Source organism: Megalobrama amblycephala, linkage group LG12 (genome assembly GCF_018812025.1).
Source record: "Megalobrama amblycephala isolate DHTTF-2021 linkage group LG12, ASM1881202v1, whole genome shotgun sequence".
NCBI classification, from domain to species: Eukaryota; Metazoa; Chordata; class Actinopteri; order Cypriniformes; family Xenocyprididae; genus Megalobrama; species Megalobrama amblycephala.
Window position 1 is genome coordinate 39,858,039 of NC_063055.1, and position 281,386 is coordinate 40,139,424.

At 38.9% G+C, this 281,386-nt stretch overlaps 9 protein-coding genes across 30 annotated transcripts; 2 read left to right on the forward strand and 7 right to left on the reverse strand.

The window, feature by feature from the left end:
* Positions 1–2,790: 2,790 nt before the first annotated feature.
* Positions 2,791–13,324, reverse strand: ubiad1 (UbiA prenyltransferase domain containing 1). Of its 2 annotated transcripts, none has more exons than XM_048211124.1 (3): positions 13,032–13,324; positions 8,576–9,152; positions 2,791–3,914 (listed from the first exon to the last, which is right to left on the reverse strand). In XM_048211124.1, the coding sequence occupies exons 2-3, from the start codon at positions 9,105–9,107 to the stop codon at positions 3,427–3,429; spliced, it is 1,020 nt and encodes a 339-aa protein (XP_048067081.1). In that variant the 5' UTR covers positions 9,108–9,152; positions 13,032–13,324; the 3' UTR covers positions 2,791–3,426. The 2 variants fall into 2 exon arrangements, with proteins under 2 accessions (XP_048067081.1, XP_048067082.1); XM_048211125.1 differs by lacking the exon at positions 13,032–13,324 and adding an exon at positions 12,891–13,014.
* Positions 13,325–22,467: 9,143 nt separating this feature from the next.
* Positions 22,468–46,480, forward strand: mmp23ba (matrix metallopeptidase 23ba). Of its 3 annotated transcripts, none has more exons than XM_048211141.1 (8): positions 22,468–23,307; positions 37,936–38,075; positions 38,573–38,712; positions 39,386–39,553; positions 40,172–40,336; positions 40,463–40,573; positions 44,309–44,401; positions 46,042–46,480. In XM_048211141.1, the coding sequence occupies exons 1-8, from the start codon at positions 23,182–23,184 to the stop codon at positions 46,095–46,097; spliced, it is 999 nt and encodes a 332-aa protein (XP_048067098.1). In that variant the 5' UTR covers positions 22,468–23,181; the 3' UTR covers positions 46,098–46,480. The 3 variants fall into 3 exon arrangements, with proteins under 3 accessions (XP_048067098.1, XP_048067096.1, XP_048067097.1); XM_048211139.1 differs by having other exon boundaries at positions 22,487–23,307; positions 44,309–44,435; XM_048211140.1 differs by having other exon boundaries at positions 23,172–23,307; positions 37,940–38,075; positions 44,309–44,435.
* A 1,141-nt stretch (positions 46,481–47,621) lies between these two features.
* On the reverse strand, positions 47,622–74,360 carry cdk11b (cyclin-dependent kinase 11B). 10 transcript variants are annotated; one of them, XM_048211131.1, is made up of 20 exons: positions 74,204–74,360; positions 73,500–73,630; positions 72,032–72,147; positions 71,808–71,935; positions 71,591–71,599; positions 68,836–68,980; positions 68,301–68,452; positions 67,786–67,923; positions 65,924–66,019; positions 65,724–65,849; positions 64,414–64,485; positions 64,099–64,298; positions 63,766–63,978; positions 63,245–63,350; positions 63,038–63,159; positions 62,816–62,923; positions 55,980–56,096; positions 54,231–54,379; positions 51,037–51,223; positions 47,622–48,069 (listed from the first exon to the last, which is right to left on the reverse strand). In XM_048211131.1, the coding sequence occupies exons 2-20, from the start codon at positions 73,608–73,610 to the stop codon at positions 47,977–47,979; spliced, it is 2,388 nt and encodes a 795-aa protein (XP_048067088.1). In that variant the 5' UTR covers positions 73,611–73,630; positions 74,204–74,360; the 3' UTR covers positions 47,622–47,976. The 10 variants fall into 10 exon arrangements, with proteins under 10 accessions (XP_048067088.1, XP_048067085.1, XP_048067087.1 ...); XM_048211128.1 differs by having other exon boundaries at positions 68,836–68,983; XM_048211130.1 differs by having other exon boundaries at positions 68,301–68,449; positions 68,836–68,983; positions 74,204–74,359.
* A 3,441-nt stretch (positions 74,361–77,801) lies between these two features.
* Positions 77,802–95,809, reverse strand: LOC125280547 (solute carrier family 35 member E2A-like). 2 transcript variants are annotated; one of them, XM_048211143.1, is made up of 9 exons: positions 95,426–95,809; positions 88,307–88,682; positions 84,148–84,283; positions 83,797–83,924; positions 81,270–81,390; positions 81,140–81,193; positions 80,656–80,728; positions 79,182–79,327; positions 77,802–79,102 (listed from the first exon to the last, which is right to left on the reverse strand). In XM_048211143.1, exons 2-9 carry the CDS (start codon positions 88,584–88,586, stop codon positions 78,868–78,870), a joined length of 1,173 nt encoding a protein of 390 aa, XP_048067100.1. In that variant the 5' UTR covers positions 88,587–88,682; positions 95,426–95,809; the 3' UTR covers positions 77,802–78,867. The 2 variants fall into 2 exon arrangements, with proteins under 2 accessions (XP_048067100.1, XP_048067099.1); XM_048211142.1 differs by having other exon boundaries at positions 95,422–95,809.
* A 3,172-nt stretch (positions 95,810–98,981) lies between these two features.
* Positions 98,982–170,021, reverse strand: LOC125280549 (serine/threonine-protein kinase WNK2-like). 9 transcript variants are annotated; one of them, XM_048211146.1, is made up of 31 exons: positions 169,859–170,021; positions 166,863–167,548; positions 152,176–152,348; positions 151,346–151,566; positions 149,892–150,049; positions 147,956–148,044; positions 145,672–145,891; positions 143,068–143,314; positions 142,808–142,914; positions 140,881–141,513; positions 138,858–139,427; positions 137,207–137,317; positions 135,311–135,682; positions 134,258–134,512; positions 133,693–133,742; positions 133,432–133,591; positions 132,050–132,166; positions 128,340–128,510; positions 127,277–127,328; positions 127,124–127,198; positions 126,341–126,933; positions 124,744–124,801; positions 123,162–123,235; positions 122,949–123,080; positions 121,015–121,388; positions 120,291–120,508; positions 116,543–116,737; positions 108,774–108,872; positions 105,519–105,563; positions 104,481–104,755; positions 98,982–101,219 (listed from the first exon to the last, which is right to left on the reverse strand). In XM_048211146.1, exons 2-31 carry the CDS (start codon positions 167,484–167,486, stop codon positions 100,878–100,880), a joined length of 6,810 nt encoding a protein of 2,269 aa, XP_048067103.1. In that variant the 5' UTR covers positions 167,487–167,548; positions 169,859–170,021; the 3' UTR covers positions 98,982–100,877. The 9 variants fall into 9 exon arrangements, with proteins under 9 accessions (XP_048067103.1, XP_048067101.1, XP_048067102.1 ...); XM_048211144.1 differs by lacking the exon at positions 169,859–170,021 and adding an exon at positions 169,677–169,816; XM_048211145.1 differs by lacking the exon at positions 169,859–170,021 and adding an exon at positions 169,318–169,642.
* Positions 170,022–170,595: 574 nt separating this feature from the next.
* Positions 170,596–182,462, forward strand: LOC125280550 (ninjurin-1-like). Its single transcript, XM_048211154.1, has 4 exons — positions 170,596–170,897; positions 175,389–175,620; positions 180,543–180,702; positions 181,814–182,462. Exons 1-3 carry the CDS (start codon positions 170,853–170,855, stop codon positions 180,689–180,691), a joined length of 426 nt encoding a protein of 141 aa, XP_048067111.1. The 5' UTR covers positions 170,596–170,852; the 3' UTR covers positions 180,692–180,702; positions 181,814–182,462.
* A 19,120-nt stretch (positions 182,463–201,582) lies between these two features.
* On the reverse strand, positions 201,583–206,552 carry LOC125280555. The gene is made up of 2 exons (XM_048211159.1): positions 204,277–206,552; positions 201,583–203,999 (listed from the first exon to the last, which is right to left on the reverse strand). Exon 2 carries the CDS (start codon positions 203,101–203,103, stop codon positions 201,643–201,645), a length of 1,461 nt encoding a protein of 486 aa, XP_048067116.1. The 5' UTR covers positions 203,104–203,999; positions 204,277–206,552; the 3' UTR covers positions 201,583–201,642.
* A 140-nt stretch (positions 206,553–206,692) lies between these two features.
* Positions 206,693–215,584, reverse strand: LOC125280556 (sushi domain-containing protein 3). The gene is made up of 5 exons (XM_048211160.1): positions 215,432–215,584; positions 212,699–212,887; positions 210,945–211,092; positions 210,411–210,608; positions 206,693–208,427 (listed from the first exon to the last, which is right to left on the reverse strand). Exons 1-5 carry the CDS (start codon positions 215,496–215,498, stop codon positions 208,208–208,210), a joined length of 822 nt encoding a protein of 273 aa, XP_048067117.1. The 5' UTR covers positions 215,499–215,584; the 3' UTR covers positions 206,693–208,207.
* A 7,411-nt stretch (positions 215,585–222,995) lies between these two features.
* On the reverse strand, positions 222,996–277,752 carry fgd (faciogenital dysplasia). Its single transcript, XM_048211162.1, is given in 20 exon segments — positions 222,996–223,815; positions 224,756–224,849; positions 226,054–226,116; positions 226,118–226,179; positions 226,270–226,371; positions 226,485–226,538; positions 226,648–226,749; positions 230,981–231,011; positions 231,229–231,308; positions 231,394–231,486; positions 233,654–233,800; positions 234,019–234,077; positions 236,148–236,286; positions 236,377–236,533; positions 236,939–237,075; positions 238,880–238,975; positions 245,189–245,729; positions 249,599–249,737; positions 250,358–250,492; positions 277,374–277,752. Coding segments are annotated over 20 exon segments (2,562 nt in total). The 5' UTR covers positions 277,396–277,752; the 3' UTR covers positions 222,996–223,506.
* Between the last annotated feature and the right edge of the window lie 3,634 nt (positions 277,753–281,386).

Sequence of the window (281,386 nt, forward strand, 5' to 3'; positions counted from 1 at the left end):
TCAATGCATTATCAATCCTTCTTCGAAAATGTGTTTTTGTCTTACCTTGGTTCACTATGGTATAAGTGTTTCCCCCGGTTTCACAGACAAGGCTTAAAGGGTTAGTTCACCCAGAAATGAAATTTCTGTCATTAATTACTCATGTCGTTCCACACCGTAAGACCTTCGTTCATCTTCAGAACACAAATTAAGATATTTTTGATGAAATCCGAGAGGTATATGACTCAATCTCTATAATCAACACTTTTAAGGTCCAGAAAGGAACTAAAGACATCGTTAAAACAGTCATGTGACTGCAGTGGTTCAACCTTAATGTGATGAAGAGACGAGAATACTTTTGTGCACAAAAACAAAATAAAAACAACGACTTTATTCAACAATCTCTTCTCTTCTGTGTCATTCTCATTCGTTGTTTACGTCCAGCACTTCCAGGTTCATCGTCAGAACGCCGACTCATTATTGGCTGGCTCCTGTGTCAGCATCACACGTATGCGTCGATCTGATCATGTGACCAGTTTTGGCCAATACTGAGCCGGCATTCAGACATAGAACTCATGGAACAACATGAGGGTCCCCCTGAAATCAAAATGTAAGTTTTTTAGCTCTCAGTATTAAGTATCTTAGCCTTAAGGTTATGAATAAGCCGGTGTGTTCCAAAACAATGACAAAATTCACATTTAGGAGAAATAAGCATTCAAAATTTTGTCTCTCACTTCCGCTAAAATGGATCACGGATTTTCATGACATCACATCACACTTCAGCTTCTCGTCAAATCTTTGGTCCAATCAAATGCTCTCTAGAATCTGAAGTCCCGCCTGCTCCTACACTCTTACAGATGCTGAAGCTGAAATCGGTCATTTGTTCACACATTATGCTGAATGGCACATAGTGCACTATATAGAGAATAGTGAACGATTCAGACAGTGTAAATATGCTTTCCATTGACGTGAATGAAGTCTGTTTTCACGTTAGTGTCACGTGAACCGCCGCAGCGCGAGCACAGTCTGCTCCGGTCCAGAGACACGAGAGCACAGAGCGGATCATATGCGCGACTCGGTTCAGACCACAGAAGGTATCGGACCCATTTGAATTCTGCACAGAATGCTGTATACAAGCGATATAAAGGACATTATGAGGAGAAATAGTTAGAAATTAGAAGGAAACAGGTTGTAACATAAACAAAACTCTATTGGCTATTTTAAAAAAGGGGCGGGGCTGTTCGATATAGAGGGTATGCACGTGACATCACCGTCGACCGTTCCGACTGCGGTCACGCCCACTGAGTGGCAAAAGACTGAGCGACAGCATTGGTTTCCAGCGTGAATGCCGCGAAAAACACACAAAACACATCCAAAACGGGAAAGAGCTTTGTGATTGACTGTACAGATAGATTTGACACAAAACCTGAGGTATATTTTACAGACTGCCGAAAGCTACAGAAAAAAATAAGCAAATGAGTCACTGCAATTCACAGAAACAGCTGACTCCAGCAGAGAAACAAGTTTTGCGTTGGTTTTCAGCGTGAATGTTGCGAAAAACACACAAAACCGGAAGGGTTATTTATTTAAAGACTGCCGAAAGCTACAGAAAAGAAGCAAATGGATCACTGCAATTCACAGAAACAGCTGGACTCCGGCAGAGAAACATGGATTTGCAGTTATCATTTTGTGTCAAAATGTTGGATTTTGAGGTAAAATCATACCGTATATATTGTATTGTTATATATTATGTTGACAAATCATCAATTAAAAAACACTGACAAAAACTATACAAGTTTTAGGACTGGATGATATATTTAACATTAATATAAGTGATCACTCGGATTTAAACCTACCTATATTGTAGTTATATAAAGCGTTCACAGGCAGATTTGCTTTATGTATTTCCCCGGCGTCGAAATCAGGCACATATAAATGTCATATATAAATGCATGTCAATATCCATGGATTAGGTTTCTTTAACATGTCATAAGAAACACTTTCGAGCCCAACCTTTAGCATAATAGTTAGTTTTACTTGTGCTTTTGTAGTTTCCCCTATTAAATCCAGTCATGCAGCAGATTCTTTTGCCACTCAGTGCAGCTGAGGGAGCGCGTTCCGGCGGGAAAGTGACGTCTATGCATACCCGCCCTGTCGACTTCCTGTTTTAGTTGAATTCACGTCAACACATTAAATAATGCTGCAGGTTCCAACACTCTTCAGTGGGTCTTTAATGACAGAATTTTGGGTGAACTAACCGTTTTATATGCCCAATCAAGACATGAAGCCTCATACTATGCAGTTTCATCTAACCGCATAGTGATTTATGTAACTTAATATTTGGTTAAACTTTGATACTGGGAGATGTGTGCATGAAAAGCATGGGAATGTCTTTGTTTGCAGACAAATGCCAACAAAAAACTAACAAACAAGTTGGCTGTTGGATTTAGAATTTTATGAAAAATAACAATCATATTCACACACGTTCACACTGCCCCAACAGACACTGATGAACATGTTCTGTCTGGTGAAAACAAACCCCGACCAATGCCAACACTGATCCGACAAAACCCAACAAATGTGTTTGTATGCAAATAACCAAATGGATGGATTGCATTTCAAAATTAATGTATTAATGTATGTGTATATCTCATGTATTCTTTCTACAGCAGCAAAAGATGGCGAGTACATTCACATTTGACACCAACCTTTTGATATGTACATTTAAAAAGCTGAGCAAAACTTTCCAATATTTTACTTGTTCCCTTGTGTCCTGGTGGAAACAGTGCAGTAAACTGAAACAAAACATACTTGGTTTGGTACATCCTTTATTTGGAAAAAAAAAAAAATGTGGCATTGAAATATGTCTAACGCTGTCTATGACATAAGATCCAGCCGAGAAGCACTACACCTTTCTTGTAGATTCAGGAGTTTGGTTCATTTGGCAAAAACCCTGCAATGGCACTAAAACTAAAGAACTGAAGAAGACTCCCTCATGAAAATACTCACCAGCCGACCACCATGTTTTTAGGCAAATCTGAGCTGACATGGACACAGAACTGAAGAGCTGCTACTTCAGACTTGACAAGGAGGTGATATTGTGGTTTTATAAAATAAAAACAATCAAAACATTATTAAAAAATTATTTTATAGTCATGAAATAATGAGAAAGGACCTAAATATATCTGAAACATTTAATTTACTAATAAACGCATATATATATATGTATATATATGCGCTTCTTCATGTACAGACTGGTCTCTTTTTACAATACTGATGTACTGGACAGTCTATGTATCTTTAGCACGGCACCGAGAGCACTTGCCCACTCCGAAAACATAAATAAACCACAATAAATTAAAGTCTTTGAACTTTAGATTAACATCACTATAAATACAAAAGTATCTAGAGTTGTTTAAAACAAATAGGACAAAAGTTCTAGTTCTTTCACAATAACGGCAAGCTACCCTGCGGTGCCAAAATAATCCCGAAAACATAGAAGAGTCCCATGAGCAAATTGAGCTTGGCAGTCTTTTGTGGGATCTTGGCGTAACACTGGCGGCGGAACTGCCTCTCGAGAGGAAAGGCCATGGGCAGCGTCAGCAGCGGCAGAGCCATACTGATGGTGTAGCGTGTGGCTAAGATACAGAACAGCAGATAGGGGACGAAGAGCAGCAGGTTGTAGATGATATAGGACAGCGTGGGCCCCACCAGGATGGCCAGGGTGACGATGCCCGCCTGCTTGTCCGAGTCCATGTCTCGGGTGTTGTTGCTGTGCAGGATGGCTTCGGTGTTGAGCGCCAGCGGCACGGCGTACACCAGCGGCAGGACCGACAGGTATCCCACCTGCACGGCATGAGCGAACATCACCGCCAGAGGACCGAAGGTGATGAGGATGACCACGTCGCCCAGAGCAACGTACTTCAGTCCGATGCCTAGGGTCAAAACACAAGAACACGTGAGGAAACCACGGTTGTGAACACATGCCTGGAAATTACTGTGTCGGGGCGTTCACACAGAACACGTTTTTGCGGTTAAAAACAAGACGCATGTCTTATTTTTTTCCCAAAGCTTATTAAATGTTAGGGCTGGGTATTGACACAATTTTCACAATTCGATTCGATTACTAATCACATGCTTTTGATTCGATTCGATTGTAGTATTTCAGTTACAGCACATGGCAAATTTTCTAGAGGAAAAAGAAATCTCTCAACTAATGCTGTAAACTACACACGAGAGTCAGCTGGTACTACTGTAATAATATTGAAGGTTAAATTAACTTATTAATATACAAACACTTAAATTACACTCAATGATGTTTTTATTAAAAATAAAGTTTAGAATTACATAATCATATTTCTATTCCAATTAATTTTTTTGAAAAATAAACTGTAACTGATTTATTCAAACATGCATTAAATATTGAAGAACATTATAATGAATATGTAACGGTGCATAGCTATATTTATCAGAATGATGCTCTCTAGAGTCACTTTTCTAGCTGACTAATGAGTTTATGGTCTCTGAATATGTTTTTCTGAGGTAAATGTGACGTCACGTGACATTGTTTACAAGCTGTTTTATTGACGTCTTTCCGAGGTTGAAACACTGATTGAGCGATTACACGAGACATGATACGGATTTCAGTAAGTTGTACTGTATATTTTAACATACCTTCAGATGTTCATGTTTATTTCGCTGTAACTGGTATTAAAGCGGAGGAGAGGATGATCACATGCTTCTCTCTAACTGAGGCGCTAAAGCGATCTGTCACGCCACATTAAACAGCGCCAAAACGGTATTTATTTTCTGAATCTCATAATAAGATGGACGTCATTTGAAATCTGAGACTTTGCTTCATATCAAAAGTAACAAAGATTATTGTGATTTATTGGATGGGAGGCGCTACATATTCTGCTCATTCATCAACTGAAAACAGACTAGACTAATCGATTCTTGGGATTTAAGAATCAATATCGGTTCGTAAAAATGAGAATCGATTAAAATCAAGAAATCAATATTTTTTACCCAGCTGGGTAGATTACTTACAAAATGTAGTCCATTACTAAATACACTTAAATTACATGATAAAAAAGTGATCTATTAGATTACACATTTTAGGTAATGTAATCTGACTACTATTTAAATTACTTTTAGAATACTTGACCCAATTCTTACAGACATACATTTCTCTTAGTCACACAGCCTGTTTTATTAAGTTTGATGCTATAAATACTATTAAAGTGTGAGATTTTAACGAGCTCTGACGAACCGTAGGTGCGACCGGTGGCGATTATCCCTCCACGTTGACCGCTGATGTAATCAGTGAAAAGTAACTGTAGTCGGATTTTTTTAAATGTAATTTAATCTAATTACAAGTTAAATTTTTTTAATCTGATTACTTAATCCAGATGAATCAGTTCTGATGTGTGTATGCATCATCGGCTGTTTACACAACACTGTCTTCAACTAAAAAATGGAAAACTTTTTACGTGTTTTGGACGTTCATTTACACAACAGTGGGGATTTGGGGGCCTGAAAATGTCAAATTTTGATACCGTGTTTCAAAGTCCAAGTGTCTGAAAAGGATATCATTATCGTCTCAGTGTAAACTACAAAAATGCAAATTTATGAAAACGGTGACAATGCGCATTACGTGTTCAGTCTATAAGCTCCTAGTGTTTTGTTACAAAGTGACATCGCCATCTACTGGCCTGGCAGCAGAATACAGCGTTCTTAGTCGTTTTTGTGGATCCGTGTGAACAGGGATCATTTTGACAACGTTGTACACAAACACAAAAGAAAAACTTTTCAGTTTTTAGTACATTGTTGTCATGTAAACTGGGCTGTTACCAATCAAATAAAAACAGTGTTAAAAAAAATATTTTTACACTGCAGAAATGGCACATTTAGATGTATTTACACAATGTGGAGGTGGCATGAATTTATTTACACTGCAATTACATAATACTATGAAATTAGGGTCAAAATTCTGAGTATTGCATTATGTAATTACTTTCATTTTGTACTCTGAAACAACAGGCCGGGCCAGTGCTGCCACCTTGTGGAACAACCGACTAGTGCAAAACAAATCCAACGCGCATGTGAGACCAGTGCATTCAAAGTATACTTAGTAGGGCTTGGACAATACATTGATTCTCAATTCACGATACAGTGAATCTGGGTCAATTCTGATATTTTCACTCTCGAATCGATTCGGAGCTTAGTTTTTAACAGCAGATGGCGCTCTAGGCTAGTTTTTAACCGCACGCTCAAATGCTCATGAAGCGCTGGAGAGAGCTTGTGCATTCGTCTGAGTCATGTGAGAGGTTAAATATACCTGCACCTCAGCTCAGAATGCTTTTATGAAGCCAGATTAATGTAAACACAGCCCACTGCGAGCACCCTTGTAATTCACTTTAACCTTTTCGAACTTTATGAATTATTATTTTAGGTTTTAGTGGTGTGTGTAAAGGAACTGGAAGTAGTGTACAAGTGTTTCTAAAGCACATGGTGCTGTTAAAAACTAAGCTCAGAATCCACCCGAGAGAGAAACGCGATACATCTGAATCGATCCAGATTCTTTGTATCGCGAATCGAGAATCGATGTATTGTCCCAGCCCTAATACTTTGAGTCACTGAATCATTCGATATGTTTAGCAAGTCACTAACCCCTTTCAACCATACTTTTCAAAATTCATGGGACATTTTTCAGTATGAGAAGTTGTAACATTACCAGTAATAAAAAAAGGGTCATTTTCAATGATTACCATCACAGTTTTATGTATTTTGAATCTAATATGTGAATGGTCTTTTACCGGTAAAACGACACAACGCCATTGCTTTTGTGAACAGTCAGTCTGTTAATTTTATAGTAATTTACCTTGTTTAATGTGTGTTGAACAATGTATAGTTCTGACAAAATTGTTGTTAACTAACATTTAGATTTTTTAAATTTGTGAATCAGTAGAAGAGAATCGTGATTCAGATGTGAATCGATTTCTTCCCACACCCCTAATATCCAAAATGCCTTAGGCATGTGACGGTATCAAATTTTCATGTTTCAATAATTGCTGAAGCTTTTATCACGGTATACGGTATGATCACGATATTGAAATAAGTTGCAAAAAAAGTGTTGTCAAGATAACAGGTTTAAGAACTCTTATAACAAAAAGAACTGAAAATTTAAATACAATAACGCAGTACACAAATTATAAAGTAAAATGTTTCAAACAGATTAAAGTGCAAAAGAATTATAAAGAACATCAGGAAACACTATATAAGGTCTCATTATTTAACGTTAGTTAATGCATTAACTAAGATTAAGAATGAGCAATAGCTACAATTTTGATTTTAGTAATGTTAATAAACATTACAATTAATTAAGATTAATAAATGCTATTTTAAATGCTAATAAATGCTATAAAAGTATTTTTTCCATTGTCAGTTTGGCAATAATGAATTAACATGTTAACTAATGAAGCCGTATGTTACTGAACAATAACAAATAAACCAGAAAATTTTCAATCATTATAGGGCATGTTGTAGTCCATATTAAAATATAAAAATGTTTAAATTTGAAAATAAATAGCCATTTAAGTATTTGGTGCTGTGATGAACAACATTGAGATTAAAAAAAAAAAAAAAAACTTGAATGCTAGTTTGAATACTGTAGTAGTGCAGCTGCTTTGTTTGCGGGGTTTCCGGGGTAACCGCTGCATTTCTGCTGTTCCATCAGCGCCCTCTGCTGTCAGAGAGTGAACGTGCACTTTCATTCAATGCGTCTCCTTCACTCGTTCCGCCATGTGCTTCTCGTTGGGCTTGTTTACATAGTGCGCGTGCCTCTTTGACGCCACATACAGCGATGTTGTGCATTTTATACGGCTGATAGGTATTCTTAAAATGTAATATAAAAATTAAAATAACTCCTAATAAATTATTATTACAGTATTTTGAGGTGCCCACGGTAACAATATTGTGTATATTCATTATCGTGATATATCGTATTACCGAATGTCGGCACGTCTAAAATGCCTATTTTATATCGCTAACAAAATCAATGAGCACATTTACATACACACTGATAACTCACAAAAACCCAGTTTACATCCAAACCAATTACCCGACAATGCAAGTAAAACACATTTACAAGACTTTATTAATAGATCAGGTTATTCCCCGGTATTGAAATCATTCAAAACCTCATCACCTGACGAGCTGCGATGTTGAATAAATAAGTGATATTTTAACTGAACCGCTTCTACTTCGGCTGCACGAGATCAGAACACATTTTTATCATTCACTCGCTCTGTTTAGATGTGCTTCAATCCACCGTAAAGACACTTTCCTGTCACCTATCACACATGTGCATTTCAATAATCCGGCAGAAAGCAGGTTAATGTGTTTACATGTGGGAGAAATCCAGCTGTGTCGATCGGCTTATGCTTAAGCTGTTTATGAGTGAAACGGGTTAACATGTTTACACGACCACACGCACCGTCAGCACGATCAGGTTAAGAACGTGCCTGTAAACGTGCTCACTGTGACTATACGGCCCAGACATGATATATGCACAAAAAACAAGCAGCATATTCACCTCCAGTGTATAAAAAAGAGCTGGACAGTCCTCCGAAGTAAATGAGAGCTAAGTGCTCTAGTTTCAGGGTGGACAGGAAGTAGAGCAGCGTGGCACAGAGACATCCTGCCGAGTACAACACCGCCCCAAACATCACCACGTCCTGCGGCTTCAGGATCTGATCCACCAGAGTCCTGTCGTCGCTCTTCTTGTGATCGATTCCCTTGGAGAAATCATAGTAGGTGTTCACCAGGTTCCCCGCACCGTGAACCAACAGAACGGCCACGGCACAGACCAGGAGAACCAGGAGGTCCACCGACCCCTCCAGTTTGTAGGCCAGAGCGCTGCCCAGAGCCACGGGCGTGAGCGAGGCGCTGAAACTCCACGGCCTCAGGGCCAACACGTACGCCGCGCACTTGCCCCGCATGTCCAACGTCATCCCGGCCACGCGGGACAGCCGGCTGCTGCGGTCACGCTCCACTCCCGACGATCTCGTCCCATTCAGTCCGTTAGATCCCGCGAGCACGCAGGTCTCTCCGCGGCTCTGCTTCATAGTCGGCTCAATCTAGCAGCGCTTCAGAGAGATCAGAGGACGCAGCTGTCCAAACACACAAAACACTCACATCGTTACAACATCAAACTATGATTTCACACCAACAGCTACTGATATAAACTTCTATAGAGCGCTTTAGAGCCCGCCCAGTTTCCCAGAGGAACTGCTTTCAGAAGTATTTAAGAAAAGTTTGTTAAAGTGTTTTTAATGACCCTACAAGTTTGATTAAACTCAGTGTTCGTACGGATACTGTAAAATTACGGCCCTACGAAATGCGTTTTATTTTCTTTTGAATTCCATTTTTTCCATTTTAATCCATTTTTTTCCTGTTTTAATTTTTTGGGACTCCATTTTAATGGTTAAGTAAAATGTTAGTAATCAAAAAGCATGTCTAATTAATTGAAATCATGAAACTTATACAATTTAACAACAACTTTTTAATTTAACAAAAATTAAATTTTTTAGGACCCTATAAAATACGTTTTACCAAATTCTGTTTTCCGTTTTAAGGGGAGACACTACAGGCAAAAACACTGTTTTTTTCGGGCATCTGTCAATTTTGAGATTTTGCACTTTTTGGCTTTTCATAAAGTGTTTTTTTCAGACTGGGGAAAGAAAACATCCAAAATACACTTTAAAGTGTATGTTTTATAGTACTTTATCTATTTGCGTCTATAGATTTCAATTACAGTAAATATCTTTAAAGGCCATTTTCTCAAAAGGAGTTTTTTCTCCTGCTCGGAGTCAGAAATCTCCAGCAGACCTTACATACACCAAACTTTACAGTTTTATTCCTATCTATATTCTGAAGGTTTTTACAGAGGGATTTGTTGATATATAATTTGCAGGACTTTATACAACATTTTATTCCTAAAAATGATGGTGAAAATTATTTTTTTCTGGCTGTTGAGAGTATATTCTGATTTATGGAGTGATAAAAAGAGATATCCAAAATTCCTTCTGTAAAAACCTTTTAATTTAATATGTCCAAAACATTAAACAAGACTTTTGAACCTGACTTCATCCAATATTCAGATTTTTGTTCTAGAAATATATGCAAATTAGCGCATATTTAATTAGATAATGCCTCATTTGCATATTTAAACATAACATTTTAGAAAACTTGTAATACAAAAAATGTTTGCAATTTTTAATGTAATCAATCAGCTGGGGAAGTACGGTGATTTTTTTTACCCTATTCTGTCTCGCCTTAAGCTGTCTGGATTTAATTTTAATGGTTTAATTAAATTTTAATAATCAATTACTTTTTAAAATTTAATTTCTATGAAATGTTTTGTTTTTATTTTTTCAAAAATTCTGTGTTGTGTATTTTTATTTTAATCAAATGAAGGCATAAAATATTAATTTAATTTATATTTTAATTATATGACATTAAACAAACTTTTTTTCAAACAAAGTGCTGCACAACAGAGCTTTAATGTTACAATTAACACATGGAAGAAAAATAGTTTTAATAATTTATTATTATTGTTAATAGTCAAACTATGATTTCACACCAAAAGCTATTGATAAACTTCTATAGAGCACATTAGAGCCCGCCCTCCTTCCCAGAGGAACTGCTTTCAGAAGTATTTTTCCCGTAGAGATTTTTGTGTTAAAAGTGATATATTTGTTTTTAATTACCGTACAAGTTTCATTATACCCAGTGTTCGTACAGATACTGTAAAATTAGGGCCCTATGAAATCCATTTTATATTATTTCCAAAATTCCGTTTTAATTTTTTTGGACTCCATTTTAATCATTAAATTAAGTTTTAGCAATCAAAAAGCAACTTATACAATTTAACAACAATTTATTAAAAATTGCATTCTTTGGGACCCTATGAAATTTCGCTCAAATTCTGTTTTATTTTTTACCAAATTCTGTTTTCGGTTTTCTGGATTCCGTTTTAATGGTTTAAATTTAATTAAAGTTTAATTAAATGCATAAGAACAACAAAATGTTTTTCTTTTTTTATCTAATTTCTATGAAATGTTAGGTTTTGTCTAGATTTTTTTTTTCCAGAAAATCTGTGTACTTTGTGTATTTTAAATCTGGCAATCAAATGAAGGCTGCACAAGAGAGCTTTACTATTAAAATTAAAACATGGAAGAAAAATTGTGATTATGTCTTAAATTTTAATAAATTATTATTATTAGTGTTAGCATTACTACATTGAGACGTAGCCAAATCCTGCTGTACACAAATAATATATTTGTCACAATCAAAAATTTGAGAAATTCCGTGACATTCCGCATTATACAGTAAATTCCGTTTTTATGACTGGATTCCGAGATTCTGTCCGCAGAAATCATAGGGCCGTATATAATAAAACTCCAGGACTTTAAGCACTTTTTTTAGGTGTTCAAGGGCTGCAGTCAGAGATCTGACTTAAACTATATCTTCATTATGTTTCACATTCTAAAAAAGGTGAAAAGCTGCATCAAACTCTTGAGCAATATCACGCTCACAGTCACGTGAAACGGCATTTCTATAGCAGACAGGCTGCGTGTTTGTGTTTTTCTGGATATATACTGTCCTTCAATGATTTAAGCACTTTTCAAGAATCTCTTAATAAATAAAAGTTTCAACAAGTCAAATTCATGCATCTTGTACAAACCCATCAAAATAGGAGGAAAATATTTTTTTAAATATTCTGAATATGAGGGAAGAACAAAACACTAAACTTGTTTAATGTATTTATCTGACAAAATTATTTGGCAAAAAAAGGCAAACTACAGCTACAGGTTTGATTTTACTCTACAAGTGCACAGAAAAACAAAATGCAAACACTGACTACAACAATCAGTTATTAATATTTTGTTGGTTCTCTTATTTTTGCATGTCCATAATTTCTTTGACAGCCACAATTTGGCATGTTTGATTGCTAATAAAGTTTATTTTGAGAGTGTAGGGAGATCCACGCTGTCATTCACAGTACTTCACAGAAGTGGGCGGAGTTAAAGAGCTTGCCGTAACTCTGATTGGTGGAATTTTCTGTACAGCATCATGGGTAATGTAGTTTTTCCTCTACAAATTCAACCATTAAAATATGACAGCTTCAACAGAATTAAATATCATTGATAGACAAACTCGTCGCTCAGTGTAGAGCAGTCTTTAACAGTGTATAAGTTATTGTTAAAAATCATTTCCATATGGAGAAAATTATTGAGTTTTTACTTCCGGAACAGACTGTGGCTCTCTGAATGATTTTTGTGCTCCAGTCTGGATCAGCTGCGAAATCCACAATAAAAGGAAAATTATTAGGAGAATTATTAAAATAAAGAAAATTAGATTACGGCAGTCAGAAGAAGGAAAACAAACACACCATCAGTCGCTCTATTAGAAACACCATAAAGAATTTATGACTAGTTTGTCGACGTGTTATAAATGTACATTACATTTACAAATAAATTAATATTAATATTAATTACAGTGGAAATGCCTGAGAAAAGGGTCCATTTTAATGTTTCATTATGCCCTTCAAAAACACAAAGACTAACAAAAACGTGCATGTTTCAGCACATAATACTATGATAATCTTCATTTTTAACACTGTTAGTCTTTCTGGACATGTTTTGGGTAGAAAAAAATATATGTAAATATTTTCCAGATAAAATTATACACGTTTATAATACTTACACATGATTTTATATATTATTAGTGAGTAAAGGGAACATCATATTTAGGGGTCCGTGGCATCAAAAACATATAATAATAATAATAATAATAACCTCCCGTGATCAAGTGTTGGAGCAGAGCCGCTGCAGGTGTGCGCTCACCTGTTGATCTGCTCATTAACTCAAACACAGTAACAGTTTCTCATGTTTCTTCACTGATGGTGGTGTTGGTCAGGCAGCTAAAGGCTAAAGCTAGTTCAGAGAGATTATCAGAGATTATCAAAGTGTCGGTCAGGCTCGTACCTGCTCCACACACACTTCAGAGTCACTCCGCGAGCCGCTCACGCATCGTGCCGAGGCTTCATGCATCAATCCCCGCAGGGTCCGAACAGCAGTGGCAGTCGAGTGCTGATTTAAACGACATTAGCAACATTCACTGACTCACATCGCCACTTCCGTCCAACACCTCAGAGTACAGCCGCGTGGACAGCACGGACAGAAACACGGCGCAGCTTCTTGGTTCCGCCCATGAGTTCCGCCCTACTCATTACTCTCAGAAGGAGGTTTTCAAAGTCAAACAGTGTGAAATGTAAAGAATAAATACATTAAAATAAATACATAAATTAGTATTAATAAATAATTATATAGATTAGATAAGTAAAAAAAAAAACAGAATGTGATTAAAATAAATATTAAAACTGAGTAAACTATAAAAATTGTATTTAAATAAATTAATAATACATTTAACAGTACAGTATTATAGTGATTAATGTAACTAAACAGACATAGAGTGGTCAGGGTATAATATGGATCACATACTCAAAATATAGTAGACAAACGTAAGAATGGAACTTAATAGAATGAGAGCTAAGGAGAATATAGAGTGCTGTAATGAGATCTACACAGCAAAATAATTTTATATTTTTGGGTGAACTAACCCTTTAATATATTTAAAAATAGTAAAATGTATAATAAATAGGTTTCTGCCACAACATCATATCTGTACAGTGATAATAATATCACATAATAATATCTGCACAGTGTTAATAACTGCAAGTGAAATGACTATGGTGCTGAACTGACAAACTTGTATTGGTGTTTTCCAGTTTATCTCGTCATGTAGTTTACATGGTCATGGCTGATTTCAGCTGCAACCTTTAGAGAACCTTTAATGTTCTCATACACACGACTGTATAATTACACATAAATCTGTCTCACAGGCTCGAGTGCCATAAGCTTTCTGTGGACGGTGAGTGAATGCACACTTTCACGGCTGGGCTTGAACCCACTGGCCACATCAAAATTAGGCGAGTTTTTGTTTAAACTAAGAATAAATATCTGTCAATGCGGTCAGAAAAATAAGCTTGTTTTCCTTTTGAATTAAGTTATATTCAATAAGTTATACAGATATACAGAGATGTTTTAAGCATAAACTCATTTTAATAAATATTTCACAAATATCTGAAGTCCTTTTGCTTCTCCAGTAAATGTATCTTGGTTTAAGTATAGTTAGATATTTGTTTTAGAAAACAATACTGAGTATGAAAGTCTTTTTTCTTCTAAATTTGTCAAGACAGCTATAGTTTTATGTCCATGGCTATTCCCAATCCCACTGAATCTGCACTTACTGGCAATAGAGTATAATATAATAATACTCTGGCAATAGAGTATAATATAATAATACTCTGGCAATAGAGTATTATTATTTTAGTCAAATATATACCGATGGCTCAAAGGATCCATAAACTGGGCTGAAGCAGGACTAGAAAAGCTCTTCTAATCACTTGTTTATTCATCAGAATTGATTGCAATTCAGTTGATCCTTCAGTGGGTGGAAGAGGTCTGAAATGAGGTTATTTGCTCCGATGAGATGATGCAGTATTGTCTTGCCTTCATATAGGACACACAGCTTTGATTCATTTTTATTATACAGTATTCAAATGTGTCAGGCCATGCAAACGCAGACGCTCTCTCTCGATGGCCATGAGGACGATCAGACCAGTGGCAGAATTTTTATTTTTGGGTGAACTAACCCTTTAATATTTTTAAAAATAGTGAAATTTATAATAAATAAGTTTCTGCCAAAACATATCTGTACAGTGATAATAATATCACATAATAATATCTGTACAGTGTTAATAACTGCAAGTGAAATGACTGTAGTGCTGAACTGACAAACTTGTATTGGTGTTTTCCAGTTTATCTCGTCATGTAGTTTACATGGTCATGGCTGATTTCAGCTGCATCAGAACCTTTAATGTTCTCATACACACGACTGTATAATTACACATAAATCTGTCTCACAGGCTCGAGTGCCATAAGCTTTCTGTGGACGGTGAGTGAATGCACACTTTCACGGCTGGGCTTGAACCCACTGGTCTGATCGTCCTCATGGCCATCGAGAGAGAGCGTCTGCGTTTGCATGGCCTGACACATTTGAATACTGTATAATAAAAATGAATCAAAGCTGTGTGTCCTATATGAAGGCAAGACAATACTGCATCATCTCATCGGAGCAAATAACCTCATTTCAGACCTCTTCCACCCACTGAAGGATCAACTGAATTGCAATCAATTCTGATGAATAAACAAGTGATTAGAAGAGCTTTTCTAGTCCTGCTTCAGCCCAGTTTATGGATCCTTTGAGCCATCGGTATATATTTGACTAAAATAATAATACTCTATTGCCAGAGTATTATTATATTATACTCTATTGCCAGAGTATTATTATATTATACTCTATTGCCAGTAAGTGCAGATTCAGTGGGATTGGGAATAGCCATGGACATAAAACTATAGCTGTCTTGACAAATTTAGAAGAAAAAAGACTTTCATACTCAGTATTGTTTTCTAAAACAAATATCTAACTATACTTAAACCAAGATACATTTACTGGAGAAGCAAAAGGACTTCAGATATTTGTGAAATATTTATTAAAATGAGTTTATGCTTAAAACATCTCTGTATATCTGTATAACTTATTGAATATAACTTAATTCAAAAGGAAAACAAGCTTATTTTTCTGACCGCATTGACAGATATTTATTCTTAGTTTAAACAAAAACTCGCCTAATTTTGATGTGGCCAGTGGGTTCAAGCCCAGCCGTGAAAGTGTGCATTCACTCACCGTCCACAGAAAGCTTATGGCACTCGAGCCTGTGAGACAGATTTATGTGTAATTATACAGTCGTGTGTATGAGAACATTAAAGGTTCTGATGCAGCTGAAATCAGCCATGACCATGTAAACTACATGACGAGATAAACTGGAAAACACCAATACAAGTTTGTCAGTTCAGCACTACAGTCATTTCACTTGCAGTTATTAACACTGTACAGATATTATTATGTGATATTATTATCACTGTACAGATATGTTTTGGCAGAAACTTATTTATTATAAATTTCACTATTTTTAAAAATATTAAAGGGTTAGTTCACCCAAAAATATAAAATTCTGTCATTTATTACTCACTCTCATGTCGTTTCACACCCCTAAGACCTTCATTTATCTTCAGAACACAAATTAAAATATTTTTGATGAAATCCGATGGCTCAGTGAGGCCTGCATAGCCAGCAATGACATTTCCTCTCTCAAGATCCATTAATGTACTAAAAACATATTTAAATCAGTTCATGTGAGTACAGTGGTTCAATATTAATATTATAAAGCCACGAGAATATTTCTGGTGCACCAAAAAAACAAAATAACAACTTACAGGTGCTGGTCATATAATCAGAATATCATGAAAAAGTTCATTTTTTTATTGTACTTTTTTTTTTTTAATTTGTTGATTAGAGCGTACAGCTCATGAAAGTCCAAAATCCAGTATCTCAAAATATTAGTATATTTACATTTGAGTTTCATTAAATGACCATCCCTACAGTATAAATTCTGGGTATCTCTTGTTCTTTGAAACCACACTAATGGGGAAGACTGCTGACTTGGCAATGGTCCAGGAGACAGTCATTGACACCCTCCACAAAGAGCATAAGTCACAGAAGGCCATTACTGAATGGGGTGGCTGTTTACAGAGTGATGTATCAAAGCATATTAAATGCAAAGTTGATTAGAAGGAAGAAATTGGGTGGGCAAAGGTGCACAAGCAACAGGGATGACCACAAGCTTGAGAATACTGTCAAGTAAAGCCAATTCAAACACTTGGAAGAGCTTCACAATGAGTCGAATGAAGCCGGAGTCAGCGCATCAAGAGCCACCACATTCAGACATCTTCAGGAAAAGGACTACCAAGCCACTTCTGAAACAGAAACAATGTCAGAAGCATCTTACCTGGGCTAAGGAGAAAAAGAACTGGACAGTGAACAGTGGTCGAAAGTCCTCTTTTCAGATAAAAGTAAATTTTGCATTTCATGTTGAAATCATGGTCCCAGAGTCTGAAGGAAGACTGGAGAGGCACAGAATCCAAGCTGCTTGAAGTCTAGTGGGAAGTTTCTGAAGGGCCGTGACATCTGCTGGTGTTGGTCCATTGTGTTTTATCAAGTGCAAAGTCAATGCAGCCATCTTCCAGGAGATTTTGGAGCACTTTATGCTTCCATCTGCTGACAAGCTTTATGGAGAAGCTGATTTCCTTTTCCAGCAGGACTTTAGCACCTGCCCACAGTGCAAAAACCACTTCCAAGTGGTTTGCTGACCATGATATTACTGTGTTTTATTGGCCAGCCAAAATGCCTGACCCCTGAATCTATGGGATATTTTCAAGAGAAAGATGAGACAGTCAGACAGTCGATCCAACAATATCAATATCCACTTCACTGATGCTGTAATTGGTGCTAGGAGCAAGTCATTTGCTGTAATATGTGCTGCCAACCAAGTATTGAGTGTACAAATGAACATACTTTAAAGAACTTGAACTTTTCTGTTTTGAAAATTCATTTTTTGATTGATCTTAGGAAATATTCTAATATTTTGATATACTGGATTTTGGACTTTCATAAGCTGTACGCTCTAATCATCAAAATTAAAAAAAAAAAACTTTTGAAATGTTTTACTTTACATGTAGGGAATCTAGAATATATGAAAGTTTCATTTTTAAAAATAATTTACAATAAAAAAAATTAACTTTTTCACGATATTCTAATTATATGACCAGCACCTGTATTTAGTGATGGCCGATTTCAAAACACTGCTTCAGAAAGCTTCGGAGCGTCATGAATCTTTTGCGTCGAATCATGATTCAGATCACGTGTCAAACCGCCAAACTGCTGAAATCACGTGACTCTGGCGCTCCGATACACTGATTTGATTTGTAAAGCTTCAAAGCTTCATGATGCAGTGTTTTGAAATCACCCATCAGTAGATATTGTTAAAAAGTCGTTTTGTTTTTTTGGCGCACCAGAAATATTCTCGTGGCTTTATAATATTAATATTGAACCACTGTACTCACATGAACTGATTTAAATATGTTTTTAGTACATTAATGGATCTTGAGAGAGGAAATGTCATTGCTGGCTATGCAGGCCTCATTGAGCCGTCGGATTTCATCAAAAATATCTCAATTTGTGTTCTGAAGATTAACAAAGGTCTTACGGGTGTGGAACGACATGAGAGTGAGTAATTAATGACAGAATTTTCATTTTTGGGTGAACTAACCCTTTAAGACCTGGATTCTATGCAAGAACATTTCATTAGGGCGACTACAAAGGATAATTTAACAAAAAATAGTTTTAAAGCCTTTAATAGCTTTAAACCCATTCAAATTATTCATTATTTAATGAACCCGCCCCAGACCTGTGCAGGTCATCTAACATTTCACAGTTGATTGACGAACATGAAGCAGGGCATGCAGTTAGTACAAGACATTGAGGCAAAAATGCTCCTGAATGTGTCACGAATCCAGTCAGTTCCAGACTCCATTTCCCATCATCCTCCCTGCCAGTCACATGCACACTCCACACTAATCACCACACCCAGCTGTAGCTCATTACCTGGACTATTTAGGACTCACACACACACCACCTCATTGCGAGGTCTTGTTAACAGTTGTTACATTTCTGAGCGTTTATTATCCTGTCTGTTACGGTTCCTGCCTGTTACCCGTTATCAACCCGTTGCTGCCTGTCTTGACCCTTGCCTTGTCTGCTGTTCTGTGAATGCTATCTGCCTGCCTCGATCCACTGCCTGTACCCCGACTACGATTCTGCCTGTCCCTTGCTATTCCTGTTTGCTCCTGTTTGACCCTGCCTGTACGACCACGCTTACTTCTGTAATAAAGCTTGCAAATGGATCTCTGCCTGAGTCCCGCCTCGTTACAGTATGAGTCAATGTCTCATGTTTACCAATGATTCAATCGCCCATTCATAAAGACAGTCATTTACTTCATTCCTGAATGAATCAGCCGTTTGAATTAATCAAATGAATGAATAAATGACTCAATGGCTGCATCGGAAAACTGGAAAATGCTGCCTTTGGAGGACACGTTTCAAGGTAGGAAGGCATCAAGGCACATCTGAATCCAATGTTAGCTTCACTTCCTGTTTCCTGAGATACCTTCATCTGATTGATATTTGAAGGCAGCATAGATGTATCCTTCACTGCCTTTGATATCCCACAATCCTGTGCTTCCATTCTGTGACAGTTTAGAAAAATAAAGATGGCGTCTGAAAGTTGAGTTTGCTGGTCAGTTTGTGTGTAAATGTACGTTTTTGACCAACATGTTCCACTTTTGATGTCATTTCTAGCGAAAAAATTACTACTGTAGTAATTAAATATTTGTTTAGTTCTCACCAAAGCTCATGCTATTTTGCTGTAGATCATTAAACGGCATCACCAGGTATTCGTAGTGGCCAGTGGGCATGATGAAGGCGGTCTTCCCCTCGTGTATCCGGATGAGGTTGTACGCGCTGCGGAGGTCCAACTTGGTGAATACAGTGGCACCACAGAGATGTTCCAGGGCTGCTGGGACGAGAGGAAGGGGGTATCTGAATTTGACGGTGATGGTGTTCATTCATAGCCCGATAGTCTATACAAGGCCACAAGCCTCCGTCCTTTTTAGCCACAAAGAAGAAGCTGGAAGCAGCAGGGGAAGTCGATGGACGGATGTAGCCTTGAGCCAGAGCCTCCTTGATGTACTCCACCATGGCCTTCTCCTCCGGGATGGATAGGGGATAGATCTTTCCCCTAGGCACTGACTCACCCGGAAGCAGATCTATGGTGCAGTCTCATGGCCGGTGTGGAGGCAGCTTGGAAGCTCTTCTTGGGCAGAAAACTTTGCAAAAACGTGAAAATGTGGCACAGACAGGGAGATGATTGGAACTGATGATTCGGAAAACAGGTGTCGCCCCACTTCAGGACTTCTCCAGTCTTCCAGGAGAGGATTGGGTTGTGCTGCTCCAACCACGGACGCCCTAGAATCACGTCAGCGGTGGATCCCTCCAGAACCAGCAAATGGATGTTCTCCACATGAAGGATTCCAACTTGGAGTTGTAGTGGTCCAATACTCCGACTCACATGACTTCTGCTCACAGGTTTACCGGTTATTGAGTGGATCTGGTGGATTGACGGCGTAGTCTTGGTCTTGAGGCCGAGCTGATGCAGAGGGCGCCAGAGATTAAGTTTCCTGCTGACCCAGAATCGAGGAGTGCGGTAACTGGAATGGAGATATCAGCAGCAGTAAGTTTTACAATAGTGGTGAGTGATTTCATCGTATTGATAGTAGGGATGATGGCACTCACTATAGGACGAGGAGATTACATGCCCATGAGAGCCATAATATAAACATAAGTTCTGGTTCAGCCTTCTCTGTCGTTCAGACGAATGTCAGACGAGTAGATTCCACTTGCATGGGCTCGCTGGCTGGTTCTGGAGGGCTGACGGAATCTGGCCGGCAGAGGAAGGTGTTGAGCTGTGACTGACCCTGGTGCTCTTTGAGACAAGACTGCATACGAGTGGCAAAACGGATGGAGAGCTGGATGAACCATTCAAGGCCGATGGTATCCTCGTATGCATCGAGATGCAACCACAATCGAGGATCCAATCGGCCCATTGAAGCGCTTTGCCTGATAATTGTGAGATTAAAAACGCTACCTTTGAGTATTCGGTGGGGAATAAGTGCGGTTGCACTTACAGGATGTTTATTGAATACAAGCAGAGGTAACAGTGACAACAGGTGAGTAAGCAGATGCACTGGGAGTGAATGATGAATGATAGAGAGTTGATACTGTCCTTTGTGGTTGCAGGGTGACGTTGGGGAATGGTGGTAGCAAACTGGAGACGAGGAAGGCAGACGACACTCACACACGGACTGGAGACACTGGAGGTAACTTGGAGACACAGGATACAGGTAAGTAATGAAAGTAGTCCTTGAGTTAAGCATACAGGTAAGTTCCTTGATGTGAATGAGACCGGACAATGTGACTGAGTGTGTGAGTGTCTTAAGTAGTGGTGCTGATGAGGTGCAGGTGTACGTGATCAATACTCAGGGGATGGCGTGCGCTGTGATTGTTGGGTGTTGGAGCCTGGCGTGTCTGTGACAGTAAAGTAGCTAACATAGCATAATCAGATGCAGCTTTATTTTTAGTAACAGTAATACAGCATTTTTTCCATCATACAATACGTTTTAAAATGAATTGCATGCCATTTATCAACACAATCATCCAGCATTAATATGATATTGTAAAATCGATCTATCTTACTGCAGTGTGTAACAGTGTCTTACAGCAGCCACCGAGCGAATGCGCAGAGAAACGTTATAACATCATTTTCAACACACTCAAATGTATCTTATATGATAAACAGAGCTGTGTTACCTCATACTCATGACCGGAAAAGCGGAAGCGGCGCCAGTGACTGTGTCATAATAAAAGTCCCACTGCTCGTGAGGAGTGTGTTGATCAATCGCTCCAGCTCCTTGTTCAGCTCCACAACACTCACTCCTGCTCTGCTTCATACTACAGTAACGTTAATAATCACATCCATGAACATGATTTCTTCATGACTCCAATCCCTATTCTTTTGCACCATCCATTGAGTTGAAGACCACATGTCCCAAGATTCTGTGCTCAAACTTAGCATCATCAAGCTACGCCTTTGTTTTGAATAGGCCTCTAGCGACTTCTAGCGGACAGAAAATTTTACATATTGTACCTTTAAATGATTTAGCATTTTGAACGAATCGGTTGATTTAAAGGATTAGTTCATGTTAAAATTAAAATTACCCCCAGCTTTCCCACCAGACCGCCTTCTGTATTCAACTTGGTAAAGTGTAACGCCTCTCTGAGTTCAAAACGCTTACGCTATGTCCTACGTTTTTTCCGTAACTTGAATACGGAAGGTGGTCTGGTGGAAGCTAAATATTTTACTTCATAACTTGTTAAATATGGATATGTTTCTTACACAAACACATCACTTCACTTCAGAAGACCTTTATTAACCCTCCGGAGCCGTGTGGAGTATGTTTATGATGGATGAAAGCACTTTCTTCAGCTCATACTCGTTGATCCCACTCGCTGCCATTATAAAGCTCGGCTGTGTCAGGATATTTATTAATATAACTCTGTGCTCATCAGAAAGAAGAAATTCATATAGGATGGCTTGAGGTTGAGTAAAGCTTGGGGTAATTTTCATTTTAAAGTGAACTAATTCTTTAAGGATTCAACTCGCTCATTAACACAGTCATTGTCACCACCTATTGGCAGCTGTAGTTTCATATGTGAAAAAGTAGATTCTTATTTCATTTTTTTCCCCCAATCATTTAATATTTCTACATTCAAAAGTTATATTTAAAACAATTATCTCTTAACATAATTTATGCAAAATCCATTTATAGTGATTTCATTTTATTCTTAATAATAGCCATGCAGTGTCTTTTTATTCGGACTGAATTTATTGATTACATTTATGAATCTGACATAAGAGGACACAGATATGACAATACATGTTTATAATAGGCTCAGTGTTATTTCAGAACTTTGAGAGAACCTTGGCAGAACGTTCCCTGTGATTAAAAATATGTTGTAGTCCTGTTTAAACAACCAATGTAACTTCTAGAAGCCAAACCAAAAAAGAAAAAAAGTTTTGGTTCAGATACAGCCAGTCTGTTCGTGGTTGGTTGGATGTTCAAAATGGAATATATTTAGGCTACTTGTATTTTAAACGCAAGAATGATGCTTTCAGGAGGCAAAATCAAAAGCAGATGTCTTTTGAAAGATGATTAATCCTCCAAAAATGACAATGAAACAGCAAGTGTGGTAAAAACCGCATTGATTGCATTACAATGTGTGCAGCTGCAGCATGTGAAGCAGTCAGTGGTCTTCATCTGAGCTCCAGTCTGGCTGAACTCTGAGGGCTGGAGAGCTGGAAGAAAAGTTGCTCCGCAGACTGACTCTCAGCGCATCTGTCAAGCACCCAATGGCAAGCCAAATAACCCATGGGAAATAAATGGTGAGGTTTGATACGTCTTTGTTAAGGGCAAATATTTGGACGGCGACGTCGCAAAGATGGTGCGTGAAGTTTATGGCAGTCTGCGGAAAGCAGAATACTTCGAAGGGCTTCTTCTGCTTGCGGTGGCGGGGTTTGGGCTCTTGATGCATGAAGTCACGGCTTTGCCTGCCTGGAGATTTGAGGTATGTCATTAGTTTTTCATCAGGACGAATATTTTTCCTTGCATAACTCTAGACACGCGTCAAAGCGGCTCGAGGGCGTCACGCGTGATGTGAAATCCATTGATACGCTCGAGTTATACAACTTGAAGTCGTAAGGGGTCGTTCACATACAGGATGCGTCCTTGCGTTCATAAAAACGCAACGGAATGGAACAGAACGCAACGCAGGGGATCTGAGACGAGGTGAAGTGCTTTTAACTTGACGCGTCGTCCTTAAAATGGAACGCTCATGACATGAGACGCGACGCAATGACGAACGACGTCTGTCTGGCGCATCCGCATATAAAAACAGAGCAGATGAACGGCTCATATCGCTGACCTATTACATCTGCATTTACATTCTTATCGATGTGTTTTGTACTACATTTAATTTCTGTGTTTTTTCTCTTTTTGGTTCATTTCTACTTTTAGCCTACATTTTGTTTTTTGAGCATATGCACCTTTGGCATTTCCCAAAAAACAAAACAAAACATATATATATGTATATATGCATTGTGGGGTTTTGCTTCTTTTAGAATCTATCTTTGAAGTATCTTTGCCAGTGCTCTTTAAAAAAAAAAAAAAAAAAAAAAAAAAAAAAAAATTAGCATTTTTAAAACCTACTGTTGTACTCTATTTTCTTTCAAGAAACAAAATATTTCAGCTCAGAAATATTTCAGAAGTTTCAGCTCAAAATACCCCACAGATCATTTATTATAGTTTGTCAAATTTGCCCCTATTTGGGTGTGAGCAATGACACGCCGTTTTTGTGTGTCCCTTTAAATGCAAATGAGCTGCTGCTCCCCGCCCCCTTTCCAGAAGAGGGCGGAGCTTTAACAGCTCAACAACAACAAAGCTGGAGAATCTCACGCAGCCAAAATGAGGATTGTCAGTAACGGTGTTCAGCCTTACATTGTTCAAACCGGAGTCGACACTGATGGAGAGACTCAGGAAGAAGTTACAACTTTTAGAATGAAACTGGACGTTTCTGAATGGTTAGTGGATAAATTGATGTAGTTGCTGTGGAGTTGATTCAACTCATCCACTAGCATGTGCCGTCATGTTCATCTTTTGTGTTGAATTGACCCTCATTTGTGAAGCAGTCCGGCGTAAAATGACGGCATGTCAACAACACTCTACTACAACAACTCTTGCTCTTCTCTAAAGCAGCACAACATGGCCCCGCCCCCTTTGCTGTGTGTTCTCGGGGGCGGGGTTTATGTAAATTTTAGGGTTTGTAATGTCACTAACCTGGGAAGAAGCTCGTTGTAGTTCCTACCAGCTGTTTGTTGCAGTCCTTAAACAGAGAATTCTGTAAAAGAAAATATCCCTTTGCATTGAACTTTGAGTGTCGTAACTTTGCAGATGTTGTTTATGCTGAAACAGCAACATTATACACTAACATATCCAAGTTTTTGTCCAATAAAATACTCCCTAGTTTGAGTACATCCACCTGCAACCAAAGAGGTCTGTGAGGCCTGGAGAGAGCTTTCCATTAGCATTCCCATTCATCACAATGGCAGATTTCTTGGAGGCACATGTAGCTCTGGAAATATGGGCACCCTAAAAAACATTTTTGCTGAGCCATAAATGCTACGAGAGTAATTAGACTGGAGATGCAGACAAGTAACGTCATGACAACAGTGATTGGATTATGGCACCACAAGAACGCACACAGTCCAAAAACTTTTCATGCTTTTAAAAGACCTCTAAAAAGGATCAGGAACTGAGAAAACATTGACTATACATTATATTATTATATTTAAGTCGGCATGACATGATAATTCACCCTTTTTTCACCCTAATTCACCAACAACTGATGCACAGAAAATTCCCGCCCTAGATTTTTCTTTGCCAATAATCAGTTTCACTTGGATGTATGTTACAATATGGAAGTAAAGATTAGTTGCTCTTTTCATTACAGTACTTTTTAAGTACTCTTTTAGTACTTTTTTTTAACTTTAAAGTATAATTTTAGGAATTTATTTGTTGTTTGGAAAAATATTTAAAGACAGGACAGAAACCTGTGCACGTCAAGTGATTTCGGTAGATATAAATATCTCAGACATGATGGAAGAACAATCCCAGATAGATGTCACAGTCTTGGCACTTCTTAAACTTTTGTGCAATATTGATTGTAGAAAGAAGGTATCCTACATCTGTAATCAATCTTTCTTCCATCCTTGGGGACAAGGCTGAAATATTTGGATTGGCAAGGGTGTTATGAATTTGCTTCTGTCAGGACAGTTTACTCACCTGTGTGTTATTGACCCCTCGACTGTCTCTTGGATTTTAACTCTTGCATTATTTGTTGTCCAAAGAATTTCATCCTGACTGGTTCATGGAACTTTCAAATGTGATTTGCTTTGGCACATTATTCACTAGGGCTGGGACAATGCTAATGATGCATCGTGATTCGTTTCTGATATTTTCCAAATGCATCACAAATCGATTCTGAGCTTAGTTGTTAACAGCAGATGGCGCTCTAGGTTATTTTTTATCCACACACTCAAATGTTCATGAAGAAGAGCGCTCGTGCGTTCGGCTGAGTCTGAAAATGTACTTGCACCTCAGAATGCTTTTATGATGTGAGATTAATGTAAACAGCCCACTGCAAACACCCCTGTAATTCACTTCAACCTTTTCGAACTTTATGAATGATTCATTTATAGAAGGTTCAAGTGGTGTGTAAGGAATTGGAAGCAAGCAGAGTATGTCTGTTTCTAAAGCACTCAGCGCCATCTGCTGTTAAAAACTAAGCTCAGAATCAATTCGAGAGAGAATCGCGATACATACAGAAAATATCCGAATCGATCCAGAATCATTTCTTGATTCGCGATGCATCGATTTATCGTCCCAGCCCTATTTTTCACATATCAGTCCTTTTTGGATCTAGCGGCGTTACATAATTTACTGTCTCATGACCTGGTGTTAAACCTACTGATCAAGAGTTAAAGCCCCGAAATACTCAGAGTGAAGTTCTTTTTCTTTCTTTTTTTGCTCAAGAGTAAAAAAGTTGGAAACGCTTCTGCAGCGATATACTGTTAGCAAACATCCTGACTCCGTGAGATGAATATGTGCTGCATGTTTTCCTATCAATAACAAAATCAACAACAAAAATGCCAGCAGTGAGAAAACAGCAGTTCAGAAAACATCTGAGATGATTTACACCTCTAAGAAAGGCGGAGCCTAAGAGCCACACCCACCTATTACATCATTACCACAGAACCAATGGTAGTTTGAAGGTGTTTACCAGCTGGTGTCATGAGAAATTGAGATATAACAACCTATAACTTTAGTCATATACTAGTATGTGAACCATGTACTTTAAAAGACATTAATGGTCATTATAATGCATTTTAAATTATATAAATCATAATGTGATTTTGCAGGAATCACAATCAGGCGCTAAAAATACTACCCATTAAAAGTCCATTGAACCACTGGGATCACTCTGGGTCCTAAAGGAGACCCCGATTCCTGGGGGGAATCGATTTCTCACAACACAAAAACAAACTTTTCCAAAAAGTCCTGAAACAAACTCCAAACCAGTTTAGACCTGATTTTGTTTGAAACACTGTCACACTAGTTTGTTCTTCGATTTAACTTGAAGTATATCGATCTGTCAGAGGCAATGGAAGAATAGGTAAGAGTAGTTGGTTCTCTTCCAGGTTGTATGAACGAATCGAACATCAATTTTGGAAAGTGATTGATCATTTGTCTGGGAAGATACTACTTTGTCTTTGTCATGGAAGGAGTATGAGCAGTGAGAATGCTCTGAATTATCACATTTTGGCTTCAGAAGGAGGCTTTAACGAGGCAAAGCTATCACCATGTACAGAGAGGGATGAAATAATGCTTTTAGGTTGAGCCTGTCTGCAGGAATGTCACTCTCTTGTGTATTACATTACGTTTTTGTTGTCCTGTCGGGTTTCCCATTAAAAGCCCCTTGAAGCATGATTCTAGTGAGCTGCTGTATCCTGGAAGGAGCTGGAGATTTTTAAATGTAGGTCACAGTGTCTTGTCATGTATTGCTGTACGGTGTGGTGCTACAAAGAAAAAAATGTTATCATTCTTCGAGAGTACCAGAAATATGAAGAGGAAAGCAGCCAAACTATTCCCCAAGACTCTTGGATCAACCTACTACCTACAGGACTTTCCATCCAGAAGGAAGATTTATCCTTTTTCTCTTCCTGTCTAACGACATGCCATGGCATGGATATGAATAACAAAATTGTAGTTGTATATATCTTGGTTGACTCTGAGAATGAAGAGAAACCAACCATTCTAAAGAAAATACAATGATCAGAGAGTGTTTCCCTAGTGTTAATTTTGTTAGCTATTTTTAAATCTAGTGTTAGTCTTGTGTTAATCATATTTAGCCAACCTTGTCCTGTTTTGTTTTGTCAAGTTTTGTCTGGCCATTTTAGTCTAGTTTTAGACAGAATATCTCAAATAAAGTTAGCTTACTTGTTTGATGGTGTTTTCAGATATTCGTCGGCGCTTCCACAGTGTAGAGAGAGCATGTGCGCATGGTTGCCAGATTACAAAGATTAAGAGCCCGTCCACACGGAGACGCATGTAACTGTATATGTAAAAATTGTGTATCGTATAGGCATTTCGTCCAGATGGATCCGGCATTTTAGGAGCCTGAAACCTCTATTTTTTGAAACCGGGTCCCAGAGTGGATAAATCTGAAAACAACACCCTTGCGTTTTCGTGTGTACAGCCAATCTGTATATTTTGTGAAACGATGATGTCATCATCAACAACAATAGCGGAGTGGTTTTGTGTGTATGCAGATATTTCTTGAGACAACGCCGTGTTTACGGAAAAAAGAACAGATAGGGAAAGCTCTGGATTCATGTGGATGTGGCCTGAGTAAATCACCGGGCACAGAAAATGTATAAATTTAACAGAAAAGCCTGATTGGGGGATTTAAACTTGTTATCTGGCAACCGCAAGCGTGAAAGCTCGTAGAAGCATTATCATTTAATGACGTTGGTGTCGTCTCGTCATTCTTTCATCTTAGTCACGGGATTTAGATTTCATTAACGAAATTAACATTATTTCCAGGGTGGCATTATACCTGTATTCAGTGTACGGTAAATTATCTTTAATCTACTTCCTTCACCTCTGTTGAAAAATCCAGCATTGCTGATCACCAGCATAAGGTATGTTGGGATCATAGACTGTTCAAAAGATGGACGATGCACCTTCACTCTCTACTATTGTAGAAGAGTGAAGCTGCTAATGTCCAAATATGGAGCTGACATCTTGGAACCTGAGTCTGCACAGCAGTGACGTGCACCTAGACACGACGACAACGCAGCTCTGAAGTGTCAGCAGAGATTGTGTCAGCTAGATCATCCCCTATGAAGGCCTCATCGACACGACAGCCAGTGGCACAGTTCCTCAACAAACCGTCCCATACCGGCGTGATGAATACGATCCTCAACTAGATGGAACTGGAATAAATACTTTGACTGTTGCGATCCCAATCAGACTTATGAAAGCTGCCTGAATCATAATCATGCACTGTTGGCCAGAGGAGAACTGGCCCTCCGACTGAGCCTGGTTTCTCCCAAGGTTTTTTTCCTCCATTTTAACACTTGTTTGCCACCTGATGTCACCTGTTGGAGTTTGGGTTCCTTGCCGCTGTCGCCTTTGGCTTGCTTAGTTGGGGACACTTGACATTTGACTTGACATTTGATATTCAACAGTGTTTTGATCTGCTGCATCGACACCATTCTATGCGAACTGAACTGAGCTGGATGATGACATCACTGTTTACTCCAGTGCTGATATAGATAAATTAACTAAATTAATAACTATTGATTCTTACAATGGAATGAATCAACACTGAATTTACGCTGGACAATGACACCATTTTCTTTAAGAGCCTCTGTGCAGCCAAAATTATATACCAGTTATCACTGTAAAGCTGCTTTGACACAATCTGCATTGTAAAAAGCGCTATATAAATAAAGGTGACTTGACTTGACCAGTAAACCCGGAGTCTGAGTCTGCGCTGTAGTGAACCCAGAGTCCGAGTGTGAGCAGTAGGGAAACCGGAACCCGAGTCTGCGCGGTAGTGAACCCGGAGTCAGAGTGTGCGCAGTAGCAAAACCGGAACCCGAGTCTGCGCGGTAGTGAACCCAGAGTCCGAGTGTGTGCAGTAGGGAAACCGGAACCCGAGTCTGCACCGTAGTGAACCCAGAGTCCGAGTGTGTGCAGTAGGGAAACCGGAACCCGAGTCTGCCCAGTAGTGAACCCGGAACCCGAGTCTGCGCGGTAGTGAACCCGGAGTCCGAGTGTGCGCAGTAGGGAAACCGGAACCCGAGTCTGCGCGGTAGTGAACCAGGAGTCCGAGTCTGCGCGGTAGTGAACCCGGAGTCCGAGTGTGCTCAGTAGGGAAACCGGAACCCGAGTCTGCGTGGTAGTGAACCAGGAGTCCGAGTCTGCGCGGTAGTGAACCCGGAGTCCGAGTGTGCGCAGTAGGGAAAACGGAACCCGAGTCTGCCCAGTAGTGAACCCGGAGTCCGAGTGTGCGCAGTAGGGAAACCAGAACCCGAGTCTGCACTGTAGTGAACCCGGAGTCTGAGTCTGCACTGTAGTGAACCCGGAGTCCGAGTGTGCGCAGTAAGGAAACCGGAACCTGAGTCTGCGCTGTAGTGAACCCGGAGTCTGAGTCTGCACTGTAGTGAACCCGGAGTCCGAGTGTGCGCAGTAGGGAAACCAGAACCCGAGTCTGCACTGTAGTGAACCCGGAGTCTGAGTCTGCACTGTAGTGAACCCGGAGTCCGAGTGTGCGCAGTAAGGAAACCGGAACCCGAGTCTGCGCTGTAGTGAACCCGGAGTCTGAGTCTGCACTGTAGTGAACCCAGAGTCCGAGTGTGTGCAGTAGGGAAACCGGAGTCTGAGTCTGCGCTGTAGTGAACCCGGAGTCTGAGTCTGCACTGTAGTGAACCCGGAGTCCGAGTGTGCGCAGTAAGGAAACCGGAACCTGAGTCTGCCCAGTAGTGAACCCGGAACCCGAGTCTGCACTGTAGTGAACCCGGAGTCCGAGTCTGTGCAGTAGTGAACCCGGAGTCTGAGTGTGTGCAGTAGTGAACCCGGAGTCCGAGGGTGCGCAGAAGGGAAACCAGAACCCGAGTCTGCACTGTAGTGAACCCGGAGTCCGAGTCTGTGCAGTAGTGAACCCGGAGTCTGAGTGTGTGCAGTAGTGAACCCGGAGTCCGAGGGTGCGCAGAAGGGAAACCAGAACCCGAGTCTGCACTGTAGTGAACCCGGAGTCCGAGTCTGTGCAGTAGTGAACCCGGAGTCTGAGTGTGTGCAGTAGTGAACCTGGAGTCCGAGAGTGCGCAGAAGGGAAACCAGAACCTGAATCTGCACCGTAGTGAACCCGGAGTCCAAGTGTGCGCAGTAGGGAAACCGGAACCCGAGTCTGCGCGGTAGTGAACCCGGAGTCCGAGTGTGTGCAGTAGTGAACCCGGAGTCCGAGGGTGCGCAGTACGGAAACCGGAACCTGAGTCTGCACCGTAGTGAACCTGGAGTCCGAGTGTGCGCAGTAGGGAAACCGGAACCCGAGTCTGCGCGGTAGTGAACCCGGAGTCCGAGTGTGCACAGTAGGGAAACCGGATCCTGAGTCTGCACCGTAGTGAACCCGGAGTCCGAGTGTGCGCAGTAGGGAAACCGGAACCCGAGTCTGCGCGGTAGTGAACCCGGAGTCCGAGTGTGTGCAGTAGTGAACCCGGAACCCGAGGGTGCGCAGTACGGAAACCGGAACCTGAGTCTGCACCGTAGTGAACCTGGAGTCCGAGTGTGCGCAGTAGGGAAACCGGAACCCGAGTCTGCGCGGTAGTGAACCCGGAGTCCGAGTGTGCACAGTAGGGAAACCGGATCCTGAGTCTGCACCGTAGTGAACCCGGAGTCCGAGTGTGCACAGTAGTGAACCCGGAACCCGAGTCTGGCCAGTAGTGAACACAGAGTCCGAGTCTGCTCAGTAGTGAACCCAGAACCTGAGTCTGCGCAGTAGGGAACCCGGAACCCAAGTCTGCGCTGTAGTGAACCCGGAGTCCGAGTCTGTGCAGTAGTGAACCCGGAGTCTGCGCAGTAGATTTATTAATTCGCTCCCTCAATTTACTAAAATATGCGCATGATTTACTATTTCGTTCCCTTGATTATAAATAATGCGCATGATTTATAAATCGAGGGAATAAAATAGTAAATCGTGTGCACGAAATAGTGAATTGTGTGCACGATTTAGTAAATCGAGGGAACGAATTAGTAAGTTGAGTGCACAATTTAATTTTTTTTCTTGCATGTCATGTGCGGGGCTCCGTACAGCTCTAACCATCCTGGACCAACATGGAATTCTTGCTGGGTTATTCTGGATTTTTCAGAATAACGTTTATCCTCATCTTGTATACTTGCTACTTACTGCTTCAAACTTACTGCTTACTGTTTTTGAATATTCAAAGATTTGATTTCAGTTCTTCCTCGGAACAGCTCAGATTCCACTGGTTTAATGTTTGTACATCTGCAGACCAGCCAGGTCAATGCTACCAAACTTAGTAATCATTTCTTGAATTGCTGCCGATCATTACACAGATCGGTGGTCAGTAGTCAAACACTGCTGTGGATTTCATTGCATCGACTTGCCAAAATAACAAGGTCCCTTGCTCTCTTTGCCATCATAGACTGTTTGTCTATAGAATTATTCTCCATGAATGATTACCAAGTTTCCATCCCAAGTGTAGCAGACTTTTTGTAAGCTGCTAAATGTCAATCTTGGCCTCACTTCAAGGTGTTATCGCCAGTCCAACAGAGAAGCTTGAAAGGATAAATGAGGAAATTGCTGCAATCACACTGGTTCCAGCTGGACTGAAGGTTTTACAATGGATGGAATACCAGCAGAACTCTGTGACAAATGCACCTTATCTCTGTTCCACTGGGTTCTTGGGCATTAAACCTCCTCCTCCTTTTGTCTCAAAAACCCACTGAAACCTTGAAGGCTCCATGTGCCAGTTACAGATAGCTCCACGAAATTCCAGTTGACTTGAACATTGGCAAGCATCACCAAAACTCAGTCCTGAGCAATAATGTGGCTCCACATCATGTCCCACTATAAAGCTAAGTTGTATATTTAGGGATGGACAATAATTTTCCACCAATTTTCAGGTATTGTTTTTTGAACCCTCTGTCTAAATCCTCCTTGATGTCAATAAACTGCTCTCTTAGAGGAAGATAAACAGTACATAAATATCTATGTATTCTGGATAACCTGTGTACCAAAATGTATTCCAAGAACTTTTTGCTAGCATTTTTGAATAAAAGTTGCCAGCCAGTGGCAGCATTTTTGATCATTTTTACAAAAGTTTTATGGCCATCAGAATATTTTGTTGTATGAATATCTGAACATGCAATATATGAAAAGAAAGAACAGAGCCTTTTATTCTAGCTCCTTGCATTATTTTTTATCAACACTTGAATGTAGGTAAGTTTCATAAAAAATTAAATTCAATTAAACAATAATTTTGAGCAAAAAGCTGAGAAAATTGTGTTAATCCAAAATGGGATTCATAACGATGATCAAAACACAGATGGAGTAGCTTCACAGTCCTATAGCTCGTCCTGGGTCCTGGGTCCTGGGTAACGTTACACAGTGTTCATTTTCCAAATATAAGACAACCCTGATTATAAGATGACCCCCCCTTTTTCAAGATGTACATTTTGGAAAAAGGCTTTGTGAAGACCAATTTTTTTATTTTATAAAGAGAATTTATACAAATAAAATGCTTTTATTTATAAATTTTAATTTTTTTATACAATTTTCATATTGCATATTTTTTATATTTAAATATTTGTATTGAAAGTATGGTAAATACCGGTAAAATGTACCAACGATCACATTTAAAAAATAAACACTTTTTGGCATACCATAAAAATAACCTGTAGCCCATCTGAATTATATAACAATTTAGGCTATCCATCTCAGAGTGAAAACCATGTAGCCTACCAAAATTTAATAAACAGTAAAAGTGAACTTATTGAAATCTGGTTACCGTCTTACCTTTTAAAATCACGTATGGGGGAAGTTTGGTCCCGTGTGATTATATACTGCTGTCTATGGACGAGTCATATACCTCTCGGATTTCATCAAAACTATCTTAATTTGTGTTCTGAAGATGAACGAAGGTCTTCGGGTGTGGAATGACATGAGGGCGAGTAATTAATGACAGAAATTTCACTAACCCTTTAAAATGTGAAAATGTTATGAATGTTTTCTGAATGTTCAAAACGTCCAGTTGTAAAATGTTTTTAAAAGGTTTTTGTTTTGTTGTATTAGAACGTTACTTTTGAATGTTCTCTGAATGATCAGAAACAAGTGGTAACATTTAAAACATGTTAAGGCCCGTTCACACCAAGAACGATAACTATAAAGATAACGATAAAGATATAGTCCTAAAAATCGTTGTAAAGATAAAAGAATAGCACAGAATCCACACCACAGCAATAACTATAACGATATAGAGAAACGATATCGTTGAGATCACTTTCAGAACTAGCTGTTCCAGCTGTTGAACGATAAAACACTGACAGCCAATCAGAATCCATTCTAATTTAAGGGCTCGCAAGAATACAAGAAAATGGACAAATGGAAAACAATCAGTCATACCCTCAGAATAAATGCTGAGATCATTATGCCAGGCTAGCAAACAGTGTAACATAAAAATTTCTTCAGGTAAACAGCACTAGTTTCGACAACACTGTCTTGCTTCCTTTGAAGTTGCAGTGAAATAGACTAGTTGTTGATTTTATTCCACTATATTGACTTTGTCAGCTTGTAATGATCAGCCCTTTAGGTCGATTTTACATGGATTAAAAACGGGGTGAGCTTAGAATAAACAGAGCGTTATCGTTCGTTGGTGTGAATGGGCCTTTAGACAAAACAAAAAGTTTCAGGAAAAAGTTCCATGAACGATGTACAAATACAATTTTTGTGCTCTGAGAGCAGATAACTCTGAACGAATGTTCTATTAACGTTACTGAAAGAACATTTGATTATAACTTTGAGAGAACGTTGCCAGAATGTTCCCTGTTAGCTGGGTATTAGCTTCACATATCTTGAAATGTATTCATGTGCCGTTACGTCCAACTCTTTGTGTTTCTGCTCTGAGTGAATCTTTAGACAGTCCTGTGATCATCTGCATTGGCTTATAGTTGCACTAACTCAAGAAACCTTCAAACAGACGCTACTCGAGTCTCCAACTCCTTTACATCACGAGATCAAGGGTAGCTGAACACATTTAGTATTATTAAACTGGACGGCAAGCTGATCGCCCCAGAACATTGCCATTTGGGAGTTCCACTCTGTCAACTTATCTTGGATCTGAAATACCTTTTTCCATTTGAAATTATTTTCCACTGGACAAAAATGGACATCCTGATTGCCAAGAGTGTGGCTTAGAAAACCATGTCATGTGATATAAAGACAGGCCACACAGTCCGAATCAGTTCAGGAATGTCCTCTCTGCCCTGTCGGACCAAAATAGTCTCCATCTCCACTAGTCTTGACTTCACTGCTCCTTATCAGCGTTTGCAAGTGGAGTCTGCTAGCCTTTTAACTTTTAAAACACTCAAAGACTCTGGCACGCTTTCAACACTGGACTCTTTTCCAGAAGATTGAGATGAAAAAGTCAGCAAAGGACATTACAGCCCGTATAGAAGATCATGCAGTCATCCAGTTTGAAGATCGTATGCTCTCTGTGTGAAACAAAACGGAGCCAAGCTTCATGCAAACACTGTGGATTTCTAACCCAGAGGCTGTCTGGCGTGTTTGTGTATGTGTCTGTGAATGTCTGGTCAATGTGTCTGTTTCAGACACTAGTTTAGGGTCAGATTACCAGTGAAGTGAAAAAATTTGGACAGCTTTATGAAACCCAGAGAGCACGCTCAACATTAACTTCAGAGTTCAAATTCAGGCCAAATACCTTCTGGAATTACAATATAAAAATGAGGCTGTTTTTTATGGCTAGTAAGAGGCATGTTTTAATTTTTCTTCATTTTTCTCCATAGACGTACATCTTCTTGCCAATTCATTACAGTGCACATTCTTACGAAATCAAAGCTCCTTGTGGGCTTCAATATAGTTGACAATCTTTTAGCGCACATACACTTATATTCTCGTTTCTTGCCAAAAATTATGGATCTTGCAAGTTTATGTCCAATACAATCCTCTCTACAGCTGAATTATAAATAGTCCCTGTCACCAACATAGCAAAAGATGCATAGTCTTTAGATGAGTTGGATTACTCGTACTTTATTTTTATTTACATTCATTCACTGCTGATTTGGAATGTTTTCATGAAAGTGTCTTCACTGCTTTCAATCATGGTTTTAAAAAGGACCCTTTGATATGGCCCGCCCCAACTTCCTGTGAAGTATGTCAATGCAGGAAACAATTTCACGGGGTCTTTAAAGCTACATGAATAGCTTGATGATTTGCGAGGATGATTTCGTCAGCAAGTTGTCTACTTTGTTGATACTTTGGGATAATAAACTCCCAGAATAAAATATGTACAACTGTAGCTGAAATTTGAATCCATAAGTTTATTTACACATCAGATGCTGTTTTCTTGTGTGGGTTTCAGTTGTAGTGTTATAAGAACATGTAGTGTACATCTCTTACATCACTAGAAATGGCAGAAAAAGCAAGAAATTTTGAAAAGATTAAACTGGGAGAACATCTAGCAACTAATTAAGTTAATTGATATCAGGTCTGTAACATGATTCGCTATAAAAGGGATGTCTTAGAGACGCAGAGTCTCTCAGAAGTAAAGATGTGCAGAGCTGTGAAAGAGTGTGTAATAAGATTGTGGAATACTTTAAAAACAATGTTTGGCTTTGCAAATCTCATCATCTACAGTGCATAACATCATCAAAAGATTCAGAGAAACTGGAAAAATCTCTGTGCGTAAGGGACAAGGCCGACGACCTTTATTGGATGCTTGTGGTCTTCAGGCCCTCAGACGACACTGATTGTGTCAATGACATTACTAAATGGGCCCAGGAAGACTTCCAGAAACCACTGTCAGTAAACACAATCCGCCGTGCCATCTGCAGATGCCAACTAAACCACTGTCAGTAAACACAATCTGCTGTGCCATCTGCAGATGCCAACTAAACTCTATCATGCAAAAAGGAAGCCATATGTGAACATGGTCCAGAAGAATTTAAAATGGACTGTTTCAAAGTGGAAAAGTGTTCTATGGTCAGACGAGTCCAAATTTGACATTCTTGTTGGAAATCACGGACGCCGTGTCCTCCGGGCTGAAGAGGAGGGAGACCTTCCAGTGTGTTATCAGCGTTCAGTTCAAAAGCCAGCATCTCTGATGGTATGGGGTGCATAATTGCATACGGTATGGGCAGCTTGCATGTTTTGGAAGACACTATGAATGCTGAAAGGTATAAAAAGGCAACATTTGCTCCCCTCTAGACAACATCTATTTCATGCAAGGCCTTGTGTATTTCAGCAGGACAATGCAAAACCACATACTGCAGCTGTTACAACGGCTTCATCGTAGAAGAGTCTGGGTGCTGAATTGGCCTGCCTGCAGTCCAGATCTTTCACCTATAGAGAAAAATATGTCAAAGACGACCACAAACTCTTCAGCAGCTGGAAACATTTATCAGGCAAGAATGGGACCAAATTTCAACACCAAAACTCCAGAAACTCATAATTTCGATGCCCAGACGTCTTCAAACTGTTTTGATAAGAAGAGGAGATGCTACACCATGGTAAACATGCCCCCATACCAACTATTTTGAGACCTGTAGCAGGCATCACATTTGAAATGAGCTCATTTTGTGTAAAATTGTAAAAATGTTTAGTTTAAACATTTATTATGTTATCTGTGTTCTATTGTGAATAAAATATTTGCTCATGTGATTTGAAAGTCTATTAGTTTTCATTTTATTAAAATTTAAAAAAATGTCCCAACATTTCCGGAATTCTGGTTGTGTGTATATATATATATATATATATATATATATATATATATATATATACATCTCCTCACAACCAACAAGTGCACGACACTCACAGTGTTGACAGCTCTGTATCTGATTTTAATAATTGTTTTGTTAAAATACACTACGACCCTAATAAAACCTCAACAGCAGATTTTGAATCAATGTTTGTGTAATAAGGGCGATCAGCTTGGGGTTTTAAACAAAGAATTTTTAATATTTACCACTTGTGAAACTAATGTACTACTGTAATTTAGTGTAATTTATAGAGCAGTATCTCAGCAATGCTTTGCCTGCACTGTCCTGTGAAGAGCATGAAGTAATTGGCTTACATCAGACAAAAAGAGAAGCCCGACAAGTCTGACTTAACAACTGAAGCGAACTTTCCTCTGACTGCGCTGACTAATCAGTACAAGATGTGTTCCTGGCTTAACGAAGCATTTATTAGAGCAAATCGCACTTTAAAGCACCTCACAAGTGGAGTTATCACTCTTTCAGGAGCAAACGTGGCACAGACCTTCATGGAAAATCCTGCTCACAGATCAATTTAATCTAATCTGAGATTTTTTTGTCCAAGGAAGAAGCTCTCATGTCTGGTGTTTTAATCATTGGGATTCATAAAGACGCCCGCTCCCATGTGCTTCACCTTTCCAGAAACAAACGCTACACGCTTACTCCAGAGAAACTTAAGTGGGACAAATTCAAGCTGACCTACAAGTAAGAATCTTGTTTTTGTGTGTTTATACAATACCACAGCTCTCTTTAAGCCTTGCATTGCTTCTTCTTCTTGATATTTCATTACCTATTTACATTTTTCCAATGCTTGCCCACTTTTCCAATGTTTGTCCCTGAGTATAAAAATACCCCAAAAGATTCAGCCATCATTTACTCAGGTTGTTGCAAAATTGTATGACTTTCTTTCTACACGGATCACAAAAGATTTAGATGATACTTTATTTTGATGGTCCACTTTAGACATTCTACAGACTATAAGTAACTTTGCAACTGCACGTCAACTTATTCTACCAACCCTAACCAACATTTTACTAATACTCTAATGACAGTTAGTCGACATGTAGTTGCAAAGTTACTTATAGTTAGTAGAGTGTCTAAAGTGGACTATTGAAAGAAAGTGTAACCAATAAATGTATATTTTTGTTAACCTGACCACATTTTTAATGTATGTTTTGCGTATTACTGTTATGTTTGTGCAGACTGCTGTCATTTCCTAGGAATCTTTTGAATGCCAGTGATACGAGGAGAGGGATGTCCAAGGCCTTCTCCATGTGGAGCGACGTCTCGCCCTTCAGTTTTCGTGAGGTCCCTTCCGATCAAGAGGCTGACATCAAAATCGGTACATCAGATATATTTATACATTTGTTTGTTGCAGAACAAAGGAATTTGAAGTAACACAGAATGATGCACGTTTGGCAATAAAAGATAATAAGTGGTTTTCCAAAGTTAAACAATACAAAGTTACAAACTGCCATATAGATATTTTTAGCAGGTATGTTAGGCTGCTGTCACTTTAAGACCTGATGCATGGATCCAATATACTGTTACACGTGTGTTTTCTTTCTCAACTGTTTACATTCACTTATAACATAACTGACTGTGTTTACGTGAATACTCGCCAAGACTGGCATTTTGGCATTATTTTGTGTGTATTTGACTGTTTAAGCACAATAAGCAGTGAAAAAGAACTAAATTTAAAACTGAGAGGCAGCTTTATGTGTGCACACATTGGGTGTGAGCACAAAATCTGTGGGAATAATTAAAATTATGTGCAATACGCAAAATCCCATGCCGAAATTCAAGCCCTGACCCATAATATTCACCGGAGCAAATGAAACTAGTGAGTGAGGGAAGGCGGGTCAATTCATGCTATCAATTCAGCATCGAGTTCACTGAGGCTAATTCTGAGTTGCATTACTCATTCCGACACAAACAATTTGGAAGTGTCTATTTTGCTGTAATGCGTATAGGAGGGGATCTTTAAATCAAATTGGTTGGTTGAATTTCGTCAGGTTTCTACTCTGTAAACCACACCGACTGTCTGCAGTCCTACCTACACCACTGTTTCGACGGCATCACCGGTGAACTGGCCCACGCCTTCTTCCCTCAGACCGGAGAGATCCACTTCGATGATGACGAGTACTGGATTCTGGGAAACATGCGCTTCAGCTGGAATAAAGGCAGGTGTTGTTTTTCCTCCACTAAGTGAGAATTGAGAAAATTCATCATGCTGCAGAAATTGTCGCTTCCTGGGTGTCACAATGTTCATTACACCCAAAGAAATAGAGACGTCATTAAATTGACTGGACAGAATATATCAAAACCCCTATTGAACCTGCGAGTGCCTTGTTTACAGTCTGAAATAAGAAGTTAAGAAGCAAAATTTTCCAGTTGAATTCTCCAGTTATTAATTTCCTTAACCACTGAAACAGGGTTGAGTTGCAGCATTTTGTCAGTCATAAAGCCATAACTGTATATTTAACACCAAGTATGTTCTGGTTGGCTGTGATTGTGTGGCGTTTTTGCCTTTAGTGTAGACAAATTACTTATTATTGGAAATGTGTTAAGTCGTGCCTGGCAAGAACACATTGTATTATCCCTTTTATATGATTTTCTACTGGAAAAACAAGTTGAATTCTGAAATTCTGGAAGGCAATTCATGCAATTTCTGGAAGACAATTAACAAAGAGTCTCAGCTCGCAAACATTTCCACACGCATGACAGGAGTTTGTTCATGTTCAGGGGTAGAAAAGAGCAGATTTTAACGTGTTTCTGTGTGTGATTGTTGTTGTATTCAGGAGTGTGGCTGACAGATCTAGTTCACGTGGCGGCTCATGAGATCGGTCATGTACTGGGATTGATGCATTCCCAGAATCCCAAAGCTTTAATGCACCTCAATGCCACACTGACAGGCCGCAAACTAATTACTCAAGATGAGGTCTGGGGCTTACATCGACTCTATGGTATTTTACTCAATAAAATAAACATACATAAATACATAAATAAATGTACAAGCTGGTCTTCCCTTTACCCTTCTACAATAACCTGACACCTTTTTATTTGTTGTTTTCCTCTCCATACCACTGCAGGATGTTTGGATCGATTATTTATCTGTCCTGCTTGGGCCAGGAAGGGTTATTGTGACAGCAAGAGAAGGCTCATGCAGAAACACTGTCCTTCCAGCTGTGACTTCTGTTACGGTAAGAGGCCTGTTATTTAGACCAGGGATCACCTAAAAAACTAATTGTGTATAGAAAAATCATGAGCCATATTAGACCTAAACTAGATAATGTGTGGTCCTCATTGCAGCATTCTGGCCAAGAACTGCCCACTTAGACAGGAAGAGACCATCTGACCATCTTTTAGGGGCAAATTTATTTGAAATAGATGATATCACAATAACAATGTAACTAATAATGGGTGTTTTTTTAAAACACTGCTTCATGAAGCTTCGAAATCTTTATGAATCTTGTGTTTTGAATCAGTGGTTCGGAGCTCGTATCAAACTGCCAGAGTCACGTGATTTCAGTAAACAAGGCTTCGTTACGTCATAACTGTTTCGAAATGTTTCAAAATTTCACCGGTTCACCACTGGGGGGTGATGATCTCTGTGAACCCATGAATCAATTGTCTATTAATTTTACCTGATCTCTGATCAGATTTATATATTTGTAGACATTTTAAAGAGACATTAATATAATTAAAGGAATAATAGTAGTTAATAGTCTCTTATTGGCCTGTTTAGCTGAGCCATCCATGGAACAAACAAAACAAGCCCTGAAAATTGGTAAAAGAGCACATATTATACAGACACTTGATATTTAATCTTATTGGATGATTAGTTAATTCCATTTGATAGATTTTATTTTCAATAAAAGAGTGAATCGTTTTGCGAAGCAATTGGTTCAAGTGATTTGAAGCTTTGAAAAGCTTTGTTTCTCCCATCGCTAAGTGCATGAAGTAAAATCCAATCAAGAGAGAGAGGAGCAAAGCAGAATGACAATGGAACATGAGATTTAATAAACAAAGAGCACTACACTTGTACCACAATTTTAATGATGAACACAGAACTGAGGAAACTGAGGGCTTAAATACACTGGGATAAACGAAGAAACTAAATGAGCAACAGGTGAACTTATTGAATAACTGGCACACACAAGGAAACTAGGTCAACATACAAATGCAGGGAACAGAAACAGAACCAAACCCAAACTCAATGAAACTAAGCAGAACAATAAGAATCCTAACAATTAGACAGGAGTCATAAAATGTATTCAAATAATGGTACAGAACTATACCAAAAACAGAAAATGCACAGAGCGTTGGTCTAAACGTGTATTCTAGGTTTAGATGAGGAGTGAAATGTCTAATGTTTTTAACAAACAAATTAGCAAAGAAACAGTGGTGCTGGAACAGGTTTGTGTGACAGATGCTGTAGGTAGGAATCAAACCCTGGACTTCGAGACTGGGTTGTGCTTAAAGATTCAAGGGTACTCAACCTTCCCAGAAACTGACAAACAAGGTATATTCAAGAGTGAACAAATACGGATTGTCTAGACAGAGCATAAATAGAGAAAACAGAAGTGACAACAATCACTGTGATTTGCAAATAAACTAGAAAATCCTAAGATTATAGAGCAGTTCCTGATGTTCCTTGAGCTACGGATAGAGTAGTGGTGTTGGAAGACGTTAATAAGTCCTGGATCCAGAATATCTTAAGCTGGCACCCAGAGTCGCTCTTTCCCAATCCACCAGATAATGGGCTTTTTCACAGACCAGTCAGACGTCCAGCAGCCTGTGAACTGTGTATGCTGGGTGACTGCCGATGATGTGTGGCACAGTGAGGAGCTACAGTAGTGACTGGAGACAGAGAACAACAGACATCAGGCTTTGAGGCCCTGTTTACACCTGGTATTAAGATGCATTTTGATCGATTGAATGACAAGTGGACAATGCTAAATACAGGGTCTAAACAGTTTTGAGCTTGTCCACTTTTGACCACTTCCAGAGGTAGTTGAAAGTGGACAAAAGAGATGGATTAAAACACCAAGTGTAAACAGGAATGTGTCTCCCTCGTCTACTTGTGATCCAATAGACCAAAACGCATCTTAATACCAGGTGGAAGCAGGGCCTAAGTGTGAGATGTGAAAAGGGGGATGAATGCACATCTGGCCAGCAAGAGCCAGTAAGAAACTGGATTAATCTCTCTAAAAATCTTGATGGGACCAATGAAAGTCTCTGAAACTCAACAGGAAGAGGCAGATCCCTTGCTGAGAACCAAACCTTCTGGCCTGGACAGAGTAGAGATCCAGGTCTGCAGTGCTGATTAGCCTGTTCCTGTTGCTGTTTAATAGGGCTATCCAAGTCCTCTTCCAGGAATTCAAGTTGGCACAATGGGACATACCTACAAAGGAACTCATTGTTGTTGAAGGAACTCATCCCAAATCAGACGAGAGCTCTAAGAAGTCTGGTTGTTAAAGACCAAGCATCTTAGGGTTATCCCTATCTGTTTGACCATTTGATTGAGGGTGAAAAACTTAGGACAGGCTGAAGGATTTTCCAATGAGATGGCTGAAAGCCTTCCAAAACAGGGAAGTGAACCGTGACCCCCTGTCATAGGCCATGCCTTGGGGGATTCTGTGAATCCTGAAAACATGCTGCATCAGAAGTTCAGCTGTCTGGCTGGCAGTAGGGAGCTTAGTGGGGTGCCTCTCCAGCAAGTGTCTCCATTCTTCAAATGCCAACTTGACTGCCAAGAGCTCCTGATTTCTGATATCATAGTTCCTTTCAGCAAGAGTGTGTTCTGAGGCATCTACATCCACTATGAAGGGCAACTCAGGACATGGAGGGTCAGTATGGGTGTGCCTGGCCAGTCTTCTCAGTCCACAGGAACTGCCTAGAGGGCTTCTCAGTTAGAAGTAAGTAGTTCTGCAGTAAAGGGGTTCTGCAATGGTGCTAGTTTCAAATGGATCATCTGTAAAAATGGGCAAAACCTAGGAAGCGTTGGAGCTGTTTGACAGCAGGGTTTTGTCCCATGCATTGACCAAAAAGCCTTACTCGTGGTGGACAGGTTCCAAGCAACTTAATGGCTCATCCGTAGGATATATGGCAGACCTTCCTGCAGACTTCAGTTCCAACCCTGCTCTAACACAACTGCTTGTTATTTTTAAGTAATCCCAAACACCTTGGTTAGCTGGTTCAGGTGTGTTTGATTAGGGTTGGAGTGAAACTGTGCAGGATGGTAGCCCTCCAGGAGCAGGGTTGGCTACCCCTGGTCTATGGGGTGGAAGTGTCACTGCACTACGTTGAAAGAGGCCAGCAACTCTAGAGAGGCAGGTGGCAACTTGGAAGAGTCAAGTAATGGTTCGAGATTAACAGGCAATAGCTTGAGTGGATGGCAGTGACAGACAAGAAGCATAACAGTTAGAGCTCCATCTAGTCCAAGATCTAGAGGACCAATCAATCTGTGGATTATTTCAACCAAGGATGAAGGGAAACTCAGGTTGACTGCGCAGTCATTCTCCACATACTTGAACAAGCATTTGCTATCACAAATGGTGACATAGAAATGTGATATTTGATTTGTGGACCTCATAATCCTTTAAACCTGCCAGAATATGCAAATGTGAAGTGGGCTTTGGTATATGAGATGCATGGAGATTTTTCCATTTTCTGATTCCCCAACCTACTTAACACTGTCAGCATTTTTTCACTCCAGCACCACTCCCAATCCAAAAATGTAGTTGATTTATGAATAGATGCTTGGAGTCAACAGTGGTGAAGGAGCGAGACCACCTTTAACACTGGGAGTGTACAAGAGAATATAATGAACAGAAAGACTTTCAAAAGACAATGCTAGTCCATTCCACTGCTAGCTACTGTAATTATTCATTGATGTTCTGGACAAATAATAAGTTCTTTTAACTTTCAAACAGAATTCCCATTTCCCACTGCCCCACCAACTGCAACCCCCCCACGGACAAAACACAAGTTTGTTGTGGAGGGAAAGAACCTCACCTTCCGCTGTGGTAAGAAGATAGCAGCCAAGAAAGGCAAAATCTAGTGAGTTCTTGTTTTTCCACACACAGATTGTTATATTAACTCTGACTGGTTTCCATATTCATGCTGTTTCTAAAATCAATTTATTACACTGCCTATAAAAGCATTCGCCCCTTGGTGGATTTTGTGTTTTATTGTTCTACAGTAGTGCTTCTCAAACCTTTCCACCATCACATTTTGGATGTCTCCCTCATTATTCACACCAAACTCGAGTCTTGCAGACCCGACTAATGGGCTGATGAGTTGAATCAGGTGTGTTTGATGAGGTCGACATCCAAAATGTGCAATGGTGAGGGGTTCCCAGGACAGGTTTGAGAAGCACTGTTCTACAACATTGAAGTAGAGGATTTCACCTGGTGTTTTTGACACTGCACAGAAAATATTTCTTCAAGGGATGTCCCCCTTAATGATTGGTATCAGGGCCAATTGGTCATTTTTTTAACTGATCGTAATGTCTATCCTAAGCACAGTTCTTTATTTTACATCATGCCGGTGTCATGCATTAGGTGGCGGTATGCACCTTCACGTGGGTTTGCCAACTAGCGACTGCCATAAAAAAGAAAAGTAGTAGTATTGGATCTGGACTCGGCATTGGCAGATACTCAATATTCTATTACTCAGGGGCACGAAAAACCTGAACGGGACATCCCTAATTCCTTCATAATTTAGGATTTTGCAAAAGATTTGTTTGTAGTAATATTCACCCCTTTAAAGTCAATATTTGGTACTGTAGATGCAATTTTTAGCCTTGAGTCTGTGTGGACACTGTAGGTCTTTATCAGCTGTACCACTGACCACTACAAATTTTCCCCGTCATTTTCCTGCTAAGGCTCAAGTCAGTGCCATGGAGATCATGAGCTCTCAATTGGATTAAAGGTGCAGTATGTAATATTTACAGCCAGTGGTTGAAATGGGTACTGCAGTTCAAATTCAAAATATTGGAGAGGGTTGTTTCTTCCACCCCCTCCTTCCTCAAACTTGACGCTCATGCGGGTTGCCAGTTTGAGATTGAGAACACGCAACGGGAACAAGAGCAATGAACGATAGAAGGTGATCGAGCCTTACACTCACTAAGAGTTCAACCGTTCAATCATTTAATGCATTGCGTTCATCTTCTGGGTTCATCTGCTCATCTGTATATGCATCATTAATAAGCTGTATACTGAATTTGATCTTTTAATATCAGTTTTAGTACATTAAGGGACTTTGTGTTTTTCACGTTAAGCGTTTTAGAACGTCTCGCTGTTTTTAGTGATTGAAATTCTTCAGCAGGTGCTGTATATTTTATTCACATTTTGGATTTTCTTCTGTTGAGATGGAAAACTGACAGGCCTGTGCTGTAGTTCTATGGATGTTTTGCCCTCCAGGCCTCCGTGGCAGTCACATGACTGAAAACTGTGAAGATATAGACAGATAAACGCAGAACCCACGTGTTAGTTGACAGTCGCCTTTAGTCCTTTTGGTGTGTTCAAGCTCAGCTTTTTGGCCGAGACAATCCTCTAAATATGCACGGTTTGGAATCTGGATGTTTTTGTCTGAAGTTTTGAAGCGTATGTAAGGTTTGTTTGTTACAAACGTCCTAACCTGAAACGTTCTCTCACACTGACAGCTGGTATAAAGACGGCGAGCTTCTGGAATTCTCTCATCCCGGCTACATCTCCCTGAAAGATGACCACATCACAATTGTGGCAAATGCCATCAATGAGGGAACATACACCTGCATAGTGAGGAAGAAGAACAAGGTGCTGACCACGTACTCTTGGAGGGTACGAGTGCGCTTCTGAGGACCGGAGATACTCTGAGCACAAATTATAGCCAAAACCAGATCCAGACCAGCGTCCTCTTATCCTTGTCACCTGACTGGAAGAGAATGTTCTGACATCACTCGTCAGAAACAACAGGATCAGGGTTCACCACAGTACAGTGAAACATCACTCACTCGGGCACATATTCATGTCAGTTCATATTGCTAAAAACTTTAATATCAGGGTTTTTACATGTTGTAAATACATTTCTTAATTTGCCAAATAAAACAATTTATTCTGTCATTTGAAGCCTTTAATCGATTCAGAATGACAAGTCATCGTTTAAATTTAGCTTGATGAAGTTTACGATCCAAACATCTGAGAGCGCTTAACATTCTTACCTTCTTTGAAATCACAAGAAATTCATTTGAAAAATGCATTTCTGAATGTCTTGCATTTCTGTTGTCTCTCTTCAGCACTGAAGGTGACATGAACAAAACTGACGATTCACACAATCCAGAGACATCAGAGATGTTCCAAAGTGATGTAATTGTCATTTAAAAGATTTGCTGTATGTTGCAGTGTATCTGAACAACACGACTGCTCTCTCACCATATTCCACTAGCACTTTCCTTTCATACTCAAAATAATCAACTAATACTGGTAGAAATCCAGTCTTGTTCCAGTTTCTGGTTTCAATTCAGTTCTAATGCAAAGGGGGAATCTGATTTTAACTTATTCTAATTCTCAACTTGTGTAAGATGCCACCCATCAGCACACTGGCTCACATTATATACTGCAGAGCATTTATTTGGAATCTTGAAGACATGGCAGCGATTTAAAGAGTGGAAAAGCTAGTGGAAAACAAACGGTCATGAGGGTAGACGGCTCACTCCCGAAATCCCCTTTTACAGCTGGAAACAAACGATTAGAGACCTTATATAATGAAAGGAGCAAGTGGGGATTTAACTTTAGAAAAATGACTTGGAGATTTTCTCTTCTGAAGGGTTAGTTCATACAACAGAATACTTTCATACTGTTCCAATAAGACACTCTTTGCAGAAAACAAAAGGATTTGTGAAGAATATGCTGGCTGCTCTTCAATGCACTGAAAGTGAAGGTCTGTCAAGCTCCAAGATGACAAAAAAAAAAAAAGAACCACAAGTGTTTCAAACCCAAGTAGACCATGTGACTCAAGTGCTACTGTATATTCAGTCTTCTGAAGTCATATGGGAGCTTAAGACCAAAATTTACATCATTATTCTCTGGAAGTGACTGCATGTGTGTGCATTTTTGATTTAACGAAATTTAAAGCGCATGAATATGCTATTATGCCTTCATATATAGAACTCTTTAGGGATTCCATCATGGGCTGGAAGTGGCGCGCTCAAACCGCTGAATACACAATCAGTTCCAGACAATCAGAATCGGGTATTCAGACAGATCATGTTTTTAAAACTTAAGATTTATTTAATATTCATATGACGTCACAAAAATTCGATCCTACTCCTTAACTACAATTGCAGACGGAGAGAAAAATAAAAGAGGTCTGAAAATGCTCTGCTTGTTTTCAAACTGGACAAAAGAAGGAGAAAACCAAGCAAAGACAAACCAACATTATATTTCAGATGAACATGAGGAATTTAAAGCACTCGAACTTCACGGAGGTCCTCGGCGCCTGTAAAAAAAAACGGTTCCCCAGAGTCTGTGTGTGTCGGTGAAGTTCAGTGAACTGCTCTCAAAATGAGTCTCAGCGTCATGTCAGACGTGTTCAGAGAAGGCCAGCTGGCTGCTTGAGCTCAGAACTTCAGGCTGAATCCTGGACCGGCTTTGGAGGCGCCCTGGTTAGTGCTGGTCAAGTGGAAACCAGTATCTTTAAGATCATCATCGCCCTGAAGAGCAACAGCAGAAGAGATGAGAATGAGAAACAATAACCAGGAATTTTAGAAAAGACAGACGACATGAAAAGACAGTGATTTACTAAATAGTATTATCTTGGTATTATCTAACAGAGACAGAACTGAGATTCAAAACAGTTTTAAAGGGTGAGGGTGAACTCATGAATGAGACTTCAGTTCACCTTCAAAACACAAATGAGGATATTTTAATGAAATCTGAGAGACTTCTGTCCCTCCACTGACAGTGTACACAACTTCCACTCTGACTCTTCAAAAAGATCAAAGAGATCGTAAAACTAATCCATATGAATCGAGCGGTTTAGTCCAAATTTTCTGAAGAGACACGATCACTTTATATGAACAACAGATTTTATTCACATAAAAACACTCATCAACTCACACATCAGTTATGGTAAATGGAAACACAAGCATATTTGTTTGAAGTGTGAGAACCAATGAGGTTCATTCTCGCGTTACGCAGCACGTTTGAGCTTCACAAGAACCAGTGAGGTTCATTCGCTGATCAATGTTTATATGTGTTCATCATATAACAGCGATCGAATCTCTTCAGAAAATTCGGACTTAACCGCTCAATTCATATAGATTCGTTTTACGGTCTTTTTAAGAACTTTTTGAAGAGTCAAAGTGGTAGTTGCTTAGCTGTCAATGGAGGAACAGAAATCTCTCTTTGTTTTTTCCAGTTTTGAACATGAATGAAAGTCTTACGGTTTGAAACAAAATGAGGGAGAGCAAATGGTTTTTCATTTTTGGATAAACTAACTCCAAGTAAAAGCTTCAGGTGTTGAATGAATATGTGTTCACAACCCATATTTCTGCTGTAATCATTTTTTTTTTTTTTTAGTGCAACAGGATATTCAATGACAAAAATCTTGGGATGGGATGCGTTATGTCAGTTCTTGGTTCTTATAGCATTATATTTCTGCAGGTTTCATCAAATCTAATTTAATGCTTTTTAATGCCATTTTTTTATTTTTTTAATGCTATATATATATATATATATTTCTAAATGTCAATAGATGACGTCATACGGCAATTAGAATATTCATCATGTCACTGTTGTATTCGCATTCTGCCAAGTGTCAGCACTTTACATTAGTTTGCTTCTCTGCTGCTACGCTTTTTGCTCAAATAATATATTTTAATACAGCCAAAGTCCAAATAAAATTGTTCCATCTATATATTTTTATGGTTTTGTTGTCAGACAATATGAAATGATGAATGAAACACGGCCCATTAAGGGCTCAACATTAAGCCTTGTCATTCACTTGTACAAGCAAAATAGTTGCTTGTACAAAAAAAAAAAAGGATTTATTTTTGTGGTGTAAATATAAATTAAAAATTTCTGAAGCAATATCCTTTCAGAATATTGCAGCTTTGACATATTTAAATCTGCATACTTATATACTGATAGAATTGTGAAGGGCTGTTAACAATCAATTTAAATCATTTACAAATTTACAATAAAAAAAACAAACAAACAAAACATTACAGCTGTATTAAATCTGCAGTCTTTGATGTTTGGCCCTCTAGCGGTTAATAAACAGAACTGCACGTGTCTTGCGGAGGAACATTGTAGCCGGATCTACTTTTCTCAGTGTATGTCTATGGCGTGTTACTGTGATACTCTGCGGCGAGTCCTACCAGTCCGGCCTGAAATAGTCAGAATATAAACACTTATTGTAAGTGTACCATAATGATTCAGGATAAGACAAAAACACGGTTTGGAAAATGGATTCATGTTGTCATTATATAATTTTTGTAAATTTTAAACAACAAAAAAAAAAAGTTACGGACAGCAGTTTTAAATAATGTTATGAGATTGTAAGAAATGTTGGGGGAAATGATTCTTTTAAAAATTTAATTAAACCACCAGTAGGTGGCGACAAGTAACCATCTTAATAAGTGAGTCATTCATTCAAACGATTCATTCTGATGGCCGATTCATTCAAGAATGGGGCATACGCATTTTTTTTTGTGCATACGCAGAATCTAGCTTTTGCGCGTACGTACACTTTTAGGATGATATCCACGGTAAGTTTTATAAATGAGGCCCCAGGTCAACAAGAATATTCATCAGGCTTTCTTGGAAAAAAAGTTGCAAAAGGGATCTGAAAAAGGCGCTAAGTTGGCAACACTGATGCAGTCTTCCGTCTCCAGGTCCCAGCCCGCCTCTGTCCAATTTTCTGTGCAATTTTGCACCGGCCGGAGGCAATTACCAAACTGGTTGTGTGCGTATCACACCAATGTGCATATTTTACGACAACAAATCAAAGTTATTAATTATGAAGGCTATGTTCAATATAAACTGGTAGTGTTATTTTTCTTCAAAACTATCTGAAAAAAAATTAATGCCTGTAGAAATAAAATGTAATGCTTTTTAATGCCATTTAAGGCCTTTATTTTCGCAAAATCCCTTTAATGACTTTTAATGCTGATTTGGTATATAGCACAATCACCTGTAAATATTTTCTCTATTGTTTTTTAATTGGTTGTCTCGAATTGATAACACGCATGATCACTTACATGATGAGAAGAAACCTGAAACGCTTCATACCCTGCATATATTCACCTCTGACACATCGGTTTGATACTGTAAATCAGGTCTGATGTTGCAAAATCACCAAACAGCACAGTGCAGTCTGATTTAGATGATGGTTTGCTTCTTTATCTGTTCCTGGGTTGAGTGATTTGCTCATGGTAAAGACAAATGTGTGTCTTGAATTCATTCAGTCGTGTTCGACCATCACTACACTTTTGCCATAAAATGTATTTATTATACATTTTTCACAGGATGAATTTTGAATGTTTAAGCTTTCGAATGATACCTAATTCATGGTGATTACTAAAATATGTTCAATAAAAAAAGCGTGCTACCGGCTGACAGTTATCAGGTTAAGAAAGGCAACAGAGCTTGATGTTGGCGTGAAAGAGTTTCAGTACCATCTGGCTGAACTGTCCTCCCTCCGGCGCTCGCGGGCTGGTCCCTCTCTTCACCCGCTGCTGTTCGCTCTTGGCCGGCCAGGTGGGGAACATGGAGGGCTCGATGGGAAGCGGCGTCTCCCGGAAATACTCGTGTTTGAGTGCCTCGTCAGCGCTGATCCGCTTGGCAGGGCAGTACGTCAGAAACCTGAGATGGACGGCAAGCAGACTGGTCAGGAAAAGTACTGTAATGTCAAGAGCAGCTGATGTGAACACCGCTGCCGTCTTCTTGCATCACTGTAGGAACTGAAAACTAGCGTAACTTGCATTAAATGTTCTTGTTAGTTTGGCATCACAAAGAATGAGTGGCGTGTTTTGAAGCCGCTGTCAACGGTCTGCTCTTAATCTTAATGGAAACTAAGCAAAAGATAACAGCTGCATCCCAAATCAGAGGCTGCATCCTTCGAAGTCAAAACCGAGCGTTGAAACCCAATATTCCCATGGTGTATTCTGCCATTTTCTCTCAAAACAATCCTGTCATGATCCGCGCACAGTGAAGCCTGGGATAGTCTGGTTCTATTTCGCTCTATCCTTCATGACCCAGGAAACAAAGGACGCATTTCGTTGTCGCATAAAATGAGCCATCAAAATGGGACAGCCTTTGTTGCGCCGCTGTGATGCATTCGGCCTTTGAAGGGTTCAGCCTCTCTAATGGGACACAGCTAATGAATGACTTTCACATTACATAACGCTCGAGTTCAAAAACAAACACTCCGACAGAATAAATCTGACCCAACGAGGCACTGTGATCACAGTGTTTAAGCCTGTGATCACAACTGTCCTTCCTCTTTCTTCTCATTTCCTCTGCTGCTCTCGCTCTCATGCGATCGTGGTATTTTCAGCCCGGCTGTGATGGGGCTTTCAGGTGAGACGTGACCTTTCAGAGCCGTCTGAGAGCCGCTGATTGACTTCCTCAAACTATGCAAACAAGAACCCCTTGAGAGATTTCAACTCGAGAAATAAATGGACAGCCAGAGGCGTCTGAACATCTCGCAGCAGCGCTCAGATCGACGGCTGTTTATTCCCAGATGACCGGTTGGCGGTCAGTCGCACGGCTGCTAATGTTCAACGGGCTCAATGACAAGGTTCAGAAATATCCAGAAATGCTTCAAGGATTACAGAACAAAACAAATGAAGTTCAACACATGATATTTTATTTTACATAATAGCATTATATAAAAGTCACCATCTTATCTGGTGGCTAACCCTCATAAAAGACAGCGACGCATATGGTCTATTTGACAACACCTTCAAACACATTTATAATGCATAACTGTTCTGAGCCTTTTGTTTTTAAGTGTCTCATAATGTGAAGCAGCTGTTTCTGCACTTCAGCAAAACAACAGCAACTAAAACAGTGCGTTCTGTTTCTCCGTCTGCGCTGGGCTCAATGATGGAGTTTCAGGACATTTTAACAGGCCTTTCAGTCCAGTGTTGAACGTTTTATATTCATTAGTGTTGTCAATCGATTAAAAAAAAAATTAAAAATCGCACATTTTTCTGTAATAGAGGGTATGCATGTGACGTCACCGTTGGCCAGAGTGACTGCGGTCACGCCCACTGAGTGGCAGCATTGGTTTTCAGTGTGAATGCTGCGAAAAACACACAAAACACATCCAAAACAGGAAAGAGCTTTGTGATTGACTGTACAAATAGCTTTGACACAAAACCTGAGGTATATATTTACAGACTGCCGAAAGCTACAGAAAAAAGAAGCAAATGAATCACTGCAATTCACAGAAACAGCTGGACTCCAGCAGAGAAACGTTTTGCAGTTAAAATTTTGTGTCGAAACGATGGATTTTGAGGTAAAATCATACCGTATATAATGTATTGTTATATATTGTGTCGACAACTCATCAATTAAATATTTTCCATCTTAAATTCTGCAAAATTTTGTTTTTAAATAAACACTGACAAAAACTATACAAGTTTTAGGACTGGATGATATATATAACACTGATATAAGTGATCACCCAGATTTAGACCTATATTGTATTTATATAAAGCGTTCACAGGTGGGAAAGTGGCGTCCATGCATACCCTCAAATAATCGCGATTAATCACACCTAACATTAAAGTTTTTAATACATTTTTATATTGTACTAATTTCACATTGAACCTCCAAATGAATGTAGAAACAAAGATAGTATATTTTAAATATCTGATCTAACATGTAGGAAATATATAGAAATTGAATAAAGTTCACTGCATAAATTATAAATGAAATATAGATTAATCCTTATTAAAGCTACAAAAGTTATTCAGTCAAGAGCAGTGAGTGATTTTCTCTTTGTTTTTTGTTCTTTGATTAACATTAATAACAGACATCACAGCAGCAGGTTTATTAGGCTACTGTCACTTTAAGAGCTGACGCACATGACGCGGATCTGACGCACACATGATGTCCTCACAACTCTGAACTCTATGGTCATTTTTAAAAAAAACTCATTTAAGACTGTGCTAATGATGATACTCAACAAAGCAGGCAATTTGGCATAATTTTCTGTATTTTTGTCCATTCAAGCGTGAAAGATCTGTCTGTGCGCGAGTTGTTTGTGTGTCACACAGACAGGAGATTCAAAGACAGATGCGTGCCAGTACAGATTTAAGTTCTTTTTTTGCATCTTATTGCGCTTGAATGGTTTAATAGCACTTGAATGAATGATAGAGGCATCATCATATACTGTAGCGCAGCCAAAGGATGACAGAAAAAACAGATGCTGCGTTAAAACGAAAAAATTATGCTGAAAAAACACTTTAATTTTGACCCCTACTTTCCAGTGATCGTTTGATTTTCTGTAATGTTATATTAAGTGTCTTTAACCATGTACTAACATTTAAATTGTACTTTCATTTTTTTTAAAAATCCTGCACGTAATTACAGCTGTAATTAACTTCTGCAATGACATCTATTACACTGTTAACCCACCCTACCCATACCACCAAACCTGTCCTAACCTTACCTTATCAGACCTCAACAGCAGCACAATAAGCACACTGAACCTAACTATTATTATTATTTTTAATTTCTTTTTGATGCAAGTCCATAGTAGTTAAAGACACCCAACATAAAGTGTGACCAATAATTCTAGTAAATATAAATACACATTATTACTTCTTCTGCTCTAAGCTAGTGTGCCGTGAGCTCTTACTTGTTCATGAGGTCGAAGCCCTGGTCGGACAGCAGCGCTCCGAAGCGCTTGCGCAGGTTGTTGTAGGGATATTCTGTGAAAGTCATCTTCTTCACTGCAGGAAGTTCGCTGTATCCCGGCCAGATCTTCTCACTGGGGGAGCCCAGGTCCTGCAAACAGACGCTTCAGCTGTGAACATGTGCTGCACTGCATTCAATGGGCCTCAGTCATGAAACGCCAGCAGAATGAAAGTGTGTCAATCGTTCATAAAGCTGTTCTGACGTCAAGTTTCGGATTTATGGAAATTTTCATATTTTCATAATGTTAGTTGGCATGAAAGAAATGAACACCTGCTCCCGACCATGTGTAAATGGTGTGTAAAACATTTAAATGTTCTGTGTTCTTTTAGGCAAACTGATGACACTTCATTTTGATGCACTATTTACAATAATAATAATAATAATATTTCACGAATATCGTTTGCCCCATCTTTTTTTTTTTTTGCTTGCTTAGAGTTGAAAAATGTTCAGCTTTGGGTAAAACACAGCACTCGTCTCTGTCACGTTTTACCCAGTCATCCAATCACAGCGGAGGAGGGGCGGGACAAATACAACACCGACCAATCATCCTCCTTGTTTGTGACCAATGAAGTTAATATTGCTGGTTGAGAGTATTAGTCTCTTTTGCATTTATGCAATATACTGGAGCCGAACTTGAGAAGGGAGTCCGGAAGATTCCACACGCAAATTACTGAAATTCATTAACATACACACATTTAACTATGAAATCTGATGTTTACGAAGCCTTTGTGAATCCAGAGTCGAGTTTTCTGGAAGTTCCATTTAATGCACAAATTACTCCGATATAAATATTATAAATAAATACTATATTATTATTTAAAAAAGAATAATATATTTAAAAAATAAATAAATATTTTATTTATTTTATAGTGAAAATAAATATTTAAAAAAAATATATATATATAGTAAAAAAAAGTTTCATAAATGAGGCCCAATGTTTAAAGTAGTGTTAATTTATATATACACTATATTATAGTATATGTAAATCAAAAAAAAAATTGGTTAATAGTTTATTAGACAGAACGGTTAAACGGTCACAGTAAACTAATGAAGATGGGAATGAGAGCCAAACGCTCAGGTGCTGGCGTTCTCCGCACTTTCAAAATAAAAGCCCTGGCAGGCAGAAAAACATATTGGCCGATGCCAATAATTATAAAATGCCATACATCAGTCGATATAATGGCCTTGTCCTCCACTAGTCGATACCACAGTCTTCACTGACATTGACTGAATGCAGAACTGGATAATATCTGTTAAACTCATTACTTCATAATCTCTTTGAAATTACTTCACTTTCAGGATCAAGGATTCAAAAACTTAAATTTTCCCTTGCCAAAAATATTGCACCCATTCAAAAGCCATTTTGGGCTAATCCTAATCTGGGATTCTATACAAAATAGAGGATATTTAAAGAGGGATTCAGCAGTTTTGTATTTGCAGCTATACTGAAATTGATACATTTCTGTTCCAACAACTATAAAAATATTTGTAAATGAATAATGCACTTTTGGAGTAATTATGATGTAAAAATAACCCCTGAAATATTCATGTACATGATTATCAACAACATTATATATAGTTTGAATGTCCTCAGTACTATAAAGCAATTACAGATCAACACTGTAATAGTGTTTTGAAAAAAATCACTGGTTTAATGAACTGAAGACATCCAGGATGTGATGAAACATACCTTGAAAATTTTGTTAATTTGATCAATCTCGGATTTGCCAGGGAATAAAGGTTTCTGCGTGAGCAGTTCTCCAAAGATACAGCCCACAGACCACATGTCCACGGCGGTGGAGTATTCCTGTTAGGAGGAAACATGAGGGTTTAAACAAGCTGCACAATATTTGATTTGAACAACATCCCAGTCAAAACTTCAACAGAGCAAGAGTGACCATTTCAACAACCTCAACTCTTACAGCGGAGATTAATCACAGCGCTAATACAGCAACAGATTGATGAAGACACAAAAGAAACAGTTCATCAAAACTATATTTGACGTTTGCTATAAAATATTCACACATATAAAATATAAATGGGACATCAGCAGTGATTCTTCATGTGGACGGACAGTCACATGTTTCGCTGTGTTCCGTTTATAGAAACTTCTGATGCAAAATAAATACTATAACAGCAATTCTCAAACTGTTATTATGAACATTAACATGATTTTCTGTAAAGCTGTTTTGAAAATGTATATTGTATACAAATAAACTTGATTTGATTGGAGGATCTGTCTTTAGGATTATGGGTAGTGGAGTTTTAAAGGGGCTCTATATATATATTAATCACTTTTAAATCACCAATGTGTGAACAGCTTGCAACGAAACTTTCTAGGTTTGTCTATGAAAGCCTGTAGACTGATTTTTATGTGAAGGATGTTTTTGACAGGAAAAATCAAAACAATGTGATGATAGTATCGATATTAAATTGATACAATACAGGGTCTGGATTTCGGCACAGGTATTGCACATGATTTTACTCATTCCCGCAGGTTTTCACGTGTATAATGCAGGAAATTACTGCAAACATTTATTAGTAAATTAATCAACAGATTATCACATCAACTCAGTAACTTAAATTTTTTGTTTCACAAACCTGTTTCACAACACTCTCAAAATGAGCAAATGTCTTCTGGCTTCAGATGACGTGGCGTCTGCGATACGACACTCTCGCTCGCATTTAGGGACAGCTGATGGAAAGTCACTTGTCCACATCTTTTAAAGCCTTGCCAATTTAAACATGCAAGTGATTTCATATCATTCAGTAGTACTGGCGCACTCTTTGAGAGACGGTTTTCTTTGCGCTCACCACAGCGCGCACCATAAAGACGCCTCTCAAAGAGATCACGTGTTCCTAAGGGAGCTCTTTTTCACTGCTTATTGCGCTTAAATGGTCAAACACACAAAATTATGTCAACACATCCGTCTTGGGGAGTGTATTAACAATAAGCACAGTTGGTTATGTCTTACGTGAGCGTAAACAGTTGAGAAAGAAACGCATGTGTAAGGGGCCGTTCACACAAAGCGTTCTTCCATTCCAACACACTACTTTTCCATCGATTTTCTACGTAAACACGCTAGACAGCGTATGACCTTTGCACTTGTGTCTTGTGTGTTTTTAGCATCTAAAAACGTGGCGCTCAAATTAAAATCAGTTCTACTTTTAAGAAACGCGTCTCGTGTTTTCCCCTGCCTGCGTCTCACGTTTTTGATGATGACATCACTGTTTTCTCCAGAGCTGCTGTATAGATAAATGAACTAAATTAATAACTAATGATTTTTACAATGGAAATGAATCAGTACTTAGCTGGTCAATGACACCATTTTCTTCTAGAGCTGCTGTACAGCCAAAATCATGTTCCCTCTATCACTGTAAAGCTGCTTTAACACAATCTATATAAATAAAGGTGACTAAATAAGTTGTTACTTTAATTGTAAGGCTTTATCGGTTTAATTTATACAGTGAAGACTATCCAGTGTTATTTTATGTTTGATTACTTTATTTAATTTCTGCTGTTAGACCAACCCAAACTCAAGTGCAGATATGTGAGATCTAAACCAGTGTTAATTTCGTTAACGAAAACTATGACGAAAAATGTTCGTTGACGACCTTTTTTTCCATGACTAAGACGAGACGATGAGGGACGACACCTATGTCATTTAACGATAAGGTGACTAAAACTACACGTGCAATATCGTTGACGAAAAAAGACGAGACTGAAATGTGGCTAAAGGACTAAACCCTTGACTAAAATCACTCTTTTGAATTCACTTTTTGTTTGTCAAATAAAGGAGACAAAACATTACAGACTGTCTTTATGAGCAGTCATGCTTACGGTTGCCAGATTTCCAGATTTTAAAGGTGCCCTAGAATCAGAATTTGAATTTACCTCGGCATAGTTGAATAACAAGAGTTCAGTACATGGAAAAGACATACATTGAGTTTCAAACCCCATTGTTTCCTCCTTCTTATGTAAATCTCATTTGTTTAAAAGACTTGCGGAAAACACTCGGATCTCAACATAACACCGACTGTTACGTAACAGTCGGGATCATTAATATGTATGACCCCAATATTTGCATAATGCCAGCCCATTCGACACATTAGACAAGGAAAGGCAGTATTAACGGCTGGATCTGTGCACAGACAAGGTAAGCAAGCAAGAACAACAGTGAAAAATGGCAGATGGAGCAATAATAACTGACATGATCCATGATAACATGATATTTTCAGTGATATTTGTAAACTGTCTTTCTAAATGTTTCATTAGCATGTTGCTAATGTACTGTTAAATGTGGTTAAAGTTACCATCGTTTCTTACTGTATTCACGGAGACAAGAGCCGTCGCTATTTTCATTTTTAAACACGTGCAGTCTGTATAATTCATAAACAACTTCATTCTTTATAAATCTCTCCAACAGTGTGTAATGTTAGCTTTAGCCACAGAGCATAGCCTCAAACTCACACAGAATCAAACGTAACCATCTAAATAAATACTTTACTCACATAATCCGAAGCATGCATACAGTATGCATGACGAACATCTTGTAAAGATCCATTTGAGGGTTATGTTAGCTGTGTGAACTTTGTTTATGCGATGTATATATAGTCGAGAGCTCGTGGGGCAGAGAGAGCGCATCTCTTAAAGGGGCGGCGCGCTGAAAAAATCAGTGCATAGTTAATGATGCCCCAAAAAAGGCAGCTAAAAAAATTAATTTAAAAAAATCTATGGGGTATTTTGAGCTGAAACTTCACAGACACATTCAGGGGACACCTTAGACTTATATTACATCTTGTAAAAAAACAATCTAGGGCACCTTTAAACCCCCTTTCAGAGCATTTCTGTTAAAAGAACACGTTTTACTTCGTCTTTGCTATGTGGCAATCACAAGCCCTCTCTACACTGAGGAAGAGGCGCGGATGATCTGAAAACACAGACAAGTAAGCTGGCGTTCAGGTTTAGCGCTCTTCATTTGAGATTTTCTACTTAAATTAAAGTGTCTATATTGCGCTGCTCGTTTACTGACTAAATCTGGGACCAAAGTGCAAGCGGATATCCAGCAGTGGTTCTCAAAGTGACGTACGCGAAAAGTGCCGTTCATTTTATTCTACTCCACCTTAAAATAACATGAAAACTGAACATGTATTTCTAGCAGGTAAAATGTCGTATATACACATGACATTCAACCAAATTACCTCATCTTTCACGGTCAAAACTGACTGCACCCACACAAGCCAGCATCGCTACATTAGTGCTGTTCTCGACAATATAACGTCACCTTTGTGAAAATGGGGATTTGGCACTTACTAACATGAAGAACAATATAGACACAGACTGCATGTAGATTTAAGATTAAAACTCTCTTCAATACACATACCCTTCAGCTAGTTACTGTTTTTAATGTTGATCATATTATACCAGCAAGAATATTGCCCTAATATATATTTTCCCAAATACTGATTTTATACAGTTCAACAAACAAAAGGGTAACTTAATATGTACATTTTAAACAGTATTGTCAGTATTTTTGCTTTATTTTGCAACGAAAGCCACAGCAGAGCAGCACACAAGCTGTGTTTTGTGAATGAATCTGCGGCTTGAACGAATCGTCAATGATTCAATATAGGGGTGTCGCAAAATACCGGTATTGACGATAACTGTGATATTCAAAGCATGAAATATCGATATCGTGTTAATTTAGGGTGTGACGATATACCGGTATTGACGATAACAACAATATTTAAAATGAGTAGGACGCTTATGATATCCTGACATGTAAATACTCCAGCGCCAGTACCTGGTTGAGCTCTCAGGTGGCAGGATTGCACCTTAACGCTGCCACCTGTCAAACAAGACGACGCAGCACGAACGGGAGAGTGAGAGGCTCTGTCCACACCCGAAAAAAGTTAAATAAGCTCGACAGTATGGGAGTTTTTCGGCTCCTTAGACAGCCCAATCCACAGGATTTGCCTAGCTACAGTCAGTGCGAAGGGTGGCAACACCACCAACCTTATACCCACCTCCGTGTCCATCACCCTGCAGATTACGCCATTTTACAGAGAGTAAGTTGCGATTATTTTACTAGTCATGGAATGGGAAATGTTATATTAACCTGTTAACAGCGATTTTCTGTGTTCACGTATTTAAATAAAGGGCGATTCTTTTAAAAAGCCTATTGCGTTTTCTTTACTCGTCTTATTCAGCATGATGTAGCTATGCATGCAGTTATATGCCCTCGAAATTCAAGATACACAACAATTTTTTGTCATTATATCATATTATAAGATGTAGTTGTTTTACAATATCACACGAGCAAAAGTGCCGTTTTCCCCAAATCAGCGCAAATGCAATGTTCCTTCAACTTATTGATAAATGAACAATGTGAGTTACATTTTAGACACAGTATTGTTAATATTGTTTTTCCCCACCTTTATTTCACCAACGAAAATGTCAAAATGATGAACAGCAGAACAGAGACCCGTGTAACAGAAATGTTTTTGTTATACTGACTGAATCCGCGTTTAGAACGAATGAATCAGAGCTTCGTTCCTGAATGAATCAGTCATTTGAACAAATCGTTTGACTGACTCACTCATTAAGACAGTGACTTGCTGCCACCTACTGGCAGTTTAGTTTAGTTTCATATTTAAGGTACATTTTAATTAAAAAGTTAAAATTAGAAAAATTTATTTAAATATATAATATTGAATTAAATTTATGTAGACAAATTGTAAATGCTGTGTAAATATATTAATGCCACTTCTCATTCTGTGTCACCTCTGTATTGCAAAGATGGATTTTGTTGATAATGATTTAATTTGATTGGAAACAGCCATAATGTATAGGCTACTATGCCACTATTAATTTTTATTTCTTCAGGTCTTAAAAAGCCTTAAATTTGATTTTAAAAAATGTGCAGCAACCCTGAAAGAGAAAAACTAATTAAACAAAGTAAAAATTATTTAGACTAATAAATTTCCCCTCCCCCAAGGATTCTATAAATATTGCGATATATCGATATCGTGACATTTTTTGGCCACAACAACCGTGGTGTGAAAAATCTAATATCGTGACAGCCCTAATTCAATCATTCATTCATAAATACAGCCGCTTACTTTGATACTGAAAGAATGAATGACTCAATGATTCACTCATAAAAACAGTGACTTACCGCCACCTACTGGCGGTTTTAATGTAATATTTAAAAGTATCACTTCGCTTTTATTATCATTGTATTTATTGCATTTAAAAAAATATATATATATTTAAGGCATTATATCATTATTTATTTTACAAAGGTATTTATAAAAGGTAAAAAATGCACTGGAAAAATCGATTTAAGAAGGTTATTGTCCCTTAATGGAAATGTGCAGTCTAAGTGGAAAAGAGAGGGTACACAGAAGGATGTACGACACTCTAGAAAGTTTGAGAACCACTGAAAGAGGATATGAAGAACTGCACCAGCTGCGTGCTATGAGTGCAATGTCAATACAGTCTTTTACCTTACATGAATTGGTCTAAAGAGAAAAATTATGACTATTTTGTCTAAAGACTACTAGTAAAATAGCTATCAAAATGAATGTTGGTAACTGTAGTTTGACTAAAAGTAATGACTAAGACTTGACAAAAATGCGATGACTTTTCGTCGACTAAAACTAGACTAAAATATGAAAGACTAAAATGTGACTAAGACTAAGGATCATTTTCATCTTAAGATAAAGACTAAATCAAAAATGGCTGCCAAAATTAACACTGATCTAAACATCATTGGGTCTAGCGTGTCGAACTCACACTGGAGCTTTCATGTTTTTTAAACGATACGATCTTATGTATGTGCGTTGATCGGTGTTAAAAGTAAATAAAAGTCTAAATTAGATCGTTTGAATGATGTATTCACGGTCTGTCGATCTCTTAATCCCCCTTTACGAGTCAGGAAGGTCAAGTGACAGATGCTTGGCAAGGCTTGATGTGCACTTTTTTCATCAGTTTTATAAGCAAAGTAATTTATTAATGAGTTTTGGGCATGTTAAGTGAGATTCACCTGCTTTTTCCATTTTGTTCCTCTATGCTGTCACATTTGATGGTCGGGTTTACGTCAGTTTGGGTAGCACACTGCCACCTAGCTGTGAATTTCAGAACAGTAGCGTGTCCAGTACCGAAATGAGTAAAATCATGATATCGTACTGCTTGAAATAAAATATATACCAATATTCTTCCAGTACTAGAATACCGCCCATCCCTACTAATAACAAGGCTTTCTGAATTCTACATACAGCCCCTTTAAACACAATATTGTCCATCTTCTACAGATGTCATCACTTCATCTCAAAGCTCATGGCAGCTCCGTCTTAAAGGCTTATACATTTTTGTAAAAAAAAATTTCTTTTTACTGAGAAAAATATGGTTGGGACCCAATTCTTGCTCTCTGTACACACATTAAATCATATTTAAAATGATTTTTTGGGTTGTCCTGATCACTGGCTCCGTCCTGCAGATGTGTAATGATGATGTCCACTGACCTTTGCCCCCAGCAGCAGGTCAGGTGATCTGTACCACAGCGTGACCACCACAGGCGTGTAGGGCTTGAGCGGAGAGCCGTACTCTCTCGCCAAACCAAAGTCTCCAATCTACAAAACACATTCACATCTTAGTTAATATTCTAAATAACACATTAATATTAATATCATTAACAGCACACTGAACAAACATGGGATTTTCTGATGAGGTCACTGATGTCTGACCTTTAAAATGCCTTTGTGACTCAGCAGCAGGTTGGAGGTCTTCAGGTCCCGATGAAGGATCCAGTTGTCATGGAGATGACGGACGCCTCTCAACAGCTGGATCATCAGTGTTTTGACCTCACCTGGACAGGAGACAAAAACATTCAGATGACCTCCTCATTATGTCACCACATCATCATGAATTACTCAATGTGGTTCAGGTCGTACCGGGCAGGAAGGGCTGTTTCATGGTCTCCATGAGACTCTTCAGATCATGTTCAACATAATTCATCACAATGTAGATTTTATCCATATTACTGCCCACGACGATCTCCTACAAGACAAGCACACGCGGGAGAGATTCAGCTACAGACCAAACACACTCACAGCTTCTCATGGACAACCATTAACAACAATATTACTATACCAAAACTGGTGTAATGGCTGGTTAGAATATTTAGGTAACACTTTTCTAATAAGGTTTAATTTGTTAAAATGAGTTAATGTATTAACTAACAGGGAGTGATATATAGGCAATTCTTCAATACAGTGACTGTACTAGATGATTATGGAAACATTTTTTATGCATTTTTAATGTTAAATTTAGAAAGAATACCCATTAAATTATCCATGAAGCTGTGTTTATGTTTTGCAATGCTATGTAAAAAAAAAAAGTAAAAGAAAAGAAGTTTCAAGATGTTAAGTGCGCATAATGACTCGATTGAGTGAAATGCAAACTGTTTTCTGACCCGGACAGTGACGATGTTGGGATGCTGGGCCTTCAGGATGGTGTTGATCTCTCGGAGGGAGGTGATGGGAAAGCCCTCCTTCTCTTTCTCCATCTTCAGTCTTTTCAGAGCCACAATTTCATCCGTCTTCTTGTCTTTGGCTCTGTAGACGACTCCGTAAGTGCCTTCCTCGATGCGGTTCAAACACTGGAACTCCTCCACGCTCCGACAGCCCTAAACCACACACACACACACACACACACACACACACACACACACACACACAGACAGGAGGTCACGACTGTGCTCGAGTAACCGTGCACCGTGAAAACAGGCGTGTGTGTGTGTGTGTACCTGTAAAGCAGGCAGGTATTTGGGCAGCTCTTTCTTCAGCTCCACGGGTGAGATGGGAGGTGATTCGGGGATGTAGTTGTCTTCTGGAGTGGCTGAATGAGAGGGAGACTGTGGCGTGACGTCACCCGCCTCCTCGCCTTCCTCTGCCTCCTCTTCCTCAACGCTCGCCTCAGAGTCGTGATCAAACCGGGACTCTGGAACTGTCACAACAACACATTCACATTTTTACTATCATAATAATGTAAGAGATATTTGAGAATGCTAAAATATCACCTCGATCCAATTAAATCAAAGTAATGCTGATGAAACGCTCACTCGGAGGAATGTGATTTCCATTCTCTCGGTCGTCTTCTTCCTCCTCTGTCTGTTCTTCATCGCTCAGGACACCTGAGAAATAAATGTACATACTGCAGGTCAACAGTTTTACAAATCATCTTGAAATGTACATAGTTTAATGTCTCAATGCACTATTTTAATAATTTAATTATTTGGGGTCTTTTTTGCCCTTGTGTTGTTCACTTTGGTGCCATTTTTACCCCAAGCCACATTAATTTCTGACCCTGATCTGCACTGATAAACAAATATAAACACTTAGACATAAAAAAGAAGAAATTGCATGATAATGATGGATCTAAGTTTATGACTAAAGGCCAAATTTACACTAGAGATTGCACTTCTGAAGTGGCAGTGAAGCGTCTTTAAACGATGATTAATGCTGCTCAGAGGTGGCATAAACATTTATACAGCAATGTTAATAAGTATATGTTTATATTAGGGGCTAAAGTGGGTCAGAGCAGGCATAATTTACTCTGGCTTTTATGCAGCATTATGTCTTCACACAGGATTTTGATTAGGCATAGAGCAGCCTTAAATCAGCTGTGTAAAGATTCTGTGTCACACATTCTTTCTACAATGGAAATAAAATATCGTTCACATAGTTAATATCGTTCATTCATAGTTTTAAGTCACATAAAAAGACACCCACTGCAGCACAGGCCTATCAGTTTTCCATCACAAATGAAGAAAAACAAAGAGACTAGTGACTTAATTTACTAAAACGGTGATGTTAAAAGATCAAATTCAGTAAACAGCTTATTGACGACGCATTCTACATACAGGTGAGCAGATGAACCCAGAATATGTTTTCTTTATAATGGTTTTCTATGGAAAAACACTTATCAAGAAACTGTGCATTGTGTTTATATTCTGGGTTCATCTGTTGCCTGTACATAGTATGCATCATCAATAAGGTGTGCATTTGGTCTTTTAATATCACTGTCTTACTGCATCAGCACTTCGTATAAACCTGGTAAAAATGACTGGTGGGCAGCAGATTAAAGCCTTGTTTTGCTCTCCCGGTGGGCGTTCCTATAAGCGTGTGATGTCACCTGAAAACTATGAATAGCAGACGTTCCCATAAATGTGTCGCTCATGTAGATTTCCTTGTTTTCACCCTTCTGTCCATACTAAACCAACTGGATGGGCTGCTCTGCATTATCATTTGTTTGCGATTTATCATTTAAATGGCTGTGAACATCTCTGTTGTGAAGCATGCTCCTCAGTTGACTGTTGGCAGAAGATCTATTGAATGTACAGTGTGTGTGTGTGTGTGTTTGCGTACAAACCTCCGCTGTGTTCAGACCCCTCAGTGTCTGATCCTGACTCGCCCTCCTCATCTCCCTCAGTCTGGCTGCTGGACTCTTCCTCCTCATTCTCCTCACCTTCCTCATCCTCAGACCCAGAGCCAGAACCTGTCAAAACAAACACACAATCAGTCCACATCTAACACACTCAAAGAGAGAGAGAGAGAGAGAGAGAGATGTACCCAGTGATGACTCTGGTGTGCTGGTCTTCCTCTCACTGTCACTGATGTCCTGCAGATCAGACAGGATATCTTTATCCTCCATCTTCCCCTCTCGCACTGCAAATATTTTTTAAAAAAAATGACGTTAACAGCACATTCATGCAACATGCCTGATTTAATGGTAGATTCACGTTCACTGAGCATGAAACATGCTCTGTAACGCTGCTTTAAAAAAATGTTGTGTCAAACACGCCATACAAACATGACATGGAGGAGTTCATTTTATGAAGGAAGACGGATAAGCTATGTAAGCTTGTTTTCGCAACAGAATAAATATTAAAAAACAGGTAATTGTGACTTTATTTCACAATTCTGAAATTGAATTCTGAGTTTATGTCTCTCAATTTTGAGAAAAAAGTCAGAATTATGAGTTATAATGTTGAATTGCAAGAAATATTCTGAATTTGAAATATAAATTCACAATTACGAGTTATAAAATCCCAAAACTCGGAATTATGAGAAACTATGTCAGAATTGTGGGATATAAACTCGCAATTGCGAGAAATTACATCAGAATTTGAGATATAAACTCGGAATTTGAGTAAAAAATGTCTGTTGTGGGATATAAACTCAGAATTACGAGAAATAAAATCAGAATTCCAACAAAGTCACAATTACCTTATAATTTTTTTATTCTTTGGTGGAAACAAACGTCCATAGATAACAGTCGTTTAGTTTTCAGAGTCATCTCGCAGCTCAACATGTCAATCAAGTAGACATGTGACCGTATCAAATGTTCATGTTGCGATAATTGCTTAAGCTTTTATCACGGTATACGGTATGATCGCGATATTGAAATAAGCTGCAAAAAATTTGTTGTCAGATAACAAAAACAACCTCTGAACATTTAAATACAATAATACAATACACAAATTAAACGTTTCAAACAGATTAAAGTGCAAAAGAATTATAAAAAACATCAGGAAACACTATATAAGGTCTCATTATTTAACGTTAGTTAATGCATTAATTAAGATTAAGAATGAGCAATAGCTACATTAGTTACAGAAGGTTTTTTCTTTAATGTTAGTTAAAAAAATACAACTGATCATTGTTAGTTTTAGGTCCATTAAATAATAATTACAACCTTTGATTTAGTAATATTAATAAACATTAACTAGAAATTAACATTAACTAAGATTAATAAATGCTTTATAAGTATTTTTCATTGTCAGTAATGATTAACATGTTAACTAATGTAACCTTATGTTACTTATGAACAATAACAAATAATCAGAACATTTCTAATCATTAGGGCATGTTGTAGTCCAGATTAAAATATCAAAATGTTTAAGTTTAAGAAAATAATTAGCCTATTAAGTCTTTAAGTATTCAGTATTTGGTGCTGTGATGAACAACATTGCAATACAAAAAACTGAATGTTAGTTTGAAGCATTTTAAATACTGTTCAGTAGTGCGGCTGCTTTGTTTACAGGGTTTCCGGGGTAACCGCTGCATTTCAGCTGTTCCATCAGCGCCCTCTGCTGTCAGAGAGTGAACGTGCACTTTCATTCAGCGCGTCTCCTTCACTCGTTCTGCCATGTGCTTCTCGTTGGGCTTGTTTACATCAGTGTGTGAGTGTCCCTTTGACGCAGCAGTGTTGAGCATTTTATACGGTTGATGGCGAAAGTATTCTTAAAATGCATTATAAAATTTCAATAATTCATAATAAATAATTATTCACAGTATTTTTAAGTGCCCACAATAACAATATCATGCATATTCCTTATCGTGATACATCACATTACTGAATATCGGCACATCGTCTACAATCAAGTATTTGAAATCAAGTGTAATACTGATGTATAAGGCAGAAGAGTGACCTGCTCGCCGTGGTTCGCTGCTCTCAGCTTTCGTCTCTCTCTGCGGGCGAACAGGGCTGCGGCTGCGACTGCGGTGGCGCGAGCGACCCTTATCTGTGAACTCCTCAGCAGGAGCCGCTCTGTGATGAGACACGGGCCCTGAACAAACACAGTCAGCGGTTAGTTAGTCCAGTGTATGTCTGTATGAAACATGCTCAGAATAACTGCTTACACTAAGATCTAAAATAAGCATTTAGAAAATAGATAGGATGAATTTCCATTTCATGCTGACCTCAATAATCACTAAATTAACAAGCATATGCAAACTCAATATCAATGCTTTACTGTCAATTGTGTGTTTCTATGGAACAAGCAGCTGCACTTATTAATGCACTCAATTATTACAGCACTATTAATACCACTTTCTGTTCTTTAATTCTTTTTAAAGAGCCCCTGCAGCCCACCGCCACTCATATGTGAGTCTGGAGCCCAGCAGTGTGTGACGGGAGCGGCCATTTCATCTCACGTTGACATACCGTCCCTGCGGGTGTCTCTGTCTTTGCGGCGCTCCTCTGCTCTCCTCTCCCTCTCCTTCAGCTCCCGCTGTTCCCTCTGCTCTTTCTGCTGCTGTTCCCGGAGCTTGCGCTCTCTTTCCCGCTGACGCTCCAGTTGCTCCAGACGATCCCTGCTGGTTCACATAAAAACAGACTGAAGTCAGGTCCAGCTGTGATCGTGTCATCAGGCTGAAGAACACAGACTCACATGTGCATCTCATTGCTGTCAATTATGGCGTTATTTTAATGACAAATGTCGAGAGTGCATAATTTGAATCTTTTCATTTGATCTCACACAAAACTGGACGGGCGCTCTCAAATATACAGTGCTCTCTTATGATCTGTCTCTCCTCTCGCTCAAACTGTGTCCTGTGCACTCGCGAATCTCTCCGCTTCTGGATTAAACACCGTCAAAAGTTATCAACCAATCAGAATAGACGACTGATTGCTGAAAATGCTACATGCAATCTTATAGTGTGAGAGTGTGTGTGTGAGAGTTTGTGAGTGTGTGTTTGACCTCTCTCTGCGGGAGTGAGCTCTGGCTTGATCCCTCCGTTTCTGACGCTCGTAATCTCGTCTGGTTTTGGTGTCGTCCTGCCACGGTCTTTTCCTTCTCTCGTTTTCTCGCTCCTTCTCTTTGTCTTTTGTGCGGATGTGTTTCCCTGCTGTGTAAAAAATACATCAGACAAAAAAAGGTAACACTTTATATTAAATGTCTTGAACTACTATATCTATTAACATTTAAGTTAATAATTTAATACTATGCACTTATTGGCCCACATTTATCAAATAATCGTATGCCAGAAAACTGCGTATGCTCATTTCCACGCAAAATTTGGCATTTATCAATATGAGCGTGAGTGGTGGCTACGATCAATTGTGACGTCAGGTCTCAGCTTGTGTATGCACGTTTTTGAGTCAGCGGGAACTTGTGTGTAGCATAGTAAATCTGATGGAGAATTGTTATGAGAACATTTAGATTAATATCCTGACTGACAATCACTCACTAACCGATCATTAACCCCTAAACGACATGACTAAATGTGTCAAAATAAATTAGAATAGATGAGGGTCTTAAATTTTTTTTGCAGTTTGCATTTAGCTTTGCATGCACAAATGGCAACATCAAAAGAAAATTAGGATTCACTCATCATGCACCTGCAATGCAGAGAAAAGCTGAATAATAGCCTACAAGGAATAAAAAATAGGACTACATGAAATATCACTGAAATAATTAACACATTAACAAAACAAAAGAGAAAACTGTGCATCAAGTAGGGCTAGTACAGGCTATGCTCATTTGATGCATTGTATTCATTTTCTTTATTTTATTAAGATATTTATCTTTATTTTATTAAATCCAATTTATTGCACGGGCGCCTCACTCACACGCAGATGCTACATAACAGTTCTAGCGTTGCTAACTTTACATTTCAGCCATTTATCAGCAAACTAAATGCAGAGAAAGTTAACACTGCTCAGTTTAAATGGTCCGAGTACATCTGCACCAGTCGGCGCGCGCAACGCCCATCTAAACACATTTTTGCGCATGTGAAGGATGAAGTTTTACACGGATATTGAAGCAAAGGTGAAATACAAAGCCTTAGGTTAAATAAAGAAAAGTAGTTCAGCAAGCAATAAATGTCACATCGCGAATATGGAAACGTTTGGATTCTTCCCGAATGAGAGGTAGGCTATGTGAGCCCAATTCAGTTTTGCTTTAAATAATTTAATTTCTGCTTTATAATGAATGCCACTATAGCCAAAATTGTGTTTCAATATATAGCTACTTATTTTTTGTTCTTGCTCTGCTCTGAATGAAATACATTTAAAGAATTTTCTGTGGAGTGAGGTACTAAAATATCCAAGTTTTTTATACACACAGTACAGTCCAAAAGTTTGGAACCACTAAGATTTTTAATGTTTTTAAAAGAAGTTTCGTCTGCTCACCAAGGCTACATTTATTTAATTAAAAATACAGTAAAAAAACAGTAATATTGTGAAATATTATTACAATTTAAAATAACTGTGTACTATTTAAATATATTTGACAAAGTAATTTATTCCTGTGATGCAAAGCTGAATTTTCAGCATCATTACTCCAGTCTTCAGTGTCACATGATCCTTCAGAAATCATTCTAATATGCTGATTTGCTGCTCAAGAAACATTTATGATTATTTTCAATGTTGAAAACAGTTGTGTACTTTTTTTTTCAGGATTCCTTGATGAATAGAAAGTTCAAAAGAACAGCATTTATCTGAAATACAAAGCTTCTGTAGCATTATACACTACCGTTCAAAAGTTTGGGGTCAGTAAGAATTTTTATTTTTATTTTTTTGAAAAGAAATTAAAGAAATGAATACTTTTATTCAGCAAGGATGCATTAAATCAATCAAAAGTGGCAGTAAAGACATTTATAATGTTACAAAAGATTAGATTTCAAAAGAACAGTGTTTATCTGAACTTTCTATTCATCAAATAATCCTGAAAAAAAATATTGTACACAAATATTTTGTACAATTGTACACATTAAATGTTTCTTGAGCAGCAGATCAGCATATTAGAATGATTTCTGAAGGATCATGTGACACTGAAGACTGGAGTAACGATGCTGAAAATTCAGCTTTGCATCACAGGAATAAATTACTTTGTCAAATATATTTAAATAGTACACAGTTATTTTAAATTTTAACAAACTTGTGCAAACTTTTGGACTGTACTGTATGTATGTATATATATATATATATATTATAATTAGTATTTAGTTTTATTTACTGGTATTATTATTATTTAAATTAATTTTGTTGTTTGAAATTACAAGGTTGAGGGGTGTTTTTAGAGTAAGATGCATTTATTTTTCATGCGATTGCTTCCTCTTCATGGCCGGGATACGTTTCTCTGTGTTGTAAACTATAGGGCGAGGCTTCTAAAATTTGGGGCGTGATATTTAAATGACGACAATTTTCAGCCGCCACATTTATCGACACCCGTTCATTCGTGCGAAGGAATTGGCCACATACGAAAGTTTAATGAATCACACGTGAGCGTTGTCGTAAGCTGATTTTTCCGTTCGAATGTACGCTGGTTTCTACGTTCAGTTGATAAATAAGGGCTGTTGTGTGCATCCATGTTTTACAATTGTACTTATATTTAAAATACCTGCATTTAATTACAGGTGTAATTAATATCTGTAATTACCTCTATAATTACACTGTTATTACACTATAATTACAATAACCCTACCCATCCCAGCAAACCTGTCTAACCTTACCTGTATCACCTCAACAGCAGCAGTCAGTGTTTTACAATACAACATCAACACAATAAGCACATCATTATTTTTTTGAAAGTACATAATGGTTAAAGATAAAAGTGACCAAAAACTATTAATAAGAATTAGTTATGCCATTCTTTTTTTAAAGAGGACCTACTACACCTTTTTCAAAGTCTTGATGTTGTTTTTGTGTTTGTCCACAGTTATGACTGACCTTCTTCAGCAGAATGGCTCCTGTGCCTCCTCTTGTCCTTCCTCTTCTCCTCTTTTCTGTGGTAGGATTTGTCTTTTCTTGCCATCTGCTGTGGGGGTTTGATGGCCAGAGATTCATCCTCCTCTCCTCTGCAGAAACACGTTCAGTGTCATCAGACACACACAACTACACAAACCCGTTATTAATTTTCACAAGTGTGTCATGAGACACTCAGAGGCAGTGACCTGTCTTCGGTCGAGTCTTCCCGCGTATAGGGTGAATTCCTTATTGTTATTTCCATCCTGTGGTCTCGTAGCTCTCCTTCCTCCGGAGTGTCCCGTTTGGATTCCCGATCATCCGTCTGTCGGGAAAACAATATTTAACTAGAAATTGCAGCAAAGAGAGAGCCGGTCGTTATCCCAAAATATTTTACTAAAAGCTTCAAATATATTATTTGCGTGCTCAATCATTTTTTTTATTTTTATTAAAATAAAGCATGCTACTTGCATATGAATTAAATCAAGGGTTTTCAATCTTTTAGACCCCTAAATATGATCATTTAATAGGCAGCTATTTTCATATATAAAAAAACCCAGTTTATACTGTGAAAAATTTACAAATATGCATAATATAAATCTGAAAATATTTAGTTTTCTACTCACTATAGTACTGAAAGATGTATTGCTAATTTTAATTGAATTTATGATTTCATTTTGATAAATTCTACTTTAATCCTTTTTATTTTATTGAATTATTTTATATTATTTATATTTTGATTATTTTTTACACTGCTGTTCTCTGGACCCCAGTTTGAAAACCCCTGAACAAAGACTATAGAATAACACTTACAGCTCTTAAAGGGTTAGTTCACCCAAAAATGAAACTAATGTCATTTATTACTCACCTTCATGTCGTTCCACACCCGTAAGACCTTCATTCATCTTCAGAACACAAATTAAGATATTTTTTAATGAAATCCGATGGCTCAGTGAGGCCTGAGCAATGACACTTCCTCTCTCAAGATCCATTAATGTACTAAAAACATATTTAAATCAGTTCATGTGAGTACAGTGGTTCAATATTAATATTATAAAGCCACCAGAATATTTTTGGAGCACCAAAAAAACAAAATAACGACTTATTTAGTGATGGCCGATTTCAAAACACTGCTTCATGAAGCTTCGGAGCGTTATGAATCTTTTGTATCGAATCATGATTCGGATCGCGTGTCAAACCACCAAACTGATGAAATCACGTGACTTTGGCGCTCCGAACAGCTGATTCGACACGCTGATTCATTTACGCTCCGAATCTTCCTGAAGCAGTGTTTTGAAATCAGCCATCACTATATAAGTCATTATTTTGGCACACCAAAGATATTCTTGTGGCTTTATAATATTAATATTGAACCACTGTACTCACATGAACTGATTTAAATATGTTTTTAGTACATTAATGGATCTTGAGAGAGGAAATGTCATTGCTGGCTATGCAGGCCTCACTGAGCCATCGGATTTCATCAAAAATATCTTAATTTGTGTTCTGAAGATTAACGAAGGTCTTACGGGTGTGGAACGACATGAGGGAGAGTAATTAATGACATTATTTTCATTTTTGGGTGAACTAACCCTTTAAAGGGACTCTGCCCTGAATGATATGATGCAGTATTGATGATGTGTCAGATCAATAATGATGATCAACTGACTCTCTTACGTTCTTTACTCGTTTAGGATCACTCTTCTCTTCCAGCTCTCGTCTGCGTTTCTTCTCTTGTAGGATTTCGTCTAATGTTTTAACTTTCCAGGTTTCCTTTTCGTCCCCCATCAGCTCCAAATCACCTCCCACTGAAAACAACAGGAGGAAAGACACTTGATTGACAGGCGCATCTCTCTCTCTCTCTCTCTCTCTCTCTCTCACACACTCACACGCCATGACGTCACAATCCTAAAAAATGGCTAAAAAGCGTCATGTAAGACTCCCTCACTCATCATTATCTTATTTTAACTTTGTTTTTCTGTCATTGTGTATCAGAAAATAGATCGTGTTATCAAGTTCAGTTATTTATAATCGCGCTAAAAAGACCTGAAGATGAAAAACTATCTTTATGGAAACGTACCGTGGTAATAAACATAAATACGAATACTGTAATGATTCTGTGATTCACCGCCGTACTGTTTGTAATCGCTGTTCCCACATAATTAATAAAAATCACTGAATACTAACGATGTGTGTGTGTTATTCGAGAGCGTTTCAGGAACGTTAAGTAGATCACGAGCGCGCGTGTACGAGAGCTCTCGTGCACTATCACAACAAAAGAAACGGCACGCGCAGACTTCTACTTAGCATTTCAGTAGCGCGCTTATAAACTGATATTAACACTTCTAAATATTTTTAGTTTTTTATTTGTTTTTACTCACCTGTGATTTATTCGGCGCGTTTTCACAACACCGGAATAACGATTCACTTCCTCCTACTTCCGACCGATTACTTCCAGGTCAGAATGTTGACGCGCGCGTGAAGTCACACTGCCACCTGCCGGCGCTTTAGATGTGAAGAGAGCTTTTTTTTTTTTTCTCTCCCTCTTCAATACATTTATTTAAACTTCAAACCATACAAAACAAAAAGACATACCACATAACATACGACTATCTCACATTATACCTTCTTACAAAAAAACTACGAAGGAAAAATCCTCCCTAACCAAAATGTATTAAGCACCAGTTATTTAAACAAAATAGTTATACCTTATCAGCCATAATATATTTAAATTAATAAGTACATAAAACAATAACAACTTAACCAAGGAATTAAGTAAATAAACTTAAGAACAATACAAATTCCCTAACATAGGGGTTTATATCAACTGATATTCTAATATAAGTGAGAAAAAGTTAATAGCAGGGACTGTATCAATTTTCTTTAAGGCTTTACAAAATAAAGAAAAGTCATTTTTTAATGCATTCACATTTGGAAGAGATTTTGTGAAACGACATTTGTGGATATAGAATTTAACAAATAGGCCTAGTATTATATTATTTATCAAATATTCCACTTTTTTATTCTTCATTAAAAGTCCATATTTGATCCCATTCCAGGAAAAAAAAATCTATTTGAATAGACTTAGAAATCAGCCAGTTATGTATTTCCTTCCACAAATTATGTACAATCTCACACTCAAAAAAAAGATGTTCTGTTGATTCCGACAATGATTTACAAAAATAACAATTCTCTGTTTCAAATTTGAATATTTTTTGAATAAATTCTTGTGAAGGATAAATTTCGTTTATCATCTTAAAATGGACTTCTTTAAATTTAGGAGGAATAGGAAATTTCAAAAACTTAGTTCTAATTGATCTAATTTCTTGTCTTTTTAAGTTTTTTAAATAATATGTTCTTATAGAGGACCCAGGATAGATCTCATCAATTAGAAATTTTCTTAGCAACCGGTTATTGCATTTTTTGTCATCAAAATTTATACCATTGATCTGTGCTTTATGTAATTTCGGGTTTAGGGACTGATCCAAATTATTCCTTATTATATTAATCATAGCCATTGGAATGTAATCAACAACATTTCTGTAGTCCTCCAGCGTACAACTTATTTTATATTTATTACTAAATTCCTCATATTTTAATAGATTCCCTTCTTCATTCATCAAATGAACAATGGACCAAATTTGTTTTTCCAACCATCCTTCCAAGAATATTGATTTCTTCCCTCTTAAAATCACCCTATTATTCCAAATTGGGACGTTATGTGGACTAAAGTTATGCTTGTAAACCATTTTCCAGTAAAGCAGCACTTGTTGGTGGAAGACAGATAATTTCACGGGTAGCTTTGAAACCTCAAAATCACATGTCAATAGAAAATCTATACCGCCTAATTTTTTAAACACAAACCTAGGTAAAGAGAACCACAAGTCTTCACTACAATTCAAAAACGACTGGAGCCATTTTAGTTTAAGTACCCCATCCATGGTCTTAAAATCAATTGCATTTATTCCTCCCTCCTCATATTTTTTAATCATATCTGCTTTTCTAATATAATGGTGTTTATTTTTCCAAATAAAGTTAAAGATGAGAGTGTTTATTTCTTTTAGGTTTTTAATGGAAAGCGGTAATGAGTACGCTGGGATGTGAAGAGAGCAAACATGCATTTACGTACGTCTCCTTGACATTGGCCGATCTAAAAATGAATGCAATAAAAACAACACGATTTAATTTAAGTAATTATTATTATTATTATTATTATTATTATTATTACAAAATCTTCTTTAGAGCTCATTACAGAAAAAAATATCCAATCTAATAATTCACGTTATATTTGAATATTCTGCCACAGCAATCTACCGATATCTTGTCCCGTGATGTGATTGGTCGCTCCTCACCAGCGCTGAGAAAAGTAACATGTACCACCTGACCAAAGTTCGCGCGTCAGACAATTGTTGATCTTTATCAGTTTTAACGTTTATTTCTTTAGTTACTTGTTTGGATTTCTTGTTTCTCAGAGTATGTAAAACAATAATACATATTAATCATCATCATAAGACGGGGTCGATCAAAATGTAACTGGCCTAGCTAAAATATCACAATTAAGGCCGTGTGTGAAAGTTATAATATATAGCCTATGGGCCATTCTACATGTAAACTGCTGTCCCACTACCAAAAAAACACATTTAAAAAGCATTTAAGTATTCAAATCCACAATATTTAAAATATCAGTACGCTTAATATATATAAAATCATAATTTATTACTTTCAGTGAGGTGTCTGTCCTGAACACTGACCCCTAAAATTTTAACCTGTGAAAATGATATTGAAATAATTGTTGTGATTTTTTTTCCATTGTTATATTTATTTATTTTATTTTTAAATCATGAAACTTTATGTGAAAAAAAGTGTGTCCCTCATGTTCATGTCATTACCGAAACTGTGTGTTTGAGTCATTGTCTGAGACTGATTTTAACACACTTCTACATTTCTGATCAGGAAATATTCCTCTCACAGCCTCTCTTTCACAGCAGATAGATCATCATTCTGAATTAAATGTGTTCAGAAGTCTGAAAATATGCAATTAAGCATTTTATTATTTCAATAAAATATAGTTTTTATGTGTGTACAACTGTTCAGAACTGTGCTAGATAACCATGTGCTGATTATCATCTTTGAGCGGCTCAAAAATATCTAAAATTGTCACTACCGAAACAGTCACTACCGAAACGACATCATTGTTTTTTGGGTGTTATTCGATAAAATGTAGTTTTTATGTGTGTACAACTGTTCAGAACTGTGCTAGCTAACCATGCGAGCTAGACTCAAAAGTATCTAAAATTGTCAGTGCCGAAACTTCAGTCATGACTATTTCGGTAGTGACATCATTGTTTTGGTAGTGACTAAAAGGGAACACCTACTCGTTTATTTGCGGGAATACACAATTTTAGTGGTTTTATGATGCAAATCATTAGTGTTTTAGTATGCGAGTTAAAATTGTGTCATGTGATGTGGTCACTGCCAACACATTATTAGCATGATCGACCGAAACTGTAGAGTCACGACTGAAACATGGGATGTTTTGTCAAAAATAAAGTGTATTGAATGATCATCTAGATGTTATTATAGTGTTTGGTTCAGTGTTTATTCAAACGAATGAATCCTTCACTTTTAAATCATTATGATAAACTTTATGCCCCGTACAGAAATCTCATAAATTACACTTGAAATATTGTTAAAATTGTAATTGTTATTGATTTACCTGTGCAAGCATTTTTTTTTAAATAGCAAAATATATATTTTAAAGGTAGATGTAAACAAAATCTTAATAGTTCAATGTAACCCTTCTTATTAAATTATTTATTATTGTGTTTCGGTAGTGACAAATTTTGGAAGAGGAAAAATATTCCTAAACTTTCTGAAAATACAATATGAGAATTAACTGTACAGTTTCCTAGAAATGTGTACCTTGAATATTATACAATTTGCTTACATACAAAATTTGTGGATGAAAATGCACAAATATTGCACTGTATACATTTAATAAAGAAATGCAAAATTCATTTGAATCAAAATGTTTTCAATGCACAAATAAACACCAAATTATACAAACAATTCCCATTAGTGGTTATTGTACATTATCAAAACGTACAGTACATCATTTTATATCAAGCCACCACAGTTTTTTAAACCAGTGGTTAGACATACATAACCTTGCCATTTCATCAAGCATTCGACAAATCGGTTTCTGCTGTTCAGTCACAATAACAGAGAAAATTCAAACAAACGACAAAGAGAACAAGTGGAATAACCCCTCTCAAGACCTCCGTAAGGCAGAAAAACACAGGGAAACTTCAAGTCATCTGATATTCTGGGCACAATCTTTAAACGGTTCAAAAAAGTAAATCCTAGATCCAAAATAAGTGACAACAAGGGAAATAATTCTGTCAGTTCCTGTAACAAAACACAATTAAACAAGATCAAACACAGGCTGGACGAAGATTGTGGTTTGCTACAATCATTGCATTTAGTGCACAAGAAATATACAAAACCTGCTTGTCTTTCCCTGTGAGGTTTGTGAAATGAGTGACCAGTACATGAACTCGGCCTTTGCAAAATACTCTCTTGAGGAATGTCCATCATGTCATTTTTCATCATAAAATCAAATTAATTTTTTTTTTTTTTTTTTTGCGCAAAACTAATTTGAAATATTTTCGTGACAATGAATCAATAGCAATAAAATAAAATGTCACAAATCATAAATAATGGCCCTAAAAACAGGCTTTGTCGTCTATTTTTTGATTTTCGGGTCAGGATATTTGCTGGTGAGAGTCAGTCACTCATGTAGAAACGAAGTACAATATTGCAACACTTAAACGTTTCTTTAAGTCTCTTTTGGTTGTCAGTAAACCTACAAAAGCAGAGTTATTGGGTCCCAAAACCACAGTTATATAAGGCATGATCCCTGTGAAACCTGACGCCCACATCACTGAGCTTTGATTATTTTCCGATTCTCACAGGATTACCCTGCGTTTGGACCCACGGCTAGCGAACAGTGTTCAGTTTCAAGGAACGCAGATCCGGCGCGGCGTTATTTGGCAGACGTGACGTCACCGTCGTGAATCGCGTGCTTCTGCTCGTCTTCGGCCGATTGGTTGAGAGCGTGCTGGACGAGAGTGTCTCTCTGCATCTGTTTGGCCTTGTTGTAGAGCAGAACTCCCACAAACACCAGGACCGTCCCGACCGCCGACACCACAGTGATGGGGTTACTGAACACGATGATGCTCAGCCAGATGGACAGCGCGTGTTTCACCGTGCTCGCAACGCTAAACAGAGCGGACACACACCGTCAGAACACTCACAGCACAACATCACAGACAGAAGGAGGAGGAGGAGACGCGGCACCTGAACGTGACGGGCGAGATGCGGCCCATGAGCGCGTACGCCGTGACGCTCTGTACGTGGAACAGGACGCCGTCGAACAGCAGCAGCAGAACCACGTCCTGAGACAGACTGAAGCTTTGTTCACTCTTCCCGATCACGGGTAAATCCTGCGGGACACACCGTGACATCATCAGTCTGCCACATGTGATCGTCCTCGTGCGAGGATACATACTGACATGCATAAAGATTACTACTGTGAAAAAATGATTTTATAAATGTAGAAAGTATTCAGTTTTTTCTGTACTGTTAGAAGATTAGTGCTTTATTTATTTTAATCAAATTATTTCAGTCGTGTATATTAAATTTTATTTAATCAAGTTTCATTTATTTTAGTCAATTTATTTATTTAGTTTCCTAATTTAATTTAATTTTTACACTGTTTTCTATGTATTTTTATTTATTTAAATCAATTTTTATTTTTAATTATTTATTTAATCTATTTATTTGATTAATTTTATTTATGTAGTTATTTTCTTTTGTATTTATTTTAATTAAATGTTTTTTAATTGTGAGGTTATTTATTTTTTATTTAAATCAAAATGTAATTAATTTAATCAAATGTATTAATGCATTACTTATTTTTAAATGGAATTTTATTTACTTATATTAATCTTGCGTTTATTTAATATTTTTACATATTTACACTGCTTTTGATGTATTTAAATCAATAAATTTTATTTACTTATTTAGTTGAATGCATTTATTTTATGTAAATCGAATTTGATTATTTTAATCATTTACTTATTTAGTTAAATGCAGTTATTTTTATTTAAATTAAATTGTATTTAATAATTTATTCAATCACATTAAATTTATTTTGATTGAAATCTAATTTATTCAATTTATTTTAGCCTATTATATTAATTATTATATATTAATTGAAATAAAATCTATCAATTTATTAATTTACCTTGTTTGATCATATTTTTAATACATACATTCTTACAATGCTTTTCTGTTTATTTAATCGAATTTTATATATTTAGTTTTATTTAATGTTTTTATTTATATAGTTATTTATTTTTATTTTAATCATATATTTATTTTAATTCATTTTTGTTTATTTTAATGAAATGTTATTTATACGGTTATTTATTTGTATTTAAATCAAACTATTTAATTTATTTCAATTAAATGCAATAATTTATTATTTATTTTTATTGAAAATATTTAAATACATTTATGTAAATATTTATTTTAATCAATTTATTTTAGTATGTTGTATTGATTTATTATTTTATTTTTTATTTTTTTATATACATTTAGTGTAATCGTATTTTTATTTATTTTTACATTTTACGTTATTGCTATTTACCTGCTATTAAAGGGATGGTTTACAGGTTAATATTATACTGACAATGTGTGTTCTTATCATGTGATGTGGTCAGCGTTTCATAAACGCAGTATCTCAGATGGTGTGTTTTCACAGACTGACCATCAGGAAGATCCAGGCAGGAATGAGCATGATCACAGCGGCGGCGCTGGTGTAAAACTGCAGCTCTGGAGGACTAGAAACAAACAGCAGAGCATCACAGTCTTACAACACTTCTATCGCTTGATTCTGCTTCTTCTTCACCTGCGTTTTGATCTGGAGATTCTGTACTCAGAGGAGGCGTAACAGCGCCCCCTACCGTATAACAGTGAAAACATGGATTACCATTAAATTCTGTCAATGGCGGAAAGAGTTAACTGAGCTTTATAAACACTTCAGAGGTATTTTCATTGTTAGTTCATCTTATGTAGATAACTAATGGAACCTTACTGTAAAGTGTTACCATTTTTTTCTTATGCAATTTTGTTGCAAAAAAGTATTCATATTTGAAAAACTTTGTCAAATTTAAGTACATTTAAGAGCACAATCCAGCGGGGGAGCAGTCGAGCTCGGGTTTGGACCAGGCAATGGAAGCGACAGCACTCACCTGAACTTATACTTGTCCCCACTCAAGAGCTTCTTGGAAAACACGTTCTGTAAGCTGAGACAGGGAAACTGCGCGTTAGATCAGGGTTACGGAGAAGAGTCGGTGTGAAGCGTGTGTGTGAGAGCAGCACCAGTCCATGATGTTGGTGGAGAGCGCGGCGGAGAAGCCCAGCATGTTGAAGCTGATCTCAGTGGCGGTGCAGAGCGCCAGACCCGCCATCACAGGAATCAGAGACATGTTCACCCAGAAACCTGCCACACACACACACACACACACACACACACACACACACACACACACACACACACACACACACACACAATCTACATCAGCCATCTAGGTGATTAATTACTGGCTCAAGTCAAAAGAACACACCCTTAAGAAATGTCTGTCACAATATATTGTGTGACACATGATTCGCAACAGAAAAATGTCACAATATGAATTGTGTATAGTTCACTCAAAATGAACTTTCAGGCAGATATGGTAAACCCAGGAGGTCATGCATTTGAGCGTCCATGTTTATTAATTATTAATAATAAATTAAAAGGGTGACCGGTTAATAAAATCAATATTTAAAACTTTTTAAATGTATGTACAGTAGTGGCCAAAAGTGATGCCCAGACTGGGAAAAATGACATTTCCATCCTTTATTCAAATATTATTAAAAATGTTTTAAAGACTTTGTAATCATATTGCGTAGTTGTGCTTTGACTTAATTTGTGATGATAATTTTGTGTTTTGTTTTTCTATACATTTGTTTATCATAGTAAAATCAAACCTGTAGCTGTAGTTTGCCTTTTTTGCCAAATATATTTGTCAGATAAATACATTAACCAAGTTTAGTGTTTTGTTCTTCCTTCATATTTAAAATATATATTTTTTTAAATCCATCCAAGTCCAATTCCAAGCCCATCATTCCTGATGTATTAGCAAATTTAGCATTTTAATGAACTGTTCTTTTTATTAACTGTTTAACACATGTTTTAGAAGTAATCATTTTTTTCAAAAAAGTACCATTTTAACTCTTTAGGGTTTGTTCAAAGTATGGTGAGATCAGTATTGTGTATTGAGCCAAATCGTGACATGAGTGTATCATTACACCCCTGCTAGATTGACCTGAGAACGGACACTCTTTTCTGCCACAGAATAAAATATAAACATTTTGGCAAATGTTAAGATCCTTTTACACTCAAAGTGAGATGAATAAGCCTCAGGCTGTAGGAAATTATTAGTATGGTTGAATTAGATCATTGAATAATATTTTTTTCTCACAATTCTGACATTTTTTACATTCGTAATACACGTAATTCAGTCTTTAAACCTCGCAGTTTGTGTTTATGTTTTACAATTCTGAGAAACAAAGTTAAAATTGCGAGAAAGACAATTGCAAAAAAAGTCTGAATTGCGAGAAAAAAGTCAGAATTTGAGAAAAAAAGAACTGCAAAAGTAAATCGCAAGATATAAATTTAGAATTGCGAGAAAAAAGTCAGAATTGAGATAAAAAGTCAGAATTGCGAGAAAAGTCAGAATTTGAAAAAAAAAAGAATTGCAAAAAAAGTAAATAGGAAGATATAAATTCAGAATTGCGAGAAAAAAGTCAGAATTGCGAGAAAAAAGTCAGAATTTGAGAAAAAAGAATTGCAAAAAAAGTAAATTGCAAGATATAAATTTAGAATTGCGAGAAAAAAGTCAGAATTGGGATAAAAAGTCAGAATTGCGAGAAAAGTCAGAATTTGAAAAAAGAATAGCAAAAAAAGTAAATTGCAAGATATAAATTCAGAATTGCGAGAAAAAAGTCCGAATTGTGAGAAAAGTCAGAATTTGAGAAAAAAGAACTGCAAAAAAAGTAAATTGCAAGATATAAATTCAGAATTGTGAGAAAAAAGTCCGAATTGTGAGAAAAGTCAGAATTTGAAAAAAGAATTGCAAAAAAAGTAAATTGCAAGATATAAATTTAGAATTGCGAGAAAAAAGTCAGAATTGCGAGGAAAAAAGTCAGAATTTGAGAAAAAAGAATTGCAAAAGTAAATCGCAAGATATAAATTCAGAATTGCGAGAAAAGTCAGAATTTGAAAAAAAAATTGCAAAAAAAGTAAATCAAGATAAAAGAATTGCGAGAAAAAAAGTCAGAATTTGAGAAAAAAAGAACTGCAAAAAAGTAAATCGCAAGATATAAATTCAGAATTGCAAGAAAAAAGTCAGAATTGGGATAAAAAGTCAGAATTTGAAAAAAAAAAAATATTGCAAAAAAGTAAATTGCAAGATTTAAATTCAGAATTGCGAGATAGAAAGTGAATTGCGAGAAACAAGAATTGTGCGACGCATCAGTGCTGAGAGAAAAAATGTAGAATTGCGAGTCAAAATTTCAAGAAAAAAACTCATAAATGTGAGAAAAAAACCTGAAAGTCAGAATTGTGAGAAAGAAAAAAAAAATCATAATTGTTAGTTTATATCAATTCTGACAGAAAAAAAACAATCGCGATTAATAATAAATAATACGTATTATACAAAATAATAAATTACGTTTTTATTTTATTTTTACAAGCTTCCATACTCTGTCCATTCACTTAGACACACGTTACAGCAGCGGCATGTATTTGAGCGGTCATTCATGTGCATTAGTACGACAGGATCTTGTGAAATGCAGTCAGCACCTGTGTATTCTCCCAGTATGAGGCGGGACATGATCACAGTGAAGATGGGCGCGGAGCTCTTCACCGTCTCGGCGAACGACACGGCCACATTCTTCAGACTGACCAAACCCAGCACCACAGTGGTGAACCTGACAGCACACAGAAAGAGAAGAACAATGACCCCACCGTGCCTGTAAACCAGTTCCACCGCTTTCATGGCCTGAATTCATGGAGCGACAATAGATATGAAGCACAGTTAGCTGTTGTTCTACTGTCACCATTATTGAAACATGCCTTTGTTTTGCGAAATTCTCCCTCATCCACTTTACAGTCAAACACTTTCATGTTATTTATGCACACATGCAAACGCACCTCATCAGTCCCACGAACAGCATGATCATGAGGAAGTTGGAGGGGTATTCGGTGCGGGACTTGTGATGGTACAGCGGACACGGCACGAACATTTTAACACAGCCGATGATAGTCGTGGAAACCATCTGGACGGCTCCTACACCACAGATACAAACAAACACATGCATTCAAGACTAATAAATGATGTTTTAGTTAGATGGGTTTATCTCATGAAAACATATCAGGTCAGAATTCAGGAAAAAACATTAAGCTACACTTTGCACAATTAAAATGACGTCAATTAGGATCCCCCATTGTGACAAATTCTCATTACTGAAAAAGTCATTCTCATTATTGTAACTTGGTAACACTTTATTCTGATTCTATACTATATTTATTCATCTTCTAGATGCCTTCAGACATTCTACTGATTCTAAGTAACTCTGCAACTAGGGCTGGCAGTATATCGAGTTTGTATAGTATATCAATATATGTTAATAAACTATACAGGATGAGGCGATACCACTTATAATGACAGTAGTTAGATATTACAAGTGCATGTGAAAGGGATTGTTAAAGCATTGAAACACACACCATCATACACACACAAATCAGCAGGTGTGGCTGTAACAATATGACAAATTTGAGCCAAAAGACTAAAATAAAAAATAAAGCATTCCTGTTCATTTTTGTTGAACTTTGATGTTATGTGTCTAACAAAATCTCTTTAGATGTTCAGGTTTGACTGTAGTAAAATTAATGCAAAAACTGACACTTCAAATCAACATTTAAATAGAAAAATGTAAACCTTTACAAAAAGTAATCTTTGAGAATGTAGAAAAAAAAATTATTTTGTATTTTTAATGGGAAAAAAATTGATCATAATTATTCTATAAATATTAATGAGTACCATGAAATTATCTCAAAATACAAAATAAAAAAAGAAAACATTATAGAACAAAAATATATTACATTGATTTTACTGAAAATAAAAAAAGTTACATTTCAGGTGTTCAGTCAATTTTGACTGCAAACAACACAAGTGTGATTCCCAAATGAACAACACCAGAGGGTTAATGCGTTTTCCTCAGTGCATAACTTACATTTCACAGGTATATTCTGCATCTGTAAATATTAGAAATATATCCATTTTCTTTCAAGAGCGGATGAACAAGCGAGTCTCCGCTAAACTTCACAGACTTCAGCAAACAAACAGACGGAGCGCAGTACAATAGGAGGTATAAACCATAATCCTGACTAAAATGTACATTTTGCTAAAATGTTTTGTTGTTGGATATTAAATGTGCCATATGTAGAGTTTGAAGCGTACAAGCAGTGTTGGGCATAATGCATTACAAGTAACCAGAGTTACGGAATCAGATTACTTTTTCTAGTCAGCAATTACTCAATTACTTAGAAGACATGTTAGGGTCCTTTAGAGATATAATGTTCCAGCAAGTCTGCTTAATCAATTACTAAAGAAGCATCTCAAATTGATTCAGGAAAATAGGATTTTCTTATCAAGGTGATCAAATGTTGTGTAGCAAAAATGAGTGCACCCTCCTAAAAGTTACTAAACAAAACAAAATAAAAATATTCTGGTGTAAGTTTAAGGCAATGTTTGATCAACAGGTAAGCATGTTGAACCAAAACATTTAAAGAGAAGTCATTTCTTGACAAATAAAAGTCTGAATCATTCTCAGACTTAATGCTGACAACAATGGAAGTGCTTGAGAGAGAACTGTCATGAGAATTATTTCTTAGCACAAAAGAGTACAGTGCTACAAGAGGATTACCAAATCATTGTTTTAAGTGTGAAAATATAGCAAAAGTAACAAAGAAATAATAAAAAAAAATGGACTTGTGACAATAATCAGGCCTTCATTTTAAGCTTTCATTTAGGGATGAGGGATTTTTTTTGCTAGACAAAGAGCAGGAGAAATACCAAGCGAGTGTCTCAGAGCCAGCAAAAGCTATGAAAAGAGTGACTGTTTATCTGACAGAGTAAGATGCAGCCTGCAGAAATGACATGCATGGTTGTTGTTCTCACTGGAAATACCTTCTGTAGCCAAAGCACAATAAAGTCAGTCAGCCATTTCCAAAGCCCATATTTACAAAATATAGATTCTGGGAATCAGTACTCTGGTCTCATGAGACCAAATCAATAATTTTGGATCTAACAGCACCCAGAATGTCCTGGTGTTGCTAGAGGAGGAGTACAGTGAGAAGTGCCTGGTTCCCACAGTAAAGTTCAGTGGTAGTGAAGCTCTTATATAGGGATGTGTGAGTGCTGAAAGAGTGAGGGAGTTGTGCTTTATCAATGCTGTCATGAATTCACACACCACTGTGTGATGTAATACACAAACTTGAAACAGAAGATGTTACCCTTTCCTCATTCCCTGCATTGTTGGGCATTTTTTCAACTTGACAACGAGGATATGCATTCTTCCAAGCTGACACTCTTGAGCGCCTGTGACGGATTTTCCCCATTAAAGATCAGGGCATTTAAGGAGCTCATCATCCAGGAGTTAAACAGGACAGATGTGACAATTTGTCATGAACTTGTTCACTCCGTGCCAAGAAGGGTCAGAGCAGTATATTCAAAATGATGGAGGGTGTACTGAGTGCTAGAATATTATACATTTTTTGAACTAAAACTAGGGTGTACTCATTTCTGCAATCCTTCATTTAAACAAAATTGGCTAATTTACTTATTTTATGGCTATTAATGACATATATTTCTCAGTTTTTATTGTGTATATGTTTAATGCATTTTAGTTTTGCTATCTTTCCATGAATTGTATTAGTGACCATAAATAAAATGCATCTTTTGTATTTGTCCAGAGGGGTGTACTCATTTATGCTGTGCACTGTACCTAGTAAAGTAATGCATTACTTTTCAATTTACAACAACATATCTAAGTTACTTTTTCACATGTATTGCCTTACAGCTCTCCTGTCCTCATGTTGAGAGAAATAAAGCTCAGCGGTGTTGTGTGCGCTGTGTGAACATGATGTCATAGTTCTAGACTAAATGTGAACGTGCATTTACTCATCGCACTTGCACGAAAACATTAAGTATTCCTCAAAATGAATAAAAACGGTGAAATGCAATCTCAGAATTTTACGCACACCGGTAATAATTAGCTATATTTAAATACACAATATACTTTATGTATTTAATCTCACTTTATTAACCAATGTCTTTGCTGCTGACCTTCAATGATCTAATTCAACCATACTAATAAGCAAAAATTACTTTAGATTAGATTTAGAAATAAATCTGTTGAACTTCCTTCTCCTGTATCCTATTTTTGTTTGAGCTGCGCCCTCTACTGTACAGACGTGAATTTGCATTTCCTACAGCCTGAGGCTTATTCATCTCACTTTGAGTGTAAAAGGGTCTTAACATTTGCCAAAAATAGAACTTTTTTTTTGTTGTTATTAAAAAACAAACAAGCAAGCCCAGGTGAGAAAACATAATGCAAATGTAACTTTTACATTTCATAAAAAGTAACTAAAGCAAACTAACGCAATTAGTTGCTTTTTAACGCAATATTGTAATGCATTACTTTTAAAAGTAACTTTCCCCAACACTGCCTACAAGCGTATTTTTATGATAGCAGTACCTGTAAAGTACCTTAAAAAGCATTATTTTTCTTTTTAGATTATAGTGTTGTTACAATGTTAGAATGTAATGTGACTGTAACCCATAGCCTACATGGTTACATTCACTATATTTGTTTTCATAACCTTCATTGTGTGTAGGACAACACTGGGTGGGATGTGAAATAACATTTTTTTTTTTTTTTTAATAAATACAGTAAAAAAAATTAAAAATCCAAATATAAAAAGTACAGAAATATCCCAGATAGCAAATTGGTATTGGGCTGAATCTTGCTGAATGTACTATAGTGTATCATTCAGCCAAAAAACAGATTTATGATTTTCTGTCCATATGTATGGGAGTATGGGGGTAAAATATCATGAAAATAATGTCATAGAAATATCATTTTTCTCTGTTTATTTATTTTATCATGTTTCTGGCAGGGTCACTCATCAGTGGAATGGAGGCCAAGTTCACTTAAATGCTTTGTTTGCCAAGGAAGTATTATATTGCTCTTATCTTTATTTGAGAATCTATGTTAACAAACAGCCAGCTAAATCAGAGCACACCTACCCAGCATGCTCGGCTCTCCCTCCAGCAGAGAGAGGATGTACTTGTTGAGGAAGAGCGTGCAGAAGCTGAAGAAGTACCAGAGCGCCAGGAAGGTCAGAGCCCTGGAGTTCCACACGCCCGCGTCGGCCTCGATCACCGTGGTCTCGGTGATGGTGATCTTCAGGACCGGCTCTCCCGGCGTGCTCTCGCTGCGGGCCAGCATCACCCGCTCCTGACGCGGCCTGAAGCTGCCGAACGAGGGCCAGAAGGAGGATTTCCCTGAGCGATCATTGCCGGTCATGGTGCAGGAAGACGTTGGCAGCGGGGCAAACTCCAGGAGTAATAAAGCAAAGAGACTTTACATGCTACAACACACAGCAGGAGCACAGACAGATATCTGCAAATACAGGAAAATAAGACGAGTTTAAAAGGGGTCATGAATTGAGAAATCAACTTTTCCTTGAGCTTTTGATATATAAGAGATCATCGTACTATAAGAATATCCTGTAAGTTTCCTTGTTAGTCCAATAAAAGCTTTTATTGACACCAGACCCAGCGAATGACTCGTCCCGTCATAGATAGGTGAAACTCCACCTCCACAGTAGAAATCAACACCTGCTTCATCATTGCATCATTAGCCCCGCCCACTGGTGTTATTGAGATGAGAAGAGCGATACAGGACTAAAATAACATTACCTTTCAAAGGATGCAGGAATATGGTTATTTATTTTCAAAAATGTGAAAGTCTCAGTTGAGCTTTATTTATTTGTATTCGGTACATTTCACTGTGGATTCTTTGGTAAATCAATCACATTTCGGCATTATCAGACTTTTACGATATGGACTCGACAGTAATGCAACAACATGTCAGTAACTGTGTTCATTCTAATGCCTGATCTGATATTAATGATTCATGTACAGTCAGATGATCTTTGTCTGTGTGTCAGTAAATCAAACCAGCAACTAAACGCTCAACTTCACCTTGTTTCTCTTAGTAGGATGAAAATAATCTGTTATTTAAACTGTTATTTAAATTATATATAGAAAGCGATCAAAGAAAGCTCCCTTTACAATCTCTGGAGCTGTCAATCAAACAGAGAGAGTTTGCCAAAACTCCCATTTTATTCAACAAATCTCTTAGTTTTATCACGTTTGCACTTAGTTATGATGAAAGCATTTGTTAGTGTGCAGAAATTGAGTTGCAATGATGAGATCACTGCTTTCATGAGCTCAACAACATGTCTGCGATCGACTACAATGTTCATCACTGCAACCTTTCATGCCACGATCTAAATATAATGCTATAGATCTAAATGTAATGCAGCACTTTTCACGATTGTTAACCTTGAAAGCTGTAATAATAAAAACGTGCTAAAATAGAGAGTAATACTTGGCTATTTCAAATGGAAAAACATTAGCCAATCACAGCAGTGGGCGTTTACACTGAAGTCTCACAGCAGACACGCCCCTTAAAACAGAGCGTTCAAAACAGAGGCTAAAATCAAGGTAGGAAAAATATCTTTTATTTCTAAATTATGACAATTTTTGATGTAAAAAGCATACCAACATCAAAAGTGCACCACAGGAAACATTATAAAACAATGCAGTTCATGACCCCTTTAGCTTTAACTCATTCACACACTTCTAGTCCAAAACTCCAGGGGCCGTATTCACAAAACATCTTAAGTCTAAAAGTAGCTTCTAACTTACAGATTTAGTAGAAACTCTTAAAAATAATGGGCGTGTCAGTCCTAAATTTAGGACTCCTAAATTTTTTCTCTAAGAGTGTTTCACAAAGTATTTTGGCACTAAAACTAGTTCCTAAACCTGTGAAACGTTAGAAGTAGTCAAAAGGACTCCTGAGTCACTATGACCAAATCACAAACAGTCCTAATCCACCCAAAGACACTGTACACCATTGAGACAATAGCGATAGAGCCTTGGGTGCTGCACCTTTTCTTCATGAATGCAACACATATTTTGATTTATGGAATACAATAAAATGCCAAAAATAAATCTTCTTTATATCTATACCTAATCTTTATATATATACACTGTATAAAGCGTATTTGGCGTGCTGTCCAAGGAGATCGAGGGCTCCTATCTTGAAATTTGTTTGGAATTTATTTAGCCCAAACCCAGAGTATCCCAGCCGAGAGTGAGGAGCGGGTTGGTGGAGGGATGCAGAAAACTGTCGAGGTAAGGCGAGTCGGCTCTCGTCTGTGTATATATTCCTCCACTCGAGCTGATTAGATAGACCGTTTGAACGCGTTCCTCCAAAACTTTGTTTATAAAGCATCATTTGTCACTTGAATTCTGCAATCTCTCGAGACGCAGACATGTAAGAGGCGGACAATTAACTGAACATATACTAGTTTAATTTGTGACACTTAGCCTACATTTTAAAATCTTTATTTCAATATGGCAACATTTTTATAAAAAAAAAAAAAAAAACTTTCTTTGAATATGGCAATATTTGTATTTTAAAACCTTTATTTGAAAATGGAAACATGATATCTCGTTCTACAATATTCCTATGATTAAATCGCTGACAGAGACTCCTCCCCCATCAGCCAATCACTGTGGGCATAGTTAGCAAGTGTGTTGACATCATTCATAGCAACGAGGTCAACCCCGCTCTTACTCTTCTATTCCTTAGTAAAAGTTTGTCTCAGCAGGTTTGTGAAAAGGTTTTAAGAGAAAACTCTTAGCTAAGAACTTTTACTGCCATTTTGGAGAACTCTTAGTGGTAAGTTAAAATGTTTTGTGAATATGGCCCCAGGTCATGATATAATAGATTGTTAAAGGGATAGTTCACCCAAAAATGAAAATGTGATGTTTATCTGCTTACTCCCAGCGCATCCAAGATGAAGGTGACTTTGTTTCTTCAGTAGAACACAAATGATGATTTTTAACTCCAACCGTTGCCGTCTGTCAGTCTTATAATGCATGTCAATGGGAACTTCATCTATAAGAGTCAAAAAAACATGCACAGACAAATCCAAATTAAACCCTGCGGCTCGTGACGACACATTGATGTCCTAAGACACGAAACGATCGGTTTGTGCGAGAAACCGAACAGTATTTATATAATTTTTTACCTCTAATACACCACTATGTCCAACTGCGTTCAGCATTCAGTGCATGAAGTGTGTACGCGCTCTTAGTTCACTTTCAAATAAAATCTTCCTGATAATTTACTATGTCCTACACCTTCCCTATGCAACTTACAGAAAAAACTAAACTGGTGCCGTATTCATTCCGTAATTAGAATAGGGAAGGCGTAGGACATTCAGCGTAAGCTTTTTGAAGAATACGGAAAGCGGAAGCACATGCAATGTGATCATTTGTGTTTATGAAGCATATACAGTTGTATTTTTTTTGAAAATGAGTGATGGTTTCTCTAGATAAGACTCTTATTCCTCGTCTGGTATCGTTTAAAGCTCTTTGAAGCTGCACTGAAAATGTAATTTTGACCTTCAACCGTCTGGAGGTCATTGAAGTCCACTATAAGGAGAATAATCCTGAAATGTTTTCCTCAAAAACCTTTTCGACTGAAGAAAGAAAGACATGAACATCTTGGATGACATCGGGGGTGAGTAAATTATCAGGAACATTTTATTTGAAAGTGAACTAAGAGCGCGTACACACTTCATGCACTGAATGCTGAACGCAGTTGGACATAGTGGTGTTTTAGAGGTAAAAAATTATATATATACTGTTCAGTTTCTCGCACAAACTGATCGTTTCGTGTCTTAGGACATCAATGTGTCGTCACGAGCCGCAGGGTTTAATTTGGATTTGTCTGTGCATGTTTTTTTTTACTCTTATAGATTGTGTTCCCATTGACATGCATTATATGACTGACAGACGGCAACGGTTGGAGTTAAAAATCATCATTTGTGTTCTACTGAAGAAACAAAGTCACCTACATCTTGGATGCGCTGGGGGTAAGCAGATAAACATCACATTTTCATTTTCGGGTGAATTATCCCTTTAAAGTCACCTTATTTGTTCACCTTATTTTAAATCACCTTAAATCATTCATCATTATTGTTTTAAATTCATGTTCCTTGTAATCTTGAATCAGAATAACTTCCTCTCCCTCTTGCAGTGAACCATCCAATCAACTCTCCACAGACAAAATCAAGCCCCGCCCTACATTCGTTCTTGTTCCAGAAGCAGCTTCACTCAGATGATATATGACACAACAGGAGCGCACCTTCACTTTCATGCCCCTTTAATTAACCCGATCTAGTCCAAATATTATGTAGCCTAAAGCAGGTGTGTATGAATACAGCAGCATGTGGATATATCATGCCCATAATTAGACAGAAAGCATTCATTGTGTGTTCACAGAGACCTGTTTGTATCTGGAGTGTCATGTCAGGTATTCTTACAATGTAAAACATGTAGTTACACAATACAAATAGTGTGGCTTAAGTGTCCGATCACTTTTTAAGCATCTATGAACGTCATATATTCAAGAATGTGTCCTCTGTGTTGCTTTATTTACTTTTTTTTTTGTTTAATTGGGATTTTTATTATTTAATGATCTAAAAGCCTATAATGTTTATGTTATTATGTCTTTAAAACAGTAAGTTACAAATAAAGAACCGTAACAAAGATCGGTTAAAGATTACACATGACCATCTGCGGCATGCAGAATATCTGCTCGGACAAGCAACACAGGAAAAGATATTGTTAGGGTCATTCTACAGAAACGTCCACTTTTGGTATGGCAAAATGTCTTAAAATGTATTTCTTTTTCTAACATTTAAACGTAGACCACATTATTATATTACACTTTGACTTTATGAATACACATAAATGACAGCTTAATGATTTTTTTTTGTGTGTGTGTGTGTGTGTATTTATTTAAAGACCGCATGTACACATTTTTTGTCACTGGTGTTACCTTACTTCTCTGGCATTTTTAAACATTTTAATGAAATATTATTTCTCAATGTTTTCAGCACATGCAGTCAGAGTTACAGAAAAATAATAATAATGCAAAAAATAAGGAGATTGTGTTTTTTTATTTTAATCAGGTTAGTTAAAAGTGTGATTGAATGATGATAATTCAACCATGTATTTGCTATAACAATGAAAATATTTGAAAAACAGTTATAAACAAGTAATAATGTAATCCTTTAAATCTTAATTCTTGAGTGTAGCAGAATTCAATAGATGTAAAATTATTATCATGTGACACATTTTATTTAATGTGACAGACAAAAAACAGTAACACCAGTGACACAATGAATCATCAGAGATGTATACATAAGACCAAAGATCCTTATTCTTCAACTATAATTAAGTAGATGGGACTAAATTTTTACATTTGGTGCACAATCAAAGACTATTATTGACACTTAGTGAAAGCAGTCAGTAAAAAGATCATAAACAACATTTTAAAAATGTCCGTAAAATATGCTGTCCGCAAAGTCGCTGCTTCTCAGCTGCACACAATTTAGCCAAATACCCTTAATTTAGCCATATCTGACCAAAGAACAGAGGTGTAAAGCACTTGAGTAAATGTAATTAGTTACTGTACTTGAGTCTCTTTTTGGCTACTTTGTAGTTGTACTGAATATCAGAGATATTGGAAACTTTTACTCTCTACTTGACTACATTTTTGAGCAAGTAAACGTACTTTTTCCTCCACTACATTTGTGATGAGTAATGCAATCACACATTACATTTTTCATGACACCTAACTTTTTCTGCAGCAGTTTGTTTCTGATATAAAGAAGTGCATTGCAGGTACTATATCTTGTGTGCTTTGCCTTTACTCACCCAAACTTGTCAACAAGGATACTTTACGTGAATGTGAGTGCATTAGCAGGTAGTTTCTGATCGCAGGTGTTTGATTTATTAGATGAGGAAATGACTGCAGCTGGTGATGAGGCTCAAACCAGCACATACAGTAGACTTTGACTATTTAATTTTACATAACATTGTTTTATTTACCCGCTATATTGACAAGACCGTTTTGAAGGATATTGGTTTATTTATGGCCTTTCTGTGCACTTGAGCTCAAATGAGACTTTTATGAGGCTGTTGTGTCGACCTTGATTTATTGCAACATTGAGGTGTTCAGTTTTATTTTGATTTTAGAAAATAAACTTGATTTCTCATCTCACAAATCAATTGTTTCTTATTTTAACTGGCATGTCTCTCAGGTGTTGAGGACTGCATCTTTGAGCCCACAAATACTTAAGTACTGTTAAAATCAGATACTTTAAGACATTTACTCAAGTCGTATTGGAATTGGTGACTTGTAACTTGTAATGGAGTCATTTTCGCTGTAAGGTATCAGTACTTTTACTCAAGTATGGTTTTCAGGTACTCTTTACACCTCTGTCAAAGGAGGATTAACAATGAGAAAGAAAAGTTAGAATCATGTAATCTTAGTGCTATTTTATGCCAAATAACTTAATGAATAGCTTTAAATAAAGTTTATCTATAAACGGGTAACACCAGTGACAATTTTCATGAAAAATGCATTTTACAAAATGACTGCTGCAAGGAATCAATCCACATGTTGTCAATCATGGTATACTCACTAAATTAAGTTATTTAATCCATTTGTATTCTAGTTTTTTTAAACTCCCTAACAATAAAGCAGGTCACACCAGTGACTTCAACTAAAAGCTTCATATGAAATTATTGATTTTCTAATTAAAAGAAGAACTCAAGTGATGTCATCAGTGTGATTTACTATTTCAAAATAAGAGATTTTTGTTAAAGGTAACACCAGTGACAACACCAAGGACCACTACATTCATTATACATTTTATAATATTTATTCAGCATTTGTTTTTGTTTTTTTATATCACTTACATTATATATTTGATAGTTACGCATACATTATTGTGTTTTAAACTGTAGAAAAATCTGAGCTCAAAATAAAGCGCTTTCCCTCTGTTCACGAGCACTTCTGTGGTGCTTGGAATTATTATAATTAATTAAAAAACAAATAATGCCACATTGATGCTCAAGAAGGTTTAATTGTTCAAATAACATCGTTTCATATTAAAATACAAACAAAAATGTAATCTAAGTGTAATATTTCTGTAAAGTCTAGGACGTTTCTGTAGAATGACCCGTTAAATAAAAACATGATGCTGTACCCATTGCGTTCATCCTCGGAGCTCTTTCACATGCTTTCGTGGAGGCAGCGGCTGAAGTTCAGGTGAAATCATGAGTGTGATCGGATCTGTTGACACGTCTTCACAGCACTGCTACTCCTCGATGCGCTGATTGTTTGTCTTTCCTGGTGTTTGGGCATAAGCTGCGCGACTCTGCGCACTGTAGCTATTGTTTTCAGGCGCTCTGCGCAACTGGAGCGCAGCTTTGACTGGAATAACTACATGAACGTGAAGTTGCGGAAGTTTAAAAAACACTAAATATATATAAAACGTTGAATGGCTGTCAGCATCATGGTAAGCATTAGCGATGGCTGCCTGAAAAGGTGGAGTCTAGGTAGCTTTCGAAACTCTGCTTCCTGAAGCTTCGAATCTTTTGTTTCGAATCAGTGATTCAGAGCGTGAATCAAACTGCAAAAGTCACGTGATTTCAGCAAACGAGGCTTTGTTACGTCATTACGTTTAGAAATTTCACTGTTTTTTTTTTACCTGATCTCTGATCAGTTTTATACATTTGTAGATGTTTTAATGAGACATTAGTATAATTAAAGGAATAAAAGTAGTTAATAGTCTCTTATTGGCCTGTTTAGCTGAGCCATCCATGAAACAAGCCCTGAAATTTGATAAAATCAAACATATTATACAGACACTTGATATTTGATCTTATTAGATGATTAGTTAATTGCATTACTTTCAATAAAACATTTGCAATGTGTTTGTAAAAAGGTGTTTTTATGCATGTATTTGTACACTGTTCTGACCAGCAGGGGTCACCGCTTTGAACGCTTCCAAACAGTGAATCATTTTGCAAAGCAATTGGTTCAATTGATTCGAAGCTTTGAAAAGATTCGTTTCTCCCATTGTGGCCCGGAAGCCCAGACACGTCACGTGATACACGTTACTTTTCTCATTTAAATGTACAAACTCAAGTAGGGAACTTGCATATGAAAACAAAACAAATACACATATGGACAAATAATTAATATATCTATCATTAGTGTAGGCCTACTCAGACTACAAGTGTTAGCTATTAAATAACATCAGTATTTAAGAAACGACATCTGAACTCGTCGTAGTCTATTTCTGTTCATTTGTCAGGTACAAACTGTATGTTAGAGCACAGAAGATGCCATCATTTACTGCAAGTGCTTTTCTGTAGATACATATAAATAAAAATAAATGAGTCAAGAATCATGGATATACAGAGCTGGGTAGATTACTTATGAATTGTAATCAGTTACTGATTACAAATTACAAAAAAAATCATTTTTGATTTTGACTACTTTTGACATGACTACTTTTGGATTACATTTAGATTACTTTTGTGCTAACCCTTATTTGATGTCACATATATTGTAGGATAATCTTATATTTTTGGACAGATACAAAGAAAAAATATATTCCAAAACATTTATTTTATTCACCAACAAGAGCCTCAACAGATTGTTTTTAAAGTGCAATGTGTGGACAGTTAATACTTCAAAACACTACCACTGAATAAAACAAAATCACATCTTATGATTTTAAAACATACTTACTTAAAAGTAAGTAAATTTAGAAAACAGCAACATTACAAAACACAGATATTGAAAAACATGAAATTCACAGCAATATCACTGCTACATCAATTATTTCATCTATATTTCAATATACATTTCATCTGTATTTCAAATACATATATTTCATCCATATTTCATATATTATTATTATATTATTTCATATATATTTAATGTATATTTCATCTATATTTCTCCCTCACCACTGGAAAAACTCAAAGAATCATGAACGTATATAAGCGGAAGGTTTATTATGAAAAATATAAACCTTAAAAAAATGAAACATTAGGAGAATCAATGAATTGTGAACAACTTACTGCCATTGTATAAATAATATGTCATCATGTGATCCATAAAAAAGTAACTGTACTCTAATTACAAGTACTTGATTTGTGGAATCTGATTACATAATCCAGATCACATGTAATCCGTAACTGCCCAGCTCTGGGTATATATATATATACACACACATAACCTAATACAACAAATTCAAGTTTATTCAGTTTTATTCATTTTTTTATCCTCTTTATGAATGTTATATTTTCTTTATGAATTCTAGATTCTTTTTATGCCTATGTTGCATGATTATTCTTTTACGTGCAATTGATTTCTTTAATAATTTACATTATATTCTACCATATTCTCTGATATGTTTGATTATTATGTTTATTTTCTCTCTCTGGTGGCCGGGTGTGTGTTTTCCATCAGAGTTGATCATGTGATGTACCTTGGTGTCAAAATATGTCTGTTTCCATCTCTGCAGACATGAGATAATGCAATATTCTCTTAAAGGTGTTAAAACCACAGCTGCTTATGAAGTTATTCTGTGTGTTTTACCAGGACCGTAGTGACTGAATCAGACCTGCTAGGGAGCAGTTTGTGTTGAGTTCATCATTAACGGCTGCAAGAGAAACACAAAGATCTTCAGCAGGTATTCCTCCGGTCACTGAGGCCCGGCGTATAAAGTGTGGCGTTTCAGAAGACTCTCGGCTTCTTTCTTTTCTCTCCTTTCATTCTGCACATCCATCTCTTTTACTTCTTCTGGGTCTTTCTTTCTTTCTGATCTTCACAATCTTCGTCTGTTAGATACAATACTTTGGATACTAATAGTTAGATTTACTTTATTTCAAAACTTACACAATCATTGCTGTATCTCACTGCATTTTTTTTTATAATTTAATTCAGTAACTCACTTATCCTAAAAAAATCCTTTATTATTATTTACATCAAATTTAATTTTTTTATCATCAATTTATTAATTTTAATGAAATGTATTAATCATTTAAATAAAATTTAATTTTTAAAAATATATTTCAATCAAATTTATTTTGTTAGTTAAATCTTATTTTATTATTGATATATTTTTATAATGTTTCCGACACCTGCTCTAGTATGCTGTTCACGTCATTTCACCAAAAGATCCATTTAAGACATTTTGATAAAAATATAAAATAAAATAAAAATCACATACATGGATGAATCGTCAACAGTATGATTCATAACATGCATTCACAAAATAACTTTTTATTCCATGACAAAAATGGACAGAAAAGTCCATTCCTTATGTGGAAATGCAATTGCCTTTTCTTGTTCATTTTGTCTGGACAGTCTGATCGAAATAGGATCCAAATAATAATTTGTGCCATGTTTCAGTGAGGTTTACAGTCCATTTTTAATGAAAATGCATATCTTGCATGCATGAATCTAATATATCAGGCAACATATTGGTACGAACCAATATTAGGGTTTATTCTGTTAATGATCACCATCCGATTTATATTTTTCTATTCAAACAGTATAAATGTGTCTGTGGCTGATTTCACAAATGTGAATCCATCCTTTCCACTGAAATGTGTTTTTCTCCACATCTTTCTCTTTACAGCCGTGTTTTATATTAAACATACAAAACACATTCTTTTCTGTAAAAACATGATTTTTCCTCAAAATCACTGGCTATGCCTGTGAAAAACGACACAAGAACACAGTAGCTATTAAGCACAAAATATTTATTTATTCTTAATTAAACTTGAACACAGTCTTTGTGTTGTGAGTGCATTTTATTTGTATCTGAGCGGAGCAAAGTAACGCGAAGAGGATGAAGCAATCATTCACAGTCCATAACCAATGAAATCCACATCAGATCAGTGAGTCACAAACATGGCAAAGTGGAGTAATTATTGCCAGATATATCATCAGCAAGAACAGAATATCAGGAACCTCCCGGAAACATTTCTCCTGCAGCAGATCGTTGATTAACATCCTGTACAAATCCAGCCGAACGGATGGAAAAACACATTACAGGACAGAAGCTGCATCAAAACAAACTCTGAGAAAATAAATACTAGAGGACTGTACAGTTCACAGCTTGGCAGTTGTGTGAGTCAGGGTGAAATCAGGAAGAAATATAACCCTGACTAAAGTTAAACAACAGAACGGAAAGATTGAATCATACAAACATACAAATAAAACCAGACTTTATGTTGGGATGTCGATTTTGGATACAAGTGTATTTGTGTGAGCAAGAACTCAAATGGTTGGATCACTTTTATGAAAAACAACAATAAATATGAGTCACAACTAACAATTGCACTGCCCTCTTAAAAGAAATTAAAACTCATCATTAACACTGTGCAAGAAGGAATAAACTCAGCCACTACGCAAAGCAAATAAAATGATGCTTTTGATAAAATAGTCAAACGTAAAGTAGTTTTTCAGCAATGGCTAGCGTTCACATTATGGGTTGGGCTGATGCAGCACGTAACGGGGAGGTTGAATCGCATGCAATGTCAATCTGACACACTGATTCAAAGTCAAACCTGCATTCAGTCCCTGCGTTACGCACTTTGAGCACATAAATGCACATTTAGGTTTCCGCGACGCTTTGATGGCATGCATCGTTCATCAGATCATCGCAATGTAAACCGGTCGTTCCTCAAATCCGTTTGAGACACTGTGCTTAGTGCAGTATTGCTTATGAATCGACTATAACCGATCAGATCAACCGCATTCATTCATCAATCTGCGCAGACTAACTACTAGTATATAATTCAAATGATTGCGTTTATTAAATGCAAACTCGCTTTAACTGAACGGGGGCTGCAAAAAAAGGATTCTGAAAATAATAAACCACACCATTGCATTAGGAACAGAAGAGGAATGTTTTTTTCTTCTTCTTTAGAACGGATTCATACCTTTCGAGGGAAAACTGGTGACCGATCAAGGCACTACATCATCCTGAATTGAGTTTTTTTTAATGTGGGGATTTGGTCCTGTGGTCGCAGGATATTTCTGTAAACGGCCAATGAAAGACACTCAAAAGTGCTGCAAATGCATTTTAAACTGAGTATTATTGGAAAGCAGGACTGATATTTCTGACCATAATCAATGCTGAGCACTGGGACTCTTTCATAAAACACGAGCAGAATTCAATTTCCATTTAGGTAAGAACGACTACTTTTATTCTGCTCGTGTTTCAATAATTAGGCCCAATATGCCTGTTCATGCGTCCCTAAGTTAGTCAATCAGCAAAATGATTCTTTATGGCAGTAGAATTAAAGGCCATTACTCTCTTAACACTAACACACCTCAATTCAGACATCAAAACAAACAAACATGCAAGCGGTGCCCACAGGACTGATCCGAGACAAACACTCCTCATGCCCAAATTCACACACACAAACTCACACCTCATATTTACAGGCTCAGACGCGTGTACGTCCAACAGCGATCTAAAGCACACAGACATCGAGGAGAGATTGTGGTTTGATCCTGAAGCCGAGTTAAAAACATGTTGCAGAACTCGTCCAGGAGAAAACGTTTGCGTGATTATCCATCTGCATTGATTAGCCTTACGCAAAACAGTGTGTGAAGCGCAGGGCGGCGCTCTCATGCAGTCCTGGCTTTGCTGGGGCACATCGGGGAGTCTGGGCTTTTGACCACCAGAGGAAACGTCTGCAGTGACGGGCTGGCCATGGTCGGATACGGGACCATCGTGGCCGTGCCAAACATGCCTACTGGACTGGGCAAACCGGACCACTGGTGTGGATACACAGGGGCGGGCATCATCCCAGTGAAGGGGGTGACGGGCATCAGATATCCGCCCCTCTGGAGGACGGGCGACGGGGTGCTGGTGATGCCGTGAGGCATGATGGGACCCAGAGCGGCTGACAGAGGACAGGACAGGGGTAGATGGAGCTTCACAGCCGCCGGAGGGATTGAGCCTCTTATCTAGAAGAGAAGAGAGAGAGGTAGAAAGAAAGAAAATAACACTGCTTTACGGTTTCTCATGGTTTATTTAAAAGGGTGAGCTGATTAAAACTAGTTTATTCACTTTGCTTTGGACATCTCTGTGAACCCATGAATCATGCGTCTATGGTTTTTACCTGATCTCTGATCAGTTTATATATATTTGTAGACGTTTTAATGAGACATTAGTATAATTAAAAGGAATAATAGTAGTTAATAGTAGTTGATTGCATTTGATAGATTTCACTTTTAATAAAACATTTGCAATGGGTTTGTAAAAGGTGTTTTTATGCATGTTTGTGTTTTTTTTTGCATTTTATGCCTAAGTTTCCCTTTCGAATGGGAACTCGCACTGTATTCTAGGACGCTAATAGGGAATGCCTCCGGCATGACTGGTGTCTGAAGTATAAAACACAACAATAGTATTGGTCGGCGACAGCCCATGACGTCACTAGTGGTGCGACCAGAGTATAAATAGGGTGCCTGTAGAACATGTCATCCTCTTTCTTGTCTTCAGGATCCGTTTGTTTATGTACATGTGAAGACGATCACTCTGTATTGATACTCTGTATCAAAGATGACACTACACGATCTGTGCCTTATGTGTTTGGGTAAGGAGCACATGCATTCAGCTCTCCAGGGAACTGAATGCACTTATTGTGAGGTGTGCTTTGTGATGCATTCGCGAGACTGACTGAAAGAGACAGGTAAGAAGTTTTTTTTTTCTTCATTCTCACCTAAAGGACAGTAGTCTGTGTTTGCTTGAGCACGTTCGGCTCTCGAGGGAGTCAAAGGCACTCATAGTGATGTGTTTGTGACTGTTATATGCATGATTCTTGATTAGTGATAGAGTCTGGCTTTTGAACGGATAACATTCTGCTCTTGAGGGAATTGAACACGCTCCTTATGATATTCTCATCCCTCTCTTGAGGGATGAGAATAGAGTTTCTGCACCCCGCAGTTCGGGTCCTGCGACCGACATAGCGGTAGGTGGGTTCAATCGCAGAGCAAAAGTGGGTGGAGCAAAAGGAGAGTCTTATGAGATTCCTTCCCTTTCTGTTCTGCTCTGGTGATCTCTGAAACCTGACAGGAAGTGGTTTTTGCCCTAGTTGTGAACCCTTTCTATTTGTAGGCACCTTTGTGAGTGTTGGAGTCTAGAGAACCTGTTTATGCCTCGGGTTTGACTGAAGAGTAAAATCCTCCCCCTGAGTCAGGTCTTAAAGGAGGGTCCTCTCCAGTTCCTGGGATCAGCTCTTTCAATCTCGAGAACCCGATGGGAAGTCGTTTTTTTTCACCCCAGTTTTGAAACCTTCTTTGTCGTAAGGCATCTTCGGGAGTGTCTGGACTTTTGAGATCCTAAGAAGACATTTGTTTCTTAGTGGTTGCAGCTAGAACTTAGCTTTCCCCTTAATGACAATGTTTTCATGGTTGAGTATAAGTGGAACCCTTAGCTTAGTTTGTTGCTGGAGACTCAGTTGAGCATTTATAATGGCACGGCTAGCATTTTTGCCTAGCCCCCTTATACTTTCTTGTGATCTGCCGACCAAGGAAGGCTTGGAGCTCTTTTGGGCTCCAACAGGAAGTGGTCTGTTCACCTTTGACAAACCCCTCATGTTGTACAGCACCTCTTGAGTGCTGAAGCCTAGAGGTATTACAGGTTTTACAATGGTTGTAGCTAGCCTTAGCTGGTACCTCCCATTGGTCATTTAGGATGAGCATGGAGTAGAACCTTCCTGGTTATGGGCAAGGTCCTCCACTCCCTGTAATAAGCTCATTCTGACTTCAGCATCTTTCTGCTATAGACAGTGGTATGGCTACCAGTCTGTCCTCCTTGGCAGAACTGTCTTTGAGGTGGAGTGTTGTTAGTCTCTGGATCAGTTCTGTTGAAGTCACTGACTTCCTTCAGCATGGCAGAATGGGCATTTGTTCCCCATTAGCATCCTAGGATGCAGTGCAAGATCCCATTCAATAGGAAACATCTCGGATTACAAATGTAACCATGGTACCCTGAGAAAGGGAATGAGACACTGCGTTGATTTGCCATGCTGCAGGCCTGCCTGCCCACGTCTCCTTCATATAAGAAGTGGATGACGTACTAAAGGTGCCCTATTTATACTCTGGTTGCACCAGTAGTGATGTCATAGGCTGTTGCTGACAAATGCTATTCACATGTTATTACACGTACTTCAGACACCAGTCATGTTGGAGGAATTCCCCATTAGCATCCTAGGATGCAGTGTCTCATTCCCCTTCTCAGGGAACCATGGTTACCTTCGTAACCAGAGATGTTTTGTTGTATTTACACTGTTCTGATGAGCAGGGGTCACCAGCGTGTGGCCTTTCGAAAGCTTTGAAACGGTGAATTTTGCAAAGCAACTGGTTCAATTGAAAAAAGGTCCACTGTCAATAGCTTAGAGATGTATGAAACACCAAGCAGCTTTCTCTTGGTCAGTGTGGCGAATTTGCATGACATGATTGAAATCGAAGTGGCAAACTTTTTCGCCTTAACCCGAAATTCTGATTGGAATAACTGGATATCGGTTGTAAAATTTTGCAGAGAAACTGTAAAATTCTGACCACATTTTAAGAGCATGGTCCCCGTCTACCTGGAGTTAATGCTTGTAGTTAGCGGTCTCAATAACAACACATCTGGTTAATAAAACACAACATATACTAATTGTAAAAAATGATTTGTTGGCTTAATTTAAAGTAACCTGTGGCCTTAAAATTTTGAGTTCCCATATTCTCCATTGTTGCAGCTCCACTCTTCCCAGTCTCTCAGTAACGCTCTGTTTAGATCCCATCTCTATGAAGCCCCTCCTTCCAAAAAGCACAATGTGCTCTGATTGGTTGGCTGGACAAGTGTGTTGTGATTGGTCAAACGCTTTAAGCATGCTTGGGAAATGTCCCGCCCCTTACCATAAACGCCAGTTTCAACACACTACTAACTCAATCAGGCCCTGTCCCTTTATTTTGCATATGCCTTGGCCGTGAATTATATAAATATTGTGACGTGTTCATTCCCGGAAGAAAATTCGAGACTACAATGGAGGCATTTCTGGGAGTTCAGAAACAGTGCGTCCTGATATAGGGAATAACTCCTACTGGAAGGACTTTGTGCTTTGTAACTTTGCAGAGCTTTTTAATGCTCAAACAGCAGCATTATACACCAAAGAAAGATGAAAATTTTTCTATGCATAATAGGTCCTCTTTAGGTTCTGGATGACAAACAGAATATAGTACCTGATTGGGGACTCTGGCCATTGGAGTGTGGCTGGTGTGGAAGGTGTGATGAGATCTCTGCGGTCTTATCTGACACACAGAGGGGCGGGGCTGAGGGGCGGAGGCAAGAGTCTCTTTTGCCCAATCATCAACCAGCTTGTGTAGGTCATCTGTAAATGTGCCAGTCTTATTGTTGCTGTTGTTGGCTTGAGCCTGAACGAGCGCAGTGATTGGCCGGGGCGATGAAGCCGGCATGGCCGTGGATGATGATGATGAAGCACCAGGATTATGAGACCCTGAGAAAGAGACAGAGAAAGACCTTAAGCTCAGAGAATTCACCCCGAAGTTCTCTGTAACCAATCCGCTGCTCATTGACAGATGATGTGATTTGTCACGTTATGCAGTTAATTGTGGTTAATGTAATGGTCAACTGTTACTCATTACTAGAGGTGTAAATATTTGCTCAACAATTACTTTATTCAATAACAATTTTAAAGTTAATTAAATGTTCAACATGTTTACACTATCTAAATGTTTGGGGTCAGACTTTTGAATAACACATGCACTTTAAGAGTCAGACACCAATCAACTCAAATCAAGGTTTGTTCCCACCTCAGTAATGTACATGTAAGAACAGACACTGAGTATGTACTTGAAATGTGTGGATCTGATTGTATGTTTGTATCTATTTCTTGTTGTGCACTTGTTTCTAGCCTAAAATCAAGCAGCTGGATGATTACAGAACCAAACAAAGAACAAAGCAAAACAAATATGCACTTAAATGACCAGGAAAACCGAAATCATAAAAGTTTCAATAAGCACTTGACTGCATCAAACATGCACTAGAAAAAACAAAAAAAACAAACAAAAAAACAATTCAAATGAATATAAAGAATCAAAATGGTGACACACATTTCACAATCTGCTGCTGCTGCAAAAAGCACTTATCAAACAGGCTATTGCTCATGCCAACAAACAAAATTACAAGTAAAAAAAATAGAAAGAAAGGAAGAAAGAAAGAGGGACTAGGACCGAAGAAGAAAGGAGTGGGATATTTACTACTGCTGCGCTCTTTCCCTAGACATAGTCGTTTCAGAGTGGACCCTACAAGAGCAAAACAGCAAAGACAGAGACATTAGGGGGCGGGGAAAAGCACACGGCACAGCCCATTGGACAAGCTGCTGCACAGAAAAACATAGCGACCAATCAGTGAACAGATACAGAATCAGGTGCAGGGAGGCTTCTTCTGTGATCTCATGAGATGTCGGTGGGTGATGTGTTTAAATGGCTCATGAGCTAAAAAGGCCTTTTGTATGAACAAACTTCAAGCCTGGAATCTAAATGAGGCCAACACTCTTGTTCGACTAAAATGTTCTACTTTAAAGACCCCACGAACAGTCATGTGAAAAAGAAAGTACACCCACTTTGAATTCTATGGTTTTACACATCAGGACATAATGAAAAACCATCTGGTCTTTAAACGAGGTAAATATAACCAATTTATTTAACCTATTTATTAATTTAACAAAAGATTAAATTAAATGAGAAGCCATGTGTGAAAAACTAAGTACACCCCATGATTCAATAGCTTGTAGAACAATTTTAAGCAGCAATAATTGAAGTAAACATTTTTTATATGACTTAATCAGTCTCTCACATTGATGGGGAGGAATATTGGCCCGCTCTTCTTTACAATGTTTAATGAGTTTTGCAGGCATTTAAGGTCTCTTGAGGCCCCGGCACAGCATTTCAGTCGGGTTGAGGTCTGGACTTTGACTGGGCCATTGCAACACCTTGATTCTTTTCTTTTTCAGCCATTCTGTTGTAGATTTGCTGGTGTTCTTGGGATCACTGTCCTGTTGCAAGACCCAATTTTGGCCAAACTTCAGCTGTCAGACAGATGGCCTCACATTTGACTCTAGAATACTTTGGTATACAAAGGAGCTCATGGTTGACTCAATAGCCGCTTTTCCACTGCCAGGCCAAAGGCGGGTGTACTAGTGCGTGCCAGGGCCGGTCGCGTTTCCACTGTCACTTCAGGGGCTTGATCGTGCCTCTTCGGTGCTTCCTCTGTGCCAAAGGCACGGGTTTTTCGGCCCGCCGAAAACCTTGGTCCAAAGCGGGCCAGCTGGGGCTTGAGAGGCGCGGTCGAGGTGGAGGTGGAGCTAATCGTAGTCAGGTGATGGTCTACACGCTGAAATGGGTTGGGTTGTGTGACGTTTGATCAAGGGAGGTGTGTTTAAGGGCTGTTTCCTCTCCTGGGAAGATTGGAAATAATGACACTGTGTAATGTGTCATGTGTTGTTGTTCATCTGAGGCTGTATTTACCTCATTTTAAGACCTGCTAAAGACCAGATGATACATAAAACCATTGAATTCAAAAAGGGTGTACTTTCTTTTTCACATGACTTGACTTTCATATGACTTTCACATAGAGCAAATAACCTCAGAGCTAAAAGATATGCACTAAAAGCCATGAAAATCTAATCTAATTTTGATCTCATAGGGTCTTTAAAAGTCAAGACTAACTAACTGAATCATTGCTCTGTTGCTTACAATCATATATAGTACGCATTTGTGGCCGTGAGTGAAAATATTGAGCACGTAAGACTAAAACTGAACTGTTCTCCTCCTAAACCTCCACTTTTAACACTTTCCCCACCAATGACAAGTTTTTTCTGAAAATTCGTTTTCACTGTTATATGGTAGGGGGCGCTATTACACAGCTTCTGAAAGGAGTACAGAATCTCCGGATCAAAACACAAATGAAGGAGAAACAAGCAACAAAAGCATTGCTGACGCAGATGTCAAATAATGCGATCATTAAACATTAAACAGATCTACTCCATCTGTGTTTCTGATCATCGTTCTGAATCCCATCCTGATGAAGTCTTTGACAAAGACTTGATTTTCTCAGCTTTTTGTTCAAAATGTTGCTTTATGAAACTTACACATATTCAAGGTGTTGATAAAAAGAATCCCTGAATCTAGAATAAAATTGCTTTTTTCATTTAAAAGCAGGGGTTCTGTTCTTTCTTTTGTTATATTGCATGTTCATATATTCATACAACAAAATATAGTGGGGGCCATGAAAGTTTTGTGAAAATGATCAAAAATGCTGCCGCTGGCTGGGAACTTTGGCTGGCGGGGAAAGAGTTAAATGCATCACCATTTAAAACCAAACAACAAACATCTGGATGCATAAAAAATACTTTATCCATCTCAGAGACGGCATGAGTTATTTATACAGTGGAATATTTTAAACAGAATTTCCATTAAGCTTTTTCAACAAAGGAAAATTATAAATAAAAATGAAGCATTTAAAAAGGAAACTACCGAAACATGAATACAACTAAAGTGCTGCATGCCGAATTTTAAATTTCACTAATAAATTACAAAAGCAGAAATAAAAGGAAATTTTCCACACAATGAAGGTTAGAATAATGATTAAATCATAAGTTTGACAAGGAGGGAAACCAAGTGTAAAAATAAACTGGCTTCCTAATCACAGCTATGATGCACTGGTGGGGAAATTCATGTTTTTGTCCAAAATGAACCCTCACCTAGAGGAACAAAACACTACAAGCCAAAAGTAACAGAAACACAGGGTAAATATAATATGCATCTGGGACAGTGTCATATTAGAATCATGCAGGTGACAGCCAGAGAACAGGAAGTGAGGTAAAAAATTCAAAATACAGCCCTGATGGTTTCCACAGCAACCTGCTTGTGCCCTTGGCATGCTCGTCTTCCGACTCCAAACATGAGACGGCACGTCAATCATCGTCTCATTGGGGTTTTACGTAGAGTGAAAGAAAAGAAGGCACATATACATAGAGACGATACAAAAGCTTTGGCAGACAAATCCATACACGCTCTCTGCTTTCAGTTAAATGTTGGGAATGGCCATGTTTGGGGGAAGACAGCTCACGTTATTGGTCAAAGCTGCAGCCCAGCACAAAGCGTTTGTAAAGAAGACAAATTGAAGGCCAGACGGGTAGACATCCAGCTCTTTCCAAGAATAGGATACACTTGGGTTGTAGAGGCACAAATCCCAAAATGGGAAATTTTTGACTTTTTATTAGTTGCGGTATATTGTACCATATTCATGGAAAGTGCCATCTGACATGAAGATGGAAATGAAATGGCTGAGAATGCCTGATGATCACTGAATGAGTGTGTGTTAGTGGATGGCAACATATGAGAAATGCAGTACAGAAAAACCAAAACAAATCACGAGAGAAGAGCAGAAAGAAACGGGGAACGGGGGAAAGGAATTATGAGTAATAGAAGAAAAGTAGAACAAATACAAACAGATGGACATAGACACGGGTCCACTGAGGAATCTAGTGCGCGGTTTGCTACTAGATTTATAGGTGATTCGCTCGGATGTTTGGTGGTAAACGGTCCAGCCTGTGGAGAAATGAATATAAGAGGGAGAGAGAGAAAGAGAGAAAGAGAGAGAGAGAGAGACAGGTGTAACAGCCGACACAGGCAGCGATCAGATCAGTACCCCATCAACAAGCATCATATCAGCAACACACCACAACACGGGTCAAGCGTCTCAGAAAACAGTGGTTAATGTAGATGTGGAAGTGTGTACATGTGCCTGTGTGTTTCTAACAATGGGAATGCTTTTCTGGAATTTACTTAAGTCTTATGTATCATTAGCCACTTTCACACATGAACCCATTTACGTTTACAGAACTGTAAAATTGCCTCAATCACTCCAAGGGGTTTAGTTGGTTTAACTGGTAACTACATCAGTATGTTTTTTGTTTTTTTGCATTGACAACCATTCCAAATAATCCATGTCTTTTGATGCAAATATTTCATTAGATGTTTTACCGACTGGTATTTTTCCATCATTTCACTGCTCAAGAAAGTCCCTAGTAAGAGCTGTGCATGTAAACCTCACTCCCTTGACCTCAAGAGGCGCACTAGCGACTGTCGCTAGAGATTGCGGTCTTAGTATCCTTGTTAGCACACCCGCCTCCCATGCCGGAGATGCCATTTCGAATCCCGCTCGCACCGGGTCAAGTAGGACCAGTTACATAACACATTATGCGAACACCCTCCAAGTGTGCCGATTGTCTGAAACACATATAATCACACCTGATTCATTGGCTGATGGCACTACTGCTTCCCTCCATGGCACGCATTGCTGGTGCCTCAAAAGGACGTGCCATCACCTCGCAGATTTCTCTTCTACAAGATGCAATTTTTCTAGCGCATATTTGTTTGGAGTTTCAGACTGACGTTCTTCTCCAAAGTGGTCAGGAAGCCAGGCCCTCTTTGGCTTATTCTTAGCTTTGAGATGTGGTGACCGATGCAGCCCAGCCAGAAGCACAGTCTAAGTTAGAGGAATGCTTATTGGCCAGCCATAGTATGTGTCCGCCTTGCAGGTTGCTGCCATATTTCCAGGACCAGCAAAAGATTTTGAGGTCCTGGAAGCAGCCCATAACAAATCCATTCCTGACTTTACCAGTATCTCTGATATGATGGAGAAGGGGTGTGTTGAAATGTCTGCGGTTGAAGAGGCACTTGCTACTCATCTCTCACCGTCTTCGGCCGTATCTTGGAAGTTGCGGCCATCTAAGCCCTGCAGGACTACATCAGCCCTTGATCGGTAATTCCTATAATCACTGCCAGTCAGGCGGGGGAGGCATTGGATACCATGGTGGCTTTTCAGGCATACCAAGCTGATGTCTATAAGGATATGGATGAAGTTGCTGACTTGACTCCAGAGACAGTCAAGGAGCTCAGACGAACGACTGACTTGGTGCTTCAAGTATATGCCTCATGCGATAAAGTCTTTCTATGGCTGGGTTGGTGCCGACCGAGAGACATCCGCGGTTCAAACTCATGGATGTACGTGAGAGAGAAGTCGGCTGGAATTCATAACCCATAAGCGCATCCGGAGCTGGCGTTCCTAATCGAGGGGTCCCCCTTCAGAGAATTGTGTCAAAACCACTAAAGTCTATTTGCCTTACTCCTCGCTGTTCTCGAGATTCTGTTCTGCTAGTTCCTCCACTCAGATGATGGCAGAAAAACACTGCGTCTTGATATATGATCTTCTCACTTGTGTTCCATGCAACAAAACCTTCGGAGCACAGGAGTTGTGCCTCAAGTCACAGGTTCACGATGATGTGGTTAAATGGAGCATGGTGCTCAGCCACTTCAGGGTCCCCTTTAGGAAGGTCTACTACAGATAGAGGCACAGAACGATTCTATACCCCTCATAGAAAAGGGGTATACCATCCTGCCTTCATCATTTCAATGGACTATACCCCATAATGATAGGCATTCTGGTGGCTTTGATTTTATTGCAGGAAATGCAATCCCTGTTAGAGAAAGAAGCCATAGTGGAAATGCTTCAATCTCAGCGGGAATTCAGTTTCTACAGCCAGTATTTTCCAGTGCCAAAAACAGACAGCAGTTTACAGCCAAACCTGGACCTGCATCTGCTGTGAACTTTATAATCAGAAAGTTTCAGGATGTTGATGCAGAGTCACAGGAACACAGGACGTTCCTCAGGTTTGCATTTGATGGCAAAGCTTAATATTTTCTGGGATCCTCCTTTCAGCCTGGCCCTCATACTTCCTCGTACATTCATGCAGTAAATGGAATCTGCTCTGGAATCTGTTGCATCTTCAGGGCATACGCATTTTAAATTACCTCCACAATTGGCTGACTTTGAGTATTTGGTGAATTGGCATCTTGACATTATCCCTATGGGCAGATTCTGTCAGCACATGACTATTACGACAAACACCTCATCAGAAGGTGGAACACATTTTATAAAGAACGTCTAGCTTACGGAGTCCGGAAGGGCGATCATCTCATGTGGCACTTAAATTGCCTGGAGATTAGAGGTATTCTCGGGTCCTAAAATCTGCACCCGACCCGAATCACTTCTTTTTTTTTTTTAAAGAAAAACCCAACCAGAGACAGACCCGATAAAATTAAACCGAAGTCTGACCCAACCGAAGGAATTTAGCCTATTTTCGAACCCGACTGGACCCGAACATAAACGCCATTGACGTGTCCACAGCCTGCAGCCCCGCAGTCAGTCATGAAAAACCCCGGTGTCCTGCTGACTGATTTGGCCGCTGCTCCATTACTTTCATTTATTTACTTACTTATTTAATATTACTTTATATTATTGTCTGCCCAATGGATACTCGTTACTTCTGAGTTTGGCTTTCAATTGTGACCAGTGGATTTGGATTTGTGTTTGTCTGCAACATTATTTACCTCATCTCTGGCGAAGGGCTTCTGCACACAAAGAAAAGCCCTGCATGAACACACAGCATAATGAAGCGAGTGGCTTCTGATGGATCTCATAGTTATAAGATGGATTTCTGTGTGTGAGGTTACAAATGTTTGTTCCTCTTCTACTGTATGTGCATTTCTCAAAAATGCACTTGACGTGAACGTACAAGTACGCGCTGAAGTGCTGAAATGTCAATCATTCATCACTGTAACCTCATTATGTCCTATCACTTTTGGGCGTAATGTTATTTACCTGACCATAAGATGATTCAATTTTATTTTAATCCATGCTGATGGCACTCGTTGAAATGGTAGGCAAAAATGTGGAGCTAAGTCTAAACGCAGATGCATATGGAGCCCATTGCACGTAGAAGCACGGATTCAAATCGAACTTAGAAAAAGTGAGATAACGTTAACATAGAATTGTTTTAAATAAAAAAATTTGGTTAAATGCCTGACATAGTTTCTCGGATCCATTTGGAAATAGCACATTTATTTTAAATTACCTGAGACCCCAGGCCACTGATACCGAATCCGACCCCTGTCCGAGACACTCGAAGTTTTGGACCCAAACCCCCTCGAGTCTTGGGTTTTCGGATACAAGTGGACCCATGAAGACCTCTACTGGAGATGTGTCACGTTCTCGTTCATTCTGGACTCCAATCCCCATAATCCTCCCTGCCAGTCACATGCACACTCTTCACCAATCACCCATTGCCACATACAGCTAAGTACATTCTCAGGACTATTTAAGACTCACTCACACACTACCTCATGGCGAGGTCTTGTTTACCCTGTGTAGCAATTCTGAGAGTTTGTATCCTGTCTGCCTGTCTGTTATTGATACTTCTGAGCATTTGTATCCTGTCTGTTATTGATCCTGCCTGATTCCTGTTTATGATTCTCTGCCTTCGGACTGTTTATTGTTATCTGGACTGTGAACAATATCTGCCTGCCCTGATCTACTGCCTGTATCCTGACCACAACATTGCTTATTATTCAAACTTGCCGGACTGTACAATGATAGACTTTTTCCTGTGTGGGCATTAATCAGCCACTCAGATCACAACTCATTCGTGAGGGACCCCGTTCATCTCAAGTCAGTTTCTGGATTATGCTTTATTGACTGTTGGTTCTCCGTTTACTGTGGGTGTCGCGGAGGGATGCGGCACCTCGCCTAGTCATGTAATAAATGGCGCAAAATGGCGGCTACCATAATAACAACACCAAGTCAAGTTAGCACTGATTATCCTGAACCAAGTCAAGTCACAGTTGATCTCCGTGAGCCAAGTCACGTCCCTGCTGATCTTCTAGAGTCATGTCCCGTCTCTGGATCTGCCCGGGAGTGGAGAGGGTTGCGTTCCAGTGTGGCTGATCCACCGCTGACTTCAGCACCAGCGGCTGGCATTCCTAAACCTCCGCCGGACGCTTCGCTCTCAAGCCTGCCGGACGCTTCGCTCTCAAGCCTGCCGGACGCTTCGCTCTCAAGCCTGCCGGACGCTTCGCTCTCAAGCCTGCCGGACGCTTCGCTCTCAAGCCAGCCGGACGCTTCGCTCTCAAGCCAGCCGGACGCTTCGCTCTCAAGCCAGCCGGACGCTTCGCTCTCAAGCCAGCCGGACGCTTCGCTCTCAAGCCAGCCGGACACTTCGCACGCAAGTTTGCCGGTTGCCGCGCGCTCAAGTTCGCCGGTTGCCACGCGCTCAAGTTCGCCGGTTGCAGCGCGCTCAAGCTCGCCGGTTGTTACGCACTCAAGCTCACTGGATGCGATGGACAAGATGGCTGTTTCGCCAGTGCCCACGGGCAAGATGGCCGCCCCTTTGGTGTCTGAACAGAGGGGTCGTTCCGCTCTAGAACCCAAGCTCCGTGCCCTGCCAGCGTCAACCAAGCGCCGTGCCCTGCCGGCGCCAACCAAGCTCCTTGCGCTGCCGGCGCCAGCCAAACTCCTAGCCCATGAGCCCGTCACTTCCACCATTATATACAGGGGGGTATACCTGTAGGTGGGGAACCTCTGGGTGGGGAACCTCTGGGTGGGGAACCTCTGGGTGGGGAACCTGTGGGTGGGTTTACAGGCCCGATAGGGCCATCTATGGACTCTGAATTGCCTCGGCCACCAATGGCCCCTTAATTGCCTCGCCATCCATGACACCTGACCCTCCGTGGCTTCCCAACACTCCTGACCTGCCATGGCCGCCTGAGCCACCTGACCTGCCGTGGCTGCCCAAGCCACCTGACCTGCTGTGGCTGCCTGAGTCACCTGACCTGCCGTGGCTTCCTGACACTCCTGACCTGCCGTGGCCGCCCGAGCCACCTGACCTGCCGTGGCCGCCCGAGCCACCTGACCCGCCGTGGCCGCCTGAGCCACCTGACCCGCCGTGGCTGCCCGGGGCTCCTGACCCGCCGTGGCTGCCCGAGGCTCCTGACCTGCCGTGGTGCCTAGAATTCCTGGACCTGCCCTGGAGACCTCCATACCCGTCTGCATATCCAGCATCACCTGCCAGTAGGTCTCCAGGGCACCCACCCCCCTCCCCGATTGTACCATCCACGGCGCGAGGACGCGCCTTCCGGGAGGGTGACATTCTGTCACGTTCTCATTCATTCTGGACTCCAATTCTCATAATCCTCCCTGCCAGTCACATGCACACTCTTCACCAATCACCCATTGCCACATACAGCTAAGGCCTCATGGCGAGGTCTTGTTTACCCTGTGTAGCAATTCTGAGCGTTTGTATCCTGTCTGTTATTGATCCTGCCTGTTTCCTGTTTATGATTCTCTGCCTTCTGCCTTTGGACTGTTTATTGTTATCTGGACTGTGAACGATATCTGCCTGCCCTGATCTACTGCCTGTATCCTGACCACGATTCTGCCTAACCCTTGCTGTTCCTGTTTTCCCCTGCTTAGACCCTGCCTGTACGACCACGCTTACTTTTGTAATAAAGCTTGCAAATGGATCTCTGCCCGAGTCCCGCCTCGTTACAAGATGATGGCAGATTTGCTACTTATAAGCGATTTCTTTCTGGGCATTTGAGACTGTTATGTGATTGTCAGAACGGACAACATGTCAGTAGTTTCTTACATAAACCATCAGGGGGAATGCGTTGCTGATCCATGTGGTGTTTAGTGGGCACATTCTTCTTTTGGTGCACTGAGGGCAGTGCATATCCCAGGTCAGTTGGGTGTGAGAGCAGGGTTAAGGCCAGAGAATGGAGGTTGCATCCTCATACCATGGGTCTGATTTGGCAAGACAGCCCAGTTCCCCTTTGGTTTGTCTCCTCCAACTCTTGGGATAAACACTCTGGCTCATGCGTGGTTGATGACCCACCTGTATGCCTTCCCACCGATAAGTCTGCTTCTGCCAGTTCGTCTTCTGCTGGTGGCACCATTTTGGCCATTCTGCATATGATTGTTGGATCTGGTGTTTCTACTGGATGAGATTCCTTGGGAAAAGTCCTTTACAGATTTGAGTGGATTTACTTTCCCAGGCTAGGGGCAGCATGTGGCATCCCCAGTTGGAAACTTGGAGTTTGGTTTTTGATAAAGGGCATCTAGGCTAACGGATCATTTTCATCAGGTATTCTAACATTAATTTGTTGGAAAATCTTTAACCAGCTACAATGGAAATATATAGAGCATTCACAAAATATATAGACTGCTTTGCATTTTACTCACTTTCTTGCACTGCATCCTGGTTTTACCAGGATACTTCTAGTTTTTCTCAATTTATTAAAACAGAGAAATAAAATCAGATGTGTATTCAGACCCTATTCTCAGTCCTTGTTTTGATGCACATCTTGTTTTGGGGATTTTCTCCTATCCTTCTTTGTAGAACCTCTCAAGCTCTCAAGTTGAGAGTGTTGCTGTTCCACAATCATTCGGTCCTATACAGACTCTTAGTGGGGTTAAAGTAATGGCACTGGTCAGGCCACTAAAGATCATCAGTTGGAAGGTGAACGTTCAACCCGACCGGAGGTCCTGATCCCCATTTCCTTATATTTTATGAGTTACTTCAAGTGTAAAGGTGAAAGGAAAAAATAGAGGAATCAGGAAATGACATACCACCACAACATCAGAGTACAGTATGTGCAGTTTGTGCCACGTCTCTGGAACAAACTATTCATATGACAGATTTGTTCACACATAGCATTAATACAGAACTTTTGTGGTAATAACTCCTTAATTTGGCAAAATACAAAAGATAATTTGCCGTCCTGCTCACACAACCTCTAAATAGAGACATTTACGGCAAAGACTAAATGTGTGAAAGTGTCTACTGACCCGTAAGAATGTTTCATACACAGTTATGAGAATCATGCAATCTTTTAAACTTCCTTTGCTGTCCATGAAATCATGTGACAGAGCAATTAAGGAGCCGTTTAAATGTCACATTCTGGCTGACTCCATTTAAACGAAGTAAATGAGTTGAGCGCACATGAGAGACTTGTGAAATAACCCCATGCGTGTGAGTGAGTGAGATATGTGACAAAAACAGAGAAGGAGAGAGATATGATAGTCACAGAGAGGCATCTCTGACACTTTTGTCTTCTGCATATCAGCTATAAATGACTGTCACGCTGCGTCTGAGCCAGGCGGCGTGCGTATAGAGTAATAAATCGTATGGTTTGGTTTCTGTGGGTTACACCAAACACTAAAGTCCTGCTTCACATAATCTATGATTGTTACTACATGCATTTTGCTGTCAGTGGGATGCTTGTTGCACCGTGGCTGGTTAAGGCAGACGCAGACGCATTTACAGCAAATATGCGCAGCAGCATATGATTGACAGGGATAACAGCATCGTGAGTGTGTTCACCTTGTCTGGATGGTGTGTGTGTGGTGGGGCCATAGATGTTGTCGGAGGACAGAGAGCCCTTGAGCGAGCAGGGCTGCTGAGTTTGGACCGGCTCCAGCGGTTCTGACATGGGACTGGCAGTGCTGGAACCCACAGAGCTGTTGCTCAGAACCGAGCTCTTGACCGGAGACCCCGACGCACTGGAGCCCGTCTCAGCTACAGGAGAACACAGATGGTTGATGGTGACAATCTGGGGTTTTACAGTGCGATAGTGAACGAATGGGTAGGAAATCCAACTAGGAGGAAGCTTTCAAAGTTAAGAAGAATCTAGACAAATTAAAAATTAAAGAAACTGGAAGAGGTGGGATATTGGAAAATGTTATTATTGAAGATATTATCATCATATTGGCATGACTAAGCCAAAATACTGTTCTACTATTTAAAGGGTTAGTTCACCCAAAAATGAAAATTACTCACCCTCATGTTGTTCCACACCCGTAAGACCTTCATTCATCTTCAGAACACAAATTAAGATATTTTTGATGAAATCCGAGAGGTTTCTGTCCCTCTATTGACAGCAACGCAACTTCCACTTTCAAGCCGCAGAAAGGTAGTAAAGACATCATTAAAGTGATCCATGTGACTTCAGTGGTTTAACCTCAACGTGAGCAGTTTGTTTGTGCAAAAAAACAATTTACTACTTTATTTTTTAAAATCTCTGATGCATTCACACAACAACGTCTGCTCTCGCGTCAACACAACATGCATGCATCATGGTGCTCTCGCACTTCAGAGATTATTTTGTTTATAAAGTGGCAAATTATGTTTTTTTTCTCAAACAAACCACTCGCATTGCTTCATAAAATTGAGGCTAAAGCACTGCAGTCACATGGATTACTTTAATGATGTTACTACCTTTACTACCTTTCTAGGACTTGAAAGTGGTAGTTGCGTAGACTGTCAAAGGAGGAACAAAAAACTCTCAGATTTCATCAAAAAGATCTACCCAAAAAGTCTTGCAGGTTTGGAACGACATGGGAGAGAGTAATTGATGACAATTTTCATTTTTGGGTGAAATAACCCTTTAATCTTTCAAGCACAGACCTTTACTGACTAAGTATATTTTCTAACAGATCTAACTTACGGAATTCCCATTTCAGACTTCCAAACAAACCCAAACCTCTATTGAGGGGGTGAAAACTTTTACACAATAACTCTTATAGAGTATTTTAGGTACATCAATCAAGTTCTGACTTTCTTGTCTATCTATTTATCCATTTCTTTTTTCTCTATCTGTCTACAGTAATGGCCAACATCACCTTCTCCCTCTCTTTTTCTATCACTAGCCTCCAGCATATTGTCTGACCAAAAACCTTTAAATGATGGTTCAAACTATTTAACTTTCAGACAAGGCTTGGTGAAGTCAACATCACGTTCAGAATTTAGTTTTTTTATCATCAATTGTGTATTATTAGTGGTCACTTACTATACACACACACACTCATACTTACAGTTAAAAGTTTAAACAAATCACTAAAGTTAAGTATTAAACTTCAAAGTGCACCTCATGCTGTTTCAGATACGAATGATTCCACATGTCTTGTTGGGGAAAGTTTGCTGTTACTTTAAAGTGATCAGATAGACAATAAAACAGCTGACTGTGGTGCCGAGCTTTGCTGACCAAACCTGTACAGTTTCTTTAGAAATGAGTTAAATTTAAAATGTACTTGTTTTGACGCTTCACTGTCTTTGTTATTTGAGCCGAGCTAATAAATGGTCCATGTGGCGCACGGTTCGAACGACTAGCGTTTGCCATTTAATGTTTCTCATATGCAACATATTTTACTCATACAATTGAGGGTATTCAGTCTAACATACCATCTCATAGTTATTCTCCTCTAGAAATGCCTTCTCGTCAGAGCTCTCTTTCTCTTTTTCAACCCGAGTCACATTCACAGATCTTTGATATTGTTTCTAATATGAAGTCTTCTTTCTGCCCTTCTGATTTTCTGCCTTCACATATTTTTAAAGAGGCTTTTCCAGCTTTAAATCTGGTCATTACCGCTATTATTAATGGCTCTCCAGTCAATAGGAGGTTCCTGATGCTTTTAAACAAAAAAAACAAAACAAAACAAAAAAAAAAAAAAAACATTATCTTGATCTGCAGGTTCAAGAAATCTGACAATAGACGACTTTTTTCAAGATTTTTCAAATAAAAGATAGTTTGAAAATAATTACAGACCCATTTTCAAACCATCTTTTATTTGAAAAATCTTGAAAAAAGTTGTCTATTGTCAGATTTCTTTGCACTGGACAGATTTTAGTATTTTTGAGACATTTCAGTCCGATTTCAGGGAACTACACAGTACTGAATCTGCTTTGTTGAAGGTTACCAATGATATCGTTATTATATTTAAGTGCAGGATTTAACACAGTAGATCATGATATCCTATACAAAGTCTCGATCATGTAGCTGGGTTTCAGGTGCCTGTGCTGGAGAGGTTTGCCTCTTATCTCAAGGAGAGAACTTTTTCTGTTAACGTAGGAAATCGTTTCTCATCCTGTGCTCAAATTTCCTATGGTGTTCCTCAGGGTTCCATTTCGGGTCCCCTTATTTTTTCTCTTTATATACGTTTCCTCTAGGTCATATTGTTGAGAGACAATTGATCATATTATTTCTACACCGATGACACTCAGCTTTATCTTCCTGTTAAATATAATAGCTGTTCTGTGTCTAGTTTGTTCGATTGTCTGCATGACAAAAAATGCTAGATGGACATGAACTTTTTACAGCTAAACAACGATAAAGCTGAAATAATCGCCTTTGGCCCATCAGCTCTGACACTGTCAATCAGCTTGGTCTCCTCTCTACTAATGTGCACAACTGTGTCAAAAACCTTGTTTTTTGATAAGCAGATTAGTGCTGGTGTGAAAAACAGTTTCTTTCAGTTAAGATCCATTCCAAGAATCAAGATGATGCTCTCTAAGAAAGACCTCGAAACTGTTATTCATGCATTTATAACATCAAGGCTGGATTACTGGAATTCGCTCTATCTAGGTTTGCCTAAATCATCTGTAGATTGTTTGCAAATGGTACAAACATGGCAGCCAGATTACTGGCACTAGAAAACGTGAGCACATCACACCTTTAAAATTTTGCTTTTCGCTCTTAAAGCTTTGCATGCTCCTCAGTATATTTGTGATCTTCTCACCCCGTTCACCGCTTCAAGATCCCTTCGATCACCCAGTCAATTACTACTGTTGATGTTTTAAAGCTAGGGTTGTTTGGGCTTTCTCCTATAGTCTTCCTCTCCATATCAGATCTTCTCCTTCCGTTTCTATTTGTTTTTTTATGTTTTAAATGAGGGTGTAAATTTTCACTTGTCCATTTTGGTATTGTCTAATCTTTGAATTTGTTTAAATTTTGTTTTATATTTTCTTGTACAGCACTTTGGCTTCAACATCTCTAGTTTTTAATGTGCTTTATAAATCAAACTAAACTAAACAGAATGGCACGGCAGTCCGCAACACACATGCGCAGCATTATTTGCGTAGTGTAAACATTATATCAAACATTTTTTGTTATTTTGTCAAGAAAAATTATATTGTGATAATATCGTCTAATTGCCCAGCCATATTTACATTAAATGTAAATTGTTCTTTATCCAGAACAGCATTTTGTTGACTATGGGGGCCAAAATATAGTGAGACCATCCCTTCGATCATCTAAAGCTTGTACTCCGACACACACAAACGTCTGCATACATACTAGAGCTGTTGCTTCGGTTGCTCCTAAGCTGTTGCACCATGGGATTGAGCAGTCGGCTTCCCTTCAGCTTGTGTTTGGAGGCTCTGCGGCGGCGGCCTGAAGGCGGCACTGCATGCAGGAAGCCCACGCTGGGTGGAACAGGCCGACCTAACCGAGAATACAGCTGCTCGATCTCTCCTCTCTGAAGGGCCTGAAGCTCGGAGATCTCCTTCATGTGCCTGCAGGGAGAAAACATTGTGTTATGCGTTTCAGTTGCTTGTTTTCCACGACGGTGACTTTAGAGCGATGACTGCATGCAAGAAGAAACATGAAGAGTGATTCTGCCAGGAAATGCTCTATTTGGCAGATGAAATTCACAGTTTCACAGGCTGGTGGGTGATAATTTTGATGTGAAAAACCTGCGTCAGAAACGTCACTTCTGCTTATGTGTTTGTAAGATAAAAGATGAAGCAAACCGCATTGACAAAAGGACACAAACCATGTATGTTTAATAAGAGTTTAGTTTGAACAGTGTCAGATGCCGAAAGAGTTTTAATGCAATCAAGAGATGCTCATAGCTTACATTATAACTAAGAGAATTTCAATATCAAAAAAAGTAGTGATTTAATCAATTAGGAATTAAACATATGGTGAAAAGTGTTTCTATATGTTATGTGATGTTATGTTGGCCATAAAAGACAAGTAATTTCAGAAAGTTTCCACTCTTCAATGTTTCTTTACTCACTTCTCTCTCAGCTTCTGTAGCTCTCGTTTCATGTCAGCGTCCTCAAATTCAGAGTCATTATCACTGCTGACGTAAGCAGAGTGAGCGTGGCTGGTGACCGACGGGGCGTGTCCGTTCGCCACAGGACACGTGGGCGAATCGGAGCTCTGCACACTGCTGCTGTGACCCGAGCGCCGGAGGAAAGCCACCGCCCGCTTCATGAAGTCTGATGGGGCCGGAGCTGGAGACGAGGGCTTGGCGGACGGAGCCTCGCTCGGATCCTCCTCTCCTTCTCCTGTGTCTGAGGACAGGCACTGCATCGTCCCGTCAGCTGACAGAGAGCTCTGAGCGCAAGGCATTGTGGGTCTGGCCTCTGGAAAGGAAGCAGATGAGTCCTGAAAAAGAAACAAAAACAAATGTAAATGTAGGACATTGACAAGCTACGTTAGACTCCAAAACAAAGAACAACGTTTATGCAAATAACTCAAATTAAGTCAAAATAATTGTAAAAAAAAAAAAAAAAAAAAATTTAAGAAACTAAAGCAAGCAAGCAAATAAATAAATAAATAAATAAATAAATGATGAATGAATGAAGTAGTTATAAATAAATAAGAATAATAAATGAAGGAAAGAAAGAATGAATTAATTAATAAATTAATAACGGAATGATGAATGAATTAATGAATAAATATAACAACTACATACATATACAATATACAAATAAATAATGACAAATGAAGAAATGATAAAGGAATGAATAAATATACAACTAAAAGATTAAAGGAATGAAGGAATTAATAAAATGAACAAATAAACAAAACTAAGAATTATAAATGAATGAATAAATATACATACAACTAAAAAAAATATACAAATAACTAAAGTAAATAAGTAAAATAAGAATGAAGGGATGATAAATGAAGTAAAGAAGGAATGAATGAATAAATAAATAAAAATAACAGTGACAAATGAAGAAATAAATGAAGTAAAGAAGGAATGAATGGATGGATGAATGAGCAAATAAATAAATGATAATGAATGAATGAATAAATAAATAAATAAATAAATAAATAAATATACATATAACTGAATAAATGACTAAAAATACAAATAAGTATAGTAAATAAATAAAAATCAGAATGATAAATGAAGGGATGAAGGAAAGAAGGAATAAATGAATGAATGAATGCAAAACTACATATACAATATACAAAAAATAAATAATGGCGAATGAAGGAATGATAAAGGAAAGAAAGAATGAATGAATTAATGAATAATAAAGAATGATGGATGGATGAATAGTAAATGAACAAAGAATGAATACATGAATGAATATACAACTAAAATAAAGATTAAAGGAAGGAATAAAATGAACAAATAAATAAAAAAACAGAATTATGAATGAATGAATGAATATACATACAACTAAATTAATATACAAATAACTGAAGTAAATATGGATGATAAATGAAGGAAAGAAGGAATGAGTAGATGAATGAATAAATAATGAATTAATTAATTAATAATATACATACAACTAAATACAAAATAATGACAAATGAAGGAATGATAAATGAAGGAAAGAAGGAATGAATAGATGAATGGATGTGTTTGGGATGGAATAGTGAGCAGTACATGTGACAGAGGCTAGTGTGCTACACTGCTGTCACATGACTTCATTATTCAGAGAGTGGATTACTATAAACACTTATTTTTCATTTATTCTCCAATTTCTGGCACAAACATCTAAACTTCTGACAGTCTGATCAAATAACGAGTCAAAAAAAGATATTAAATCCTGACTACAGTTTCTCCCAGGTCACACTGGAAACGAGAGGTCAAGTGAGTTGCATTGTGGGATATATGGCAGGCATGTGTACAGGTCACATTGGTGTTGCATGAATACCGTACACAATACACATCTCACACAAACATGACTCCAAATGCAGACGGACCTGAAATAAGTCCGGAGGGGCCGAGTAACGCTTGCTCGCCGACTTTGACCTGTGTCTGTTCTCAGATTCCAGATCCATCACATGATCTCCTCCGCCGTCACGAGCGGACGCGTCTGAATCGGTCGGCTCCGTCTACAGCACACAAACTCACAGCGTCAGTGAACTGAGGAGCAGCAGATGGACAGAAATAACAGTCAGGCACGGGCGGCTCACCTGGAAGTGGCTCTTGGACGCGTGTGCGCCTGACCCGGCGCCGGAGTCTGACCTGCTCAGGAGTCTTTTGAAGGCTGATGGAGAGAGAGAGAGAGACGTTTAAAACTCTTTATTTAAACAATGTGCTCCAAAATACAAAAAAAAAAAAAATCTCAAAATTACAAACAAATTTAACACTGACAACACCAGTTGCACAATGTAGTCCCATCTTCAGAGAGTGTCAATAAAGCACCATTGAGCTCAAACTCAAGTAGATTCATCGTGATTTGACTAGATTTATATTCAGCTCTTCCACACGCTAATCTAGCATGGCTAACTATAAAAGTACACTGTTCTCTGTGTTTTCCAATACTTGCATTTATAAATAAAAAGTGTTTATTAAAACCAAAACCCAGATTTCCAAGTATTCTTTCCAATTAGGGCTGTAACAGTTAGAGATTTTCACGGTATGATAACAGTCTCAAAAAATATCATGGTTTCACGGTATTAAACAATCAATTATTATTATTATCATCAGTTAAAATGATCAAGAAATGAATGAAAACATTCTGTTTGTTTGTTTGTTTTTTGGGTTAAACAAATGCTTTATTATAACAAAGAAAAGCATTTGTTTGTTTTGTTTATTCAAATTTCAATAACCAAAAACATATAATCAATTAAATTTAATAACTAATTATGGGTTAGATTAACTTATATTTATCATTAGTAATTTATTAAAATTCAGAAGAATGAAGTCAAACTAGAATTTCTGAATTTTATGATTTAATACAAATATACTATAAAAAATGGTGGTAATGAAATTAATGCATAACACTTTAGCAATTTAATTAATGTTTTAAAATGTAAATCAAACGAAAATGTAACTTTATCCTTTTATGTTTTGGCAAAGTGCTGCACAACAGATATTTACTAAATTAAAAATATATATTCCTTAAATAATGTTTAAATCAATTTTATTATTATTATTTTGAGAAGTACATTCTGTCGATTTCTTCGATTTAAAAAACAGATTTTTATTTTGACGGGATGTAGTGAAGAGCTTTGAGTGTATTTGACAATGCTGAAATGCTGAAATGCTCATTAAGCGTTCTCTCAGAGCAGCTCTGGATATTTTTGTGTATATTTCTGGATATTTTTGGGATATTTTTGTTTATGTGTTCATGTCCTGCGATAGTGAAGCAGTAAACACTGAAAACATGAGCATTGCGTGTATTGAGTGTGTAGTAGACCAAACGGCGGCACTCATTCATACAGAGACACAAAACAGATCTATTTCTACAGCAGTCTTTTAGCACGATAATATTCACAGACCCCAGACCATGTTGCGATTTGATCTATTGTACAGCTCTGTTTTAATCTTATTCCTAAATCCGTCAAATCGCACGGATGGTGTTCTAGAATACAGACGAACACGTTCGATGTGTTTCCCCCTTTTGCAGCTACTCTCTGTCCACATTTTTGGCAAACTGGATATCTGTCCTCAAGCACAACCCCACGTTTGTTTATTCTATATCCAAAATACGGGTTGCAAGTCATTCAACCCCTAATACACACACACACACACACACACACACACACTTACGGGCAACAGCAGAGTCACTCAAGGTCCCGAGACTGTCAGACCTCTCTGGAATCTGAGGCTAAAAGAGACAGAATAACTGAAATTAAATCTGAGAAATACAGTACAACAAAAACACAACAATGTACGAGTCAGCTTAAAATAAGACTTGATTTAAAGGCTCATTGTTAAGAAAAGGCCTTATTATTTAAGTGTATTAATTTAGCATTTAACTTTATCCAAAGCAAATAAAAATTGAGAACAAAAGCAAGTGATTCATGATGATTTTATAGTTAGGAAATGACTGCCTTTCCCAAACGCTGATCTGAAACACTGATCCGATGGCTTTTTGGGAGGTATTAAGCTGCAGCGTGCCATCAAGCAAAATTAATAAAAATTAAATATGTATTATGTGCATATATAACTAACATGTACACTACCGGTCAAAAGTGTGGAAACATTACTATTTTTAATGTTTTTGAACGAAGTCTCTTCTGCTCATTAAGCCTGCATTTATTTGATCAAAAATACAGAAAAAACAATAATATTGTGAAATATTATTACAATTTAAAATTATGGTTTTCTATTTTAATATACTTTAAAATATAATTTATTCCTGTGATCAAAGCTGAATTTTCAGCATCATTACTCCAGTCTTCAGAGTCACATGATCCTTCAGAAATCATTCTGATATGATTTATTATCAATGTTGGAAACAGTTGAGCTGCTTAATATTATTTTATAACCTGTGATACTTTTTCAGGATTCTTTGATGAATAAAAGGTTAAAAAGAACGACATTTATTCAAAATATAAATCTTTTCTAACAAAATAAATCTTTACTCTCACTTTTTATCAACTTAACACATCTATGCTGAATAAAAGTATTAATTTCTTCCAAAAAAAAGTAAGAAAAAAAATCACTGACCACAAACTTTTGAACGGTAGTGTATATTGTTACAAAAGATTTCTATTTTAAATAAATGCTGATATTTTTTAACTTTTTATTCATCAAAGAATCCTGAAAAAGTATCACAGGTTATAAAATAATATTAAGCAGCACAACTGTTTCCATCATTGATAATAAATCATCATATCAGAATGATTTCTGAAGGATCATGTGACACTGAAGACTGGAGTAATGATGCTGAAAATTCAGCTTTGATCACATGAATAAATTACAGTTTACTATATATTCACATAGAAAACCATAATTTTAAATTATAATAATATTTCACAATATTATTGTTTTTTTTTCTGTATTTTTGATCAAATAAATGCAGCCTTAATGAGCAGAAGAGACTTTGTTCAAAAACATTAAATGTTTCCACACTTTTGACCGGTAGTGTGTATAGCTAATAAATATGGAACTAATCCTTCAGAAAGTAACAGGATTGATGGGAACAGGATGACAGTTGTGCAGTTCATTTCTACCCTTCATGACACTGACATATGAAATAATAGTCAGAAAAATCCATTTTTATTTATTTTGTTTTCTATAGTGAGAAAACAGGGGACCCTGTAAACAGAACTGTTTATTTTTTATTCTTTTCATTTCATTTTATTATCAGCTATTAATCTTGTCGAAACAGCCTGACAGCTGGTAGTGTTTTTGACTTTACCAGTTTCTCAGCTTTCCTCGCGGCCCCATCGCTGCCCTGGCTGTCTGACAGCGGCGGTGACCCGGGCGGCTCGGAGGCGGAGCTCGTGGTCTGCGAGGGGTGGTACTCCTGGTACAAAAGGTTTCGGAGTTTCTCGTCCAGAGTCTTTATGGTCCTATCAGCGAACTCCAGCCGGGGCGGCCCCTCGCCGTCAGACTCGGCCGGCTGCACCTGCGCCGCTGTGGCGTGCTGCGGCTGATGGGTGGGGCTCTGAGGCTGTGATTGGCTGCTGCCGACAGCAGCTTGTGGAGTGGGCGTGGCAAAGGGCTGCTGCAGCACCACGGCTGCCGTCTGGCCGACGGGCGGCTCTGCGCTCGGGCTGCCGTCATGAGCCACGGGCTGCTGAAGGGGTTCGTCGGCTTTCTGAGCCGTGACATCGAGAGAAGCAGGAGGCGCAATCGGGCAGCATGGGATATCAGAAACCATAGAAACACCCGGCGGACGGGCGGTCTGAGAGCTCTCGGAGAGACACGCTTGTGGCATTGATGGCTGTTTCTGCAGAGGTTTGGCACTGTTAACATCCTGCGCTTGAGATGAAGAGGAACTCTCTGGGTCTGGAGGAAAATAAGTAACCACATTGACATTTTTTCTTGTTTGAATCATACATTTTAAAGTCATTTTGCTTCTCCAGTACATGTGTCTTGATTTAAGAATGTTTAGATATTTGAACTGGAAATATCTAACATGATTTTTTGCAGTGACTATAACAGTGTGTGTAGTGTTAGTTGATGTGAGCTGTATTACTCGTCTCTTCTCGGTCAGGCGCGGCCGTCTCAGCCACAGGACAGATGATGAACCAGCGCTTTCCGGTGTGAAGCACTGTGAATCGAGGAAGACTGTGGGTTAAATGCTCATACTACAGTCAGACCTGTAGAACATGACGAGTCTTAGTCTTACCGTTCTGTTTATAGACTAGCTGGTCAGACTGCGTGTGCTCAGGTTTTGACCCCTGAATACAGAAGACAACAAGTTCAGTTCTGTGTGTTGATGACAGAAATCACACACTTCACCTTTACACAGTAAAATACAACAGGGCTGAAGACACACCGAGGCAAAAGACAGATTTTATTCTCCTCTAAACCACTAGATGGCACAAAAAACAGTGTGATGACTAGCGATGGGAGAAACAAAGCTTTGAATCAATTGCTTCGTAAAATGATTCACTGTTTGGAAGCGTTCGGAACGCCACACGCTGGTGACCCCTGCTGGTCAGAACAGTGTAAATACAACAAACACATGCATAAAACAAATGTTTTATTGAAAGTAAAGGCATCTAATAAGATTAAATATCAAGTGTCTGTATAATATGTGTTCTTTTATCAATTTTCAGGGTTTGTTTCATGGATGGCTCAGCTAAACAGGCCAATAAGAGACTATTAACTACTATTATTCCTTTTAATTACACTAATGTCTCATTAAAGCATCTACAAATGTATAAAACTGATCAGAGATCAGGTAAAAAACAGACGCATGATTCATGGCTTCACAGTGATCATCACCCCCAGTGGTGAACCAGTGAAATTTCTAAACGTTTAGAAACAGATATGACGTAACAAAGTCTCGTTTATTGAAATCACGTGACTTTTGCAGTTTGATACACGCTCCGAACCACTGACTCGAAACAAAAGTTTCATAAAGGTTTCGAAGCTTCATGAAGCAGCGTTTCGAAAGCGCTCATCATAGCATCAGTCGATGCAGCGTTGAGTTCCCTCGAAAGGGAGCATATTACTTCAGCTGAAGTATGTGTTTTGCCTTTGCTTTTAAAGCCTCTCTCACCACCTCACATACGTGATTTTTAAACACAAACCACTTCAGAGATGTAGCAGTGAAAAGCACATTTTTCTTAAGGTGTGCCTTCAGCCCTGTTATGTGTGCAAATACAAGAACACAGTCGCGGTTTCCCCTTTAAAAGCTCTCAGTTAGGACAGGTGAGGAGAGAATCATATCTGTATCACTAAACCTGTGTGCTGGCGTCTGCGGTGACGGGCGTCTGACGGAGGGGTGAGGTCTGGACGTTTGCCTTCTCACCCTCAGCGTCCTCACTCAGAATGTCCTCAGCTTTATCCATGATGTCCTTCAGCTGCTCGATGAACATCTCCCGCTCCAGCAACAGAATAAACTCATTCTCCACCTGGAGGAACATGAAGAACCAGCACTTTGAGCGCAGTCATCTGTGTTTCTCTCTTTAAAGGGGACCTATTATGCAAAATTCACTTTTGCCTGGTGTTTGGACATAAATGTGTGTTGGCAGTGTGTGTACACAACCACCCTATAGTGATAAAAATCCACCCACTCCTTATTTTTAATCCCCATAAATCATAAGCAGCGTCTCAGAACAAGCCGTTTCCAGATCCCTGGCAGTGTGACGTCACAAAAGCCACAGGCTCCGCCCACAGCGTTGACTGACACTGAAGTTTGAACACAGAACCGCCCTGAGCCGTTGTTTACAGCGAGTCCGCCATTACTGCACTGACGAGAACGTCTCCCCAGTGTTTTAGGTGTTCTGTAGCTGGATGGATTAATCCACATAACTCTCTTCATGTACAACCTAAATCTGAGCTGCTGAAGACGAAGTGGATTAACTTGGTTTTCCAGGAAAATGCTCCCACAGTTCTGCCGAAATTCGTGTATGTCTGCGCGAATCATTTCACACCGGACTGCTTTGTGAACGACTATCAATACAAAGAGACAATATAAAACAGAGACTGTGCTAAAAATGTGCTACTCAAGGAGGATATACAAGTTAAAACTGTTCGTGATCAATCTTACAGTCTCAAGAGTGACACTAAATACGGCAGTAATGAAGGTGAGAGCACTTTATTACAGTTCATCTGAGCTTATTTACGGGTATAAAGTTTATTAAGCACCACTGGAAAGGCATAAAGTCTTTATATATTTGTTTACTGGTAGTTGTAACGAGTGTTTCTGTGTAATTCGCTATGTGTGTTGGTGATAATACAAGGGAAAGAGAGAGTTTATGGATAATATTTTAATGCACACTTGCAGTGTTTTATTAAACTCTTACAGAGATTTTCTAGAGTGAAAACAGACGCTTCATCTTTTGTGTGAAGTACAATAAACGTCATAAAACTCATCGGTAAAGTTTTGTCCATCATTCGAACTGTTCAACAGGCCTGTACTAATATAGCAGATTAAAAACAAGGCAATATAAGTTAGAACCGTAATTTAATTAAACTATACCTGTTATATCTCCACGCAGCATATATTCGTAGTTTCTGGCATGTCCCGACTGATTCCTGTCACCGGAGAATCAGCTCGTGAAGCTCCGCCCTCTTAGGCAGCTCATTTGCATTTAAAGGGACCGCACTAAAACGGCTCGTTTTTGCTCAACCACTAAAAGTAGCAATTTTAACATGCTATAAAAAATTATCTGTGGGGTATTTTGAGCTAAAACTTCACGTACACACTCTGGGAACATCAGAGACTAATTTGACATCTTGTTAAATAGGGCATAATAGGTCCCCTTTAATAAAGTAATCAAATGTAAAATAACACTATAGTCTTCACTGTAAATTAAACATACTTATTGATTAACCCTTATTAAAGTTACAAAAATTATTCAGTCAAGAGCAGTGAGGGATTTTTTCTTTGTCATTTGTTGTTCGATTAACTAGTGCTGCAACGACGCATCGACGTAATCGATTACGTCGACTACGAAAATACATTGAGGTGCGTGAAATGCGTCGACGCGTCACATTGTTTACGTTCAACTCGCGTAATGGCGGCTTCTGCTCCTGGGAATGGAGAAAGTTCTATTCTATCACAAAAACCTAGACCACGATTATCAAAAGGATGGGGATACTTTAAAAAGAGGCCAAATACAATGGTCCTTTGTTCCCTTTGCAAAACCGAGATGGCGTAACGTTACCGCAGCAGCACAACTGCCATGCACGAGCACTAGGGGTGTGACGCGAGATTAAAATGTGACGACTCAAGATTTCTCGTCGAGGTGAAAAGTAGTCTCGTGATATTGCCATGACAGTGTTAGGATGATTAGGAAATAATATGCCACCGCTACGTTTACATTACGCCTCCACTGTCGTTTTGCTTTGTATTTAAATAAAAAAACATTTAGTTCAGTTGGATAACGGTCGCCACCGCTCCATATTTACAGAGTACGCGCCATCGTGAAAGTGAAAGTAAACGCGTGGGCGCATTCAAACGAGATTTCTGATGAATACAGATATCTCTCAATATGAAAGCTATCGTAGGCTGGGCAGTGTAGTTATAACAATCTCTTAGCTCTGTATCAAAGAAAAAATTGGGCTTTTTGCACTTTGAATATTGAGAGAGTACGATTATGGTTGCATTTATTATATAAAGTTGAAATATTATAGTAGAAGTTGTACTTTTTTTTGTAAAGTTATCCAAAGGATTCATTAGCTAATCAAAAAAAAGAACAAAAAATAATCGTTAGATTAGTCGACAGAAAAAATAATCGTTAGTTGCAGCTCTACGATTAACATTAAAAACACAGACAGCAGCAGGAATATTAGGCTGCTGTCACTTTAACCCTTAAATGCATGACTGTTTCGCCAAACATTCTTACATATTCGGGTCTTTATCGACCCGGATCTATAACTAACACGGAAGGATCTCTACCTATTGCGATAATATAAAACTCCTCTGATATTAGAGTAACAATTACAGAAGAATAAAATAAATCGTATTTTGTTACCTTTTGGAGCTTGAAAGGGCTCAGTTTGAGCAGATGTTTTATGCCATCATCACTGTCCTCGTCAGAGCTCATTTCCCAGTAAATTCAGCAAATCATGGGCTAGTTTTATGTTTGAGGTCACGAACATGAGCCCATTCGCGATCTCAAACGTATTCTCAAAATTATATAATTTTCAACATCTTCAAAATCAATATTTTGATCGCTAACAGCTTCACCAGATTCATCCAGTAACAGTTACAGTCATATTTGATTGCGTTCAGTACTTGTTCTGCAGTAAATCGCTGAGCCATTTCATGTTTTTCTTATTATTTCGTTTTCTGTCTGAATGAGTCATCACTTCAGCATTGTGTATCAGACATTGCCACCTTGTGGAATAAAGGTGAATTGCACTTATTCCGTCATCTAAGATTCAATTATTGTTGTGCAAAAAAAATATATGTACACTCATACACACACAATGTTTTTGTACAATTTTTACAAAAAAAAAAAAATTCTTGTTATATTCTTTATAATGAATTGATTGAGGAATAAATCAAGAAGGTTGATGTCCAACTTTAAAAAATGAACGAAGAGGAGGGTAGTGAATAACGTCCCGGGTCACTAAAGACCCAAGGTATGCATTTAAGAATTAAGAGAGAACACATGGATCTAATATACTGATAATGAACACATGCTTTTACTTTCTCAACTGTTTATGTTCACTTAAGACATAACCGACTATGCTTACTATGTGAAGACGACGTGAAAGAGCCTGTCTGAGACGTGGCTTTCTGGGCACGCAAGTAACAAAATGAGCTTCCTTTTGCGTAAATATTTAAATTGTCAGGGCTTAAACTTTTTTAATGATGTGACACCGTTTCATATACTCGCCAACGCAAGAGAAAAAAAGGCTTCCAAAAAAGTTTAGCACAGGAGTTTAACACACATCAGTTGACCAGGAGAGAACGAGACAGCAAAGCTGAAGATCTCACCATATACGTGGCAATCTCCTCTGGAGCATCTCCATCAAGGTCGAATTTAAACGTCACCATCTTATGGTTATGAGTCTCCAGTTGGCACTCCACCATCTTGTCTCCTGTGTCACACACCTGTAACAGAGTTATGCAGAATATTTCAACAGGAACATCAAAAAAAAACTATTTGCCTCTGAAAGAACATATTCACTGCCTAATAACCAATCAAATCCTGATGGATAAAATCAAACACAAGCCTTCATTTTCTCAGCTAAATACTCCATTTCACACAGAAATGTGTCAAATTATGTTAAGTTAAACATGTTTCCTAATGTCCAAACTCCGTGAAACCACTCAAAGGTTTGGACGTAATTGTCTCTCACAGGGATGTAAGGTATTTTCAACATTTACAGGAGTTCGTCGGTCTTTTTATTGCCCACAACCAGCATAAAAACAAATCTCATTCAAATTACCTACTGTTTATTTTGACGAACACCAAGGTTGTGTGGTAATTTAATTACTGCCTGAGTCCACATCTCTGATTTTACAAGAAGGTATCAATCCAAAAGTCATTGTGTGAATCCTTTTTGACCACTGCCGAGCACCATACCCTAACTATTGCGCTTCATGATAATGTTTTAAATATAGACACTTATTACTGAAATGCTGGAAACTGTTTACAAAAATAATATTACAAATCAGAGTGAGAACTGTTAAGAAAAAAAGGGAAACTCATGTAAACTTTTGATACTATTTCTACTAATTACCTCATTTTTAAAAAGACCAGCCATCATTTTGAGAGATAAAATGTTACACAGAAAACCATTTAGTACATCAATTTTCCCATTTTTAACTACAATATTTAAAGCTGACATATTATGCTCTTTCTCAAAGTCTTGATGTTGTTTTTGGGCTCTACTAGATTGAATGTTGATTATTTTCCTCATATTCTCCATTGTTGCAGCTCCTCTCTTCCCAGTCTGTCAGTAACGCTTTGTTTAGTTCCCGTCTCTATGAAGCCCCTCTTTCTGAAAAGCACAGTGTGCTCTGATTGGTTGGCTGGAGCAGTGTGTTGTGATTGGTGTTTGGGAAATGTCCCGCCCCTTACCATAACCGCCAGTTTCAGCACACTACTAACTAATTCAACCAGGCCCCGCCCCTTTATTCTGTGTATGAATTATTTAAATGAGGAATATTGTGATATGTTCTGTCCTGAAGAATGCATGAGTTTATCACTGAGGTGCCGTGCAGATTTATTTTTTACAGACATGCCGATGAGAAACAATAACTGTCCAAACAGGTCTAAACAGTTCTTCACAAATCACTTTATTTCTGAAAGCTACTATCTAAGCATCATGTCTGGACAGCTTCATTAGTTTGACAGCATGCTCTGGACTCACTTTGATCATGGTGAGTTTGGGTCGGTTCATCTTGTCTTGTCGGGAGCGTGTGCGCGACGATTTGCGAAGGTTCTTTCGGACTCGTGATTCACTGCGAGCTCGGTTGGAGCCCTCGTTCCCATCACTCATCTCTTTACCGGACATGGCGTCTGAGTTTATACTGCGAAAAAGCAAAGAACCAGTCATTAAGCTTCTGTAAGCACAAAGTTTGGAACTCCAAAAACATGCAAGATGAAATGGTTATATGCCAATGATCTGCACCTGTCATAAGCGGATCCAGCCGGTGCTGCCTGTTTGTCAGCAACATGATCCTAAAGTGCAGAGAAGACAATGAAATCAATGGCAATGACAATAGAGCTAAAAACTGCAAAACTAACAAGCATTAAAAACACACAATACAGTCTATTTTTAAATTGGACCAAACCTTTTATGTGATTCTTTCTGGCTCTGAATGCATTACATTTATAATCTACAATATTTCCTGGTGCACCCTACACAAATCCATGCGTTACTGGCACTTCATTTCAAAACAGAATATTACCTTAATAATGTACCATCAAAACAGTTTATAGCTGTAAAGATTAAATAAAACATCTGATAAAAAGGATCATTTCTGCTGATAGTCCTTGGGTTCATGAGACCAATTGAGGGATTTCAAATATCAAGAAAAATGTTCTCAGGTTTCAAAACGTACTGTGAGAAAGCGCAATTTCACAAACAGCAAAAGTACTTCTTTGAAGTGCTGAAGTAAACACTGCATGTACTGCACACGTCACTCCTATTCATGTGGTCACTGTACTGATGCACAGACTGTGGCAAGCATCACCTCAGTTAACACTTCAGCGGGACCCGGAGGAGCTGATCCACATACACTGCTGGCACCGGCTCCTGAATTGGGAACGGTGGGTAAAGACGCTTGGCTCATGTGCTGAGGAACCTGGCTTTGGTCCACAGGCACAGCAGAGCAGAACGTGTCGAGGATGGGTCTAAAAGTCGAGAGCTGCGGGATTGTGGGAGGCAGAGGTGCATTATGGGTACTGGATGAGTTGGCATTGGTTTGGCATTGGCTGGTCAGGGATGCCTGAAAAATAAAGATTTTTCAAAAAACACATGAATGCATCAGTAAAATTCACTTATACTAAGCTCAATGAAATTTCATAAAATGTAGTTTTTTAATATGGTTTTTCAAAAAAAAAAAAAAAAAAAAATCAGGAAAAGTATGACTTTTGGGTAAATACTATAAAGTACTTGAATATTATTATGAAATTAGTATGGGCATAAATACTTCTGAAAATTATTTGATTATGATTTGAATATTTGGTAACCATTCAATTTGATTATTTTGGAACAATTCTACAATATTATTTTCAGCAGACCCAACATGCCAGGTGTTGTATTTAAAGTCACCCTGAAATCATGATTAACACTTCTTATTTTTTATGGAACATCACAGTGTTTATTATAATTTATTTATCAGTGTACATCATAATGCTCATAATCTTGAATCAGAATATCTTCTCCTTCCTCTTGCAGCATCTCTTCTCTTCTCTGATGATGAGGGCGGGGCAACCTGTCACTCACATGAGATCCACCAATAGCAAACCACAACCATCCAATCAATTCCCCACAGACAAAATCAAGCCCCGCCCTACATCTGTTCTTGTTCCAGAAGCGTTTTTACTCGGATATACGACACAATAGGTAAAAAAAGATCAGTTTCATACCAACTTTAAATGTATTGCCTTATCAGCTTCACATGCTATTACGAGGTAGATGCATTTTCAACAAACGACATGCGGGCCAGTAAATAATGAAAGAATTATAATTTTGGGGTGAACTATCCCTTTAAGACCTATCCAAACAAACTGATCTACTCTACCTGGATAGGCGGAGCTCCAACACACATAGAGGTGGGGTTTGGAGAGTGATGGTGCACTGTGGGTGTGGCCTGACTGTGGGAATGTTGGGAGAGAGTGGCCATTGAGTTTACAGTGGGCTGTTGAGCAACAGAATAGGTCTGCTGGTACTGGTGAATTGTGGGCACTGGAGCAGCGAAGGGTGGGACAGGAGATTGTGAGGGAATAGGGGAGGTGGAGGACAAGACTATCTGTGAACACGACATTGGTGAGATGTCGGGGTGTGTTGGGACCGGCAGACCGAGGGACGACTGCACAGAGGGAAAGCAGGCAGGGTACGAGTCACATCCAGGAAGAGGAATCCCAGCTGACTGAGCCGTGTTAAGGGAAGGAAACTGGAGGAGGAGACAAAAGTGCATTGTAGCATGGGAGGAATTAACCACCATCAAGAACAGAAGGTCCTTTGTACAGTGGACTGTTTTCATAATAATCAAGCATCTGAGGCTACTTCTACATTAATCCAGATTAGTGCTGTCAAAAATATTGATATTTTGATCTGTATTGATATGGAAATATCTGAAACTGTTCCAAAACTCCTTTTCTGCAGTATCGATTCACTCTCCTCCTCTCCTCCTCTCCCTCACTCACTCACTCACTCACTCACTCACTCACTCACTCACTCACTCACTCACTCACTCACTCACTCACTCACTCACTCACTCACTCACTCACTCACTCACTCACTCACTCACTCACTCACTCACTCACTCACTCACTCACTCACTCACTCACTCACTCACTCACTCACTCACTCACTCACTCACTCACTCACTCACTCACTCACTCACTCACTCACTCACTCACTCACTCACTCACTCACTCACTCACTCACTCACTCACTCACTCACTCACTCACTCACTCACTCACTCACTCACTCACTCACTCACTCACTCACTCACTCACTCACTCACTCACTCACTCACTCACTCACTCACTCACTCGTCTCATTCACTCTGGTTGAATAGCGTATTCTTTTCAAGGCTTATTTGCACTTAAATGGACAAATACACTCAAAATAATGTCAAAATGCCCGTATTGACGAGTATTCAGGTAAATACAGTCAGTTTTGGAACGTAAATAGTTGAGAGAAAACATGTTGTGTAACAGTATATTAGATCCGTGCATTCGCTCTTAAAGTGACAGCAGCCTAATAAACCTACTGCTATCTGTCATTATCTTTGTGGCAGTATATATGGCAGTTTTCCCTGTGATATTGAAAATTGTATAGAATATCGATATTTTTCAAAGTATCGTATCAAATTTAGAAATTCCAGTATCGTGGCAACACTGACCGAGATACATTTGAAAGTGCCATTAGTCCAATAGTCCACACTGAAACGTCAGAAAAGGCAAAAATCATCTTACTGCACATGTGTCAAACAAAATCTCCCTGAGATACAGAGAGATCTGGTATAATAAAAGTTCTCATGCTGTTCTTCTGGCACAATCGTTTTATTAGCAAAATGTTGCACCACTTTCTGGTGCATCCAGGTCACCACTCCAAATGCAATCGCCCTCATGTTTTGCCACAGGACAACAATTGCAGTAAATTTTCTGACATCTTTGCAGGAATGTAATATGAAGAGTCTATCTTTAGCCACACTAAAGATACAATATACAGCCTACAATATGAGTCACGCTTAAACATGCCTCGTTGTTTAATACCTCCGTTTTCACAGTCTACACTACAAAAACGGCACTTTCAAATGTATCCACATGGGACAGCATCTTTAAAAAGCTCTGTTTTTGCACGGCTCAGTGTGGATCAAAGGGCAAAACTTAGAGAAAAAGAGTTTCAAATGTATCTGGATTTGTGTAGACGTAGCCTGAGAAGCAGAAGAGCCAGCAGTAGGTGTACCTGTGTGAGGTAAGCTGCCGCCTGTGGAGGGGGCGCGGGTTGTGTCAGGACACTGGAGGTGGACTGTCCTCCTTGCTGCCAGCTGTCCATTAGTTGTGTCTGAATGGTGAGCTAACATGATAGAAAGAGAGAGAAATACAAGTGTGCAAAGAGAGAAAACAAGATGTAGGTTATCATTTTGTCTTATTGTTGTCTTTTCATTGTCAGTCTATTCTACAGTAGAGGTGTCCAATCCTTCTCTTGGAGATCTACCTTCCTGCAAAGTCCAGCTCAAACCCTAAACATCTATGCATGCTAATTAAGATCTTTAGGAACACATAATTACCAACAGCCATGTTTTTTGCATGGTTGGGACTGAACTCTGTAGGACAGAGATCTTCAACCCTGCTGCAAGGTTTATTCCCAACCTGCTGTGTCACATCTGCCAAGCGATCCTAAAGAACTTGATTAGAAGGTTTATGCGCGTTTGATTAGAGTTTGAGCAGAACGCTGCAGGAAAGCGGGTCCTTCCGCTGTAGGAAGGTAGATCTCCAGGAACTGGATGTGTGCGGCAGAATAAACTGTTAAGACATTAATGAAATGAGCTTCCACAATGTTGCATTCTGGTTTATTATTGTGGTGGCATTGACTACACAATCACCCAACCCTAAACATCAAGAAAATATGAAAAACTGTGGTTGGTTGATGTACCCCTAGTGGTTCTCAACTCTGGCCCTCGAGGTCCGCTTTCCCTTAGAGTTTAGAGGTCTTCACGGGTCCACTTGGATCTGAAAACCCAAGGTCCAACCTGAGACCTGAGCGGGTTCAGGTCCGAGACTTCAACGAGTGCCTTGGACACGGGTCGGGTTTGGTATTAGTAGCTTTGGGTTTTGGGTAATTTAAAATAAATATGCCTTTTCCAAATGGACCCCGAGAAGACCCGAATTCTTTTAAACTATGTCAGGAATTTAACAAATTCTATGTGCAATGGACTTCATATGCACGGTTGCTTCCGCATTTAGTCTCATAATTTATGTACGTCGGGTTTGGGTAAGAAGTGATTCGAGCTGATCTGGGTCTATAACAGATTTTAGGACCAGAGAAGACCTCTAGTTCCAACCCTAATCAAACACACCTGATCAAGCTAGTCAAGGTCTTCAGGATTACTAGGAGTTACATGCAGATGAGTTTGATCAAGGTTGATGCTAAACCAGAGATTGACTTATTGGGAGATAAAAGGGTCCATGGCTCTACCATCAGAAAAAGCATAACACCTAACTTGGATCAAGTGTGCCTTGATAACCAATCACATTACAGCACTGACATCACTGAATTTTGTTAAGAGTTGACACCCGCTAAAAAACTGTTCTCCTTCCCTGCATAACACAGCGTTATGCTATTTTTTGATAAAGTGGCTTTGATTTAAGGTTTCCCCTAAAGCGGCTTTGACTAAACTCTGCAGGAAAGTGAATCTCGAGGGCCAGAGTTGAGAACCCCAGTATGCCAATACAGTATGCCAATCATATTATGCCAGAATAAGCTGCATTAAAAGATCCATGAGCTCAGTTAGCCAATATATAAATAAGCCAGTATATAAATTGAATCAGCCATATTGCAAGTGCACATTTGGTAAATAAGGTACCAGTTTTGCTGAAGGCTGAAACAAGTGTACCTGTTGGAAAGATGGTGCAGGGCCTGCCTGGCTCAGATGCACAGGAGTAGTTTGCTGCATGTTTGAGAAGTCATGGAGTTGCCCATCCGTTTTGACATTCGCAGGTGTTTGCTGCAAATGGTGTAACGCAGGTGTTTGTTGAGGCTGAGCAGGTGCTGATGAGACATGCTGCATGCCAGAGGCTCCACTCTGAAAACTCTGATCCGCAGGCAGGGCAGCTTCTGTTTTAGTTGGGATAACTGCGACTACAGGTGGAAATGTTTGTGCATTGGCTAGCTCTGCGGTAGGATGGTAACTCGGAGGTGTGGCACTCTGCGGCACTGATGCAGGCTGATATGACCCTGCAGGTTGGTGCACATGGGTCTGCATATTTGACTCTGCAGTCTGACTTGTCGATGGATTCATGGCTTGTGGTGCCGTCAATATGCCTTGCAGAAGTGCCAGCGGCTGGGGAGTGGACAGAACCTGTCCGGTGGGCTGTGCGGGGATCTCGGAGGACGCAAGAGGGTAAGACTGCACATGTTGAGCTGCGGAAGGTGCTGCCTGACTTTGGACTCTCAAAATGGCAGACTGCAGAACAGTAAACAAACTAATTAAAACCACATACACAGCCATTCCATACACAACCCTGTTTATTAAGATGTGTTTTGGTCAAGTCAAGTCACCTTTATTTATATAGCGCTTTTTACAATGTAGATTGTGTCAAAGCAGCTTTACATTGATAACTGGTACATTATTTTGGCTGCACAGCAGCTCTTAAAGAATAGTGTCAATGTCAAGTCAAATGTCAAGTGTCCCCAACTAAGCAAGCCAAAGGCGACAGCGGCAAGGAACCCAAACTCCAACAGGTGACATCAGTTGGCAAACAAGTGGCAAATAGGTGATAAAATGGAGAAACAAAACCTTGGGAGAAACCAGGCTTAGTCAGGGGGCCAGTTCTCCTCTGGCGAACAGTGCTTTGTTACAACTCAGGTTGCTATCATAAGTCCGATAGGATCACAACATTCAAAGTATTTATTTCAGTTCCATGGTCAATCGGATCACAAGTAGATGATGCTAAATACAGGTGTAAATGAGTCTAAAACGTTTTGAGCTTGTCTACTTTTAACCACTTCCAGAGATAGTCGAAAACGCATTCGACCAGATTGCTTTCATAGTGTAGATGCTCATGTGATCAAATGTGTTCGAACAGCCACAAAAGACCATCTACTCTCCATCTACTGACCTAATGCGTAAACATTATGGGAAGCGCTCTCACCAGATGGTATTTAAACTTTGTTGAAGTCCCAAGTTTGAAGTTCCCAACGTACCAAGCACAATATTCTCTCACCATTCCCGATTTCTAACACACACTCAACAGCATTCGGCATTATCTTGTATCTGTCAGAGCAGAAACGAAAGCTGATGCTCTCTGTGTTTTATCCATTGTTTTCGGTTGCATTCATATGTAAAATGCGCATGCTTATTTTATCTATTAGATCAAAAAAAAAAAAAAAACAACGGTACATTTACCCACCCATAGACCCACCCCTCGAAGAAATCAGGAAAGAAGTGGTTGAACGTGGACAAAAGAGTCAGATTAAAACCCCATGTGTAATCGGGAATGTGTCTCCCTTGTCCACTTGTGATCCAATCAACCAAAACACATCTTAATATCAGGTGTAAACAAGGCCACAGACGCTGTTACAGTGAGTAATATGCAGACATTCAGTGCAGATCACACGTTAAGTGATAATGAAAGCATGAAGCGATTTGGTTAGCAGCATGACGTCAGGCATATTGTAAGCGTGGTTAATGGGAAGGTTTTGAGGGGGAAATGGACTGTTGGGTCTTCCTCTGTTAGAGAACAGCAGTACCCGCAGGTCTCAGTGAGTATGGTTACAGAAGTGGAGAGGAGAAGAGCACATTAAGATAGTTAGACTAAAGTCCTAGAGGCACCTGGGAGCAACAGCAGAGCCACCGCAAAGGACGGAGAAACCAGAGCATTTCCTCAACAAGCAGCAGCGGTAACGGAGTGACCTACCACATGAGCCCGAGAGTGTTCGCCAACACAAGAACTTGCTCTGCGACGTGATGCCACCTCATTGCCAGATGGCTCCACGGCCTGCCCCTCATCGCTGTAGCTGCGAGTAGGCCGACAGGACCCTCTTTCTGGCTTGGTCAGTGGGGCTCTTAGAAAGGCAGAAGCAGGCTGAAGATTGTGGCCTGTGATGCTCTGCAGAGATTTGTTGAGCTGGGAGAGGTCAGAGGTCTCATTGACAGAGCCCCTGCTAGCCCCTGTGGCAGGAAGCATAAGTGAAGAATAGGGCGAATGTCTTCCATCTGCACAAGTCCCAAGTAGGAATAGCGACAGGCAGCAGGCCTGACAGGGGGACGGTGGCCGATGAGAGGTGTGGTTTAATGAAAGGCGACGCTGTCTCGCCGCTGAAACAGACTCCTCCCCCTTTGTCTCAGAGGATGCCTCCACTGATGTGTCGCTATAGCGGCGATTCGTAACAAGTGAAGGTACATGCAGCAAATTCTTAGAGCAAGAACTTTTAAATCCTCTTTCCGTCAACTCTGATTGGTCTGGTGGTTTTTGAAGGAAGGAAGGACTTGTGGGTCGGATATGTTCATGGCTTAAGTCATTTACAGAGGAGCTTGCATGACGTGCACCCTGGAAAAAAATCCACTTCTCCAAATGAAATGACAAACAAGAATCTCTAGCACTGCGCAAATAATATAACAAATAAAGGACACATCATTTTATTACCAGCCAGGTATATCTGATTACTTATAAACACCTCTCCTCAACAAGCTGCATGATTTGAGGAATCATTCATGTCTGGAGCATAAACCAGTGTGAGCAACAATTAAAGGCCCGTTCACACCAAGAACGAAAACTATAAAGATACTAATAAAGATATAGTTTCTCAAAATCGTTCTGAATATAAAAGAATAGCACAGAATCCACACCACAGCTATAATGATAACGATATAAAGTTTGGGGTCAAGTCAAACCCCCTTTTCAAAGATACTTTAACGAAAATGGACATATGGAAAACAACTGGTCAAACCCTCTGAATAAATGCTGAGAAGTATTAACGATGAGATCATTATGCCAGGCTAGCAAACAGTGTAACATATTACCTTAGTTTCGACAACATTGTCTTGCTTTCTTTGAAGTTGCAATGAAAAAGACTAGTCGTTGATTTTATTCCACTATATTGACTTCATCAGCTAAATTCACGGTTAGATTAGATCGATTACACTAGCTATTCACTCGAAACACTTTAACACTGTCGCTGCTGGTTGTTTTTTTATGTTCGCAGGTTGAAGCAACCCCAAGTAACATGATATTTGGTCCCTGGAATGCAAATTTTACAAAGGGAATCCCGCCAAAAACACAGATTTTACCCCCCGGAACACTATTTTTTACTGGGGGACCCCCCCTGAAACGCGATTGGGCTAGTTTTGAGTAGCAATTGGACAGGTTTTGTTGTGAAAACCTGAACTCTAACGTTGAGGACATCTCCTGGTTAAAGCCGTGTAAATGCAACAAGAACAGCAAAAACATGTCTACAATTTGAAACCACAGAATAAACAGACCGTTATCGTTCGTTGGTGTGGACGCAAATATAGTTAACATTATTAGTGTGAACGGACCTTAATAGCGATGCCTGCATTAGCAAACACCACTAACAACAGATAAATGAACAACAGGCAATGAAAACGCAAGTTATGCATGCTATGCGATGAGTGCTACTTCTAGGCAAACATGAACTGGTTGAGATGAAAACACGGTCAAGTTACAAAGCTGCACAACAGTGTGTCATTATGGTCTACATTTAGTATACTTCCTCTGTATAAAATCTATTCAAGTACAAGCATGCATGGGTATGTGATAGCAGAGGAATGCAAACTTTATACATCATCAGTATATCATCATCAGATGGGCAAGTGATACGAACCTCCTGGGTTGCGGTGGAGACAGAGTCCTGTAATGACTGGTATATGACACTGTGCAGACCGCTGCCGTGAGAGTCAGAGTACACGGTTGAACCGATGCCACTGTCAGCTAGAGGAAGACAGAGAGGAATCATGGACTAAACTCAACTAACATCCCAGACAATCAATGCCACTTGTCCTTCGGGTCACATGCTAGATAAAAGATTGCATACAAGTTTGTAAGTGAGCCTGTGACAAGTGTAGGTTGGGTTCACAGGCTTACATGTGGTGGATGTGGTCCTGGCACTAAGTGGGCACACATGCTGGTCCACCTCTGGCTCTTCGGGCTCCACCAGACAGGGTGGTTTGCAGAGGACGGGCACTGTCCCGGCTGGCACGGTCGGGGCAGCGGCACCCTGCGAGGCCCTCGGCACCGTCCGCTCCCTGCGCCATTTGATCAGAGCCACCCGGTCACGGATAGACTTGCCCACAATCTTTGCATCGCTCTCATGGAAGAAACCAGACTCAACCTGACAGAAGGACAAGAGGGGGCTGGTGTGAACACACATTCATACAGCAGAGAGGAAGAAGTGAGGGCTCTATTTTTGGAACTGAGGAATGCATCTCGCAGAATTGAAAGAAAATTTCACAAAGACAAGCAAAGTGTCTGTGGAGGAAAGCTCTAACTAGACACACCACACACACACACACACACACACACACACACACACACACACACACACAGAGGAAAATACAACTAATGAGAACAAGAATAATTGTTTAAAAAAATGAAAAGAAAAAAGGAAACTTTTGTGCATAAGTTTAAATATTTAATATATGTTACTTTTAGTTCTATAATTTATATAAAAAAAGAAAAAGTAATTGAATTATTTAACTATTTTAATAGATAATCAGCAATGAAAATAACCAGAATTTTATAAAAAGCAAAAAAAAAACAAGGAAATCATGTCTGCTTTTGGTGTGATGTCTTAAATTAATACATTTAAATAAATAATAAGTTGAAATATAACATTTATTATATATTATTTTAAAAGTTACATGGTTTTTATTTACATCATCATTGTATTAATACATAATAAAAAAATTATGAATTACCAGAATTAAAGAAAAAAGGAAATCATGGGTGTATTTGTTGAGCTGTCTCAAATTAATTTAAAATAAATAATAAAATAAATAAATTTAAAAACAAATAAGCTGAAATAACATTTAATATGTATTATTTTGAAAGTCAGTTTTTATTTAAATGAAAAATGAATTACACTGTATTATTTTCATACATAATTAGCAAAATTAATTACTTAGAATTCATTAAAATTAAAAGAATTTTAAAAGAAAAAAAGAAAGAAAGAAATCATGGTTGCTTTTGTTGTGTTAAAATAAAAAAATGCATAATTAGTAATGAAAATTACCAAAATAAAAAAAAAATAAAAAAAAATAAATAAATAAATAGGAAATCATAGTTGCTTTTGTTGTGCCATCTCTAATGAATGCCAAAAAATGAGCTAAAATAATTCAATTTATATACGTTTTAAAAGTTACAGTAACAAAAATCTTTGAATTGTACTTTAATACACAACCAGCAATGAGAATTACCAGAATTTTATAAGAATTTTATATAATATAATATAATATAATATAATATAATATAATATAATATAATATAATATAATATAATATAATATAATATAATATAATATAATATAATATAATATATAGGGCAATGAACAATGAATTTCTTATTACAGAGAATTGTGGAAAATGTACTTAACAGTCATTTAAAAAAAAAAAAAAAAAAAAAAAAAAAAAAAATAATAAATGGTCATTTTGTTTTTTTGTGAGATTCCGTACGCTTAAATCCATTAAGGGTTGTGTGTAAAAGGGCAAAATGGAAAGATCAATGTCTGTCTGCTAAACACAAGTCTGACAGGGTGAAGCGAGGAAACGTTTGTGCCGATCGGTGTAAATATCTGCTGACTCATTTTCCCTTCAGCAAACATTCACACACACACACACACACACACACACACATTACAATGCTCAGATTATATAACGTAATCACGGCAATAGGATTTTCCAATCCAAGTCGGGTCCAGGAGGCCACATACTGTACGTAAGACCAAGCTTAAATGTATAACCTGCACAAGAGGCTTTGACTGCTTGACAAACGTATCTCGTGTTAAGATCTGAAAACAGGTTTGGTCGTAACTGAAGCAGGAGATCCAGAGTTCCACAGAAAACGAGGGAGGCTGTTATGAATCTCGGTCACAGGATGATCCCAGATCAAATCTGACCAGGAAAATGTCATCGCAGGCAGAGGTTATGAAAGGATAGAAGGGTGTTTGTTAAGGGAATTAACTTCCAAATCTTGCCCGATCATTATTCCATTCAAGACCTTTCAACTGTGACTTATTCTGTTGTGTTTCATAACAGAGACGTGAAATATCTCTAGATCAGTTTACTGGATGAGATACAATAGAAACAGGAAGACATCAGATTTAGTGATCCATGAAACTCATCGGTTGTTTTTGTAGTGTTCACATACCACAGTTAAATCTGGCTTAAAAGGTTATTTTTTTAAATGAACAGCCAAAAATAAACACTCTGAACTGGGTTGAAAATATAGATTCTCATTTTGATGAACCGATATTGAAATTGATGTGCTGTACTGAATGAATCGACATCAAATCGAGATCAGAATTGATTCACAATCCAGTGAATCAGAATCGAATCGAATCATGTCCAGCTCTATTAGGAAGCTGGATTCAGATCTGGGTTGTTCACATAAGCACGACGCACAACAAATGCAATTATTTGCCTTCTATCTTATTGCGCGGGTAACAGATGGAGGAGTCACTATAACACGCACCATCTCCTGCGCCACGGCTTCAGGAACGTCCTTCTCCAGGTCAAAGGTGAACTCGATGGCGCCTCCGTCCCTGTACTTGCCCTTCAGCCTGCGAGGATCCTCCACCCACATCTTCAGCGCGATGGACATCTTCATCCCGTCATCTTCCTCGGCCAGCTCCACCCTCACACCCGTGTCCTCGGCGAAGAAGGCGTGATTCAGCAGGTCCTTGATGGAGTACCTGTGGACAGAGCGTTGATGTGACGGTTACTGGACAGACAAGGACACGGTACAGCGAATCAATCAAAGGTGCTTAACCTTCAGGAAATGATGATCTATATATTATATAAGTGCTTTTAGTTTCTGTTCATTTAATATGTAATTTAGAACCCTATTAGTGACATTTTAGATACACCTGATCAGTTTAAATGTGGTTTGCTTATTTTGAGGCAAAACTTTTGTGTGTTTAAAGAGTCTTTTCTGCTCGCCAAGGCTGCATTTATTTGATCAAATACAGCAAAAATTGTGAAATATTATTACAATTTAAAACAGCTGTTTTCTATGTCAATATATAGTAAATTGTAATTTATTCCTGTGATCAAAGCTGAATTTTCAGCATCATTACTCCAGTGTCACATGATCCTTCACATTTATGATTATTATCAATGTTGAAAACAGTTGTGCTGCTTCATATTTTTTTTAAATGTGTAAATGTAATTCATTCCATAACAAAAAGTATTAATATTAACAGCTTACAGATAAAATGTGGTGCATTTTTATTCTTAACCCTCTGGTGTCCTTTGGACAAAATTATGTTTTGATTTTTTTAATACATCAGAATAACTTGGAGACTTTTTTGGCACTTGCTATGTGAACACACACACACACACACAAATCATGGACATGATTTCAAATGGCACAAATGCCAATTCTCTGGTGCTTAATGAATGGTATAAATATAGCGGTTACCCCAGTTATCTCTGTATCCAAATGGCCCTTTAATGACCGACATTGAAAATGAAATGGAATATGCATTTCACAATCTACAAATCAGCCATGATGTAAAAAAAAAGCACACAACAATAAAGGGGTTAATTGAAAAATGGTTTTAAAAACTTAGGAAGAAAAAAAATTATGGATTAATTGTATTCATATTGTAAAAATTACGGAAACAAATGGATCATAATGATTGCATAAATATTACTTAAACCCTAAAATTCCCTCAAAACACAAAATATTCAAGGGGACCTATAATGCCCCTTTTAGATGTAATATAAGTCTGGTGTCTCCAGAATGTGTCTGTGAAGTTTCAGCTCAAAATACCCCACAGATGATTTATTATAGCTTGTCAAATTTGCCCCTATTTGGGTGTGAGCAAAAACACGCCGTTATTGTGTGTGTCCCTTTAAATGCAAATGAGCTGCTGCTCCCGCCCCCTTTCCAGAAGAGGGCGGAGCTTTAACAGCTCAACAACAACAAAGCTGGAGAATCTCACGCAGCCAAAATGAGGATTGTCAGTAACGGTGTTCAGCCTTACATTGTTCAAACCGGAGTCGACACTGATGGAGAGACTCAGGAAGAAGTTACAACTTTTAGACGTTTCTGAATGGTTAGTGGATAAATTGATGTAGTTGCTGTGGAGTTGATTCAACTCATCCACTAGCATGTGCCGTCATGTTCATCTTTTGTGTTGAATTGACCCTCGTTTGTGAAGCAGTCCGGCGTAAAATGACGGCATGACAACAACACTCTACTACAACAACTCTTCCTCTTCTCTAAAGAAGTTATGTAAATTTTAGGGTTAGTGATGTCACTAATCCAGGAAGAAGCTCGTTGTAGTCCCTACCAGCCATTTGTTGTAGTCCTTAAAAAGTGATTTCTGTAAAAGAAAATATCTCTCTTTGCATTGAACTTTGAGTGTCATAACTTTGCAGATGCTCAAACAGCAACATTACACTAACTAAAGTTAAAAAAAGTCATCAATATCTGTCATATCATAAATAAACCAACCCTTTAAAAATATACATTATTGAACAAAAAAAAAATATATATGTATGACCTTGATTTTTTGGAAGAAAAACCATTACATTTGAGGTGTTCAGCCATTTTGAGCGGGAGGAGTACGAATGTGAGCACCGGAGGGTTAAGAGTATTGCGTTGTCAGTTTATCAACATGCTAGAGTGTTAAAACATACATTATATTCACATCATGTGCTGTTGTTGTCTATGTAGACTGTACCAGATCAGTCACTCATGAGGGTGTCTCAGGTGGGTTGTTTTGGTGCAGATGCCGTCAGTAACTCACCGCTCCTCCTTATTCTGACAGATACACTCGCCAATGATCTCTTTCACCTCAGGATCCATCACCTTATTATAACTGGCAGGCTTCACTCCCTGAGAGAGACACGCACAGACAGACAGAGACATTAAGAGCCTGTAACTGTAGGACCAGAACATTTAGGACAATCGCATGTGTCTGTGAGGAACGGACCGAAACTGATGCTCTTCACTGTTAATCTTCCCCTCCAGTGAGCCGAGACTCAAAAACCTGCTGCAAACATGAGCTGAACTCTGATTCAGGAACTAATTTAGTCTGATTTGTGAACCGTAGTGATTCTCAGGTTATCAGTTCAGAGTTTTAGAGCTTCATTATGAACTATTGCTGTGTGAAAATGATTTTTTTTGTGCTCCATAGAAAAACTGTGAGATAGGTTTGAAAGTATATGAAGATGAGTAAATGACTGAGATCTGATTTTTGAGAGAAATCTCTCTAATTGTCATTAAAAAACAAGAAGTCTAAATATTTCTAGATATTTTGATTTTGGGGTGCACTGCAACAAAGAAAAGAAAAATTATGTTCTTCCTCTGTCTAGTTATCCAGTACAAATATTTAAATATTCTTAAATCAAGATACATTTACTGGAGAAGCAAAATGATAGATATAAGACTTGACAGAAGAAGATAAGAAGATATTAAAGGTGCCCAAGAATGCTTTTTCACAAGATGTAATATAAGTCTAAGGTGTCTCCTGAATGTGTCTGTGAAGTTTCAGCTCAAAATACCCCATAGATTTTTTTTAATTAATTTTTTTAACTGCCTATTTTGGGGCATCATTAACTATGCACTGATTTACACTCGACACCGCCCCTTTAAATGCTCACGCTCCCTGCCAAACGAGCTCTCGACTATATTACAGCGCATTTACAAAGTTCACACAGCTAATATAACCCTCAAATGGATCTTTACAAGATATTCGTCATGCATGCTGTATGCATGCTTCGAATTATGTGAGTAAAGTATTTATTTTGATGTTTACGTTTGATTCTGAATGAGTTTGATAGTGCTCCGTGGCTAACGGCTAATGCTACACTGTTGGAGAGATTTATAAAGAATGAAGTTGTGTTTATGAATTATACAGACTGCAAGTGTTTAAAAATGAAAATAGCGACGGCTCTTGTCTCCGTGAATACAGTAAGAAACGATGGTAACTTTAACCACATTTAACAGTACATTAGCAACATGCTAACGAAACATTTAGAAAGACAATTTACAAATATCAGTAAAAATATCATGATATCATGGATCATGTCAGTTATTATTGCTCCATCTGCCATTTTTCACTATTGTTCTTGCTTACCTAGTCTGATGCTTCATCTGTGCACAGATCCAGACGTTACTGGCTTGTGTAATCCTTAAACATGGGCTGGCATTATGCAAATATTGGGGGCGTACATATTAATGATCCCGACTGTTACGTAACAGTCGGTGTTATGTTGAGATTCGCCTGTTCTTCTGAGGTCTTTTAAACAAATGAGATTTATATAAGAAGGAGGAAACAATGGAGTTTGAGACTAACTGCATGTCATTTCCATGTACTGAACTCTTGTTATTTAACTATGCCGAGGTAAATTCAATTTTTGAATCTAGGGCACCTTTAAGACTTGTAAGACTGAAAAATGTATCCTGAGTTTATGCTTTAAACAAGAAAAAATATCTGTTAGTGTCCGCTGGAGCGACTTTGTGCTTTGCAGAGCTTTTTCATGATCAAACAGCAACATTACACACTAAAGAAAGATGAACATTGGAAAAAAGCAGAATAGGTGCTCTTTAATGCCGACCACTGAGACGGACGTCAGCAGCAGCATGAACAGGGTCTGTCTAAAAACATTCTTCCTTTAGTGAAATGAAATGATCGCTGCAGTAAAAGCACTAGAAAGTGTTAAAGCGCAGGTGTGACTTACACTGGTGACTTTGCGGTAGATCTGAGCAGCGTTCTGACACTCTGAATACGGGTATTCAGACGTGGCCATCTCCAACATGCACATGCCAAACGCGTAGACATCCACGGACTCGTCGTAATGCTCCTCGTACATCTCTGGGGCCATGAACTCCGGCGTACCTGAGGAAATGAAAGGATGAAATGATCTTATGATTCACAGAGAAACATACACTATCTAAAAACGGGACTCAATTTAGCCGCCTCTTGGTTCTACAATGAAACTGACAATGACAAAGTGCTGAAGATGATCTTGGAATCTATGGATGTTTATGTCTGCACTGATCACTGCACAGATCTGTGTAACAGATTTAATCTGGTTTTTAATATCAAATTCAAGGCTTTTTAAGACCTGCAGAAGTAAAAATTTAATTAATAAAATAATAATTTATAATGTTATACACACACAGCTTATTATTCTAATTGTTTAGATATTTAGATTGAACATTAGCTTCTTGTTGATCTACAATAGCATTGATAACACAGTGTATGTGCTGTGTAAAAATATGGGTTGATTTTTGCATTGTCTGAACAAAAAAAGCACATAAAAATGCCAATTCTCTGGCGCTTAATGAATGGCATAAATATAGCGGTTACCCCAGTTATCTCTGTATCTAAAGCTACTCTAGTAGGCATTATAAGGAGATAAGATGAAAAGAAAATGCATTCGAAACTTTTCAGCACTTACATTCATTTCATCAAATCATCTTCTTTTGAAGATGAATGGCAGAAATATAGCGGTTACCCTGGTTACCTCTGTTTACAAAGGTACTTTAGTAGGCATTATAAGGAGATAAGATGAAAAGAAAATGCATTCGAAACTTTTCAGCACTTACATTCATTTCATCAAATCATCTTCTTTTGAAGATGAATGGCAGAAATATAGCGGTTACCCTGGTTACCTCTGTTTACAAAGGTACTTTAGTAGGCATTATATGGAGGTAAGATGAAAAGAAAATGCAATCGAATCTCTCCTAAAGACAGTCTGGTCCCTTCAGACAAACATAAAAACAACAGCACCACGTTTTTAGTTTTTTATGGTTCATTTTGGTATTTATGGTATTTTTATGGTATTGTTTAAAATGCACAGCACTTACGTTAATTTCATCAAATCATCGCCTTCTGAAGTTTCACATTAAGCCATAATCGCAATTCCTGTTTCTCTGTCCCCAAATTTAAGACCTCTTGCATTGATCATTAAGACATTTCTTATACCATTTAAAACATTTAAGACTTTTTATGGCACTGAATTTGATTAACTGAATTTAAGATTTTATGGACCTGTGAGGACCATGTAAACGTGGTAAAATGTGTTAAAAGGAGCTCCAATACACTGAAAGCAAAATCAAATAAACCCAAATAAATTAATAAAAGAACACTGGGCATGCATCCAAAAAAGCTGGATATTAATGGACTCACCAATCACACTCTTAGCAAAGGAGGTTCTTTTGAGCGTAGCCAGACCCAGATCCCCGATCTTGACGCTGCCCGTGGGGCCCGTGATGAAGATGTTATCACACTTCAGGTCCCGGTGGATGATGGGAGGAGTGCGCGTGTGTAAGAAATGCAGACCTTTGAGAATCTGACGGCACCAGCTGCGCAAAACTTTAGGTTTCATCACCTTAAAGCGTTTCAGATACCTGGAGAAAATGAGTAGCATTTATAATTGATAATCAGCATTATTTGTATTGTAATCATTACATTATTCATTATGTCTGTTTAGCTGAATACACGACGTTAACTAACCACATAACGGGCTATATTATATCTGTATATCACAGCCATATGATATCTTTGTATGAGGAACTATCCAAAGAAAGTCTTCCTTTCTCTTTCTCCATGCATTTCAAACGGTGTGCAAATATGATGCGAGAACCTTAAAAATGCAGATATATATATATATATATATATATATATATATATATATATATATATATATATATATATATATATATATATATATATATATATATATATATATATATATATATATATATATATAAAGTGTTTTGCAATACTGTGCATTAGTGCCCGCCCACTTTTTCAGCTGTGTTGTTCCAGAAGTATTTATTTTTTTTAATAAAATGAAATAAAAATTTAATTAAAAATAAAAAAAATTAAATAAAATAAAATAAAACATAAAATAAAATAAAATAAAACTACCACACTTGATTCCCGATCTGAATGTGACTCAAATGTCCTGCACTGGATCAGTGTCATGCTGAAACGCTCTGTGGAAATATTCTCACGTTTTCAGCGTTCCTGACGTCATGAGCTCTGTGACCAACACAATGCATTTCTTCCCCTTCAGCGGCGACTCCCAGAAATCATAGAAGCGCACTATGTTTGGGTGCTGAAGACCCTTCAACATCTCGGCCTCCTCTTTAAAGCGCTGCCGCTCCGCCTTCGACAGCTTACGGTCCTGACACACACAAACAGACACAATTAAACACTCCATCGGACACAAGCGGTCACTCTCAGGAGAACAGGTTCCATACAGAAGAAGATTAAAGGGTTCCGTCAGGCTCTTCATATGTAGAATATTTTAGGGGTTCCATCATGGGATCATTTTATGGATTCAGTTTTAATTCATTTTAAATTCATTTAATTCATTTTTTTTTTAATTCATTTTGATTAAATTTTATAAATTAATCAAATAAGCTTGATATTAAATCACACTAAACAAAATGAGCTCAGTGATGCTATAATGAAAAACATGCAGACAGAAAGAAATTGAGAGACTTGAGCTCCATTTCTAAATTCATAAAGTCTTGTGATGTCTTCTATATATTGTTTTTTTTCCAAGCAAGTGAGATCTTCCTCTATCATCTTGTGCCAATTAACATCACATTTAATCATATGTAGAGACACTTTTCACAACCCAATCAATTCCTGATGGAGAACATCAAGTCCACATTACTCTTATCTTATGGCAGTAAAATGTGAATGTTGTTTCATGCTGACTATAAACCACGGAGTAGCTGAAAGTGTAAAGTAGTCGTTTTTAGGTTCTGATGAATGTGTACAAGAAACTATACGTGTGTGTATATATATGTGTGTGTGTGTGTGGTTTTTCCAGCTCCAGCAGCCTCATGCATTATGCAGTGGTTCAGTGGTTCAGTGAGTCTTTCTGTCCCTACATGCACCAAACAGCAGCAGGATCTCTGCTTCACCTACAACACAGTGCAGCACTGGCAAAAAAAAGCTTTCAAACTTACGATTATCACACTGTTTTACAAGTATACTACTAGTCAAATGTTTGGAGGTAGGTAGGTATTACAGTTTTTAAAGGGTTAATTCACACAAAAATGAAATTTCTGTCATCAATTACTCTCCCTCATGTCGTTCCACACCTGTAAGACCTTCGTTCATCTTCAGAACACAAATTAAGATATTTTTGATTAAATCCGAGAGGTTTATGACTCTTCCATAGACAGCAATATAATCAACACTTTCAAGGCCCAGAAAGGTACTAAAGACATCGTTAAAACAGTCATGTGACTGCAGTGGATCAACCTTAATGTTATGAAGAGACGAGAATACTTTTTGTAACGACTTTATTCAACAATATCTTAATTTGTGTTCTGAAGATGAACAAAGGTCTTACGGGTGTGGAATGGCATGAGGGCGTGTAATAAATAACAGTTTTCATTTTTGGGCTCTTCCAACTCTTTAATGACATTTCATTAGCTGAGAATATTTTCATTGCAAGAGCCAAGTTGTACATTTTCTACGAGTTTTATAAGAGTTGCATAAATACAAAAATTTGTCATGAAAATGTAGATGGCGCTGGCTGACAGGTCCTTAACTCAATCTGTTTGCAATCACATCATTCTCTATAGGGCACTGCTGATTGGTTCCTGCTGTATCAGAAGCCAATAAGCTTGCAGCTCAATCTTCAAATACTTGGTCAACATTTGCAGCGCACTTTCAGAAACCTTCCACCTTCCCCAGCTACACCTGTATAGATCTGCTACGGTTAATTCGTGTATGCTATATTGTACAGCAACATGTCTTACTTTTTCACAGCAATGTGTTGTGTATGTATTGGCCGTAGCAAGTCCTGTTTTACTCTGCAGCAGCAGCAATAACAGCAGTAGGAATAATTAAAAACAAGTTTAAATGGGTAAATCTTCTACAGATATTTTTGATTCTTAAATTTTCTTTTCTGACATGCTCAAATTCTTGTTAAAACACACTAGAAATGCTTATTCTGTGCATTTTGAACACTTTTTGTGTGAAATTATATTTATTTTGTCCATCAAAAGTGTGCTTTCATTTTAATTGAGCGTCAGCAGCGCAGCAAAAATAGACTCTTTGTTGAAACCCCCACTTTGTTGGTTAACATGCATGCCGGAAAAAATATGCGCTGCTCACGCGCTGCAGTGTGAAACCGGCATAACAGCAGCAACAACAATAACAGCAGCAGCGTAGCAGATCTATTCCGCCAATACCAAATATATATCAACATTCATACCAATTACCATGCCAAACACTCAGAGTTGTCATGACAGAAATACACTAAAATAAAAACCAAAAAAAAAAACACTTTAGAATGTCAAAAGTTTTACAGCTGTTAGATTGGGACTGCCAAACCCTGCCTGCCAGTATAAAGTTATTTCTAATCTTTCAAATGATGCAAGTTTTTCATTTGTCTCAGCATGAGGACATCAAGAAGGCACAGAAGTGATGATGCAAGTGCTGTTCACAGTTTCAGTTGATGTGTGAATTTCTCTAATGAAAAAAAAAAAAAAAAAAAATCCCTAAATATTATTTACAGCTTCTGCCATCCAATAATCACAAAAATCTTTGTGCGTTGTCTCACAAAGTCTCAGGTTTCAAACTCTGTCACTCAATTCAGTCAATAAATAAAAGATACAGAACAACTTACTGAAATGAATCATGTCTCATGTATTCGCTCAATCAGTGTTTCAATCGTGGAAAGACGTCAGTAAAACAGCTGGAGAACAACATGATCCGATAACGTCACATTTACCTTAGAAAAGACATTCAGTGACCATAAACTTGATAGTCAGCTAGAAAAATAACTCTAGAGGAGCGCTTTGATTGTTATTTTACATATTCATAATTTTTTACTGAACCCATTTGTCAATATTTAATGTAGCAATAATGTAATGTAGCCTATTTGAATAAATCAGTCATGAAAAAAACTTGACAATCACAGTTTAAATGTTTATATTTCAACAATGAATTAGAGTAAAAATATTATTGTCATTAAAAGTTACTATAAAAACTGGCTAGTTTAAATGTTTAAATCAGTTGTTAATTTTAACCTGTAATATGTAGCGACTGACAGGGTTCCTGCATAGTTTACAGAATTAGTTGAGAGATTAATTGATGTGTACTGTACCTGATATAGATATATATATATATATATATATATATATATATATATATATATATATATATATATATATATATATATATATATATATATATATATATATATATATATATATATATATATATATATATATATATATATATACACTCAAATTAATCTAGATCAAATCTAATTAAATCAAGATTGGAAATGAATCACATCAAGCTTGTGACTCGAAATTGTATCAAATCATTAAATTTTAATGTCGATGCCCAGGGGATAGTTCACCCAAAAATGAAAATTTGATGTTTATCTGCTAACCCCAGGGCATGCTCAAGGCAGTTGGACATAGTGGTGCTTTAGAGGTAAAAATGATATAAATACTGTTCGGTTTCTCGCACAAACCGATCGTTTCGTGTCTTAGGACATCAATGTGTCGTCACGAGCCACAGGGTTTAATTTGGATTTGTCTGTGCATGTTTTTTTTACTCTTATAGATGAAGTTCCCATTGACATGCATTATAAGACTGACAGACGGCAACGGTTGGAGTTAAAAATCATAATTTGTGTTCTACTGAAGAAACAAAGTCACCTTCATCTTGGATGCGCTGGGGGTAAGCAGATAAACATCACATTTTCATTTTTGGGTGAACTATCCCTTTAAGTCCTCCCTCGTGTCTTCATGATATCTCTCTTTGACATCTGATGGATGAGGTGTCATTCATGTCTATAGTACAATGATGTGAACAAACAACTAACCCTGAGTACTAAACTTTGGCTAATAAAGTTTGAGCAAATACAGCGGCGATGGTTTAATCATCAAGCACAGCTATTAGAGCTGCACCATTAACTGTTAAAAGGCGGCGATCTGGATTTAAACACCCTCTCGATCTTATTCCTAAACGCTAATTTTTTTTGTGATAGCATACTATTTTCATTCAGTTATTCAGCGAGACTGGAGCAGGTTTGGAGACAGACACATCTAAATACGGGTGGTTCTACTCACAGGAATGAATTGATGCGCTTCAGTTTCAGCCCTGAACAGCTCTATTAGCACAACCGCTGACTGACACACACTCCCTGAAGACATTTATTGATAGAGCTATAATATGTGCAGACGTACTCACAGCTGAGCACACAGAGGAAATCTGTAAGTACACTAGCGTTTCCATTCCCAGAGCAAATGACAAACCAAAAGTTACATCACAAAATCTGTTGTGTGAAGTATGACTGCAGACCCTTCACTGCAGCTGCAGTATTTGGTGTAACATCATGAACATAAAACTGCAATCACATCCTCTGAGTCATACTCGGCTCTTTCCTCCGTCAACCGAGGCCTTTTCACATGTTCCACCTAGTTAGTTAGCTAGCTAGATATTTGAGGAGTTTGAAGTGTCTTTCTGTGCTTGTCATGAACTCAGTGGCGTTTAGGGCACTTCCACAGAGTAGACTACTGACTTCAGCGCTTTACTACAGCCCTGAATGCACGTGTTGTGTTTGTATTGAATCTGACCACAGCCCTGACTGACCCAAACATCCCTGTAAAGCAGAGGTCATCAGGTCAGGGGTCACGGCACGACCCTGCACTTGAAGTCTCTGTGACACTCGCTGACGGTGGAGTTTTGCTGCAATAGAGGACGCTTCCAGAGATATGATGCATGTACATCTGAAGACATAAGGAGCCATGAACCAGACAAATGAGAGCTTCTGTTATCGGTCACAAACATTGGTACGACTACAGATTCTCTCTGTAAAATGATTTTAATCAGCTTTGTATAAGGGTTAGTTCACCCAAAAATTGAAATTATCCCATAATTTACTCGCTCTTAAGCCATCCTAGGTGTTTATGACTTTCTTCTTTCAGCAGAACACAATTGGAGTTACATTAATAAATATCCTGGCTCTTCCAAGAAGAGGTTAATAAAAGGTTCTGAAGAGAAGCGATGGTTTTTGTAAGAAAAATATCCATATTTAAAACTTTATAAACTACTAGCTTCCGATAACGGCCGTATGTAAGCCTAGTTCCGGCGGAAGAGTGACCTCTGACCCGACACAGGATGTAGGAGTATCGTAATCTAAGACGACTCTTGCGGTTCAAACAGATATGGCTGTGCAACAAACTCAAGCTCCTCTTCTCTTATATCAAAATCCTCCAACATTTCTCTTTAAATTTTCTTGTTTTAGACTTCTGATTCGTGACCGGTGTTTTGTTTTGCTCTATCCTCTGAGCGTTTGCCAATGTGTCACGCGTCAGGTCAGAGGTCACTCTTCCACAGGAACTCGACTCGCGTACGACCGTTGCCAGAAGCCAGTCATTATAGTTTATAAAGTTGTGAATATGGATATTTTTCTTTCAAAAATCGCTTGTCTTCAGAAGGCCTTCATTAACCCCCTGGAGTTGTATGGATTATTTTTAAGATGGATGGATGAGCTTTTTTGGGCTTCAAAATCTCAGCTACAATTCACTCCGATTATAAAGCTTGGAAGAACCAGGATATTTATTAAAGGTGCCCTCGAATGAAAAACTGAATTTATCTTGGCATAGTTGAATAACAAGAGTTCAGTACATGGAAATGACATACAGTGAGTCTCAAACTCCATTGTTTCCTCCTTCTTATATAAATCTCATTTGTTTAAACGACCTCTGAAGAACAGGCGAATCTCAACATAACACCGACTGTTACGTAACAGTCAGGATCATTAATATGTACGCCCCCAATATTTGCATATGCCAGCCCATGTTCAAGGCATTAGACAAGGGCAGCCAGTATTAACGTCTGGATCTGTGCACAGCTGAATCATCAGACTAGGTAAGCAAGCAAGAACAATAGTGAAAAATGGCAGATGGAGCGATAATAACTGACATGATCCATGATAACATGATATTTTTAGTGATATTTGTAAATTGTCTTTCTAAATGTTTCGTTAGCATGTTGCTAATGTACTGTTAAATGTGGTTAAAGTTACCATCGGTTATTACTGTATTCACAGAGACAAGAGCCGTCGCCATTTTCATTTTTAAACACTTGCAGTCTGTATAATTCATAAACACAACTTCATTCTTTATAAATCTCTCCAACAGTGTGTAATGTTAGCTTTGGCCACAGAGCACTATCAAACTCATTCAGAATCAAATGTAAACATCCAAATAAATACCATACTTACGCGATTAGACATGCTGCATGACGAACACTTTGTAAAGATCCATTTTGAGGGTTATATTAGCTGTGTAGCGCGAGATTTAAAGGGGCCGCACACGCTTAATCAGAGCATATTTAATGATGCGTCAAAATAGGCAGTTAAAAAAAATTTATTAAAAAAAATCTATGGGGTATTTTGAGCTGAAACTTCACAGACACATTCAGGGGACACCTTAGACTTATATTACATCTTGTAAAAACTGGTTCTAGGGCACCTTTAATAATATAACTCTATAACTCTGACTGACTATATGCACAAAGCGTTCTTTAGAACTTCTGCAATAATATAAGCCAGCTGGAAAACTTCAGGTGAGATGTCATTTGCTGGTCTGTCGAGCATCAGTAGTGTAATACTTAGTTTATAATCAGAATATAGTCACTTAAATAGTCTGGCATAGTATTAATTTAGTTATTCAAACGTAAGACGACTTTAAAAAAAATAAGATAAATAAAGATGTTCCTTAGTGTTCTTCCTTAGCTAAGTTCAATTCGACCATCAGTTTTTACACTTTCGTGTGGAAAAAAAAACATCAAAAATTAAATATTTCTTGTGCACTTTAGTTAGATTCATTGTATAAAATGTGTTTTTTCATAAATGTGCTGAAATCATTGATCTTGCGCTGCACTGACTGACAGCTTCTAGGGAAAGCACGGTCCTCGCTTTCTGTGTCATTCATTCAGAAGAAAGTTATTGTTTTTCATGAGATTTTTTTGAGTACTTCATACTTCACATTGACAAAATGTATTTTTAAACCTAGTTATTTTAGAATGTTTAATATTTATTCAAAAGCGAAACTAAGTGAAAAACTATTAGAGGAAATCGCTGATATATGCGCAAATAAATGCTACTCTGCCGCCACCTGCTGTTTTTTTATTTTTAAATAAGTGTTTTCTATCAAATGTTGAATTTCCTGCAATTTGAATCGTTCGGTTTTACGAATAGGGACAAACTCAGAAGGATGAACAAATAATGTTTGTGGTCGTCACATTAAAAATAACATTTGAAGTGCTGGGAAAGGTCCCAATAGCTTCATCTTTATTGGAATCAATAAAACTGTTTTATTGACAAATTAGGTAAATGTGATAACTGCATTAAAATATTAATACAACATTAAAAAGCCATTGATGGTTTTGTGTCGATGTACAGCAACTACAGAATGAACAGATAACAGTTCACCGGAAATGCCAGAGCTGGCTTAACGACAAACAGGAAGTAACTGTACATATATACAGAGACCAATTACAGCAAATACAGCAGAAGAGTCAGACTGAACCAACGCAAAATGCCAAACAGAACTAAACAAAATGAGCAGATATGGATAAGGAGGAGGAAAAGAGGTCAGAGGGAACCAGACACAGAATGGTTTTGTAAGTCAAAGTTAAACTAAACAAAAATGAGAAATGTTGCCTTGGAAACTAGCTGATATAAAATACGTTTTTTTATTTATTTCAGTTAACGTTTATTTTATTTCAAGCATTTTATGGTTTTAGTTTGTTTTAGTTTCAGTTGAACCGTAAAGCTCAACTAAACTGTTTAAGTCAGAAATTGTTCACATTTTGCACATCAGTGTCTGTTTTAATCAGAAGAAGCCGAGGACAAGATCAACATCTTGAGCAAACGGTTACAGTAGCAGCTGAAACATTTATCTGCTACAGTGTCGGCGGAGGCTTTTATCCAGTTGTGTTCTGAACATGGCAAATAACAAAAGTAAATCTGGTTGCAAATGTAGAGAGTCTGAAGAGCTCTCTTGCTCAATCACTGATCTGCATGTCCAAAATACTGCGATTGTCAATGTCTCTGAAGCACTAGTGCCTTCCAGACCTCACACTGGAGCCGTGACGAGTTAACAGTGTTAATGTTTAGCCTGTTTCATGGACAGGCGGTGTTGTCGAGACCCGTTGTGTTGCGCTCGCTCCAGCTATTTTTGGACACAGGAACGCCTCCTCTCGTCTCCTGCAGCACTCACAACCGCAGCATCCTTATTCCTCATCCTTCAGCAGACACTAGATTAATATTTCCTCTCAGAACAGTCTTCTTTCATTGGTGGGATAGTTAAAGGGTTTCATTTTTATTCATCTGTCTTCAAACTATCAATTTTTAATTTCACGTGAATGAAAATTACATCTTAATTATTATTTAAAATACGTTCTTTGGAGGTCTGCAACCACAAATGCCAACAAATCTATTTGTTAATTTTGGTCAATAAATACAATTTAAAAAAATGTTTAAGGGAATATATTTTAGAATTTTAAGCCACAATTTAAGCCACAGTTTAGGCCACAAGGGTTCACAACCTTTCTAGCACTGCTGCCATTTTTCAGTGATGTTCTTCACATTTTGGAGAGATGAAATCCTCATTATCTGGTGTATATAAGCAAAACACAGCAGTTTAAAGTGCCCTATTATGATTTTTCGAATATTATCTTTCATGCAGTGTAATAAAGCCGTTTGTCAATGTAAAAGGTCTGCAAAGATCAAAGTTTCTCCTAAAAGAAAGCAGCAGTTCTGAACTGCCTGAAACAAGTCGTCAGTAATTGCAGGTTTGTATCTAATTTGCATAATGCCAGCCTGTGGTTTAATTGGCTGAACAGCATCTCTTTGCCCCGCCCTCAATCACTGTAGTTGTATCTGAGACTGGAAGAGTTTGGTTCGTGTTGTTCGTGTCGAGAAGACACCGTTTTCTGCTGCCAAAGCAAATCCACTTTGATGAGATTGATCAACGCCATCATTACCGTTCGAATCACTGTGAATCACGAGCTGCCGCTGATCCAGAGAGAGATATGAGAGCTATATAGATATGAAACAGCTTCACAAACAGTCTTTTCAACCACACAGTATCATTATTTCTGTCTTAAAATAATTCAGATTATCACAGAAGTACTGGATAAAAGTTTATAGTTCAGATATAAACACTGACGTCTACAGTAGAAATTAAAATACAGTAAATCTCCTTCTGAAAGTAACGTGATACTTCAAATAAAGACTGAATCAATTACATCATTACACCAGTAGGTGGAGACAAGTAACTTAAATGTATGTAATTTGAGTCATTCATTCAAGGGATTCATTCAAAAACACCTATTCATCCAGTAATGAAACAAGTGTAGATTTGAGTGAGTCACTGAATCATTCATTCAACCAATCTTGATGTTGTTTTTGTCTCCACTAGAACAGGTTTGTCCTGCTTGAATGTTGATTATTTTCCTCATATTCTCCATTGTTCAGCTCCTCTCTTCCCAGTCTGTCAGTAACGCTCTGTTTAGTTCCTGTCTCTATGAAGCCCCGCCTTCTGAAAAGCACAGTGTGCTCTGATTGGTCGGCTGGAGCACTGTGTTGTGATTGGTGTTTGGGAAATGCCCCACCCCTTACCATAACCACCAGTTTCAACACACTACTAACTAACTAACTCAACCAGGCCCCGCCCCTTTATTCTGCGCATGAATTATTTAAATGAGGAATATTGTGAAGAAAACTCAAGACTACAATGGAGGCGTTTCAGGAGTTCAGAAACAGATATAGAGAAGAACTCCTGCTGGAGGAACTCTGGAAACCTTTTTCATGATCAACACACTAAAGAAAGATGAAAAAGCATAATAGGACATTTTTAACAATGATTCCTCGAGTGATTCACAGTTTGGTTCTGCTCTTGTTCATGTCCGTATCTCTCTGGTTATCCTCAGCTGGCAGCAGGTTTTGTGAAGCACATTTCCCATGTGAGCGCGGCACTGTTGACATGGCACAAATCCACCTGATGTGGCTTCATCTGTCAGGCAGGACGCCAGATGCACATTAACAGATTTGACTGAAGCAGGACTCCACAATCAACTCCATAAAACGCTTTTTGGCATCCCACATGAGAACACACGATCAACGCTGAGATCTATGACGAGGAGCTTTAATTATTCCACACACACACACACACACACACACTGTCCGGACACAGACAGGATTTATATCGGCTTGGGATCCAGGTTGTGCTGAGCTTATGTATGCTACAGTATGTTATCCAATCATCTTCCTGAATCGCAGCTGCTGTAATCGAGCGCGGTCACTATTGAGCACCAAACAGAGACAGTGATAGACGAGGACAGCCAACATCTCAATAATGTTATCAACAATCTGTCACCAGCCAAAAGATCTCATATATAAATCAAAGCCAAAGGAAGTTCCATGCAATGAAAGGCCAACGGATCTGAAACAAATGTATCAAACAAACGGTCAACCTCTAATGACCTGCTGAAGTAAATGAACAACAGCACTGACCCACTTGGCAGCGCTTCTGCTTATTTACTTCCAATCCGCTCAAACACGTGAGCAGGCAAACCCTGACATGACTTGAATGTGTGGGTATATGATCACCATCAGCAACGCCACATTCCAGCTTAAGATGCTTATCGACAGAGCGCTGAGAAACACCTAACCCTAACTGCAGCTCAAATGTTGTGAATCAAGGCCTATGCCTTCGAATGCATTTGAAAGTCATCTGAACGCGTTTACAGGGCTCAACAATACAGACTCTCCATGGCCGGTCACCTGACTCATCAGCCCACTGCATCTCACATTTCTTTATAACGTACATGTGATTTAAGCCTTATTTATTTGCTTTTCTGATGCATGTAGAGCTTCAATCACTCATTAAAAGGTCGTGATCCTGATTCAAACACCCACATGATCTTTTTCCTAAATGACAGTGATTCAGCTGTATCTATTAAACCTTTGACAAGTGCGATCACAGCGAACATTCAGATTCATATCACAGAAGTACTGAGAAAAGTTCAGATATGAACACTGATGTCTACTGTAGAAATCAAAACAGGGTAAATCACCTTTTGAAAGAAACTTGACGCTTGAATTTAAGATTGGATTGATTACATCATTACACCAGTAGGTGGAGACAAGTGACTTTTAAATGTATTTGCCATTGAATCATTCATTCAAGAGATTCGTTCAGAAATGCCGATTCATTCAGTAATGAAAGTGCAGTTTAAAAATAAAATAAAAAATTGATTCCAATTAATGACTGCAGCAATTAACATTTTGTCACAACCTCTAGTAAATTGCATTATATTTTATTTAGTTGTCTATTTGGAATCATGGGAGAGTCATGATCTTGGTTTTAAACAAAACAAAACAAAAAATTCTCAATTTATCCAGAATCATGCAGCTCTAGATGCATTTAAAGAGTAAAAAAGGATGAAGAAATGCCTACATGCCACTGATTTATACGTTTCAAACTCTAATATATTAATGAAAATAAAATTTGTCATGCACATCAAAATTTGTTTGAAATTGTGTGTAAATTTGTATTGAACTACACAGCCTAAAGAAGATTTCATCCTTCCTGTGGAGTACTTCATTATAACGAATGAATCCTTAGTATGTAAACAAAGCCACTGCTAATTATTTATTTGAGTTCAAATAGAAGAGCTCATTTGAAGCTTAAGAAAGATGAAAACGCTATCTTTATTTTCTATCTCTATTTGACTGACAATCACCTGCTTGCGCAACACACAGCAGTGGCATAAGTGACGTCCGAGGGGATATTTGTTTTTAATGACCCTACAAGTTGGATTAAACCATCAAAATATGAGGAAAATACTTTATATTATTTTTAATATTTTGAATACGAGAGTAGAACAGAACACTAAAATGGGTTAATGCACAGCATTTATCTTACAAAATTATTTGGCAAAAACTACAGCTGCAAGTTTGATTTTACTATGATAAACAAATGCATAGAAAAACAGGAAAAAGCAAACATTGACTACAACAATCAGTTTTTGTTGGTTCTCTTGTTTTTGCATGCTTTCATCATTTCTTTGTATGACAGCCTCTATTTTTACCACCATAGAAACAGATGTAATCTTTGTGTCAGCACCACACATCAACATCACACTAAACACTTCTGATCCCTTCAGATCTGAGGAGCCACTGTTATAGTTATCAAACACCAAAAGCCACCATGAAATGACACTTTGTTATTCAATTTGTAATAATGAATAACAGCCTACATTAACATTTTGAAACAAATTGCATGTTTCCAAGGCCGCCGGGAATCTGGTATTCTTGCATTTGTGGTGTCAGTTGGTCATTGTAGAATATTTTTATACAGGTTTTACGCACAAGCACTGCATATAATGATGATATGGCATTTACAGCTATGAAAGTATAAACACTGGAATATCTAGAACACCAGGAACCTGTAAAGAACGCAGATGATCTCATGATGGCTGTTGTTTACATTCACTGACTGCTGTTATCTTAATTATACATCTTTCAGAATGTCGCAAGACTCAAGTTTCACCATCTGACCACGCTTTCACAGTAAATGTGTTACAGTGAGGGTCATCCCTTCATTTGTGTCGGGAACAAACAGCAACACTGTATGGCTGTAATGACCTCCTTTAGACAGACAGAGAGAGTGTAAATCACTGGTGCTCAGCCTGAACACTAATGCAGCAGGTCAAAAAGACAACAGGTACATTTACCTGCGCTAATGTCAGTCAATCGAAATGAATCCAATCTGATTTCAGATTCTGAAAATTCTGTTAATATGAACCCAAATGTTGTAATTCACATGTTCGTTTACGTGTGCATTCATGCATTCTGATCCTTTCAGACCCGGAGAAAAACACCACGATAACGTCACGAGATCTACAGCCAGTATAATCATTTTTGCCTTGATACTATCAAAAAAGAAAAAGATTTTTAGCAAATATTTAGTAAATATTCAGTCTCATACACTGACTGACAGTTATAAAGAAACACATGCATGTTCATAAGAAGTCAAACACATGTAAACTTAAAGATCTTATCATGAAGGCTCTGGTGAACACGTGCATCACGGCACTGTATGTGTGTGAGGCATTTCTGAACCTGATTGAGAAGATACTCATATTCAAGAGTTTACTTCAGAAGTGGTGAAAATTTACGTCTGATATGGGTTTCAGAATAAGGTGTGGCAAAATGGCTCGATAGCGCAACATTTCACGTACAGTTATGACATTCAGTAGACACGTATAACAGCCCAATACCTACAAAAAAAGCCCTGGTGCAAAATCTGAAAACCCAACAGGAAGTGAGATATTTTGAATTATATTGAATTATGAGACTGGAGTTTTTGCCATTTCCAGATGTACTTTAACAAACTCCTCCTAGAGCTTTAATCAGAATAAGATCATATTTTGTCAGTCTAACGTAAAGGCCTTTGAGAAGTTAAAGAAGTTTTCACTGTAGGGCGTGTCCGTGGCGGCCTGACAAATTTTGTGGGGTTGAGGGCCCTTTCATCGCTGCTTGCAGCTTTAATATTCAAATTATATTTGAATTGAATAATTTCAGTAAAAAAAAGCTTTTGTCTTGTCTTCTGAGGCCACAAGAGGGCGAAATGAACGAAATATTAATACGTTGCATTAAATTATTCAAAGCAATGAAATAACATGACTGTCTGTACAAAAAAAGTGCATAACATTTAAACTAACATTTATAAATCAAATATAAATTTGATAAACTATTATAAACAAAACAGCTTCATGTATTTATGCATAGTTTAATATAAAGAGCCAATAACAACAGGAAAAAAAACCACGCGAGTGCAATGGTCAAAGATATCTGTCTAGCGCATAGAAAACAATGGAAAAGCAGTGCAGAAAATGCATTCTGTGTGAACGGCTTGGTTGTGGTTTTGACGTAACCAAGATCTTCTCCTCACTGAGCTTCTCCATTTCTGCAATATTGGGTTCAAGTTCAACTGGATAGGCTAACAAAAACATTAAAATGCAACATTCAAATGTGGATTTTTATTTTCAATTCATCAAATATTCAAAATTCTAATTTTAAGCCCTGAATTGAACCAATCGCTTTGCAAAATGATTCACTGTTTGGAAGCGTTCAAAGCAGTGACCCCTGCTGGTCAGGACAGTGTAAATACAACAAACGTGCATAAAAACACCTTTTACAAACACATTGCACGTTTTATTGAAAGTAAAATCTTTCAGATGCAATTAACTAATAATCTAATGAGATCAAATAAAGCGTCTGTATAATACGTGTTCTTTTACCAATTTTCAGGGCTTGTTTTGTTTGTTTCATGGATGGCTCAGCTAAACAGGCCAATGAGAGACTATTAACTACTATTATTCCTTTAATTATACTAATGTCTCATTAAAACATCTACAAATGTATAAAACTGATCAGAGATCAGGTAAAAACCATAGACGCATGATTCATGGCTTCACAGAGATCAGAGACTTTGGCAGTTTGATACGAGCTCTGAACCACTGATTTAAAACAAAAGATTCGTAAAGGTTTTGAATCTTCATGAAGCAGTGTTTGAAAGCTCCCATCACTAAAAGTACCACAGTTTCACCATCACAGCACAAAACAGAAACGCACCTGAAGCTCACACCAGGCCACCTCCACCCAGGTGTCCGTGTCCAGGCCCTTGTAGACGGTCTTGAAGGACCCGCGGCCGATCTCGATGTCAAACTTGAGGAAGCGTCCGCCCGGAGAGGTGGCGACAGCCTTCATCTCAGCCTCCTCCTCGTTCTCCTCACTGGCCGCCTTTATGTTCGTCTTGATGCCATCCGTCAAGTCCGTTTTGGGATCTGTTCTCTCCTTCTCCTCGTCTGCGATGGCGCCATCAAGGTCTTTCTGACCCTTCTGGCTCTCCGTGCTAGATCCTTCTTGTAAACCGGACCGGACGGCCAGAGTTCGATCCACTATAGTGCGCAGGTTGATGCTGAGCATCTTATTCTGCTCCTCACTCTCCGGAGCGCAGTCATCCGGCTGATGCTCGTCATTGTCCGTGAACCACAGGCTCCTGCGGATGAACCTCTGCCGGGCGCCAGGCGGGTGTTTGGACGGCGGGTAGGAGCTGGGGTCACTGCCCGCACGCACCAGCGCCGAGCCCTCCAGCTTATTCACATTGCCCTCGCTGATGGTCTCGTAGATATTGAGCTTCAACTCACACTGGGAGTTTGGCACAGATGAAGCGCAGCAGTCGAGTTTGGGCTCCATGATTTAAATCAATAACACGGTGCAGCACTGACGCATTTCCCCAAACATCAGTGATGTCATATCTGTGGGAATACAACATATTCATCACCAATGCATTCAATGCATAATCATTTTTTAGATTTAGGATACAATACAACAACTAATCTTTATATCTCTAATAAAAATATGCACAATTTCTGTATGAATGGAATACACAATCCTGCCTCAGTTGCCTCCATGTGCACAAAGGTGTCAGTTTTTAATTCAAAGTCCCATTGTAGCCTCATTAAAACTCGTCTTTGATCATCAAAATGACATATTTAAACATTTTTCCTGTGAAAAAAAAAATTCTTCATGCCTTAAAAATTGAATTTAACTCTACACCCTTGCTTCATTTAAAGGTGCAATGTGTACATTTTATGACATAAATGCAATATAATACACATAACTATGTTTTCAGTGGTGTATAAAGACCTTACATAATGAACTGTTGTTTTTATTACCTTAGAACGAGCCATTTCTATCTCATACACATTGAATTCGCCATTTTGCAGTGCCATGTCTCTACAGCAGCCCTAAACGGACAAACTGCTCAGAGTGTTTGCTTGACTGCCGTCTCAGACATCGACATTTTTGTCCTGTGTCGGCCACCATAGCTGATCTATATTGCAATTCGCAACCTCACTGCTAGATGCCACTAATCCACTCATACGTAAGAGCTCAGAGATCCACTCGCTCAACTTACTGAGATAAACGCTGCACAATGGTATCGCTTTTTACACCGTCGGGCACATAACAGTAATTAATATGATTAGCCTTTTTCTTGACTACATTATCAAACAGCTGCTAATAATGTGTAGCTAATGTTACACAATGCTAATGTTCGCCATGTCAGAGTCAAAACAGATGCCTTCTAACAATCAGTATCCTTATAGAAATGCTTAGGCAATACTCAAAACTTAAAAAAAACTCAAAAGGCATATAGCTCATCATAACTTCATAATATTCATCATACACCCGCCAAATATATTGCTAAATATACCCGATTTTTCATACCAACAGAAAAATATTCCAGGATTACCTGGCTTCTCGAGACTCCCCTGCTTCGCAGCATAGTTAATGATATGCTAAAGCCCGCCCACACATTGACATGATTGGTTACAAGGTAGTTTGTGACGTCAGAAACAGCAGCGATTTCAAACTGCGTTTTTGAGACTCTTTAAATCACTGCAGCTTTAAGAAGAAAATACTCAGCAATGCTGTTGACTGATGAATTTGCACATGGTCTGTCTTAAAGCATATTAAAAACACCATAAACATATAAACAACATAGACATATAAACAACATTAAAACCTTGTTTTTTACCATAGGGGGACTTTAACACTAGTGCAAATGCTTTAGGTGAGCGCTTCTTTTGTGGACATGTTCATTTAATACTAATATTACATTATATATAACATTTTTTTTTAAAAATGTGCACGTAAATTAACATGTATTCTGCCCTGTTTAAGATAAAACAAACCATAAATTTCCAAGAAAATAAAAACGTATATTCTCAAAATAGAGAGAAAATTCAAACTTGTTTAAATTACTACCAGACAGTAATTGCTAGGCTATGGTTTTCTCTTTAATCTGTAGCTGCTACATTTTTGATGCAAAAAAGGCGACATGTCATTAAATATGCAGATTTTTGCGTATTATATCAGAAGCTATACTGCACAAAAGGCACATTTTTCTTAATTTGATGAAGCTAAAGGTTCCGAAGTAATAAAATAAAACTTTTATCATTTCGTGCATATAAAAAAGATCACGGTTTTAGCATAAAACATTCCATAAAAAAGTCGCACTTACCATTAATATGACTGAATATGATTCTAATCGAGCGGCTGTGGAACATGAGATATTATACCGCATGGGAAAATGTCACTTTAAGAGCGTGGCCTTTAAATGCTACCAATGCTAATGTAATCGACGAAGACTTAATCATAACAATTAAATGTGCATTTGAATCATGCAAAATACCGAGGTGAAATCAACACTGTTAAATGCCTCAAAATCCGTCGTTGTGTCTATGCGCGAGCGCTTTGCAAATGAATGAACGCTTGAAACGCTGATGATGAGCTCGAGCTCTGCAGGTGCGACACATAGGCAATTCAGCTCCAAAATCCTCCATCATATGAAATCAACATAAAGCAGCGATGCGAACTCACATGTGCTGGTGCTGTACGGCGAAACCTCCAGTGGGTTTGATGACGGAGGAAGATCATCGGCGGTGGAGATGAAGCAGACCGCAATAAATCACGCGTGTGACCAGGACACTGTGCGGTAGAGTCGTGTCGGAGTCCAGTCGGGCTTTAAACACACGCTATCGTCGCGCTCGCGTCTCACTCACCTCGGCATCCCTGGAAATTTCTCCGTGTGAAAAGGACTGCTGAATCCTGCTTTAGTGCATCTGCTCCTCCACGCCCATCTGAGACCGACATGGAACATTCCAAACATTCCTCTGCCTCCTCATTAATACAGGCATCTTACCTTTCACATCATCATCATCATCATCATTATCAGGGCAGCCCTTGCTACAATTGTGGTGTTTCTTTGCAGCTCATGGTTTGCCAGCAACATTTCACCAAACATGTTCCCAAAAAAGTCATATGGATTTGGAACAAGATGAGGGCCAGTAAATGGTGACAGTGTTCTTTTTTGGGAGAACGATTCCTCATTTAGTCACATTTAATGTGGGAAGGAAGAGGAATCTTCAGAATGTTCAAAACAGCATTCCAAAAGTTCTTTCATTTCAGACAGATAACACAAGAATAGCGTTTCAATGCATCATGTTTTACAGACTAACCTGTGATGAAGGTGTGTTATTGAATTTCCTCCATGTGTAACACAAGCCCAGTTTGGCTCGGATATTCACTGTGAAATTTGAGTCATGCCACTTTCTGTTTCTCCTCATCTACAGGCACCAGTTTATGCTTTAAAAATAAACAAGTATCAGATGGAGTGCTTTTGTTAAGCTGTAATTTGCATATGTGAATATAAGTTATGTTTACTGTAATTTTTCTGTTTACAGGACAAATGTAAATCAAGAAGTAGGAATTATAACAAAGACTTAGTAAGCGGTCTGATTCAGGGTGATTGGGACACTTTTTGCCATTGAGATGAACTGGAAAAAGTGTCCCAATCAACCTGAATTCACCTTAAACTCCATGTAGAGTTCAGACAGTGACTGAACGATGGTGTAAATACTGGATGAGTGTAAACAAGACATCAGCTGATGGATCATATACTGAACCAACCCCAAGAACATCAGGCCCGGCATCCGCTGAGGAATATTGCTGTTGTCCTGTCTCGGAAATCCAGTGTAACTGGAGACTCGGACACTGATGGCGGCGCACACTATTGAGTTAAACAGAGCCGCTGGACTGGAGGTACGTCAACTAGCGTCAAAATGACAACAGTATCTGAGCCATCTAAACTCTTTCATACACTGTAAGATGAAATGAACTGTAATAGATTGTAAAAACACTAGTGTAAAAGTCAGAAGGTACTAATTGTGATGTTAAGGGTGGTTGCAATGAGCGCAGAATGTGATTTCATCAAGTACAACATGTTCCTGGATCAACATTCCAATCAACCAATTAGATTTGAGGGACAAGTTTACCGTTTATGTCAAGTTTAAGCTAATGTCAAGGGTTAGGTGCTTCTGCATCGGTGCTATTCACCTCTGATTTTAGGGATAATAATTCAGGGTTAGGTTTAGGGATAGGGATATGGTAGGGACTACATTTTTGGACAGGAATGTTGTTCCAGGATCTACAAAAGTATGTTGACCCAGGAACGCGTCTAACTCTGCAAAAACAAGGCGTGCGCGATGAGCACAGAAACCTAAATAGGAACTAATTAAATAGGAAATATGGAAACTAATAGGGAACACAGACATGCAAACAGGAAAACCAAAACATGATATTAAAACAGAACATAACTATTACACTAATATGTACATTTAGGTACTAATATGTACGCTTTAGGTAATAATATGTTGCTAATAACTAATATGCACCCTTCAGGGGTATTGTTAAATGTACAGTTTTTGGAAGTGAAAAAGAAGTCATCAAACAATTTACAGTGAAATCCATGGATTGATATTCCAACAAAGGTTCTAAAGAGAATCTTAAAGGGTTCCGTCAGGCGCTTCATGTAGAACATTTTAGGGTTCCCATCATAGATTTAGTTTTAATTAATTAATTTTCTTTAAATTATATGAATTAATCAGCTCGCAAACATTCTTTATCACTAGAAAAATTGAAATAACCCATTAAACGAAAGTATTATGCAATCATTTAATACATTTCTCTTTATTTAGAAGCTTAAATTGAATCAAGAAGCCTACAATTCTATAAAGAACCCCACTGATCCTTTTTTTTCTAAGAGTGCACAATTCATTTTCATTGAAATAAGTATTAGTTATGTACGTTAGGGTTTTATGTTCCGTCTTCTGTCCCAGGTGAAAAAAAAAAGTACATTTCTATAATATACTTAAAGTGCTCTATTTTCATGCACTAATTTTGTACTTAATATACTAAAAATTCTTCTTTAGTACTTTTTAGGATCATGTACTCAACTGTGCTATTTTGAGACAGCATGAAATATGAACTAAAATGTGCTTTTAATAGTGTACTACAAGTGGTAACTAAATATATTTTTTTAATACAGAGATAGTTTATTAAAAGCACATTTTAGTTCATATTTCATGCTGTCTCAAAATAGCACAGTTGAGCACACTTAGATGTTCTTAAGATGATCCTAAGAAGTACTAAAGAAGAATTTTTAGTATATTAAATAAAAAATTAGTGCACGAAAAATAGCACATTATAGAAGTGTACTTGTTTTTCACCTGGGGTTATTAAATGAATGTTTATTGCATTATTTTAGTGATGTGTTTTATGTTTATGACACTGTGCATCTTCCATTAATATTTACCTCGTCTTGGGGAAAAGCTGCTTGTTTTGTTTTTTTTACGGTGATTGTCAGTATATGTAAAAGTTAAAAAAAACACATTTTAGTACTTCAGTAGGTTGGAATTTCAACATTAAATCAGTTAATGAAGTTTATGGTTTTTCTTTTTTACTGTCAGTTTAAGTTAACGGAGTGTCTGTTTACACTAGCTCCACGCAGCGGTAGTGAACAAGGCTCACAGACCTGGCTATTAATGCGATCAATGCAGGTTCGAGTCTGCCTTTTGCAGAGCTCGCATTTATTTTCAATAAAAATGAAAATAATGTTCTAAAAGTGGAAATAAACTGCGAAAGTGTTTAATAACATTAAAAGTGTTTATAGGGTAGGGTTAGGGGAAGGTGTAGGGAGGGTTTTTATTCTCCCAATAAGGCGGCATCCAATTAATAATTTTAATAAATATAATAATTTACACTCTATGATATTATTGCATCTTGTTAATGTACTAAAATACTGAGGTGTAAATAGTATCTGCCAGTATAAAGTATAGATAGCATCTTTACTCTTATTGCAAAGAAATTATACTTTTACATGGCGTAAATAAAATCTATCACTATTTTCAGCTAGCGTAAATAGCATATCGCTGAGAAAATGCTACTATTGTCACTTAGTGTAAATAGAATATAATGCCATTATTACTTAGTGCATATAGCTGTTGCCTTAAGTTAAATCCTAAAATTGTGCTGCTATATTATTTACAGTAAAGTTGTGGCAACCACATTTGCCATTTTGTTTCACCATAAATTGTGCAGATTTTGAGAGTTTATACAGTATTTCTAGAGCAGATGTTTGAACACAGACCAATCAGGACTAAAAACTGCTTTCACAAGCTTTTCATTTTGATCAAAAGGGTAAAAAGTCCCATAGACCACCAGAGCGACCCGAGCCTAAAGACCAGAAACACACAGACCAACAAATGGCAAAAAGTGCAGAACCAGAAATGAGTAAATGAGTTCTCACAGGATTTCTCTCATGATATTCATATATTCCAGTATGATAATGTCCCCCATATAAAGAGATTCATGAACAGCAGATGAAACTGAACACCTTATTAACATTAACATTATGCTCTTTCTCAAAGTCTTGATGTTGTTTTTGGGCTCTACTAGATTGAATGTTGATTATTTTCCTCATATTCTCCATTGTTGCAGCTCCTCTCTTCCCAGTCTGTCAGTAACGCTCTGTTTAGTTCCTGTCTCTATGAAGCCCCTCCTTCTGAAAAGCACAATGTGCTCTGATTGGTCGGCTGCAGCAGTGTGTTGTGATTGGTGTTTGGGAAATGTCCCGCCCCTTACCATAACCGCCAGTTTCAACACACTACTAACTAACTCAAGCAGGCCCCGCCCCTTTATTCTGCGTATGAATTATTTAAATGAGGAATATTGTGAAGAAACTCAAGATGGAGTTCAGAAACACTGACACGGACTTTGGAGACCTTTTTCAAGCTCAAACAGCAACATTACACACTAAAGAAAGATAAACATGGAGAAAAGCAGAATAGGAGCTCTTTAATACTAAAAATCTTTTTATCATACTTGTAATACAGGCAGGGAAATTAAAAGGTTACTATGTAAAATAGCTTTAGTGAGTAAACACAAGGAGGAAGTGAAGTTCCTTTATGAAATGGCATTTAAAGTCAAATGAGTTTGAGCTGTATGTGCTCAAGTGTGTGTGTGTGTGAACTGGATTAAACTGAATTTTTCCAATTGTTATGAGCTGTTGGTGTCTGTCTGTGGACAGGGTCAATACAACACCGGATGTGTGTGTGTGTGTGTGTGTGTGTGTTTAAGCAGTGTAACTAAAAGCTCTGTAGAGGATCAGGGAAATGTAATTTCCCTCTGGTGGATCGATCAGCCGCTGGAGCGCAGCCAGAGAGAGTGAGGAGAGCGTCGTGTCATTACGATTGCACAGTCAGCAGAGGAATACTGATGGGAAGCATGAATGAACGAGAGGAATAAAAATGGACAGAAGGATGGAATGGAGAGATCTATTTAAAGAGAGTCAGAAAGATCCTTAAAAGCAGAACAATTGGTGCTCTTTTTTTTTCTTTTCCATATCACATATTTTAGTAATCATCATGAATTAGGTATCATTCAAAAGCTTAAACACTCAAAATTTTGAAATTGGATATTGCGTTACCATGGAAACAGCTCCTCTTCTAGTGGGTGGTGTCAGATTTCAAATTGTACAAAATTTATTGCACTACTTTATAATCCAATCTTTTTCTAATCTTGACAAAACACTTTAGAAATGTCTGAGAGGCTCCATATTTGGCCACTGTTTTGTGAAAGAAGTGTATGTATTGATTTGTTACTGGAGAACTATTTTTGGTACGGTGCCTAAACGAAATCTCACAAGAACCTCTATTTTTTCTAAATTTGGAACATAATTTGGTCAGACACTTGGTCATATGATCCTCTCTGAAACTGTTACACATGCCTTTGTCACATCATCTCACCTTGATTACTCACTTCTTTATGACCTTTTAGCTAAAAACATCAAATGATTACAATATGTTTAAAACGCCGCCTGATTGATCACTCGCACAAGTAAGAATGAGCACATTACTCCAATTCTTCATCACCTTCACTGGCTTCCAGTTTCCTTAAGTATAAACTTACTTAAGTACTGACCCTCACTTACAAAGCTCTTCATAACCTTGGTACTTCATATTTATCTGATTTACTTCAACATCATGACCCGTTGGTTACTTAAGATCTTCTAGCGTGGGATTGTTAGTGACTCCTAAAGGTGGTTTGGTCACTATCGCTGCCAGGTCTTTTAGTGTTGCGGGTTGTGGAATGCTCTTCCTCAAGACATCCGTCAAACATCATCCTTTCTTGTGATATTGCTGTTCAGTAGTTGGTAGGATTAAGGTGTACTAATATTATTCTCTCTCTCGCCAGGCTTCTCACAGTCTGGGTCTGTCGCCCGCCCCTCTGAACATGAACCATTATGCCAATAAGAAGAGCGTGGCGGAGAGCATGCTGGATGTGGCCCTGCTCATGGCTAACGCGTCTCAGCTGAAGGCCGTGCTGGAGCAGGGGCCCGAATTCACCCTGTACACGTCCCTCATCACACTCATCAGCCTGTCGCTCTGTCTGCAAGTGTTAGTGGGGATCTTGCTCATCTTCATAGGTGAATGAGAACACACACAAACCTGCCTTACTAGGGCACAACAGGTGCATCACGCTTGATCTTATTGTCCTCTGAACCACTAGAACCAATGTTTTGTTTTTAAAGGTTATAGATTTATGTAGCTAATGAGAATGACTAAAATTTTTAAACATGTTTTCAAACAAAGGTTAATGATTTTCATGATGAGTTTTGTTCAAGGTAATTAAATGGAGTATGTGAGAGTATTATATATTGGGTAACAAGCACCAGCTAACAAAACATGTTCTAAGAACATTTTGCTAACATTCCCATTAAGTTATGAAAACATTATTTTGGAATGTTCTCTGAACATCTAAAACGTCCATTTTTAAAATGTGTTTTCTTGGTTGTGTGAGCGTTAAAGGTAGTGATGGGTGCTTTCGAAACTCTGCTTCATGAAGCTTCGAAATCTTTACGAATCTTTTGTTTTGAATCAGTGGTTCAAAGCGCGTATCAAACTGCAAAAGTCACTTGATTTCAGTAAACGAGGCTTTGTTACGTTCATATCTGTTTCAAAAGATTTTGAAATTTCAGTGGTTCACCACTGGGGGTGATGATCTCTGTGAACCCATGAATCATGCGTCTATGGGTTTTATCTGATCTCTGATCAGTTTTATACATTTGTAGATGCTTTAATGAAACATTAGAATAAATAAAGGAATAATAGTAGTTAATAGTCTTTGGCTGTGTGAGATTCTCCAGCTTTGTTGTTATTGAGCTGTTGAAGCTCCACCCTCTTCTGGAAATGTTTCTGTGCTAACGTTCTGAGAACTTTATTAAAGGCCCGATAACTTTGAATAAACATTCTATTAATGTTACCGGAAGAACGTTTGTTCATAACCTTCCAAGAACGTTCTGAGAATGTTCCCTGTCAGCTGAGAAGTGGTTAATTTGAGTGGGTTAATGGGGATTTTTTGAATTACAGCTCAAAATCAGAGCAGAACAACATGCTGTACCAGTTTAATCTTATTTCCAAATAAAATTACCAACATTTTCTGCACAAAGATTCCCATGAGGGTTTCTTATTTTGTCTTATATTCACATATGTGGTGAAACTGCAGTGCCTGAGAACTGCTGAGTGAATCTCTGTTGACACTCGTTCATTCAGTATATTGAAGCTGTAAGCAGAGCTCTGCTTCAGGAACGCTCTTTGAAACTGAATTTGAATTTGGGATTAAAGAGCAACACATGACAATGGCATCACAATACGCTCTCCCCTGCTCTCTTGTTCTGTTTGACCTACATATCAGCAGATCCTTTCTGCCTGTCTTTCCCTTTCTGTGACCCTCCAGAGCTTCCATTCTGAACCCGCTGACCTCACGCATCTCTCTCTCTCTCAACCAGTTGAGCGTGATGTGAGCGCCTTTCATTTTCAGTCTTTCCATCTCACACACACAGTAACAATGAATTATGAAATGTGATTTTTGTTGATTAAAAGGCTGTTTTCAGCGAGTGCTCTGGTGGATAATGCATCTCTCATCATCAGAGAGCACTTTCATTCAGTCAGACTGCAACTAATCTGTGATGATCAGACCGCTCTGAACCAGCAAGCAAGGTAGTCTGGGTCACAACTGATGTATCGTCAGAAACAGCTACAAGCCAATAATCGTGACCCTGGCCGACAATAAGCTCATCAGAAGAGTCTAGTGTGAAGAAAATGGCCAGCTCACACTGAACTATTTGATATTTTGCGTTGGTACTGACGGTGAAAAACCTTAAAGAATAATGTGTTGAACATCTACTGCTATTGCTTGAACCTCAAACTCTGAGTTTTTGAAGGTTTGTGGCTTTGGCTCACCTTGCTTTCTTGGTTATTAGGGCCCAAGCCCTGAAAGAGCGAAGGCCCTATTGTTTTTCTTGGGTAAATATTTTCTCATCGGCCGAACAACTTTTGTGCTCATAGTTAGATGCCAGCCCAACAGAAAGTCAGGTATTTATGGTTGTTTGAAAAATGCACGCTCCTGATTTTGAGATATTCCTCCTAGGAAATTCATCTGATCACCATCATACTCGGTCAGCATGAAGTCAAGACATTGAGGATGCTAAATTGCGAGCAGATTTTTGATATCTCAAATGGTTTGGCTGTGGCATTGAAGTAAATTTATGGTGAGAAAAGGGAAACAGGAAGTGTGAACTTCTAACTTCTGCATACATTGATTGATTTTGATGAAACTTCAGCTGTGTGTTTGTTGTAGGAGGCCGATCACATGGATGCAACTATTGTGAGTCAAAGTCATAGACTTTTACTTACAGTCACTAAACCTGGTATATATGTTGTTCTCAGCCAGACAACTTTCTAATTTACAGTCATTAGTTCCAACAAACAGGAAGTCAGCTATTTTTCTTTGAATGTGGATTTTTTTAACTACTGCTCCAAAGGCCATCATACAATTTACACCAAAATTTTTCAACATGAAGTCAAGACATTAAGGATGCTAAATTGCTGACGGATTTTGGATATCTCAAATGGTTTGGCCGTGGCGAGGCAACGTATTTATGGTAAAAAAAGAGAAACAGGAAGTGTGTTATAACTTCTACAAACATGGACTGATATGGATGACACTTCAGCTGTGTCCTCGCTGTAGGAGGCCGATCACATGGATGTGACTATTAAAAGTCAAAGACATAGCACCACCAACTGGCAACAGGAAGTGTGTCACTTTCAAAATGCTTTGAAATCGGCCTCTTATTTTTACCCTCTTATTTGTGTTTAAACTTCGTCAGAATAATGTCAACACACATCAGATGTAAACCTGTGAAAGGTTTCTTGATATCTTAAACACCGTTGCCATGACAATGCATCAAACTTTGCTATTTTTCCGGTGTTTCTGAGGCTCTTAGCATGCTTCATATTGCATGAAACTCGACACACGTCAGGATTGTTTTCCAGTAGACATGGGCAATGCCTTTGAAACGGGCATGGTGGAGGGGCTCAGTAGCGCCACCTTTTGACAAAAGTAGGAGGGTTAATTTTACCTACAGTCACCAAACTCAGTACACATATTGTTCTCATCAAGCCAGACAACTTTCTGATTTACAGTCATTAGCTCTGACCAACAGGACGTCGGCTATTTTGGTTTGAATGTGGAATTTTTTTTTTTTTTAAATCGAGTCTCTGAATTTTAAACTTTTATATGATACACATTAAACTTTTTTAACATGATGCCAAAACCTACAGTTTTGGCATCTGAAGATTTCTGAAGATACTAAATTCTGAACGGATATTGGATACCTCAAACGGTGTTGCCATGGCGAGGGATTAAAGTAATGTGAAAAAAGGAAAACAGGAGTCTCATACAGGATTCCCACACCTTGGTTAAATTCAAATTCAAGGACCTTTCAAGGACTTTCCAGGTCCAATACCCTCAAATTCAAGGACTTAATGTGGAGACGCATTTCAAGTAAGAGCAAGGTTACATTGTTACAGTTTTCATGTGTCTAACACAACTATGCAAAAAAGCATTTTATTTATTTTTGGCCATATGACAAAGATCTGATATTCTATTTGTCGTATTTCTGTTTTGCATAAAACTGAAGAATATTCGGTACATCCTATACTGTATTCTAAAATGATATGATATTAGATCTGAGCTTAGGCTCATCTAACCAGAAGTTTAAGATATATAAATATGCTTTTAAGTTTTTCTTGCCTCATGGGTTTACATCTGTGAAATGTTGAGGTACCATCGTAGTAGATTTGTGCGTGCGTGAATAGTCTGTCGTCTCCCTTAAGGCTGATTTATACTTCTGCGTCGAGTGTATGCCGTAGCTGTGACGTAGGCTGTGTGTACCATGCGTAGCCTACGACGTGGCCATGACGTGCACCTCTTCAAAAATGTAACAACGCGTCAATTCTACGCGGACCGCAAGCGCTGTGATTGGTCTGCTAGAACCCCTCCCTCAGGTCAAAAAACTGGCACGGAGCAATTGGAGAAGAGCGAGCATTTTCAACTTCCATAGGAATGATAAATGCTCTGTTTCAGAGGACACATACAGTCAAACTGCAACAAAAGTCCTATTTGCCGCTTCTCTGCCATTTCTTTATGTAAGCTTCTCTGACAACGTTCATGACGAGCTGCTTCTTCTTCGGCTTTTGCCTTGATCCTCAACATGACCGCAGACACTGCCCACTAGTGGTCTGCATGCACGGCGACGCAGACAACAACGCAGAAGTATAAATGAAAACAGACGCATAGCCTACAGTGCAGAGGCTCCGGCGTAGGTCCGACGCAGAAGTATGAATCAGTCTTAAAGCCTCCGTGGTGGTGGTGGTGCCGGAGCTTGGGCCCTTCATCGCTGCTTGCAGCTATATTTCAAATGGATTTTTTTCATTCATTTGAAACAAACCTGTGTTTATATGCAGATAAAATAATGCACAACCAAATATTAGAATAATTTTTATATTTTAAGAGTGAAAGGATGTTGAAGACACAGTTGGACAGCAAAACTGAAGTTGATGTTAGTTAACAAGCTAACAAAAATATATTATAACAACGTTTCACTTACAATCCCATTACATTATGAAAATGTTGTTTCTGAATGTTCAAAACATCCACTATTTTAAATGATTTACAAAAGCTTGTTAAAGGGAACATTCCATTTGATCATTCTGCAGACATTATGGGAACATTACTTACATTTAAAAAATGAACGTCCAACTGAAACATTTCAGGAAAAACTCTCCATGAATGATGTATTAATAATGTTTTTGTGCTAACATTTTTAGAACATTATTAAAGACCAGATAACTTTGAATGAACGTTTATTAATGTTACTGGAAGAACGTTTGTTCATAACTTTGAGAAAACCTTGCCAGAACGTTCCCTGTCAGCTGAGATGCTGGATTACTGTGTTTGTTCAGAGCTCATCTGAAGTGTGACTGTGTTTCTCGTTGCTGATTGCAGTGAAGTGGAACCTGAACGATGAGCAGAAACATCTCCGGCTGAATGTCTTAGAGAACATCACAACAGGCTGTATCTTCATCATCGTCGTCATTAACGTCTTCATCACTGCGTTTGGAGTTCAGCGGCCCAATCCAGGCCTGCGACAGTAGCTCAAACACTGGTATATTATAGAATACACACAAAACACACCAACACTGGAGAAATACACTCTCCTCGCTTTACAAGAACTTACATTTCAATCACATTTATGAACTTTGCAGCATGGCTATATTGTATGATCTCTTGAATAATTGTAACCACAGTTATAATACATTATAATACTTATTTTCCAGTAAAATATCCAAAAACCACTAGGCCAGTGTTATATATTTTGTTTACTAGAGTACTTACAATATCCCAAATGTTTCCAACTATTTGTAAATTGTGAGAAAATTTCAGTTTTAACCAAGGCTGCGGGACGTGTGAGGAGTCGCCTGTTAATGACATCATACCTGTGTTACCCTCGGTTTCCGGTTTTATTTTGTAGAAACTATTTCATATATAGGCGCTTTAATATATTATATGTTTTATTATGCAGGGGAACATCTGTTTTGATATATTTATAGACAGAAAACTAATTATTGTTGTCCCGATTCTTTTGCACCGGCTGTAAGGTGGAGACCACATGTCCCAAGATTCCACGCTCAAACTTGGCGTCATCAAGCTACGCCTTTGTTTTGAATAGGCCTCTAGTGACCTCTAGGGGACAGAAAATTCTACATATTGCACCTTTAAAACACATGACAAACAACCAGTTTCAGATGGAACAAGGAATCTGCAAATATTATAATGCATTTTAACTGTTTACGATTATTTATGAAAATATATAATGCAATAGAATATCTTAATAAATGCTTTAAGTAGTTTTAAAAGCACCTCATACAACTTTTTAAAAGTTAAAAGTGGCTGATTACATCACAGTTGATCATAGCCCAGAACACAGGCCTGTCATGATATCTTGTGCTGTATTCACTGCTCTTTTACTCACTTTTGTGATTATTCAGCTTGACAATAATTAAATGAACTGGAATTAAAGTGTTTGACATGCATCATTGACACTGTGTTTTATATGGAATAAAAGATCCAGGAGCAGATATTGCTCTTTCATATAAAGGTACATTTGTGGCACTGCTTTCCATGAATATGGTACAAAAAAGAGCCATGGAAAGATGGAGGTCATGAGAGCAGCTGACGGAAGTGGTGAAATGACATAAACTCTCTCTCTTTTCCAGCCGTAGCCTGAGACTGAAACAAGGCTGTCCTGTTGTGCTACACTTCTCTGGATGGATGGATGAAAACAGGGAGCTGTGAAGGCATTTTATACAGTCTTTTATACAGCAGATGATCTGCATGCAGAGCTCAATATCTATTTCATTTTCATTGCGCTCATCTCTATCAATGTCACTTTCAGTTATTGTGTCCAATCATCTCTTAAGGGCCGTTCACACAGAGCACACTAGTTGAACTTTGTTTAATTTGTGCGCTGCGCTTGTTTAGATCTGTGTCACGTGCGAGACACTGCAAAAGATGAAAGACGCGAATGCAGCAGTCAAAGACGTTCATCTATCACACGTTTACAAAGACAATAAAAATAGAAAAGCAGCGCGGCGTAATGTGTGAACAGCCCTTTATTCTGCTCTCCTCTCAGCTTACAGCCACTAAGCAAGAAAGTTAAGAAAGTTTTACCCCGTCACATGACCAGATGAATACTACTTTGTTTTGATTGCAGAATAAATAAATCATGGGTGACAAATACTGTATGCATCAGTAACTGTAACTCGATGCTGTATTCATGCTGATAGATTTTCTCAGTATTAAAGGGGCCATATTATGTTCTTTCAAAGTCTTGATGTTGTTTTTGTGCTCAACTAGAACAGGTTTTCAGAACACACACACACAAAAGCTACTGCTATAGCACATTTCCAGTCTGATGATCTGATGCTGACCTCTGGTGGCACATTAGTGCATTAACACAGAAATCTGTACATGCACTGTGAATCTATTGTTGCGTCCCCCTTTTGTCTAGAGGTGACAGGAGAGTAACATATAGAAAAAAGCTGCAAGCAGCGACGAAAGGGCCCTCGCACCTGGGCTCATCGCCACCCGTTGGCCTCAAGAAAACTGTGAAGAGTGGCTGACATGCATGTAAGCGAGAAAATACAGGAGAATTATGGCAAAGTCATTTAAAAGTGCCACACTTTCTGCTGCCAACAGGTGGCGCTTTGACCATAACCAAATATTGTGATATAGATGTTTTCAAGCTAGAAATATTATCAAATGTATGAAGTTTGGAGCAGAGTTACAACAACTTCCTGTTTCATGGCGTTAATCACATTACCATTTAGTCAAGTGTTGCATGATTTAACGTGTTTCTAGTATGTTTGGTACTTCATGGCATATTGAAATGTGTTTCTGGTGGTGAATTACAGTGTAAAGCATGCCATTTCTTGTTGCCAGCAGGTGGCGCTATGACTAACTGAATATTGTCATATAGATGTCTTTAGCCCAGGACACACATGTGAAGTCTGGAGCAGATCGGACATTGTATGCCTCATTTACAACAGCTTCCTCTTTCATGGCGAAACATCAGACTTTGTCAGTCTGCCACGGATACGCCCTTCAGCGAAAACTCAAGATCTCTGATATTTGATAATGTCTTAAGATTAGACTTACAACATTTGATGTTGATCTGGTTAAATCTCTAGGAGGAGTTAATCACAGTGTAAAACGTCATTTCCTGTTGTCCACAACTGGCGCTATGACTGTAACAGAAAACTGTTATGAAGATGTCTTCAGGTCAGGACTCTAATAAATCATGTGAAGTTTGGGGCAGATCCGACATTGTTTGTCTGAGTTACAACAACTTCCTGTTTCAGGGCGAAACATCGAACTTTGTCAGGCTGCCACGGACACGCCCTTCAGTGAAAACTCTAGATCTTCGCAATTTAACGTCACAAAGGCCTTAGATTAGACTGAACAAATATGACATTGATCTGATTAAAGCTCTAGGACGAATTCTTTAAAGTACAACGTCTGGAAATGGCATAAAATGGCAAGTTATTTAATTCAAAATATCTGACTTCCTGTTCGGTTTCAGATTTTGCTCCAAGAGACTTTTTTGTATGTACTGGGCTGTTGAATGCGTGTACCGAATTTCAAAATCTTCGTGAAATGTAGCGCGAGGGGCACTACGTTAGGTGGCGCTATTTAGCCATTTTGCCACGCCTAATTCTGAAACCCATATCAGATGTAAATTTTCAACACTTCTGATGCATGTGCAAAGTTTCATGAGTTTTTGAGCACATTTAGGCCCTCAAAAATGCTATTCACTTTGGAGAAGAAGAATAAACAGAGCAATTCCATCATCAAACCATCGGTGCTCGGGCCCTAATAAAAATGAATGAAAACGTATCCCTTCAAAAAACAGGACCAAAAATGAGAAAGAGTTGGTTCTGTTGGCATTCCCAGAACTCACATAAACACAGATTAACTCTTCAAGGTTTTATTCAAAGTAAAGTCTCTTATAACAATTAAGTATAAGTCAAAACAATAGAGAGAACTCAAATAAGAAATGATAAATAATGAGAAGACGCTTCTAGCTTCAGGAGGGGGTTAAAGCAAAAATAACAAACAAAAGGAGTAAGCTACCTGGGAGTAAGGGAGTCTAGATAACCTATCAAACAAAAACATCAAATATACAACAAATCTCTTACCTGACTACCTTACTAACCAATAACAGGAAAAAACAGGGGTTAGTAAAAACAAAAGCCACCCACCTCCCTACTGCATCTACAGGCAGTGATAATGGGGCAATTAAACACTGTCACTACAGCACATCATTCAACAAAAGGTCTAGGAAAGCAGACAGGCCATGCACTCTCCGGTGAACAGCCAGTTACTTCTGTGTCAATGCAAGCTCCTCTCTGCAACTATAACAAGGAAAAGGTGGCATCAATTAGGCTCCTGCAAGAGGACAGGGAGGAACAGAGGAAAACAGGGAAAAACTACATTTCCCAGCAGGCTGTTGGGAATCATAAACACAGTCACATACACATATTCACAAAATTAAAAACCTTTCAGGTGATGCTCGTTATCAGTTGCGGCACCGGCCTCTCGCCGTTCCCTCATGGCTCTCGCCCGCCCTGCTTGTCACATACCCCCATCGCCCCTCGCAGGACGGGGGGTACTCCCGAGACTGTGCTTACTCCCCCTCGGGGGCCTGTCTTGGCGGCCGCAGCACCTGGGGGTAAGGACAGATGAGACAAGAGAAAGGAGACGGAAGCAAGGGGAGCGACAGGACGAGAGAGGGGAGAGAGGAAAAAGAGAGAAAAAAAAAATTCTGGGTCCGGCTCCCAGACACACTGCCGCTCGGTCCTCAGCCAGCCGAGAGGCTCTTCCTCGCGGTGCCATGCGATGGCACTGGATGCTCGGTGGACGGCCCGATCCTCGACTGCCTCCTGGCGGCCGGTGATGGCTCCTCCGGTTGAGGGCAACCGGCAGTGAGTCCGCCGTCTCCTGCTTCTCCCCTTCATAGTGGATGGTAGCAGGCTCCGGCCCACGGTGGATGACGGCACTCCTCCGCTCACTCCAGGATGGCAGGCACCCCACCTCGTCCCAGGAGCATGGCATCCGGGTCTCCGTCCCACCTTTCACAAGGCTCCAGTACCACTGCCTTGGGCAGCCTCTCGCGGTCTTCACTCCCGCGCTGCCCGAACTCCGCAGCACCGCGATCCCCCTCAGCAGCGAGGGCTCTCTGACAGCATGTCCCTCCTTCCTCCCGGGTTTCGGCACCAATGTAACACAGTTCATATGTACGGGAAGAAGGAGGCGGGAACCGGCGAACATTCAAACAAAGTTTTAATACCAAAATAAACAAAGAACAAAACGAAAGTAATGCCGGCAGACCCTCGCAGATGTCTGCCGGCCACACAAACATAATAAAACATAAAATAAAGTCCAGTCCTGGTCCTCTCTCATCCTTCACTGTTGTCGCTCCTCCTTTTATGCTCCCGGAGCTCCTCCGTGAGAGACTCAAGGCTGGTGCGCCTCACAGGTGATGCTCGTTATCACTTGCGTCACCGGCCTCGCACCGTTCCCTCACGGCTCTCACCCACCCTGCTCGTCACAACCATTTAATAACATTTTCTATATACATGTGATGTTTAGACTTTAGAGAGTTAAAAATATGGAAGGGCTTCCACATCTCCACCACAAAAAAACATGCTTTTGTAAAACATAATTATTATTTTTTTTTAAAATTACATGCTTGTTGTGTCCACTAGAGGGTAAAAAAGAACTGTTTATGAAAAAGAGAGACTGTTCTGTGATGACAATGCATGTCTGATTGTTATGCGTGATTGGTTCTGTGTAGTTCATGTGTGATAAGAGGAGATTGGAGAGTAAGAGTAAAGAGAGAGTTGTTCACTACATTTCTTGCCTGGTTGTTTATTTTTCACACCACGTTTTTGCGACAAGGATGGCTGATTATTCTCTACCACCACCGCCTCCCTTTCTTGCTCTTCCAGGCGAACCTCCTATTCTGTGGCCCCATTAACTGCAGTCTTTTGAGACATATCTCATCGCGGCTGGCCTCAAAGAGGTGAGCGCGGCATGAAAAAAAGCCCTTCTCCAACACTGCCTGGGGGCGGAAGGACAGCAAGTGCTCAGAACAATCAGCGATACTGGTGAAAACACTTACAAACAGTCTGTAACGGCCCTGAATGAACATTTCGGCGCTCCACAGAGCGTTCTGCTACGGCGGTTCATATTCTGCCGGCGCCATCAACTTCCTGGTGAGTCCGTCCATCAGTATGTGGCCAATCTGAGAGGGCTATCGAATTCTTGTAAATTCAGAGGGTTGTGCGGTGAAATGATCCGCAATCAGCTGATTGAACACACAAGTGATAATAAATTACAGAAACCCTGCTGTTACAGCCAGATGACTTGACATTATCTAGGGCAATTGCTGTAGCATTTCAAGTGGAAAGCGCTGCTGAATGTGTGGCTACTCTCACAAATAAAAATAAGTCAACTCACAGTCAATTAACATTTATGGAAACAACTGCACCAGCCCAGCAGCCATCCAACTGGGGAGCAGAAGCGGCTGCAGATGCCCCTGACTCAGTAATGCAACTCACGTGGCAACAGCGTCGACAACCACATCAACAACACCCCTGTGCTAATTGTGCATCTCGTTCTCATTTCACCAGAGCCTAAAATTATCCAGCCCAGGGCCAGACATGCCATAATTGTGGAAAACAAAATCATTTTGCTAGTGTCTGCCGTTCAGCTCCAGCTAAACCACATATGTGCACTAGTCAGTCCCTACCTGCCATCATCCACAATGTAACTTCAGGTCTTGTGCCATTCAGATCATGCACCGTCACCCTGAATGATGTGAGTGTTCCACTGCTTTTGGATACAGGGGCCAGTGTGTCCCTGCTCTATGCAAGCACTTATAGTCAGTTCTTCAGTGCGTTTCCCCTAGCCCCACCTTCTACGGCCCTGTGAATGGTGATTCCAAAATCGAGCTGCTGGGCTCACTTAAATTAACTGTGCATTATGGTGCAAAGACATTGCCCTCATTCATCTTCCAAGTGGCCTGTAAAGGAGCAAATTTAATGGGACTAGACTTGTTCACCGCGCTGGGGTTCACCCTAGTAGATATGGAGGGGGCTGCTATTCTGGCTATGACCGCAACATGGCAGTAACAGTGGCCAACGATGTTTGATGGGCTGGGCTGCCTCACCTCATTTATGCACCAGCCTCTCATTGACCATGCTGTCAGCCCTGTAATTCAGCCGCTACACCATATTCCCCTAGCCCTGCGTGAGGGGGTTTCAACGGAACTACAGCACCTGCTGCGAGTAGGCATCATTGAGCATGTGAATGCTTCACCCTGGGTCTCAAACCTGGTGGTGGCCACTAAAAAATCTGGTGCTCTGCGTATCTGCGTGGACTTGCGGCAAGTGAATAAGGCAGTTATTCCAGATAAGTACCAGCTACCAACGACAGAGGAACTCACAGCTTAATTCTATGGCTCCACAGTGTTTTCTAAGCTGGACCTTAGAGAAGGCTATTTGCAGGTGCCCCTCCATGCTGACAGCAGGAATCTGACGACTTTTGTGACACATGAGGGAGTTTTTTGTTATACTAGGATGCCTTTTGGCCTTAGCTCCGCCCCTTCCTGTTTCCAAAAGGTCATGACTTCTGTGCTAGCAGGAATACCAGGCGTCATCATCTACCTTGACGACATTGTTGTGCATGGGCCCACAACACACACTCATGATGAATGCCTCAACAGAGTTTTTGATGCACTCAGAAATCACAGGCTAACTTTAAATGGCGAAAAATGTCTTTTTGCTGTACCCGTCATCGAGTTTGTGGAATTTCCCCACTCCGGTCTAATGTGGAGGCCATTCAGTCCATCCCCGAACCGACCTTACCTGCCCAGGTGGCTTCCTTTCTAGGGATGACGGGCTACTACTTAACCCTCTGGAGTCTGAGGCTGATTTGGGGCCTGGAGAAGTTTTGACATGCTCTGACATTTGTGCTTTTTTCAGTTGTTCATAAACATATAAATGACAAAAGTGTCATTAAACTGTATTCAGCACAAACTAGGCTACAATAATATGTGAGGAACATGTATGTACATGTTTGTGTTTTTGAAGGAATAATGTTTATGCGTGGTTACTGAAAAAACAAAAAACTTAAGTCACTGAAATAAGGCCAAAATAAGTATATTAAATCTGTGTTCACAAGACTTTTGGGTATTGGAGGTTGTAGACTAGAGTTTTTGCTTCAAAATTATGTAAAAATTATGCTGCCTACTCCTTCATATAAAACAATATATTGATTTAGTTTTTGTAAGACACTTTTTGCCAAGAAACACCGTATGCATGGAGGCGTGAATCACCACTGAAAAATGGGCCATTCTCACCTGAGAAGACAAAAGAATTGGATAGTAATGAGCTGAAATGACTTGCATATTAATGAGGCATTTCAGTCAGGTAGGCTGTGAAAAAAACCTTCTGTGATGTCTCAAGCTCATCATGATATATGAAACATACAGAAAAATATTATTACAATATAAAGTAATGGTTTTATATTATACTTTAAAATATAATGTATTTCTGTGATGCAAAGAGTCTGAATATAGGCTTTTAGTTTAAAAGCATGCACATTTGGAGAAATATTGGAATCTCATATGCTTATGTCAATTTTCTATACAGAGAAGTTATATTTATTTAATATTCATTGACATTACTATGAGCGCTGGTGTTTTCAATTCATCCTTGAAGTCGGGGGGGGGGGGGTTTGTGCATTTTTAGTCCACAAATTCATCTAAAAGAAGAAGAGGCTATTCCATGAATGGAGTTTCCAATTCATACTGCAGCCGGAGGGCGCTAAAGAAACAAAAACTCATCTAAAATTCATAAACAGAAGAAAAGAAAACAGGAACTAACTGCATGTCCTCTAGAGCTCCCTAACCATGACTTTTACATTCAGATAAACACTTTTCAAGACAATAAATACACGATTGAGACGATGAATGCATGTATTGCCTCTGAATTTGCGTCTGAATAGCGCTGGCTCTGTGGGCGTGGCCGCATTAGCAGATAATGAGCTGAATCACGGACTTCTGACATGGCTCTCTTTTCATACAGATTACATAAACACAGAAGGTTTGTTTTCGATTTGACTTACATGATTTAAAACCTGACATCTTAACGTTTTTTTAGACATAAGTTTAATTTTTCTGTGATTAGTATTCACTAAGTTACAGTTCATTTTCTGAGAACTATCAGATTGGACTTCGTTCAGAGGGAGAGGAGAAATCACGCATCATGTTAGTTTTCTTTATTTTACAAAAAGCACAACATTGTGTTTTTACTCTGAGTGTATACAAATAAAAGAAGATATTCTATAGTTTCAATTGATATATTACTTATGTCTCTATGACAAAAAATGACGGAGTATTTTAAGTCTGTTTCGCTGCAATGTGAAAAAAACCTGCAAAACGCGCCGGCGCGTTTTTAGACCTCAGAGTGTTAAAGTTTCTGCCTCAGTATTCGGCCGCTACTGCCCCACTGCAGCAATTACCCTGGAAAGATGAGCCTTGGGTGTGGACGCAGGCATGTATGGAGGCTGTGCGTGCTCTCAAGGCCCAACTCACTTCACCTCCCATACTTTCACACTTTAGCACCTCCTGTAAAACCATGGTCACCTGCGATGCATTCACCCCAGCCATCGGAGCTGTATTGTCACAGGTACAGGAGTGCGTTGAAAGGCTTACCTTTGCCTCTCGGGCCCTTAACCCAACAGAACAACGATACTCAGTGGGTGAACAGGAAGCGCTGTCATGCTTATGGGCATGCAAAAGATGGCACCTGTACTTGTATGGCCGCCATTTCACTCTGAGGACAGATCATCATGCCTTAGTGGCATTGTTGACAACATCAGGAACAGGTCACAGACCACTGAGACTACATCGCTGGTATGACCAGCTCCATCAGTATAATTACAGCCTTCAGTTCATTCCAGGTCGTGAAAATGTGGTGGCTGATCTTTTGTCTTGCTTTGTCCAAGCTCCAGAAATAACAGAAGACTTTAGGACTGACACAAACATCATCCAGCTTCTACACACACCTCTGCAGTGTGTGGTATCACTACAGGAGCTAAAAACTGCTTTAGAACAGGACCCTATCTTCTCTCTGCTCCACACTTACATCCGAGAAGGCTGGCCCTTACATGTCTCAGAAGAGCTGAAGCCATTTGCCCGCATCAAACATGAACTATCTTGCTGGAATGACATGTGTGGCATGTGGGTTTTGCACTGTGGTGCCAGGGCCCCTTTGTGCAAGTGTGCTTGAAATGGCACACGAGGGGCACCTGGGAATAGTGAAGCTCAAACAGCGTTGCCGGGATAGAGTCTGGTGGCCGGGCATAGACAGAGAAATCAAACTTTTAGTTAAAGACTGTTCAGCCTGTCTCGTGAGTGGAAAAACAGGCAACCCACCTCCCCCGCCCCTCCAACCCCTGACCTGGCCTACTCATCCTTGGCAGCACCTGCAGATGGATATCTGCGGTGAATTTCATGGGGTTCCCCACAATCAGCGATAACTGGTGGTAGCATATGATTTGCATTCCAAATGGCCAAAACTAATCACCACCAGCTCAGTCACCACTCAGGTCATTGTGAACTTTCTGGACTCGTTCTCCCGTTGGGGCCTTCCACAAATGATTGCAACGGATAATGGCCCTCAGTTCATCTCAGTGGACTTCTCCTTTTACCTGGAGAACAAAGGTATCCAACACATCTGCACCACCCTTTACCACCCCCAGGCCAATGGGGGAGTGGAACGTTTCCACCAGTCCTTGAAAAATGGCCTTAGGGCACACCTGGCACAAGGGTGTTCTTTCAACAAAGCCATTCGTCTGACATTGCTACACTACCGGGCCTCACAGCATAGTACCACTGGGGTCTCCACTGCCTTCCTAATGTTGGGTAGAACTCAGTTTGCCACTGGACAGACTTCACCCCGCCACACCCAAGGGGTCCTCCAGGATGCCCGTCTCTACGCGTGGGTTTGAGTCGCTTACTGCCCTTCTTGTAGTCGCTCTTACCTGCTCTCTTCTGAAGAATGCGTTATGGAGATTCTGTATTCAGACAGGGTTGACTAAGTTTGTCCTACATCAGACCAGGTCGGCCTCCCTGGTGGCATTGGGGGTGACTTCGTTCCACTCTAGTGCCTGGCCGGGGCTCCTTTCTCGGTTCCCTGGCCACATTCCCTTTAAGGGACCACTTTTTCATGGAAATGTTGGTCCCAGATGCCTTGAGCAGCCTTAGTAGGCTTTCTATGAAAGGCCTCTTTTAGGCTCAGTCTGGGCTGTTGGCCGTAGGGAATGCTGTCACTGACAGCCTGGTGTGACCTGAGGGTGAGTTGCTAAGCATTTCCTTCGAAACTGCTCGACATCTGATCAGCCATATTATTTGGCATGCACTCTCCTTAACACTCTGAGGTCTGAGGTATCGCCGGCATAACCACCTCGGTTTTTTCCTTACTAGTGTGAAAGAGACTCAAAATACTCCGTCAATGTTGCACATACAATTAAGAGCTATACGCCATTTTAATCTGTGGAATATCTTCTTTTATTTGTGTACACTCAGAGTAAAAACAAAATGTTGTGCTTTTTGTAAAATAAAGAAAACTAACATGATGCGTGATCTCTCGTCTCCCTCTGAAGGAAGTCCAATCTGATAGTTCTCAGAAAATGAACTGTAACTTAGTGAATACTAATGACAAAAAATAACACTTATGTCGAAAGAAATGTTGAAATGTCAGGTTTTAAATCGTGTAAGTCAAATCGAAAACAAATATTCTCTGTTTATGTAATCTGTATAAAAACAGAGCCATGTCAGAAGTCCATGATTCAGCTCATTACCCGCTAATGCGGCCACGCCCACGGAGCCAGCGCTATTCAGACGCAAATTCTGAGGCAATACATGCATACATTGTCTCAATTGTGTATTTATTGTCTTGAAAAGTGTTTTGAATAGCCATAGTTAGCGATCTCTGGCCTCTGTTAGTTCAGTTCCTGGATTGTCACATGACCTGTTCTTCTTTAGATGAATTTGTGGGCTAAGGGGCAGAGCGCCCTCCGGCTGCAAGTATGAATTGAAAACAGTATCCAGCACTCATAGTGATTACAATAAATACTGAATAAATATTACTCCTCTGTATAGATAACTGACAAACATATGAGAATCCATCAATTTTTCTCCAAATGTGCATGCTTTTAAGCACATTAAGAAATTATGGTCAATATAAGATTTTAAGAGTCAAAATGTGAATCTTGAGTCTTAGATCTTTTTGATGATGTATAGTTTGTCAACTGCACATTAACATTTAGGCTATATAATATAACAAATATAGTAACCTATATGAAATGCCATAGAGGTAGGAATGTTCAGATGCTTTGATTCACAGAAATACATTATATTTTAAAGTATATTAAAGGTGCCCTTGATTAAAACATTTAATTTACCTTGGCATAGTTAAATAACAAGAGTTCAGTACATGGAAAAGACACACAGTGAGTCTCAAACCCCATTGTTTCCTCCTTCTTATATAAATCTCATTTGTTTAAAAGACCTCCGAAGAACAGGCAAATCTCAACATAACACCGACTGTTACGTAACAGTCGGGGTGTACGCCCCAATATTTGCATAATGCCAGCCCATGATGTTCCCAACATTATAAAAGGCATTAGACAAGGGCAGCCAGTTAACGTCCGGAGCTGCACACAGCCAAATCATCAGACTAGGTAAGCAAGAACAACAGCGAAAAATGGCAGATGGAGCAATAATAACTGACATAATTCATGATAGCATGATATTTTTACTGATATTTGTAAATTGTCTTTCTAAAAGTTTCGTTAGCATGTTGCTAATGTACTGTTAAATGAAGTTAAAGTTACCATCGTTTCTTACTGTATTCACAGAGACAAGAGCCGTCGCTATTTTCATTTTTTAAACACTTGCAGTCTGTATAATGCATAAACACAACTTCATTCTTTATAAATCTCTCCAACAGTGTAGCAATAGCCGTTAGCCACGGAGGACAGCCTCAAATTCACTCAGAATAAAATTTTAACATCCAAATAAATACTTTACTCACATAATTCGAAGCATGCATACAGCATGCATGATGAACATCTTGTAAAGATCCATTTGAGGGTTATATTAGCTGTGTGAACTTTGTAAATGCGCTGTAATTTAGTCGACAGCTGGTGTGGCAGGGAGCATGCGATTTAAGGGGGCGGCGCCAAGTGTAAATCAGTGCATTGTTAATGATGCCCCAAAATAGGCAGTTAAAAAAATTAATTTAAAAAAATCTATGGGGTATTTTGAGCTGAAACTTCACAGACACATTCAGGAGACACCTTAGACTTATATTACATCTTGTGAAAGAACATTCTTGGGCACCTTTAAAATAGAAAAACATTATTTGGTTAGAGACTTAAGACTTTAAAATAAATAAATAAATAAAAATTTGTCCAATCTTTTGACTGGTACTGTAATCTAACATAGGGCTATACAAAATTTTCTTCACATCATGTGCGATAATACGTGCATGCATAAGATCACAAAAATCATGTTTTTTTATCAAGAGTGGACAATAATCTTGTTATCAGCATGATCACAAAAGTTTTTTTCACAGCCTACCTGACTGAAAGAGCTCATTATTTATGCGGGTCATTACAACTCACTCATTATGCGATTCTTTTGTCTTTTCAGGTGTAAATGACCCATTATTCATGATGATTCACCCCTCCACGCATACTGTGTTTCTTGACAAAAAGTGTCTTAGAAAATTTAAATCTCTCTATTGTTTTATATGGCAAGAGTAGGCAGAATAATTCTTACATCATTTTGAAGCAAAAACTCTAGTCTACAACCTCCAATACCCAGAAGTCTTATGAACACAGATTTAATATATATTTTTTGGCCTTATTTCAGTGACTTAAGTTTTTTGGTTTTTCAATAACCACGCATAAACGTTATTCCTTCAAAAACACAAACATGTACATACATGTTTCTCATTATGGTAGCCTAGTTTGTGCTGAATACAGTGTAATGACACTTTTTCCATTAATATATTTATGAACAACTGAAAAAAGCACAAATGTCAGGGCATGTCAAAACTTCTCCAGGCCCCAAAAATCTTCAGACCCCTGAGGGTTAAGCATGGCGGCGTGGGTATATCGTTCCCCAAAGCGTTCAAACGCAGAGCAAGTTCCCTTTCAAAAGGGAACATCTCAGGTTACATATGTAAACATAGTTCCCTGAGAACCAGGGAACGAGACTCTGCGTTTCCTTGTCATGCTTCGGTCTGCCTGCCTGCAGAACAGTCCCTCAAGACGATAGATGTTGTCTGTTTCTCCAGGCGCCCCTTTTATAAAGCCGGGTCGCGCCATATTTAGTCATAGGCTGTCACCGGCCAATAGGGATTGGAGTTGTTGAATAGTTTTGCTTTCAGACATCGGGTCACGTATGACGTTCCCCAAAGCGTTCAAAAGCTGAGTCTCGTTCCCCGGTTCTCAGGGAACTATGGTTACATACGTAACCTGAGACGTTTACTTGTTTTAGTAATTTCCTTTATTCCTTATGACTTTTTAGTAGTTTGTTTTCTAATGTTCAGAGTTGATCTATTTATCAGAGTATATTGCTTGTCACCGTTATTGAGATTCATACACTGATTCTTGATGTCTGTGTGTGCCTAACAGAAAGATTTTTTTTTTGTTATCAGAACAACTTTTGAGAAATCCTTTGGATTATATTGAAAAGGCTGAATCTTCTGCAGTAGAATCACAGTGCTGCTGTGATCAATAAAGTAAATCTAACTAAGAGATTTGGTGATTCAAGTCAAACAATGATGTAAAATAATTATGATGTAAAAAATTATGTAAAAACATAAATAACTCCACCTAATCATCTTTTCTCTTTGCTTGTCTGGTTGTCATAACAGTTGCAACAGACCAAACAAAATCTAATATTAAAAAGTCACGGGTGAAGAGACTAACTAAAGCAAACACTGATCTCCATAATGGTAATTCATCATATTTTGTATTTGTGTATCAATTTAGGGCATTTTTGTGTAGAATTTTGCAAAAATCATTAAAAAAATATTGTGAAATTGTGAAAACTGAATCAGTTATAGTGTGTTAGCAACCGAGAAACACCTAGAAAACAGAGTATCTTCCTGCAGGGGGAAGGAAGTCAAATGCTTTATCCTTCCTCCCTGCATTGCGATTTCGCACATGACGGGTTTTCTTAAAAATCACATGACTTTCAGAAAATGGGCATTGACGTCTTCAGTATCCTATAAATAAGCATTCTGATCCAGTTATTTGTCTAGTTCTCCTCATCTGCTGAAGAAGGCCGGACTGATTCTGCTTGTTTACATCTGTGTTTACAGTGTTCAGAGTTTACATTATGAATATTAAGTCACATCATATTATGTGTGTTGTGTATAAATTTAGGGCATTTTTGTGTAGAGTTTTGCAGAAATCATTTAAAAAATGTGAAATTGTGAAAACTGAATCAGTTAGAGTGTGTTAGCAACCGAGAAATACCTAGAAAACAGAGTATCATCCTGCAGGGGGAAGGAAGTCAAATGCTTCATCCTTCCTCCATGCATTGTGATTTCGCACATGACGGGTTTTCTTAAAAATCACATGACTTTCAGAAAATGGGCATTGACATAAGTATCCTATAAATAAGCATTCTGATCCAGTTATTTGTCTAGTTCTCCTCATCTACTGAAGAGGGATGGACTGATTCTGCTTGTTTACATCGGTGTTTACAGTGTTCGGAGTTTACATTATGATTATTAAGTCACATCATATTATGTGTTTGTGTATCAATTTGGGGCATTTTTTTGTGTAGAGTTTTGCAGAAATCATTAAAAAACAATTGTGAAATTGTGAAAACAATCAGTTCTAGTGTGTTAGCAACCGAGGAACACCTAGAAAACAGAGTATCATCCTGCAGGGGGAAGGAAGTCAAATGCTTCATCCTTCCTTCCTGCATTGCGATTTTGCACATGACGGGTTTTCTTAAAAATCACATGACTTTCAGAAAATGGGCATTGACATCAATATCCTATAAATAAGCATTCTGATTATTACATTCACGCCTTCCCGGACTCTGTTTCCCAGAATCCTCCTGTTCCGCACACCTGTCTGCACTTCCCTCATCAGTCTTCCCACCATCTCCCCAGATTCCCAGCACCTGTTATCCTCGTCAGCACTCCCTTTAAGTTGGACTCACTCCCTGCACTCCTTGTCCGTTCTTGATGTTGTATAATGTGTGTTATGCTATTTGATAGTCCTGGATTGCTAATAAAGCCTGTTACATTGTGGATTTCCATACTCCATGCCTCCACGAGACCACTCCAGTCTTCACCGAGTCCGCTCCGAACCTTGCCGAGCCCGCTCCAGTATCTGTGGGGCTTTTGGTGGAGTATGAGGGGATGAACTGGGCCCCATCATCAGACCTCTCTCCAGCCCTCACCGAGCCCGCTCCATGCACCGCCGAGCCCACTCCAGCCTTCGCCAAGCCCGCTCCAGGCGCCACCACCGATCCCGTTCCAGCCTCCGCCGAGCCCGCTCCATGCACTGCCAAGCCTGCTCCAGCCTCCGCCAAGCCCGCTCCAGGCGCCACCACCGATCCCGCTCCAGCCTCCGCCGAGCCCGCTCCAGGCGCCACCGCTGAGCCCGCTCCAGCAGCCCACGAGCCCACTTCAACTGGCGAGCCCACTCCTCTCCACGAGCCTTACGAGCCCCCCCTACATCTCCCGAAATATTTTTTGAGGGGGGGACAGGGACCCGTGGGTGGAGAACATGTGGACGCCACACATGTGGGTGGGGCTGACGACCCGCCATGGCTGCCCTCGGTTCCAGACCCGCCATGGCCGCCCACGGCACCTGACCCGTCACGGCCGTCCTCAGCTTCAGACCTGCCACGACGACCTGCCCTGGAGACCTCTGCACCCGTCTGCACCCCCCGCACCTGCCTGTAGGTCTCCAGGGCGCCCACCCCCCCTCCCCGTTGTATCATCTGAGGTGTGGGGACAAGCCTACCGGGGAGGGGGAGGTAATATTACACTCACACCTTCCCGGACTCTGTTTCCCAGAATCCTCCTGTTCCGCACACCTGTCTGCACTTCCCTCATCAGTCTTCCCGCCATCTCCAGCAACTGTTGTCCTCGTCAGCACACCCTTTAAGTTGGACTCACTCCCTGCACTCCGTGTCCGTTCTTGTTGTTGTATAATGTGTGTTATGCTATTTGATAGTCCTGGATTGCTAATAAAGCCTGTTACATTGTGGATTTCCATACTCGCCTCATCTCTGCAGCACAGCACAATAACAGAAGAACGGACCAAACCACTAGAAATCCATCAGGAAAAATGGGCTTTTTCTGTGTTCCTGGCTCTCCCGTACCTCCCAAGCCGTCAACAGCTTCGGATCGCCTCTGTGGGTTCCGGCAGGATGGTTGTTCGCTGGAGAGGTATGTGGAGGAATTTGTCGAGCTTGCTTATTTGGCGAATTGGCCAGATGCATGTTTGAAAGCCTGTTTTCTTGCTGGAATGGATTAGGACACGATTCATTTTAAAGAACCTGCCTGTTAATTTTCCCTAGTTGATACAATTAATCTGATTCATCTCTCCAGCCCTTGCCGAGCCCGCTCCATGCCTCCACGAGACCACTCCAGTCTTCACCGAGCCCGCTCCGTACCTTGCCGAGCCCGCTCCAGTATCTGTGGGGCTTTTGGTGGAGTATGAGGGGATGGACTGGGCCCCATCATCAATGGAAGTGATGTCTCGTACTCATTGAAGCATATGCGCGAGACATCACTGCCGTTGTCAGAGCGCGATCAGACCTCACTAACTGAGTGCTGAATGCAGTTGGACGTAGTGGTGCTTTAGAGGTAAAAAATGATATAATACTGTTCGGTTTCTCTCACAAACCAATCGTTTTGTGTCTTAGGACATCAATGTGTCGTCACGAGCCACAGGGTTTAATTTGGATTTGTCTGTGCATGTTTTTTTTTTACTCTTATAGACGAAGTTCCCACTGACACGCATTATATGACTGACAGACGGCAATGGTTGGAGTTAAAAATCATCATTTGTGTTCTACTTATGAAACAAAGTCACCTACATCTTGGATGCCCCGGGGGTAAGCAGATAAACATCAAATTTTCATTTTTGGGTGAACTATCCCTTTAAGACTAGCCACACTGTTATTTGTGAGGGGAATCTGCAGGATGAATTTTCCAAGACCACTCTGTGCTGTTCTTGGCTGCTTCAGTTTCTAACTTTACCTTGTCTTGTCGTCCTAGGAACTTATGAAGATCTTCAAGAACAGACTTGGCCCCTATGAAATTTGATCCTGAGTCTGACCACAATTTTCTTGGATGTCCCCTTAAAGCTGTAAATCTTTGATATGCCAGCAGAAATCCTTCTGTTGATTGGTCACTGACAATATCAGTATGGATGGCTCTTGATGCCATGCAACAGAAGACAATTCCCCAAACTTTGAGTCCTATCCTCTTCTTTACCTCATCTTTTACCACATAAGGTCCAAACAAATCCAGAGTTGTGAACTCAAATGGAGCAGCTGGTTCAGACCGCTCTGGTGGAAGATCTCCCATAATTTGTTGGCATTGCATTGCCCTTGCCTTTCTGCAGGTCACACAGCAGTCTACAGATTTCTTAGCTAGTCTACGGCTTTTTACCACCCAAGCTTTTCTTCTCATTCTCAACAAAGTTCCAGCCACTCCTTCATGGTTTACTTGATGAGCTTCCTGAGCCAGCAGCGTAGACACATATGCATTATAGGGCAAGATTGGAACTGCCGTTTTGTCTTCATTGTAGATTTGAATTCTTCCTCCACAAACTAACAGTCCAGAAATGTCATCCTTATACACTGCCAACCTACTATGAGTAGTATCAGGAAATACCACATTCATTTGGGCTGCTAGAAAAAGATCTTCAAGGAAAGATTTTACTTTAAGTTTCTCAAGGAGGATTGCATCTAGTCTTCCCTTGGCCATAGATCTGGTTAATACTGCAGAGAATGTTTTCTTCTGGAGTTTGTTAATACTCTCTCTTGCTGCAGTTGCAACTTTAACAGCTGACTTCATTGGCCAGTCCTTTACTGGCCACTTCAGGAACACTGGCCCTCTTTGCCATGCAGAATCTTCTTTGAGGTCTTTTGGACTACCTCCTCTTGTGATAATATCTGCAATGTTTAAGTCACCTGGGATCCACCACCAGTCTTTAACAGGTGTTGTTCTCTGGATTTCTCCTATTCTATTTGCAAAAAATGACTGGTAGCCATAGCTAGCCCGCTGAATAGCTCCCAACACTCTTTGGCTGTCTACCAGATGGAACCATTGGTCAATCTCCACTTGGCAATGCTTCTCGGTGTATTTTCTGAGTCTGGCTGCATAAACTCCACCACACATTTCAGCCTTAACTGCTTCTCCCTTTTGATCCAAAGGAGTCAATTTGGCCTCACCTCAATGCCTTGGTCTGTTTCCCACCTGAAATATGTTACAGCTCCATAGGTCTTATCACTCCCATCAGAGAATGTTATTGCCAATGGTTTCCCATTCCAGCCTGCAGGTGTTAAACCTCTGAGGAACTTTATCTTGCCAAGCTGAACATACTCTTCAAACAATTTAATGACTTCTTCTCTGAGGCCTTCTGACAGTGGTTTATCCCATGTATCTTTGGTCAAGTTTCCACGTCCTGCTTCCTGAAATGCCTTTCGTACAAGAATAGCCCCTTTGTTTGACAGGCGTTACCAGGCCAATCAGATCATACAGCCCCGCCACCTGACTCAGTAGTTCCCTTCTAGTCAGAGGATTAGGAGTCTTGGCCCTGACCTCCTCTTTAAGGAGGTTTTGTCCTACTCTCATCTTCTTTTTCCACTTGGAAAAATTAATTGAGGTCATGATGTAGAGTTTATCTTCCTCAGCTAGATACCCAAGTCCAAGGGCCTTGTTGTCCTTATCCCTCAGCTGGTTTGGAAGTTTCAGGATTCTATCTTCTTCTGCTGACTTTACTGACTCTCCATCAGTAGGCTTCCAACTTTGCTCTGACCGAACCCAGTGCTTCAAGAAAAACCCTCCAGCTCTTAGGATCTCCTCAACACCTTCTGCTATTTTATCCAGCTTTTTCCGATCATCGTGGGATGTTAAAATATCATCTACATAACTATCCACTTCGATAACTTTGCACTCTTCATGTAGATGATAAAACTTTGTCAGTTTTGCCGTTTCTCGCATGGCTAACTGTGCAATGCACCCTGCTGGTCGGTCACCGATATTAACTCTGGTGATTGCATACTCTCCTTTTTCTTCACTCTGATCCTCTCTCCACAGGAATCTATGCAGATGCATTTCTTTTTTCTCCAGCCATACAGAGTTATACATCTTCCGGATATCTCCTAGGACAGCATAAACTCCTCTTCTAAACCTTAGAAGGACAGCTCTGATTGGATTAAGAACATCTGGGCCTTTCAAAAGAAGATCATTCATACACACTCCTTTAAATTTCTGACTGCTGTTCCATACCAGGCGGACTGGAGTAGTGACTGAGTGAGGATTTGGCGCAATCAGGTGACTCACATACCACACAGGTCCATTCCAACAATTAATTACATCCTCAGTGAGCTTGATTGCTGCTCCTCGCTCCACCATTTCATGAATTTGAGTTGCATAAGCGGCTTGCCATTCTGGCTCCCTCTTGAGCTGCTTTTCTGATCTCAGAAATGTTGCCTCTACTCCACTTCTATTATTAGGAAGGGAAGCTGGATCTTCAGTCCATGGGTATTTTGAATGCCAATGAGGAGACTTGCTGTGCACCACATCTTCTACGTAGGTAAGACACTCTTTTATAATCTCAAGTTCTCTTTCCTCCGCCAGTGTCATCTCCTTACCACCTGGCTGACAGTTTCCACAGTGACAGGCTCCACACATCGGTTCACAAGCTGCCCCAATGCTATCCCATTTCCACCATTCCAAGAACTCACGGTTGCTAACAGCTGCAATGTTTGTCTCAGCTCTAGTTTCTTGAAGTAGTTGGGCTGACTTAGACATCACTTGCATTTCAGATCCTCCCACTGTCTCTTCATATTTTACTGCGGGTGTTCTCATTGACCGAGCGAAATGTGTTTTGGACTTGTATGCAGCTACACAGATTTCTTCAAATAAGTCTGGATGAGCTCCGCCTACGGTCTTTCCCAAAGGACTGTCCCATAAGACAAGATCCTCCACAATCTTTACTCTTTGTGGGGCTAATCTCCCTTCTCGATGGCTAATAAGTTCAATCTCTTTAGGTCTTACCAGCTCTTCAAGTTTGACTTCTGGGAAGAATCTCTGCAGTTGCTTAGGTTTAATGACTTTATGCACTTTAGCAATTTCTTCCAAGCCATAACAGAAGCTCGTGCGCTCTTTCTTTGTCCTCATCAGTCTTGACTCTGACTCTAAGAAGATATCGCTTGGTTTTCACCTTGATGGTCATTCCAGCAACTCCATGCACTACCAAAGTGACATCTTCGCTCCTTAACCTCAACCTTTCTGCAGCCTTGTGGGTTATAGTTGGTATCTGATGCAAGGTCTACTAAAGTTCCAATCTTCTGCCCTGCATTAGCTGTAACTTTCATGAGCATCATCATGACAGGTAGTTCTTGCACTCTACTTTCCTGTAAAAGTCCAACTTGGGTTTTTCCAGTGCCAGTTACTACTGCGGCTTTGTTGTCAAAAGCATTTCTACATCGCTCAGCCAGCTCTGGGGAAAGTTCAGCTAAAACCTCCTCTTGTTCTGCGGTTAGCACATTTACCTTTCTACTGTCTTTTAGAGGCCTTTTCTCACTGCCACTTGTGGATTCTCGTCTTGGACAGAGAAAATAATGATGATCAGGTGCATTTTCTCTTCTGCAGTCCCTATTTTTACACAAGAATGTGTCTCTGCAGTTGCGGTCACCCTCATGACATCCAAGGCATTTTTTGCATGCCCCAATCTTTCTCAGAGCAGCTTTCTTCTCAGCTAGCTTTAGCTCCTTAAACTTCTTACAGAAGAAAATCTTGTCTTTATGATTTAAAGCTCCACACACAGTACAACCACCATCAGAATCTTTCTTTGTGGTTCTTGTAGATGCATACCTCCTTTCAAATCTATTTTCTGCTTTATCTGGTCTTTCTACCTTGTCTGTGATTCTGAGCTGTTCAAGTTTCTCAAGAATGTCTTCCTGTTTCTTTAAAAACTTCAACAGGAGGTCAAAGTGATTCCCTGAAGTTACACCATTATGAGGGTCAATCATGAAGATAAGCCAGTCTATTTTTACAAATTCGGGCAGTTTACTCTCAATAGACTTGATAACGAGAGGGTTCTTTATTGCACCAGTGTTCCCCAGATCTGTCAGGTCGGATAAAGCTTTTTCAACAGTCTGGATCAATTCTATCACTTTTCTGAGTTGATTGCCCTTTACAGCAGGAATTCTCTCCAGTTCTTCAATAATTTCCATGGCAATTGTTACCTTGTTGCCATATCGATTCTCCAGCACTCTAAACACATCCTCAGCAGTGCTGTAACTTGATAGCCTCAGATCCTTAACAATTCTGTCGTCCAAGCTGTCTAGGAGCTGGATTTTCTTGACCTCTACTGATCCAGTTGGTTCTCCTTGTTTCTGCAAACTTTCCCAATCCTTCTTCCAGTGAAAGAAATCTCTCTTGATACCACTAAATTTAGGCAAACTAGTTGGTTTTATTCTCACAACTGGTGTGATCGGCATAGTTTGGAGAGCTGTGTTTGGGCTTACAGGACTTGCAAGTTGAGAACGTCTTTCAACATTACGTGCAGTAATAAATTCACTGTTTCTTGAAACAAGTCCATTATTTTGTACTTTTAACTGCTTTACTCTTCTCTCAAAGTCCTTCTTCTCCATTCTAGGAATCCATCACTCCCAGCTGGATAGAGTTTTGACTGCTCTGTTCACAAGCCTTTCTAAATGAATTAGTTGAACTTCATATCCTTCACAATTGACACCAGCAACAGGTATTGAAGCAGAATGATCACAAGCTTTCTCAGCTTCATCTATTGCAGCAGTCAATTCCTCTTGGCCATATCTTTGCCACAAGTTAATTTGGACCATTTTCCGCACCTCTTCAAGCTTTGTCTCTCAGTCACTTACAGTTTTCTCAATATCCGCTGCCTGCTGCATTTCAAGCTCCACTCTCTCAGCACTCTTTGCATCAGCTCCCTGCTCTGCAAACAATCCCATCTTATAGTCATCATTTGCATCAAAAAGTGCTCTTGCACTACAAGAGAGTTTCTGGAACTCCTTCCCGAGTTCAGATTCAATCATTTGGCTTGACTGCCGAATAAAAAGGTTTAGTTGCTTGGTAAAACACATCTTTGCAGTGGTTCTCTCTCTTTTAAGTTGGTCCACCGTTTTCCCCAAGGCTTCTTCTGCCATCTTTTTTTTCCTCAAGTCAAACGATATGTCGTCTTTAAACAGCTCAATTAATTCACTGATGACTTATATTAACAATGTTAATTCTTGTCCCTTGCGCCAGCTTTGTTTTCTGGACCATCAGAAGCCTTTAATCTTCTGATCCACAAGCTTGGTTATTAAGTGTCAAGTTATGTAGGGATTCTTCTCTGCCACAATGTTTGCCCTAACTTGACAGTCAACTCTTGAGTGCGCATGGAATAACTCAAAACATCCTTTATCATCGAAGCAATTTATTTTCAGTAACAACTTGATCCTTATTTGCTTTTCTTCACAGGTTAATTCAGATGTTTAACTCAGATGCTTAGTCAGATGTTTAGCTTAATAACCTACACATAGAAACATACAAATATATAAGTTACTATACACAGCAATGAGATCAGTTAAAGATCATTTATACTACAAACAATGTTAGAGTACTCATAAATCACAAAGTACAATACATAGCAGTGCAGTTCAACCACAACACTAAATCAAACGTGCTCACTGCACATGGCCAATTAGCATATTAAATGCTAAAACTGTTAGCATTAACAAACAACTTGCAAGACACACAATTGTTCTTTTAAACAGTCTGTAGTCTTAATAAATTGTTCTTTTTCCTACCAGTAGCGTCTCAAAGTTGATGAACACATTGTGGCTTTTCCCAACTGTCTTTGACCAAACTCAGCATGTGGTTTCTTCCAAACTCAGTGGCTATATCCATGCATGCTTTAGCAACCCTTCTCCTTTGGTTTTATAACCAGTATTAGCACCAACTTGGGTAAAAGAAGCGCATTCACTGCCAGCAGAGATCCTCTGCACACTGATTATCAAACAGGCACACCTGGTTCTATGTGACATGTGGAGATCCAATGGTCAATCAGCTTCCTTGTTCCTTCCAGGTTGCACTATGTGTCCATAACCAATAGTATTCATTCATTTTGATCTCACATCAAACCTCATCTCATCTGATAGATTTCCATTCTTTATTTAACAATAATGAATACAATTTTTCCTTAGAATTTCAAGTTTAACTTAACAAGAACTGAATTGTTGATATCAAGAATTCATATCCTGAGAATGAATAAAAGTCAAAGCGGCTTGCCATAAAGTAGCACACTCAGAGGAAATCTGAAACATGATCCTGAAATTGTGTCCATATCTATCACCACACTTGCTTGTATTTTCCTCATTTATAAGTTTTTTTGGATAAATGCATCTGCTAAATTAACAAATGCAAAATACTCTTTAATTACTGCGATTCTTTTCTTGCTATATATTTTTTCAAGGAATAATTATTGCTCAAATTAAGAGCAACATTTAAACAGTTCTTTTATTGTAAGATACTGATAATATTATAATAAATAACAAATAACCAAAACATGAATATTTATTGAAAAATAATGTGCACAGTTACTAAGGGGCTGTTTAGGGCTGATTATTGTATTATTAAGCACTGCCACCTAGAGGCCATGCAGAAAATGCTGCGTATCATCCTCAAGGAAAACAAAATGAAACATTCGTGTTACGACATTAAAAAAATATTACTCTTCTCTATTATATATCTGGACTCATCATCCATTACATTTTTGTAGCCATACATACATACTGTTTGAAATCATACTACAGTTTTTTTCATATAGGTTTAAAATGACTTATATTATCAGTTTCAAAACGACCATTGCATAAATAAATAAATTTTTAAAAAAATCACACATTTGAGCTCATTAGTGGAGTTGCACAGGAATACTACCCGAGTATCTCTGCATCACAAGTGCACTGCTGTACCAATGAGCAAAGCAATTTTGTTGCATCAGAAAAAAAGAAAAAAACGTATAAAGAGTTACGTATATAGTGGAAATATTAAAATCAATTTGCTTGCACGTCATGCACTATGAAAAAGTGCTTTGAGGTCGTAATATTGTGTGCAAGGAAAGGTTTTGCAAAAATGTAGATAGAGTAACATTTTGCAGTGAGCCATGGGTTACAATAAGCAGTAGAGCAAAAAATTTGGAGTCCTAAAAAAGGAATAACACACCCATTATTTTTAAGAGTTTCTCCTAAATCAGCAAGTTAGGAGCTGCTTTTAGCCTTAAGATGACTTGTGAGTATGGCCCCAGGGCCCGTATTTATCAAGTTTCTCAAAGTGCCATTTTTGTCTTAAGTGCTGAGAATTCATGAAATTGAATCCTACTTTCAAACGTAAGTGTAAAAGCAAGTTATCAAATTTCTTAAGCTAAAATCCCTATTACTCTCCCAGTTATTTAAGAAAAGCTCGAGAGGTGTCTCAAGTGTTAGGAGTTGCCAGAAGGGGCTTGTGATGGCACTGAGGAGACAGATGTGCGCACATCTTTCAGGGGAGTAAGAATGTTTTCGAAATGTTTGACGGCGAGCAGTTAATTATTTGGGCAGAGCAGGCATCATCTTTGTCAAGGCTGATTAATGTTGGGCTGAATTGTTTGACTAATTCTGCAAGCAGCAATCATCTGGCAAACAGGAGCAGTCTGCCCAAGTGCCTTCATTCCCACTGCATGTGGCCCAGATCATCATTCCATGTGCCAGATGTGGGCCGACACAAAGTTGCTATCTGGGTCTGCTCACACTCAAAAGAATGAACTTTGTCCTTCACAAATATAGTACATACTTTTAGGGCATATTGTAAACAGGCGAATTTGGATCCAGCAATATTCAAAATGAGTACCTCAATTGAGTTCCGGATGCAGTTAATAATGTCTTCTGTTTCGCTCTCCTTCATTTCTACAGAAATGGTCAAAGTTCACCGAAGTGTAAGGAGAAAGACAACAAATATTTGCATTCAACTCGGGGATCTAACTGAGTAAAATGACATACGTGATTAATAATATATTATTTAGAACTTTTTAAAAACAGATGCAGACAGAAGGTAGATAACACGTGCATGTATTTATAAAGACCCACAGGTGGCGCTGTCGGCCAATGAATCCATTTGAAAAGAAGGATCAAAAAGCCATATTAGCATATAACAACTGCACAACATTTGAAAGGAACTCGAAGTGCAACATTAGCATTACATTCATGTTTATTATTCGCTCATTATATCCAGAGGCACCAACACTAGCAACAGAACAAAAAGTACCAAAAGAGCGTTTTGGACTGTAAAATTGTTTTAAATGCTGCTTTTGTATAGGGATATTTACACAGTGTAGAGTACAGCCAAAACACTTGCTCAAAAAGTCATAGGATAATTTCCACATTTTCAATCTTATTGCTTTGGTTTTTAGTTTTTGAGTACAACAGAACTTTTTTTTACAGACTTGTTCACTTAAAGTTTATAAAAATGTAGGCTGTTTGACTTTTTTTCTCCATTAGGTTATATTATTTCAAGTGTGCATCCAGAAAGACCATTTGATTTTTTGCTATCCGGAGTAAACTGAGAATTCCGTGTTGGTTATTCTGAATATTTTTAGTAGTAAAACACATGTAAAAAGAACTTTTAAAAAGTCTGACTTATGGAGGGTAATAAAACAGTAATGCCCTTCACAGCAGTGTTGTCGTACATCAATCTGTCTTTGTTTGGATTGTTCTCAACTCATATGAGCCCCACAATATCTAAATTTAATGGGGCTCTATGAAAGAATTTACATGTATTAATTACTTTTTTTTTGCCAATGTGTGTACCACTTGTAATGAAACTTAAAAAAACAAGACCCTGACTTCTTAGGTTGTCTATGAAAGCCTGTAGACTGGTTTTTATGTGAAGGACTCGGGACGTTTTTGCTGTGAAAATCAAAAGGACGTGATGGTTACGCGCACTCCTGAGACACTCTTTTCCATTCAATCACACATTAACGAATGAATGCTTATACAATGTTCAGGATAATGCCGAAAGAGCAATTGTGTACTGTAATGTAAATCTGTCATGCATAGTCAGATATAGTCTACAGTCTCAAATATACTTTATAACCAAACTATCAAAACTCACTTAACAACAATATAGGTTCGGCCCACATCTGGTCTGCGTGTAATCCACATGGGCCACACTATGTTGGTGTCTGGGTCATCATCTGTCAACATGATGCCGGTGAATCTCAGAGCTGCTGCAAACATATCCACATCATTATGATCAGATGATTTCTTAACGCCGGGGGCCTTGAATCACATTCAGTCGCTTGTGCACGAGTGCGAGCACGAGCATTAAGTTGCTGGCTGCAATTCACTTAACAGCCACTAGTGTCGCTAATAACAAGGGTTTCTGAATTCTTCATATAGCCCCTTTAAGGGAAAGAGGCATATTACAAACAGTAAACATCCAGTAATATGGCAGGTAATGGTGTTATGCTATAATATTTTAGTATGCATCTAATTAAAACATGGCCAGAGTCAAGTGGAATAGCATGTTAAGTGCAATAACAATTCAATACAGTGTACAACATGATTATTTTAAAAAACAACAACATACACCACCAGGGAAAAAGTTCAGATTCTCAGTTGAGGACTCGTCTCTTTCACGATTAGTCCCAGTTTGCATCATTAGTACACATAGTCCTCCATATTCTCCAGCACGTGGAGCACGTCCTCATATGATGTGGACCGGTGGGTTAAACAGGTGCTGTCTGCTCCAGACCGGATCTTGCAGAAGCGGCCTGCAGAAGTGTGTGTCCCCCGCAGCGCCGTCGCAGTGTGCTTCTACAGGGCCGATGTGTGTGTTCATCAGGCAGTCAGTGGGAGGATTGAGGATCAGAGAGAACTGAGACGGATGGATGATCTGAGGATAGGGCTTCCCTTGATGAAGACACCTGTCACAAATACACACATTCATAGTAAAGTACGTAACCACACCTTATTTTAAATGTGCTACTGTATTTCACATGCATAAATGAGACGGATGGATAAATGCATGGAGTTTTGATGTTGGCTTGATAAAGTGTTGCACTTTCTGAATGTATGACTTTTTTTTCTCAGAACTGCATGTTATAAAGTCCAAATTGCATGATATAAAGTCAGAATTGTGTGATTTAAAGTCAGAATTGTGACTTATAAAGTCAGAATTGCAAGTTGTAAAGTCGGAATTGTGAGATATAAAGTCAGAATTGCGAGTTAAAGTCAGAATTGCAAATTGTAAAGTCGGAATTGTGAGATATAAAGTCCAAATTGCATGATATAAAGTCAGAATTGTGTGATTTAAAGTCAGAATTGTGACTTATAAAGTCAGAATTGCAAGTTGTAAAGTCGGAATTGTGAGATATAAAGTCAGAATTGGGAGTTAAAGTCAGAATTGCAAATTGTAAAGTCAGAATTGTGAGATATAAAGTCAGAATTGTGAGATATAAAGTCAGAATTGTGAGATATAAAGTCCGAATTGCGAGTTGTAAAGTCAGAATTGCGAGTTGTAAAGTCAGAATTGCGAGTTAAAGTAAGAATTGCAAATTGTAAAGTCAGAATTGTGAGATATAAAGTCAGAATTGTGAGATATAAAGTCAGAATTGCGAGTTATAAATTCAGAATTGCAAGTTGTAAAGTTGGAATTGCGAGATATAAAGTCAGAATTGCGAGTTATAAATTCAGAATTGCTAGTTGTAAAGTTGGAATTGCGAGTTATAAAGTCAGAATTGTGAGATATAAAGTCAGAATTGCGAGTTAAAGTCAGAATTGCAAATTGTAAAGTTGGAATTGCGAGTTATAAAGTCAGAATTGCGAGTTGTAAAGTCAGAATTGCGAGTTAAAGTAAGAATTGCAAATTGTAAAGTTGGAATTGCGAGTTGTAAAGTCAGAATTGCGAGTTAAAGTAAGAATTGCAAATTGTAAAGTTGGAATTGCGAGTTATAAAGTCAGAATTGTGAGATATAAAGTCAGAATTGCGAGTTATAAATTCAGAATTGCAAGTTGTAAAGTTGGAATTGCGAGATATAAAGTCAGAATTGCGAGTTATAAATTCAGAATTGCAAGTTGTAAAGTTGGAATTGCGAGTTATAAAGTCAGAATTGTGAGATATAAAGTCAGAATTGCGAGTTATAAATTCAGAATTGCAAGTTGTAAAGTTGGAATTGCGAGTTATAAAGTCAGAATTGTGAGATATAAAGTCAGAATTGCGAGTTATAAATTCAGAATTGCAAGTTGTAAAGTTGGAATTGCGAGTTATAAAGTCAGAATTGTGAGATATAAAGTCAGAATTGCGAGTTAAAGTCAGAATTGCAAATTGTAAAGTCAGAATTGCAAATTGTAAAGTCAGAATTGCGAGTTAAAGTCAGAATTGCGTGATATAAAGTCAGAATTGGGAGTTATAAAGTCGGAATTGTGAGATATAAAGTCAGAATTGTGACTTATAAAGTCAGAATTGCAAGTTGTAAAGTCAGAATTGTGAGTTATAAAGTCGGAATTGCAAGTTGTAAAGTCGGAATTGTGAGATATAAAGTCAGAATTGCAAGTTGTAAAGTCGGAATTGTGAGTTATAAAGTCAGAATTGTGAGATATAAAGTCAGAATTGTGAGATATAAAGTCAGAATTGAGAGTTGTAAAGTCAGAATTGTGAGATATAAAGTCAGAATTGAGAGTTGTAAAGTCAGAATTATCTTTTTATTTTTTATTCAGTGGAGGAAACAAGCTTCCATAATTCTTTTATATTCAGAAAGATTTTTCAAACTTAATCTTTAGTGTTACTGTAATAGTTACCATGTGAACGGGCCTTAACAGTAAGTCTCAGGTCAGGGGTTTGGTACAGTAACTGTATTTTAACTTTGTGATGAGCATGAAGTGTTTCTGTATTTGTTTTTGTGCAGTACCTGCAGGGAGTGCGCGGGTCACCGCCGGTGTAGATCTGGTTGTCTGTGGTTCTGTGTGTGTCTGTGTGCTGTGTGTAGTTGTTGTTGTTGTTGTTGTTTGTGGTTTTGTGGTTGTGTAACGCCTCTCTCTGCAGCTCCACTCGCTCAACGTCAACGTCTGCTGCTTGCCAAAACTCAGATGCCCCATTTTTTCTTGCCCTACACATGCACACAAGACACACACACATCAGCGTCAGTGCCGCTGAACTCACTTCCTCTCGCTGCTCATCAGTTAAAGTGACTCGAGCGCTTCCGTCTCTGCCAGACAATCATGTTGTGCTTTGGTTTTGCTGGCAACATTTGAAGGCAGAACCTCTAAGTGACCTTTTTTGACATTAATATTACATTATCTGCAAGTAGAGTTTTTTAAAATATAATTTTAAGATTTGAGGTACACTACATGTGTACAGCTGAGCACACTTCTTTTGCACAAGGGATATAGGGTTTATAACAACATGAGACTGAAGAGCTCTGTGTATTTCCAGGTTCTCTCACCTCTCCATCTTTCTCCTCTCCTCTCGCTTCACGTGTTTCACCAGACAGGAAGTGATGAAGATGATGCTCATCAAGAGAATGATGGCAACACTGATGAAGGACATGAGAAGAGCTAAACGAAAGCCCTCGTCCTCGAACCGAGACAAAGCTGCAAAACACACAGTGAGAGGGTGAAGGGAACAGATGCAAAACAGACACGATTCATTAGGAATTTACTTTGATGAGTTTTGAAAGCGTGTGACACCTAATTAATTTCCACAGTATATTCAATTCACAGTTCTGAACTTTTATATCACTGGTGGTGATTTTGTGTTAATTTGGAGTAAGAATGTTTGATGGTTTTCACAGAAATATGAACTTTTCAGCATTGATAATAATCATAAATGTTTGTTGAGCATCAAATCATCATATTAGAATGATTTCTGAAGGATCATGTGACACTGAAGACTGGAGTAATGATGCTGAAAATTCAGCTTTGATCACAGGAATAAATTACAGTTTATAATATATTAAAATAGAAAACAGCTACTTTTTAAGTCCTAATGCAAATCTATTATTATATCTTTAATATTTTTAATATTATTGTAAAATGAGAACAGTTTCATATTCATGTCATTACATTATAACTGTTAAAACACATTTGTGATGATAAGTTTGTCTAACTATCTGCATGAATGACTTAAAGTGAATCTTTAACAAACATTTTTACAGTTTCACATCTAAAGAGCGATAACTATAAAGATAATCATAACTATATTAGCATCCACACCAGCAGACGATATCATTCTGTTTATTGTGGTTATAGATGTGGTGTTAACTCTATTATATTTCTACTCTTTATACAACAGTTCTTTCTGGTTCTCCATAGCCATGTGATATTCTAGTGATAACAGCACTCCTACCTTTTCACCGTTTGTATCACTCCGCTTAAAGCGACTGTAATGGCGGTTGAGCAAATCCACTGTATTTTTTACAAATACTACACTTGTTGTACCACAAACTGTAGTTTTAAGAGTTTTTAGGCGAGAATGTAGTTGTTTAGACCTGAAATATGTGACTCATATTTAATCGAATTTTATAATTTATTTATTCGTTTTCGGAGATGCGAGCTCCAGGCTGTCAGCGGCCGTTCAGTGCTCGAGTACCCGCTGAGAACAGCTTCATCTCAGCCAGTGTTTGGATGATTTGCCACTGGCTAAACATTTTGGGTACATAAAACGGGCAATCTTTGGTCTTAATAATCTATTACTTGTTCCTGAGCAAATCAAATTGGGCTATGTTAAATTTAATAATTTAATATTTACGATATATTTAACTTACATCCTGTAGAGCACTCGTTTATAATGGCTATTGTTGTTAATTTAAATATTGTTGTTCAATAAATATTATTTAATATAAATATGTTGTATTTGGTAATGAGAAAGGGTTGTGAGTTGTTATTTCTTATTAATTTACACACTTGTGCCATCAAACTGTTGTATAAACGCAAAATGGCGATATGGCTGTATATCAGCACTGTGATTACCTACGGCCGAATTACAGCCGTGCTGATATACAGCCATATCACACGGCTATGAGTGTGATATTGTGTTTATATCTCTATTGTTATTGTCCTTGGTGTGAACGAGCCTTTACAGAGCAAAAACAAACAAACAAACAACAACAACAAACGCTGTGTCAATGTAAAAATGGTCTAATATCAGCCGAGATATGTCAATGAGTTGAGTTTTGAAGTGTTCTTGTAAGAGTCTTACGTCTGCACTCGGGTGTTCCTCCGCTCCAGCGGGTGTCGTTACTGCTCCACACGCAGGCCATCTGAGCGCCGCTGACCGCGCGGTGTCTGCTCGGGCACTGCAGGCTCATCACGCTGCCCACGCTCGTGCCGTCGCCGGACACCAGCTTCAGAGTCCCGATGACCGGAGACAGCGGCGGGGCGCACTGACCTGTGCGGAGCAATCAGACCAAACCTAATTCATGAGCTAAGAGCAAAGATGTACCTCAACCAAAAAGCCATAGATTCATTTATGTGTGCGAAATCTCATGTTTCTCTGCTGCGCCCCACAAAGTTGTTTAAGTGTTCATCTGTAAACGCCTACAGAACTGCACGCCTGATCTCTCCCACACTGCTTTGTTTTGTTTTTGTGCAGGTGAGAAGTGAAACTCTAATGAGGGTGTGCCTGTTAAATTTCACACTCATACTGTAAATCGGTGTCAAACAAATAACAGGAACCAAATACGATTTTAGGTTAAATTTTTAGTTTTTACTCCAGTGAATATTTCTCAGAATACAATAGATTTATTAAATAAACATTCATTTAATAAAGACCTCATCCAGGGTTGCGTTATATATGTTGTTTGAGAGGATAGAAAAAAGGTAGTGAGAGACAGAAGTACGTTTAGTTCTGTAGTTTTACTCGACATGCCAACTGTTCAGCTGAAACCAGTAGACAAAACAGTTTTGAAAGTCATGAGTTTTGAAAATTACATGATCTAGTAGGCCTGCCTTTATACAAGACTATAGTCTATCCCTCACAGCCTCGTTTTCATTCGCATAAAGTTCAATATGGCATCTGCGCTGACTGTCGTTAAGGTCTATTATTGGCTTTTGAGCAAAAACAAACAAACAGACAAAAAAAACCCCCATGAAATTCAATGAAACATCTAGAGGTTATATCAGTCATGCGGCACAGGAGAAAATGTCTTCCTTTAAAAGGATGGTTGATTATGATTTCACTTTTTTAACTTTAGTTAGTGTGTAATGTTGCTGTTTGATCATAAACAACATCTGCAAAGTTACGACGCTCAAAGTTCAATGCAAAGGGAGATATTTTCTTTTATAGACGGCTGGCTACAACGAGCTTCTTCCCCGGTTAGTGACATCACAAACCCTAAAATTTACATAAACCCCGCCCCCGAGAACACACAACAAAGGGGGTGGGGCCATGTTGGGCTGCTTTAGAGAAGAGGAAGAGTTGTTGTAGTCGAGTGTTGTTGTCATGCTGTCATTTTACGCCGGACTGCTTCACAAACGAGGGTCAATTCAACACAAAAGATGAACATGACGGCACATGCTAGTGGATGAGTTGAATCAACTCCACAGCAACTACATCAATTTATCCACTAACCATTCAGAAACGTCTAAAAGTTGTAACTTCTTCCTGAGTCTCTCCATCAGTGTCGACTCCGGTTTGAACAATGTAAGGCTGAACACCGTTACTGACAATCCTCATTTTGGCTGCGTGAGATTCTCCAGCTTTGTTGTTGTTGAGCTGTTAAAGCTCCGCCCTCTTCTGGAGCAGCAGCTCATTTGCATTTAAAGGGACACACACAAAAACGGCATGTTTTTGCTCACACCCAAACAGGAGCAAATTTGACAAGCTATAATAAATGATCTGTGGGGTATTTTGAGCTGAAACTTCACAGACACATTCTGAACACCAGAGACTAATATTACATCTTGTGGGAGGGGACGTTATAGGTCCCCTTTAAACTTGCTCAAGCTTGACGGACAAGTTTTAAATAAACAAATTAAAATGTTAGTTTGTCAGTAGTTGCCTCATCATGTCACATATGACCAGGTTTGCCACTGATGGAAGGATAATAGGCCTGTTGTTTGACAAAATGTCACTTAAACATTTTTCATGACTGGAAATGTAAAGAAAGCGCACATAATCTCAGATTTTTAAAGGTATTGGTGATTTTATGAGGGGCTGAGAGACACAGAAAAATACAGTATAAATAAAATAAAAATAAGCTTTAGCCAACAGAATCTAATTAATAACATACAGCATAGAAACACATTGCCTGTGTTTATTTTAACTACAGCTGATTTTCAATAAACAACTAATTAAATTTTTCACACTTGGAATAGGCCCATAGCTTCAAACAGACTACTTTTATGGTACATTATATGTAGTTTTTTTATGTTTTATCACCATGAATTGTCTTTTTATGGAAAGAGCAAGAAAATGTTCCACTGACAACAGCAGAATATACTACAGGATTAGCTCGACATGAGTAAACCTCACCTAGAAACAACAGAAAACACAAGATGAAGAAAGACACAGGAAAATGGAGCGCGTTTCCGATCAGAGAACTGCTGTCATTTACAAAAGACGCGTTTCCTGCTGCTCACACACACACACACACACACACACACACACACACACACACACACACTCATCCTGGCTACTGTTAATACACATGAAAAACTTTGTCACACACACACTTCGTCAAAAAAACAAACGCTATGTTGTAGTAGCTAATATATGATTATTAATAGAAAAATCGGTTCTACTTTATTTTACGGTGTCTCTTATGCACAAATAAGTACTGACTAACAACATGTAGGCTACTGAGTGTTACATGTGTAACGAGCACTGTCAAATAAAGTGTCAGCGAGCACTCTTGTTTAATAAAACACCTCAAATCTCTAAGCAAATAACATTTCCATAGCTCACGTGTTGATGTGAGGAGGATGAAAGTACCTGTGCGGTTCTGAGCGCTGCTCCAGTCTCCCATCACTGACTCTGGTGCGCGGATCACGGATGCCATTCAAACTGTTGCACGAGCGCTTCCACCGCACTCCACAGCCGGATGACCCGCGCATGCGCAGAGCAAGCCACAGACAGACAGACAGACAGACACCGCCGCTCAGTCTGGAGCGAGTATTTAGGATTTATGATGAGGACACACTGTCACAGCTTTAACTCCAGATGACAGACTATGAACTGGTCAAGGATTCACCATAGCCTAGTTATTTTCTCTCAACATATAGAATTAAGAAAAAGAGAATAAGAGAATAAGATATCAGAGGGTTTCATTAGTTTAAATGCCACAGACCCCCAAATATGATCATCCTCGTGTGAGGGACCCTATTCTAACATTTAAAAAGCATATATATTTTATTAACATCCACACTGAAAAATTTAATTAGTTTCTATTGAGTTTTTTTTTATATATATTTTTTTTTCTACTCATGGTAATCTACTGTTAAATATATTTATTTATTTTGTTTCTTTAATTTACTTTTCATATAATTTAGATTTTTTATATCAATCAAAATGTGTATTTATTTATTTTTATATTTATTTTAATCTATTTAATAGATCAATCTTTAATCTACTTAATAAATAGATAACAAAATTTTATTTTAATCACATTTATATTTATTTTAATCTAATTTTATAATTAATTATTTATTTTAATCTTATTATTTATTTATTTTAGTTTTTCACTAGACTTTTTAAAGAAACATGTCACACTTGAAGCCCAATTTAGTTTAGGGTTAGAGCTTCACCTCGTGCATGACACGCTTATCTAAAATAGCAGTGCTCAAGTTAAAAGAAGTTCAGCTTTTGTGCTTTTTCGTTCTGTGGGCCTACTGTCCTGTGTCAAAGCAAACACTTTGGTCAAAGACCCTCTCAGATGAGCCATTTATCTCGGCGGCCTTCCACCAACAAGCTCTTCTGTACTGTAACCTAATGTTTAAACACAACTTTACACCACACAATACACCTTTGTGGAACAACAGATATATTCTGAGTAATAGGAAATCATTGTTTTTCGGTACTTGGATGGAAAAAGGTATATGGGCAGTAAGTCATTTGATGGATAATTTTGGTAATTTGCTATATTACAGTGACTTTTGTGATAAATTTAGTTTCAAGTGCCCAATTAGCGAATACAATAGTGTGATAAAGGCCATCCCAGCACCCCTGAAAACAATGATTCAGCAGTTTGTAATATATTCTAACTCTCAATCAGAAATGAGATCACTTTGTATCCAAGGTATTAATTTATAGCAAACAGTTTATAAGAAATGTCTTATCTAAACAGTATTATCCTAATCAACGGAAAAGGAAATATGTTCTGCAAGACTTTAGTGGGAAAGAAGCGAAAAAAAAATAAGGAAATGATGAAATGATGAAACTCCTTTTACAATAGAGATTTAATTGGGAAAATAATTCATGAGGATTTTGTGAGAAAGACATTGAAACGGTAGAACATATTTTCTTTCAGTGTGAATTTGTAAATGAATTTTGGCTTTCATTTTCATTATCATTCAAAATTGGATACAATCTAAAGTTGATACATCCTTTGAATATGACCTCGATTAAACCTTGGAGTGTTTATAAATGATAAAAATATAGAATTTTTGATAAATAACCTGAAAAACACTTTATCCACAGATGTAAGTATTTGAAGGTTAAACCCCATTTCACGGGATGGAAGAATGATTTGAAGTTATTTGCAAAATCCCTTCAGTGTATGATGGACAGAAATGCCCTGAAACTTCTTTCTGTTTTGGACTTGTATATGTTGTTAGATTAAGACCCTTTTTTTTTTTTTTTCTCCTCTGTTTTTCTTTAAATGCTGTATCAACACGAAAAACTGATTTATGATTGTTAAATATGTCTTAAATGTTTGTATTTGAATAACTCGGTGGCCATCTTTGAAACGCAGCTGTCTCTTTGAATATGGAAACATAAAATTCACCAAAGCTGTTCACCAAGCTGTTAAAATTCATATCACCATTGAAATCTGATAACAACTGTGTCAGAAATGTAGTTTATAAATGCTCAAATCATGACAAAAAAAAAAAAAAAAAAGCATTTTCCAGGCTGGACCAAACAATGCGCATGTGCAGTCATACGCGCGCGCCTCAGAACACTGTTTCTATAGCAACCGGAGCTTCTGACGGCAGCTGCAGTGACGCGATGATTTTATCAATCAGCGATTGGCTCTTTTATTTAGAAGGCGGGACTTATTCTGCCTTATAGAGAGTATGCATCGACGTCACTTTCCCGCCGAAAGCGCGCTCCCTCAGCTGGACTGAGCGGCAGAAGAAGCTGCTGCGTGACTGGATTTAATAGAGGAAACTGAGAAAACGCGAGTAAAACAAACGAATTACACTAAAGGTTGGAATTGAAAGTGTTCCTTACAACTTGTCAAAGAAACCTAATCCATGGATATTGACATGCAGCCAGGAGTCGTGTTTCCTGACATTTATATGTGCCTGATTTCGACGGCGGGGAGACACATAAAACAAATCTGCCTGTGAATATTTTATAACTAATATAGGTAGGTTTAAATCCGCGTAATCACTTATATCAATGTTATATCGTCATATTGTTCAGCCCTAAAACATATAAAGTTGTATAGTATAGTTTTTGTCAGTGTTGTTTATTGAAAAACACCCAATTATGCAGAATATAAGATGGAAAATATTTAATTGATGAGTTGTCAACATAATATATAACAATACAATATATATGGTATGATTTTACCTCAAAATCTAACAATTTGACACAAAATGATAACTGCAAATCCATGTTTCTTTGCCTGGAATCAGCTGTTTCTGTGAATTGCAGTGATCCATTTGCTTCTTTTTTCTGTTGCTTTCTGCAGTTTTTAAATATATACCTCAGGTTTTGTGTCAGATCTATTTGTACAGTCAATCACAAAGCTCTTTCCCGTTTTGGATGAGTTTTGTGCGTTTTTCGCGACATTCACGCTGAAAACCAAGGCTGCCGCTCAGTCTTTGTGCCACTCAGTGGGCGTGACCGCAGGTCGACGGTGACGTCACGTGCATACCCTCTATTGCGCATTACACTTTTAGTGCGTTCAAGTCCTCCTGTAAGTTCGTATTTATGTGGTGGGAAGTCGTGTTTTCGACGGCAGGTTCGTTTAAGTCACTTTCGTTGGAGTAAGATGGTGGTGTATCTTCTCGAAAGTACACAAAATACAGCACTTTTACTTAGAGAAAATGAAGAACAAAGAATGTGCATAAGGTGTGTTTTGCTTTTTTTTAATGTTTTTAGTTCATTTATGAAGCCACTGTAAACTTCATTGTTACATATTACGTTGTTATATTATAATGCTACCAATTACCTTAATTCGTTGTAAATAGAAAAGCCGGACAATGTCACTGCTAAATACCTATAATATAAGTATTGTTGTTTTCCACCATGTTTCTCACTGACACACCCCCAACTCATACAGATCAGGGCTTAAAGAAATCCCGAACTTCCCACTGGTATTTACGACATTGTGGTGGCATTAATGTGCGTTCAAGCTCGTAAATACGTTCTTTCCAACATGACTCGAATGCACTATTTCTTCATTATGTGTGCCATGTGTCTTTGGCCCTGCTTACTCCAAAGGTAAGAGCACTTGAAACGAGTATGATATGTTTAAAGCACCGACCTAAAGTTAAGAGATTTTGCTTGTCAGATTGTGTTATGTTAAAATGCAGATTGAAGAGCTATCAGGCCTCGTCTCCATGAGCTCATGCCTTGTTGGTGTTGTCTTGCAAGAAAAATGAGTTTCGAGAAGTGAAAGTTAAACTAGGGTTTGAGTAAATGTTATTAGATCTAAGAGCATCCTGAGGCCAGATGTAGAGGCTCAGAAACAAGAAAGAGGAAGTACTGAAGGTCAGGTGACACACCGAGAGCTTAACAGGAAGACCAGTGAGATGTACGACAACTCAACCAAAACCACTGGAAGTCAAGCCTGCAGGCTTAGCAAAAACAGCTGCTAAAGCTGTGTACGCAGAGAAACACACCAGAGGCCGTTCTTTTAATGGATGTCAATGGAGGAGAGGCTTCACTACGATGAATAAACTGCTTTTGTGAGGAAATAGCTTTAATAAATAATTTAATGAATCGACAGTCCATCTGCTAACCTAAACATGTTTGCTCTTACACAGTTTTTGATTGATCCATTTTACACCGAAAAACATGCTTTTTTATAAGTCAACAGTGCGGTGTGATTCAGTTTATGACGCTTCTCATTAGCCATGTTTCCATCCAAAGCTGCGAATTTAACTTGTGTGCAAATGTGGAATATCACATAAAACATTTGTGAATGAAGCAGCGTTTCCATCCAGTGAGAACAAAATCATCACTTCCTGATAAACTGGCGCTAAATATCATTAAGAAAAATGGAAGTTGCTGAAGTAGAAGCCACTCTATATAATAATTTTCATATAAATTACTTGCTTATATAGACGACTTGAAGGAGTGAATGGAGTAAGTGAATTCGGTAAGCAAACAAAGTAGATCGATTTTGTGTTTGTTATGTTGATTCTATAACGTCGTTTCAATCTGAAAATTAACATGGTTACAACGTTAGGTGAGCAAACCAATTGCATTGATTTTCCATTTTGAATGGCATGTCTGACATTGGTTCAACATTACCCTGATGAGCAAAACTATGCTGGATCAACATCGGAGATCAACGTTTCGACACGATAGTTTCTCCATTGATTCTATGTCAGTTTGCTATACAGCTGCAACAATAAATCAATGCATCGCGAATCGAGAAATGATTCTGGATCAATTCTGGGATTTTCTGAAAGCATCGCCATTCTCTCTCGAATCGATTCTGAGCTTAGTTTTCAACAGCAGATTAGAAACAGACACTTCCGATTCTGCTTACACCACTTCAACCTTCTCTAAAATAATCATTCATAAAGTTTGAAAAGGTTGAAGTGAATTACAGGGGTGTTTGCAGTGGGCTGTTTACATTAATCTCACATCATAAAAGCATTCTGAGGTGCAAGTACATTCTCAGACTCAGCCGAACGCACGAGCGCTCTTCTTCATGAGCGTTTGAGTGTGTGGATTAAACTAGCCTAGAGCGCCATCTGCTGTTAAAAACTAATCTCAGAATCGATTCGAAAGAGTATTGGTATGCATTTGGAAAATCTCTGAAGCGATCCACAAATCGAGATGCATCGATTTATTGTCGCAGCCCTAGTTTGCTATCCGAGGAGTGTGCCTGAAAAGCTGCCGCTTTTGCATAGTTTGTGCTTGCTGTTTAAAACATTTGAAACTTTGGAAACTGCAGCTCCAGTAGTAAGACAAAATTTTTTATCTTGAACTCTGTCTGTATAAACCTTAATTAAACAATTTAATAATCATTTATAAAGGAATGTATACCTGTGATATTACGCTGTACCCACATTAGACCAGCGGTTTGGAAAATGGATGGATGGATGATTCAGCTGCGGCGCCATCCTCTGGTCAGACGTGGGAATTCATTCAGTGCGCGGCTCTCACAGTGCATTATGGGTATTCTCTAGTCGTTGAGCATACATCAGTTGTACACTCGTTATTATGGTGCATTGTGGGATTGAAAGAGTCCACTGTGATTTTGGACACCTCTACAAATGGATGTATTTAAGGGTATAGGGGGCCTTTTTGAACACAGCCATTCATTTCTATGGTGTCCGCAAACTGATTGACTGTCGCAGGACTCTGAACGAAATTCGATGACGTCGATGCTGTAATGTGATTAGTTATCAAGGCATACGTGATCCAAGTTAACCATTACACTTTCTCCAATGGTAGAGCCACGGACCCTCGTATCTCCCAATAATAAGACCATCTCTGTCTCAGTATCCACTGGATCAGCTGGCCATGGCGTCCTCTGCTGCCACAGAAGAGAGTTCATTCCACACCTTCTGAAGGCATTTGAGACAATAATCAAATGAAGTGCAGCCTTGGGTTCAATAAGAAGGACTGCGAATAGCTCAAGCCACAGATAGTATCACAGATACTGTCGCTGTAACTACTAGCTGTACACCTCGGTAGAAGTAGTTGTGATGAAACATGAGTTTAACTGGTCTAAACCAGCCATTAGCTAGTCTTCCAGTCTCTTGACTACCTTTTACAGGTACAACCACCTGGGTTTGTTGCTGGTCCAAGGTGATTTACCAGCATTAGGGATGTGACAGTGAGAAAATTTTAACAACGGTTAACCGACATGTGATAACACCGGTAATACACCAGGGGTAGGTGGGGGTTTCCCTCTTTTGCACCTTGCTTTAAATCGCTAATTCAAAAGCGAATGTAAAATGTGCGCAGCCATTCATAACAGTGCGGAGCAGAGCGAGCATTTTCAGTTCATTCCTATGGAAGTTGAGCATCAATAGGAGTGAACTGAAAACACTCCGTCCAACCTGGGGGCAGCAATTGCTTGAATGGTGGGTGCATTATTATTCTTAATGAAAAACACAACTAGTCCTTTGCAGGTTCCCTATTAGCACTGGGTTTAAATACAAAATACTGACAAATAGGTGCTTTTACATTTCGCTTTGAATCCAAATCTTCTGCCATGGTCTTGTCAGTCAGCTCCTCACTCTCGTGATTAATGAAATCCTCCTGCTGCTGATCTGTGCTGAAACTCTCGTTCGGCTCACGCTGCGTTGAGCAGACACGTTCAATATTTAATTGTGTTTTTAAACTGAAATAAATGATTTTTATTATTATAAATATCAAAATGACGGAGGGGGCGGTGCCGCGGTGGGCAAGTGATGATACCGTGCTGCGGATGAACACCGGTAACACTGACTATTGCGGCAAGCCTAACCAGCATGTACCAGTTTATCATACGCTTCTCATACATTTTGCGAAAATGGTCATATAAAAATCACCATCAAAGAGGCCGTTTACACAACATTTATATCAACTAAAAGCGGAAAACTTTATGCGTTTTGGCCGTTCATTTACACGACAATGGTGCTTTGAAAGGGCCTGACTTTTCAAACTTTTGGAAACTGGTTTCATAGTTCATGTGTAAACTACAAACATGCGAATTTGTGGAAACGGTGACATCGCCATCTACTGGCCTGGCAGCAGAATGCAGCGTTTTTAGTCATTTCGTGGATACGTGAGAACGGGGATCGATTTGACAACGTTGTCATCTGTACACAGAAAATGCAAAGGAAAAATGACCCTGAAATCCCTGTTTAACTCTACCGAGATTTTGTCATAAAAGTGATGAAATAGAGAAACACAGTTTCAACACCTCACAGCATACGCTTTCACAATACATCCATAACTATCATTGAATAAGATTATGCAAACAGGAAGTCAGTACCACCCTATTCCAAGAAAATCTTTGTCTCAATCACACATTTCATATTTACAAGAATATTTCATGTCTTGTGAAGAAGAAATGTATCCGTTTGTTGTGGAGAAGCATGCCAAAGTTAAAATAATGCACATTAATTTCAATTAAGATAAAGTCTCACATAAACACCAGTGACCAGATACTCTTTTATTAATTGATATGCTATAAGACAGCTTTTGTACACATAAAATGCTTTTTATAATACTGGTTCTGTTTCAAGGGTTCAAACTCTATTAAAAGGGAAGCAGGTGACCATGATCCACCTGTGCTCAGCGTACAGTACGTCTGCTGCGGTCGCGGTACTGCGCCTGGAGAACAGGGAAGTGTGCCGTCTGCGAAAGAGCGTGAAAAGGAAGGTGACGCGGGAGAAGAGCGGCTTCCAAGTCGCCTTTGTGCTCGTTCTTGAACCTGTTTCTTTCAGCCAAACATTTACCTTCACAGTCACATGACAGTTTGTGTCCAGTAGTCCAGTGTAATATTCAGTGGCCTGCCACAGGTTTCTGCATTAAACTGTAAAACTGGGCGTCGTGAAGCAGGAGAAAACTGAACAGTGACTTAATGCTTTATCTAATAACATATCTGAAAGGCAACAAATGAAAAAGAAAAAATAAACCAACATTTCATAGACATTCAGAAGAAAGGATCAGTGCATCGACAAACAGCCGTGAACCGCACGTGTGCGAGCGCTGGAGAAAGAGCCGTGATCCCGTGAAGGAGGGCAAAAATCATCTTCAAAAGAAAGATTAAAAAAGTGCTGAGGGTAAAGTGATTTCAAGTAACAGGAGTTCTTTATAAAAGGGGACGGACCAAAGGCGAGGGAAAGCGCCCTATTGGCTGGCATCTTGTTGGCTCCTCCCTTTACAGCATGTGACAGGAGCTCTGTCCAATCCAGGATTGAGAATCTGAATGCACACTTGACCGTTACTTCTTCTCGTGTCACAGCCGGAGAGTCCTGAGAATGAAAACACACAGTGCTGAAGCTACAATCACAGCGGAAATCTGAAAATCCTCATATTTCACTCCAAAATATATTTAAAAAAAAATTATGGACCATTACAACTTTTCACATTATTGTCATGACAGTTGCAATAAAGTCTGTAATCTGTAGTGTCTAGATGGTGAGGTTTGATGTGTGGAAAAATAAATCTCCCAGTTTCCCAGCGTCAGAATTCATTTACAACTAAAGTCTTCATGAAATGGAAGTAGTTCACTATTGTGTCGTATATCTGAGTGAAACGCTTTTGGAACAAGAACAAATGTAGGGCGGGGCTTGATTTTGTCTGTGGGGAATTGATTGGATGGTGGTGATTTGCTATTGGTGGATCTCATGTGAGTGACAGGTTGCCCCGCCCTCATCATCAGAGAAGAGAAGAGATGCTGCAAGAGGGAGGAGAAGATATTCTGATTCAAGATTATGAGGAACATTAATAAAAAAAAAAAAAAAAGAAACCCATAATGATGTGCACCGATAAATTATTTAGAATAAACTGCGATATTGCATGAAAAAATATGAACTGTCAATCATGATTTCATGGTGACTTTTAAAGTGGATTTTAAAAACAAGAATTAGCTTTTTGGTCATTAAATGGGCTTCATTTTCTTCATGCAAAATATAATTTCTTGTTTTTTCCTCTTAATGTTGGGGTGAAATATGAGCTGAACCTGTTGTTTGTGAGAATGACACACATGACGAACAGAAGGAACAGAAGGAGTTCTCAGTGAAGTGCAGAGACAGACACTCATTATCCCCAGTGTCACTGGCTGCAGACCGGCTCTCTGAGGTCACCACAGGGTCACGGAAATCCATCTGACCTTAATCTCACAGGTGACACTCTCACACTCACACACACACAGATACACACTCTCTCTCTCTCTCTCTCTCTCACACACACCTGAGGTTGTGCTTTAGTGATGGCCGCTCGGCTCTTGTTCCAAGTCTTCAGATTTTCCTGTGCGTTGAGAAGATGGAGCTGCTGACAACTGCTTCTGAAACACACACACACACACACACACACACACACACACACACACACACACACACACACACACACTCACCATGAGAGCTGAAGAGGACACACGTTAAACAGACTCCAGCGACAGCAGTCTAAACACACAACAACGATTAGCCTGAAGAAATCTGCTCTAAAGCAGGCACTCCACGAACATCATCGTGTGATATAAAGACCAAATGAAAACTGAGAAACTAATACAATTTGGAAAATATTCATCCTCTATTATGTTCCATGGCTGCATTGTTTTCTCCTCACTGTAGTACTGTTAGATGTATTGTTTACTTCACATTTTATGGTAACACTTTATTTTAGTGGCCTTGTTACACATTACGTGTAGTTACTATAGTAATAACTGTGCATAATTACATGCAATTAACCTTAAACCAAACCCTAACCCTACTCAGTACTTAAAAGTGTAATTACAGTGTAACACGGACACCTTAAAATAAAGTGCAACCCTTTTTATTTATCTATTTTAATAAATATCTTTATTTAAGTCAAATGTATTTGTTTATTATTTATTTAAATCAATATTTTTATTTGAATCGTGTTTTATTTATTTTAATCAAATGTTTTTATTTAATTATTATTTTAATTAAAATTTAATTAAATGTATTAATTTATTATTTTTAATTAATTTTAATATTAAAAATAAAATGTGAAATTAATGTATTCATTTAAATTATGATTTGTTTATTTTAATTAAATGCTTTTTTTTTACATGCAATTCTGTTTATTTTAATCATTTTAAATCAAATGTATTAATGTATTATTTATTTAAATAAATTTGTATTTTTTATTTTAACAAAATCACATTCTATTTATTTATTTTGTTTCTATTATGTTGCATTCTACTTACAACAGTACAATACTGTTAAATGTATTATTTATTATTTTAAATTAAATGTTTTTTTATCAATTATTTTATTTAAATGTTGATTTAGTTTTTTATTTACATCAAATTTTATTTATCATCAATTTATTCATTTTAATTAAACTTATTAATTTATTTAAAACTATTATTGATGTTAGATTAATCTTTAATCTAAATAAATATGGATATTGATTTGTTACAGTCACATCTGCAGTGAATGTAAACAGACAGGAAGACAAACACTGAAGATGTGATCAGGTCATTATGATGGTAAAACGGTGTAAACAGAGTCAAAGATTCTCACCTCCAGTCTTTTCTTGGGCTCAGTGGCGCCCCCTGCCGTCCCTTCAGCGCCCTGCTGGCCGTCACACTGCTTACACACGCGGATGTTCTTGCTCTCCGACACCTTCGAACACTTCCCACAGACGGCCTGCAGCAAGACAGACGGCATCTTGCATCAGACACACAGCTGTGTGTGTGTGTGTGTGTGTGTGTGTGTGTGAGAGGTGAACTCACGTACCGCGCCGCAGGTCTTGCAGTGGTGCTTGCGTTTGGTGAAATTGAAGGTCTCACTACAGCCTTTGCATGTCTCTCGTTCCTTCTCTCGCTTCTTTGAGCTCTTCTACACACACACACACACACACACACACACACACACACACACACACACACACAGGTGAACACCGGGTCGTGGAGCTCAGATTCAGATCTGCAGTGTGTCAGTGTGTGTCTCACCCGCTCGTGTGGAGCTCCGTCCGTCTCACATGTGCTCAAGCTGCTCCATGAGCCCTGCCATCAAACCACACAAACATCAGCTTCTGTCTTACAGTTAGTGTGTGTGTGTGTGTGTGTATTTCCACAGCTCTTTATACAACACTCAACAGCAGACTCAGTTTACCGCTGCGTCAGACGGGTGCTCGTCGTCACGGCTGAAGGAGATGTTGAAAGCTTTGAACGTCTCGCTGTTCTGCTTGTGCTTCTCGATCGTCGCCAGGATCACCTACAAACACACGCAGAGCGAACAACACTGATGATGAAGATTCACACAGAAAACAAGGTTCTGTTACCATTTGATCACTGAGTTTATATCCAAAGATGAGAAGTTAACTTGTGTGCAAAAGCAGCATGTGTTCAAGAGAACAAAATCATCACTTCCTGTGAAATTGGTGCAAAATATCAGTAATAAAAGTGTAAGTTTCTTCAATCGGGCTCTTTTCTCCTCCATCATAAATGAGTTTGTCTCAGAGCGTCAGACGAAACACAATAAACGCTGTCATGTGATCTTGCGTTCAGATGCTGGTGTTTGGGAACACAATCGTGTGAGACGCTTCTGGAGGAATTAAACCAGATCATTCTGATGACAGACTTTGATTCAGGCGTTTCAGAACCACCAAACCAACATTTGAGATGCTGCGATGTGATTGGTCCACTGGTTAGTCCAGTTATCCAATCACAGCCTCTGCTGAGGCAAAGTCACATGAGGGTTTGAGGGATTTATTCAGTAAATGTGTTTCCATCGCAGTTTATGCACACGTGTTTTTTTGGGATAAAAACAGTAGCTGCTTTGATAAAATGCTTACGTTTTTTTACGCACATTTTGAGAATTTATACTCATCTTGGTGTTTCTAACCAGCGTTTCTTATGCAATATCCCAAAATTTGCATAAAAATAGGTGGACAGAAACACAGCTAATGAGCCACAGTGAACTGAATCAAACGATTCACTCAAAAGAGCCATTTGTTCATGAATCAGAAGTAGCAGCTTCTCTCCTAAATGTGCCGATCAAAACTTAATGTCACTGTGAAGATTTTTCATAAACTTCGTTGTGTTATTTTTCAAATAAAGCATTCAAACTCCTGCAGAGGACCTGAAATATACTGGACTTCTCTTCTGATGCGTTCGCGTCCCTCTTCATTGTCTTCCATGCTATTACGTGCATTTAGAGTAAGTTTAAACGCATGTTTCAGATTCAATCGTCATCAAAATGCGGAATTTTGGGGTATTCTGATTTTTTTGAAAAACATACTTTTGGGAACTAGTCCTAGTTTTTTTTTCTTTTTTTTTTTTTTTTCCCCAAACAATCAGAACCAAACCAGTGCAGAAAGAGTCTGATTGTCGATAATTATCGAAAAAAAGTAGAAATTTCGATTCACGTCCGTGATAGGATGCCAGTGAGCGTGGCCACTTTTACTAAAACGGCTATAAAGGCAGGAACACACCAAGCTGACGGTCGCACCGTCAACTGAAGTTGGTCCTCATTGGGTTTTTTTTGGCCGATTCAACATGTTGAATCAGCGTCGGAGCCATAGACTGTAAAAAAATATGGACGTAGCGTCCGTGACGTCACCCATAGAGTTCTGAACAGCAGTTTTGACCCGTAAATGAGGCCGCGGCCATCTTAGCTGCGCGTCACCGCACATCACTCCCGGATAACTGAAAATGGGCAAAGAGGCGGGGAGGTGGTTTGAGCTGGTATGATTGGTTGCTGAAACCACGCCTGCCTAGCTCGACGTGACCATGTTAGCAGCAAAGGAGCTATATATCTATCTTAGATACGATCTAAAATATTAATGAAGATAAGTTTTATCATCAGAACGTTCTAAAGGTTTACTGTCAATCTACGGTGTTTTTTAAGATATAGATCCTCCAACACCAGTAGTGTTGGGTGTGCAAATAACAACATGGAAAATCAAATGGGACTTCATACCTTTATAATGAAATAGAGATCGTGAGATGAATCCGATCTGTGGCACTTGGGTAAAATATGAGTGTCCATTGCAAAACAAAAAAACATGTCACATTTCTTCTGAATGATCTGCTCTCTGTCATCGTTCTTCAAGAAAGGATGCAATCTGAGCAGCGATCGTATCTAACAAACAAATGAGCCTGTGTCCAAAGTATATTTTTTTCAAAATAGTGCAGCAGTTTTAGTTATAATATCCAAGCAGTGCTGTCGGATTTTGATATCCTCTCGCCATTGTCATTGTAGTAAATCTCACAATCAAAACTTTCAGCCAATGCCACGATCCAACAACGTGTGTTCTGTGTCTCTTCCCCATGCATGCACATCTACACAGACACACATCAGTCTCGAATATTATGCAGCAAGCCATATTTTATAATTGTATAAAATAATCGAGCACAAAAACGGCTGAGATGCCAAATTCAGCGGCAGCTGAGGTAACATGACGGCTCACAGACAGCAGCGCAATCTACCTGTCACTCAAGTGACCACGCCCTTAATTATGCAGAACTTTAAGGCTTAATATAATTTAAACGGATAAGTTATAAAAAAATTCACCCCCCTCAGAGTTGTCATGAAGGGCAAAAATAGCAGTATAGACCAAAACCACAATTTGAACCAACTTGTAAACATGTTTTTTTCTGCTGTAAACTTGGCCAATTTAACATGGGACTCTATGAGATTCTGCTCTCTTTTGGAGCCTGTCCCTAGCGGCCAGTCGATGAATCGCAGTTTAAGTTACTTCCGTATTGGCTTCACGAGAGAAAGGGGGAGGTTGCCGCTTGGTCGGAGCTCGTCGGTCCGTCTGATCATTCTGATTGGCTGTTCAGATACTGCCACCTGCTGGTACGGAAAGGCATTTCATCTTGCGCAGGCGCAGAACAGACGTGCTACTTGGCCGTCGGCTGTCTAGCGTTGGTTTGGTGTGTCAGGCCAACTTTGGACACAGACGCTGCCGACGTGAGCCAACCCCACACTCTGCTTTCGTCGCCACTAGTTCGTTGGCGTCAGCTTGGTGTGTTCTGGCCTTAACTCTTGAACAGAATGAGATAATTTCACCAAACTCTGCACACCTGTGTACAGGCTCGGTCTGTGGACATGTGAAAAAGGACATAGCGACTGGCCACTTGGTGGTGCTATAAAATGAAAAAATAAAAAATAAAACACAAAAATGGCTATAACTACAAAAAATTGCCATGGGGTGTCTGTCCAATGTGCCATGATTCTCTACGAGGACATTCACAGAGCGTGAAAAGCACGGCAATGAAGTTTGAGCAGCTATCAGACAAGGTTAACGGAGGCCAATCAAAACAAAACACGCTGGGCCTGTTTGACTCACGGCCCTAGAGGCCTGTGAGAAATGAGAAAGAAGTCAGCCACCGGGGGGCGCCTTCGTGATTTTCAGGTGCGTAAATCATTGTATATTATGTGATTTTTCACACATGTACATGATATTCATACCATATAAAAATTACTCCTCATTCTGAACAACTTCTAGGAACTTCTCTGGGACCACTGCTGTCAATCAAACCGTTCGTTAAATATTGGATTATTTGAAAAACCTTTTTTTGTGAACTAGTCCTAGGTTTTTCACTCAACCTCGATGAAACCACCTCAGCACAATTCTCGGGACTCTCTAGGTCAATAATTTAAAAAAAGTTGAACTTTGGCATTTGGATAGCTATAATAGGGTCATTTAGAAAAAGGGGCGTGGCCAAGTGTACCCAAAAGCCTATCATTCCAAAACGAAAACTCAGACATTAGGGTGAGCGCATGTGGCACATGATTCTGAAGAAGTGTCCACACTTTTATGGAGATTGGGCCATAGGTGGCGCTATAACTGTTAAAAAGCTTTAAAACCATATAATTCCTCAGTAAATTTTCTGTAAATGGTCTACTCCATCTCTGATCAAGGCTTGCTAAATAAAATATAACACCTTTTTACATGTGCTCATAGACCTTAAAGCGCTTGAACCCTGATAACTGCTGCTCGCACTATATTTGCTCAATGCAGAGTCAATTATATTTTAATGTGGAATTGACCCATAAAAATATTAAAAACAGCAAAAATTCTGTGTGTTTAAGTGCTTTTAAAAAGTCTCAAATTAAGTTTTACTTTAAAGTACATTTTTAATCATTATGTTTTAATAATCTTTTGTCACGGTTTAAAGAAATAGACTTGTTTTGATGTGTGTTGACAATAAAGGATTATTTGATATTAGATTTAAGGTAGTGCTGTCATTTATCATAAATGCTTGTCAGTACATTTGGCATACAAATAAATTATGAAATGACATATAAAGAACTGAAACCCTAGTTAAAAGGGTCAAAAGCAGTAGGGTTATTATAGCTAACTAAAATTAAAACAGAAACTAAAACCATAAAAAAATAATTCCTTAAATGAAATAAAACATGACATTCAGTTCTAACTTAAGTATAGAGCTGTCTTTCTCTGACATTCATCATTTGTGTAAAGAGAGTGACGCACCTTTATCCAGTCCTCCTTCTCCTCAGCCGTCCTGAGACAAAAACACATCAGAGTTCACAAACTTTGTATTTGGACATTAATTTTCCTAAAGATCATGTCTTCTCAAGCCCCGCTGCTCGTGACTATCCATTTAAAGATGTCTGAAAATGATCTCTGATTCCAAACATTCATGAATTACAACTATTTAAGCTCAGATCTCTGATCAGTGGGGCGACAGCTAACAGGTTAGGTTCTGTGGGCTCAATCACCTGGCCTGCAGATCGAGTGAGCGCTGTTTGCCGATGATGGTGAAGGCGTGAGGGACGTTCTGCTTGACGTTTTCCTGAACCTTCAAGCAATGTGAGAAAATCAGCATATGATGAGATGAGGACATAAAAATAAACGTGCAGCTGAACGAACGGCTGAAGTCGTACCTCCATCCCGGCAATGTCGATCCGCTCTCTGACGCTGAACTTCTGTCCCATCAGCCTCAGTTTAGGCACACAGTACAGCACCATGTTATTGAACTGTCAAAACATAAACAATCTTCAGCATCATCATTTATATTTATATATATAATAAATGTGTTCAGCTGTAATAAATGAGCAGATTTACAATTATTTGTTTAAAATAATATACAGCTAAACAAAATAATTTACTGGAGGTTCTGACAAAATGGTAATTGCTGCAGTCTATTTAAAAAATATTTAAATCATTTGAATTATTTAAAAATCATTAATATGACTTGCTCATAAAGACTTCACTTGTGTCATTACTGGATGAATCAGTTTTTTTGAACAAATCTCTTGAATGAATGATTCAATGACTCACTCATAAAGAGTTCACTTGTTTCATTACTGGATGAATCAATGTTTTTTTGAATGAATCTCTTGAATGAATGATTCAATGACTCACTCATAAAGACTTCACTTGTTTCATCACTGGATGAATCAGTTTTTTTGAACAAATCTCTTGAATGAATGATTCAATGACTCACTCATAAAGAGTTCACTTGTTTCATTACTGGATGAATCAATGTTTTTTTGAATGAATCTCTTGAATGAATGATTCAATGACTCACTCATAAAGACGTCACTTGTTTCATCACTGGATGAATCAGTTTTTTTGAACAAATCTCTTGAATGAATGATTCAATGACTCACTCATAAAGAGTTCACTTGTTTCATTACTGGATGAATCAATGTTTTTTTGAATGAATCTCTTGAATGAATGATTCAATGACTCACTCATAAAGACGTCACTTGTTTCATCACTGGATGAATCAGTTTTTTTGAACAAATCTCTTGAATGAATGATTCAATGACTCACTCATAAAGACTTCACTTGTTTCATTACTGGATGAATCAATGTTTTTTTGAATGAATCTCTTGATTGAATGATTCAATGACTCACTCATACACACTTCACTTGTTTCATTACTGGTTGAATCAGCGTTTTTGAACGAATCTCTTTAACGAATGATTCAATGACTCACTCATAAAGACTTCACTTGTTTCATTACTGGATGAATCAGTGTTTTTGAATGAATCTCTTTAACGAATGATTCAATGACTCACTCATAAAGACTTCACTTGTTTCATTACTGGATGAATCAATGTTTTTTTGAATGAATCTCTTGATTGAATGATTCAATGACTCCCTCATACACACTTCACTTGTTTCATTACTGGTTGAATCAGCGTTTTTGAATGAATCTCTTTAACGAATGATTCAATGACTCACTCATAAAGACTTCACTTGTTTCATTACTGGATGAATCAATGTTTTTTTGAATGAATCTCTTGATTGAATGATTCAATGACTCCCTCATACACACTTCACTTGTTTCATTACTGGTTGAATCAGCGTTTTTGAACGAATCTCTTTAACGAATGATTCAATGACTCACTCATAAAGACTTCACTTGTTTCATTACTGGATGAATCAGTGTTTTTGAATGAATCTCTTTAACGAATGATTCAATGACTCACTCATAAAGACTTCACTTGTTTCATTACTGGATGAATCAGTGTTTTTGAACAAATCTCTTTAACGAATGATTCAATGACTCACTCATAAAGACTTCACTTGTTTCATTACTGGATGTTTTTTTAAATGAATCTCTTGAATGAATGATTCAATGGCAAATACATTTTTTTAACAGTCACTTGTCTCCACCTACTGGTGTAACAATGTAATCGATTCAATCTGTATTTGAAGCATCAAGTTACTTTCAAAAGGTGATTTACTCTATTTTAATCTCTACTGTAGACATCAGTGTTTATATCTGAACTATAAACTTTTATCCCTGTACTTCTGTGATAATATGAATTATTGAATTATATAAGTCTGTTTATGAAGCTGTTTTGTACCTATACATGACAAAGTCTCTCTGAATCAGAACAGATCTGAATGTCCGCTGTGATTGTCAAAGGTTTAATGGACAGAGCAGAATCGCTGTCATTTAGGAATAAGATCATGTCACTGTTTGAAACAAGATCGTCATCTTTTAATGATTAATCATGCAGCTCTATTTCATACTATGAGAAAAGAGCATCATCAGCTTCATTTTCGGGTGAACCATCCATTCTTATTTTGTTTCAACAACTCACAAACCATGATAACTGTAGATGCAAGAACAGCTTTGATATATAGATAACTGATACAAAGTGTTAACCGAGCAAACAGACGCACCAGATAGAGGTATCGGTCCTGTGCCGTGCCGTTCTTAGCCGACATCTTCTTTATGTGACCTTCCTTAATGAATTCATTAGCTGGATTAACAATGTCCTCCTCTCCGCCCAACCGCTCATACACCTCCAACAGCTTGTGCATCTTCTCCTGCACACACACACACACACACACACACACACGATGATTTGCATTCACAAACTCATTAAATGAAAAGAAGAACTGTGATTGGCTGCATGACAGCATTAGAAAGAGACAGTTAGAGAAGTGAGAGTGATATAGAGCACTTCTACCCAAGACACCCTGCTCAGACAGGAAATGGAAACAGTATATCCTGTCTGTGAAACGAAATCAAGGAAGACTCTAACCATTTTCCTGATGGCAGCGTTGGAGTGGTTTGCAGCGGTGGAGATGAGCTCCAGAGCATCTGACACACACAAACACATTTACAGATCAGAATTCATTTAAACATCAGTGTTGTCTCACATGCTTCTCTTCAATGCAAAACAGACACAAATATAGTCAAAATGGAAGGATTAACAGGCTAAACCGCCTTCCCCCCCCATCACATATTTTAATAATCAAGCTTAAACACTCAAAAGTTTAAAACCTCAATTTTTCAACTTCAAATTTGGAACAAAACTTGGTTAGATGTACGTCTTTGATTTTCTAGCAGTTTTAGAGTCCAAATTATTTTGTAAAATATATATTTTAGATAAAATTCAAAATGTGTAGTTCAGCACATTAGCATATTGTACAGTAAACAAAAACATTTTTTACACTTTCATTTTTTGAACTTCTGCAATAATCTGCTGAGGTTGTTTAGAGAGACCACACTTTATTACAAAATGTTCATGAACCACAACCATTTATCTTCACATCTACACTCAAAAAGAGAGCTGACATATAAATAAATGATAAGAATGTATTATAATTTATTGTGTAAACTGTAAAGGGATGTGCAGTATCACGTGAAATACAGCTTAAAATAACCCTGTCTGCACCGGACGCAAGCGGCGGAAGAAGCGCGTACATCAGAAATAGAGCGAGGCGTCAGTCTACTGTCACAACATGTCGAGACATCATCGATTATAATGAACACGATAAAGCAAGCACTTCAAACACATCGACGGATGTGGACGCAAATATTCAGCTCATCATTTATTGCAACTTTGACTTCAGTAAATGACCCTAGAAAGCACCGATCAGGAACCAAAGACTCTCGCAGTTTAGTTTAAGGTACACTAGCGATCAAAAGTTTGAGGTCAGTAATACTTTTATTCAGCAAGGATGCATTAAATTGATCAAAAGTGACAGTAAAGACATTTATAATGTGACAAAAGATTCTGTTTCAAATAAATAAATCAGAAATGTTTCTCAAGCAGCAAATCAGCCAGTGTTGCCAAGTCCGTGGTTTCCCCGTGGATTTGGTCTACTTTAACACTGTAGCCGCGGGTTGTTTTTCATGTCTAAGGGTTGAAGTGACTCCAAATAACATGATATTCAGCCCCTGCCAAAAATGAAGATTTTACTCCCCAGAATGCGACTGGGTTAGTTTTGGGATAGTTTTGAGTAGCAATTGGGCCGGTTTTATTGTGAAAACCTGGCAACCCTGAAATCATCATATCAGAATGATTTCTGAAGGATCATGTGACACTGAAGACTGGAGTAATGATGCTGAAAATTCAGCTTTGATCACAGAAATAAATTACACTTTACTATATATTCACATAGAAAACAGCTGATTTACATTGTAAAAATATTTCACTTTTTTTACTGTATATTTTTTATTTTACATAAATAAATTAGGGCTGTCAAATGATTAATCGCAATTAATCGCATACAAAATAAAAGTTTGAGTTTGCCTAATATATGTGGGTATACTGTGTGTAATTATTATGTATATATAAATACAAACACGTTCATGTATATATTTGAGAAATATTTACAAGAATATTTATTTATTTATATTTTTATATAATTTATATTATATATATTTTGCACATAAATAACATTTCTCTTAAATATATACATTAATTTGTGTGTATTTCTATATACATATTAATTACACACAGTACTCACACATATATTTATTCAAACTCAAACTTTTATTTTGTATGCGATTAATCGCGATTAATCATTTGACAGCCCTAAAATAAATAAATAAATAATCACCTCATTATTTATTTGTAATCACTTTTCATTATTTACTGACTGCATCATTTCATTATATATTTAATTTGCTATATATTTCTTTGTGGTTTTTCTTATTTCATGTCATATTTCATGAAGTTTTAGTTTTAGTTTTTATTTATTTCCAGTTAATAATTATTGCGCTTCAGTTTAAAATTATTTCAGTTTATTGCCAAGGCAACATTTCTATTCTTCATTTAGTTCAAGTTTTTCAACTAAAACTTATATTTAATTCTATATTTGAGCTTGATTTCAGTTAACAGAAGTGTTTTAACAGTGTTCGTTGAGGAAGTCAGTCACTCACTCTCGGCGTCTCTCCTGTCCGCGGCTCCGTCCGGCAGTTTCTTCAGGTAGTCCTTCAGCAGGAGCTCGTAACGGGGAATACGCTGCACTGGCTCCAGCATGTGATGCTGCAGCGTCAGATTCCCGCACACCTCCTGCTTCTGCTCACACACACACACACACACGGGGTTCATCACACATCTGTCATTATACATAAGAGTGTATCAGGGCGTCTGGATCTGTCCTCTGACCTGGATGCTATGCACCACACCCTTGAAGTTGGTGGAGCGATGCATCCACGTGTTGACCAGCTCCATGGCCCGATCGAAGTTCTTCACGTACTCGCCGTACATCTTCAGGAACGGCGCTAACTTCTGCAGGATGTCCCCTATGCGGGGATTACAGCTCCTGACACACACACACACACACACACACACAGTCTGTTTATTCATCATACGGCTCTCTGCTGGATTCTGAACAGTGTGAGTGTTTGATTCACTAGATCTGATTCATAAGAGTCATTTGGCATAGAGTAAAAGATCCATCTTGGGATTTTAAGAATCAGTATCGGGATCGTTCTCATGAAAATTCTAATTAATCAGAAAGTTATTACTTTTACCCAGCCATAATATTCACTATACACTTAAAGGATAATTCTGCAAATCGTCAACCAGCTTTGTATTGCTACAATGTTGGAAGGAGCCTATAGACAGAGATGATCGGTGTGATTCACTTCACCTGTCAGTGCTCATAATGTTATGCCTGATCGGTGTATAAATGAACAGTGTGTGTGTGTGTGTGTGTGTGTCTTACCACTCCTTTGTGATGCGCGTCTGTAGTTCCGGCAGTAGGAACTGCTGGTGAAAGAGGCGGATGCAGGAGATGTTGGAGAAAATTCCTGTGATGACGTCAGCAGGGATGGCAGCCTCTGTCAGACGGGCACAGAAGACCTAAACACACACACACACACACACACACACACACACACACACACACACACACACACACACACACACACACACACACACACACACACACACACACACACACACACACACACACACACACACACAGATAGAAGGGTTTCTGTGAGCACTCCAGAGAGCCACTTTATAGAAGAAACTGAATTTAAAGTGACACTGACACTGTTGTTCATGTTTAATACTGTAAAGCTGCTGCTTTGCAGTCTACTGTATAAAGTGCTGTAGAAATAGACGTGACGTGACTGAAGAGCTGAATCTGAATCAACAGTTTCTCACCATCAGTTCAATTATTCTTTAATGCAATTTAAATCAGGATTTTTTGAGATCTGCTACAGTGGGTTGACTTGCTTAGTTGGGGTTTAAAGGTGCCCTAGATTATGTTTTTAAAAGATGTAATATAAGTCTAAGGTGTCCCCTGAATGTGTCTGTGAAGTTTCAGCTCAAAATACCCCATAGATTTTTTTTTATTAATTTTTTTAACTGCCTATTTTGGGGCATCATTAACTATGCACCGATTCAGGCTGCGGCCCCTTTAATTCTCCTGCTCCACGACCACAGAGCTCGTGCTTGCCTTAAACAGTGCCGTAACAAAGTTCACACAGCTAATATAACCCTCAAAATGGATCTTTACAAAGTGTTCGTCATGCATGCGTTGGATTATGTGAGTATTGTATACTGTTATATTGTTTACTTCTGATTCTGAATGAGTTTGATAGTGCGCAGTGGCTAAAGCTAACATTACACACTGTTGGAGAGATTTATAAAGAATGAAGTTGTGTTTATGAATTATACAGACTGCAAGTGTTTAAAAATGAAAATAGAGACGGCTCTTGTCTCCGTGAATACAGTAAGAAACGATGGTAACTTTAACCACATTTAACAGTACATTAGCAACATGCTAACGAAACATTTAGAAAAACAATTTACAAATATCACTAAAAATATCATGTTATCATGGATCATGTCAGTTATTATTGCTCCATCTGCCATTTTTCGCTGTTGTTCTTGCTTGCTTACCTAGTCTGATGATTCAGCTGTGCACAGATCCAGACGTTAATACTGGCTGCCCTTGTCTAATGCCTTGAACATGGGCTGGCATATGCAAATATTGGGGGCGTACATATTAATGATCCCGACTGTTACGTAACAGTCAGTGTTATGTTGAGATTCGCCTGTTCTTCAGAGGTCTTTTAAACAAATGAGATTTATATAAGAAGGAGGAAACAATGGAGTTTGAGACTCAGTGTATGTCTTTTCCATGTACTGAACTCTTGTTATTCAACTATGCCAAGATAAATTCAATTTTTGAATCTAGGGCACCTTTAACTGCACTGAGACTATCAGATGAGAACAAAACATGATCATAACTGAGCTGAATAATGACATTATTGTGTTCTGTTGAACTCGTTTCATAAATGAAGAACTTCACATGAATGCATTAATGTAAAATAACACCAATACTCTCATTTTCCTGTTTATTACAGTGAAGCTGCTTTGAAACAATCTGTATTCTAATGACTTCACTTGAGTTATCAGTGGGTTGAAGTTTGTTGTGCGTTTATGGATTTTGCCTGAAGGAATCAGTTTGACATAAGATCAAAAACCAGAGATTGGAGAAGAAATAGACTAAGAGGAAGCATCGGAAACAGGAAGTAGTATGAACACAAAAAAAGCACAATTCATCTCAATGTAAATAAAGAGAAACTCAAATAACCGAATGCTCAAACACGTGCAGATGAAGCGGGAAAGGAGGGCCGATGATCTGTGTTACCTGGTCCAGCAGGTTGAGTCTTTTCACATACGCTTCTTCTGTCTGAAGCAACTCTTTAGCGATGTTCAACAGCTTCTGAGAGTCAGACGGCAAACCCTGAGAGAGAGGAGACACGTCAGCTTCAGTCATCAAACTAAAAAACACAAAAACAAACTCTAACTTCCTTCAGATGAGCGAATCAGCCAGCGTTTTACCACTGAAACAGCTGCAGGAAAGATGAGCGGTAAATGTGTCCATCGGAGAGGAAATGTGACTGCGCGACTTTATTAAAACACGTCCACTGGCTTCAGCAGATTATGAATCATATCTTAAACTTTCTTTAGAAAATATGGTTGATAACTACAGAAATAACTTTGACGTCTCTTTCTTTGCAGCAATAAGCCGAGTAAGTGTTTACAGTAATATAGTCTACGGAGCAAATGTAGCAGAGGGTTTGGAAGCAGAAATGTGGAGCTTCTATTTTTCAGTAAAACTATGTTTTTTTTATTTATTTAAGCTGTCTAAATCATCACTTCTGCTGATTCATTAAAAATTGCTTTTTGAAAACATTAAAAATTGTATATTTAGCTGAAAATATTATAAAAAAAGACATGATTTGTGGTTATCTAAAGAAATCTACATGATATTTAATATATTTCATCTATTTCAAGTTGACAGATTTATGAAATGAGTAATACTTTATTTTTGGTTTATGTTACATGTACTTAATGTAGTAATAACAGTAAATTATGCATAATTGCATCATGCAGTATATAGTAAGCAGTACATGTTGTTAATTAATATTATCCACATCTTATTACACTGTAACAAAACTGCCTTAAAATAAAGTTTAACCTGTTTAATCATGTAATATGCATTTTAGAAAGCATATTTTATAATTTTACAGTATATGGATGAATCTAAACTCGTAAAGAACCCGTCCAGGTCATATTTCACCCTCAAAAACACAAGAAAATTTATTTTGTGCCATTAAAATGAAGCATTGTGATTATTTTCATCACCAAATTCAAAGACAAAAACGATGCAAAACATCTTAAATTGGCCTAAAAATGCTTCACTTCTTAGTTTAAAGTATAAAATCTTTTGATTTTGGGATGAAATGTTTAAGCATATGGTCTGCCACACCACATGACAGTTCAACCACGCAAAAATGTGGCATATTAGATCAATTATGTTGAACAGATCTGAACAGACAAGACTGTGTGCAACACAACAGTGTTCATGCATTAATGTGGAGCACACACACACACACACACACACACACACACACACACACACACGCTGTATGCGTCTGTTCTCGCAGCTCATCCCACATCCTGTGACAGCATGTCTATTAAAAACACATCAACATGTCAGCTGTCCACCAAACACACACCTTTCCTATGAGCAGATGTGCGGCTCACACCAGGAAACACAGGAAAGACCAGAGGAGTGTGTGTGTGTGTGGCGGTTTGTGGTGTGTATGGAGGTATCAGGGTGTGTGTGTGTTTGTGAGCGCTGTGGGTGTGTAGGGCGACTCCTGCTGAGCGGACACAAAGATCCATTCCTGTCACACCCAACCGGCACTAAACACTCCTGCTGACTGACTAACTGCTGCGTCATGTGAAGGACGGACATTACGGTTTCGTTTGGGAGGTTTGTTTTGGTCGTATTTGTGATGAATAGCACCGATGTGTGTGTGTGAGAGAGAGAGAGAAGAAAAGAGAGATCCTCTCATCCACGTGTTGGGAAGCAGGTGAACCTGTCGAGCGAGGGATCGTCACACGCTTACGGGCCGCACCCTCAGCAGGATACCAGACAGATTTAACCCTTCGCAAACACAATCTGATCAGTGAACTTAAATTAAACATAGTTCACTCAACAATGAAATGAAATTTACAAGCCATCCTAGGTGTATATGACTTTCTTCTTTCAGAATCAGAGTTATATTAATAAATATCCTGGTTCTTCCAAGCTTTATAATGGGACTCGAGAATTTGAAGCCCAAAAAAGCTCATCCATCCATCATAAAAGTAATCCATACGACTCCAGGGGGTTAATAAAGGCCTTCTGAAGAGAAGTGATGAGTTTTTGCAAGAAAAATATCCATATCACTAAATATGTCACTGACCATAATATGTAATAATTCTTATCTTCTTCTTCTTCTTCTTATTATTATTATTAGGCCTATTTTAACACATAGTAACACTCTTAAAAATAAAGCTTCTAAAAGGGGGATGTGACCATTTCTGGTTCCCTAAAAAAACTGATAGTGATTACAAAGAAACATTTTTTTAATGTGAAGAACACTATAATGATCTAAAGCAGCTTTTGTGTGATGGAAAGATTCAGCGGATGTTAAAGGAGCTTAAAGGATCTTCTTCACCTTTATTTTAAGAGTGCACAAGCGCAATGGTAACCACACAACTAACAGAGACTCTTCTGAATTTTCAACACAAAACTCAAAAAATAGCACTGTGTGTGTGTGTGTGTGTGTGTGTGTGTGTGTGTGTGTGTGTGTGTGTGTGTGTGTGTGTGTGTGGACGGAGAAAATTATGTTGGCAAATGAGCAGCATGACAATACATTGTTGAAGACTTAGAATTATATAAATGTTCTAAGAATTGATACATTATAAGAATTAATGTAAATCTACACTACCAGTCAAAAGTGTGGAAACATCACTATTTTTAATGTTTTTGAACAAAGTCTCTTCTACTCATCAAGGCTGCATTTATTTCATAATAAATACAGAAAAAACAATAATATTGTGAAATATTATTACAATTTAAAATAACTGTTTTCTGTTTGAATATATTTGACAAAGTAATTTATTCCTGTGATCAAAGCTGAATTTTCAGCATCATTACTCCAGTCTTCAGTGTCACATGATCCTTCAGAAATCATTCTAATATGATGATTTGATACAAATGTGCTGCTTAATATTTTTTTATAATGTGATACTTTTTTTTTCAGGATTCTTTGATGAATAAATAGTTAAAAAATATCAGCATTTATTTAAATTGAATCTTTTGTAACAATATACACTACCGTTCAAAAGTTTGGGGTCAGTATTTTTTTCTTTCTTTCTTTTTTTTTGGAAGAAATTAATATTTTTTTCAGCAAGGATGTGTTCAATTGATAAAAAGTGATAGTAAAGATTTATATTGTTTGAAAATATTTCTATTTTGAATAAATTCTGTTCTTTTTAACTTTTTATTCATCAGTGAATCCTGAAAAAGTATCACTTGTTATAAAATAATATTAAGCAGCACAACTGTTTCCATCATTGATAATAAATCATCATATCAGAATGATTTCTGAAGGATCATGTGACACTGAAGACTGGAGTAATGATGCTGAAAATTCAGCTTTGATCACAGAAAAAAAATACATTTTAAAGTATATTAAAATAGAAAACCATTATTTTAAATTGTAATAATATTTCACAATATTACTGTTTTTTCTGTATTTTTGATCAAATAAATGCAGCCTTGATGAGCAGAAGAGACTCTTTCAAAAACATTAAAAACAGTAATGTTTGCACACTTTTGAATGGTAGTGTAGACTGTGTATGAATGCAGTGAGTTTCAAGCGAGTTTTATCTTGTTCTTGCAGCTACTGAGTTTAAAAAAAGTGTGCTGTGTGTCGAAGTCAAACACGCTCATATTAATAAACACTCACAACCAGCAGCGGTTTCCATTGTCTTTGGTCAATTAAACCATGCATTAGTGCACACACACACACACACACACAGTGTTGAAACAACATATTCAGAAAGTGCAACCCCCACACAGTGCGATGCACGCTACTTAAACTGTTCACTTCCTCAGGACTCAGAAGTGATGCATGTTGATAGCGGGAGACATGTTCTCACACCGCGCTCACGGACAGATGCAGTAACCCTGCACTGGTGAAGGCCGGAGAGAAACATCACACTGCTCTTTAAGGTCCTTCAGCAGGACTCAATCAAGATAGCTGCTGATGAAAGACTGGACCCGTTGCTCAACACTTCAGCCTCACCACAGCCAATTTCACATTCAATGTGATGCACTAAACCGTCATTCATGTCTCAAATCATCTCATTCTCCCACAACACTTGCACAAGTTTCACACAACAAAAACACTTTATCACTCAGGAAACAAGCTGAAAATACTAACTCAGGCAGCACTATATAAAGATTTCACTGGTATAGGATATCTTTACAAAACAAGAATGACGTTTATAACTCACTGCAGTTTGTTACAAGATCAATGTTTACAGCACAAAATCATTCCTAAGTTTCCACTTTTGTATAAATGCTACTGAAATCGAAAGACTAACACTCGTGTAGGTGTTCATCTGATTGCATTTCATTTCTTAGAATCAGAACATATATTTCAATAGGGAATTATTACTGCAGAAATGTAGCTGTCTTGTCGAGTTTGTGTAGTGTTCGGTTTCAACTGAAGTGTAACAGTTGTGTAAACTGGTCTGTAGGTTCATAGATGGTGTTTGTGTTTGAGTGTGAAATGAATTCATCTCATTTGAAAGAAGTCGATGTTGGATGTATTTTGTCAAGCAATGATGAATGACGCTCAGGTCAGCTCTCAGACTGATGCTGTGTTCAGATTAGAGTGAGTATAAAACTGTACGAACGCTTCACTTTAACTCGGTGTGTTCATGTGCGTCACTTAACAGCTGACGTCATCAGAAGTGACTCTACTGTACGTGTGTGTGTGTGTTCACTGTAAAAACATGACACAAAATGAAGACATTTTCAGTACTGATTTTTTTGCAGGTGTTTTAACTGTATTTTGAATTATGCACTGTGTCACGTTTTAAGGGTTAACGGAAATACAGTCAAACCAAAATGTATTCAGACACCTTGAACATTTCATTCATTAATTCAGTTTATTCACTATAGATTAAAAAATGGTAATAAAATATGACAAGATCTCAGAGTTAAACTGTGTCAGAAAAAAATAATCTTAATTATGTCAGATAACATGGTCAGGTCAAAGTGTCTGAATCATTTTTGGTTCCAAATTTGTATCAATTTTACTGGTAGTCCACTGTATGGAGAATATTTGGGTATAATATGTCACAGTTTACTTTATTTTGCTTTCCTCACTTACAGAAATGAACTATAGTGTCCTGCATACACTAGTAAAAATATATCAAAAATATAAAAAATGTCTGAATCATTTTTGGTTTGACCGATAATGGATAATGTTCTGGAAGAAAATTACCAGGAAATTAAGTTTTTTTTCTTTCTTCTTCTTCAGTGTCTGATGTCAGACCAGTATCATTTGAGTTTTATTAATATTTTGAATTAGCTTTTATTTTTATATATTTTCAGGTTTTATGTTAATTTTATTTTATTTATATTTAGCTTAAATGTATTTTTATTTCAGTTTTAGTTATTTTTTGTTTTTATTTATTTCCAGTTAATAATTTCAGTGCTTCAACTTCAACTTATTTCAGTTTTTTGCTAAAGTTCATTCAGTTAAACGTTTAAACTAATATTTATATTTTATTTCAGCTTTATTGCAATCAACAGAAATGTTGGAAACACTTTATAATAAGGTCTCATTAGTTAATGCGTCGGTCAACACGAACTAACTATGAAAAATATATTTTCACAGCATCTATTAACTAGTTAATAAAAATACAGTTGTTCATTGTTTGTGCATGTTAGTTTAGTGCATTAACTTTTAACAGATACAACTTTTGATTTCAATAATGTATTAGTACATGTAGAAATCAACATTACCTCAGATTATTAAATGCTGTATAATTATTGTTTATCGTTAGTTCATGTTCACTAATGAAACCTTATTGTAAAGTCTTGTTTTGAATCGTTTTAGTTAACGATAATAACCGTTTCAGGCTCAGGAGTGTTTAAAGCATCATTAACCAAATACAGTCGCAAGTTCCATAATTAACAACATAGTTAACGGTTTATCATTTCCTGAAACCATATTCGTGAAATTAGCTCTCTAGCTGTGATGAGAAGAAGGTTCAGTAACACTTTATTTTAGGGTCTTTTAACTAGTTGCTTGTTATCATGCATATTAAAATATTGGCTATTTATTAGTTTTTATTAAGCTCATATTAATGCCTTATTCTGCATGACTTTATTCTACAGTCTTAATCCTACCCAACTAATAATAATCAGTAAATTAGGAGTTTATTGAGGGAAAAGTCAGAGTTAATAGTTTATACGTGTTCCCTATACTGAAGTGTTACCGAAGTTTCTTCAAGTGTGTTCTCTGAGGAGAAATGCGTACGGGAACCACGACGAATCGAACATCACATGAAGTGAACCGACGGGAAACGGAGCTCTTACTCTGAGTTCCAGGCTCTCGGGATCTTCTCCGCTCCCTTCCTCCAGGTCGCTGTCTTCATCCTGCGTCGAGTCCCGCTTGTTGTCGGCGGCGGCGCACGACATGCTCTCGGTTTCCGTGGCGATGCTGTCGTTCCTGTCCTCCTCCTCGATGGGGTCCTCGTTGGGGAAGCCCTCGCCATCCGCCCCGCATGAGGGACTGTCGATGCCGCTGTCCCGATTCGGGATCTTCCCGCTGGCTTCGGTGCCCTCGTGACTCTGCGGCGGCTCCACCACCTCACTGCGCTCACCGCGATTGTCCTCCTGTCCGCTGCTGGAATGTTTTTTAAGCTCTTTTTGAAGTCCTTCTGCAATTTCTACATCCTTCGCAGAGTCCGTTTGGAAGGAGTTTGAGCCGGACAATCCCAAAAGTTCTGAGATTTCACTAGGTTTAAACACCAGTCCATCCGCTGAGCCAAAGTTCCCAGAATCCTGCGCAGCCGGAGGCTGATCTGTGGCTGGAGAATCCATGTCGTTCCTTCGCTGGAGACCCAGAATCGGAAACCTTAAAAGATAATCACAAAATTTGACATCTTAAACATCTTGAACAGATAAAGAACAAACAATATTGTCAGAATCTCTTTTTCAGGACGATTCTTTTTCCAGCTCATGAATGATAAAAACATTGACAGCCAATCAGAATCCATCCTGCTTTAATGAGCTCCAGCATTTAAAGAGACAGACACGAAACTGCAGCGTGAGATTATAATAAACAGAAGGATATCGCGTCTGCTGTGGATGATGATATGGGGTTACACTTTATTTTAAGTGTATCCTTGTTATTGTGTACTTGAACTAATAAGTACGGAGTAACAACAGAACTTAATATATAATTAGGGTTAGGGATTGGTTGAGGGTTATTTGCTTGTTATTATGCATAATTTACTGTTTTTACTATAGTAGAGAACAAAATTAGAGAACAACATACAATTTCCTAAATTTCAAGGTTACTACTTAGTGGAGTGATCCTAACAGGAGTAGAAGGGTAGTTTATTTTTATCATATTTCATAAGTTAAATATATTATGAAGCACAGTACTGTATATAAAACTTAAAGGGTTAGTTCACCCAAAAATGTAATTTCTGTCATTAATTACTCTCCCTCATGTCGTTCCACACCCGTAAGACCTTCGTTCATCTTCAGAACACAAATTAAGATATTTTTGATGAAATCCGAGAGACTTGTCCATAGACAGCAATATAATCAACACTTTCAAGGTCCAGAAAGGAACTAAAGACATCGTTAAAACAGTCATGTGACTGCAGTGGTTCAAGCTTAATGTTAAGTCCACTGTAGCTTCGAAGCTTTACGAATCTTTTGTTTCGAATCTGTGGTTCGGAGCGTGTATAACGCTGTCAAAGTCACATGATTTCAGTAAACGAGGCTTCGTTATGTCATAAGTGTTTCGAAACGTTTCGAAAATTCAATAGTTCATGTGACATTGGCCGTTTGATACGCGCTCTGAACCACTGATTTGAAACAAAAGATTCGTAAAGCTTTTGAAATCTGTTTTGAAATCGCCCATCACTAGATAGTGTTGCATTAAGTTGCTATTTTGCTTTTTTTGGTGCACAAAAAGTATTCTCGTCACTTTATAACATTAAGGTTGAACCACTGTAGTCACATGACTGTTTTAACGATGTCTTTAGTAGCTTTATGGGCATCTGAAAGTGGCAAGGCAAGGCAAGGCAATTTTATTTGTATAGCACATTTCATACACAATGGTAATTCAAAGTGCTTTACATAAAAAAGAATAATAAAAATAGAACATAATTATCTTGCTGTCAATGCAGGCCTCACCGAGCCATCGGATTTCATCAAAAATATCTTAATTTGTGTTCTGAAGATGAAAGAAGGTCTTACGGGTGTGGAACGACATGAGGGAGAGGAATTAATGACAGAAAATTCATTTTTGGGTGAACTAACCCTTTAAACGAGACAATTGAAAAATGACTCTGGTCAAAATTAGTGAACACTTTCAGATACCTCTTAAGTTACTGGTGTTAATTTGGCACCTGGTGCTAAATACCTCAATTATCTGGCAAACCCTATTTAACTGGCAGCAAACTTTCCAGTTCTGACGGACTTTGGCGAGCCGTTCTTCTAGGTGACGGAAACCCTACAGCAGCAGGTCGTCCAGATGAAGGCCAAAGAGATTTTCAGCTATTGCAAGAGAAGTCGGTCGTTCCAAATCTGTGATTTCTAGAATATTTGAACTTTACAAAGACACTGATTCACTAAGTCCCCCAAAAAGGCTGGTCGTCCACGTAAGACAAACGCACGAGAGGACAGAGACTTTCAATCGGTTCAACACTGCAGCAGGAATTTCTCGCCAGTTCAGAGCCGAACATGGTAAGGATCTCTCTCGCCTCTCATCCGCAGAAAGAATCAAAAGTCTAGACTAAAGGAGCATGTTGTGTGTGCTTTCAAGTTCACTTTAGTGATGAAAGCAAGTTTAATTCATTTGGGTGTTTATTTGGTGTCAAACTGGGGAAAAACAGAACCCAAAGTGTGTAAAGAAGTCAGTGATAGGTGGAGGAGGAAGTTTCGTGGTTTAGAGGATGTTTCTGCTGCAGGAGCTGGTTTTCGTATACAGCTACACGGCTGGGCGAATGTTATCAGAACCTCCTTCAGCAACATGCGGTTCGGCCGGCAGTTTTCATTCAGGACAAAACGAGTAAAGCAGTTCTTTGAAGCTTTTCTTTTAGACTGCTGTAAGCCTCAAATTTGAGTTGAAATGTTCTTTTGCGCTACAATGGTCATAATTTTGATCACAAAATAGAGGTTTTTGTTGAAGTTCCTTGGTTTTGTAAAGCATGCTAATGGAACAATGGTTCACCCACAGCTTATATTTCTCCAAATTTCAAGCAATGATGATTTTAAATGAGTGTTTTTAAACTGTTCTCTAATTGTGATCTCCACTGTACATGTAAGATGTGTAACAAGGACACTGTAAAATAAACCGTTACAGCTATAGTTATCATTATTGGTGTGAACGGGCCGTAACACTTTGCAATAAGATCCCATTCGTTACTGTTGATTAATGAATTAAACATGATCTAACAATGGGCAATACATTTGTTGTTTATTAATAATACAACTGTTCATTGTTAACTCAGGTCCATAAAATATTAATTTTGATGTTAATTAGTAAATCTTGAAATGAACAAATGCTTCTTTTATTTTTTATTGCAAGTTCACTTTAACTAATACAGTTAACTAATGTAAACAAATACAACCTTACTGTAAAGTGTGACCCAACAAACATGCAAAAACTTTTCAATTAAAATGCAAGTAGTTTGATTGTGTAAAAGGAGACAAAAATGCCCCCAAATTCAAGATAAGGGGCAATGATGCGACTGCACAATCAAACTAAAGTAATTACGACCGTCGTGATTAAAGTGAAATGTGAGAATGAATGAAAAGTGTCGATTGATCATGTTGCATCAAAGTTTTTTTTCAGCGTTGATCATTTCAACCAATCAGTGCATGAGCGTATGATGGCACCGGCCAATCAGAGGCCTTTAGATTCGTCACCGGAGTTTATGTTCAGTGCGTGACTAACTCATTAAAAGATTTTTATGTACTCCATTTATTGACATTAATAACCCTTATTACAATATGAAGAATCAACAATAATGTTGATAATGTCAATACCTCAGCCCTACCCTGTAACCAGTTCCTTTATAACGGCATTTACATAGTAATACAAAACTGTCATGTTAATACATGCATGCAGCTTCTGTTCCACCTTTACACTATAAAGATGGCTTTTGTTGATGTTTTTTATTATATTGGTAACAGTCTACAGAATTCTGATTGATCAAATTGGTTAAATTTAAGTATTTGACAATAAATGTACAATACGGCGCTTTATACAATACAGATTGTTTCAAAGCAACATGAAAACTTCATCAAATACGAGACGAACTCAAACTCTGATGTAAAGGACAATAGTGCTGTTATTCAGTTCAGTGACTGTGTAAAGTTCATCAACCATGAAACGAGTTCAATTCAGCAGCAGAGGACAATAGATTCGTTATCTGTTCAGTTCAAACAGCAGACATATATTTAATGAGCTAATGGAAAAGACCCCACACAGTTTAATACGTACAGTTAAGCCACACTTTATATTGGGTGACTTTAACTACTATGAGTGTCTCTATTGTGTTGATGTATGTGGGTACGGATAAGGTCAGGACAGCTTTGGAAGCTAATTATACATGATAATTACAGAAATGCAGGTGTTTTTAAAATACAAGTGCAACGTAAACACATGTATGTGCACAATAAGTTGATTAATTTAAACATCAGCACATAGTAGTTAAAGACACTTGATATAAAGTGGGAACAGATTTGCGTTGGATCACGTACCTGGAGCTGTGGAAGCTCTGGATGAGCCGGCCCACACTCGGCCCTGCAGACGGGACTCCGGGTCTCAGGGGAGGACGGGGAAGGGGGCGGCAGGGCGCGGGAGGGACGCGAGCCCGCAGGTGCACAGGCTTAGGGGGTACTGAGAGACACACAGAGAGAGAAGACGCTCAGACAGACTCGATCACACTCCAGGACCTTCGCTCGCACACGAGAGATTCCCCTCCATTCCCATCGCTCCGCAGGAGAGTCGCATGCAAACAAGCAATCGAAAGCCAGTTAAGAGTAAGAAAGTAAGATGGAGACACTTCAGCTGTCCGAGAAACTGACTTCCTGAAGCGAGAACAGGAAGTGGAGATGAGCGTGCGAAAAGTGCTGCGGTTATACAACGAGATACAAAAACACACACACAACAAAAAGTCAAGTCAAGAAGATGAAGAGTGTGTGTGCATGAGCGGATAAACTGCTTCAAATGAGTATAAAGATGTGAAGTGTTTGTTAGATGAGATGCATTAGTGAGTTAGGACAGAGTGAAATATAACATTAATGATGCAATTTACAAAGTCAAGCTGAATTCAGGAAGCAGAAACAAGTCTGAGCTGTTTGCACTTCCTTCCTCTGTCTGTTTCGCACTAAATGTGAAAGCCACAGAAATAGTTCACACATGTCGCAAACACACACTTATGCTGGAAATCCAGAAACAGGACAAATAAAATCATTGATGCGTTGCATGACTGAACAACAGTGAACTGTGTTTAATACCGTGTGGTTTTGGCTTCTGGGGCGTGGCTGGGGGATGGGGGCGTGGCCTCTCTGTGAGCTGGGCGGGGCATTGCCTGAGAGGGGGCGGGGTCTTCTTTTTCTGAGGCTGTTCTACAGAGCCACAGGGATACAAATCTACAGAAAGAAGCAGAAAAAACACTATCAATGCATATGTGATGCCACAGATCTTTAAATAACTGATATTAAATCCCAAAAACTGATATTTTCGTTTTTCTGTTTTCGGTTGATGAATGGACATAACTTTGTAGCTCCTCCCATCCAATAAATTGAAATAATCTTTGTGCGTTGTTACTTCTGATATGAAACAAAGTCTCATCTTTCAAATTCTGTCACTAAATTCAGTCAATATGTGTTTTTGTGTCTCTTTAATGTGTGCTGACAGATCACTGTAGTTGAACTGATCATCTCTTCCTCTTTACTACATGTTACAGCACCAAATAAACATGAATGAACATCAGAAGATACAGAACATCTTACTGAAATGAATCATGTCTCATGATCAATCAGTGTTTCAATTGCAGAAAGATGTCAATAAAACAGCTGGAGAACAATATGATCCGATAACGTCACATTTACCTCAGAAAAGACATTCATAATAGCTAGAAAAATAATTGTACAGAGAAGCGTTTTGATAAAATACATGCACTATAGTACGTTTATATTTTTACTCAATCTGTTCTTCAATATTTAAAGGGGTCATGAATTGAGAAATCAACTTTTCCTTAAGCTTCTATTATATAAGAGATCATCGTACTATAAGAATATCCTGAAAACTTTCTTGTTAGTCCAATAAAAGCTTTTATTGACACCAGACCCAGCGAATGGGTCCCGGTCATAGACAGGTGAAACTCCGCCTCCACAGAAGAAATCAATGCCTACTTCATCATTGCATCATTAGCCCCGCCCACTGGTGTTATTGAGATGAGAAGAGCGATACAGGACTAAAATAACATTACCTTTCAAAGGATGCAGGAATATGGTTATTTATTCTCAAAAATGTGAATGTCTCAGTTGAGCTTTATTTATTTGTATTCGGTACATTTCACTGTTGATTCTTTGGTAAATCAATCACATTTCGGCATTATCAGACTTTTACGATATGGACTCGACAGTAATGCAACAACATGTCAGTAACTGTGTTCATTCTAATGCCTGATCTGATATTAATGATTCATGTACAGTCAGATGATCTTTGTCTGTGTGTCAGTAAATCAAACCAGTGACTAAACGCTCAACTTCACCTTGTTTCTCTTAGTAGGATGAAAATAATCTGTTACTTAAACATGATTAAATTATATATAGAAAGCGATCAAAGAAAGCTCCCTTTACAATCTCTGGAGCTGTCAATCAAACAGAGTGAGTTTATCATTGACTCGTGCCAAAACTCCCGTTTTATTCAACAAATCTCTTAGTTACATTGAGTTTGCACTGTTAGTTATGATGAAAGCATTTGTTAGTGTGCAGAAATTGAGTTGCAATGACGAGATCACTGCTTTCATGAGCTCAACAACATGTCTGTGATCGACTACATTCATCACTGCAACCTTTCATGCCACGATCTAAATATAATGCTATAGATCTAAATGTAATGCAACACTTTTCATGATTAGTGAACCTTGAGAGCTGTAATAGTGCTGTAAAAACGTGATAAAAGTTTTCGAGAGAGTAATACTTAGCTATTTCAAATGGAAAAACGTTAGCTAATCACAGCAGTGGGCGTTTACACTGAAGTCTCACAGCAGACACGCCCCTTAAAACAGAGCGTTCAAACCAGGGTAGGAAAAATGCCTTTTATTTCTAAATTATGACAATTTTTGATGTAAAAAGCATACTAAAATTATAAGAGCACCACAGGAAACATTATAAAACAATAAAATAATGCGGTTCATGACCACTTTAATGTGTTTGAATAAATCCTTCGTGTTTTTATGACACTACAGCCACCATTTAAATTAGAAACATAGGCTAATTATGTAATTCAAAATGTAATATTATAATGTTATTATTATAATTTAAATGTTAGTAGCCTACACATCAGTTAATTTTAATCTCTAATATTAGTTTGATGTACCAGCTGGGGTTCCCTGTAAAGTGTACAGCATTATCCTTTGGGTTAACTTGGGTATATTTACATCTGTCTGAACGTTGATTAATGTAAACAGTCCATTTCGACATAAAAAAAAAAAAATTCCTTGAGGAAATTTGCCACGTACTGTATCTGATAGGCCCCAATTAATCGATATTGAATCGAACTGAATAGAAATCAGATTGAAAGCTTGTGAATCAAAATCGAATTGAATCATGAAATTTGTGTCAATGCCCAGCTCTAGATGAAATCTACCAGCAGCTTAAAGCTTTCTGAAGCAGTGCGACTTCTCTTATAAACTGATGTGCTTCCAATGTGTACGCTGTGGGTATGATGAGAAGAGTACCATATGGTTTAATGGTTTAACAAGAATTAGATCTGGTTGTTTTAAAATTCTTGTGGTTGTACTTTCAAAACTGAGTGCATTAGAGTATTGTCATGATTCACTGTGTCTCATGAACTCTTGTTTTGATAATCTGTTGTCTCGATGTAGTTTAGTTCCTGTTTCCTTGTTTCTATTGTCATCTTGTTAGTTTCCATAGATACCCTTGTTTGTTATCATGTATAACATCATCATCATCATGTATCATGTGTATTTAAACCCTCAGTCATCTCAGTTCATTGTCTTGCTGGTGTTTCTCTGTATGGTTCCTAGTGGTTATTAAATATGAGTTTATCATCCTTCTGTGTCATGCACCTTTGTTGTGGATCATCAAGTCAAGTCAGTACGTGACACACATTTTCCCAACATTTACATTTGAACCCATAGACTCCCACTGTAAGTGTATTACTGAACACACAACTTCATTTTCTGTGGTAACTGACAGCATGTTGTAGCCCAAAGACATTACACCATAGAGGCTGTAATGAACCCAGAAAACACCACAAAAATAAAGACATATGCCAGACATTTCACACAGTCTAATTACCATTCTGCTGTTTCATCTCATTATAAATCACACATTCATTCCAGCAGCTGAGAGACCGCAGCCATCGACTGAAGCATCAGTACATCTCAATCTACCGATCGCTCTTCACTACTGACCACAGAAGTGATTCAGCATTTGCATGAACGTTTGTCTTGACAGTCTTGATGACAAATACATGTAGATAACACATTTCACCGGACATACCCTAAATCTGAACACTTCACCAAAGTCAGTTCACTGAGGTCAATACATACATCAGTCTACTCCCCACAGGAAAGAAAAACATGTAATATCAATAGTTTCTCCTAAATGATGAGATCAAATGGACAGTTCAGTCAGATGATCTCAACAATCTCTCAAACTGTGCTTACTTTGACCAAGATAAAGTCTGCCATCAAAACTAAGAGATCTCAAACTCAAAAGTCTTCAAATAAAACTAGAAGTCCATTCTAGAGTCTACTGGAGAATAAAAACAAGTTTAGGAGAAACATCAGAGAAGATGATGTTTATTACTTGGATACTTAAAAACAAAATGATTATGATTGTTGATATCTCCACGTCTCATGAGCTGTGAAAGAGCAACCTTCGAGAAATAATGTCAGACAAAGAAAGAAAAACATGCGAGACTTACTTACTGCTCTGATAGTCCAATAAGTTTCTCTCCTCAGGACTGACTCAAACTGTTTGGTGTGTGTCTGCAGCCACCTCCCTGTTAGCTCATGAATATGTAAAGCACACACACACACACACACACACACACACACACACACACACACACACACACACACACACCTGTGACAGGTGAGTAAAACTGCAACTGCTGTTAGCAGCGGAGAACTACACTTGCCAAACCCGCTTTACATGCAACCCTGTGGGTGTGTGTGTGTGTGGTGTGTGTGTGTGTGTGTGTGTGTGTGTGTGTGTGTGTGTGTGTGTGTGAGTGAGTGAGTGAGTGAGTGAGTGTGTGAGTGTGTGCGCTTAACTATAATTTAGAGACACAAATGAGCTAAATCCGTCTAAATCTGCCTTTGGGAACATTCAGGAGCTTCCTTAATTATAGAACACAGTTTTAATAAAGCAAATTTGACCCTATTCGCTTTATCCAAACGCATGTTTCCGGCTTTAATATGATCAAGTCATGAATACACGTTATTCCAAATAAAAGAAAAGCGGATTCAAAATCTTTCAAATAAAAAAAAAACAAACCCTGGTTGCAGAAATGACTTTCCTTTTCCGTTGATGTCATTAATCCCTCTTATTGTTCAGCCGTCTGTCATACAGAGACACGCCAATCTACTCCTCATCCTTCATTTGTTTATTTGACATTGAATATCCTGCTTCACTGTGAAACACATCATATTATGTATTTAAAAGGATTGTGAATGATTCATAAGGGTAAGCTGATTTTAAATGATTAAATAACTAAACTAATTAAGACAAAAGAAATGGGAGAAATCCAAATAACTCTGATTTATTTCTTCTTTTAATAATTCATATAAACAGTATTTATTAAGGAAAGCTGAGCTCTGTTTTGTGGCTTATTGAGAGACACTCCTAAATCTAAGCAATAGCTGCAACACTGATACTTCATGCTCTTCACACACACACACACACACACACACACACACACACACACACGACACTATATAAATGGGGATATTCCATAGACTTCTGTTGTTTTTGTATACGGCAATTTATAAATACTGTAACCTAACCATAACAGAGAACTCTCTTAATTCTACCTTTTTTTTTTTTTTTTTTTTTTTTTTTTTACAAATGAGAATGTCCCCAAAGGTTTTGTCAGATTTAGCTCACTTATGAATACATTTTTCCCTAAGTTATATTTAAGTAGGTACAAACACATGATTCAGATGTTAGTATGTCTCTGGGTCAGTCTTGGATTTCTCCTGCAGCTGAGCTCTCAAGATACTAGCTGTGTCCCAATTCAGAGGCTGCATCCTTCGAAGTCTGTGAAGGGCGAACCGAGCGTTTTTAAATGGGACGGTCTAGCCTATGGAGGATTGCTCTTGTCGCCTAGCAACTGTGGCAGCTACTGTTGATGAGCAGCAGTAACGTTTGTACAACTTGCTACTGGGGTGCCTCAGGGCTCGGTGCTTGGACCACTTCTCTTCTCCATCTACATGTCATCACTAGGATCTGTCATTCTGATATGGTTTTTCCTTTCACTGCTACGCTGATGACACAGAACTCTACCTCTCATTTCAGCCAGATGATCTGATGGTAGCTGCTCATATCTCAGCCTGCCTGATGCGACAGACATTTCTTGCTGGATGAAGGACCATCACCTTCAACTCAACTGCTTGTGGTCTCAGCCAACCCAACACTTCATCACAACTTCTCCATTCAGCTAGGTTCATCAACCATAACTAGGGCTGCACGATTTGGGGAAAATGTCATATTGCGATTATTGAGGTCAATATTGCGATTGCGATATGCGATAGCGATATAATAAACAAATAGTATCATGAGTCATCTTGCTTGGTTCTCTATGAAAATGCACACACAGATTACTGATAATGCTGAAATGTGTATTTCTTAACTCAAACTAGCAACAACAACAAATAAATACACAGTGTTTTCAAATTAAAACATTTTTACAAAATTAAATAATAACACCTTTGCATTACTGCAAACTTGTTATAATTCCATTTAAGATGTTTGTTTCTTTACTAATCTGTGGTTCAACGGATCACAAAACTCACGGTTCGGATCACATCACGGTTATGACGTCACGGATCGGATCATTTTTCGGATCAGCACAAAAAAAAAAATTGGGGGATGGGGGTAACTTAACTTTGCATGTATTACTTAGCCCACTTAAACTACTCTGATACCACAGCATAAACTACTAGCCTAAGTAATACATTATTAAAGGCAAGTGAACAGACTGTAAAAAGAACAAATACTGTACACCAATTACAACAAGCATAGATAAATACTACATAAAGTTACAAATAAGGTCTAACTGTAGTATTAATTTTCATGCACAGAAATGTAATAATTAAATGTAAAATGATACTGGTCACTGTATAAATTTAACCCTCTACAGCACAGCGTTGCCCTCAGGCAATGGAAAGTTTTCTTAAGCCATATGTTTAGTAAATATTTCTTTAAATGATATCAACCAATTAGAAAGGTCGAGAAAGTACCAAATAACAGTTCAGTAAGGTGTTGGAGTCAATATCAAGCACCATTTAAAGGTGGGACGTGGCACATGGTCACAGGAGCACATGGTGTGAGAAGAAGGCAATATTATTTGCTTTAGTAATCTTATTTAAAACGACATGAACTGTACATAAAAAATATGTGTGTGTGTTTGAAGGTGTAGAGAAGCCTTTTGTCAGGTTTTATGAAGTTTTTTTTATTTTGCATGTTCAGAAATTCAGTTTTTCTTTTCGTTGTGCGATAAGGGGTACTTTTTGAGGAGGTTTTAGACAGTACCTCTCATTGGCAACAATGTATTATAAGAAGGGAAGATGCAAGATTCCTGGGTGTGCAGGAACACCCAAAGTGATGTGCAAAAATTGTAACATACACCACTATGTCACAGCAGAGAAGAAGTGCTTTTTGAAGTTCCGTACAGAGTGAAATCTTATTACATGAAGTACATTATATGGCATAGCACACTACATGATACAGACCTATGCATGTATCAAATTCAATACATCAATGTCTTTCAAGTGTTTTTCCCTTTTTACTTAATGATTTCTTGAATTTTTTTTACAAAAAAAAAATTGATTTTGATGATCATTTTCTCTATGACTCTGTACCATTGTCGCACAACGTTGCCCTGAGGCAACGAAAAAATTTTTTTTTTTAATCAATAAAATGTTCCCAAAAGAACCAAAAAATTATGTGGAATATTTTTTTTCATTTGCCATCAACATGTGTGCAGTAGGGGGTTAATATAGATTAATCTTTGTTAAAGCTGTGTTTTGTTGTTTGATTTACATGACAGACAACAGCAGGTATTTATAGGTTGCTGTCACTTTAAGAGTAAGACATGCACGCACACATCAGATAGATACACATCTGAATTCTCACCTCTTTCACTTAAGAAATTAACCGAAAGTGTTTACGAGAAGACTTGCTGAGAGAGGTATTTTGACTGACATAATGCGTGTATGTGACCATCCAAGTGCATTGAGGACGCGAAAGAGAAATCAATTTGGAGCTATAACGCGCCTCTCTCTCTCTGTGCGCGTGAGCCTTGTATGTATGTGCGTCATGTGCGCACCGATAACAGCGCTGCGTGCGATACCGAATTAAATCCTTTTGCCTCTTCTAGCGCGCTGGAATGGTTTTATTATATCTATTTAATGTGTAAACTAGCAAGACAAACACGTTCAAATGATACAACATTAGGGAGATCAGTCCCTTCATATGAGAGCATGCTACACAACTCCTTGACCAAGCTCTTGTTCTATCCAGGCTGGACTATTTCAATGCTGTCAAACCTCTGCAACTGATCCAGAATGCTGCAGCAAGAGCGATCTTTAAAGGTGCCCTCGAATGAAAAACTGAATTTATCTTGGCATAGTTAAATAACAAGAGTTCAGTACATGGAAATGACATACAGTGACTCTCAAACTCCATTGTTTCCTCCTTGTATGAATCTCATTTGTTTAAAAGACCTCAGAAGAACAGGCGAATCTCAACATAAGACCGACTGTTACGTAACAGTCGGGGTGTACGCCCCCAATATTTGCATATGCCAGCTCATGTTCAAGGCATTAGACAAGGGCAGCCAGTATTAACGTCTGGATCTGTGCACAGCTGAATCATCAGACTAGGTAAGCAAGCAAGAACAATAGCGAAAAATGGCAGATGGAGCAATAATAACTGACATGATCCATGATAACATGATATTTTTAGTGATATTTGTAAATTGTCTTTCTAAATGTTTCGTTAGCATTTGGCTAATGTACTGTTAAATGTGGTTAAAGTTACCATCGTTTCTTACTGTATTCACAGAGACAAGAGCCGTCGCTATTTTCATTTTTAAACACTTGCAGTCTGTATAATTCATAAACACAACTTCATTCTTTATAAATCTCTCCAACAGTGTAGCATTAGCCGTTAGCCACGGAGCACAGCCTCAAATTCATTCAGAATCAAATGTAAACAATATAACAGTATACAATACTCACATAATCCGACGCATGCATGCCGCATGCATGACGAACACTTTGTAAAGATCCATTTTGAGGGTTATATTAGCTGTGTGAAAATTTGTTTATGCACTGTTTAAGGCAAGCACGAGCTCTGTGGGTGTGGAGCAGGAGAATTAAAGGGGCAGTAGCACTGAATCGGAACATTTATAATGATGCCCCAAAATAGGCAGTTAAAAAAATGAATTAAAAAAAAATCTATGGGGTATTTTGAGCTGAAACTTCTCAGACACATTCAGGGGACACCTTAGACTTATATTACATCTTTTAAAAAAAAAGTTCTAGGGCACCTTTAACAAGCCGAAAAGAGCACATATCACACCTCTCTTCATCAATCTGAGCTGTTTGCCAATAGTCGCCCGCATCAAATTCAAGGCTCTGATGTTTGCCTACAGAACCACCACTGGCTCTGCACCACTATACCTAAACTCTACTTCAGACTTATGTGTCCTCCAGAAGTTTGCATTATGCAAGTGAGAGGCACAGAATCACTTTCACGGACCTTTACCTGGACTGTTCCCTGCTGGTGGAATGACCTGTCTAAGGGCAGGGACACACCAAACTGACGCCAAAGAACTAGTGCCGATGAAAGCTGACAGTGATGTCTCCTCGCTTCGCCTCACGTCGGGGCAAAAAAGCTGCACTTAAACACTCCGAAAGGACTACAGCCGACTGTCAACTGGCACATGCGTTCTACGCCTGCATGTAAAGGAGACAACTGCCCATTTCATATTCGTCTATATTCATCATTAAAAAAGGGAAACCGGCACTGCAGGCTGCAGATGCACAAACCATAAACAAAGCGGTGCGTGATTACCATTTTTAATATCAATCATGCTGATCACTTTCTATATTCCACGCTGCTCATGTTAATATTAAAATATTAAAACTCAGGTAAGATGACGTAAAATTAGAACAGCCTTCTGTCTGTGCCGTCTTGACTGCTTTGCTCCCTATTTTGCTTTTATGCTCTTATTCAGCCAATCAGAGTTCTCTCTCTCACCGACGGCCAGACACCAATTCTACATGTTGAATCGGCCCAAACAAACCTGATGCCGTCCGACTAGAGCCAACTGTGCAGAACACACTGAAAAAACTAAGTTGGCCGAAGCTCAAAAACAACCCGACATTGCCCGATGGCCGATCATTGGCCTGGTGTGCTGTGCTCACCCGAGCTGCTGAGTCTTTAGGGTTCAGGCATGCCATTCCCTCAGTCTGACTGCCTGGTTCTATGTCTGTGTTTCAAAGTCCAGATTGTCTCTCCCTCCTCAACACCTTGATGGCCTGTTTTCGGCCGGTCTTCAATGGAGCATGACCTCCAGAGGGCAGACAGATCTGACTTTGACCGGGACCAAGCAACCTTCCCTGGGCTGGAGGACATCTCATAACCCTCTGCCTATGGTATACAGTTCTTCTGCCCTGTCTCTGCTGGCTCCCTTCAGCCCTTCGGCTGCTCCTTCATTGGCTCCACTTATCAGCTCGGACCCAACTTGGGATTACAGTTCGCCCGCTCAGGCCCTGGTGTGCCGACCTCCTGGCTCCACCCTGAACTGACACCTTGACCACTCGTTCCCTTGACTCCACCTGGGACCGTCATCCCTGCGGCTCTGCTTGGTCAACCATGCCTCCACCAGGGACTTCTGGGCCTTCATCTGCACCTTGTCCCTCAACCCATTCAGCTCCTTCAGGCTCCTTCTTCCCTCCAGCTCTGCCTCAGGCCTCCAGCACCCTGGCTCCACCTTGGCCTCCAGGTCCTCCGGTGTCACCTGGTTTCTTCGACTCTTCGTTTCCGCCTGGGTCTCCGCCGGCTCTGCCTCTGTCAGTTTTCTCCCTGGTTCTGGCTGGCCTCCACACCATGGCTCCACCATGGCCCATTTATTGTGTTTTTGTTTCCTGAGAACACTGAGAAGTGTGTACCTTAGTTTATTTTTGATTAAAGATACTGCTTCCTTTTTGCCTCAACCGCCGGTGACAACTGCATTTACATTTATGCATTTAGCAGACACTTTTATCTAAAGCGACTTACATAGCATAAATTTTATCAGTTGATGCATTTCCTGGGAATCGAACCAAGGACCTTGGTGTTGCCTGTGGCATGATCTACTGTTTGAACTACAGGAATGGTGAAATCACATAAAACATGGGTGTTGACACATTTCATTGAAATTATTTTACATACTTTGTGTGTGATATTCTTTATAGCTGCGCATCCAGAGCAGGCCGAGAACTGCTGGATGTTTTACATGAGTACGTCGAGACAGTGGCATAATAGATATATTCAGACATATTCAGAGTCTCCATAATTTGCACACACGCAGCAGGATGTGGACAGTGAGAGAGGAAGAGGAAAAGGCAGAAACGCTGCGGATTCTCCAGGGAAGAGCGGCTGTAAGCCGTCATGCACAATATGCCACTCGATAATGAGCAGCTCATAACCCCATAATCCACACCAACATCTACCAGCACATGAAGCGCATGTGTGTGTGTGTGTTTGTTTCTGACGGTAAGGCGTGGAAACAGACCACCATCAGCTGCCACATGCATATACTGAACGAACACAGAGGGAAATGGGTCAGCAGTGAGATGAAGAGAGATATAGAGCCATCTGTCAGTCCCAGTGAGTGTGTGTGTGCGTGTGTGTCCTGGCTACACCTCTATGATGAATACAGGAGAGATACATTGCACAACGCCCCAGGACACACACACACACACACACACACACACACACACACACACACACACACTCACACACACACACACACACACACAGCCCATGAAGGTCACTACATCATTACCGCACTCCTCTTACAAATGTCATGTGTGAATGTAATATATATACACATCATTTTAAGGCCAGTCAATTTTTCTCTCTCATATTTTCTTTAGATAGTAAACAACACGGATTTAGCTAGTGAACATATACGCCATTACAGAGAAGTATTGACTTTTGACTATTAGATATATTGGCAAGATCAAGGTGAGGTCTATTTTTACAAATAGCTTTACATTCAGCCCTAAAATTACAGATCCTAGAATGTACACTTTTCCTTATACAATCATTTACATGTTCAAGTAAAATCTTAATTTTCACATCCATGTTTTCTGTCAAATTATAACGTGAACAAATGCACTGGACTCTAGAGAGCTGTGTCAATGTAAATATGACACATATGAAACGCTTACAAGACTGTCAACACTGTAAAATAAAACAAAGTCAAATAAGACATTATACAGTTTTGTAGCATTTAGTGGTTTCATTTTCAAGCAGTCAAAAGTGTCAAAACACACATGCACATTCACGGAGAGAGTGTGTGCATTTCATAGTAAGTCCAGGTTCACACTGAGGCACGACCAACATGGCTGTTGCCATGACAACAGATCGATCACAGCCGGAATCCTTCAAACCTGCATGTGTAATGATCAGTATCAGTGAAGTCACTCAAAAATGAGCTGCCATCAGGGTTATTACAGTTACAGGAAAAAAAAAAAATGTAGGTAAGCACCGAAATTGCGTTTTTTGTCCAAAAAAGAAAGAAGACAGAAAGTCAGAAAATATGAGATGAAAATATATGCCACCCCGTATATATCTTATATATTTCAGAGTGTTCAGCGCTCAGGTTTCACTCTCACGCAGCATGTTTTGTAACTTTGCGAGTGACTCTGGAAGAGCAGGTGCGTCTGTACCGGCACTCAGTTCGCTCCACTCATGTGCCGCTCACACTCACCGGAAAAGCAAAGTCCTCTTAAATAACGTGCCGACGTGAAATTTCTCTTTAGCAGACTTGTTTCTGTTTGCAGAAATGTTTCTGTTCTGTTAGCTGGTAAAATGACGTTGCCCTCTCGTTCACTGATCCACTCGCTCTGCTCACATGCTCTGATAGGACTATACTTTATTTTAATAATTGGTCAAATAAATCTGGTAAATCTGATTCTGTTGCATAGAACTGAATGAAGAATATTAAATTGATATTTAATTTTATTTAAATATTTTTTATGTCCAATTTTAGCATATTATTTTAAATAATGTGGTTATTTTATTTTATTGGCTTGTATTTTTTAAATTCAGATTCAATAAAATTATTGAATTTAATTGAAAAGTCTTATATTAATACAATTATACAAAAAAATATAATTTAAAATAAAAAATAAATAATTATTTAAAAAAAAAATCAATTACAGCCCAGAATTTTGATTTCAGTGTATCCCTAATTTTTGTTACTTAAAATAAAAAAACATGTTAACTGAAATAAAATATTTTTTTAAAGACTTGATTAAAAATATAGACATATTTACAAAAAAACTCACTCACACTCACAACCACACACAGTCACACACACACTCACACTCACACACACACACACACACACACACACACATACACACACAGACTCTCTCTCTCACACACACACTCTCAAACACACACACTCTCAAACCCACTGTCACACACACACTCAAACACACTCACACACAGAGTCTTTTAAATAAATGAACAAGCTTTTAAGTAAACAATCAATAATAATTAAATTAAATTAATCTGTTTCCAGTATTGAAAGAATTCTATGTATAATTGAAATAGGGCTGGGCGATATATCGCATGCGATTGTCACGCGCATTTCGTCAGTAAAGCCGGTTCCCTGATTGCCGCTAAATCGCCATCACCTGCTTTCAAATGGAGCGGCATTTAATAGACAGAACCGTAGATCACCTACAAGCGACGCAATATCGCGTTCATAATCGCAAATGAATCGCCTTCGATAATGAACGCGATATTGCGTCGCTTGTAGGTGATCTACGGTTCGGTCTATTAAATGGCGCTCCATTTGAAAGCAGGTGATGGCGATTTAGCGGCAATCAGGGAACCGGCTTTACTGACGAAATGCGCGTGACAATCGCATGCGATATATCGCCCAGCCCTAAATTGACATCAATCTCAGCACAGTGCATTCTGGGACTGTGATATAGGACACACACGCCTGTTGCCACAGAATTAGCTGTTCACTGTAAAGCGCTGAAATGTCTGACCATATATATATATTTTTTTCAAATGTTCTTTTTTCCTTCAATGAGATCCGAGTCCACTGATCTTGAGTGGGACTGTGCTGTCAGATGACAGGATGTCCTGCACATATATGAGTCTGAACTAATCTACCTGTGCCAAACAACAGCATCTTCCCAAAGCCTTACACATTATAAACACAGGTAGAAGGAATGTCCAGTGTGATAAAGCCTTGAGCCTGCAGAAATCTAGTGTTACTTTCTTCTTAAGAAACGGCTCAATGTGAGCTAAAGCACTGACAACATTTAACTGATGATTTGTCCGACTGCATCTGTGGCCTTTGGAAATATACAGTGGGTACGGAAAGTATTCAGACCCCCTTAAATTTTTCACTCTTTGTTATATTGCAGCCATTTGCTAAAATCATTTAAGTTCATTTTTTTCCTCAATGTACACACAGCACCCCATATTGACAGAAAAACACAGAATTGTTGACATTTTTGCAGATTTATTAAAAAAGAAAAACTGAAATATCACATGGTCCTAAGTATTCAGACCCTTTGCTGTGACACTCATATATTTAACTCAGGTGCTTCTGATCATCCTTGAGATGGTTCTACACCTTCATTTGAGTCCAGCTGTGTTTGATTATACTGATTGGACTTGATTAGGAAAGCCACACACCTGTCTATATAAGACCTTACAGCTCACAGTGCATGTCAGAGCAAATGAGAATCATGAGGTCAAAGGAACTGCCTGAAGAGCTCAGAGACAGAATTGTGGCAAGGCACAGATCTGGCCAAGGTTACAAAAAAAATTCTGCTGCACTTAAGGTTCCTAAGAGCACAGTGGCCTCCATAATCCTTAAATGGAAGATGTTTGGGACGACAAGAACCCTTCCTAGAGCTGGCCGTCCGGCCAAACTGAGCTATCGGGGGAGAAGAGCCTTGGTGAGAGAGGTAAAGAAGAACCCAAAGATCACTGTGGCTGAGCTCCAGAGATGCAGTCGGGAGATGGGAGAAAGCTGTAGAAAGTCAACCATCACTGCAGCCCTCCACCAGTCGGGGCTTTATGGCAGAGTGGCCCGACGGAAGCCTCTCCTCAGTGCAAGACACATGAAAGCCTGCATGGAGTTTGCCAAGATGGTGAGAAATAAGATTCTCTGGTCTGATGAGACCAAGATAGAACTTTTTGGCCTTAATTCTAAGCAGTATGTGTGGAGAAAACCAGGCACTGCTCATCACCTGTCCAATACAGTCCCAACTGTATGATGTAACTGAATTTAAGACTTTTTATGGATGCTGGCAGTGTTGTAGTAACTCATAACTTTCTTAGAATTAAACGCACAACAGGATTTCCCTACATTTTCCGTAGTAAAACAGAGTGGTTTTGACAGTGCAAAAGTTGCTGCCACAACACAAGGGCATTGTGGGCAGGGCTATGTGGTTGCTAAGGTGCTCTGAGGTCACTAGGATTCTTGTGTGGTTGCTAGGGCGTCACTAGGGAGTTCTGGGTGGTCAAAAGAGCTCATGCACCCTCAAATCTCAGTGATATTCTAGACCGAGTTGAAAAGAAAAAACCTTCAGTTACATGGAAGGGTGAAACTTCAAACTCCTTCGAAATGGTTTGCATCATAAAAAACAAAACAAAAAAGTAAGTCTGATCAGACAGCGTTATCAGATCATATCATGTCTGAAGCACGAACAGCACGAGTCGTTTTATAGGGTTAGGGGTTCACGCCAATCACAAGTGTGTGGAATCAAGCATCATTACATTACCACTGACGGCAGTATGAGCATTATATAGCATATAAACCTAAAAGTGTGTAACAAAAAGGTGTCAAAACTTATTAAAACTGCTGAAAAAGACAGAAAAAAATCCTCCGGGATGAAGCAGCATAAGATCAGCCCAGCACAAATCTCTCAATAAAACATGAAAGGTGAGCATGTATATTTCAACAGGCTTGAGCGCTGTTACTGCACATTCCACAGACAGACACAGAGCATCAGATATAACGTCTGCTGCCCATCAGAACACAAACACATCACAAGCACATAAACGTTTAGAAAACGAGCAGCACTCACCAGCTGTGCTCTCCGCGCGACTATCTCACACACACTCGGCACAATGCAACACGTCCAAAGAGTCTCATCCGCTCCCCTCCTCCAGCCGCCGCTCTCCTCCCCCTCTATCTGTCCCCAAATCCCCCTCCGTGAACAATATACACCCACCGCTCCACAATAACGCCATGGAGACGTCTCCATGGCAACTAATGACAGCGGGAGCGGGGGAAAACGAAGGGAGGTAGAGGAAGAGAGAATGGAAAAATCGGTCAGGAAGGACAGAGTGAGAGACAGAGAGAGTCTGCCGCTCAATAGATCGATAAACGCTATTTTGAGCTTGTCAGCATTCAGAGATAAACGTGTCGGCTGTTTCTCGTGATCTTAGAAAGCAGCCTGCAGATGTTTAAGGGCTTCTGTTGACAAATAAACTGCATGTATTTGTTTAATGGATAAGTGGGAGCAGGAAAAACTTCAAGAGCCCAGCAAAATTATAATTGCGATTATTAATCTCAATTATTTTGAGTTGAGAAATTATAGAGAAAGGGAAGAGATGGGAAAGTTAATGACACACACACACACTACCAATCAAAAGTTTGGGGTTGGATAGATTTTTTAATGTTTTTGAAAGAGTCTCTTCTGCTCATCAAGGCTGAATTTATTTAATCAAAAATACAGTAAAAATGTGAAATATTATTACAATGTAAATCAGCTGTTTTCTATGTGAATATATAGTAAAGTGTAATTTATTCCTGTGATCAAAGCTGAATTTTCAGCATCATTACTCCAGTCTTCAGTGTCACATGATCCTTCAGAAATCATTCTGATATGCTGATTTGATGCTCAAGAAACATTTATGATTATTATCAATGATTATTTTGAGTGTGTGTGTGTTCAGTGACTCTCTCTGGGAAAAGTGATGGTGGTTTTGTGGCGTGATGTTTGAGAAAGTGGAATTAGGAACCGGGTGAAAACAAAACCAGCAGATTTTAATAAGAGAGGAAGAAGAATTTTGAGAAAAATCCATAGAGGTTTGGAAGGACGTGAGGGCGAGTAAATGATGATTAAGTGAATTAAACATTTAAGTCAGTGTCCTTCATTGGTTTGACAGTAAAGAAGACTGGCATCGTTGAGTCATCAGTTATTTAAAATAATACTAAACCATTCACTTCCTCACTGCAATAGTTCACTGTATTTGTTCCTCATAAATTGAAAATATGAGGAAACAAATATTTCAAAAAGACGCTCTAGAGAAACAGATTTCAAACAAATACTCAGGTGTAGAACACACACACACACACACACACACACACAGATTTAAAACAGCATTAGCAACTGGTTGTACATACCACAGATTTTATTCATGACTGAAGTTTTTCTGTAGTACATTTTGTTTTTTAGGAAGCGGTTGTTTGGAAATGACTGAAGTGTTTGTGTCAGAATGAGATAAAGAGGAGTGACATTTATCTGCAGTGTATGAGACAAAGTCAACAAACTCAAATTCACTACTATTTATTTAAAGCAAACCCATGATGCTTTTTTTATGTTCATCTTTCTTTAGCGTGTAATGTTGCTGTTTGAGCATGAAAAAGCTCTGCAAATCACAAAGTCCCTCCAGCAGGAGTTATTCTCTATATCAGTGTCACGGTTTCTGAACTCCAAGAAACGCCTCCATTCTTGAGTTTTCTTCCAGGAACGAACACATCACAATATGGATAAAACTCCTGTTTTCTCAGAATCCTGAGGCCTTATTGGTTCATGTCTGCGAGTTTCACAGACAATTTCAGCTCGCCAAAACAAATGGGGTTGGCTGCCTATAAAAGCCACAGAAATGCCAGATCTCGTCAGAATCTTTTGACTGAGAAGCGGCATAGCGTGACATGTTGGCAGCGCAGTAGCAAGGCAAGCTATGCAATGCTCGTTCCCGTTCTCTCAGGGAACCATGGTTATGTGAGTAACCTTAAACATTCCCTTTTGATACGGTTCACTTGCATTGCATCTGCTTTTTAAGCTGACGCTTATGGGGAACGTAATCCAATAGCGCGATGCTACAAGCACAGAAAGGAAACCGCTCAGTGAGCCGACAGCTAGGGGGCGTTCAGTTGAGGGCCCCAAACCAGCTGCATAGTAAGAGGCTCAGACCGTAGTCGGAGCCTGCTACACAGTCCACAAGCGTCTTAAACTGACAACCACCGTGCCTGAAGAGCAGAATCGAGGATCCAGGGGAGGTCCACTGCGTGACACTCCTCAAGGAGCCTGGCAGGTGAATCACTGAGCGGAGGTTCCTCTGTGCCGTAGGAGAAGATGGCTCGCCAATCTGTACAGAGGGTGAGACCTGAGACCTCCCTGTTGGTTTATGAAAGCAACCAGCGTCCTGTAGTCTGAGTGGACCAGGACACGATGATCTCTGAGCTCCTGCTGGAACTCCTTGAAGACCAGAACTACCGCCATCATTTCCAGGTGGTTGATGTGCTAATCTGACATCGAGGTTGTCCACGAGCCAAAGGCTATCCTGCTGTCGTTCAGGGTGCCCCAGCCCATCTTGGAGGCATCTATCATAACTACCTTCCTCCTGGCAACTGAACCCAGCAACACCTCGTTTTGGTAAAAGCAGGGTGCTTTCCAAGGGACCAGGGCTCTGACACAGCTGTGGGTGACCTTGAGAATGTGTCAGCCTGTGCGCCACGCACGAGTTGGTACAAGGCCCTTCCACCAGAGCTGGATGCATATGGAGCAATCCTAGCAGAATGACCGAGGAAGCTGCCACCATGAGGCAGAGGAGCTTCTGAAACCTCTTGAGGAGGTCGTAGGAACCTGCCCTGAATGAGGCCGCCATGCTCCTGATCTTTAAGGCATGCTCCTGAGAGAGCCAAGCCATCATTGGGCTGAGTTGAAGACTGCTCCAAGGAACGAAATCCGCTGGCTGGGAAGCAACAAGCTCTTGCCAAATTTGACCCTGAAATTCAAGTCTTGCAGGTGACTGAGGAGAGGGGTCTGTGGGGCGAGCCCCTTAACGTTTCGGAAAAGGGTACTGCTTAGCTGGGTGGAGGCATAGCCTGACTTCCGACTGGGGTTGGACGGGTGCTGAAGTTGGCCTGGGTCACTGCTGAGTCGGCGGGGCCATCTTTAAGCGACTAGAGGCAGTGGTGGAGCTGGCTCTTTTAGGCAGGAAGTGACGCATGGCTTGCAATAACTTCTGTGCCTCGATGTAGCATTCCGCAAAGCCGTCCACCGCAATAAGCCAAATAGGGAAACGGGGGAAATCAAGAGGAGCCATCCTGCAGCATACTTTATCTCAGTGAGATTAAGCCACATGTAGCACTCCAGCACCACTTGGCTGGTCATTGCGTGGACAATGGCTTGGGCAGTGGCTTTAGTAGCACGCAGATACAAGTCTGTAGCGCTGCACATCTCCTTAAACAAAGCCGGTTCAGGTCCAGAGTCATCCATATGGTGGAGAAGTTTGGCCTGGTACACTTGAAAGACCGCCATGATGTGCAGCGCTGAGGCGGCCTGACCGGCGGCGGTTAACGCTCTTGAGGCGAGCGCTGACGTTGTTCTACAGGGCTTGGAAGGATTTGCAGCTTTAGTCTTCCAGCCAATAGCCACGGGCGGGCAGAGATGTGCAGCGACAGCTTTTTCACAGGGGGGAGCTTCGTGTAGCCCTTTTATTTGGCGCCGTCAACCGTGGAGAGAGCGGCCGAAGAAGAGTGGATGCATGCCGATTACAGGGTGGACCTCCAGGAAGAAAGGGGCTGGGCGCTGGTGAGAGGCCTGCTGGCGGCGCCCTGGCTGTAGGAACCACTCGTTGAGTCGGCTGACCAGTCCAAGCTGAGATCTTCGACAGCTTTAGTGAGTACACACATCCATTCCGATTTCAGACAAGGGTGTGCTTCATCAGCCTTCTTAGGCGGCAGAGGGGCAGAGTCAGAGTCAGAGTTCACAGTCAGAAGCGGCCAGCAACAGAGTCCATAATTTCCTCAGATCTGCCGAATGTGATCAAGCCGCTCGCTCCAGATGAGGGGTGTTGATCTTCGCAGGTGAAAAACACAGGGGACTTGTCAATGTGAAGGGAGAGCAAGGCATGCAGGCACTGGGCCAACATGAGCTCACTTTCACCTCATTACTCAGCTAGGCGGCTTCGTTTTTTCTTTCGCCTCGGCTAAAGAGGGGAAGGAGAAGAAGAAGCGGCGGGATCGCTGAAGAGTTTGATCCGGGTGCGCAGCGTGGCGAGATTCAGCTTCTCGCAGTGCATGCAACTGAAATCCAGAAGCGCCACCTCAGAGTGGGTGCGACCCAGTCAAGAGGAGCTCTCAAAGCGCTCATCCAGAGCGGGCAGAAGAGCCCTGCACGGGCCGCACTCACGCAGAGACATTTGCAACAATGCCATTAAAATGTCCTCTTTTTAGGGCCCTATGATTTCCGCGATGCAGAAAACGTGGACGGAATCGTGGAATCCATTCATAAAAACGGAATTTACTATATAACGCGGAATGTCACCGAATTTTAAACATTTTTGATGAATGAATTAAAAACAGGTCGGTAGCCTACACTTAAATCAAATCGCGATATAAACTAGTGTCCATGAATATTAAACTGCAAAAAGACAATTTAAATATGAATCCTGCATGCCTGTGTGCCTCTGAAATGAATGATGCGGAAGCGCGGTTTCATTTACCTCACACCGCCTCACACACACTCGCGCGGAGCGCATACACACTGAAGCACGTGCGACGCTCGCGGTGTTTTCGTCCTCTGTCGCCCCACTATATTAACGCATGAAATTCATCTCCAGAGCTGCTCTGAAAGTCATTTCATCAGCATTTAACCACTTTGTTTGAGAAAACTACCATCATAAACACAGAGAAACTCTTGGCAACCTGTCAAAATAAAAGTTCGATTTAACTTGACAGAAACATATCAGTGTTATACAGTAGAATTTAGATAAATTTATTTATTAATAAGTTATTAAAACTAAATTTTTAAAGAGTAATCTCAGTTTTTCTTCCATGTCTGTTCCATGCAGCACATTGTTACACAAAATAGTTTAATTAAATGGTATGTGTTCATTCGATTGCCGGAAAAATTTAAATAAACAACAGAATTTCTGAAAAAACAAAATATTTATAATTGATTATTAAAATGTAATTAAACCATTAAAATGGAATCCAGAAAACAGAATTTGGTAAAAAAAATTAAATTTGAGGGGAAAGAATAAAACGTTTATCATAGGGCCCTAAAAAATATATATAATTTGTTAAACTTTTAATAAATTGTTGGTAAATTGAACAAGATTCATTATTTTAATTGATTAGACATGCTTTTTGATTACTAAAATTTAATTTAATCATTAAAATGGAGTCAAAAAAAAAAAAAAAAAAAAAAAACACAATCCAGAAAAATTAAAACGGAAAAAACGGAATTTGGGAAAAAATAAAAGCCCTATCTTTTATATATATCGCCGGATGACCGCAGGGGAAACCCCTCAGTAAGCTCGCCTGCAGAGCATCTAATCCACTGCAAGGCTCGTTTGACTGCGAGAAGAGGAGAGGCTTCAGTCTTCTTTGGAGCAGCGAGATGATCTTCTCGCTGAAGGAGAAAGATTCTGACGAGATCTGGAATTTCTGTGGCTTTTATTACGCAGCCAACACCACCTGTTTTGGCAGGGTGAAATGCAATTTGTCTGTGGAACTCACAGACGTGAACCAATAAGGATTCAGGATTTGGAGAAAGCTGGAGTTTCCCCAATAAGCGTCAGCTTAAAGGTGCTAAAGAGGATGTTTTGTTTTATACATTATTGCAATATTACTTGAAATTGTCTTTACTAACTGATAAAAGACTATTTATTAGGTGCACTGAAAGTAATAATATTAATATACATCATCTGTGCACGAGGTAGGGCCTTAAAAACATCAGCCAATCGTTTATGCAATCATCGATCATGAGCAGTGAAGGAGGGGGGGTTGTTCTTACGCATGCGCTCATTTAAAAAACTCAGTAACAGTCTTTGGTTTCTCAGTCGACGAAAAGATCCTCTTTTGCACCTTTAAAAAGCAGACGCGATGCGGGTGAACCATATCGAAATGGAACTGGTGGTTATGGTAAGGGGCGGGACATTTCCCAAACACGCTCAAAGCACTAGATCAATCACAACACACTGCTCCAGCTGACCAATCAGATCACACTGTGCTTTTCAGAAGGAGGGGCTTCATAGAGACAGGAACTAAACAGAGCGTTACTGACAGACTGGGAAGAGAGGAGCTGAACAATGGAGAATATGAGGAGAATAATCAACATTCAAGCAGGAAAACCTGTTCTAGTGGAGCACAAAAACAACACCAAGACTTTGAAAGAGGCCGTAATATGGGCCTGTAATATTTAATACATTTTCCTATGCATCAGTCTATGCTTTTCCAAAAATGAAATCTTTCATCAAAATATAATGAACTTGCTCCACCTTTGAAACAATGTCACAGTGTCCAGACATGTCTTCTCTCCATTTAATAGCATGTTATCATTCCACACAGACACACAAAAATCTCCTGTGGCCATCTGAAACCAAAAGCAGCCCCTCAGAGGAGAGGGACAAGAACACCATGAATATTTCACTCAGATGTGCAGCCTTTTAATTCATAATTAATTTTTGCACTGATCTGGTCTGTCGAGGCCGTCGCTGCATTCACACGGGAGCTCTGCTACAGTAAGTTTGCCCGCACAAACCATCAGCCAAACCAGCACAAACCATCAGAGTTTTTGACTTGACTAAATGTTCCAGCAGGCCCCAAATAACCACAGCGCCCCCTGTTGAGCAACTTCAAAAACACCAAACTGTAGTGTAGGGCTGTGGACAATGAGTGGGTTTACATGCACATTCTTAACCCCATTACGCTTAAGCAGTTCACGTGAACTCGTTAACCCATTTTTCTTTATCCGAGTAAACACAGATTTATTATTGAGGTGTCCATGTCTGATTATGTGACAGAAAATTCTATTGAATTCCTATTGAAATGACAGTATTTTGCTGTGAAATTTCAATAAGCTGATTTTTGTGAGTTATCGGGGTATTGGTGTGAATGTAAACATGCTCGATGATGAAAAACTAGATCTCAAATTATTTCAAAAATGTTAATCGTATCTGAATTCTACAGACATTATTTTAGTTATTGGGAAACAAGATATTAAATCAACTGTCCACAAGAGGTGGTTTAGTGTTCAGACACAACGATCTCATGAGAAAACTTAACTATTTTATAAGGAGGCGATTTTGTATGATGTTTCATCCCTCACTGAAATAATGTTTTTATAATAAAAATATCAAATGCATTTTCAGCCCTGTTGACAGCACTACTAGAAATACTGGCATCCAAACTGCACTGTTAACAGATTAAGTGTGCATATGGTGGAATATTCCTCTCGGAAGAAATGTCTGCAGTAGTGTTTTTCCTCATACATGTCTGGAATTAATTCTACATGTGTGACTGAATGGCAGAATGCAGAAGTGATCTGTACAGCATGAGTGATATGTGTGTCGATGGGCTTCTGTCCCACAGTGACCCAGATGGCAGTAATTCTACATGATCGCTGGATTACAGTGAGGAGGAGGAGGGTGATTATTATTACACTATCATCGTTTGATGGGGTCTGTTCCTCACTGACCGCCGTTCTCAAGAAGCCTGGACAAACATGAATGTCATACATGCATCAAGGCCATATTGACAGAATTCTTATGGAGCTCTAATGGATTCTTGTGTGTGAACCTCACAAATTTCTGGGTCACATTTCATGCCAAAAAATAAATAAATAATATAATTTTGCTTTTTTGGCCATTTTTATTACCTAGTGGCCTTAAAATAGACTTTCTCCTTATCTTTATGCTAAATATAATATTAATGTCTTATCTTATAAATATTTATCTCTTTTGGTTTTGGAGTGAAATATGACCTGGATCAGGGTTATTATAAGAAACTGAAGCTAAAAACATTTTTGTTGCTTTCAATAATTTTTGTTGATTTACATAAATCACTTTCTAAATAAAATAAATGTTAACAAATAAAAGTTGCCAAGGGAACATTTTAAATTGGTTTAACTTGATGTACTAAAATAACTAAAACTAAAACTGAAATAAAAATTCATTAAAAAAAAAACTATATAGACTTAAAAACAACAACAAATAAAAACAACAACAACAAAATGGCTAAAATTGAAATGAAAACGGAAAATATAAAAATAAAAACTAATTCAAAATATTAATAATAACCATATGAATGATATTAAAATAACCTTACATGAGACACATTTATGACAGAAGAGTTTTGCTTAAAATATGTTCACTAAGTGTTTATACACACACACACACACACACACACACCCTGATTGATCATGTTTAGCTATATAATGCATGTGGATAAAGTGCAGGCCTGTAGTCATGACAACCTGACAGGCCATAAAACACACAGCAGCATCACATCTGCACATATTCACGCTCAGCTTCTCCTTATACGGCAATCACACCGACACATCTGCAGACCTGAACAACATCTGAACGACTGCAAGAACACCAACAGCTTCACATGAGGCAGTCACAGCAGCTAACTAAAGCACACAACACCATTACCTTTCTGATAGTGATCAAGCTCTTCCAAAAAGTGACAAAGTTCGTTTTAGTGAATCGGATCATTCACAGATTCATCTGAGGTTTAGTAAAGAGGTTTGCACACTTTGTTAAAGATTTGAACAAACATAAAAAAGACTAGCAAAAGCAAAGAGGACAACTGACAAACCCTTTGAATTCTCATGAGAGAGATCACATGATCAAATCTTCATGATATGGTTCAGAGGTCGGACTGACAGAGGATGTGTGTGGAGGAGACGCTCTCTAGTGGCCGAACACACACACAACACAAACCTTCAGATCAGATCTTCTGATATAACCTCAGAGACTAACAATATACACTCACCTTTACTGCACATTCAATTACATTTATATAAAGACACAACAACAATCTATTCTTCTGTTTTGAAAACGGGCAAAAAAAAACATTCATTAGTGCTGCACGGTACAAACTAGGGGTGTAACGGTACACAAAACTCACGGTTCGGTACGTACCTCGGTTTTGAAGTCACGGTTCGGTACAGTTTTCGGTACAGCAGGTGGAGAGAAAACTAAACATAAAATTGCTTTTTTTTATTATTAAACAGAGGTTTACTGAACAAATTGTGTTTTTGTCTTTAAATATATTAAATTAAATTAAAACTAAAAGTTTCTTAAGGATAAAAAAAAAATGATCTCTGCTAATGCTATAAACTATGTAGGGAGCCCTAACTTGAAAGAAGCCCAAACTATTAGCCTAAATTCAATTGCTTTTTATTTTTAGATAAAATAATCAACACTCAAATAACAAATTGTATGCAAACCTGTAAGCTGCACCTAAGGCAGTTTTTGCATTAACTTCTAAATGTTTTTACTCCAATTCGTTGTTGAAATATAATCATTTCTACACAGTGGCTGTTATTTTAACATCAGATTTATTTAAACATACATTAAATAGCCTAATCAGGATATCACTAAAAGGTTAAGTAAAATAATGAATATATTGGCTAATACAGTGCATATATTAAGCGAAAGAGTTCATTTCTCTAGCGAACTAACAAGCTGTGAACACTGAATGGCTTTTCTGAGGTAAATGCATCATGACATATTGTTGAATACGGAAGCTTTCATTGATGTCTTTCCACCGTTGAAACACTGAATGAGCGATTACATGAGATATGACCGTTTCAGTAAGTTGTACTGAATCTTGCAACATACCTTCAGATGTTCTTTCATGTTTATTCTGTAACTAGTATTAAGGAGGAAGAGATGAACACATTGACTCGCGCTCCGCGCTCGCGCTGCCGGTTGAACTGAGGCGCCTGTACAGTGATCTGTCACCCCACATCAAAGCACGTCAAAATGGCATTTTCTGTTTAAACTTCATGATTTCGTGGACAGAATTTGAAGGATGACACTTTGTTTCTTATCGAAAGTAACAAAACGCAGAGCTTATTGCGGTTATTGGTGGTGAATATTGGTTGCAATGTAATGCTTCGGTACACACGTGCACCGTACCGAAAGCCCTGTACCGAAACGGTTCGGTACAAATACGTGTACCGTTACACCCCTAGTACAAACTCACTATTACTTGATCTTGAGAGGATTGAGACCCTATTAAAGGTCATGACAGGGAAGTTGAGCTTGTCTTTTCCTCACTATTGTGTCGTATATCCGAGTGAAACGCTTCAGGAACAAGAACAAATGTAGGGCGGGGCTTGATTTTGTCTGTGGGGAATTGATTGGATGGTTGTGGTTTGCTATTGGTGGATCTCATGTGAGTGACAGGTTGCCCCGCCCTCATCATCAGAGAAGAGAAGAAATGCTGCAAGAGGAAGATATTCTGATTCAAGATTATGAGGAACATGAATTTAAAACAATAATGATGATGTGCACCGATAAATCATTTATAATAAACACTGAGATATTACATTTTAAAAAATGTCAATTTTGATTTCATGGCGACTTTAAGTTTCTGCACACAACCCTTCTAGAGTGGACTGTGGTTCAGACATATCTCTCTCTCTCTCTCTCTCTCTCTCTCTATTTATTTATTTTTTGCTTGCTACCGTTCTCCCAGTACCAGTTTTCCACAAAAACCCCACAGGAAGTTACTGAAGTGAAAGAAACTGACAGAAAGGGAGATTTGATGATGATGAAAGAAGGGACGAACAAAGCCTGCAGTGTGTTTTTGCAGAGGAAAACAGATGAAGAGCATGAAAGAGGAACAGAATGGAGGGATGAATCAAACAGACTCATGAAATCAAACTAAACCCAGAGAGAGAAGATGAAGTCACAATAAAGTAGAGCTGGTCAGATGATAAACTGGCTGAAGGAGATTAAAACGATGAATACTTGATGTACTAAACAACTTTCAGAACTCAAAACTTCCTCTTACGGCCATCAAGAGCTTTTACAGTAATGAAAATGAGCTTTTCCTATAATAAGAATGACCTTTTTTTATTTTAATTAAAATTGAAATGTGCATACACAAAAATAAAATTTTATTTATTTAAAAAAAAAAAATTCTTTTGATTTTAGGATGAAATATGAGCTGGACATGTTTTCATGGGATTCAATCACTGTCTTCAAAAACAAAAAATCATCAGGATGAACAGCTGCTCATGCAACAGGCCATAAAACTGTCCAGTTTCCCTCACAGCTTTAAGAGAAAACATAAAAACTCAGTGACCAGAGGCTCAGACATCATCACTGCACTGCCACTAATAAATCAAGATTGCAAAATGAATCTACACGAGCAGCAGAAGACAAGAGCAAACATCTCAAAGCATCTCTCAAGCCTTCCTGGACAACAACAATGATATTAAACTGAGAGCAAAGAAGGGCTACTTCTTAGATTTCTCCCAAGAAAAATGCCCATATCTCTTCTAGAAGAGACCTCAGCAATGTCTGCATTCGTTCACAAGTCAAAGATCTCAGTAACTCCAACACTTCAACATTTCTGAGCTGATGTCCACATTCATCTCACAGAGCACTGCATGTTACATTTGTGTCTGTCTTTATCTGAATTATAATCATAAACCTCACACATTTGAAGACCTTTCCTCGCACTCTCATTCCCACACTGACACTTTTATCTTCACACACATTCAGTCTGAATGAGAAAGAGAGAAACACTGACCGCTCGCGCTGATTCCTCGCATCGTGTGCAACTTTCTCCGACTTTATATGTTGAAGAGATGCGAGCCGTTTCCCCCTTCATTTGTGCCGATTTGTCGATCCATCTTTCCGTTCTCCGTCTCTAGAATGGCTTTCTGGAACCAGTTGCGTTTCTCCACCGACAACTGACTGAACTGACTAATGTTGTCCGATCAGCAAACGAATCGTTCTTTTGAGTCGATTCTTTTTGACGATTCAGTGGTGTTTTGATGGTGGGATTGGAAATAACTGATATTAATATACTGAAAAATAAAACCAATACTTTAAAATAACCATAATTCACCAGAAGTCGTCAAGTGTAAACAATGCCAGAGTCATGGGTCTGTTTGTATACGAGTGTATATCTCCCTCAGGAGCCTCATGTACCACGAGCATCATATGACACACTGGATGGAGAAGGAGTCTTTGTGTTTCTTTCTTCTCTATGGAGCCCATTTTTGCCACATTTTGCCTTGTAAATCTTAATTCTGACATAAAAAGTCATTGGTATGACAAGTGTTGCGTAGATTACTTACAAAATGTAGTTACAGAATACAAATGACATGATAAAAATTGCCTCCCTAATTTATACTACTGTCAGTGGTGGTCCCTATACTTCATTCTCAATCAGAAGTTATCAGCAGGGCCCGTTTTTTAGAAATAGTTGTTTAAAAGGGTCATGAAATTGATTTTTTTTTTCAATTATTATTTTAATATGTTAAGGTTTGCTTATAAGTGTTTTTGCACAAAAAAAACATTATTTTCTACCCTCTGTCTGAGCTGATATGTTTTTAAGGCGCAGCTCCCTTAAGGCTTGTCAGTAAACGCCCACTGTTATGATTGGTTAACGTCATTGCGTAAGAAAACATCATCAATGCCCACTCACTATTGCACATGAGTAAGTGTTTTGAAATCATTATCCATATAAAACCATAATCAGACAAAGCATTATGAATCATTTACTTGAGGTTTGTGATGCATCTGCTGTCAGATCCAATACAGTTGCTGCTTCATCTGTCAACAAAAGTTTCTTTGTGAACTCTCTATTATACTGTGCCTCGCTTACAAAACAATCTGCAGTCAAATTCTCTGAACAAGCATAAAATACTAAACACTAAATAAAAGGCCACCATTAAAAATAAAACATACACTTGTTCCTGACGCTGGTATCCTTCTGAAGTCTACCAAAGCGAACATTTCTTTACGCTTTTGTTTACTCCATTTGTCCTGTTGTCGACAGACTCAAGCATGTGAAGTAAATGCACACATCTGTATACTGTATCAGCGTAGACATGTCATGATCATTAGTGTGAGTGCCCTATCAGCCACTAGAGGGCACTCCATCCTGGACTCTTGTTTTCACCCCGTGGACTTCATTACCCATAACGCACTGCCGGACTCATTATCTCATGATCACTTCATTACTCACAGCTGTCTTGTATTATGTTATCAGTGTCTGTCTATTTATACCCTGTTGGTTTCTGTTCTAGTTATGGAGTTTTCAGTTCACATTTCCCGGTCTGTGTTGTTTCTTGTTCCCTGTTTTTGTATGGACTGCTACTCTGGATTTGACCCTGGCCTGTTTATGGATTCACGATATTGGATTAACCATTAAACTTACCTGCATTTGGATCTGTCTCTTGTCTCCGTGTTTGCTACCGTGACAGAAAACTCCATCACCTAAGGATCCAGCAGGATGGGAATCTTTATCACTCCTCCAACCACTGTGGAGGAACGGATGGCTCGCCTGGAGAACCTAACCACCCTGAGGCAACAGGGCAGAGAGGTGGGTGGTTTGGCACAATTGTTTTGGACCCTGGCAGTAGGGCTGGGATATAGTGATATCGCTCTGAAGGAAATTTTTAATAGATGCCTGGATGACCCTCTGCCTCATTGGGAGTTGGAGGGTCTTCAGATCCTGGATTTCTGGAGCTTCATTAAATATCTTGGATTTAGAGGCCAGTGGGCTATACCTGGTCACCCTGTACCCTACCGTAGAGACTTTCCAGTCGCCACAGAGGAGATGGGCACTGAACCTCTGCTTCACCCCGGTAAAAGGAGGAGGAGAAGGAAGAAGGCTTCCTTCATCCTTCAAGGTTTGGAGTCCACTCCAGAGCCCGCTCCAGTCCTTGAGCCTGCTCCAGCACGTGACTCCGCTCCAGAGGCCACAAGGGAGGTGGGCACTGAGTCTCTGCTTCCCACATCTAAAAGGAGGAAGAGGAGGAGGAAGGCTTCCATTCACCAAGACCCGGAGGCCTCTCCAGAGCTCGCTCCAGCCAGTGAATCCACTCCAGAGCCCGCTCCTGCCAGTGAGTCCACTCCAGTCAGTGAGTCCACTCCAGAGCCTGCTCCAGTCAGTGAGTCCACTCCAGTCAGTGAATCCACTCCAGAGCCCGCTCCAGCCAGTGAGTCCACTCCAGAGTCCGCTCCAGCCAGTGAGTCCACTCCAGTCAGTGAGTCCACTCCAGAGCCTGCTCCAGCCAGTGAGTCCGCTCCAGCCAGTGAGTCCGCTCCAGCCAGTGAGTCCGCTCCAGCCAGTGAGTCCACTCCAGAGCCTGCTCCAGCCAGTGAGTCCACTCCAGCCAGTGAGTCCACTCCAGAGTCCGCTCCAGCCAGTGAGTCCACTCCAGTCAGTGAGTCCACTCCAGAGTCCGCTCCAGCCAGTGAGTCCACTCCAGTCAGTGAATCCACTCCAGAGTCCACTCCAGCCAGTGAGTCCGCTCCAGCCAGTGAGCCCTCTCCAGAGCCCGCTCCAGTCAGTGAACCCGCTCCAGCCAGTGAGTCCGCTCCAGAGCCCGCTCCAGCCAGTGAGTCCGCTCCAGAGCCCGCTCCAGTCAGTGAGTCCGCTCCAGCCAGTGAGTCCACTCCAGAGCCCGCTCCAGTCAGTGAACCCGCTCCAGCCGGTGAGTCCACTCCAGAGCCCGCTCCAGTCAGTGAACCCGCTCCAGCCGGTGAGTCCGCTCCAGAGCCCGCTCCAGCCAGTGAGTCCGCTCCAGAGCCCGCTCCAGCCAGTGAGTCCGCTCCAGAGCCCGCTCCAGCCAGTGAGTCCGCTCCAGAGCCCGCTCCAGCCAGTGAGTCCACTCCAGAGCCCGCTCCAGCCAGTGAGTCCACTACAGAGCCCGCTCCAGCCAGTAAGTCCGCTCCAGCCAGTGAGTCCATTTTGGGTGAGCCACCGCCTCACCCTCATAAGCGGAGGAGAAGGAGGAAAAGGGCTTCCTCCATCCTACAAGGCCTGGAGACCACTCTAGAGGTTGTTCGTTGGTTCTCCAAGCGCCTTGCCCTGCCGGCGCCACCGAAGCGCCTTGCCCTGCCGGCGCCACCGAAGCGCCTTGCCCTGCCGGCGCCACCGAAGCGCCTTGCCCTGCCGGCGGCAACTAAGCGCCTTGCCCTGCCGGCGCCAACTAAGCGCCTTGCCCTGCCGGCGCCAACTAAGCGCCTTGCCCTGCCGGCGCCAACTAAGCGCCTTGCCCTGCCTCCTGAGCAGCCAGAGCTGGCCACGGAAACCATCACCGAGCTGTCCGCTCTCCCTGATACGGCCACGGAGGCCGTCACCGAGCTGCCCGCTCGCCCTGATATGGCCACGAAGCACCCTTGGCTAGTCCTGCCGCCGCCGTCCAAGCCTTCTGCCCTGCCGCCGCCGTCCAAGCCTTCTGCCCTGCCGCCGCCGTCCAAGCCTTCTGCCCTGCCACCTCTGCCCAGGCTACCAGAACCGTTGAGACCCGCCTGGTCTGTTCCTCCAGCACCGCCCTGGCACTCAGCCAGGAATCCAGACCTGCCAGTGCCCGCCTGGTCAGTTCCTCCAGCGCCACCCTGGCACTCAGCCAGGACTCCAGAACCGCTGGAACCAGCCTGGTCAGTTCCTCCAGTGCCGCCCTGGTGTTCAGCCTGGACCCCAGACCTGCGGGAACCCGCCTGGTTAGTTCCTCCAGCGCCACCCTGGCAATCGGCCAGGACTCCAGGCCTGCTGGCGCCCGCCTGGTCAGTTCCTCCAGCACC

Bases quoted from the DNA above. Each gene is read 5' to 3' on its own strand.
- ubiad1 (XM_048211124.1), bottom strand. From the start codon at position 9,107: ATGAAGCAGAGCCGCGGAGAGACCTGCGTGCTCGCGGGATCTAACGGA. The intron at 3,915-8,575 runs GTGAATATGCTG...TTTTGACCCTAG, and splicing joins CTCTTTTTTATACACTGGAG to GCATCGGACTGAAGTACGTT.
- mmp23ba (XM_048211139.1), top strand. From the start codon at position 23,182: ATGGTGCGTGAAGTTTATGGCAGTCTGCGGAAAGCAGAATACTTCGAA. The intron at 23,308-37,935 runs GTATGTCATTAG...TTTTTGTCCAAG, and splicing joins TGCCTGCCTGGAGATTTGAG to GAAGAAGCTCTCATGTCTGG. The intron at 44,436-46,041 runs GTGAGTTCTTGT...TCACACTGACAG, and splicing joins GCCAAGAAAGGCAAAATCTA to CTGGTATAAAGACGGCGAGC.
- cdk11b (XM_048211128.1), bottom strand. From the start codon at position 73,610: ATGGGGGACGAAAAGGAAACCTGGAAAGTTAAAACATTAGACGAAATC. The intron at 63,351-63,765 runs GTCAGAAAACAG...CTTGTCTTGTAG, and splicing joins CCAACATCGTCACTGTCCGG to GAGATCGTCGTGGGCAGTAA. The intron at 63,160-63,244 runs GTACGACCTGAA...TCTCCTGTCCAG, and splicing joins GAAACAGCCCTTCCTGCCCG to GTGAGGTCAAAACACTGATG.
- LOC125280547 (XM_048211143.1), bottom strand. From the start codon at position 88,586: ATGACCGGCAATGATCGCTCAGGGAAATCCTCCTTCTGGCCCTCGTTC. The intron at 84,284-88,306 runs GTAGGTGTGCTC...TCTGTGGTGTAG, and splicing joins GGGAGAGCCGAGCATGCTGG to GAGCCGTCCAGATGGTTTCC. The intron at 81,391-83,796 runs GTGCTGACTGCA...TGTGTGTGGCAG, and splicing joins CATACTGGGAGAATACACAG to GTTTCTGGGTGAACATGTCT.
- LOC125280549 (XM_048211146.1), bottom strand. From the start codon at position 167,486: ATGGAGCCCAAACTCGACTGCTGCGCTTCATCTGTGCCAAACTCCCAG. The intron at 141,514-142,807 runs GTTCGTATCACT...ATTTTTTTCCAG, and splicing joins TCTCCACCGCAACCCAGGAG to GGTGCACGTCATGCAAGCTC. The intron at 121,389-122,948 runs GTCCGTCTGCAT...TTTCTTTTTCAG, and splicing joins CCCCTCCGGACTTATTTCAG to GACTCATCTGCTTCCTTTCC.
- LOC125280550 (XM_048211154.1), top strand. From the start codon at position 170,853: ATGGCGGCGCACACTATTGAGTTAAACAGAGCCGCTGGACTGGAG. The intron at 170,898-175,388 runs GTACGTCAACTA...CTCTCTCGCCAG, and splicing joins ACAGAGCCGCTGGACTGGAG to GCTTCTCACAGTCTGGGTCT. The intron at 175,621-180,542 runs GTGAATGAGAAC...TGCTGATTGCAG, and splicing joins GATCTTGCTCATCTTCATAG to TGAAGTGGAACCTGAACGAT.
- LOC125280555 (XM_048211159.1), bottom strand. From the start codon at position 203,103: ATGGAGAAGAAGGACTTTGAGAGAAGAGTAAAGCAGTTAAAAGTACAA.
- LOC125280556 (XM_048211160.1), bottom strand. From the start codon at position 215,498: ATGGCATCCGTGATCCGCGCACCAGAGTCAGTGATGGGAGACTGGAGC. The intron at 211,093-212,698 runs GTAAGACTCTTA...TGTGTTTTGCAG, and splicing joins AGGAACACCCGAGTGCAGAC to CTTTGTCTCGGTTCGAGGAC. The intron at 210,609-210,944 runs GTGAGAGAACCT...GTGCATGTGTAG, and splicing joins GAGAGGAGAAAGATGGAGAG to GGCAAGAAAAAATGGGGCAT.